This window comes from Puma concolor, chromosome A2, assembly GCF_028749965.1.
Source record: "Puma concolor isolate L17-30 chromosome A2, mPumCon1.1.hap2, whole genome shotgun sequence".
Classification (NCBI taxonomy): domain Eukaryota; kingdom Metazoa; phylum Chordata; class Mammalia; order Carnivora; family Felidae; genus Puma; species Puma concolor.
The window spans coordinates 107,532,923-107,816,480 of record NC_141668.1 but is presented as its reverse complement, the minus strand read 5'-3'; the positions used below and the strand labels follow the sequence as shown (position 1 = coordinate 107,816,480).

Genomic DNA, 283,558 nt, shown 5'->3' with positions numbered 1-283,558 from the left:
CAACCCCCTGCTTGATGTCAGTGTGGATACTGTTTCTCAGGAAAGCACATTTCACGTCTGCAAACAAAATGACACAAAGCAGCTTTTTCAGCCTGGCCAGCTCTTGCCACATACTTGGGATGCCGAAATTCTTCCTAGCCGCCTGGAAAGCCCCCAGTGACCAACCTAGACGTGCACTTCTGAGTAAATAATTTTATTTGCCAACATTCCTTTCTGGGAAGAATCTTTTAGCTTGTCCATGCGGTTCCGTCTACCAGCCTCGCACTGCGCAGCCCGGGGAGCTCCCCACAGCATCTGCGTAACTGGGGCGCTCGCGGGGTCCAGGCCCCCCCACACGTGGTCACTGTGAGTCTGTCACAGTGATAAACTGCTAAGATAAGCGTGACTTCCTCGGCAAGTAACAGCAGAATCAAGTTCGCTGCTGTGTGAATGTTACCCTCGTTCCTGATCTTGCCGACACACACATGTGGGTGGTAGTCGAGGGTCGACTTGCATACACAATCCTGGCTGCGCCCGTGGGACGGCGGCCATCCTCCACCATGGGCGTTGTGCTGGTTGGAATTCTGAGAGTTCCAGGTAACAAAGCAAATGTCGAGGAAGAGGCCTGCTCTCTCCACCATTTTGCTAAAATGGCATCTGATGTGCGGAGCGGGTAGACCAGATGTCAGCAGGGCTGGCACGTTTGGTGGCTCATTTTCTGGGTGTGGGTGGTGTTGGCCTGGCCCGCACGAACCATCAGGAGATCCGGGAGAGTGGGGTGGGTTTGTCAAAGGAGCGGCCGTGGTGGGGGACACCCAGAAGCCAGCAAGAGACACATCAGGGCAGCTGGGTGACCAGCTGGGGATCCTTCTCTGCTGGACCTCAGCCTTACTGCTGAATGTAGGCAAGCCTGAGCCATGGACGGCGACCACAGTGACGACCGTCAACACCCAAGGTTAAATCGTGTCTGGTCAAGGTGGGGACACGTGTGTTAGGGTTCTTACTGTAGATTCCCTCTGCCCACTGTGTGCTTATTAACTCTGTACAATTACAAATGGTACCTTATTTTGCATTTTTTTTAAGTTTATTTATTTTGAGAGACAGAGAGAGAGAGAGAGTACGGGACCCTCACAGCTCGCGTCAAGGGGAGCTGACCACTTGGGGGGGAGAGATAGGGACGTCCACTGCTCAGGAGTGTGGGTGCTGAACACTGACCAGACTCGCGGGAGGATCGAATCCCCGAGCGCCGGCTGCCCTCTGCGTCCATGACCCTGAACCCCGGAGAAACCATCACTCACTATTGCTAACTTTCTGAGCCATGACCACATGGCCGGTGCCTGAGTGTATCAGCTTCTCTAACTTCCAAAGGCACCCCAGGAACCGCCTCTCGTGGTGACCGCACGTGGTGACCGGAGATACTGATGTGTGGGCACCGAACACACTTCTGGAGCCTGCGCTGTGGCCGGCAGATCTGGGGTGTGAACCTGCAGCTTGACACGGGGCCCCTGTACCTCTACTCGAGAGTTTAGTGAGTCGGCCAAAGGTCAGTTACCAGCATCCGCGGGGACTCCCAGTGACGATACGCCCACCCAAGCATGAAAGCCCACCCTCAGCCCTGGTGTAGACCTACCAGGAAGCTCAGATGAGGCGGAGGGCAACTTGGATGTGTCGGCTGCAGAGGGAGCTCAGACACACGCAGGAGAAACACCAGGGGCCGGGGGTCTGAAGGCAGAAAGACGGGTTGGATGGCAGGGCTTGGGGTGTGCTTTGCCCCAACAGCTGGGGGAACCTCTGTAACTGCACAGCTGTAGAAGGGCATGATTCTGTCCAGCGGGAGATTGTCCAGAGAGGTGAAGTCCATCACAGACTCAGTTTCCCCACCCAGCCCTTCTCTGCCAGGCGGGCTTCCTCACCCACACGGACACAAGCCACTTCTCATTGGTCACACACAGCACTGTCGGTGGTGACCTGGTGGGGACTGACCTGGAAACGTCTGCAGTCTGTCCTCCACCGTACGGCCACAGGCCGTCTTCCAGCCCAGAGACAGTGAGTCCTTGGGGGGCTCCACGGTTACAGCAGTCCGCACAGCTGTCCCCGGCACTGTGCTCTGCCAGCTCCCTAGTGTCCCCCTGTGTGACAGAGTCCCCTCCCCCACAAAGAATTCCCAGCAAAACAGGAGCGCAGTCAGGACCAGCCGCATCCACAGACACATCGGGTCCTGACGCTGCAGGCTGTTTGCCGAGGGGGCTGCGGTTTGTCATGAGGCTGGGAGGTCTGTCCCTCAAGGAGCAAATTCTCTACATGGCAGTTTAGTAGCTGATGGGGTTGCTGGAGAATAACAAGTGGGTTGTTAAAGGGCAACAGCTTTCCGTGGAGACAGAAACAGCCCCCATGTGGTGCCAAGAGACCCTGTCACAGCACCGGCCACCAGAGAGATGCTGGGACCCCACTGCCCACTTGGGAGCGGGTGCGCCAGGCGCTGTCCCGGAAATGCCTTGCAGGTGTCTGCCCAGATGGACCGGCTTCTCCCCCAGACTCGTCCGCAAGTACGGGGGGTCAGGCCCTGCTCTCCACGTGCAGGGTCCCACGGTTGCCAGGAGGCTGGGTGGCTCCAGGACCCATCGCCAGCACTCCTGTAGCGTCTCTGGCCTGCCCCCCCCCCCCCCCACAGCAGCCAGAGGCTGCAGCAGGAGGGAGACGTGCCCCCTGCTTGGTCACAAACTGAGAGTGGGGACATGAGCCCAGGGCCCCCAGAGCAGACTTGGCCCTTATCTAACTGGTCAGAGAACTGCACGTGCACGTCCTGGATGAACCACTGTGGGGGCAGCAGACCTTGAATGGTGCACCCAGGGTCCCTGCTGGGGCAGCTCCTGATCAAACTGGGCACGGGGGGGGGGGGGGGGGGGGGGGGGGGGGGGGAGGGGAGGGCTGAGGGGGCCCCAGGAGCCAGCCTGCAGGGAGCCTTGGGAGGGCGGTCCAGGTGCCCCTGGGGGTGAGCCGAGGCCAAGAGGTGGGATTCACAGGGGGTCCCACAGGGCGGGCGCCCTGAGTCCCCAGAGAAGGACAGAGTTCTTTCTTTCTTTCTCAAGTAAGCTTAGTTATTTATTTATTTTGGGAGGGGGAGGGGCCGAGAGAGGGAGAGACAGAATCCCAAGCAGGCTCTGTGTTGTCAACACTGGGGTCGAACCCATGAATCATGAGATCGTGACTTGAGCTGAAACCAAGAGTCGGACGCTGACCAGCTAAGCCACCCAGGCGCCCCCAGATTTATTTCTTTCTAAAAAATATATATTTGATGTTTACTTATTTTTTGGGGGGGGGGAGGGGCAGAGAGAGGGAGACACAGAATTGGAAGCAGACTCCAGGCTCCGAGCTTTCAACACAGAGCCTGACTTGGGGCTCGAACTCATGAACCACGAGATTGTGACCTGAGCTGAAATCGGATGCTTAACCTATCGAGCCCGTCTCCCCCACACCCCCAGATTTATTTCTTAATAAATTACTTGGGTAGAGGGGGAAAGGGGATGCAGGGCTGAACAGAAAAAGGTTATTGGGGCCTGAGAGAGGGCCAGATAAGTCCTTGTTCAGTGTTGGTGCTTGAGAAATTCTCCATAGGTGCCAGCTGCCCTGTGCTTCTGTCTTCTCTCTCTCTGTCTCTCTCTCTCGTTGCCTCTCTTTCTCTCTGTCTCTCTCTCTCATTGTCTCTTCTCTCTCTCTGTCTCTCTCGTTGTCTCTTCTCTCTCTCTCTCGTCTCTCCTCTCTCTGCCTCTCTGCCTCGTTGTCTCTCCTTCTCTCTGCCTCTCTCTGTCTCTCCTTCTCTCTCTGTCTGTCTCTCTGTCTCTTTGTCTCTCTTCTCTTTCTCTGTCTCTCTCTTTGTCTCTCCTTCTCTTTCTCTGTCTCTCTCTCATTGTCTCTCCTTCTCTCTCTCTGCCTCTCTCTCTCTTCTTTTTAAGCATCCTTCCCTCCAAACGTTGTTCTGGGTCCTAAATATTGACACGGAAGGGACACATTAGGTCTTCGCTGTGCTGGGGATTCATTAGCCTCGGACCCTTCTCTATTGTTCCCTCAAACCTTGAGCACTTTGCAAAAACGCCTTGGGTTGGTAACAAATGAGGTCAGGAGGCACCCGAGAACAGAGCTGGGCGGATTAACACTCTCGTGGTGCGTCTGCGGGCCACAGGAAGCCCGGCCTGGCGCAAGGGCGCCCGGCTGCCGTGAACTTGCTCTTGGCTGTTTGAAAAGACCCAGCGCGGCCGCGACCTTCAAACATAACTCCGTTCTGTGTGGTCACAGTTGGGCGTGGGGAATTTTCTAAAATCAAAAGCAGCTGTTGCTTCCTATTTAACCGTTAGGCTGAGTCACACAGACTCCTTGCGGGAATCACGGGGCCGGGAGACCCCCGCTCCGCGACGCCGGCCTCAGTCCCAGCACAGAGACCCAGGTCACTGCACGGCAGCGGTTTGCGTTAGTTTGCGGGGCGCCCGGGAGTTCTGGGCGGCGGAGGCCGGGTCTCTAACCCGGGCTTTCTAGGAACTCTGGCGTGGACAGGGAGGGCACGTCCTCGGGTTCTCCCGGAACAGGGAACCCCTACTGAACGTGCTTTGGCTCACATTGTGATTCAGAGCCAAGAGCTGTTTTCTAGTTGCTTTTATTTTATTGCAAAAAGTATAGCAGGCATGCAATCAGAAATCCAACGTTACTGGGGCCCCTGGGGGGCTCAGTCGGTTGAGCGTCTGATTTCGGCTCAGACCATGATCTCACGGTTTGTGAATTCGAGCCCTGCTTCGGGCTCTGTGCTGACAGCTCAGCCTGCTTGGGATTCTCCCTCTTTCTCTGCCCTTCCCCTGCTCGCACTCGCTCTTTCTCTCTCAAAATAAATAAATGAACTTAAAAGGGGGGGGGGCGCCTGGGTGGCTTAGTCGGTTGAGCGTCCGACTTTGACTCAGGTCATGATTTCGCGGTTCGTGGGTTTGAGCCCCACATCAGGCTCTGCGCTGACAGCTCAGAGCCTGGAGCCTGCTTCGGATTCTGTGCCTCCCTCTCTCTGCCCCTCCCCTGCTCGCACTCTGTCTCTTTCTCTCAAAAATAAATAAACATCAAAAAATTAAAGAAAAACAAAGAAATCCGACATTGCAGGAGGGCTATAAAGCCTCCTCCCCTGCACCAAATTCCCAGCCTGACTTCTCTGATGTTACAGCTCCTAATTGTACCCGGTACATCACTCCAGAAGTTTCTCCGAAGCTGGGGGTCAGTGGTTGTGAGCTTTGGGAGCAGATGGCCTGGGTTCAAATACCAACTTCCTCCATGTCACTGGCTGTGTCGCCTTGTCTCCTGTAAACTCAGGGCCTCGGTTTCCTCTTCTGTGACATGGGGCACAACTTCCAGAGTCAGAGCGTTGGATGCAGTGATGCACGGGGAGTGCTTAGCATGGGGTTCGGCATGCACGCTAACTAGCTGTGAATTACTGCCACCAATCTAATATCGGGAGCCCTTTCCACCACCCACCCAAGCCAGGACGTCCTCCTAATGCTTCTCTGAACAACGGTGAAAACCCCAGCCGGTCTCTGGGTTTCAGCCTCCTGGACCTGCTGCCCACTGTGCTGAAGTGACCCTTCCAAAGCACAGGACGCAACAGCTCAAATGTGTCTCTTTTTTTTTTTAAGTTTTTTCTAAATCTATATTTTTTTAAGTGTTTTTTTTTTTTTTTTTTAGAGAGACTGTGCGTGGGGGGGAGGTGCAAGGGCAGGCAGACAGAGGCTCTGAAGCAGGCTCCACAATGACACCAGAGACCCCGACGTGGGGCTTGAACTCACGAACCATGAGATCATGACCTGAGCCGAAGTCAGACTCTTCACCGACTGAGTCACCCAGGCGTCCCTTAAATTTATTTATTTTGAGAGAGAGAGAGACAGCATGAGCAGGGGAGGGGCAGAGGGAGGGAGCAAAGAATCCCAAGCAGGCTCCACACTAGTGATGTGGGACCTGACATGGGGCTTGAACCCATCACCCGTGAGATCGTGACCTGAGCCGAAATCAAGAGCCTGGTGTTCAACCGGCTGAGCCGCCCAGGCTCCCCTCTTTAATTCTTTTAAAACCCCATCCCTAGGGGTACCTGGGTGGCTCAGTCGGTTGAGCGTCCGACTTCGGCTCGGGTCGTGATCTCGCGGTCTGTGAGTTCGAGCCCCACGTTGGGCTCTGTGCTGACAGCTCAGAGCCTGGAGCCTGTTTCAGATTCTGTGTCTCCCTCTCTCTGTGACCCTCCCCCGTTCATGCTCTGTCTCTCTCTGTCTCAAAAATAAAACGTAAAAAAAAAAAAAATTTTAAAACAAAACAAAACAAAAAAAAAACACCCCGTCCCTAGACAGTGGCCCCGGTCAGGCTCCTAGACACCAGCGCATCACTTTGTGAATCTGGGGTCCCACAGGGTGGGGCGCTTTGGTTTTGGGTGTCCATTGTCTCCCTCCTTCTCACTGCTCTGGGGGCTGGACATCTGAGATCAGAAGCCTGCACGGTGGGCTGTCGGGTGAGGCCCCTTCCTGGCTTGCACAGGGCTACCCTCTTGGTGTTCAGGGCCTCCCCACACGGACCTTGGGGGGACGCAGACACTCAGCCCACAAACGGCATCCTGTTTCTCAAGAGCTAAGAAAGCGGGTGGAGAAGGAAGTTCTCTACCTGAGACCCTCTCTGGCCCCTTGGCCGGTGGCCTGGGCTCCCCTTGCTGGAGTCATGGGCCCTGAGACCTCTCTGTGCAGCTGATGCCCACCGATGATGGCTCCGTCCCCGCACACTCCCCAGTGACACGCGTTTACCTCCCACTTCTTTCTGTCTGCCACGAGGAGACAGCGGCTCCGGGAGGTGACAGACCTGACCCCTGCCCCTCTCACGTTCGGACAAGCACACGTCATCGCCAGATTCCCGCAGCGGGGAGGTGGGCCGTGTCCGCTCTGAACGAAACCGCAAGCTCCCTGTCCCTGGCCCCACGCGGGCCCCGTCGCAGTTGCCCCCAAGGTAGAAGAGGACGGTGCTGTGCGTGAGCCATCTGCCACCCGGAACCCCCTTCTGCTATGCCCCAGGGACTGTGAGGGGACCAGCAGCCAGCAAGTGCAGGAGGCCCCGTCTTTGAGAAAAGCGGCTGCTGGAGGGGTGACATCGAGGACACGGCTTGTGGAGGGCGCTCGTTTTTGACACAGTGGAGCTCAAGGGGGCCACCACTCAGGAGTCCACTGGGAAATGCCGCGGCCCCTTTACCGGGGAGCCGAAAGCCCGCAGCCAGTCTGCAGAAGGTGGTTTGCCAGAGTCTGGCGCTGGCCAGGGTCCTGTCCCTGAGGGCACATGGCCTGGGGCCTGGGGAGGCTCTCAGTAGAGCACGGGAGGCCCACGGGAAAGGCTTAGGTGGGGGGACACAGGGAAGGAGGCAGGGACAGGGGAGGCGGCCCACATGGTATGTTGTTTTTGGTTGAGTTCATTGCCAACCTTTAAGGAATCCAGCTGCTTTACACAAAATCCAGGGTTCTTGGCTTCTTGTGAAATAAGACACCACGGAGGCCATGTTCCCTGGGTGAGGACCAGAGCGAGGCCCGCCACACTCAGCTGGGGGCTGAGGTCACCCCGGCACCCGGGGTCCCTGGAGGCCTGAGCTGCTGAGCACCATGTCAGGACACGTGGCCACTATTAATCCCTGCGTGGAAGTTCTCAGGGCTTCCCTGTGCTGGGTTCTGATGCTCACTGGCTGTCAGCTGTGTGATGGTGGAGGCCCTGGGGTATGTGATGGTGGAGGCCTGGGAGTGTGTGATGGTGGAGGTCCCCAAGTGTGTGATGGTGGAGGCCCGGGAGTGTGTGGTGGTGGAGGCCCGGGAGTGTCTGATGGTGGAGGCCCCGGGGTGTGTGATGGTGGAGGCCCCCGAGTGTGTGGTGGTGGAGGCCCGGGAGTGTGTGATGGTGGAGGCCCTGGGGTGTGTGTGATGGTGGAGACCCGGGAGTGTCTGATGGTGGAGGCCCTGGGGTGTGTGATGGTGGAGGCCCCCGAGTGTGTGATGGTGGAGGCCCGGGAGTGTGTGATGGTGGAGGCCCTGGGGTGTGTGTGATGGTGGAGACCCGGGAGTGTCTGATGGTGGAGGCCCCCGAGTGTGTGATGGTGGAGGCCCTGGGGTGTGTGTGATGGTGGAGGCCCTGGGGTGTGTGATGGTGGAGGCCTGGGAATGTGTGGTGGTGGAGGCCCCCGAGTGTGTGATGGTGGAGGCCCCCGAGTGTGTGATGGTGGAGGCCCAGGAGTGTGTGATGGTGGAGGCCTGGGAGTGTCTGATGATGGAGGCCCCAGGGTGTGTGATGGTGGAGGCCCTGGGGTGTGTGATGGTGGAGGCCCCAGCGTGTGTGATGGTGGAGGCCCCGGGGTGTGTGATGGTGGAGGGCCCCGAGTGTGATGGTGGAGGCCCCGGGGTGTGTGATGGTGGAGGCCCTGGGGTGTGTGATGGTGGAGGCCCCCGAGTGTGATGGTGGAGGCCCCGGGGTGTGTGATGGTGGAGGCCTGGGAGTGTCTGATGTTGGAGGCCCTGGGGTGTGTGATGGTCGAAACTGGGGACAGTGTTATGGTGGAGTTCCAGCACCCAGGTCCAGCAAAAGGTGTGATTTAAATTGGTTTATGGCACTTTTAACTTGCATGATTCTGTAGGGGATCCTGACCCACAGCTTGTCAATCAGCATCGGTGAGAAGCTGCGTGTTAGAGACCCATGCAGGGGGTCTGAGGGTGAGGTGGCTTCTGAGGGGCGTGGGGGACAATGAGTGTCAGGAGCACCCACTCAGAAGCCCCTCTGAAGGCCCTGGAGGATGGACAGTTATGGAGGAAGACCCTTGCTGTCTCCCTGGCTCCCAGTGTCACCGCCTCACGCAGAGGTAACGGGATGGAAGGCCTGGAGTCTGAACACCCCTGGGAATCAGGAAAGAGTTCTGTTTGGCCAGACCTCGGGTGGGTGTGGGAGGTGAGCCCGAACAGCAGGTGACACGCGGCCAAGGTCGGTCCTCACCGCGTGTCGCAGCCCAGGTGTCTGGGCTGGGAGGTACTAGAACCTTCCATCTGGCCCCATGCCCCATGGGGGAACCCGGGTTCGAGCAAAGCCCACTGCCCTCTCTGCCCCACAAAGACACGTGCTCTGAGATGGCTGCCCCGGTGTCATCAGGGAGCTGCTCCTTAAGGTAGGGGACAGCCTCGGGGTACTGGCAAAGCTCACACTTCACGGAGCACAAGACTGTGCTGGGAAAGCAAGACAGTGGGGCTGGGAAGGGGGGAGGGCTGCAGCTCACCCCTGTGGGGACCGGGACCCCAGATGGGGCTCCGATGGGCGTCCCCAAGGACCCGCAGAGAATGAAATGACAGCGTAGGCAAAACTCACAGTGGTCTCCCGTCCAGGGGAAGGGCCACCCTCCCTTTCTTCCTGGTGGGCATGCGCCCCTGTTCTGCTGAGTCCTGCAGTCCCTGCTGGGTGGCCTGGAGACCCCCTCTGCGGCACAGGCTTCCAGGTCACCCGCTCCCTGGTGTGGTCCAGCCAGGGACAGCCCACCCCCGTGGTAAGCCGAGCCTCCCCTGGAATGCAGGATGGCCCATCGGGGGACCCTGTGAACAGGACTAATCTGCTTTACTTTGGCAGCTCTCCCTGGAAAAGAGAAGTGTGGGGGAGGGGTGGAGAAAAGCCAGAGACCCTGGCAGGAAGCGGTTAGGGGCCTCGGGTTAGGCCAAGACATTTTGTTTTCCAGAGGATTCTGCAGGACTGAAAGTGACAAGGCCTGCCAGTAAATGATGCGTGAAGAACCCCAACACACGAAGAAGGGGACCGGCTCAGACAGCATCATTGCCCTGATGGCACAAGGGGGGGGGTCACTGTTCTGTCCCCATGGGGGTCAGCAGCCTACGTGTGACACGGGTATGCATATCCTGTCCAGAGCAGGGACCCCAGGTGCCTGCCAAGCTCTGCTTGGCCACAGGCCTGTGGAACCAGCCACGTGATGGGAACCAGCCACAGTGCCCGGAGCTGCCAGCACCGCGCGTGGGCACTGTCCCCGCAGCACGGATGGCCAACGGTGGCTGTGATTTGGGCAGATGTTTAAGTAGATCGTCCCTCCAGACCAGCTAAGCTCGTGGGATGTGCAGAAGGAGGCCGATAAGCATGTTAGGGGTGCAAAGTCGTTGGGATTCCCTTGGTCTCTGGAGTCAGCAGCGGACCAGATGTCTGGGTGCAGCCGTACGTTGGTCTTGACCCCAGGCTTCCACCAGTTGGCGACCAGGCCACCTCTTCCGGCGTGCCCTCAGTAGAGTCCTCATCATCTGGAAGAATTTGGAAATACGGTGTTAGGAAACAACAAACAAGAGAGACAAGAGCCCCGGGCTCCCTGAGTCTCCGAGATGAGCTGACTTCTGGCGAGATTGGGAGAGGGTCCCAGGCCAGCTGCACCCTCGATTCAACGAGGGACCAAGTGCGCCATCATTTGTGCGGTCGTGAATTCCTGCGGCGTTTTCTGAGCATGTGCGAACTTGTTATCTCTGCATGCTCTCAGCCCAGAAAAATAAAGCAAAACAGACTCAAAGAACTACATAATGTAAAGTAAACTGCATCCCTGCTCTGGACCCCAAACCTGACCTCATTTTCAGAAAAACCCTCCATTTCAGAGCCAACCATTTTATTTTATTTTATTTTATTTTATTTTAATTAAATTAATTTATTTATTTATAACATTTATTCGCCTTTGAGAGAGAGAGAAAGGCAGAGCATGAGTTGGGGGAGGGGCAGAGAGAGGGAGGCACAGAATCTGAAGCTGGCTCCAGGCTCTGAGCTGTCAGCACAGAGCCCGACGCAGGGCTCGAACCCATGAGCCGTGAGATCATGACCTGAGCCGAAGTTGGACGCTTAAGTAACTGAGCCCCCCAGGCGCCCCAAGAGCCAACCATTTAAAAAATTCTGCCTCCCATGGTTTGCCACGATCAGTAAACATCCCCGAGGAGCTGTCCTCTGCTTCCGGTCAAGTTCGAAGCTTTCGGACCTGCTGGGCCCCAGGAAAGGGTTCAGAGAAAGGGAGGGCCATCCTGTTCTGTTTATCGTCTATGGCCAGCCTATTTTAGTCTTTAAAATCTCATTCCTTCCACTGAGGTTGTCTAATTAGAGGGTCCCGCTGGCCCCGGACTCACCTTCTGGACAGTACACTGAGGGACAACCGCCGCTCTGTTCCTGGATCATGAAATAGCTGAAAACCAAAGCCAGAAACAAAACCCACAAACAACAAACCCCCAAACACTGCAATCAGGAATGACTATGAATGCATCCTTTCCCTGGCCGACCGTGGAGACCAGAGTCCTGGGAAAGTCTCAGCCTCCCCTGAGGGTGGAGGGCGGGGGGAGGGGGGCTCGGCTCTGAGCCTCTCCCCGAGCCCAAGACGGATATGTGGATTTGAGGCTTCACGGAGACTTTCATCAGACCAAACCGCAGGAGATAGATGGGTTTCACTCCGAGATCCCTCCCTTGTTTTTGTGGAGAAAGTTGCACTGACATTTAAAAAATAGATCTGAAGAGTCACCTAAGTCATGAGGACATTCGGGTCGGTTTGTGGGGACGAGAAAATCGGGTTTTGAAAGAAAGCAGTAAAACTGAAACAAGATCATCTAAAAGGGGAGAGAAAAGCTTTGGAAACGCTGGGGCGAGGGGCTGGCGTACCACGCTGTGCGTAGAGGCTGCTGGGGATGTTGGGGGGTGGTTTGCACCCCTGAAACCCTCCCGCACGCCCCCCACCTGCAGGGGTTCCCGCTGCAAGAGGCTTCCAGCGGCCCGAGGTGGAACGTCAGCATCCAAGAGGAAAGAGACCTCTCTGGACCTGACGCACCAACAACTTTAAAATCTGCGAGCTCACGGCTATGCTGAGAAAGGAAGCTGCCTGGTGGCTGGGAGGACGCCGGGGAACGTCGGCAGGAACTGGAAGCAGGACTTGTGGGTTTATCCCGCTTTCCCCTGGGTGACCACGGGGCCGGCTTCACCCCCCGGAAGGAAGGGACCACATTCTACCCCATCTTTGCGATGCTCAGTGTTGGGCACATCAGGAGTGGCATCTCTGTGCCTGCACAGACGCCCGCGCTCCACACTCGTGGTCACCTCAGCCGACTGAAGGAAGTGGCCGTCCCAGATTCCCACGGGAAGCCTGGCAGCTGTGCGTCTCCACCAGCCAAGGGCGGGGCTGGGATGCCTTTCCCCTGAGGCTGGAGCCCCTCATTTCCAATCTCGGAGGGCTGCGAGGTCACTGCCTTCCTCACTTCAGAAGCAGCCCCCGCTTGCTACAGTTTTCCGACCTAAAGGCCCCATCCTATGTCGTCTGCTGCTCGCCCCGGGTTCTGCTAAACTGGCTTCGTCCCAAGAGGGTCCCCAGTTACACCTCCATCTTTGAGGAGGAGCCATGTCTGGGCCTAGGATGACCCCAGAAAGGTTGGATGGGGACCAGGTTCATCTTGCCTCCCCGGGGACGGGTTGACAGCAGAGTGACATTGGAAACCCAGCACACGGGGCATCGGGCCCTCTGTCTCCTGTCCATGGAAGCCCCTAGAGGGCAGGGCCTGAGCTCTGTCACTCTGTAGCCCTCTCAGGGTGCAACAAACGTAATAGATCAGAGACTGAGGCTGAGAGTCACGTGCCCGAGGTCCCACTGTCAGGATGGGCCGGTCCCTGCCGGAGCCAGTGACGGACCAGCTTCTTTGTAACCCCTCAGGTACACAGGGCCTAGAGTGACCCCCGCATGCCCTTACCAGCCCCCCCACCAAAAATCCCGAAGGACAGAAAGCTCTGGATGTACGATATCACCATTTCAACACAAAACTTCAAAACAATCCCAGGCGAATTCTGGACCAAATACCCAATTCACAGGAATTTTGTAAAACAAACCACGAGCCATCTAAAACATTTTGGGCGAATGTGGCTGTTTGCCTGGTCCTGTCACCCTGGGTTGCCCGGGAAATTAGAGGTCCCCTGGGGACGAAGACTGAGAAGGTCGGCCAGAGCAGGCGTGTGATCCAAGGCCAGGGTGCTGGGAGGTCCAGGCAGGTCCCGGCCGCGCGCACAGACGACCCCCGAGGCTCAGTTTTCTGTTTTATAAAATGGGGTAACACGACTTTCCCAAAGACCCCCTGAAATTCCCATTTTTAAAGGGTACCTGCAAAGCTCTGCGTAAACACTGATTCTCCTCTCTGGCCCTAACGTTGGAGCCTTACATTACGTTCTGTCCTCTGCCTTGTTGCCGAGCTTAGAGAAGACGAAATGCATGTTTGAAATGAGCCGTATGCTCGCTTTTTCTGTACATAATTGTCGGTGAATCCTTAGCGGGTTCTGGAGGTCCTTTGGGGTGCCCAGTATTTGTGATTTCACCTACAAACGAATCCAGCTCCAGGTCAGGCTAACTTGAGGAAGAATAAACAGGCATTGCCAGTGGGAAACAACGAGCCCTCTTCTCAGATTTGCTAATTTCTTCAGCTTTTTTTTTTTTTTTTTTTTCAATTTCCAACCTCATGCCTTTAACCAAGACTGGTCTCCAGGCCGTGTGCCCCAGACTCTGCCCCTCCAGGCCACCATCCCTGCCTGGACACACCCTGCTTCCTACCTGCAGACTCTCCCATCGGATGCAGCCCTCCAGCCCGCTCTAGAATCTTCCACTCGCCCAACTTCAGGCCCTCCTCCTCGAACCCCAGCTGCTTCACTCACTGCAAGGGGGTCCCCCTCACCTGGAGAACCAGAGTTGAGAGTCACCAGGTGCAATCAGCCCCAGGCCGGCTTCGATCCCTGGTGTGTGACCCACACGCACCACAAGTCCTTGATTTCAAAGGAATTGTATTTAAATCACCTGGTGCCACAACATGGCTTGGAGAGAGCAGCATGAATGAAATCACTGGGTTGAGCGGATCATTAAAAAGTGAGTATATTCCTGGGGGCCTGGGGGGCTCAGTAGGTGAAGCATCTGACTTTGGCTTGGATCATGATCTCGCGGTTCACAGGTTCGAGTCCTGCGTCAGACTCTGTGCTGATGGCGAGGAACCTGGTTGGGATTCTCTCTCTCCCTCTCTCTGCCCCTCCTGCTCTCTCAGAACAAATAAGTGAGCGTAATGACGTGAGTCTATTACAATATTAAAAGTCCCCAGCGTGCGGGGAGGAGGGGCCAGGTCACTGCAATGAGATGATGCCCCCACTGGATCTTGTCTAAAATTACCCCTGACGTTCCTTTCATGCCGACCACGGGAGCGATCTGTCCCTTCACCCATGAGCTATTAGAAGTACATTTCTCTGTGGTTTTTTTTAGTGAAAAAAAGAATGAAAACAAACATGATGGCACAGGACCGCTGTCAATGGTCTCAGAGGCTTTAAAATAAGCCCCGAGCCGGCCCTGAGCCCGGTTTGCACCCCCCCTTTCCCCCCCAGCTGCCCCCACGCTGCCATTGCAACCCCCAGGGTTAGGAGAACATTGGAAAACATTCGCGTTGCCTCGCTCGGAGCACAGATCCCTCAAACAGACGCAGGGCCTGAAATTATAGGCCGGTCAGTGCAATTGCAGAATGAGGTTTGCACAGGCCCAGCCCGTGCTTCTGGGAATGTGAGGGTGTGAGGAGCTCGGGCATGCTCACTTTGGGGAAATCGGGGATTGCCCGGTCCTGCGCCCCTTGAAGACTGAGGGGGCAGAGGCTTGGGTCACCTGACATCTACAACAGGATGCCTCCCACGCCCCAGGGGCCACCCGGGGGACCCTGGACAAAACTCAAGGCTGTGAGTCCATCTGACCCTGCCTCGGGATGTGGCAGGGGTGAGGGGGGCAGGGGAGGCTTCACCCTCTCAATTCCCAGGCTGTGGGAAGGCAGGGCGCTGACAGGTCAACAGAGAAGGGCGGCCCTGGGAGGCGGCTCTTGTGGTCGGGACAGTGGCTGTTTGTGGGGTGGGTAGGGCAGGCGCTGAGAGGGCCCACAGGGTGGTCCAGACTCCTGGACCATGTTGGTGGCCTCTTCCCGGCCTGGGGGTGGGGGGGGGTGGGGGTTCCATGGGTGTGTCCACTTTCTGATAAGTCATCAGGAAGTTCTGTACCCCTTTCTGTGTGTTTGTTATTCATAAAAGTTTTTTAAAGAAGTTTTACTTATTTTTTAAAAAAACTTTTCATGTTTATTTTTGAGAAAGAGAGAGAGAGAGAGAGAGAGACAGAGTATGAGCAGGGGAGGGGCAGATACAGAGGGAGACACAGAATTTGAAGCAGACTCCAGGTTCCAAGCTGTCAGCACAGAGAGCCTGACATGGGGTTCGAACCCATGAACCGTGAGATCATGACCTGAGCCGAAGGTGGATGCTTAACCAACTGAGCCACCCAGGCTCGCACACTCTCCCAGTTTCCCGCACATCAGACGGCGTTGGTTCAGGCAGATGATGCTGGTGGGGGGACAGGGGCTCCCCGTGGCTCTAAGATATAGTCCTAGCTCCCACCCACCACCTTTCCAGATGCTTCTCCTGGTTGCCCCTCCCTCCGATGCTGAGTGGCCTCCCCAACACACTTCTCGTGCCCTTCCCTAAGAACTCTGATGGCTTCGGCTTCTCTTTCAGGGCCAAGTTTGAAGGCAGCCTCACTTCTCCGGTACGGAGGGGGAGGGGTGGCCTCCTGCTCTTGCTGCACAACCACCCTCCCTGGGTGGGGGGGGGCGGGAATTGGACGGCAAGAGGCTGGCACATCTCCTCCCTTCTTGGAGGACTGGGCCTCTGAGCCTTCTTAAGTGAAAATATTAATTATAGTAATAATGAAATGGCAACATTATTATTTATTCAAGACTGAGAATGTGCTGTTTTGCAAAAGGCTGGGGTGCAGAAGTTGGGGTCACTCACCTGTAGCCTCTCGGTGTAGGTTTGCAGACAGACAGCAGAGCCCAGAGCCTCTCAGGCTGGACCACACACATTACCTCACTCAGGACACCGGCCGTCTTCACTGGCCTTCCCCGTTGTGAACTTTCCCAAGCCTCTGAGGTGTCGCTCGCCATAAACGAGGGAGGCGCACGGCCGTGAAAGTCTGCAGCTAACGTCACACTGGACGGCGGAAGACTGATGTTTCTCCCCAAGAATGGGAGTGAGGCAAGAACGTCCACTCGACCAGTGGTATTCAAAATGGCGCTGGGGTTTTAGCCAGTGTGCTAAGGCAAGGAAAGGGAAGACAGCACATGTAGATCAGGGAAGAAGAAAGATAACACGATCATCTACCTAGAATATGCCAAGGAATCAACCAGATATCTCCTGGAACCAATAAGTGAGCTCAGCAAACTCGTAGGATACATGTCGACCCACGCAAATTCCTTGTATGTCAATGCAATAGCACCGAACACGTGAATCTGAAATTAAACAAATAATAGCCCTTGGCATTTGCTCAACAAAAAAGGAAATCCTTAGGTACAAATTTAACAAAGCATACAGAGGGCTTGTATGCTGCAAACTACAAAAAGCATATGAGAAAAATCAAAGATTAAATCGATGGGGAGCTATGTTGTGTTCATGGATTGCAGACTCAACAGAGTGAGGATGCCAAGTCTCCCAGATGGGCAGGTTCTATTCCCAGAAAGATATGTCGTAGGTTCTCAAACTCACATGGAAAAGGAAATGGGCTAGAAGAGCTAAAATAATTTTTAAAAAAGAGAGCACCATGGGAGGAATCAGCCCACTCGATTTCAAGACGCGGTCCCTAACTACCACAATCAAGACCAGGGCAGTGGTGGAGGGATAGACACAGATCAGCAGAGGAGGGAGAACCCAGAAACAGAGGGAGAACCCAGAAACAGAGCTGCACTGACATGGGCAGCTGATGCTGGACAAAAGTGCAAAAGCTAGTCCATGGAGGGGAACTTTTTTAACAAGTGGATTCTGGGGCAATTCGGGCACCCACGGAGAAAAACTGAACCTCCACCAAAGCTGCACCGCTGTGCAAAAATGAACTCAAAATGCATAATGGATTTAGAAGTAAAACTATAGAACTTTCATTAAAAAACTAGGAAAAAATGTTTGGGATCCACGGTTAGGCAAAACGTTCTCAGGCTTGGCCATGGATGTTTGATGTTGAGCATCTTATCTTGTCTCTAAGTGGCTGTCTGTTGTCTTCTTTGGGGAAAGAGCTTCTCAAGTTCTTTGCCCATTTTTAAATCAGGTTGTATTTGCTGTTTTTATTGAGTGTTCTTTTTATATCATGCATAATGATCCTTTGTCAGACATGAGTGTGCAAATATTTTCGCACAGTTTGTGGGTTGCTTTTTCGACTCTGTTGATATTTCATCTTGATCAAATCCAAATTGTCTATTTTTCTTTTGTTTCCTGTGGATTTGGTGTCATATCTAAGAAGTCTTTGCCAAATCCAATGTCATGAAGCTTCCCTGTTATATTTTCCCCCAATCATTTGATAGCTTTAGCTCTTACCTTTGATCCATTTTGAGACAGTTTATTTAAATTTTTATTTTAGAGGAGAGAGAGAGTGCACAAGTAGGGGAGAAGGGCAGGTAAGGAGAGAGAGAGAGAGTGTGTGAGCAGGGAAGGGGCAGAGAGAGAGGGAGACACAGAATCCGAAGCAGACTCCAGGCTCCGAGCTGTCAGCACAGAGCCCGACGTGGGGCTCGAACCCACGAACGTGAGATCATGACCTGAGGCGAAGTCAGACACTTAACCGACCGAGCTACCCAGGTGCCCCTACTTTTTCTTTTTCCAATTTGAAAGGCATTTCTTTCTTGCCCAATTGCTGTGGCTGGTAAATAACATTCTTGAAATGGCAAGATGCTAGAAATGGAGAGCAGATCTGGGGTGTCCAGGGGTTCAGGAAGGGAAGAAAGGAGCTAGGTGGGTGTGACTATAAAAGACCCCAAGAGGGGCGCCTGGGTGGCGCAGTCGGTTAAGCGTCCGACTTCAGCCAGGTCGCGATCTCGCGGTCCGCGAGTTCGAGCCCCGCGTCAGGCTCTGGGCTGATGGCTCAGAGCCTGGAGCCTGTTTCCGATTCTGTGTCTCCCTCTCTCTCTGCCCCTCCCCCGTTCATGCTCTGTCTCTCTCTGTCCCAAAAATAAATAAACGTTGAAAAAAAAAATTTTAAAGACCCCAAGAGCCATCCCTGTGGTGATGGAGTGTGCTGTGTCTTGACTGTATTCACGCCAGAATCCCAGATGAGGTGCTCGCCTAGGGTTCTGTAACGTGCACTTTAGGGAAAGTGGGTAAAGGGTACATAAAATCTCTCTGTATTGGGTCTCACAACTGCATATAAATCTATAATTATCTCAAAAAGGAAAAATTTAATACAAAAGTTTGACCTTGTAGTTCACAAATTTGAGCTTTTTGTTCATTTCATTAGAACTTTATTTCGGTTAAAGAAGAGTATTGGTATGTGATGGGCTAAAACTTATGAGGGGGAATGATCTCCCCCCCCCACCCAGTTTAATGGCTCTGTTTTAGCCACAATATTCAGCAAGATGGGACATACATGTCAGTGCAAAGAGGGAATCTGAGCCCCGGGAGCCGGCATGATGAGGTGCTGGGCAGGAGGACGAGAGAAATGACTTTGAGGGTCACTTGATTTCAGGAGTCCGGCCAGCCCTCCCGTGTTCCGGTGGGTTCTCGCCAGGAGCGAGGGTTTTCTCTCCAGAGTGGGTGATGTGCAGCTGTGCCTGGTGACAACCTGGTTTTGGACCAGCTCACGCCGGACTCTCGTGCCAGCCCAGCCCTGCAAGCAGGGGTGGGGAGGACAACTTATCTTGCTCAACTCCAATCCCCTCAGCAAAATTGCCGTCACAACGCCCGCTGGGTCAGATTGCCGTTGGCATTCAAAGCAAAGAGCCTGGAGGTGCCTTTGGTCGTGTTGGATGCTTTATTTATTTTTATCTCTGTGGATCGTTGAAACCACACAGCTCCGAAGGGCTGAAACAGTTATGCTGACATTTGCACTGTTCTCTGCTCGGGGCCACGCCGCTGCTCAGGAGGACTGTTGGAGGCCGCTCCTTGCACGGTGGTCTTCCCACTGTTTTTCTGTGTGACAGAGAGTGAGCTGTTCTCCCTCTCTGGGCTCCTGTGTCTCTGACTTGGCTGAATGGCCGGGCTTCCATCTGCAGACATTAAACCGAATCTAGGGGCGCCTGGGTGGCTCAGTCAGTTGAGTGTCCGACTTTGGCTCAGGTCATGATCTCCTGGTTCGTGGGTTCGAGCCCCACATCAGGCTGTGTGCTGACGGCTCAGAGCCTGGAGCCTGCTTCGGATTCCGTGTCTCCCCCTCTCTCTGCCCCTCCCCCTGCTCATGCTCTGTCTTTCTCTCTCAAGAATAAATAAACATTTTTAAAAAGTGTTTTAAGCTGAATCTAGTCATGATTTGTGCATCTTGGCTAAAGCCCATGAGGTCTATGATAAGTTCAGGGAAAAGGGAATTCTTGGTAAGCAGTTGGCTTTCCTGTAATACAGACAGAGCCTGGGAGTTGGGACATTTGGCTCTGGAGCAATGAACTGAATTTTTTTTTTTAATTAAAAAAATTTTTTTATTTATTTTTGAGAGAGAGAGAGACAGAGCATGAGCAGGGGAGGAGCAGAGAGAGAGGGAGACACAGAATCTGAAGCAGGCTCCAGGCTCCGAGCAGTCAGCACAGAGCCCGACGTGGGGCTCGAACCCACAAACCGTGAGATCATGATCTGACTTGAAGTTGGACGCTTAAAACCGACTGAGCCCCCAGGTGCCCCACAAACTGAATTTTTAATGGTGTCTCTGGTGCAAGAGAGAAGTGGCTTCCAAGAAACACGGGTGTCTTAGTGCACATCTTCTGTTTTTCCCACAGTCAAGTGGGCGGGACTTCAGAAGCCGACTTGTCTTCATGTTTCCCTGGACCCGTTCCTCCCCTGGCCTCAGGCCTGTAAGCTTCTTGCCAGCGCACCTGTGGGCCAGCTGTCCCTTCCGTCTGGAATACCTCTCTGTCCACAGAGTCCCATTCCCCCTCCTACACCCGACCTGCTGGTTACCCAGAGGGATTAAACCATCCTCCTCTGGAGGCCCGTGGACTTGCCCATTGAACTGTGAAGTCCACTAATGCAAGTGGCTGAGGTCGGGGATGAGGTGGACGGCCCGGGTCTGCACCTGACTCTGCCGCTCGCTGGCCGGGGAACTTGGAACACCTCTGTGCCTCGCTCCCCTGATCTGCGCACTGGGGTTAACAATTGTAGGTTCCTGGCAGCGAGTGGACATATGGGCCCTGGCCCCCCTGGCCCTGAGCCACTTGCAGGCAGAAGCCCTGTTCACTGTCACGTCCCCGGTGTCACGGACAGGACACGGGCGGATTCCCCGCGTGTGGTTGATCAGGGGTGTTGTTCGTGCCAGGCCGTCCTTCCATCCCCTCCGTGGTCGAATGGAAATAGGGTTCCTCCCCCGGATCTCTCAGATTCTCCCACATGGAGTTTACAAGAAACGCTCCCCTCCCTGCTCTTTTGCGTGGGGGGAGCTAATGGGCACCGGGCACTGTGCCAGACCTTCTATGCGTTCCTCCATTTAACCTTCTTCTAAAGGCACCGTGCACTGCTCGTGGGTCATTTTGCATGGGTGCGAACAGCATCAGAAAAGTCAAGCAACTGCCCAGAGCCACACAGCTGTTCACAAGAGGCGCTCCCAGAGTGGGGGGCTGGGCTCCCAGAGCCGGCTCTCTGTCCCCTCACCGTGTGCCATTACACTTCGTAAACTCTGTAGGGGTGGAGGACACGTCCTGGGAGCAGGTGGTGGGGTGTTTAGGGACCTGCCTTCGCACCCGGCGGATATGGAGGCACGTAAGAGGAATGTTCCAAGAAGTGTTCAGAGCCTGATGGTGAGGCAGGGAGCGCGGCTTCTGTTCAAGGAAACCTTGGAGAATTCACAGGGGTCACCGTGAAGGAGGCCTGTGGCTCGGAAGGCCCTGGAACTCACTTGGGCTGCCCTGCCGGGCACTGCGATGTCCAGTAATCTCGGAATGGAGAGCGGGAGTGGGGAGGGAGGAGGGTCCCAATGGCCCACACGGAGCTGCCTTCAGTACCCACACCCGTACGTCCCCACGGATCCCAGAAGATGGAATGTCCTTTATCAGGACAAAGGTCGGTCACCTCAGTAGCCCCTGCATCCTGAGGGGCTGGTCTTCAGGATGGGCCTGTTGGAAGCCCAGCTCCGTGGCAGGAAGAGGGCTTGAATCCCCTCATGGGGATGGACCCTGGCACTCAGGTGGGGACCCAGCTCCCTCCAGCTGGGCCTGGCGGACCACAGCCTGCAGCCCTGCCAGGCCTCAGGTTTCTGGTCCCAGTGGGGGCTGGGCTCCCCAGCTGCTCAAGTCCCCTCCCCCCCCCCCACCTGCTGGAGGAGGGGCCTGACAGGCTTACCTCCCTTTTGTTTGAGCCCTTAAAACTCCACCAGCTGGAGGGGACGGAGTGCAGGGACTGCTTCTGTGCACCTGAGTGCCCCCCCCACCCACGCCGGGGGCCTCCTGCAGACACCTGCATGCACCCCTCAGGAGCCGCCTGCTCAGCTGGGTCCTGGCCGCGCTGGCCTGAGCTCTCAGAGCCTGGGGAGCTGGAAACCCAGCATGGCGCCTGCCCCAACTGGGCTCTTCTGGACCCGAGGGCCTCCCCCATGCTCCACTGGGGAGCCCCCGCCCCGTTTCACTGCCCCAGGAGTATTCCCCATCCTGCCTGCCTGCAGCCCCTCCTGTGATGCCCCCATTACCCCCTCCCTGTCCTTGCCTCTTGCCCCAAATCTGCCTCCCCTCCCCCACGTGCATCCTGGGCACCTTGGGGAAGGGGATGTCGGTCCCTTCACCCTGTCCTGCGGGGCAGTCCTGACTGTACCCTGGACCGGCTTCCAGAGTCACCCCCACCTGGTGCCCAGAGGACACTGCTAAGTGGAGGCAATCGCCTTGGCCCCCAAAGAGTACAGGGGTGGGGGACCACACTCTGAAAAACTCCCAGGAGCAGTTGATTTGCACCCGACTTAAAAAAATACATTTCTAGGGGCGCCTGGGGGGCTCAGTGGGTCAAGCGTCAGACTCTTGATTTCCGCTCAGGTCATGATCTCATGGTTCATGAGTTTGAGCCCCACGTAGGGCTCTGCATCGGCAGCACGGAGCCCGTTCGGGATCCTCTCTCTCCCTCCCTCTCTGCCCCTCCCCCACCCCCACTCTCTCAAAATAAATAAGTAAACTTAAAAAAAATACATTTCTATCATTTCAAACATGCATACAAAAGCAATTCTCTTCTGACCATGTGACAGGAGCAGATTAAAATCCTCCTGTGCCGCGTGCGTGTGTAAAGCCAGTCTATACTGTGTTGTCCCCCCGCACCGAGTACAAGAGCAGTTCGGTGTCTGCCCTTGAAAGTGCAGATGCCAGAGAAGCTCCGGGGAGCCCATGTCCCCAGCAGCATAGGGGGCCGGGGGCCGCCATCCATTTGCGGCAACACCAGCAGCCCAAGCAGCTCTAACAGCTCCTGTTTTCGGTTCAGGTGTAATCCTCCCTCAGGTACAGTTACCAGGACTGGATGACTTCTCCCCGAGCTGCTGATTCAGCTTGTTTCTGAGTGTTCGCTGGTCATGATGTCACAGCCCCGGGGGTGATGGGGACCCCTGCCCGCAGGACACAGCTGCCCGGAGGGGCCCCCGGGTGTTGAGGGACATCGAAATCGCTTCTGACATTCGTATCAAACATCACGTGCCTTTAAGTTCTTTCCTGGGCGGTTGCGGTCTCAGGAGGAGACATTTCTTTATTCCAGACGCTGCCGAGCGGACTCTGGCTCACACACAGCTGGGCTTGCTGGCTCGTGTTATTTGCCTGTTCAGAGGGGGACAGCCTTCCCGGCCTCCCGGGCTGGTGGCTTCCCAGGCTGGTGGCCTCACAGGCTGGTGGCCTCTGGGGCTGGTGGTTTCCCAGGCTGGTGGCTTCCGGGGCTGGTGGCCTCCCAGTCTGGTGGCCTCCCGGGTTGGTGGCTTTCCAGGCTGGTGGCCTCTGAGGCTGGTGGCCACCTGGGCTGGTGACCTCCTGGGCTGGTGGCTTCCCAGACTGGTGGCCTCCGGGGCTGGTGACCTCCTGGGCTGGTGGCTTCCCAGACTGGTGGCCTTTGTGGCTGGTGACCTCCCAGGCTGGTGGCTTCCCGGGATGGTGGCCTCCCAGACTGGTGGCTTCCAGGGCTGGTGGCTTTCCAGGCAGGTGGCCTCTGGGGCTGGTGGCCTCCTGGGCTGGTGGCTTCCCAGGCTGGTGGCCTCACAGGCTGGTGGCCACCTAGGCTGGTGACCTCCTGGGCTGGTGACCTCCTGGGCTGGTGGCATCCCAGGTTGGTGGCCTCACAGGCTGGTGGCTTCCCGGGCTGGTGGCCTCTGTGGCTGGTGACCTCCCAGGCTGGTGGTTTCCTGGGATGGTGGCCTCACAGGCTGGTGGCCTCCCAGGCTGGTGGCTTCCCACGCTGGTGACCTCACAGGCTGGTGGCCTCCCGGACTGGTGGCTTCCCACTCTGGTGGCCCCCCTGTGGCTGAACCGGGGGCCGTGTGCACAGGGAAGGGGCAGCCTCCAGCCTCAGGAATCAGCCCGGGAAGATGCACAGTCTGAGGAGAGACTCCGGACTCTCCCAGAGATAAATTAGTCAACGCCTTGTTGAGAAGGGACTGTGAGCGCTCAGGGGGGGCCCCGTGTGCCAGGCCTGCCCCGTCAGTGCGGAGGAAAGAGTGGCTTTCAGTCCGGGTTTGTTTTTCGGTCTTCCCATCAGTCAGAAGGACAAAGAAGGTTTCTCCCTCCATCTTTGGATTTTTTTTAGAAATGCATTTTAGTCGTTCCATTTATTTTATTCATGGAGAAAACTAAGTCCACAAATGGCACCTAGCTAATGACAGACGATCCTGAGGTCATGTTAGGGAGGGGCGACCCCTCGACATTCCAGCTTTCTGAGGGTCCACGAATAGGACTGGACCCCGTTCTTCCCTGCCTCCCCCGACATCCTCTAGGACCCCGTGCAATTATTTTCACATGGCTCCCTCCCTATCAGGTGTGAGCAGGAACTCAGCGAGGTGAGCTCACGTCCACACAGAATCATCCAATAAACACTACTGCTTCTGGCTGAAGCCACTGAGGGAGGCCTGTCTGCATTAGAACATGGTTTGTTTTTTAACGTTTATTTATTTTGAGAGAGAGAGAGAGAGAGAGAGAGAGAGAGAGTGGTGGGGAGGGGCAGAGAGAGGGAGAGAGGATCCCAAGAAAGCTCTGTGCTATCAGCACAAAGCCCAATGAGGGGCTCGAACTCACGAACCGTAAGACCATGACCTGAGCCGAAATCAAGAAAGACGCTTATAAATGGGCAGGAAGTCTCTGTACCACCTTGCAGGGCTCTCTTCACTGGTGGGGGTCTCGGTGTCCCCAACATCCCATCTTGCCCCATCCAGCACCCCTCCCCGAGGACTAGCCCGAGGCCAGGTCTCTGGGTCAGGGGTGCGCCCCCAGCAGGGCCCTCGGGTCACCCATCCGTGGGCTCTGCTGAGCGGCTGGTTTGCAGCCCTGAAGACTGGATGTTCTCAGCACAGCCCGGCTGGTTTTGGGCGCCTTGTTCTTCAGGGTGATCTGCAAACACTTCCTACGACTGCCCAGTGTACCAGGCTCCAGATAAAACTCTTCCAGGTGCTGGAGGCCCCTGTGCGCACTGGCTCCCGGCCCTCCCCACCCCCACAGCCCATGCAAGGACCCGCACGACTACAGGGGAGTCTGGCAGCACCTCCCCATCTCAACATCCTAATCCATCTGCCAGGGGCGCCTGGGTGGCTCAGTTGGTTAAGTGTCCGACTTCGGCTCAGGATCATGATCTCACGGTTTGTGGGTTTGAGCCCCGTGTCGGGCTCTGTGCTGACAGCTCAGAGCCTGCCTGTAGCCTGCTTCGGATTCTGTCTCCTTCTCTCTCTGCCCCTCCCCACTTGTGCTCTGTCTCTCAAAAATAAATACACGTAAAAAAAAATTAAAAAAAAAATCCTAATCCATCTGCCAGAGCCCCTTGGCCGCGCCAGGTATCACGTGAGGTCACATGATGGAGACGCCACGACCGTGCCTCCCCCAGATGCAGGGCTGGCCCGGCCCCTGAGCCCTGCCACCCCCCCCACCCCCCTCACCCCCCCCACCCCTGTCTACACGCTCCCCTACTCCCTGGCCTGGGGGCTGGCTTGTTCGCAGCTGGGACCCCCGGCCGCCCCCCCAACTCTCCGCCTGGAGGCCCGGCCCTGGGTTGGGATCCCACCCTTCTTCTCTTCTCAACGACCTGCTCCGGGACCCTCCTGCCTCCCTGTTACGGATGCTATCTTTCCAGCCAGACCTACTCAGGCCCCTTCTATCTTGAGCAGCCCACCCCCACCCTCCAGGCCTCCAGGGTAATAGAGGGTCCCTCCCGCTGTCTGAGAACTAGCGGCAAGGGCTTCCGGGCATTGGTAAATGTGGTGATATCCCACCAACCTGTCCGATTCCTGCTGGGGGGGGGGGGTCACAATTTTCTCGCTTTTGTGTGATTATGGTTGCTGGAAGCAACTGTGTTGCTTCTGGAGACACTTTTACCAGAAGCACGACTTGGACCGCAAACGTTCCTACTGAAGACACCTCGCTTGGAATCAGACAACACATATTAAAATAGGGCGCCCCTGGGGATGGTGGGGAGGGGGGAGGCAGAGGGCAGGGTGGCCAGGCCGGGCCCGGGATCCTCCAGCCGACGTTCGTTCGGGGAGAGCCGTCCCCCTCACCCCTCCCTGCTACACATGCCCCAAATCACACCTGCCTTAGAAAGTCAATGAACTTCAGGGTGCCCGGGTGGCTCAGTAGGTAAAACACGATCTCCGGGTCATGAATTCAATCCCCACGTTGGGTATAGAGATGACTTAAAAGTTAACTAATTTAACAAAAGAAAAAGAGAAAGAAAAAAGAAAATCCATGAACCTCACGGTGCCTAGGTGGCTCAGTCAGTAGAGCATGCGAGGCTCGATCTCCGGTCAGGAGTTCGAGCCCCACGTTGGGTGTAGAGATGACTTAAACATAACTAATCAAAAAAAAAAAAAAAAAAAAAAAGAAAGAAAGAAAATCCATGCATTTCGGGGTGCCTGAGTGGCTCAGGCGGTAGAGTGGAGTCTGTCCAGCTGAGCAGGGAGTCTGAGGCTTGTGATGGACCCAGCCCCCCATGTCCAGGTGAGATTTTAACCCCAAGTGTGTTGGTCCTAAAGCCGGTGCCCCTTTCGTGGCCTCTCTGGGAGAATGCTATCATCAAAAAACTTCAACAATAAAATTCTTTGCACCTTTAAGGTGTTGAGGGGTGTTCGTTAGCCCAAATGCATCATTCACCCCCTCCCTGGTGCCCAGCACCTCCCAGGCAGTCTACCAGATGCAGAGACTGTCCCCATGATTAGGACGCGGTTCTTAGGTCAGCGGGGAACGGGGATCCCGACTCCCTCCCAGCACAATCCAGCCTCTGTCCAAGCATCCTGCCATCACTTATGAAATCCTCACCCTCTGCCAGACGTACAAAGGCCCTGGGGATGCAAATGGGAGGGCGTGTGCCTTACCTGCAGGAGCCCACCTGGAGCAGGTGCTGGGGCACCGAGGAAGCTGTATGGGGAGCCGGGGTGAATGGGGGGCTCTGTGGCCCTGGACCGAGCACTGGGGGAGAATTACTGTATGCAAGCCGATTCCCCCTGCCCCAGGCTTCTCTCTGCACATCCCTTTATTTAGGGAAGACAGAGAGAGTTACCTTCTCCTCTTGGCCTCCGCCAGCTCTGAGTAGGGGGTGCAGTCGAGTATGGGGCCGGGCTCCACACTCGGGGTCTCCACCTATGGTTCCACTCTGAGTTTTCTGGTTCATTCCTCGGTCAATGCATTCATTCGTGCATGGACAGTATGAACAGATGTGAGGGTCCAGGCGTGGGCAGTGTCTGCAGACAGGTGACTGTGGTCCTTGCTCCCGGGAAATGTCAGCGTGACTGGCACCAGCAGAAGGGTTGATGGAGGGAGGGGTTGAGTGCGCTGTTCTGCGTTCACGGAGACCCTCGGCCTCCTCTTCCTGTCCGATTCTTCTACCAGGACCCGCTCTGCCCACGAAATGGCGAAGAAAAAAAGCCAAAAAACCTTCCCCATTAAACTAACTTTTGTCACCAACGTCATGAGAAAGGTTACAGTTTGCCTGCTGGAAAGTAAGTGGGGAAACAAATCCGCTGAAAGAATTCTCTGGGCAAAGCATGCTATGTGCACACGTATGGATACATGCCTGCTTTGTTCGAGAAAGGACTGGAAATCGCCTATGAAGAAACATAGGACCCCGTTAGCTAGTTGATTCTCTGACTTTTCTTGGAAGTTTGCATCCTTGTTGTGAAGGTAGAATGCTGGGCTGGTGGCAGAGAAACATGGAACGGAAGCCCCCTTACCTGTTGCAAGACTTGGAGAGGTTCGGCCCGTCCCGTGGGGACACAGCCCCGTGTACTGTCTGTGCACAGAGTGCCTGGCCAGGAGGAGCCAGGAAAGTTTGCCTCCATCTGACGGTAAATTATGCATTCTGGCAAAACTCCCCGAACATGGCACACACTTTTAGGGACTTCAGTCTTCCTTCCTCCCTCCCTCCCTCCCTCTCTTCCTTCCTCCTTTTCTTTCTTTTTAATGTTTTAGTTTTGAGATAGAGCACGAGCAGGGGAGGGGCAGAGAGAGAGGGAGACGCAGGATCTGAAGCAGGCTCCAGGCTGTGAGCTGTCAGCATAGAGCCCGACGCGGGGCTCGAACTCACGAACCAGATCATGACCTGAGCCAAAAATCAAGAGTTGGACACTCAACTGACTGAGCCACCCAGGAGCCCTGGGAATTCAGTATTTCAATCAGCTCTCATGTGAATAAGGTCCAATGAAGGTATAGTCCACTGGAAAAAAAATAGATGATGTTTTTCTTTTTGCGCATTTCTTTGTATCTTTGGTCCAAATGACCCAAACCCTGAAATATCACACTTGGAAGAAAAGTGTGAGAAATACAAAGCCCTTCCTGGACATAGTGAGGACTCAGTCGGGGGTAGCTGCTCTGGTTGTTATAGAGACCACAGAGTAATGGTCTGTTTGGTGCAGGGATCAAATGGGGGGGTACTAGGAAGCCACCCCAAGTCCCAGCTGGGGTCCCCTGGCTCCTGTTCCCAGGAGCCCAGCGGACCAGGTCCTGGCTTCCCATCCCCAGAACTGGGGCCCTGGTCCAGCTTTGGTTGAAGGTGGAGAACTATCCCACACCTGCCCTGGGGCGAGCCTAGGAATGCAGACGACAAACCTTTACTACTCCCAAGCAGGTCCCAACAGCCAAGCCCCTTGGAGCCGTGCACCAAGGTGCATTCAGAGCTGTGACAACAGTTGGCCGACCTTCTAGTCGGAGCCGGGGTCAGCCTCCCTGCTGGGGTGCATACAGTACCGGAGAGACCCACAGACCCCTCCGGGGTGGCAGCTCACCCAGCTCTTTTTCCCTGTCCCTGCAGGGCTGGGGGTGCCTGAGCACACCTCCGGCCTCTCCTCCTGCCCGGAACAGCATCACATCGTCTGTGGAAGGGTTTTTCCAACATGCAAAGTGAAGGACCTGGGGCCACAACCCAGTGGGTGGGATCCTCCGCCGCAGGGCACCCAGCGCCTTCTCAGGCTCCCTGGCTCTCCTTGGCGGTCCCTCTGGGGGGTGGGGGAGTCCTGTCCTCCAGTTCCATCTGTCAAACTCTGGGCACAGCCTTCAAGGACAGAGATCTGTGGGGCAGAAAGGAGCCTTCCCAACATGGGGTCTGAGATGGTCCCGCCTCCTCCCTGCGGGACTTTGCTCCTGCCCTGCAGAATTGATCCCTTGAGCTGTGCTGGGGGGGTGGGTTGGGGAGGGGGGGGGTTGGGCCTCACACCTTGCCCTTGTGCGGGCTCCCAGAAGCTCCCAGAAGCGTGTTGAGTGAAGAAGCTGTTGTGTGCAGGAAGCTTTCGTGTAGGCCACTGCCCCTTACAAACGAGAGTGAAATGGACCAGTAAACACAGCAAGGGGCCAAAAGCCCCTGAGAGGCCTTTCAGGGTGCTCGCATGGGGGAGGGGGTGCTGTACGTGGGGCTCCAGGAACCACGGAGCCCTGGGGCCCAGGAGGAGGGTGAGCGTCCCAGCCAGTGGGGCTGCAGCTCAGCTGTCGAAGAACTGTCAGGAACGCCTTCAGTGTTTTCCTTCCTTGTGCAGAGTTGAGCGCCTTCTGTATACCAGCAATTGTGCAGACCCTGGGGGTGTAGCCATGGGTGAAGTCAGCGTCCCCACCTCCAGGCACTCGCAGAGCCTGAGGGGAGGCCGGCAGGTCCATCCCCCTGAGTAAATGCGGGGGGGGGGGGGGGGGGGTGGTTTCCTTGTCCCCAGGGCGTAGAAGGTGCCCCGTGAGCAAAAGTCTCCTATTAAAAACAATCAGAGCAGTTGTTACTATTGAGTGCATCCCTATGTCAGGCACTGACCTAAATGCCACTTTTTTTTTTTTAAGTTTATTTATTTTGAGAGAGAGCGAGCGAGCAGAAGGGCAGAGAGGGAGGGGCAGAGAGAATCCCAGGCAGGCTCCGCGCTGTTAGCACGGAGCCCGATGCAGGGCTGGAACTCTCCAACCCTGAGATCATGACCTGAGCCCAGATCAAAAATCAGATGCTTAAGGGACTGAGCCCCCCAGGTGCCCCTAAATGCAGCATTCTTAACTCATTCATTCATCCCAGGGACCGTCCTAATTTTACAGATGAGGAAATGGGGGTGAGCACGAGGGACGTGTCGCGGGACGTACGTGGGGGCAGGACCCCAACCCTAGCCCGCCTTTCTCCATCACAAAACCCGTTCTCCTGTGAGCCGTGGTCCGAATCTGGTGCATGGGGTGGGGGTGGGGGTTCGTTTCTCCAGAAACGGCTGCAGGGACCCCAGCTTTGTTCTCCCTGTTTCTCGGGGACACGGTGCCGGACACCGTGCTAAAGGCCCAGGAGCAGGAAACCGAGGCCGGATTCGCTGCCGCCCCCGCCAAGCCCTCCTCCAACACACACCTGCAGGGAGGCCGGCTGGCCTCTGGCCTCTGGCCTCTAACTTCCAGCTTTCGTTTTCGGTGTTCTTTCTATTCTTAGCCTGAGCCCCACGCTTCCTCTCCGCAACATGCAAATGTCGGGCTGTCACAGATGGCTGCAAAGTCACAGCCCGGTGTTCCCAGCAGCGAGCGTGGGATTGCATAGGGCTAGGCCTTCATTTTGTAAACCCTCCTCGACTGCAGTTGGTGAGTTTTCCGCAAGCCGGCATTGCCTCGGGAGGACAATCGTTTTCCCGGGGATCAGAAGGCAGGCAGGCCTCGCCCCTTGGCTTCCCCATCTGAAAAGTGGGGCCCGACTAGCACTTTCCTCACCAGGCCGGTGAAGGGCATAGCTTACGAACATTATTAAGCACCTTGTGCATACTGGAGGTTGGGTCCTCGGGGGGCAATCAGATGTGGACCCTGCCCTTGAGAGGCTGGTGGGGAAGACAGGTTTCCACAAGCAATTAAAATTCAGGATGGTGCACACGATGGAGCAGTGATGGGCACATCCTGGGGGCAGCTAGAGAAGGGGGCTCTCCGGGAGGCCTGGACTTCTGAGCATGGGCGTAGGGAAGGGCAAGAGAGCCCGCGGCATTTGGGGTGGACACGGGTCTGTGGAGCCCACTGCATGGGGGGCAGGGGACGAGGGGTGGCACCTGGCTCCACTGGGCCCCTGCTTTATTGGCAAGACTGGACCACCTGGCACCTTCAACAGGGCTGTTTTGAAGAGGTCTCTGTGACAGAACGACAGCCAGAGATATTGGTAGGTCCAAGTCAGCCCGACGGTGGGTCACGATCACCATGTTCCCGCCCCACCACACCCTCACCAGCACAAGGGGCCCGGCCGCTGTTACTACGCAGGCGGGTGCGTCCCACGGCCTCGTGTGCGCCCACGCGGGTGTCCCTGGGTGTGTCCCCCTGTCTCGTGGGCTCTCACCGTGCGCGTCCCCGTTGGCCAACGACTGGGAGGCCATCTCTGCACGTGCCCGTCTTCCGGCTGCGTGCTCTCCAGGGGAGACTCTTGCCTGCCTCTTCCTGGCCTTTTGCAGTAACATTTGGAGGGAGATCCATGCCTGCAGGGGTTCGGGCTGGGAGGGGGGGCCTTGTGGGGACAGCGACACAAATGTTCACAGGTGATTCATGACCGTGACACCCACGTGGAAGCCAGGCCGGCTCGCTGGCCTCGCCGTCTTACTGCAGCTAAGGAGGACCGGGGCCCGGAGACAGGACATGGTCTCCCCGCGTGCACGGTGTGCGGCCTCTGCAGGTGCCTGTGGTTCTCTAAGTGTCTCCAAACGAGGAGTTAAAGAGCCAAGTCCGTGCCAATCTCTACGCCTGCAGGGGAGCCGTAAACCTGGCATCGTCACCTTGCACCCCTCTCCGATTAGTCCTTCGTCCTCAAACAGCTACATCTTGCACGTGCGGGCTCCATGGCCCCCGAGAAACCACAGTGTCCCGTGGGAACACCCGCCCGCAGCACCTGGGGACCACGAAGATGGAGACAGGACCCGTCTCCAGGGAGCGGAGAAATGCAGGCCGGTCCCCCAGCCCCTCCCAGGGCCCATCTGCGCTGAGTGACAATCTCCTCCTAATGAGAAGCAATAAAGGCTAATTATCCACAGTTTCACAGGAGTTTCTCAACACCCTCTGCATAAAAAAGCAAGGCCACCCAGCCTGTGGATAGCAGCCTGCAGGGGTCCAGTGGTGTTGTTTAAACAGAGCTAAACAGAGGCATCAAAGGGGTTTTTACAGCAGCTGGGGAAGAGAGGCCACTGGGGGGTGGGGGGCCCTGCGCCTCCCCGTGGAGTCGAACCTGGGGGTTGGCCTCCGTGGAGCTAGGGTGAGGATGCACATCGTAAACAGGGGGCGCAGCCACACACACCCCGAGGGTCTAGGTAACAGCACTGTCCGTAGGGGATCAGCTAAGCCCACATTTATCTCACTCAACCTCCTTATCTGGCGCCTTGGAAGCAGGGTTTGGACCCGTCCCTACAGCAGGGTGTTGGCTCCGGTTCCCTGGGTTCTCTGCCACTTTCCAGGGGGCCTGGGATCACACCCGTGGTGACGCCTGGCCACGCATGGTTTGCTCCTATGTTCCCGGGGCCCGGTCTGAGGAGTGGGGTCGGCAGGATGAGTGAGAAGTGAGCAGGGGCTCAGAGAGACCCCCAGCGGGCAGAGGCATCTGCCCACTCGCACTCCTCTTGAGGCCTGTTCTGCGCGGGGCCTGGAGGGCAGCCCGGACCAGGACCTGCCAGGCTCACAAGCTTCCACTCCAGCAGTGGGGGCAACAGCCGTCCGCACGGGGGACATGGGCGGTCCAGAGAGCGCTGGGCGTCAGTGCCAGGGTGCAGACTCGGAGTCTGGGGGATTGTGGAGATTCTCGGGGGCTGTTGGCTCTTCTTGACATGTACAACCTGCCCAGGACAGGGCACCGAGGACATACAATGTCCTGGGCTGGACAAGGGCTGGTGTAGGGGGAGGACGGCGGGGCCCGATGGGAGGTGAGCGGGTTTTTGAGAGTGAGGATCAGGTCAGATTCCAAAACCGGGCAGCTAGTGACAAGCATGGGAGGAGAGTGGTGGGAAATGGCAGGGAAAGCACACTCACACGGATGTGCACATGCACACGCACACACACACGCATGCTCATGTACACACATACCTGCACTAATACACTCATATGCATGCACACCCATGCACTGACACGCATACGTGTGCATGCTCACACACCCACACTGACATCCACACCCACGGTGACACACGTGTACATGCACACATGCACACCCACACTGACACGCACATGAATGCATGCACACACACTGACACACATGTGTGCATGCACACACGGACCCTGTCATGTGCGCACCCACTCACATGGACACACATGTGTGAACCCTCACACACGCATACCCATACTGACACGCAAACGTGCATGCACTCACACCCACACTCACATTGACACACACGTGTGAATGCTCACACGCACACCCATATGGACATGCACGTGTGTGAACGTGCACACCTGCCCCCCCACTGGCACACACGTATGCACATGCACACCCACACTGGCATGCACACGTGTGCACACACACGTGTGCACACATGCACACGTGTGCTCACACCCCACACGCTGGCACACACACACAGACACACATACGCACACACACGAATGCATGCACACATGTGAATGCACACACGGGCACACACGCAACCCATGCACACACATACTGACACACACGTGCACACACATGCACACGATGCATGCGCACACACACAGCAGAGGTGATGCTCCAGGTGCTGACCGTGCACATGTAAATGAGGGAGAGACTGCACCGGCGTTGCGATGTGCTGGCCGGTTTGCTGAGGAGGTGCTGGGTTGCCCAGTGATCGTCTCTTTCCCGGTGTGAGTCCTGCTGCTCACAAGTGTAATCGGCACCCAATCAGGAGTAGAGAGAATAGTTTAGAGACGAGAAGATACACAACCCCTCAATGTCGTTTTTAAATGGCACAGAAAATTGCGACCTGGGTGTGATCTTTCTCCAGGAACATTTAAACTGATTTATGGAATTGACTTCAATTGCATAGGAGTGAATGCATTACCTGGAGGAAACAGCATCCAAGCTGTGTGCTGAAGGCCATCAGACACTTATTTTAGATTATTTAGATTATTTCGATTTCCAACCTCACGAAGAAAGTCAAACCCTGGCTCTCTCACTTAAAGGCAACCTGATGCAGCGGTCAACACGGTGTCTTTACGTCCCGTAACCGTCGGAAGCAGCACAGAAGAGCCACGTCTCCGTCTCTCGTGCAGCCTTGGGCTGGAGCCAGGTCCAGCACCTGGCAGGATTTTGATTCCACCTTGCGATTAAAGTTTAAAAAATGACTGTTTGCCTGGTTCTGGTATCTTATCAAAGAACAATATCCATACTAATCGGAAAATGTGTTAAAGGATTCTCCCTGTCCCAACTACTTATCTGTGCCAGGCCAGATTTTCTTCACGTATTTCACCAAAATAACCTATCAGAAGAGACAGAACACGGAAGCGACTGAGAACCCAGCTGACTCCCAGGGCAGATCTGCTTAAGAGTGAAATAGTGTTTGCTCATTAAATTGGTTTTGGAATGTACACTGATTTTCTTGCAAAAGCCGTCATTTATGTTCATGTGTAATTATTATGTTTGAAATTTTTTTAATGTTTTATTTATTTTTGACAGAGAGAGAGAGAGAGACAGAGCATGAGTGGGGGAGGGTCAGAGAGTGAGGGAGATACAGAATCCGAAGCAGGCTCCAGGCTCTGAGCCATCAGCACAGACCCCGACACAGGGCTCGAACTCACAGACCGTGAGATCATGACCTGAACTGAGGTCTGGTGCTCAACTGACTAAGCCACCCAGGCGCCCCTATAATTATTATGTTTGAAATAAATGTTTGGGGCTTAGCCATTTTAATTTCTACTATGGAAAATATTAACACATATAATCCACATAAACAGAAGCTCTTTGGGGTTCTTAATAAACATTGAGAGAGGAAAAGGTTCTGAGGCAGTTTAAGAGCATCTGGTGTTTATAGGGTGTTCTGGAATGAGTTTGGGAGGAGGGGCTGGATAGGGCGAATTACTCATTGGATTGGGAAGAATCTGGGGTGTGCAAGTCAATACGGGAGGAGGCAGGAAGGGAGCAGCATGGGTGCAGGACAGGTCAAGGGGTCCAGCAGGTGTGGATGACCAGTGTGGGGGTTGTAAGAGGCTTAAAAAAATTTTTTTTAATGTTTTATTTATTTTCCACAGAGAGAGAAAGAGAGAGACAGAGTGTGATGGGGGGAGGGGCAGAGGGAGAGGGAGACACAATCCGAAGCAGGCTCCAAGCTCCGAGCTGTCAGCACAGAGCCTGACGTGGGGCTCGGATTCACGGACCATGAGACCACCGAGCCGAAGCTGGATACTCGGCCGACCAAGCCACCCAGGAGCCCCAAACACACCAGTGCCTCGCGGTGGTGCCCACAGATGCTTAACACGTGGGCAACGTGCAGTAACGTTTGTAGGGTGCCTGCATGTGAAAGAAATTGGACCAGATGACCTTCACCGTCTCCACAGCCCCATTCACTGAGCGCACCTGCTGATGGAACCACTTCCTTACATAGATACGCACATTACGTACTTAGGAACTTAAGTGAATGTACTCTATTTCATCACATATAGTTCTATTTGTTAATGACGTGTATGTTACTTATTTGCCAGTTAGACATATTGGCTATTTAAATGGTTATTTTAGGGAACTAAAGCATCTTTGTGTGGACAGCCCACTCTGACCTTCTGTGCACTTTTTTCCTCTTAAACCGAGTTGTAGTAAAATGCGTCATAGTAACGAGCGGTTGTAGGAATGAAAGGAGCGGCGGGACAGATTCCGGCGCAAACATCCACTCCCATCCGCCCTCCCTTCCTCCCGTGATAATTGAACAGCGCCCTCGGCCTGTCCGCTGTGCAAGTGCTGTGACTGTTTAAGCGTTGGTAAGGGGTTCCTCTTATTCAGGCGCTGCAAACCCCCATAATCCGGGGGACTGTATAATCTAACTAAAATCCCATTTTTACTTAAGAAAACGATACTAACCTACCTGTCTCTGTTACTCGATCTTCAAAACCACTTTTGTTTTTATGTGTGTTACCAAATAGCCCATCCGTCCTTCCTTACACGAACACAGAAAGGCTGATTTTTAAAACGTGTGAACATTCCAGGATCACAACACCCGAGAATTCTTAAGAGCCAGGACAGCAGACCCCCGGCGTGTGGATTTCCTGAGCGGTTCTGCAGGCCTGCGGGCCAGATGGCAACGGCCGGGTGCTGCTTTTCACACCCACTGTCTTAAAATGCTCCAAGACTAGCTGGCTGTGCTCGAATCTCATCCTGTTTTGTACAGAGCTATTATATGCTGAAATACTTTTCAGACAAATGATACAACAATTTACTTGCATCTTTGATATACCATGTTTTGAACAGTTAAATATGACCTTTCTGGAATCTTATTTACAAAGAGAGACTGGTTTGTGTTAGACACAAGTAGAGAATTCCACTTTTTCCAAGAACAACGCATAATTTTTTTAGTCATATTTTACTCATATGGAACATGTGGTTATTGCATTACTAAAAATATCAGAATAATTTATGACTTTTAGAAAATCCACGATGCTGGTCCTTATTTTGAAAAACAACAGAGTCAGGGTTGGTGGATGGTTAGTTTCTTTTAGATACTTTTAGTGTGTTTTATCACAGAAGGCTGGGAAGTAGAAACACAAAACTTGATCCTTGCATCTCAGAATATGATTTTGCCTTTCTAAAAAAAATTTTTTTAATGTTTATTTATTTTTGAGACAGAGTCAGAGCACGAGTGGGGAAGGGGCAGAGAGAGAGGGAGACACAGAATCCAAAGCAGGCTCCAGGCTCCGAGCTGTCAGCAGAGCCTGATGTGGGGCTCGAACCCACGGACCGTGAGATCATGACCTGAGCTGAAGTCGGACGCTTAACCGACTGAGCCACCCAGGCGCCCCCTTTTTTTCCCTTTCTTAAACCAGTCGTGCCTTTCTTTTCAAATTTGGAAATTAAAAAAATTTTTTTTAAATGTTTATTTATTTTTGAGAGGGACACAGAAACAGAACGTGAGCAGGGGAGGGGCAGAGAGAGAGAGAGAAAAGGAGACACAGAATCCGAAGCAGGCTCCAGGCTCCGAGCTGTCAGCACAGAGCCCGACTTGGGGCTTGAACTCACGAACCGCGAGATAATGATCTGAGCCAAAGTGGGACGCTTAACCGACTGAGCCACCCAGATGCCCCTGGTCTCTTTAATCATTTAAAAATAAAGTCAGCAGGGGCGCCTGGGTGGCTCAGTCACTCGAGTGTCTGACTTCAGCTCAGGTCATGATCTCACGGTTCGTGAGTTTGAGCCCCGTGTCGGGCTCTGTGCTGACAGCTTGGAGCATGGAGCCTGCTTCAGATTCTGTGTCTCCCTCTCTCTCTGCCCCTTCCCCGCTCATACTCTGCCTCTCTCTGTCTCTCAAAAATGAATAAACGTTAAAAAAAGTAAAAATAAAGTCAGCAATCTTTTTAAGGAGCTGCTTCAAAGACCTGACGGAGTGATATAATGCCGCTTCTCAGCTTATTTGTTTTTTCTCCTACAACAGGACGAGCACTGGAAAAATGGAAAGATGAAGTCCTGGCAGGTTGTGAGAAGGGGTGTGTGGCCATAAAGTTGTGGAGGATGTGGCCGGGGAGGTGACATCCCAGAGACCCGGATGTCTCCCATTAGATCGGGAAGACACTGCGCGTCTGTCCTTGGCGAGGACACACCGCCAAGTTTCAGTCCTCATGTGATCCGTCTGGAATGCGCTTCTTCCTCAGGACGCTAATCTGCTTGGCGTCTAGGACACCCACCGGGACCTGGCTGCTTTCCTCGTCACCACTCGACTGCCCCTCACTCCGCTGTTCTCTTCACACTCCCCCGGGATGGCGGCATCAGCCCTCAAGGTTGCACCCGTCATGCACCTGTCACGCACACCCTGCCGTTTACTGCCATGCCGGTCCCTTTCCTGAGCCTCGGTCCCCGAGGCATCCTGACACCTCCCGGCCGCCTCACTGGACCCACCTTGCACCACACTCTGCAATGCACACTCCTCGTCCGTTCCTCCCTGGTCCGCTCCAGGCAGTGCTCCCCACCCGGGCCGAGACCAGAAGAGCCTCCTGTGTCCACTTGGACGCTGTCCCCGACTCCTCTGGGGACTAGGACTTTGTCACTAGTTCTCTTCCGTGGATTTTACTTCCCGGGTTCCCTTGGAAACCATCCACTCCTCTCTGCCAATCTGTGTCTTGGGCAGGACCACGGTCATCATCTCTTACCTCACCTTGAGAATCGCCGAGGACCTGGTTTCTCTCCCTCTTACCCAGCCTAACAACCGGACAGCCAGGCAGCCCCCTCAAACCCAGGCCTTGCCCCACCCCCTAAGTGAAACGCTTCAGAGGTGCTCCATCTCGTTTGAGAAAAGCCCAAACCTACCATGATGATCATAAAAAGTGCCTGAACGGACACGGGCCTTTCCTGTCTGGGTGGGAGGCAGCCTCTGATGCTGAATCTGGTGGGGCGGGGGGGGAGGGGGGGGGTGGTTAAGGGAGGGCGACCTGCCCGCATCTCCTGGCTCTGAGATGTATCCCTGTGTGTCGGAATTCACAGAGCCGAGTCTCCCACTACAGACAACCCCAGATTTGAGTTCGTGGGTACATCCTCTGTCCATATGGAGCTTTGTGCTGAGAAGCTCACTAACATTTCTTGTAGAACTGCAGTGGTAGTCAGTATGGTCTGCTACAAGGAGCACTCGATCCCTGCGTGAGTTCCATTCCAGGAAATATTTAGCCTCCGCGGTTGCAGGCATCTGTTTTCTGTTGCCCACATTTTAAGTCTGTGTAACCTGGGGTCTCCTCTGGCTGTAGGCGCCGGAAAACTTGGAGCCACATGCATTTTCTAGGGACTGTAAACCGCGTGGCTCTGGTGTCAGAGACTCCAAAGCCCGTTGCTTCCTTGAAATGGATTCTTTTCAGCCACCCCTGACCGCGGAGGCTGAACACAGTGGATAAAACACCGTATATCGCACATCCGGTTGTAAGCTTCTTAATTCATCACCTCCGGAATTCCAGGATATACGAGGAAGGCAGGAGCCATGGTCTGGGGGAGAACTGGTGTGCAGAGCATTTGTCTCCCTCCGTGGGGGTGCTGGTGGCTCTTCTCCACTCTCTCAACCTGCCCGCTGAGTGGCGGTCCACGGGAGTCCCTGGGGAGCGGGACTTGTGACCCCATGCACGGAGAGCAGTCCAGGCCCCCTACCTGACTCTCACCCAGAAACAGCTAAAGCTGAGAGGTTGGTGGGGTCTTGGACAGAGGGGTGAAGGTGTGGGTTGCCACAGGCTAGATGGGGAATCAGGATCGAATCATTGTGGCAGGGTTCTGGCGGAAGGGCGGGGGGGGGGGGGGGGGGGCGTTTACTGTTCTTCCTCCTCCTGGGCACCAGGGAGATCGCACCGCCCTCAAACCACTGGCGGTCGGATGCGGCCATCGGTTTGCTTCGCCCATCAGTATGCGGGCAGAAATGACGTGAGTCGCTCCCAGGTAGAAGTTTTAAGAGCCAGTGGATGCGAGTTGCCTCTGTCGCTCTGTTATGACGGCTATCGACGAATCACTCGTGGCCATTCGTTCCGTTCAGGGCCTGGCGTGCAGAGGCCACGGAAAGGAGAACCCAGCCCAACTGCAAGGGTCAAGGATCCCTGCAGGATGTCTTCTCGGTGAGGAGGGACCTGCTGCAGACAGCGCTGCACCAGGACACTGTCCCCTTCCTGCCCAAACCGGGGTGTCTACGCGCCTCTGGCTGCCGCGTGCGTCCTGATGAAGGGCGTCCTGGGGACCGGCCGCCGGCAGGCTGTGCAGGGCGTCCATCGGGTGTGCACGGTGGGGGGTGGGGGGGGAGGGGACCCTCACGTGCAGGCTGCATGGCTCTGCGCGGTGACACCTCAGCCTCAGTGACAGCCGGAGCTGGAGGACCTTGTCCGGTGACGAGGTAGGGATGACGGAACCCCGCCCCTCCCCCCCCCCCCCCCGCGGCACGCACGCACGCACGTACAGAACCCCCCCTCCCCGCGCGCGCGCACACACACACACACACACACACACGCACGCAACCCCTCCCCCCGCGCATGCACGGAAACCGAGAAGGGACAACGTTAACCGGAAATCACTATAAGGGAGGCATCGCCTTCTGCCCACAAGACGGGCTTCGCGGAGACGCGGAGGAGGATGCAGGCCCAGGTACCCGAGCGCCAGGGGAGGAGCGCCTGCGGTTGGCGCCGGCCGAGGCCTCAATCGGGAGGACAGCTTGGAGGCAACCCCGGAACCGCAGCCTGGCTCTGTCAGAGCTTTGTAAAGACGCAGCTGCCAGCGAGCGATCCGCTGCTCCGCTCGTTCCGCAACGTCGGTTCCTCGTTTGGGAGGAATGTGTGTTGTCTTCACGGAGTCTCGGATGATTAGCACCTCCTTCGATGGAGTTTGTTCTAGGCGCTGAGCCATACATTCTGCGTAGTACATGTCGGGACTCTCACGTTACATACAAGTACGCGTGGACAAGATCTTTACGTCGTGAGGTCATTGTCCTACTTGATGGTCTCAGAGACAGCAAGGTCAGGTTGCCCAATGTTTGCCTAAGGACTTTTTATACATTTTTTTTTTCAATGTTTTTTTTTATTTATTTTTGGGACAGAGAGAGACAGAGCATGAACAGGGGAGGGGCAGAGAGAGAGGGAGACACAGAATCGGAAACAGGCTCCAGGCTCCGAGCCATCAGCCCAGAGCCCGACGCGGGGCTCGAACTCACGGACCGCGAGATCGTGACCTGGCTGAAGTCGGACGCTTAACCGACTGCGCCACCCAGGCGCCCCTTATACATTTTTTAAAATGTTTATTTTTTGAGGGAGAGAGAGAGACAGCACAAGTGGGGGAGGGGCAGAGAGAGGGAGACCCAGAATCCGAAGCAGGTTCCAGGCTCCGAGCTGTCAGCCCAGAGTCCGACCCCCGGGCTTGAACTCACTAACCAGGAGATCATGAGCTGAGCTGAAGTCAGGCGCTTAACCGACCGCACCACCCAGGCGCCCCAGGACACAGAGCTTCTGGCTTTAGATTGTGTGACCACTGTGGCCCCACCGGGCAGGCACCCCTCCCCACCTCCTCCTTGGTCCAGTCAGCTGAGCTGCAGGCTGGAGGGCACGCCGGAAGCAGGGTCTGTGTGGTGGGGGGCACAAGGTGGGTAGAAACTGCACCTGGGCTGCAGTAGGCCCCCCACGGGAAAGTCTCCAGCAACAAACCTGGTGTTTTTCACCATCGGAGAGATCTCTTTTTCTCGTGGAAAAATCCAGGCAAACAGAGGTTATCCACACCACAGGTCAAGCGGTGAGGTCATTATTGCTTTAGCTCTGGGGGGGGGGTCTCTGACATGAGGTTGGGATGGAACCACACCGTCACTCGGCATAGACTTCTACATCCTGGACGGAGAGCGAGAGGGAGGCCCCAGCCCCGGGCGTGGGGCCCAGAGCCCCGCACAGGTGGTGTGGTTCACCTGTCCCGTTACCAGGAAGTTTACGGACTGTGGCCGTGGGACATCAGTGTGACCGCAGGTTAGCACCCAAGGGGAGTTTTTGTTTGTTTGTTTTTTAATTCAATGTTATAGAAAAAATTGGAAAAGATGTCAAAGGTGAAACAACAACAACAAGGTCCGGTTATATTTATGGGAATAAAAACAGTACAGAGTGGAAGCAGACAGAGGAGAAATAAAAATGATAGGAAAGTGGAAGGAAAGAGTGGGGTGTGGATGGAGGAAGGAGAACAGGGAAAAGGGAGGCAGGCTCTTGGCAAAGACAGGTTTGCAAGAGAGAAAAAAACAGAGGGTGGGCTGGCGGGAGGCTCCTCTGTGGGATAAAGGGGGCTCCCCAGCTCTTCTGTGGGCTCCACGCCAGCACGGGGCTCTCAAGGTTCGCAGCAACCTGGCTCCAAGACTTTAAAATATCGCCGCATCTGAGCTTAAGAATTTCCTATAAAGCTCACGGGCTGACAGCAGGAAGCCGGGCTGGGTTCAAACCTTCTTTCTCCGGCTCAGCAGCGCGCTGCCAGCCGGGGGCACAGCGGGAGCCGAGTGAGGGTCTGTCCTGCGGCAGAAAATGTGCAGAAGTCACGGGGACATCATTTTAGGTATAATGAAGGAGGCTACGGAAAGCAGAGCGTCCCCTCCAACTAACCGACACTGCATGGGCGATCGTGCGTTTTTCTGCACAGAATTCCATTTATTTACACATCACGGACATTCTCTGGCCCTACAGTGGGCATCAGCTTCAGCTTCCTGTATTAACTACCCCCAAATGATCCAGGAAAGCACAAAGTCCTCACTTCTAAGAAGCTGGAAGTTAACAGTCCCCAGGTGAGGACTCCAGGACAGGAGCTGGTTTCCTAGCCGTCCCCACACCTGGGAGCACATAGAAGGGAAAGAACCCCGGTCCTTGGGGAGCACAGGGAAGGGAAGGAACCCCAGTCCTTGGGGAGCACAGAGAAAGGAGAGGACCTCAGTGGTCTTCGGGGAGCACAGAGAAAGGAAGGGACCCTGGTGGTCCTCGGGGAGCACAGGGAAGGGAAGGAACCCCAGTCCTTGGGGAGCACAGAGAAAGGAGAGGACCTCAGTGGTCCTCGGGGAACACAGAGAAAGGAAGGAACCCGGGTCCCCTGAGCACAGAGAAGGGAAGGATAAGTAGCTTCAAAGGGCCTTTTGAGGAAGAGGAGCAGGGAGAGGGACACGATGCAGGCCTCTGGGGTGACCAGGCAGAAGACACTTACCAATGTCCTGTGAAAGCCATGGGGAATGTCCTGGGGGTCCAAGGAGAGCGTGCGCCCTGGAGGCAGGACGCAGCCCACACTTCGGTCACCCACCACGCTCCTGGTTCACTGGCCTCCTGACTGAGCGGGACAGAAAAGCCCTTTACGCACCTGGGATCCCTGTCTCCGCACCCCGGGGTGAGCCGGCCTGGTGGGGGGGCCTAGTGGCCTCCAGAGAGAGCCTCAGGGAAGCTGAGTGGACGTGGGGCCTGCGGACGGCAGTCGGGGTCCGGGACCCAGGGTGGGGAGTTCTGTCCTAGTTTGTGCCAGGCCCACAGAGACCAGAGGCCAGGCCTCAGGTCACCATGGACACAGTGCCTCCCCCGCACACCAGTGCACACCCTGCACATCCTTCCTGTCTGGCACGTTCATGTCCCCTATGTGGCTGGAGCTATGAGCTGGCAGCTAGCACGGTTCCAGTGCCCGGGTTTGCTACCCGGCTGGGCCCCGTGCGGATGGAGGTGGCTGGGACTCGGCGGGGTTGTAGCCCGACTGCCCAGGACGGGCCGGGGAGGCGTGAGTGTGGGCGTCCCTGCCGCCTCCGCTAAGCCAGAAACAGGCGTGCACCTGCTCGGGGGTGTTTCAGAGTCTCCCCAGGAGATTTTCCATGCAATGGGGTGGACACCCGCTGTGTGGCCTTCACTTCTGACTGGAAGGGCCTGGGCCTCTGCGGGAAGCCTGCATGCCCTGGATAGGCCTCCCGCGTCCAGGGCCTGGTGCCCGGGCAGGAAGTGCACCGTGTCAAGGACAAAACGCTGGGATTCCATCCAAATCGTGGGTGCACTGAAGGCAAATTGCTCCCTGAAATCAGAGCGGGTGACCACTCGAAGGCCGAGGGGGCCTCCAAGACAACTGTGCTTGGCCCAGGGCCTGCTGGGGTCCAAGGCTGGGGGCCAACCCCATGATAGGGGAGGCACGCAGAGGGTCTTCTGGAAAAAAGACCCTGGGAACGGGGAGCGCTGTGGGGGCAGCCCATGCGGGGCTCTGAGTCACGGTGGGGCCTTTGGCAGGAGCTCAGACAGTGGGACGGTGAGTGTGGGAGCTGCTAGGGTGTGGAGCCAGAACTGAGCGTGGACGCCTGGGCCCAAAGTGTCCCTGAGCAGCCGAGACAATGCCACGTGCATCCACGGATGGTGCCGGCTTCTCCGGGGAGGTGATGTACTCGCCTTCCTTTTTTTTTTTCAATGTTTATTTATTCTTGAGAGAGAGACAGAGTGTGAGCAGGGGAGGGGCAGAGAGGGAGACACAGAATCTGAAGCAGGCTCCAGGCTCCGAGCTGTGAGCACAGAGCCCAACGTGGGGCTTGAATTCACAAACCGTGAGATCACGACCTGAATCAAAGTCAAATGCTTAACTGACTGAGCCCCCAGACACCCAGCCTTCCTTTTTTTTTTTTTTTTAAGATTATTTATTTTGAGGGAGAGAGAGAGAGAGAGAGGGAGAAAACCAAGCAGGCTTCAAGCTGTCAGCACAGAGCCCGACGCAGAACTCAAACCCATGAACCGTGAGATTGTGACTTGAGCTGAAATCAAGAGTCAGACGCTCAACCGACTGAGCCACCCAGGCACCCCCGTATTTTCTTTCTTAAGCATAATTCAGAAAAGACTGGGTCACGTGCCTTTCAGGCTCCGAGGAGGCCGAGAGCAGGCCGTTTGGAAGTGAAGGGAAGGGCAGGAGTCATGAGAAAGACATGGGCAGTCAGGGGGGATGCAGGGCTACGGCCCAGTTCACGGGCTGGTTAGAAGCCTTTGGTCCCCGTGCCTCAGTTTCCGCACTGTAACCGGAACAGCCTCCCTCCTGGGTTTTGTGAAGAGCTGGCATGCCCCGTTGGGGTTGGTGGGTCCAGGTTTGAGGCAGAGGCCCTGCGGGGGCATCTCGGGCTAGTGCCCTTGGCCGGCTGCCGGCAGCCCTCACCTGTTGAGGAGGGTCCGTCTTCCCATGGGCGCCGTATGGGGAAGGTTTGCTGCAGAAGTCCTGAGATTCTAGCACGTGCTGGCTTTTGTTTCAGGGAAACAACTTTGAGCCACTTCACGACTTCATTTTGGGGGATGGTGCCTTTGCCCATTCGTTTGACACAGACAAATCAAAAGTGAAAGATCTTCACCCCGCACGGATTTACATCCAGATACAGCGCGTGCAATTACATTGGACATTAAGTTTGAGACACTGTTAAAGGCAAACCGCTCCAAATGGCCTCATGATGGCGGGCGATCGCACAGGCTCGGTTCCCTCCGTTTGACCCCCTTAGGAGAAGGCCTTGGCAGCACAGGGACAGGAGTGGCCAGGAAGGGCCGTGCTCCCAAAGTCCCACCAAGTGGCTGGAAGCAGCCGGGAGACTCTGCTCGCGGAGTCCTGACTTCAGTCCCGCTCATGAACCTCAGAGCGGCTAACCCACAACACTCCATCTTGGCTAAATTAGCGTCTTCAAAGGAAATCCTTTAAAGTAAATATAAAAGATTGTCTTTAAATAGCACAAGAACTGAAATATTTGAGGCTAAGGGGCCCCGAAATAGACATTGCATACAGTAATAGGAACGCCATCGCACGCTGCCTCAGAGGAGACACCCTGGCGACTCTGAAAAATATAACAGGAAAAAAGATGTTTCCCCTCAATAATTACTGCGAAGTTCTACTGAAAGCCGATTAACTTGGGGCACCTGGGTGGCTCACTCAGCTGAGCCTCCGCCTCTTGATTTCATGAGTCATGATCTCACGGTTCGTGGGATCGAGTCCCGTGTCGGGCTCTGTGCTGACAGTGCGGAGCCTGCGTGAGAGTCTCTGTCTCCCACTCTCTCTCTTTCAAGATAAAAAATAAACTTAGAAAAAAACTGATTAACTTAATTTTGGGAAGATTTCTCTAATACTGGTGATATTTAGTGTGAAATTGTCACCCTTAAGGATAACTGGTTACGTGCAAGGTGGCAAGATGTGGCCAAAACCAGAAATGCATTAAAAAACATTTTTTTATGTTTATTTTTGAGAGAGACAGAAAGTGAACAGGGGAGGGGCAGAGAGAGAGGGAGATACAGAATCTGAAGCAGGTTCTAGGCTCTGAGCTGCTAGCACAGAGCCCGACGTGGGGCTTGAACTCACAACCCTGAGATTGGGACCTGAGCCGAAGTTGGACGCCCAACTGACTGAGCCACTGAGGCGCCCCAAAAATGCATTTTATACTTCTTGGTCCGGTAATCCAAGTTCCAAGAATTCCTCCCCAGGGAATATTTCCAGAGAGGGCACCATTTAGATGTACCATAGTGTTTGCGGTAGTTATTTTGTGCTTGAGGGAGTCATTTGTAGCAGGGGTTGGCAAACTAGGTCCCTCTGACGGTCTCCATAAATACAGTTCTATCGGAACACGTTCATTCACGTGCTGTCTGTGGTCCCACGTGGTGTCATGGCAGAACGGACACGCTCGCAAAGCTGAAATAGATTTGCTATCCAGTCTCTTTTGCAGTGTTGACTTTTTAAAAATTTTGCATTCAGGGGGCGCCTAGCTGGCTCATTCGGTAGATAATGCAACTCCTGATCTCAGGGTCTGGAGTTCGAGCCCCACGTACGGCACGGAGTTTACTTAAAATTTAAAAAATTACAAAATACAATAAAATCCTGCACCATGGTATCGCTCTCTTCACTAAATCATTCACCTTATATCCTTCTGTAAACCTTAAGGTTAATCCTAAGTATTTTTTTTTACTTGAAAAAATTGTTTTAAGTTCATTTATTTATGTTTTTGAGAAAGACACAGAGAGAGTGAGCAGGGGAGGAGCAGAGGGAGAGTGAGAGAGAGAGAATCCCAAGCAGGCTCCATGCTGTCGGCACAGAGCTTGATGTGGGACTTGATCTCATAAACGGTGAGATCATGACCTGAGCCGAAACTAAGAGTCAGATGCTTGACTGACTGAGCCACCCAGGCGCCCCTAATCCTAAGTATTTTATATTTTGCTTATTACTATGAACAGAATACTTTTAAAAAATGATGTTCTCTTCCTGATAATATTTCTTTATTTAAAAACTTTTTTTTTTTTTTTTTTTTTTTAGAGTGAGAGAGGGCAGGGCAGAAGGAAAGAGAGAGAGACTCCTAACCTGGCTCCACATTCAATGAGGAGCCCGACGTGGGGCTTGATCCCACAACCCTGGGATCATGACCTAAGCCGAAATCAAGAGTCGGACACTCAACTGACAGAGCCACCCGGGCACCACCTGGGCACCACCCGGGCGCCCCGTCCCCTCAAATATTTCTGTCGTAATCAACCTCCTTCTGTACTCTTATTTGGTCAATTAACCTCTACCTGATTCTCTTAAACGTTTTGTGTGGACAGTCACATTATCTGTCCCTTCCCTTCAATGTCTGCCTCTTATACCGCGTCAGCGGAAGCTTCTAGGGCGCTGTTGGGTATTAGCGGGGGTGATGAGCATCGTTCCAGCACTTCTGAAATGGCCTTCCCCTCGTCACTCAGAACTCGGGAGCCTTCAGCCGGCCCTAAAATCCCCCACGACGTGAGCTCCTGCTTCCTGGAGATGCTCCAGACCAGCCCATCTTCAAACCAGACAAGCACGGCTAGGGCAGCCGAGGGGGCGGTGCTCGGGTGGATTCCTTTTCTGGCTTATCGGAAACCTGGCTCCTGTCCACTGCCTGGTCGCTGGGTGTGGGTGGCAGTACTTCAGCTTTTTCTTTCCGGGCACATAATGACAGGGGTGAGGTACACACGGCTCCAGGCCGACCAAACAAAAGCCCCAATTCTACTGAAACGGGAGGAAGTACGCGCAGCGCAGATGGCCGGGGACGCGCCGGATGGGGGCGGGCTCTCGGTTGCCACCAGTGAGCACGGAGACGCGGGGCGGGTTTCTGAGCCTCGGTGTTCTCAGCTGCGAAATGGGCCTTGCGGGGCTGCAGCGAGGGTTCGAAGGGTCACTCTGGGCAGCATCCACGGGTGCTCAAGCCCGTCTCTTCTGGGCGCGTGGGGGGTGGCCGTGGAGGGGGGCGCCTACCTGCTCGTTCTTTCAGACTCTCTCTCTCGCAGCCCTGCAAGCCCGCGTCCAGGATGGCAAGAGCAGACACAGTCGGGGGTGTTTGGTTTTTGGTTCAAGTGAGCCCCTCTTTGCTGTACAACAGCCTCCTCTTTTCTATTCCTTTTAGCGGACTGTCCCAGTGTAAGTCCCCAGTGGGCACATGACAACTGTTGGTAGCCACAGGTCACTGAAGCCAGAAAGTACCCTCTGGGCTTCCCAGCTCTGAGACAGGCAGAGCTCGCCTGTGTGGAATGCAGGGACTGGGCACTTGGCGCAAGGGGCTCTAGCTGGGCACCTGGCTCTCCATGTGGATCTGGGCCAGCCCTGAGGAAGGAGGAGGGAGAGGGAGAGACAAGGAGGAGGGAGAGGGAGAGACAAGGAGGAGGGGGAGCAGAGAGAGGGGAAGAGGGAGGAGGCGGGGAAGTAGGAGGCAGCAGAGGAGGAGGGGGAGGGGGAGCACAGAGAAGGGGAGAGGGAGAAGGAGGCAGGGGAAGGGGAGGGAGAGGGGGAGCACAGGGAGAGGGAGGAGGGGGAGCATGAGGAGGGGAGGAGGGCGAGCACGTGGAGAGAAAAGGGGGGCAGGAGCACAATGATGGGGAGGGGGGAACAGGAGGAGGGGGATGAGGAGGGGGAGGATGAAGAGGGGAGGGGGGAAAGAGGAGTGGAGGGGGAGGAGGAAATGGAAGAGAAGGAGAAGGGGGAGGGGAGGAGGGGGCACGAGGAGGGGGAGGAGGAAGAGGAGGAGGGAGAGCAGGAGCAGGAGAAAGGAGAGATGGCGGGGGAGGAGGCTGGAAGTTGCATGGGCCCACCCTTTCGTCCACAGACCTCCCTCAGTCCCTGACTTCACGTTCTGCTTTCTGCCTGTTGGGCCAAGTCCCCTGGAGATCCCCTGACCATCAGGGTCCCCCTTTCCCACCGCTAGGCCATCCTCTGATTTTTGCTGCTGCCCACAAGAGCCCTTGAACTTACCGTGAACTTCACGGCGATCGCCCTCCTCCCCCGGCCCGGCCGTTGTAAATAATCATGTCGATGGTAATGAAAAGGATCGGGGAGGCGGCGCGGGAGGCCAGCCAGACTCCCAGACTCGCCCGGGAATGAGGGATGTCACGTCCAGGGGACTGCTCTATGTACTCGGCGTTAATAAATCAGAATAATTAAATACTGGTCCAAGTTATTTGGAATTCCTCTCTTTCATTCCGGGCAGCGTTTATGGGAAGACAAGACAACGGCCGCCCATCCCTCCCTCGTTATTTCACACTGAATGCCCGGCCTGGCCTGGGGCTTGGCGTGTGGCCTCCTTCCCATGCTTCCCCCACAAACTGGCCCCCATCTGAACCACGCACTCTAGCTGTCTCCTCCCTCCCCCACTCCCCACGATGGTCTCGGTGGCCAGGGCGCTGGCCAGGGGCTTCCTGGAGACACAGCCCGGGGCCGGGGCTTGAAAGAAATCACAGCCGGCCCTAGGATAGGCGGCACGCTGGGCTCTCCACCTGCCACCTGCTGGAGCCTCGCAACCTCCCTTTAGGAGGTAAAGGTCCTGAGGCTCCGAGCCCCCACCTGAATCTTAACCTCTGTCCTGTCCCCTCCGGCAGGTGTATCAGTCAGGCGAGGCCGGGTAAGAGACGTCTCTTAAATCTCAGCAGCTTTACAAGGCAGGGCTTCGCTTCTCGGGCCTACAAGTTCAGAGGGGATGTCCCCTTCAGGCACCCATCCCGCGGGGGGGACCCTCCTCCACAGACGGTCAGGTTTGCCTTCACAGAAAGGGGGGGGCAGGGCACAGAGGTCTCTGCCCACATTCATGCTCCTGCCCAGACATGACACCTGTAACCCCTTTCATGGCGCCCCCGCCCAGAGGCAGCCACGTACCCCATCTAATTGCAAGGAGTCTGGGGGTGCAGTTTCCTGAGCCCTGGGGGGGAGACAGGGCGGTGGGTGAGCCCCGTGATGTCACTACCCCGTCTGCCGATGTCTAGGCCCAGGAAGTCTCTGCTGTAGGGGCCATCCTGCGCATGGTGGGATGTTTAGCAGTGTCTCTGGTGTCTCCCCACCTGACGCCAGCAGCAATGCCCAGAAGGTCTCCAAGCCTTGCCAACGTGTGAGAACCACTGGTCTGTATCACTTGCGTGTCTGTGGGGAAGTTACTCCTCCGTCCCAAACTTCCTTTACTAATTTGAAATTTGTGTCACTACCACTCACCTCACGGAGATGCCATGGAGATTAGACTTTATTAGTCTTTATCATGTGTGATCGTGTGCAGCCCTGAATCCTATGTCACTGCCCATCCGACCCCCGGGCTGGCGTACTGACTGGGGTGACGGATGGACAGACGGATGGACGGACGGATGGAGGAGTGACAAGGTCTGGCATGGCACAGCGCTGAGTGAGAGCCACCTACCTTGTCCCTGTGATCTGCTTGCGCACAGGTAGGGGTTTCTGGGCCTTCACTTCCCGCCGCTTCCAACGCGGCTTTGTTCCCGCTGCTCTCCCAAGGCGGGGGCGGCTCCTGCTGGGGTCCCGGGCTACAGTGGCCGCAGGGAGGGCCCTGCTCCCTCTGCGGAGAACCATGCTTCTGCTCGTGAGGAGCTCTGGGGACCGAGGGCACGCGCTCTGCCGACTCGACACTGGCTCACACATCCACACGCACCCACACACTCCACTGTCTTCTTGCGTCACGGTGATGTGGTCAGGATGGGGGGGGGCACGTTTCTTGGGCCCCTGGGGTGTTTCCTCAAGGGCTTGGGGCTGCGCCTCCCCTCCTGGCCTGACCTCACGTCCTGGAGCCCTTGGTCTGGGCACCCCTCCCCGGCTCGCCCTAGGCACCCACACCCCCTCCAGCTCCCCAGCGGGCGGGCAGGTGTCTGTCCACACTTCGGTCCTGCACCCTGTCGTCCCCCCGCCCGCTCCCCCTCACCGCTCCTCCGGGCCTTTCTCGTGCACCCTGGGTATGGGGACGGGGAGGGCCTGGGTTCTCTGGCGGGAGGAGGTGCCAGCCTGCCTCCGGCACTCGGTCCTGGGACCGTGAGGACACCCAGGAGCTTCCATCTCTCCGTTGCCAAGCGACAACGGTATTTGCCCCAGAATTTGGACATGGGGGTGGACCGAGTGGTTCCATGAAGTTTTGCGCAAGAAGAGTGGGGTCACACCTGGCAAAGGCTGAGACCTGCCCTTCTGCCTGGCTCCACCTGGGGCGTCTCTGTGGTCACCTGGCACCCCAGAGACAGGAGAGCATCCTGACGCTATGCCGCTCCACTCGTGCACGGACCCCATGCGCTTGGCCCTGGTTGGGGAATCCCGGACAAGCACGGTGGCCTTGTCTGTGTCATCCATGGCTGAGAGGGAGGGGAGCTGCAGAAACCGCCAGACCCTCCTAGGGATGAGTCTCTCTTGTCCTCTGTTGGTGCTTTCCTGGGTCAGCCCCTCACAGGTTTACCGGTGTCCTTCCAGAAACGAGGCTCCTCGGTCCTGCTCTTTGGGGCTCCGCAGTCCGGGGCTGAGATGACGCTTACTGCCACCCCCCTGAGACAACATGGGCATGACCTGGCAGGACGCAGGGACACCCTGTGTCAGCCCAGAGCGGCTGCGTTGGGGAAAACTGTGTTCCTGACGGTGCAGGTGGGGCTTGGGTCTCTGAGGTGTGGCGTGGAATGCCTCGGGGTCAGGAGAGAGGAAGGGGGGTGGGAGGCGAGTCAGGAGACAGGAAGGGGCGGCGGGGGTGGGGTGCGGGGAGAACCAGCGCAGGTGGAACAGCATGGACTTGTTGCACAAGATCAGGTCTGGTGCGAAATGACCCTCCTTCCTCACAAAGCGCCACAAGCATCCGAATCGCACGCGGGGCCTGGGACCCGGGTGCAGCTGCTGAAGTCCGGTGTCGAATGCCAGCAAGGCCCAACGGTTTAAAAAGCCTGCAAGTCCCCGCGGCAGCGCAGCCCCACCTCGGTCCTGTGAAAGAATGCTATTCAAGGCATCCAGAGATGAAGTCATCAGGATTCTTTCAAGGCCGCTTAGATTTCATGTAACCTGAAACTCTGACACGAGCAAGTTCCTGCCTATGGATAAACCTCCCCAAACCCTCCCTTTCTACCCTTCCTTTGATCTACTGACAGACAAAAGGGACACGGTTGCCCGGGGAAGAAGCCAGGGCCTTCAGGTCCCGGGTCCACCCCACGATTACTCAGAATTCATACAAGAGGGGTTAAGGGGCAGTGCCTGGCTGCAGAGTGGAAACCTGGACACGAAGAAATGAGTAAATGCCAGAGTCTGGGAGCCAGTCCTGGGGGGCTCTGGGGGATCCCTGAACGTGACTCCAGACTCTGACATGGTCCAGATGCTCAGGCTCTAGGATCCCACTGGGAAGAAGGAGGGTAGCAGGGCAGGCCTGGGGCAGGGCGGGTGATCCTGCAGGCAGGTGGGAAGCTCACAGCTTCAGAGGTGCCCCCCTGCCCCCTCCCACCCCCCAGGGCACCGGGCTGTCCTCGCTCAGGAACAGGACAAGCCCTGGGAGGCCCATGCTGCTGGCACGCTCTTCTGCCCACCTCTGGGGAATGTCCACAAACTCCCTGAGAGAAGCAACCAAAAATGAGAAACTTCAGGACCAAGGTTGCCCTTGAAGGACTCACCTTGAAGGGATTCAGATCCCTTAGAGCTTGACGCTTGGCGTCACTGAGGGGACACATTCATATCTGAATGGCGAGTGTGACTGTTAATTACATGGGTCATCGTACCAGGTATTTTGTCAAACATTACCCTAAAAATTGCCGTGAAAGTATTTTTGGAATAGTAGTAATTCGCTGCAGCGGACTTTTGAGTGAAGCAGATTACATTCTATAATGTGGGTGGGTCTCATCCAATCAGTTGAAGGACTTAGACAAAAAGACTGGACGTCCCCTGAGCACAAGGGGATTCTGCTTCCAGGCGCCTTCCCACCTAAACTGCACTGCTGACTCTTCCCTGGGTCTGGGCCTCTGGCCTGCTGGACTGCCCTGCAGATTTTAGACTTGCCAGCCTTACTTGAGCCATTTCCCCCCAATGAATGTCTCTACCCCCACGGTCTCTTTCTCCATATATACATAAAGAAACATATAAAAATATATGAAGATGTAGATGACAGATTAGATGGTACACAGGTAGACAGACAGACAGACAGACAGATAGACATCCTATTGGTTCTGTTTTTCTGGAAAAACCCGGAGCCATTTTTCTTTGTCCAGCAAATCAGTATTAGAAGCCCCCAGGTGTCAAAGGTTCCGTCTGTGGGCGAAAGGGGAGGACTCTCCATTCTCAGCGCATCCGTTTCTATCAGCGCCGCCTAGACAAGGACTCTGCTTGTGAATCCACCCTCCATCAGCAAAACGCTGTGCCCAGGAAGAGAGCCCGGAACCTCTTGCCGTCAAGGCTCATCCAGAGTTCTGTGATGAACACGCCAATGTTCGGCCTCATGGAAGATTCTGTGACCGAACAGTCTCCATTGCACATTTGCATTCAGCCAGCTGAGAGAAGCCTGTACTGATTTAGGCCCTCGGAGAACATTTACCAGGACGGAATGACTTGCGGGCAGTAGGTCAACCGTCAGCTTCGAGAGGTGGTATAACCAAGTGTCGAATACAAAGAAAGAGTCAGGGGCACCTCAGTGGCTCAGTCGGTTAAGTGTCTGACTTTGGCTCAGGTCATGGTCTCACGGTTCAAGGGTTCGAGCCCCGAGTCAATGAAGAGCCTGCCTGGGATTCTCTCCCTCCCTCTCTCTCTGCCCCTCCCCCGCTCACGGGGTCTCTCTCTCAAAATAAACAAACGTGAAAAAAAAAAAGGAAAAAGTCAAAGCACAGACAGTATCACCCACGGGACAAGAGGGGGGTGCTCTGTGCCAGACAGAGCCCAGTGTCCGCTGGCGCGTTCCTTCACATATCTCTGCCTCAGTTTCCTCACCCGCAACCAGGCAGCCCTGCCCACTTTGTAGGCTGCGCTGGCCTGATGAGATGGAGAAGGTGAGATGCCGTGCCCCATAGAGCCGGTGACCGACAGATGTTAGCGGCCCTCTGTGCGCCGGAGGGACCCGAAAATGGTGGGGGCAGGTGGATGATGATGATGAAGGAGGCTGGCAGTTTCCGTCCAGCCGGGCTGGCACTGGAAGTGCTTCTCAGTCCTGTGTTTTGCCGCAGAAGCCCACTGCTCCCCCGTAAAGCCCGCACGGGGCCCCCAGCCGGGGTTTTCTTCCTTGTGCACAATTTAACATCCGGTCAGGCGCGCCTGCGGCCCCGAGCCGGTGGTGGGCACTCTGGCCAGATGGCGGAGGGATAAGCCGATTACACCGCAGAGCTCCGTCCTGCTTTGCAAGGATGTAATGATCCCCATTAGCGCGTGTCAGTGGACAGCAGGATTTGAATTAGGAATTCTTGATTGAAAGGCTGACCACGTTTGAACTCTCCATAACCTGGTAAATTCTGAAAATGTCTCTATTAGGAGGAAATTCAAGCTGTGCTGCTGCTGGATGGATTCTAGATTAGCGGTAGGAAATCTCATTACAAAAGTGTAAGGAGACGTCACAGTTCCTCAATACTCAGAACAAGCAAGCAACATCACCTTGTTTTTGACATTCAGCATTGCAACCAGATTTTTATTGCCTTTGCCGTGAACTTGTTTCCCTGTTCTTACTGCAGTGAATGAAACCCATTTCTGCATGTCCTTGACTCTCTATCGCTTGCTGTGAAGTCTGTGACCTGAGAGAAACACGCAGGGGTCAAGATGCTTCGCATCGATGGCTCTCCGCTTTCCTGGTCTCTCTTCCCCTCTATTTGTCTTTATACCATTTCGTCTTTCCTTTTAAGCATACCCTCAGCTGTAAAAAAAAAAAAAAAAAAAAAAAAAATTAAGTTTATTCATTTTGTTCCTGTGTGCTGGTGGGGGAGGGGCAGAGAGAGAAGGAGAGACAGAATCCCATGCAGGCTCCACACCGTCAGCACCGAGACCGCTGCGGAGCTCCGACTCACGAACTGTGAGATCGTGACCTGAGCCAAAATCAAGGGTCAGATGCTTAACCGACTGAGGCACCCAAGCGCCCACAGGCCCTTCTATTTGCAAGTCACACAGTCATGCTAAAAAATTGTGTGGAACAGCCTGGAAATAGTAACTCATAGTAACGCAGCACTTCATGGGTAATGATTTCAAAGCACTTGACGTATATTCTGTGGTCACTCCAATTGTTTCTCTTAATCTCGGACTCTCTCTATTGTGTTCCAAACACCTTCCCCCCCCCACACCTCACACACACGCACTCACACACATGTACTTACACACACGGATTCACACACACATACACACACAGTCATAGACTTATTCACACACACGTGCACTTACACACACATCACTCCAATGCACACATGGCTCTCCTGCACACATGCACACACACACGTGTACACACACGTGCATGTGCACACACACTACAGTTACATGCAGACGTGCAATGCACTCCCCCCACACGTGCACTTACAGTCATACTTGTGCACATGTATACACATGCATACACACAGATGCACGCACAGACTTACAGTGACACACACTCACACACGTGTACTTGCACACACACGGATCTGCAGTTAACACAAGTGGGCATATTAAAATTAAACACTAAGGGGAGTCAAAGTCAGCAAAGGGAACTGTAAGGCTATAAAACAAAATCAAAGATAGATACATTAGGAATTTTTAGTTCAACATCTTCTCTCCAAATGTCAGTCAAAAAAGGGTTCTGACTCCTTTCCTGAAGAAGAAAGGCTCTTTAAAGACGGTTTTCAGAGAGGAGTTGTTTATGATCAGAGGATCCAGATGTGCTCACGTATTTCAAAAAATGCTGACACCAGAAATGCCTCCCCTAACGATGGACTCATAACTTTCTGTTTAATGTCATCGGGTGTGTATAATTCTTGCCAGCAGTGGGCGTGCACATCCTCCATCTCACGTCTGGCACGCCTACGTCTGGCACAGTCACAGTCCCCACCGCCCCGCTGAGCACGTCTCCTCCGTCCACGGAGAAGCTCCGTTTCCCCCTCTACAGACGAGAACAGGATTATCCCACGTCGTTAAACTATATGACTTCTGCACGCTTGTTTCCCCCGACTTGATTTCTTTATTGTACAGAAGGGTAATTCAAACACCGTAAACTTGACCATTGTAATGTGTACTATTGAGTGGTTCTTAGTGTCTTCGTGTGGTCATGTGACCATCACCACCACCTAATCCTGGAGCAGTTCCAACCCCCCGCCAGGGGAAACCGTGCATGTTCACAGCAGTTGCACATTTCTTCTTCCCCCAGACCCTGGCAACCACGCATCTACTTTCTGTCTCCGGTGAGTTGCCTGCTCCTGATTTTTCACATTCACGGAATCACACGACAGACCCGCAAAGTACCTGCCTTCGTTCACTTAGCGTAATGTTTCCAAGGCTCCTCCAGGTAGGAGCACCTCACTCCTCCCTGAGGGCGACACTGGAGTGCACGGAGAGGCCACGTTGCTTGTCCCATTTGGTGGTTGATCTGCATTCAGGCTGAGCCCACCTTTTGGCTGTTAGGTAACACTGAGCGTTGTGCACCAGCGTCCGTGGACACGTGTCCTCAGCTCTGCTCTGAGGATGCCTTGAGTGGAATGGTGGGTAATGTGGTTGCTCTGTGGATCCCTTTCTGAGGAGCCACGGGACTAGTTTCCACAGCGACTGTATTGCTTTCCATGCCCACCAGCAGCATTCGAGTCCCTCTATGTTCCCGCCAACAGTGCTCCTTCTTCGTTGTCATCATTATGGCCATCACAGTGGGTGCACGCTTATTTCTGCAACCTCATTTTTCCTGATGGATTGTCAAAAGGTCAGAGTCGAGGCCAGTTGCTTTCTTTTATCTGCCAGCAGGGAGAGAGGTGTGATGCATCCCCCCACTTTGCTTTTTTTTTTAATTTATTTTTTATTTTGAGAGAAAGAGCATGAGCAGGGGAGAGGCAGAGAGAGAGAGAGAGAGAGAGAGAATCCCAAGTAGGCTCTGTGCCATCAGCACAGAGCCCGACATGGGGCTTGAACCCATGAACTGCGAGATCATGACCTGAGCCGAAATCAAGAGTCAGATGCTCGGCTGACTGAGCCCCGCAGGCGGCCCTGGACGCGTCCCTTTTTAAACCAGAAATCCTGGTATCCCATGTGAGCGGCATGGCTGTCACAATGGCCGCGGCTCCAGGGCGGATTCCTGCCCCCGATGGAGCCTTGGCGAGAAGGGCTCTTCTGCCGCCTGGAAATCGCCTCAATCTCGGAACCAAGAGGCATCCAGGGCTGCGCGTGCCAAGAAGAGTGTCAGCCCAATGGGAAGCAGACACCGGGGAACGATGATCAGGTGTCGGCCTAACACACTCTCAAGTCCTCCTCGCCATCACTCTCACCCCCCTGCCCTGTGTGCAAGCGCCACCCCACGTCCTCCCCCACATTCAGCGACACGCCCCGGCCCCATGTCACCTGCCGCTTCCTCGTGAGCACCAGCCGTTCACTCAGGCTTGCGTTCTAACACCTCGTGCGGCAATTCCGCTGGGCTTGTTGTGGGGCCGCCGCTCCCCATGGTTTTCAGGGTGTCCCGGCTCCCGCCAGGGCGGCTGCCCAGCCTCCAGGAGCCCATCTCCTCGGCTTTGGCCTCGGCTGCGGGCCGGCCTTCGTCCTCTTTGCCAGTGGCCCTGGTGCCTCTGGACTGGCCTTCCCATGGCAGCTGATGCCTGAAAGTCTCTAGGGGGCTTTTAGAGGCTCTCGGGGACTCTCGGGGGGGCTCTCGAGGGCTCTCGGGGGCTCTCAGGGACTCTTAGGAGCTCTTGGGGGCTGTCGGAGGCTCCCGAGGACTCTCAGGGACTCTCGGGGACTCTTGCGGACTCTCAGAGGCTCTCGGGGGCTCACATGGGAGGAGCCATTGGCTTCCACGCCGCACTGGCTCCTGGGGAAACACCAGTAACAGGCTGACCTCCGGTGACTTCAGATCTCTTCCCAGCCAGGTGAGAACACACCCATGTGTTCACGGGCCTGCCTGACCCCTCAGGGACGCTGTACCCCCGTTGCAGGGGGACGCCGGTGTGGGTTAAAACATACTCTCCCAAAAGATACCTGCTATTTGCAAACAAACCTATGGGAAATAAGTTAGCCTGAACCCTGCACGCTTAGGGTGTGCTTGGCTCCGCGTAATACGTGGCAGAAATGTACCCTCGATACTTTGGGACCGTTCTTAGCATTTCTCCCGCACCGCAAGTGCCCCAGCAGTGGGGGGACGGCAGCTTTGCAGATGGGCACAGACTGATCATGGAAATCAGTTGGTAATGACTGCGAGCTTCATTACTCAAGGAGGCCATTGGGCCGGGGTGCTGCGATGCCAAGGCGGAGGTCACTGGACCGAAGGCTGAGCCTGTCAATGGCTCGAGGGCACAAGAGCAAACCACTGAAGACAACTCCTGGAGTTTGTGCCCTTGCCCCAGTGGGGCCCTCGGCTGCTCTGAGGCCAAAAGCTCATCCACACAGAGCCACCTCTCCAGTATCTTTCAAAGACTCTAATGGAGGTGAGAGAAATTCTCTTCCTTCTCAAGCCCGCAGGCCTTTTGTGCTTCCTGCCCTCTGCCTGCCCACTGACCCCAGCTGGTGAGCTTCCTCCACTAAGAAAGGAAGCTGTCACCTGGCCCCATCACGATGCCCAACCACAAACCCACCCACAGACCTGGAAAATCTCTCCTCCTCCAAGGCCCCCGCGTAATCAAGCAGAAAGGTGTTCTTGTACTTGTCCCTGGCTCACCCTCCGCTGACCCCAGGCTGGGCCTCTGCCACTCCCCAGGGTGCCGCTGTGACTTGTGCCCTGTTCCTCTGTTCACTTCCCTGTGCACGAGCCAACTGCGCAAGCCGGGCCAGGCACCCAGAGACCTGATGCATGGGCTCCGTGGAATATTCCTTGCCAGGGAACCACTGGCTATAGGTGTGGCCATATTCGTCTCCCTGGCATGTGACCAAGTGCCATGAGCAGTGACCTTTTACCAGGTTACCCTGACTGACCCTTTACCAGCAGAGTCTGGGATCTCCAGGAGTTTCGAGGGCACCGTGATACGTGATACGGACCCTATGTAAGGGCACGCTTGGACTTGTAGAAGGTGGACACGGTGAGGAGAAAGTAGTCCTCTGCATGGCAGTGACATACATAAGGAACTCATTAGCCACAGGTCACGTGGGTTGACAGTATAAACAGGCTCAAAAGGATTAGGATACTTTCGTGAGCGACAGATGAGCAGTGCGAGATCTGAGCTCATCTTTTCTTTTTCCCCCATTAAAAATACATTTTCACTTGGGGGAACCTGGGTGGCTCCGTCGGTTGCACGTCCAACTCTTGATTTCAGCTCCAGTCATGATCTCACAGTTCATGGGATCGAGCGCCATGTCGGGCTCCGTGCTGAGGGTGGAGCCTGTTTGGGATTCTCCCCGCCCCTCCCCTCCTCTGGTCATGGGCGTGCGCGCTCGCTCTCTCTCTCTCTCTCTCTCTCTCTCTAAGATAAAAAAAAAAAACACAAAACATTTTCACGTATAAAAAATTAGAAATGTCAACAAGGTAGAGGTAGAAAATTAAATATGTCCAAGTATCAAAATAGGAGTGCCATTGATGTTGTGTTCCGTTCTTGATGTGAAAGCTTGTTTGCATAATTAAAACTCTGCCATGGCAACACCTTTAGAACTTGCTATGTACTGAGGCCTTCAGTCATGAATACTCCAGCAAGATATGTGAAACTCTTTGCAAAACCGTTTTTTAAATGTACGCCAAATAGTTCAGGGATATTTAGTTATTCCCAAACAGACTAGGGTAAATAGCTTTGTACACAGAATTTTGAGGGCATGTTTAGACTCATTTCTTTTGGTTATATATATTTCTTACATTGTTTTTTTTTTTTTTCTTTTTTCTTTTGGTTAGATTTATGGACACAGATTACTGGCTAAATGATACAAGCATCAGGTTGAAAGGAATGCGCAACTTTTATGGCTTTTGAAAATAGTTGTGGCCAGCTTACACATCCGCCAACATCGTGCGTGGGAACTTTCTTGATTTTACCAGCACCAGGCCTGACATTATTTTAAAGTTTATTTATTTATTTGGAGAGAGAGAAAGAGAGAGGGAGGGAGAGAGAATCCAAAGCAGGCTCCACACTGTCAGCGCAGAGCCTGACATGGGGCTCGAACTCACAAACCACGAGATCATGACTGAGCTGAAATCGGATGCTTACCCGATGGAGACACCCAGGCACCCCAGGCTTGACATGATTTTAAACATTTTTGTTAAATTTGATAGGCAGTGAAGATACCTCCTCGTTGTAATTGTTACTCCCTTATCGCCAGGAAGGGTGAAGATGTCCCCCCCCCCCACCATGTATGCTCCCGAATTCTTTTTCTTCAGTTGTGAATTACTGGTCTGTCGCTCACTTGCCTGGAGGGAGTTGATTCTCATAATGCGTATGAGTTCTTTGTGTAACAAAAGTATCTGGACGCTGGCATTTCCCCCGCCGGCAAGCGTGGGTAATGCTGCCCGCAGTACCGGCCGAGCCGAGGAGGAGACGTCTTGTTTTTGCTGTCTTCTCTTTCCTGGGGCTTGCTCCCCTTTACGAGCGGGGTCGAGTTTATTTTACTTGCCGCTACGATTTATTAGAATAAACGAGTGTGTGTTTTCACTAACTGTCCGCTTCCTCCGACTTCCCCCAAGGAAAACACTGGCAATTGTCATATCTGGTGCTGGAAAGAAGTGTGCACCAGGGCGGCTGTGGCCCGGAGACTCCCCGCAGCCTCGCTAATCAAACCCAAATGAAGTGCACCAGTGCCCAGACTCGGCCTCCTTCTACAGACAGGATCGGGTTACAGGGACCCAGGACAGCCTCCTCGGGGCAAGTCCAGAGGAAGAGAGGCCTGTCCACCTCCTGTCGTCTTGTCAGAGGGGCTGCTGGGAGGTTTGAGATGAGGTGTGTGCACACGGGATGCTCAAGGGCCTGCACTTTGTCGTCAAAGAGAACGCCTGGATCCGTGAGGGAGCACCACGGCGGGGTGCAGAAGAGGATGGCAGGGGGGCCTTGCCTGGTACAGTGCAGCCTGGAGGCATGCTGGGCAAGATGCCCAGTGGGGCCCTCGGGGCCTGGCCAGCCAGGCCTCCCTCCCAGCAGCCCGAGGACAGGAAGGCTCCCGTGGGCAATCGTTAGCTCGAGTGTTTGAACTAGTTTGTTAGGAGTTTCAATCTTGTGTTTACAAGAGTGTTTAAAGGAACAGATTTTCTTAGGGGGACGATGAAGTCCTTAGGCATGGCTTTCTCTAATAATCTTTTCATTTTTAATTAGTGGACTTTTATTTTTTAACCTGCTGATGTGATCAATTGCATTACATGATTTTTGAATGTTGACCCAGTCTTACACAAATGGTCCCTTGGGTCAGTGTGTATAATTCTTTTTTTTTTAAGTTTCTTTATGTATATTGAGAGAAACAGAGAGAGAACGAGCAGGGGAGGGCAGAGAGAGGGGGAGAGAGAGAATCCCAAGCAGGCTCTGTGCTGTCAGTGCAGAGCCTGACTTGGGGCTCAATCCCACGAACTGTGAGATCATGACCTGAGCTGAAGTCAAGAGTCGGACACTCACCTGACTGAGCCACACAGGTGTCCCTGTAATTCTTTTTATACATTGTTGGATTTGATTTGCTAATATTTGTTGAGAAATTTCACATCGATGTTTATGAGAGGTATTGATCTGTAGTTTCCGTTTCTTGTAATGTCTTTGTCTGACTTCATTATTAGGGTGATGCTGGCCTCATAGAATGTATTAGGAAGTGTAGTCACTTCTACTTTCTGGAACAGATTGTAGAGAAGTGGTGTGATTTCTCCCTTAAATGTCTGGTAGGATTCACCAGTCAACCCATCTGAGCTCACTGCTTTCTGTTTGGGAAAGTTATTAATTATTGATCAAATTCTTTAACAAATATGGGCTTACTTGGATTATCTATTTCTTCTTTTATGAGTTTTATAAGATTGCCTCTTTGAAGAAATTGGTCCATCTAGGGGCTCCTGGGTGGCTCAGTAGGTTACATGTTCAACTCTTGATTTCAGTTCAGGTCATGGTTCATGGAATCGAGCCCTGAATCAGGTTCTGTGCTAAGAGCACAGAACCTGCTTAGGATTCTCTCTCTCTGCCCCTCCCCTCCCACTCCCTCTCAAAATAAGTATTTTAAAAAATTAAAAAAAAATTGGTCCAAGTTATCAGGCTTATTGGCATGAACTGTTCATAATACTCTTCTAGTTTTTCAACGGTCGTGATCTGTGACTTTCAAAAATTATTCCATCGGTTTTGTTCTCTATTTGCAGGTGCTGCAACTCATTTGTCTATCTAGATAGTAACTATTTTTGCACACCTGTTGAGGTCAGGGCACCACAGTGTGGCCCTGGGAGTCAGGGGTAAGAGCGGGAAAAGGCCCCTGGCAGGTTGACCCAAGTTACACCATTGGAGACCTTCGGGCACATAGGGCGTGTTTCCTGGCTGTGTAGGAAAAGCAGACCACCTGAGAGGCATTAATCAGAGATGATGGCCCAGGAGGTATTCTGTGCTCTGGGTAAGGCAAGTCTGGATGAGCATTTTCATTCTTTGGTGTGGGGTCTGCATAACAGCTAGGAGAAATCAGCCAGAGAGGCATTGGGGAGGTCACTTTGGGACAGCGACACAATGGTGGATTAATGTCAACATGCACAGAAGTGCTTTGGATGAAAGTACTTAGGCAAACTCAGTTGAGTCTATACTGAGAATGGTGGGTCATGAATTGTTGAAAGTGTAAGACGCTTTACCCAATACAACTGAAAAATGGTTTCTTCATTGTATCTGTAGTGTTTCTTTGCTGTGTGTGAATGGTAGTGAATGGCAGCCTTTAGGGAAACGAGGGGAACAGAGCCATCTCACAGGAGGCCACGACCCTGGGGGTGCAGGCTCCAGGCAGAGCCCTCTTTCCTGGAGTGGCATTTCCATCCTCTTTGGTCTCTTTGTCCTGCTGTGCAAGATTCAGACTCTGGGGATAGGGTATCCATTTGGTATGTGCTCCTGTCTCACGGGGTCTGCCTGTTTCTACCCAGTGGCAGAGAAATCATATGGGATCTGCAATTACTTCTTGAGGGTATGTTTCAACAAGTACAATCACGGCATTAAAAGAATTGCCCTTTAAAAATTTCCCCAAGGTTAGGGGTGCCTGGGTGGCTCAGTCGGTTAAACGGCAGACTCTTGGTTTCAGCTCAGGTCATGGTCTCGCCGTTCATGAGATCGAGCCCCGTGTCAGGCTCCATGCTGACAGTACAGAGCCTGCTTGGGATTCTCTCTCTTCCTGTCTCTCTGCCCCTCCCCCTCTCACACCTGCTCTCTCTCAAAAATAGGTAAACTTTAAAAAGTTTTTTTTTTTTTTAATTTTCCCAAGGTTTTGTGGTGGGTGGCTGTCATTTTAAAGTTTCCCAGGAAGTAGTTTCCTCTCTCTTTCTCTCTCTAATATATGTACACACACACACACACACACACACACACACACACACGAGCCATTTAAAACAGATGTAATGGCCCTTCACCAGGAAATGCTTCTCCAAAGATATTCTCCTGTATAGTCACGAAGCCATTATCATGCCTATGAAATTTAATATTGATTCAAATATTTTCCTTTGTCCACAAAGTGGCTTTTAAAGTTTCCTAAGCAAGACCCAGTCAAGGATCTCACGTTGCATTTAATTGCCACGTCTCCATAATCTCCTTTAATTTAACAGTTGGCCCTACACCATCGTGTTTTGTGATTTTGTTTGACAATGGTCAAATCTTAAGAGGTCAGCTCATTTGTGGAAAATCAAGTATGTGCCAGAAGTTCTGTGGTTGATATCATCTTAATGGTGCCTTTTACAGTTTGCTTTCCACTTGCCTCCCTCCCTGGAGGAGGCTCATCAGGCAGGGGTGGCATCTGGGAGCAGGCGATGTAGATCCTTGTTCGGAGAATGGCGGTCCCGCTGCACTAGTACCTGATGCCCATGGCAGTTACAAGACTCGCCCGAATGTCTGAGATATGGCAGGACGGGCACCCAGCCAGGACCTCTGATTCCACGCTTCAGTCTGTGCAACTTGGAGGCAGCCTGTCCTTCGGCACCTCCATTTCCCCACACGGAGATTAAGGGATTACACGATCTCATCTGGGACTTAGATCCCAGCTCTTGGCGTGCTGAAAGCCCAGGTGTCCAGGAGCTCAGCAGGAGCCGGAGTGTGGCTTCTGGTGGAAGGAACGTGTTGGGACCCCAGGCTCCGGTCCTGGCTCCCTCACCTGCCACCCGCAGCCACGGGCAAGGACACTGAGCCTCTCACAGACTCCCAGCCGCCTCTCGTGGGACACAAGGTAACGTCTGCCTGCGGGGCTGAAGAAGGAGAAAACGAGACGGGGATACAGAACGCAGGGATGATGCCTGGTGCGTGGCCAAAATGCTAGGTTAAACCAGATGGGAATGGAGAAGCCATAAAATACAAGACAGGGCTGAGCAGGCTGGAACTGAACAAAAGGCGCATCTGAATAGAGTCATGAAATGGTCAACGTCTTCTACTCCATTTCTTACATACTTGCAGAAAATCAAGGTCAATGTCCTGCCTCCTTTTAGGACCTAAGAACATCAGCCAGGTAGGAAAATGATAGTGGTTTGTTCCTTCTTAAGGTGATTGCTGACTTCTAGATGCAGGGTGTCTGAAGAACGCAGACAGCATCATTCAGAGCAAATGGAATGAAAACCAGATGTGACCTGGGAGCCTGACGCCATAATTCACCCACACCATGTTCTGCCGGGGGCTTCAGTCTCTGCTCAGAAAACACGTTACACAAAGATATTTGGCACAGTTTGGGGATGGCCGGCTGGAAAGTCAAAACAGAACTAAAACGTACTTAAATCTTGTGAACGAATCACTCACGTGCGTGTCTTTCTAGTTTCGGACAAAACAAAATAAACTCAAAAAGAAGCAAAAGTGTTCTTCGTGGCTAAGAATTTATGTCTGGATCCAAACCATCCTGGTTTCATAAACCTTAAATCACCATGCTTCGGTCTGATGGGGAGCAGGTGGGGATTTCAGACTTGTGCCTAATGCTTTACCAGATATTCTAGAGACAAGTCCACCGTGTTTCTTCTGGAGAAAGGAGGTGAACAGGATCTCTCTGAAGGTGAAGTCTATGGCAGGTACTGACTAGGTGGAAAACCAGCGGATGTTGTTGTAACGATCCAGGTGGGAAGCCCTGTGGCTGAGGCAAGATGGCAGGAAGTGAAGGGAAGCAGGGCAGGTTCTGGGGGGTCCCATCCAGGGGGCCCCGCTCGCTGATTGAGAGACTGGACAGAGAGAGAAGGTGGGTGGCAGGAAGGGGGGAGTCCAGGGCGAATCCGGGTTTCTGGCTTGAGCTATTGGCTGATGGTTGTGCCCCTCGCAGTAAGGGGAGATTCAGGACTTGGGAACACTTTGGGGAGAATTACCTACCCGTTCAAAACCTTGGTTTTTTTCTCTCCTAAAATGGAGAAAATGTCGTGTGGTCTGCAGTTGATACGAAAATTGGGAAGCCGTATAATACATCTAAAAGTGCCCGGGATGGAGAGCGTGTTTCTTATGCGTTTTCCCCACTACACGTGGAAGGGCTCCTCCGGCGGGCCACCCCCAGCCCCTCATCAGCACCTCCCGTGTGCAGAGGATGGCCGAGCCCCGAGCCGGCTATCAGGTCGCCTACTGAGATAAGACCCCGTGATGCTGGTCCCCGCACAGGTTGCTGTTGGAACGCGGCCTTTTCATGGCACCAGGGGATTATGTTGTTAAATTTTCTCGCAAACGGACAAGTTTCTTTTTCCTTCCGGCTCTTTCTCCCTCTGACTTCCCCCTTTCCTGCTCCTTCATTCAAGCAACAGCGGGGCCTGTATTGCCGCCGAGAAAGGATGTGATGTTTGGAAGACAAAGACTGTAAACGAGAGCGGTAGTGACGACACCACTGCGTGGCTCCAGTGCTGCTTCTCGAAGCAAACCACTCAAGGAGTTAAGATGTGAGATACATAAACCCACACGCACGTCGGTCTGTTCTTTCCACAACCCACAGGCACAACCCACAATAACTCCTCTGTCCTTCATAATCCTTCCCAAGGTTGTGTGTGTGTGTGCGTGCATGCATGTGTGCGTGCACGTGCGTGTGTTTGTGCATGCGTGTGTTTGGGTGTGTGCACGCACACGTGCACATGTGCATGTATACGTGCACGCATACGCATGTGTGCACACGTGTGCACGCATGCCGTTTTCATACGTGCAAGTGCATGCACACGCGTGTGCACATAGGCATGCATGTGCATACGTGTGTGCACACAAGGGCATATGCGTACACGTGTGCTTGCACGTGTGCGTGTGTGCACGTGTGTGTGTGTGTGTGTGTGTGTGTGTGTGCATATGCATTGCATGTGCATACACATGGGTGTGGGGGGGCGGGTGTCTCTCCAGGGACCAGCCCCTGAGTCCCACTCTCTGGGCTGTGCTCTGGCAGGTGACAAGACCTCAGAAAGGTGGGTGTGCACACGACTGACCCATAGAGGAGGAACCCCTTCTTTGTCAGATGCCTGGCAGGGGTCCAGGGGGACACCCCGCCCAGTAGCACGTCCAGGGGCACAGGCGGCAGGGGTCAGTGGCTGGGGAGGCAGGCAGGCACATCCCTTGGTGCCACTGTGCGTGCGGAGCTCCACCAGAGCTGGAGGGCGGCCTGGGCCCCGCATGCCCGTTCGCACAGCCACAGCGACACAGCGAACGTGCAAAGGGGGGGAGGCGTGACAGACTCAGACCTCATCTGGAGAGGAACGAGAACCCGTTTCAAAACCATCAGTGGGGCTGGTTGGCGATGGTCTTCTGCAGGAGGTTAAGGCGATTCCAGATTCCAGGCATGCTGCCCTGTGCACGGTTATTCCTTCATCTCTGAGAGTAGACGCGGAGCGCGTTGTGACTGAACTAAGCTTGTCTTTTCCTTTGGGAAAGTGCCGGGGGGGTTTGTATGTCGGCATCCTCGGCCCTCAGCCCGCCAGGGCTCCGCGTCGACCGTAACGCACCGGGAGCGCGTGCACGGCTTCGCCTCTTTCCTCCAGGGATCCGGGGAAGCTGGCCCCGACACCACCCTTGGCTTATTGGGAACCTCCCCCCGAGCCCACATGCGTCTGTGCCTCTCCATCACGGGTTCATTACTCTGATTCAAATAAAGCAATGATTTGATTTTCCCAGGGAGCTTCATTAGAATGAGGAAAAATTAAATTTAGCAGGGAAAGGAGGAAATGAGTGAATAAAAGATATGACAAGTAATCGAATTTTAGGTCCATGAACTCCCCTGGGTGATTCAATTCTGCCACATGGAACATGAAGCCTCCTCCTCCACGCAGAAACCCGCCAATCCATATAAATAATCGTGCTCGCGGGCAGATGCTCCCCCCGGGAAGTGTGACCTGTTTATCCCGTGGACACAGTCTGGTCCTCGCAGAGGGGGCCTGGGCCCGCAGACATTCCTGGGAACCCGCGACACACCAGAGGGTGATGCCACGAGAGCCCACTTGATCCTCAGCAACCCGGTGAGGAGGGTGATTTGTCCCCAGCTTGCCTGTGACGATGTGACAAAGGCTGCAAGAGTTTTGGAAGAACAACACAGAAATTGCCGGAGCCGGGACTTGAATCCTGTTCTTTGGCTCTAAGTGGCATGTTAGTTCTACCGCACTGGTGGCGGCTTCTAGAAGAGGGCTCACGTGGAGGCGCCAAAGGACCCTGTGGGGACCGGTCCACCTAGCAGTGCCTGCCCTCGGCATCCTATTCGATTCCGGCCAATGTGAGGGGAGAGATACTCTCATGTTTTAGGGAGGGACCCAAAGAGTCAATTTACGTAAGAATAAATTCCCAGTTTAAGAAAAACCCATCAATAAGAGATTAAGAAAGAAAAGATGGGACCCAGCGCTGGGGAGACTGTAAGGAAGGGATACGCAAACACTGCGGATGAGGGGAGTTTGCCGCCCCCGTCTTTGTACGATGTGATTTGGCAGTGGTTATGAGTTGAATTGTGTCCCCCTGAAACTCGCATATCGAAACCCTTATTTGGAAGCAGTTTTGCGGATGTAATCGACAAAGTCTGGGCGGCCCTCGGCCAATATGACAGGGTCCTGAAACCGAGGGGGACTTTGCACAGAGAGAACACAGGGCAGAGACGCACAGGGCGTGGGCAGCCGTCTACACTCCAGGGAGCACATTCTCCCTCCTTCCCCCCTTTGGGTCTCTGGGGCAGCACAGCCATGTGTACTGACACCCTTAAACACACGATTCCATTTGGTGCAGGAATGTCTTGCCTGTGACCGTCTCCTCAGACAATGTGAATCAGCACAGGTTTACACACGCAAGTGCGGCTAGCAGCTGCTTCCTCTAACCACCACACCCGCAAGAGGCCAATCTGAGAGCCCTCTGGACCCCAGCGCATTCCTGTGAGTCCTCTGGGAGTTTGGGGGTGGGGTCTCCCTCCTCCTCCGGGCTCCTGAGGGAATCTGCTGCCCGGCCGGGGGCGAGCCGTCTGGTTTGAGGGAGCCCCCTGCGTTCTGCCGGGCGCCACGGTCTCTCTGCCGCAGCCTGTGCTCCGAGTTCGGCACAGCCGGCCCCAGGCGCAGGTGTGGGTGGCATCACCATGGCCTCGGAGCCACGAAGGGTGCGTTGTCTCTCAGTCCTAACTAACTCGTGTGTGGCTTTAACGCCCTCTCCAGGACCACAGTCGCAGGCCCTTGTGCCTCCTGACCCCGAGTGGTCAGGCCCACCGGACCAACCACGGCTGTGGGCTCGTCCACCAGCCAGTGGGCCCGGCCGCCCGGCCGCTCCAGGCTCCTGCACAGCGGGGTCTCTCCCTTCTACTTGGGATCTGAATCGCTGGATGTCTCCTGCAGGACAAGAGGCGGGACCCCCCAGTTCTGGCTGGTTGACCCCTGTGCTTTGGTGAAGGTACTTCTGGTCTTAAACGGCATCTCACCGTGGGGCCCGTCTGCCGGACCACAGGGAGCCAATGAAGCCGCTCTGTTGACCTTTGGCCCCTGGTCCGCTAAGTGAAACAAGGTGAGTATTTCTGTGGAGGTTGAGGCCCAGAGAGGACCAGAGAATAAATCTGAGCCTGTTTCCATTCTCTTCTCCTGACGGTGATCAGTGGCTTCCCCCATTCAAGCTCAGCCCCTGTGGCCCTTTTATGCGCTGCTGCGGCTTTAAAGAGCGGAGAATGTACTGTGTTTTTCCCCCCGTTTACCAGCAGAAGGGCAGAGATCGGATTACCAGCACAGAGCGATTCATCTTTTCTCCCAAGGCAGAGCCTGTGTCCACACGGCCTGTGTCCACATGAGTTCATTTTGCGGATTCAGTCGGTCAGGAGCAGGAGGCGCCAGGCAGGGGTCCGGGGGAAGAGAGGTGGGGGCCTGGGCCAGCGGACAGGGACTTTAATGTAGCTTCTGGGTTCTGGGTTTGGCTTTTTACCAGCAGTGTCTCTGATGTCCTCACTGTCCGGCTGGTCAGTGATGGTTTTCCCAGGCTCTTGGGCTGGGGGGCTGGGAGGTGTTTCCTGTCATTTGCAGAATAGGTACCATCTGGAAGCATTAATGAAGTCTCTGTGAGAACGGACGTTCGTATTTGGAGGAAAGTGTGAGGCCAGGCCGTGAGTCCGAGACAGACCCCTGCCGTCACCACTGGCCTTGTAACTTAGGGAGCATTTCAAACATGCAGAAAAGTAGAGAGAACAGCATAACCAACACCTACCCGCCCACTTAAAAATTCTACCATTTTGCCATATTTGTGTCAGTTTCCACTAAGAAATAAAACCCACTGATGAGATGCCTGAGTGGCTCAGTCGATTAAATGTATGACTCTTGATTTCGGCTCAGGTCGTGATCTCACAGTTCATGGGTTTGAGCCCCATGTCTGACTCTGTGCTGACAGCATGGAGCCTGCTTAGAATTCACTCTCTCTCTCCCTCTCTCTGTCCTTCCCTTGCTCTCTCTCTCTCAAATAAGTAAATTAAAAAAGTAGTTAAAACACATGGAGAAGCCCCTCTGTGTTCCATTCCCTATTATTATTTTTTTTTTTAATTTTTTTTTTCAAGGTTTATTTATTTTTGGGACAGAGAGAGACAGAGCATGAACGGGCGAGGGGCAGAGAGAGAGGGAGACACAGAATTGGAAACAGGCTCCAGGCTCTGAGCCATCAGCCCAGAGCCCGACGCAGGGCTCGAACTCATGGACCGTGAGATCGTGACCTGGTTGAAGTCGGACGCTTAACTGACTGCGCCACCCAGGCGCCCTTCCATTCCCTATTCTTGAATTGATGCTTCTCATTCCCAGAACATCATTGTACTATTGTTAAAGATGACCACATTTGTACACAGTATGGAGCAAAGGACCCAGTTTTTATGTGAATGCATCTTCCTGTAACAAGCGTTTCTCACCCAACATTACGTTTGTGCAAGTTAATGACATTGACAGATGAAGCATAATTCACTTCATTTAACTGATGCCCAGGGTTTCATTTCACAGGCATCGCACACTTTAATCGTGGTGACGGTGGACATTTGGGTCGCTTCAGTCAAGACCTAGGAAAGGTCTGAGATCTCACCCACTTACCGGCCAGCAAGGTGGGCTGTCCCAGTCTCAGGCTGCTGGAAGAAGACATGAGGTTCTGGGGTCAGAGACAAAAGACTATCATTCATAGCCAAAGCAGCGGCCAGAGTGCCACATGTGTGCGCTGGCTCCCTAACCCTGGTGCCCACAGGGTGACATGGGGGGCCGGGCGGCAGCTGCACACTCAGCAGGTCCAGTTCAAGAGAAAGTCCCTGAGCCTGGGGGGACCCTGTGGATGCAGAGCAGATGGTACATGGGCTGCCTCTCAGTTCTGGGATGAGACATCGTCCTTCGAGATCCCTTCCTCTCCTTCCTACAAACACAGCTTTTATTTATTTTATTTTTTTTTCAACGTTTTTTATTTATTTTTGGGACAGAGAGAGACAGAGCATGAACGGGGGAGGGGCAGAGAGAGGGGGAGACACAGAATCGGAAACAGGCTCCAGGCTCTGAGCCATCAGCCCAGAGCCTGATGCGGGGCTCGAACTCACGAACCGCGAGATCGTGACCTGGCTGAAGTCGGACGCTTAACCGACTGCGCCACCCAGGCGCCCCCAAACACAGCTTTGAAACATGGCGGGTCAAGACCAGTCAAGGCTTCGCGGTCTGGGCGCAGCCAGTGAGGCACAGAGGGACCGGGTAGCCCAAGGAGGACTCCGTCTCCCAAAGCTCCCCTGTGTTAGCTCTTGCAGGTGTACAAACAGTACCCCCGTTGGTCTCCTCACAAAGACCACAGAAGAAATTGTTTTTAGCAGTGACTGTAGGAATTCGCAGCTCTCCAGGAGCAGATGGGGGTCTTTTTGCTTCTTTGTTCCCTGGCAAACGCTCATGTCATCTCACGCTTCAATCTGCGCCCAACTGAGTGATACAGAGTGACAATGCAGTTTATTTTAATGGTTCCTTGATTTCCAATGAGTGTGAACATTTGTTCTTTCATTGTACTGATCGTTCCGTTTCCACTTCTGTTCTTAGTCTCTTCATTTGTGCCTGTCTTTGTGGGTTTGCCTTTTTCACCTGGATTTGTAGATGTTCTTTGGACGTGTTACATACTAATTCATTGTCAGTTTTATGTAATAAGACTATCTCTTCTCATCCCATGGTTGTCTTCCTTTTTTTAAAGTTTATTTATTTTTGAGAGCGAGAGTGAGAGACAGAGAGAGAGCATATGCATGAGTAGGGGAGGGACAGAGAGGGAGAGAGAGAATCCCAAGCAGGCTCCACACTATCAACGTAGAGCCTGATGTGGGGCTCAAACTCATGAACAGTGAGATCATGACCTGAGCCGAAATCCAGAGTTGGACACTCAACTGAGTCACCCAGGTGCACCCCTCATGGCTGTCTTCTTGCTTTGTTTATAGGTTTTAGTTTCAGAAAAAAATTTTAAAGTTTTAAATGTGAAAAAAGACATTACAAAAAAATACATTCCGCTTATAACAGTACTAAAAAGAATAAAATACTAGGGGAATAAGTTTAACCAAGTAGGTGAAAGATTAGTAGTCTGAAGACCATAAGGCTCTGATGAAAGAAATCGAAGACACAAATAAATGGAAAGATACCCCATGTTCTTGGAGTGGAAAATTAACATTGTTAATATGTCCACACACCAAATGACCTATAGATTTAATGCAATCCCTATCAAAATTCCAATGGCATTTCGTGCAGAAATAGAAACAATTCCAAAATTCACATGGAGCCATAGAAAACCCCAAATAGCAAAGCAACCTTGAAGAAGAAGAAGAAGAAGAAGAAGAAGAAGAAGAAGAAGAAGAAGAAGAAGAAGAAAGCTGGAGGCACCACACTTCCTGATTTCAAGCTATATTAAAAAGTTGTAGTAATCAAAACAGCACAGTACTGACCTGAAAACAGACAGGCAGACCCATGGAACAGAAGAGAAGGCCCAGAAAGAAATCCACACATACACAGTCACCTAATCTTTGACGAGGGTGCCAGGAACACATAATGGGGAAGGGACAGTCTTCCATAGACAATGTTGGAAATAACTGGATGTCCACATGCAGAAGAATGAAACTGGATCCCTACCACTCACAAAAATGTAACTTGAAATGGATTAAAGACTTTGGTGTAAGACCTGACGCCATAAAACTGTTACAAGCAAACATAGGGAAGAGGCCCCTTAACATTGATCCATGCGAAGATTTTTCTGGATTTGACACCAAAAGAAAAAAAATACACAGGTGGGGCTACTTCTAACAAAAACACTTCTGCACAGCAAAGGAACATCGAAAAAATGAAAAGGGGATCTACAGAACGGGAGAAAATATTTACAAAACACGTATCTGATAAGGAGTTAATAGCTAATATACACAGAACACATACAACTTAGTAGTAAGAACCAAACAAGAAAATGACTATAAATGGGCAAAGGAACTGAACATTTTTCCAAGGAAGATATCCAGATGGCCAACAGATGCATGAAATGATGCTCAACATCACTCCTCGTCATGGGAATGCAAATCCAAACCACAGCGAGGTATCACCTCACACCCGTCAGAACGGCTAAAATCAACAACTCAAGAAACAACAGGTGTTGGCGAGGATGCGGAGAGAGGGGAGCCCTCGTGCACCGCTGGTGGGAATGCAGACTGGCGCGGCCATTATGGAAAACAGCATGGAGGTTCCCCCAAGAAGTTAAAATAGGACTTCTGTGATCCAGGAACCCCACTTCTGGGTATTTATCCAAAGGAAACAAAGTCACTGTTTCAGAGAAATACCAGCACCCCATGTTCACTGCAGTATTATTCACAGTGACCAAGACATGGAAACAACCTAATGTCTGTCAGCAGATGCCTGGATAAAGAAAAAGGGGTATATGCACAGTGGAATATTACTTGGCCACAAAAAGGAAGGAAATGCTGCCATTTGCAACAACGTAGATGGACCTAGAAGACATTATGCTGAGTGTGACAAGTCAGGCACAGAAAGACAAGTATGGTAGGACATCACTCACGCGTGGAATCTGAATAGTTGGAACTCACAGAAACAGAGTGCAATGGCGGCCAGGTGCAGAGGGCTGAAGGGGTGGGTGCTGGGGAGATGTTGGTCAAGGGGCACAAGCCTTCAGTTGTAAGATGAATAATTTAGGGGATCTAATGTGCAGCACGGTGACAATAGTAATAGTGTACTGGATTCTTGACATTTGCTAAAACAGTAGATCTTAAGTGTTATTATGACAGACACACACACACACACACACACACACACGCAGAAAGTGAGTATGGGAGCATATGTCTACCAAATCGTTAGCTTGTACATCTTAAGTATTTATGATTTTATTTGTAAATTTTATCTAAACGAAGCTGGGGAAAAGTTGTACATAATACAATTTATTTTTAATTTTTTGAATTTTGCTCTTATGTCTTGTTAAAAAAAACCCTTTCTGGCTATAAATAAGGTCATAACAATCTTTCCTATTTTTCTTTTTTTTTTTTTTTAATTTTTAAACGTTTATTTTTGAGACAGAGAGAGACAGAGCATGAATGGGGGAGGGTCAGAGAGAGAGAGGGAGACACAGAATCGGAAACAGGCTCCAGGCTCCGAGCTGTCAGCACAGAGCCCCACGCGGGGCTTGAACTCACGAACCGCGAGATCATGACCTGAGCCGAAGTCGGACGCTTAACCGACCGAGCCACCCAGGCGCCCCCCTATTTTTCTTTTAAAAATATTCTGGGGCGCCTGGGTGGCTCGGTCGGTTAAGCGGCCAACTTCGGCCCAGGTCATGATCTCGCGGTTCATGAGTTCGAGCCCCGCGTCGGGCTCTGTGCTGACAGCTCGGAGCCTGGAGCCTGCTTCGGATTCTGTGTCTCCTCTCTCTCTGCCCCTCCTGCACTCGTGCTCTCTCTCCTCAAAACTAAACATTAAAAAATTTTAAAAATATTAAAATTTTCCTTTTTTCATTTGGGTCTCAAACACACAGGGAGCACACTCTTTTTTGTAGGTGACATAGGAATCAGGTTTATTTCCACACATGTGACACCAATGGTCTCCTCCCTAGGAATCCCCCATGGACGTGTCAAATATCCATTCCATCACACAGATACCACTTTACCCGTTGCTTGCGCTCAAAACCTCGCTCGGGGTTCTCCTGACTCTTGTACCTGAAGTCCAATCTGTTAGCAGAGTCTGACAGCTTAACCTTGACACAGACCCCCGCCAGCCCGACGACACTGCCACTCACACCCAACCACCCCCACCTTTTGCCTGGGTTAGACTGTGGCCTCCCAGTCAGCCCTCCTCCCTCAACTCTTGCTGCCTACAGTTTCTTGTCCCTGCAGGAGCAGAGCGAGGGTTTTAAAAATATGCCTATCATGCCATTCCCTGCTCACACTCAGAATAAAATTGACAATTGTAACGTGTCCACAAGACTCCCCCGTGACCTGGTCGTTGGCGGTCTCCTCACCTACTTTCCTTCCCTGTCTCTCTCGCTCCTCCCCTCCCTGCCCCTTCTCTCTCTGTCATATGTTGCAGATGCACACGCTATCTCTCACGCACCGACTGGGCTCCCACCTCAGGGCCTTTACACTTGCCATCTCTCTCCCCCAGGTAGGTACACGGCTTGCTCTAACCTCATTCAGTTTCTGATCAAATGTCACCTTGTCCAACAGGGCCTTGCCTATTCACCCTCTCTAAAATAAAACCCTTCCTGGGGCACCTGAGCGGCTCAGGCAATTGAGCGTCTGACTCTTGATGTCAGGTCAGGTCATGATCTCAGGGTTTGTGAGTGTGAGCCCCATGTCAGGCTCTGTGCCAACAGCTAGGATCCTGCTTAGGATTCTCTCCTTCTCCCTCTCTCTCTGCCCCTTTACCGCTTTCACACCCCCCTCCCCCAAACTAAACTAAACTATAAAATAAAATAAAAAATAATACAATAAAATTAAAATAAAATAAACAAAACCCTTCCTATCACTTACTTGATCTTTCTTCATAACGTTTTTTACTACCCATTGATGGATGTAGTATATCTGGTTTATTGCACCACAAGGCAAGCATCCCAAGGGCAGGCATTTTTGCTGGTTTTGTTCACAGACGGAACAGAGCACGGCACGGAATAGAGCCTTAAAACATATGACGAATGGAGGACTTGAGAGCCTTGCCTTTTCTCCTGTGGAAAAGCAGGGTGTCTGCGACAGACGTAGTCGCGTGGCTTGGCGAGACGGTGTCTGTAGCGCCTCAGCACAGCCACGGCCGCCTTCACTCCTCCGTGCCTGGTGGCTAGAAAGAGAAAATGAGAAGAGATCTTACACTGAAACAAATTCCAAATCAACCTCAGATACGCAGCAGTGGGGGAAATAAATCAGTATGATGAGCCGTCAGGATGGAAAAGCAGGTGGGCAGGTACATCCAGGGTAGGATTTCCGTGAACTCTAAGGCTCAGCCTGAGAGGCAGGATGGCACAGTGGTTAAATGCCGACTCCAGAAGCCCAGTGCCCGGGGCTCGTGTACCGCTCCACTCCCTGACAGCTGTGTGACCTAAGCCTTGACACAAAGGGAAGTACAAACAAAACCTATTCCTCAGGGTTGTATGAAGATTCAACTAGTTAGTTTTTATTTATTTTCATGTTTATTTTTGAGAGAGCAAGAGAGAGAGCACAAGTGGTGGGGGAAGGGGCAGAGAGAGAGGGAGACACAGAATCCAAAGCAGGCTCCAGGCTCTGAGCAAGCGTTCGGCACAGAGCCCGACACGGGGCTCGAATCCACAAACTGCAAGATCATGACCTGAGCCGAAGTCATATGCTTACACCCCAACTAGTTAGTATTTATTTAAAACAACTCAGAACAGTGGCTGGCATGTGGCAAGCAATGCATATGTATAAATATGGTTTGTTACTATTCACTATCAACTAGAATTTCAAAGGAAAAAAACGAACTAGACAATATTTGCTATTCTTACTGTTAGGGGTTGAATTGTGTCCCCTCAAACTTCATATGTTGATGTTCCCCTCCCCGTTAGGACCTCAGAATGTAACCAAATTTGGAGATAGAACCTTTAAAGATGTGATTAAGGCCCTAATCCCATCTGACTGGCGTCCTTATAAGAGAAGGTCACGACACAGAGGGAGAGGATGGTGTCTATTTGCCCAGGAGAGAGGCCGCAAGACAACCTGTCCTGACACCCTGACCTTGGACTTCCAGCCTCCAGCACCGCAAGGAAATCAGTTTCCACATAGGCCACATGGAATCTGTGGCACTTTGTTATGACTGCCCTAGCAAATGAACATACTACTAAAGATCTCTTATAATCAGACAAAAAAGTAAATATTTTTTCCAATTGAAAAATGGGCCAAGTGGGGCACCTGAGGGACTCAGTTGGTTAAGTGTCCAACTCTTAGTTTCAGCTCAGGTCATGATCTCACAGTTTGTGAGATCAAGCCCTGAATCGGAATCGGGTTCTGCACTGACAGTGTGGAGCCTGCTTGGGATCTTCTCTCTCCCTCCCTCCCTCTCTCTCTCTCTCTCTCTCTCTCTCTGCCTCTCCCCTGCTATTGTGCAAATGCACTTTCTCTCAAAATAAATAAACATTAAAAAAGTTATAAAAAAGAAAGGTGGACCAAGTACACGAACAACAACAAAATGGACTGCACACATAAAAAATGTGTTTGATTTCACCAATAATCAAAGAAACGTGAGCTTCGACAATGACCTACTAGTTAGCGCATCAGACTGACGGACACGTAAAGAAAGAGAACCCCCAAGCCAGGCCGCCGTCCTGGCTGGCAATCTTCCGGAACAATCTTCTAGGAGCACCACACAGCTAGTTATCAAAGCTTCACCTACAAAATGCATTTTTAGTTGGTGATTTTTCCCTAAGAATACAATTGGACACATAAGCACTCGTTGGCTCTGCCGATGTCCCACTGGGCACAGAGGTCACTGCTCTGCCCTCGGCCGCGCAGCATGTGCGGTGCCCAGGCCGCACAGACGTTCTGCTGGTTCTGGCTCACAGCCCTCCCCTGACGCAGACGTGACTCTGGGCTAGGGTCAGGGAGGCCCCCGCCGCACTGGCTCAGGACCGGTATGTCCACGTAACTCTACTGGAGTGTGCTCTACCCGAGGCAGGCCACGCGCCTTTGGAGTGTAAATCACAGGTGCAGGACAGAAACACCTGCAGCGCCCCCTAGTGTCTCCTGGTTCCTCTTCATGACCAGGAGTCACCAGGCAGGTGAAGTGACTCAAAGAGAAGTCAGATGGGGATGGGGGTGGGGCAGTCATGGGGGTGGGCAGTCATGTGTGGGTGGGGTAATGTCGTGGTGGTGGGACAATGTGTGGGTGGGGCAATGTCATGGGGCTTAGGACAATGTAGTGTGGGGGTGGAACAATGTCATGGGGTGGGACAATGTCATGTGGGGGTGGGACAGCATCATGGGGGGTGGGATAGCATCATGGGGGTGGGGCAATGTCATGGGGGTGGGGCAATGTCATGGGGGTGGGACAATGTCATGTGGGGGTGGGATGCCATGGGGGTGGGGCAATGTTGTGTGGGGGTGGGACAGCATCATGGGGGGTGGGATAGCATTGCATCATGGGGGTGGGACAATGTCATGTGGGGGTAGGGCAATGTAGGGGGTGGGACAATGTCATGGGGGTGGGGTAATGTCATGTGGGGGTGGGACAACTTCACAGCGGGTGGAGGAGTCATCAAAAAATACTGTGGTTTACAGTTTGGTTTAATGAAGAAAATCTTTCCCTTACAAATAATAAAGCCCTTTCGTCTTTGATGTGCTGAGGTCTCTGACCTCAGATTCATAGATTTCCGGTGCATCTGAATCCGGAGCAGTGACAAGGGCACGGAGGTGCTGCCATAGGCAGTAGGCCGGTGCACACATCGGTGACTTGACGCTCCCCTTTCATCTGCACAGGCTCCTCAGTCCGTGTGTGCTGGCCTCTCCTCCCTGACTGTCTTCCCCAAGTAGGAGGAGTCCTACTGACCTGGGCGGGGCCTCCCCTCTTGGACCTGCCCTACCTGGGAGGCAAGACAATCACTGACCAGGGGAGGAGTTTTGCCCATACAACAAAGTGGTGACCACATCTTTTTAAACACGAGATAAGCTAACAAGCTGTTCTAGCAGTAATTAAATCAAGATAGTTGTCCCGCAGAGAATCTCACAGCCTTAACTCAGTTAAATAACTTATCTGGTCTAAAGCAGGCCTCAAGTTCACCGTCGACCCTGCCCAGCAACGCAAAGATTTCCATTTATTTCTTAGGTGAGGGCAGCAAATGTGGGTCCAGAAGTAGGAGATATTGGACACCGCTGACAGATGTCCTGCCATGAAGCAGCCGGCTGCACATCTGGTCAAGTGGGCAGAGTCGAAGTTATGTAGCAGTGCCCGTGGACAGCGAATTCTGTGGTCCTGGGCAGACTCGCTTTCCTTTGTCTGTTTTGGTCTGGGGTATGATGCTGTTCAGGTGCCGGGAGCCTTTTGTGGCTAAAATCTGCGGATATGTGTTGCTTTCTCGGGAGCAGGCTGGCTGCGCTGTGACATCAGCGAGGGGCGTTCCGGCTTCAGGCAGACCTTCTGAATCCCTCTCGGGTCCAGCCGATTCTCTGATCTCTCTTCCACCCACATTTCCTGCCGGTGTTCTCCCTGGAGGTATCTGGTTACTGACACAAACATATTACTCTGATCCCAAATAATCCTGAATTTTTGAGCTTCCAAGAATGACTGACTCTACAGACTCCACCATGGCGCAGCGTTCCCCCTACCATCTGCGTCGTGGTACAACAGAAAGCGGTGGAAACAGATGGTGTGGGGCCCAAGATGGGGCTGGATCTCATCAGGCAGAAATCAGAGCACTCAGGATGGCCACCCCCTGGAGGGTGTCAGACACCTTCGTGCTCTGGAACTTTTTCCCTGAAAAGATAACTGAGGCACAGGATAAACCATGGGCCGGACCAGAGGAAGGAGGTGCTGGAAGCAGCTGGGGATGTAATGCGCATTTCTGATGGGGGTCACTCTCTTGTCTGCTAGAAAAAGCACGACATTTTCTATTAGTTTTAAAGCATCATTTGCATTTATGTTAGTTTTGCATGTTTTGATAACCTTATTGTTAAATTATTATTATTTTTTTTTTTTTTTACTTTTGAGAGAATTGTAGATACATGTGCAATTGTAAAAACGTGTAGAGACCCCACGTACGTTCTACCCGGCTTTCCTCAATGACAGCATCTTGCACAACCACAGGACGATCTCAACCTGGATGTTACATCTGTACAGTCAAGATACTGAACGTTTCACCCCCTGGGTCCCTCCTGCTGCCCTATTCCTGCTGCACTGTGTGCCCCCTGCTCGTCCGGATCTGCTGTGGTCCATCCCTATGATGTTGCCATTTAAAGCATGTTTGAACAGAAGCACAGAATATGTAACCTTTGAGCATGGCTCTTGCACTGGGTATAATTCCCTGGAGACTCACTCAGGTTGCTGCACGCATGGATAACGGTCCTCTTCATTGCTGCATAGTATTCCACAGCAGGCAATGCCCCTGCAGTTTAGCTGGTCAGTCAGTGAATAGATACTGGGAGGTTTCCCGTAGGGCTATTTAAAACAAAGCTGCTGGGAACGTGCATGCACAGGGTTTTGGGTGAACGCCAGTCTCCATTTTTCTGTATCATTTTGGTACCATTTCCAGATTGTAAGTTTTCGTGTATCATTTTATAAGACATTGCTTGTTTCACAGAGGGGCTGCGCCACTTACATGCCCACCAGCGATGGATGAGAGGCCAGGTCTCTGCATCCACGGCCCCATTAAGTGTCACTACTTGGATCTGAGCCTTTCTTATGGGTGCGGAGTGACACCTCACTGTGGTCTCGCTCTGCATCCCGCTGGTGGCCACTGACACTCACATCTTCTCCTGAGTTTCTGAACATTCCCTTCTGTGAGATGTCCGTTCCTGGTTTGGCCCATTTTCTAATGGGGTTATTTGTAATTTACTGTTGTGTTCTGAGAATTCTTTATATATTCAAATACTAGTCCTTTGTTGAACGTGCAGTTTGCAGGCATTCATCCTCTTCACAGGGTCGCTCATGGAACAAAGCTTTTCATTTTGCTCTTACAGATCAGGCTGATTTGCTTCTTTGCTTTTTCTCTTTTCAAAAATGTTACAGTTTCGTATTTTCCATTTAAGACCCATTTCAAGTTAATTATTGTCTAAGGTGTGAGTGACTTCAAGCACTATTTCTCTCTCTTTTTTTCTTGCTTCTGGATGTCCAATCATACCAGCACCACTGCTGAAAAGGCTGTTCTCCCCCCACTGAATTATTTTGCACTTCTGTCAAAAGTTGGTTGGGTCTGTTTGCGTGGCTCTATTTCTGGGTTCTCTGCTCTATTTCCATGGTCTGTGTGTCTGTCCCTCTGCCCCCCACACAATTCTGACTACCCCCTACTGGCATGGCCATCCCTGTCCGCTGACCCAGCATCCAAGAAATCAGCCACCTGCGAGGATTATGAATTTCATCATCCGCAGCTTTCGGGAAGGAAAAGTGCTCACCGTCTGCAGGGCACTGGGCATGCTGAGGTCGCTCCAAGGTCAGCTCACATTCCTGAAATTTGATGATCACTTTTCCTTGCTCCTGGCCTGACAACAGGGCCAGGAAGACAGTCACAAGGAAATGTAGTAAGTTAGGAAGGAGTCCCTGGCCAGCACAGGTCTCTGGAAAATGATTCAGCTCGGCTTACTGCAGAGAAAGCTTTCCTAAGGCCTCTACCTTTCTGAGGCCAAAGCCTGTGTTTTAGTGCTTTTTAGCCAGTTCTGTTACACAGACAATCCACAGTAGCGGGAGCCATCAGGGTGACGGTGATCAGCCCTACAACAGGGCTCCCAATCCCAGAGATTTCCACAGCTTCCTTCCACATTTACTTTATTTTTTTTAAGTTTATTTATTTATTTTGAGAGAGAGGGAGAGAGCGCAAATGGGAGAGGGGCAGAGGGAGAGAGAGAATCCCAAGCAGGCTCTGTGCTCAGCGTGGAGCCTGACACGGGACTCGAACCCACAACCCTGGAATCACGACCTAAGCCCAAATCAAGAGTTAGACACTCAATGGACGGAGCCACCCAGGCGCCCTCTACATTTACCTTAATTCTGAATGTCCAATAAATTCCCACATGGGGGCAGCGAGTGGTGATGTTCTTGGGTCGGGCACGCTCACGGCGCTTGCTGTAATTAAGACGCTTCCTCTTCCATCCGAGAAAGACCCAGGGGATGCCAGCCAGGGAGGCTCTAGACCCTGCTCGTTCTCTCCCCTTGGTCCCACTGCAAACTACCTGCTTCGTCCCTGGATGTCACAATGCGGGAAGAGCTCCTCAGGACACGTCACGAGTGGTAAGAACCCCTGTGAACTTCCACACTAGAATCTACCACGGTAGACGCTCATTTCCAAGCTGATGGGGAATGCGCTGAGTCCTTACTCATGGTGAGGAGCACAGACACCCATGTGGTGTTTTTTTTCAATGTTTATTTATTTTTGAGAGAGAGAGAGAGACTGAGCATGAGCAGGGGAGGGGCAGAGAGAGAGGAAGATACAGAATTCAAAGCAGCTCTGGGCTCTGAGCTGTCAGCACAGAGCCCGACATGGGGCTCGAACTCATGGACCGGGAGATCATGACCTGAGCTGAAGTTGGACGCTCAACCGACTGAGCCACCCAGGCGCCCAGTACACCCAAGTGGTGTTAAGGAGAGGCCCACTCGTGCTCCTATTTTAAAGAATTCATTTTTGCTTATTGCCTGATTTTCTTCAGAGCCAAAGAACTCAGATGATTCATTTATTCTATGGTTTTTATGATCATCAACATGTCCCAATATGTAAACACCTGTCCTGTGAGGCCTCCCCACAGGAGAATCTATGCCGAGGAAAAAAGAAGAAGTTTGTGAAGTTTTTGAGGATTTGGTTTTTCTTTCGTCACATCAGTGGGATTAAATTTCGCAAAAAGTTGAAATTAACTAAAATGATATAACCCTTGTCTTTGAATATCTACAGTTGCTTAAAGGTCTTCGTGATGGGTCCCCCACCAAAAGGTGGGGTGCCAATTCCAGTGCCCGCAAATGTGACCTCCCTCTGAAGATGATTGCATTAGATGACGTCATGACGGGGGGAGCCTGGGTGGCTCAGGTGGGTAAGCGTCTGACTCTTGATCTCAGCTCAGGTCATGATCTCGCAGTTCGTGGGTTCGAGCTTGGCATTGGGCTCTGTGCTGACAGCATGGGGCCTGCTTGGCATTCTCCCTCCCTCCCTCTCTCTCAAAAGTAAATAAATAAACCTAAAAAGAAAAAGACGAGGTCACGAGGGTGGGGCCTGACCCAAGGTGACTGTGTCCTTATAAAACAGGGAATTTGGACCCAGTGACACCCCCATCTCAGATTCCAGGACTCCCACGCTATTACATGATACACTTGTGTTTCTGGGACTTTGCTGCAGCCACCCTGGCAAACAGGTGCAGTATTTTACTTATTATTTTGGGAAATAACTGTAGTTTGAAAGACTCCAAGCTAACACAGAAACTTCTCGAGAAGGAAGGCGGCTAATGGTGAAGTTTAGTCTTGAGGAATTCAACCTTCTTGGCTCCCACTATGAGATCGTTTGGTTCAAGTAAATAAATGATGTTTTCATAGCAACACAGAAGTCCTGGTTTATATCCAAGTGTCTCCGGTGCTGCTCTAGCACACATCTAAATAAAAAAAAAAAAGGATTAACAATAATATTTCAGCTTTGCTGGAGCTCTGTCTGCCAGGAAGGAATGAATCAACCCCAACAACAACGGTCTGTCCTGTGAAGTTATCGTGGGCAGACTTCATATAATCCTGAAAGCAGAGGAAATTTATCTCTGAAGTCTGTCTGTCTGAATATTTCTGTCTGGTTCTTTCCACTTCTAATATATTACACATTTGTAAATCACTTCTGAATAGTTCTCCTAAACTTAATTAGCTTTTCTTGTGATGCTAATGGAAGGGAAAAATTCCAAGACAGGCGTGGAGAAGAGTTTAGAAAAAACAAAGCTAATCGCACCCGTAACTGGGACTCCAGCGTTTGGTCATCTTGCCATTGAGTGATTCAACAGAGCCTTTTTGTTTATTTTTTATTTTTTTAAGTACTCTCTCTGCCCAGCATGGGGCTTGAACACAGGACCCCGAAATCCAGAGTCCCACGCTCCACCAACTGAGCTGGCCAGGTGCCCTAAAGCTGTTCACTTGGGAATCATCTCGAACGTCACAAAGAGGAACAAGAACAGTTCACTTGAGCACCCCTACACCTTTACTCAGAATCACGTGTTAACATTCTGCCCTATTTATTTTCCCTGTTTCTAGTAGCTTCCTTTTGCCAATAACTGATTACTCCGTACTTGCCGAGCACTGGGCCCTGTAGGAAGCCCTGAGGTGAGACACCGCTCACGGGCAGACCAGCAGGGATGATGGGTCCCATCAGCCAAATCCAGGAGCCATCTCGTCCTCATGTATCGAGTGAAACTTGGGAATTACGGGGAAGTACGTTCTTCCTGGGAAACCTCATTTTATTCCTTTATTTTAAAGATTTTATTATTTTTTAAAGTCACCTCTGCACCCAGGGCGGGGCCCGAACTCAGGACCCCAATATCAGCAGCCGTGTGCTCCACCGTGCGAGCCAGCCCGGCGCCCCGACGCCTCACTGTAATCCAGTGTCTGCGTCATCGATGGCTGCTCGCGGCTTCCGGTGAAGAGACATGTCGTGTGCCAGATCCAGGTAGGACAAAAGTCGCTCAGAACTTTGCCCCGAATTCTGAGATTTGTATTTTCCAGGTTCCAGGAAGACTGCCTTCTCGGTGGACCCCCGTCCCCAGGCCCTGAACTGCGCCCTACACAGCACTGCCTGCCAGGCGAATGAAAACCCGGCTGAGTGACTATGTAGCAAGCCCGGGCACAACACGGCATGTGTGGGCGCAGCAGGTCCTTCTCTGAGAGGCCCCTGGAGAGCCTCCTTCACAGGACGGGACACAAGATGTCAGGAGGACAGGTTGCCGTTCAACGCCCACCCAGCCCGCGGTTAAAACCCAATCCCACCCAGCAGGTGTGTGACTACCCATACATGCCGTGTGTTCAGGCCAAGCGGTATTTCCTTAAACTCTTCATCATGTGTTTTCTTCTCGAGGATTTGAGTTTCGCATGTTCAGATATCTGGGATCGTGAGTCAGGAGGACAGTGTTTATAGAACCCGACTGTCATCACAGAAAGTCCTGGATGTGAGGGGGAAGCTCAGGCCATTTCCTGGACAGGTGTCTGTGACACTTGTAGGCCACCCATGTTAAAGAGAGTCGAGCCTTCTACATACCTTTTAGGATGGCCCACAGACTGGCAAAGTTCGGGGAAGACGTGGGAAGGAGGTCCACCCTTTCCATGGCTCCCTGTGTCCTGACGACCGTCCCTGACTCACGCGGCGCACACCCAAACCTCTCTGAAAGCAGAGGCCGTGGGGGATCGGGCACCAGCCCCCATCGTACACCCACATCCACGGTCACCAGTACCCGGATGTGGAAAGCGAGCTCAGATTTTCCACAGCTACACCAACTGCCCAATTCCCCTCCTGGCAGGTGGGTGCTAATGAATTACACTTTTAAAAAGGACCAAAACCGCTCAGGCAGACTATAACCTGCGGTCAGGACATTCCTGACCTTCTAGATGCTCCTGCCTTGCTCAGCCATATTCAGAAAAGTGAGTCAAGAGGAAAATACATAGGAAAAACCGTTCTGGCATCTCTAAATTGCATCGAAGTCTCGGTGGCCCGGCCACTCCGGCAAAGCAGCGTGTCCCAGGGGGGTGGGATGACGAGGCCTGTGCATCAGGAAGCATTTGGGGCAGAGGCGTCCTGCTCCATAAGAAGCACCCGCTGGTGTGCCGCTGTCCTCTGGGCCCGACGGACATGGCTGGCGAGAGGGAGCGCTGCGACACTGTACGGTCGCCCAGCGGGTGAGGAGGACGGCGGCAGAGGCGGGCAGCCCCACGGCAGTTCACGGCACTGAGTCACCGAGAGAAGACAAAGGACAGTGTGATTTGCAGGTGGCTTTGGTAGTACCAGGCATCCAACCCTTCCAGTTTATAAAGATACGAATCTTAATTATTAATGGCTGAGATGAAAACCAGCTGGTCCGAGGTTAGGAAATTCAAGCGGGTTGTTTCCTCAGATCACATCATACAAAAGAGGGTCTGTCCCGTGCCGTCCGGCCTGCTCGGCCAGTTCCAGTGCCGAGCACATTCCTGGTTCCGTCCCGCTCCAGGCCAGCTGGTCACAGCGCAGAAACGTGAGAGCCGCAGGCACCCTGCACCTCTGATAGTGTTCGAGTGCGATTGTTCTTGAACCTCAGGGAGTCGGTGTGAGTGACCACGGGCTGTGCCCGTATGAGGACTCACAACAGGCTGTGCTGTGTGCACGGAAGACTAGAGACCACGTCCTAAGTGCAGCTGTGAGCTATTAAATATATACACAAGGCAAGCGCCTTCAGGGATGGGAGGAGATAAATCCCTTAAAAGTGATCCTAGGAGACTTCAGAACTGACAACCTCCCCTTGTCCTTGCCTCGGTGGGAATGTTTGGGACATTGTACCATCACACAAAGAACCGGCTCTTGACTCAACATACAGTCTTACTTCTTTGATTGTATCAATTAGGAGTGTGTTTTAAAAATTAGGAATGGGGGCGCCTAGATGGCTCAGTCAGTTAAGCCTCCAACTCTTGGTTTCAGCTCAGGTCATGGTCTCATGGATCGTGAAGTCGAGCCCTACGTTGGGCTCTGTGCTCGCAGCACAGAGCCTGCTGGGGATTCTCTCTCTTCCCTCTCCGCCCCTCCCACACCTGTTTGCATGCTATCTCTCAGTCAAAAACAAATAAGTAAACTTAAAAATAAAAATAAAAATTAGGAATGGATGTTGAATTTCATCAACTGCAGTCATGGACAAAATCAAAAGGTAGTGTCTGCCATTTCTTCGTGAAGTCACTAATCTGGTTTCTAATATTTAGACCTTTCTTCTCCTGGTTTAAAACTCCCATATGATCACGGCATTTTCTTTTCATCCGATGCTGGATTCTGTTCGCCAGTGTTTTCTGTTTCCCGTTTGGTCGTTGATGCCACGTTCTTTGTAAACATCTCTTATGTCGCTCTGATTGGCATATACATGTCAGCTCCAGGTGTGCGGCACGGGGATCAGATATTTGCACGTGTTGCAAGATGGTCACCACGAAGTCTAGTTAATATCTGTCACCACACATTATTGCAAAATGTGTCTTCCTTGCAGAGAGAAGCTTTCAGGTTTACTCTCCGTAGCAACCAGACATAAACACGGTGTTGTAACCGGGGTTGCCTTCGCATCCTCAGGACTCCTTTCTCTTAAAATGGAACTTCGTACCTTTTGACCCCTTCGCACCCATTTTGCCCCCACCCCCTGCCTCTGGCAACCACCGATCTGTTCTCTGTGCCCATGAGGTTGGGTTTTTGTTCTTGTTTTGTTTTCAGATTCCACATGTAAGTGAGATCATACAGGATTTGTCTTTCTCTGTCTGACTTACTTCACTCAGCGTCTTGCCCCAAATGTGGCAAATGGCAAGACTGCATTCCGGTTTTAAGTAATCGCCTCACGTGGGATTCGAACTTACACCCCGAGATCAAGAGTCACATGTTCTACTGACAGAGCCAGCCAGGTGCCTGGCAAGATTGCATTCTTAACCCAGATCATGACCTCCAAACACAACGATCTTCTTCTGAGAGAACACTAATTCCCAAAGCCCTGTTTTATGATTTCTAGATACCTGCTTCCAGGGAATCAGGATCAGCATGCACTGGGCATCATGCTGGAACGCAGCCTCAGTGCCCTGTCCACTGGGACACCACCAGCTGCAGGAGGGAGGGGCAGGAGTGTGCTCTCTCCACCGTTTTTTCACACCGCGCAGAATGCTAAGCCCACTCAGTGTAGACGTGAGTTGAATATTTACTTATCCATCTTACAAAACTGATCTGAAGTCAGACTTTAATGTGCTTCATGTATTTTGGAAATAAACTTGATTTATCTGCTTTTCGATTTCCTCAATGATAAAGAAGTTAGATGTAACTCAAAGCAACTTTTTTAAAATTTATTTTATTTATTTTTTTTAACGTTTATTTATTTTTGAGACAGAGAGAGACAAAGCATGAACGGGGGAGGGTCAGAGACAGGGAGACACAGAATCTGAAACAGGCTCCAGGCTCTGAGCTGTCAGCACAGAGCCCGATGCGGGGTTCGAACTCACGGACCGCGAGATCATGACCTGGGCCGAAGTCGGCTGCTTAACCAACTGAGCCACCCCGACGCCCCTCAAAGCAACTTTTTAATAGAATTGTTCTATCCAATTCTCTGGCATTCCAGGGTGTGAAGTGCAAACCCAGCAGCGGTCACACACAACATCTCAATCTCTCGGCCCCTTTCTCCCCCATGACAAACCACGAGGGGCTCTGTGGACTCCGGCTTCGCCCCAGCTACTCAGACACCCACATATCCTCAAGGGGAGTCAAAGAAGAGCCCCCACCCCTGGAGGCCCACCTCCCCCTCCCCCCCCCTGGAGGCCCCCCTCCCCCCCCCCCCCCGCCAGTGGCACACAGAGCCCACAAACTTCCTGCCCTCCTTCTGTAGGAGACGGGGTTCCACATTTTGGGCAATACGTGCCTGTGGCTCCCGGAAGCCTTGGTTCCATCAGTAGGGTTCACTGCTACAGGGTTTTATTGGTTTAGATTTTTTGGTATCAACATCAGTAAGACTGGCATGTGGTGGTTTTGTCTTTGTAAGTTAGACACTTGTGCCCAGTTTTGGTATCAGTGCATTACTTTGCTCTATAGAAGCACATCTGGAAGCTTTCTCTGTCTCTGCGATCTGGAACAGTTCAGAGAACATCCTGAACTTAAGTGTTTTTTAAGTCTGGTGAGATTTCTACCATCTGGGCCAAGGTGCCTTTGGAAGAACTGTTTCCCTCGCTGCTTAAGGTTTCTGCATGACTCGAGTTTGGTGCAGAAGGAGTACCGAGGGCCATTCTCGGGCTCCAAGTGTTTCAGAATTCACTTAATTTCCATAAAGTAATTTTCATTTTCTCAGTTTTATTTTGTACATTTAATGTGCTTTCTTCCATCGCACTTCGTTGTATGTTAGCTAATAAGGTATCTACTTAATTGTTTTTTTTGGAAAATTTTTTTTTTAACGTTTATTCATTTTTGAGACAGAGAGAGACAGAGCATGAACGGGGGAGGGTCACAGAGAGAGGGAGACACAGAATCGGAAACAGGCTCCAGGCCCCGAGCTGTCAGCACAGAGCCCAACGCGGGGCTCGAACTCACGGACCATGAGATCATGACCTGAGCCGAAGTCGGACGCTTAACCGACTGAGCCACCCAGGCGCCCCTCTACTTAATTGTTAAGTAGAGATTCATCTTGGGTCATTTTTTGCTGCTGACTTAATTAAATTGCATTTTCATCTTTACAGATTTCTTCCTCTTGCGTGGCTTGGTTTGTGCAGGCACGTGCGTGTGTGTGCGTGGATGCGTGTGCGCCTGTGCGCGTGCACGTTTCCCTGATGATTTCACTTGAAGACGTACTTTCATTTGCTGCTGCTCAGTAGCATCGGCCCTATTTTCCCCTGAGCACTGATTTAGCGGTACCTGCTGTCCTTCGTTTTCTCTCTAAAGTCTAGAAATAATAACGTTAACCTTACGGTATGAGTGAATACAAATGCATAACGCTATATTTCTTCTGAACTCTGGACTGAACCTCCCGTTATTTTATGTGGCGAAGACAGTAAGTGGCATCTGTCCTGTCTTAATAGATTGTTTTTCTTCTAAGTTCCCCAGACAACTTACTTCCTATTCTGTAAAAATTATGCTTTTCCTACCATTTGCCCAATTTTCCACTGACATGCACATTTAAACAGGTTTTTTCTTTCAGGGGAGCCTGGGGTGGCTCAGTCGGTTAAGCATCTGACCTCGGTTCAGGTCTGTGAGTTTGAGCCCACATCGGGCTCTGTGCCGACGGCTCGGAGCCCGGAGCCTGCTTCGGATCCTGTGTCTCCCTCTCTCTCTGCCCCTCCCCCACTTGTATGCGTGCTCTCTCTCAAAAACAAATAACAAAACATTAAAAAAAATAAAAGAATAAAAAATAAAAGTATCTCATTTTGCTGAGTGTTCTCAAATTTGCCATCTGTATCCTTCAGTCTGTCTTGTGAATTCATTTTTCTTTTGCTCGGCCTGTGTTTCCGGCCATCTGCTCCTTTTCTTTCCTCAACTCTGTCAATTTCTCCTTTGTGGTTTTTTTTTTTTAATGCAGAAATTCACTTTTCTATCTTATTTTTAATGTTTATTTTTGAGAGAGAGAGAGAGAGAGAGAGCGCGCAACCTTCCATCGTGGCTTTGCACTCTTATTTCAGAGAAGTAAAACTTTTCGGTGCATTCAGGCCTGTGCGTGGAGTACACTTGCCTACGGCCTGACGGGTCCGTGATGATCCTCTCCTGGCCTGGTCTGTCTCCTTCGTTACCATCATCTTTAACAGCTGCTCTCTCAGCAGCCTGTCGCACGGTCCCATGGTTGATCTGAGTTTATCATGAGCACACCCTTCTGCGTGAGGGGGACCTCCTCGCTGCGGCCAGGGAGCATGCCCACACCACTGGGCTGTGTGACCGTGCGTCTGGGCTGCACGGCCTCTCTCTGGACCTCAGGGAGCCCCCCTGAGAACACGCCTCACGCTCCTCTGCCTTTTCACTGCGTCCAACCCGTGTGTGTGAATCTGAGTGGCTCTGGGCCCATGGGCCGCCAACAGCCCCTCCACTGGCCGCCACATCAACAGACGGCTTCTGAAACAGGAGGCTGTCGTTCAGCCCATGAGGGCTGAGGTTCCGGGGGATTTCTGTAGCTCTTTTCTTCCAGACCAGGGGCCTTTGGCTGACCCCCACATGTGCTGTTGAGGTTGGAGAATGTGTGCTCTTGGGAGCGGCCAGGTCCTCTCTCCCTTTGGCCTAATTTTCACTGTATTGGCCGTCATTTTGGGGGATTCTTGGTCACGTTCTGGATCACAGATATTTCCTGGGGTCTGCGGGCATGGAATTTCCATTTCTGTTTCTCACTATCTTTGCTGATTCCGGCTGTAATCAGGGGTGAGGGAGTACAGAGGTATTTCTGCTATCATTTTACGCTGGAAGTCCTTTGCTACACTTTTCATTATTAAGTGGTTCTTCAGTTCTGGCCAGAGCACACCTTCCCGCCAGCTTACCCACCCTTAGGGAATATTTATGCAAATGGAATTCATGATTTGGAACAGCAACCAGTTTGTACCTCTCTTAGAACTTAAAAAAAAAAACAAACATTTTTGCTATAAAGGAAAGAGATAAAAATAATTCCTCATTTGCTTACCCCAGTGGCTTGTTAGGCAGAAATGCTCCCCAAGGGACCACCTTCTGCTCTGGCCTCTGTCTCATCACAGGATTGCTGCTCTGGAAGAGGAAGTCGCAGGCTGTCAGACAAGCCATTAATCTTCAACAGAAGTTCCTCTAGCAGATCTGAGACTTCATCCAGGTAGTAATGCTGAAGCAAAGAAAATCACATTAGTGAGTGCCTTCGAGAACCAGATTTTTTTCTTTTTCTCTCATTTTCTGAAGCGTTTACTGGTATTGACTTTAGATGGCACTGTGCTTTGTTAGAAAGCTCACTGGAGGGGCACCCGGGTAGCTCAGTCGGTTAAGCATCCCACTCTTAGTTTTGGCTCAGGTCATGATCTCACGGTTTGTGAGTTTGAGCCCCGCATTGGTCTCTGTGCTGCCAGCGTGGAGCCTGCTTGGGATTCTCTTTATCCCCATCTTTCTCTCTCTCTCCAAATAGAAGAGATAAACTTTAAAAAAAAAAAAAAAAAACATAGAAAGCTCACTGGACCCTGGAGTCAGAGACCTGGGTGCTGGGCCCAAATCCTCACATCTCAGTCCCTGATTCACCGTGTCATGTACGGGCATGCCTCGGTCCCTGATTCACTGTGTCACGTACAGGCAAGTGTTAGGGTTCAGAATGTCTACGTGAGGACTCTTACATGGACTTAAAGGCAATAAGGAATGGTAAACACGTGATACAGAACGAAGCCCTATAAAAACGCATGCTATCATGACTGCACGAACCACGCTGAGGGATGACTGTCAGTCATGAAACAGCTGGGCACTCGGCGTGCAAACACTGGCTCTGATGTGCCTGCCTCTGTCTCAGGGTGACTAGGCTCAAACACTGTGCCTGAGTCCCCACGTTCGGGTAGAGGTTTGGGTCTGGTGGCAGAAACCAAAATCAAATGACGACCCTACAGGGACAGGGTGGTGTGTGTTTGTTGGTCGAAGTGGGAATCATAAACTCCCATCTTTCTTTTATTTATTTATGTTTTAAATCTTTATTTATTTTTGAGAGAGTGAGAGAGAGACAGAGTATGAACAGGGGAGGGGCAGAGAGAGAGGGAGACACAGAATCGGAAACAGGCTCCAGGCTCTGAGCTGTCAGCACAGAGCCCGACGCAGGGCTGGAACCCACAAACTGTGAGATCATGACCCGAGCCGAAGTCGGACGCTCAACTGACTGAGCCACCCAGGCGCCCACAAACTCCACCTTTCTAACTCAACAGGGTCATCCAAACATAATGAGTTTGTGGAAGAGAACGTGCTTGGTAATCCCCTCAAGGCCTTAGAATTTCAACCAAAAATGTCCTGCCTTTGCAAAGATAGTTGGCACAGAATCGCCACCATGGTTAATAACCAAAAGCCAAGTTCTGCGAGGAAGCCTCCTCTGAATGTGCCACTGTGCCCCCTAACCCAGGCCCCACAGTCACCTGACTTTCGACCGTCTCAGCCTCTTCCCCCTGTGGCCGCTCCAGTCCCAGCAAGGCCAGGCACTGTCCCCACACGCACGCAGTCACGTCCTTTAGACTCACAAGGGATTTGCTTTGGAAAGATTTTCTTTTTCGAACAAGAGTCATGAGGGAACCTCTCAGCTGGGGAGGAGGACAAAAAAGATAGACAAATTGCATGTTACCAAACCCAACATGGCTTTGTTAACCTGACAGACTATGAAGTGGAGATCACATCTCAGGATGTTGTCCTGTGAGCTTTTAGTAAGACACCAATTGCTTAGCAAAACAGGAAAACACCTCTCGTGCCTTAAGCTCACTCAGAACACGATGGATTCAGCCTTGAGAACAAATCTTACCATAAAGGATGTTTCCGTATCTAACAGCTGAGGACAAACACTGTTAACGTGACGTGCACTTTCCACACGTAAAATCGGGTTGGGGTCCTCAGCAGCCCTGCCGGCCATGTGTGTGCCCCACCGTGGGCTTGTGCCTGTGCCCGGGAGACAGGAAGAGGCGCCCTTGTGGTCTCCGCACACCGGCCCCAGTTTGTTTCTTTCTTTACTGCAGGCTGAAACTTGTTAGCTCAAAAAGCCTGTGGGCACCAAACTCAAAGTTTTGCACATTTGACTGTTTTAAAAATAGTCCAAACAAGCAAACTTTTGAGCCATGCAGGGCCTGCTTTGCATACCCTGCAGAAAGTCACCAGTTGTTGTCCCTGGTAAGACAGGGTGCTGCCCCTGGTGAGACCCCACAGTGCTCCCGCCCTCCAGAGCTCTGACTCAGACTACCCTCGCGCCACTGGGTCACAGGGACACACAGAAGACCACCTCCCACCCTCCCTGCATCCACTGCCCTTCTCCCTTTCTTGAGGTGGCCCTGAGACACAGCCTCTGGACGGTCTTGTGCTGTGCGACCTGTCAAGATGTGGCCAGGTACCGCTTGTGTGTGTTGCTGTCTCTCGTGGTCATATCTTTTTCCTTGCTCGGTCCTAAATCCCTCGAACCCCTGGCAACGTGTCAGAGCCCTGCAGGGAGGCCCAGTGCCTGAGGACAGGACACCATCCGTTCAGAGAGCAGGTGTGGGTCCGAGGCTTCCTCCTCTACCAGCCACACGAGCCTGTCTCTGCAGAGACCCCCTGGGCACCACTGCCTTCCTATTCTTCATGACAAAGTCCAAGCACCTTATCATCTTAGCATGACACTCAGAGCCCTCCTGGCTCCAAGCATCGTTCCCCAAATCACGGCTGCTTAACTCTGAACTCCAGCCTTCAGACCCTGCTCCCAGGCGTCTCCGTGAGCTGGTCCCTCTCATCCAACAAAGCCCAACTCCACTATCCCTTCTGCTGTGTGAGGACTTCCTGGTCCCCTCGGGAAAACAAATGGGACTCTATTTTGCTTGTTGTTTGAGGAAGCTTCTAGGTAGGCTTTAGAACTGCATAGTTGTGCGAGATCCACGTGCTGAAAACTACAAGATGTCAAAGATGTAAATAGACAGACAGACAGGATTCTTGGCTTGAAAAACTTCCTATTGGGAAGAGGTCAATTCTCTCCAAACCTGATTTATACATCCTTAGAAATCTCAAAATCCCAGCATGTCGTTTTGTAGATACCAACGAGCAGATTCTATAAATTATATGGAAAGGCAAAAGAACAAGAACAGCCTGAACTGAAAAAGAACAAATCTGGAGGACTCATCTGTGCCACGTTAAGACTTACATAGAGTTCTACTAATCAAGACAGTGTGGGATTGGCAAAAGAAGGGGTCAGTGGAATAGGAAGGACGACCCAAAACCAGAATCACGGAAACAGTGAAGTGATTGGTGGCAAAGATACACAGGCAGTTCAACGAGCTTTTTAAAGATGGTGCCGGGGCAACTGGATGTCCCAAACGTGAAAGAACAGTGACTCTGATCCACCCCTCGAAACTTATACTAATATTAATTCAGAACGGACCTAAATCTAAAACCTATTAACTACAAAACTTCTAAAAGAAACATAGGAGAGAATACGTGTGACGGTGGCGTTGCCATTTGGTTTTAGATAGGACACCGGTGGAATCTATAAAAGAAGAAACTGATAAATTGGCCTTTACAAATATTAGCAACTTTCCTACAAATACCACCATTAAAAGAATTAAAAGAACAAGCCACAGAATGGGAAAAATAGTTACAAATCACACATCCAATAAAGGAAATGTATCAAAATTTAAAAATTGCTACAATTCTTTGTTTATACTCGTGTCATCCTCTATGGACTGTGGACAATGTCCTCTTCACCACTGCCTAAACAGAATGGGTATTCTTTAAGTAATTGTGGAATGAGTGCATGAATGAACAAATGAGTAGATGAATGGATGGATAGATGGAGAGGTGGGGGATGATTCGATGGCTGGCTGGCTGGCTACATGGATAGGCGGATGGATAGGTGGGTGGATAGGTGGGTGGGTGGGTGGATGGATGGATGGTTGGCTGGCTGGCTACGTGGATAGGTGGATGGATGGAGAGGTGGGGGGATGGCTGGATGAGTAGATGGGTTGTGTGGGTGGATGAATAAGTTGATGGATGGATAGGTGGATGGACAGGTGGACATATGAATAGACAGATGGGTTAACGGATAGACGGATGAATAGGTAGATGGAAGAATGGATAGGTGGATAGATGGAGGGAGGAATGGAGGGAAAAGGGAGGGAGGAAATGCAGGAGGGAGGGATCTGTGGATGAATGGGTGGATGCGTGCACGGAAGGAGGGCGGGATGGGTTAATGGGTGGACGGGCAGAGGGAATACTAGATGGATGGATGAGCCGTGACCAGGAAGCTAGAAACACTGAAAGAAAAAAAGGACTCAGGTCTGAGTATTGTCAAGGTGGGGGTTTAAGTTGGTGTGTGTGTGTGACATGACTAGATTGGCAAGTGGCAGATCAGTAGGAAGGTGGGAAACGGATCCCCATTCTAAACTCAGCCCGAGGTTAGAGAACCTGTCCGGTGAAGGCTGGCTAATGGAGTGAAACCTTTTTAAGATGGGAAGTTTGAAATAACAAGGCAAGAGTTAGCAGCCACCACGAGAGGAGGAAAGAGGGTGCAGCTCAGCGCTTGGAGGGCTGGGGGTCTCCCTGGAGGAGGCAGCACGCTGGAATGCTCGGTCTTGCTGGACCTGTTCAGGCTGTAGGAGTGTCCAGACCCTGCCCCTCGTAGGGCAGACGGGCCTCAGGGAGCCATGGCCACGTGGAGACGTGCACACAGACAAGGAGAGTTTCACGCCTACGGCAGACCCTGACTTCAAAGTCTGGGGCAGGTGCACGTACCATTCCCAACCACACGGTGCTCGTTACTATAAAGAAAGCCCCACAGCACCAAGCCGGGGCCCACGGGTCAGACTTGGAAAGACCGGGGAACGTGTCTCTTTGGCGTCTTCCTGGAAAACGGAACGGCAGGCCTTGGGAGACGTCCGTGAAGGTGCCAGGCGGTGCTGCGCGCAGGTGGGAGTGGGCTGCTAGCATCAGGACGCCCGCCAGCTGCGGGGAGAAAACCCGCCATCACTCACCTGACTTGGCCCTGGTTCTGCGGAGCCCAAGACCCGCCTGGGGGCTTCTGAGGGCTTCCAAACAACAGCACGCTTGGAGAAGCAGCTTTTCGGGAGTCGATCTTGTCATCCCTAGTGCCCGGTTCTGTCTGCTGCACCTTCTCTGGGGCCCTGCCCCTCCCCTCCTCCTCCCTCACCCCTCCTCCTTCGCTCTCCCCTCCCCTCCTCCTCCCTCCCCCCTTCCCCTCCTCTCTCCCTGCTCCTCCTGCACCTCTCCCCTCCCCTCCCCCTCCTCTTCCCTTCCCCTCCCCTCTCCCCGCCTTGTCTCCCCTCCCTTCCCCTTTCTCTCCCTCCCTCACTTGCCCCTCTCCTCCTTCCCCTTCCCCTCCCCACTTCTTCTCCCCTCCCTTCTCCTTCCCTAACCCCTCCCCCTCCCTTCCTCCTCATTCCCCCTCCTTTACCCTTCCTTCCTCCCCTCACATCTCTCCTCTCTTCCTCCTCCCTCCCTCCCTCCCTAGCCCTTCTCCTCCCTCCCCCTCCCCTCTCCTCTCCCTCCCCTCTCCTCCCTCCCTTCCCCTCTTCCCTCCCTGCCCCTCCCCCTCCCCCAGTGCCCACCAGCTCCTCTATCTCAAGTGCCCAGGTACCATCTCTCCTCTCTTCCTCCCTGCACCCCACCCTAGCTGTTGGCAGCCATGCTTCATGTCTCCAGCACCTGGCAAGGAATCAGTAAAATAAACCACTTAAGAAGCAAAGGGAGTTACATTTAACTCAGGTCAAGTTTTGTGGTCTGGTTGTTGTGCCACATGGGAGACTTGATCTAGGAACCTCGGGTGGTACCACTGGTCCAGTGTGCATGTGAGCGTGTGCATGTGTGTGCACATGTGTGCACATGTGTGCAGGTCTACCCTACCTGCATGACAGACCGCCAGCCCGTCGTCACGGGTCCACGTGGGCCCCAGCCCAGCCCCCCCCCCCCACCCGCTGGCCCCATTTCCCGTGCTCCTAGCCCCGGCCCTGCACCCGAGGCCTCCCTACGAAGACGCTGGCGCTCCCCTCACTGCTGTTTACTCTGAGTGGAATCACAGCCGCCAGTGGTCCGCCACGTGGGCCGAGCAAGTGTGGTTCCCCCGCACACCTGTCCCTGCGCATCCCATAATTTCTGAACAGTTGGGGCTCTGCCACTTAGTTTGGACAATGTACTCATGATATTCTGTGTTCTTCTGAACAAAAAAGCATTTTTTTGAGTTGCGAAGTGGTATAACAACGACCAGTTTAGTAGTCAGAAGAGTTCCACGTGCGCACAATCTCCAAGACCAGGGTAAATGGCCAGGCACATGCCTGCCATGCGCTCCTGGAGGCGGAGCTTGGATACGGGCCCACGGTTGTGACAGCAGGCTCTGGAGAGGTGCAGTTGGGCTTGAAGCCGGGTCTCGACTCCGGGGTCAGCTGTTCCCGCCTTGGTTTGCTGGGCCTGTCCTGCCGAGCACGAAGCCAGCAGGGTTTGGGGATCTGTGCTTGGTTCCCCATGTATAAGTAGAGTCTGGCACCCTGACAGTCAGATCACCTGATCAGATCACCCAGCCTGGACCCTCCCTCGGGAGCAAGGGGAGTGGAGGCCTCCCCGTGAGGAAGAGCCGGGCTGCAGGCGGCCTGTCTGTGACAGTTCAGGGAGGGAACCACCAGACAGCCCAGCTGCTGTCCCGGCATTTAGCAAACACTCCGCGGGGGAGAACGGCTGCTTTGGCAGTAGTGATGGTAATAATGCGGCCGGAAGGCATGGAACAGAGCAAGCGTGGACTCGGTCGGGGCTCCTGTGCTCACGGCCACAACTCACCACGTAGTGACCGGCACCCGTGATGGAAAACCACGGGGTGATGTTGGAAGCCCGGGGCTCTAGGGGTGTCTCAGCTTGAGAGCTCGTCCCTCCCTGTCACCCCACCCAGAGAAGGTGCTAACAGAAGAGGACGCTGGCCGTGCTCACTTATCGTGGAGGGAACCTGACCCTGGCTCTGGGAGAAGCCTCACCCCTGCCGCGAAGACGCCAGCGAAAGAGCGGCGTGTCAGGAAGGAGCAGGACGCCACCGGTGTCTGGACACCAACAAGGCAGATGCACTTCAGCGTCAGGACGAATGACAGGGTCCCCTGCAGCCACGACACCCTCTGAGACAAAAGGACAGAGCGGGTCAGCACGTCACCCCAACTACAGGCTGTACCTGCCGGCTGTGCGCGAGGGGAACACCCAGCAGGCAGTCGCTGCATGTGATGACGTCCTGGTCCCAGGTGTCGGAGGGACAGCAAGCAAAGTCTGCAGAATGGACTAGGGCCAAGGACAAATCATAACACACGTTCGGAAAGACCAGGCCTGAGTTGGGACCCTGCTGGTTCTAGAAACACCAGGACAGCTTGTCGGGGCTTCAGTTCACTGAGCTGCACAACAGCAGCCACGGAGGAGGCAAAGGCCCTTCCCAAGGCCGACGGTTGGGGGGCAGCCGTGTGTTGAGTGTGGCCAGGCTGGCAAGCTGGGCCGGCTGACTTTAGCCCCGATGGAGAGTCCCGGGGCCCAGACTGTGAGGCTGTGACGAGGCGGGCACAGAGACAGCGGGGGTCAGTGCCTCCCTGCACTCAGCAAGGAAAAGGCCAGCACGGCAGCCACCATTACAGGAGGCGGAGCTCGGGAGACCAGCAAGTGAGTGCAGACACGCAGCGAAAGGCAGACAGGAGCCCACCGTCCATCTCAGAGAAGCGGCCACCCTCCTCCCCGGAGCCTCCAGCATTGAGGACGGACACATGATAAACCAAGTCAGCACAACACAGCTGATCAGCGCCATGAGGACAGGGCGACATTCAATGGACACGCGGAAGAGGGGTGAGGGCACTGCCTGCTCTGGGCCAGCATCTGTGTGTGCAGCTTGACCTCGGGGCCCCACCGTGCATGGCCCCGTGCCAGCCTAGAGGCTGGTCAGCATCTGGGGCACAGAAGAGCCCATTCTTCTAGGTCATTCTGGGAGGGCCCACCCTGGGGGTGTGAGGTCACTTGGGGCCCTGGCTGCCACCCATTGGGTGGAAAAGGGAGCTCCCAGAAGATCTGCAGGGTCAGGGGGGTGGCTGTGAGGCCGCAGGACGAGGAAGCCGAACATGAGAGCTCCACCTGCCTACGTCCACATCCACGACAGCTGTCCACACCACAGGCTGTGCTGGCCACCCCCCCCCCCCAGCCCCCGAGGACTCCTGCCTGGGCTCACCCACCCAGATGTGCACTTGGCCCTGCTCCTCTGATGGAGCCCAGGCTGGTGGGGGTCAGTCCCTGTGGCAGGACCAGGGCCCTCCTGCACCATGGGAGGGGCTGACTCCACCCACCTCCGGGACACCGTTAGGAGGAGAGGAAACAGACACGATGTGTCTTAGTCTCTCATGTAGAGTCACTGGAGCAGTCCGTGTTCTAGAGTCACGTTCCACACACACACATGCACCCCTGCAACATGTCCCCTAAGGACTCCAGGCCCTTCCCTGTCCCATTCACCTTTGTCCTAGGCTCAGAGCATTTTCATTCAATATGGAACAAATCCCTTGTCTAGAACCTTCTAGAACGTGGATGACCGCCTCCTTTGGGCAGCCTCACAGAGCACGTGAGGCCCTGGACGCCCTTCCATACCTGATTCCATGAAGTCACAAGACTGAGGTCTAGAAACTCGTGGAAAAGTCCCTTTTGGAAGTGGTCGGCCACCTCCCCGGTGAGAGTGACCAGGTGGCTGGAGGCTGCGTGGTAGGCGAGGCCGGCTCCAACCACGGTGAGCTGTAGGGTTGAAGAGGAAGGTGCCTCAGGGGGCTCCCAGGGAGGCCCCCCCAATGGCACCCGCATGGCTAGGGGTGCAAAGTAACAGCAGGAGCAGCGAACGGATGCTGACCCCATGCTATTTGTCATCAACACGACAGAGGGGGACACGGCAAGACGCTTGGAATTAGCTAGAGCATAACCCTTTTCTTGCTAAAATTATCTTCCTTTTCAGGTAAGGACACTGGTTTTCTGGTACCGTTTTTCTCGAGGACAACAACAGGAGAACCTACCTCCAGCCAGCGCCCCGGGCTGTGCCAGTAGCTGCGGACGCCCGTCTCAGCCATGCCGGAGAGATGCAGACACAGGCCGATCAGGTTGAGCGCCAGGAAGACCAGCTGACGGAGGGATACACGAGACAAAGATACGACACACCGTGTTCCCAGGTCTGCACTCCCAGCTGGCTCCCTGCCAGGCACCAGGGGCTGTTGGTACCCTTCCTGCAGGACCCCCCGCCCCTCTGCCCCGCTGCCCCCTGCCGGGCGTCAGTTAGGGACACAGGTGAGCTCGTGGTGGGCTCCACGCGCAGGCAGACCCTGTGGTGCGAACAGCATGCAGCCACCCAGCAGGGTCCTCCCTGCCTGTCCTCGTACAGCTCCAGAGAACAACTTTCCACAGTTTGTGAGATGTGTGTTATTATCGGCTCCTGGGCCAGGCAGAGCCTTGGAAGCTCCTGATGAACAATTTCTTGAAGTTCCTGCTTGCCTGTGTTTGTTCATTCGGAGCAGCAGCAGGGACAGGATGTGCAGTAAGGTCCAAACGAGATGTGTCCCAGGGCGGGTCAGCCGTGCTGAGCCCCTGTGGACCCTCCCAGGTAACACTTTTAAGCTGAACAAGCCTCTTTCGGGACGCTCCTCCACCCCTCTGCAGAGCACTGATGCCAACGCGCATCTCAAAGCAGAGAGATGGTGCCGACTGTCCCCTGCCAGGCCCTGTGTCACAGGGGGCGGCACTGCGGGTCTGCGTGGATGTGGGGAGCAGGGACGCGGTGGGGAGCCTGGCGGGTGGGCCGCCCCAAGTGGAGCCCGGGACCCACAAGCAGGCACGGGTGCGGGCGGACCCACCTCAGGAAGTGTGAGGCGGTACCACCGGGACGAGTCGCTGTGGAAGACGGCCACCGACTCCACCAGCGGGGAGAGGGCCAGGCCCCCTGCAGGGAGCAGTTCGGCGCGCAGGGACACGCTGGACAAGAGTCGAGTCGGAGGGTTATAGAGAGTGAAGTGCACGGACACGGCTCTGGTGCTGCAGTCTATCCACCTGCTGGCCCTGAGGCCGCTCAGGGCCGCGTGGGCCGCCGCCCTGCAAAGTGGTGCACGTCGGGGCGAGCCAGGGCCGCCACCCCAGACCTTGCGCCCCTGGCCTCCGAGGCCACCCGGGATCCTGGGGCTGGACAGACGGGCTTCTGTGTGTCCCCCCTCTCCTTGCCCGGGACCCTGAGGCAGGGCCGCTCCACAGAAGGGAGGCCCTGCATCTGGCACGGGCACAGCTCGGGGAGAGGTGGCCACCTCTCACGGCAAGGCCTCTAAAACCTTCATTCCTCTTTTCCTACTGCAGACTCACTCTGGTGCCGGAAAGATGCCACCTTTGGCCTGTCTGTGTTTGGTGACAATGCAGTAATTTCCCTCCTGTGCTGTTGGTATCACTCACAGGCACCTGTCACCGTGGCTGCCTGAGGCAGGGCCCTTGTCGCTGTCAGACAGCCCACCCCTGTGCAGGCCATGGGCTGTTACAGCTGCCGGAGAGGCCGGGCTGGGTCACCAGCTGTGGACAATGGCCAAGACTTGGGTGCCCACCTGCACAATGCAGGACCAAGGGGAGGCTGCCCTCCTTTGTGGAGCCCCATGAGGCCCAGTGTGGCTGCGTGAGACCCAGTGAGGCCTAGTGCAGCCCTGTGAAGACCAGTGGGGACCCATGAGGACCAGTGAGGCCCAGTATGGCCCCGTGAGGCCCACTGCATCCCTGTGAAGACCAGTGTGGCCCCGTGAGGCCCAGTGAGGCCCCGTGAAGACCAGTGCGGCCCTGTGAGCATCCTGTTCAGCACAAAGCCATTGAGGACAAATGTTCATTAGATTTCCTGACCTCCAGCCTTCTGGCAAATTCTGGGGGGAACGTTTGGCTTTTCCTTCTTGTGCTGAGACTGAAGCCCTATGTTTGCCAGGCCTCCGGGCTGGGGCCTCACTCCTGTCACTCCCCAGTGAGAAGAGCTGCCCCTGACCAGGGCGGGTCGTGCCCCTGGCATCTGGCCACCGCACAGAGTGATGGACAGGCAAGCGTGGACGGAGCTGACCTCTGGATCACACTGACCTTGTGCTGCCCAGGCTGAGCACCCAGTGCTCCCTCGCCCCGTAGTCCCCGGGGCCACTTGCAGCCACTCCCTGGATGGCTGGATCTGTCACAGAGCTGGTGTCGGTAGCTCCCACTTGGGGGCTACGTGTAGGAGGAGAGTCTTCAGTAAGCACTGAAGGTGGGCTGGGAAGCTGTAGGAGAAATAATCAGAAATAATCAGCTGTAGGAGGGATAATCAGATGCATGTTTCAAAGTCGGCCCTGCGGCCTGGGCTGTACACACCTGGCCACACGCGGGCACATGCTATCCTGACACACGGCCCCCACTTCCTCAAAGCCCCGTCACCCCTGGGCTCCGGTGGAGCCCAAAGGATCCACTCCATCACGTGAAGGCCGTGCACCCGTCTGGGCTTGGACGTCAGAAGGGCTCTGTTGTCGCGGGGAACTTGGGCGAGGTGCCCACCTTCGAGCACCCCCTCCCACTAGGAGACACGAGAATACCGTTTTCAGTATTTTGGGGCTGTCCTGCTTTCGCCCAGCGTGCCGGGACAGGCAGAGGGCGCAGGAAAGGTTTGGCAAGAGAAGGAAGGGCAGGTGACGCCCACGGTTGTCCCAGACCCTGGCCGCTGACCGTTTCCAATCACAGCCAGGCTCCCAGCGAGGCTTCTCATGGCCTGTGGCCTTCCTGCCCGAACGTCTCCCAGACTTTCCGAACTCAGAGTATTTTACAGAGAACAGACTGGTGGGCGCCAGAGGGGAGGTGGGGCAGGGGGACAGCTGAAGCAGGTGATGGGGGTTAAGGGTGCACTTGTGAGGAGCACCGGGTGATGCACAGAGTTGCTGTATCCAGTGCGTATTGTACACCCGAAACCAGTGCGACATGGCGTGTTAACTCCATGTTAAGTCCACGAATCCACACATAAATCCACACGTGCGCACACACAGATAAATCATACATGCACACACACACAAATACATACATACATCAATCCATCAATCCATCCGTACATACATAAATGGCAAATCTCAGGAGAAAACACACACGCACACTCTCACGTGCACTCACACGCGCTCACACAAAGAGGTGACAAGAAGGAGAGCACCCCACCTCGCACTCTCTGTCAGAGGAAGCTCTCAGCTGTTTAATGACCAAAGCGCCCATGAGGTAGCACTTCCCGCCAAGGGCTCCGGGCTGGAGGAAGAATAAAAATGGAGACGCCTGCTACTCCTGACACCATTATCATCTGTATGGCGGCTAATTGGAATTTAAATAAAATTTTAAAAAATAAATAAAAAACAAACAAACGACAACCACAAAAAACATGGAGACGCCTGGACAGACGGCAAGCCTGGAACGCGCGGTGCACCGCCCTCTGGGAGCCCCAGCGACAGGATTACCCGGCAGGATGGATTTAACAAACATTCTCTGGAAGACACAGCTGCCTCACGGTCTTTGCACCAAATCTAAATGGTCACTTTTTGTCTTTTTTTTTTTTTAAGTTAAAAAAAAAAATTTATTTATCGAGAGAGAGAGAGGAAGAGAGAGAGGGAGAGGGGAAGAGAGAGAGGGAGAGAGGGAGAAGAGAGAGAGAACAGCAAGGGAGGGGCGGAAAGAGGGAGGGAGAGAATCCCAAGCAGGCTCTGCACCATCAGCACAGACCCCGATGTGGGACTTGAAGTCACAAATCCTGAGATCTGTGACCTGAACCGAGATCAGGAGTCAGACACTCAACCGACTGCACCCCCCCAGCAGCTCCTGCTTTTTGCCTTTTTCTAAAGTGTCTCCGGCGTCATCCACGTGACAGCATAGAATACGATAAAAGTGGAATCAGAAACGCTGCCGACCCTTGAACAGCACACTTTACACTGCACGGATCCACTGACACGTGGGTTTCTTTAGATGAATACAAGACAGAACCGTCAATGTACTTTCTCTTCCTTAGGATTCTCTTAAGGAGATTTTCTCTTCTCCAGCTTACCGTTATTATAAGGACACGGTATATAATATATCTAACCTGAGGAATATGTGTTCATCAACTGTTTCTGCCATTGGTAAGGCACAAGGTCAACAGTAAGCTGCCAGTAGTTAAGTTTTGAGGGCATCAAAACTTGCACGTGGAATTTCAACTGCGTGGGGGTCAGCACCTCTGACTTTGTGCTGTTCAAGGGTCACCTCTATGGTGTTTGAGAAATGCAGGACAAAATCATTTTATTTTCTTAAAGAAAGGCAGAACGTAGGGTCCCCTGGGTGGCTTAGTCAGTTAAGTGTCTGACTTTGGCTCAGGTCATGATCTTGCAGTTCGTGGGTTCGAGCCCCGCATCGGGCTCGGTGCTGACAACTCAGAGCCTGGAGCCTGCTTTGGGTTCTGTGTCTCCTTCTCTCTCTGCCCATCCCTCACTCATGCTCTGGTCTGTCTCAAAAATAAGCGCTAAAAAAACAGGTAGAACATAAAAGATAAACAAGGGACAGGGTTATTATATGAAATGCATATATTCACTGTAAGTTTTTTTTCAGAATTTGGGGAAAGCCTTGCCTCTTTCTGGAAGCTTCCTGGATGCTCCCCCTCTGTCCTGGGGTGCCCTGTGTCCTGTGTCACAGCATTTTGCACACTGATCTAGCCTTCTGTCCCCACTGGCCCACAAGCTCTGGTGGAGCCACCATGCCCTGTGTCCAGCCCAGCCTGGCGACTGCAGGCGTCCAGAGGTGCTGGTGCAGCTAAGGCAGGTGCACGGATCTGGAGCAAATTCGTGCTGGGCCGAGAAGCAGCAAGATGCACCCACAGCCAGGAGCCGCTGGCCCACAACCTAGAAGTCATTCACGAGCAGGCAGTGTTGCAGGTCAGGTGTTTGATGATCTTGCCCACTGTGACATACTTCCCTGCAACGACCCCATGTTGAAGGGCGGACAGAAGCCCACCTGAGCACGTGGCACGCCGGCTGTGTGGGCGCCTCGCCCATGCAGGCCATCCAGCAGTGTGGTCAGACTCCAGTCCCACCAGGCCCCCACACTTGTCAGGCCACCGGAGGAGCTCCTGGCATTCCTGAGCACAAGAGCAGAAACCAAAGTCTATTTTTCTGTAATGTACGTTTCCAGTACCTGCAGGAATAAAAGTGGGGCTGTCCGCAGCACGGGGTATGGTGTGATTCTGGATTGTGCTCTGCTCCTCGGCAATAGGCGGGAAGACCGCACAGTGATGAAGCCACCTGTCCCTTCGCTCACCTGTTCACTGGACAAACTTCACCGTGTGCCAGGCACAGGTGGGGAGAGAGAAATCATGCCCTGGCCCTCTTGTAGGGAAACAAACAATAAATCAAATAAATAAGCGAAATGGAGGCTGTGTCAGGGGTCCACGTTCAGGAGAGAAAGCTAAATCGTAGGAACCTGAAGGCAACGAGGGAGTGAGCCACACGGACGTCAGAGGGAGAGTGTTCCAGGCAGGGACGGTGAGGTAGAGGCTTGGACAGGCACGGGCCTGTGAGGTCAAGGAAGGGCGTGGGGGGCGGTGTGGCCAGTGCAGGGTGAGCACCAGGAGGGGACCAGAGGAACAGGGGCCCCAGGACCCACGGGTAGAGACACAGCCCCCTCTCCACACCACTGCCTGATGGACGGCCTCCCCCTTTCTTCCCCAAAGACCCAGAACGGCCGCCAAGCCTCCCAAGACGGCCTGAGTGTTCAGTGAATAGGCACAGACCGGGGGCAGGACGACACATAGTAGGGGGTCAACAAATGTGGGTCTGGTTTTCTTCCAATTAATTTTTATGACTCTTGTCAGATATCTGTTTCACTTTTCCAGCAAGGAACCGAAGTAAGGGGCCACCGGAATTTCGAGCTGACAACACGGATGGTTTCTGCTTGCTCAGACAACGCAGTGAAGCCACGTGCACGGGCCCGAGCCGCACATGGCTGCACGAGGAGCAGACATGTGGCTCCGAGCTGCAGTCGAATGGAAAATGAAACGTTAAACTTCTTTAGAGAGAGGACAAAATACTTTGCCCTGCCTCGAAAACACGTCTTTACATGTGGCTTCACAGAAAGGACCCGTAGCCATGGCAAGGATGGTGTGCGCCTAATACCCCCATGGCAATGGCAACCGGTCTCATGTCTTACTACATCCGGGCCTCCCTCCACGAGGAGGGGGGACCGGGACACTTCTTGGAGGAGGTCATGTTGTGGGAAAGCGACGAGAAGTTAGGAAGTGACATGAACTCCAGTCATCCAAGGACACAATTTCTTGTTCTCCACGTGTGCGGAGAGCAGGGGGTGAGGCAAACAATCCAAGAGTGTTCTCGCTCCGAATCAGAGCTACTAAATCAATCAGGCCCACAGAGCTGGCTAAACGTCGCAAAAATAAAGTCAGCGGCTATTTTCCACTTACGGCCCTTGGATGTCGTGACTATTTCATGTACTGGCGCCTTATTGGGTGGTTTGCTTCTGTTTAACTTGGGACTTTCATGGAGACTTGATAGAATCCAGAAAAACTTCAGATAAAACTTAAATATGATGGAACCCAATCTCATGATCGTTGTTTTTCTATGACAGAAGAAATCAAGCTGCCCAGCTGCCTCGCTGTGCAGATGGGGATACGCAGGCCCAGGGTCAACGGACTTGCCCAAGTCCCCTACTAAGCAAACAAAGCCCGGTCCCTCAAATAGACGTAGTTGGTTCTTCCTGGATGCTGGCAAACGCTGAACCGTGAAAAGCTGCTGAATTTTCAGGATTAGGTACCAAGGGAGGGTAGGGGGAGAGGGTCCCCCTTGAGGCATCCCAGTACAAGCCAGGACACATCAATACCCCTCCCCTGCCTGGTGGCCGGCACATCCAGAGGTAGTGAGATTTTGCGTCGCAGTGGGAGACACAGGTCTACACAAACCAACGGGACCAGCATCTGAGCCACGAATCCAAGCATATCCATTGCTCTACATGTGAGACTTTGCACAAATATTATCTCAGCTGTGATGTTTCTGATTTGGGGACCGAGAGGAACTTCTCGTATGAGAAGTATGTCAAGTAATGCTGACTTACAAAATAGGAGATCAAAAATAAACGATCCGAGCCAGAAATATCTCCGGTTTTCATCTCCTTTTCCAGAGAGAACCACCCAAATGGTCACTTTGCTTTGCACACAGCGCCTCCTGCTGGCACAACATGTGCTTGTGTGCAAGCGGGCAGAAAGCTGAGAAGTTGGTCATTAATGGAACTAACTGCGGTTGCTGCAAAGGGGGGGGGGGGGGCAGTTGCACTGCCAGAACATTCTCTGGTGAGCAGCTGTGTCCCTGTGTTCAGTACAGAGTCCAGACTCATGAACGTGGACGTCCTACTCCCAATACTAGTGGGCCCTAAACCTGCATTTGCTAGCCATCATCCGGGTGGGCGTCAATCACCACCTCTCTCATAGAAGACCAAAGCAAATATGTCCTTAAGTAATAGGTAAATTAAATGGATTTGCCAGCCACCCACATATGTCCCCCTGACATCAACAAAAATAAAGTCCATCAAGTTGAATTAGTCAAAGGCAACAAATTCATAGAAAAAAAATCCAGGAATGTGTTTCAAAATATTCTCCAGAGAGTGGCACCCGGGTGGCTCAGTCGGTTAAGCGCCTGACTTTGCTCAGGTCATGATCTCATGGTTCGTGAGTTCGAGCCCCACATCGGGCTCTGTGCTAGTATCTCAGAGCCTGGAGCCTGCTTTGGATTCTGTGTCTCCCTTTCTCTGCCCCTCACCCACTCCCGCTCTGTCTCTTTCTCTCTCAAAAATAAATAAACATTTAAAAATTTATTTTTTAATATCCTCCAGAGAAAGAGAAAGTAGATCTTGGAACATGGTATTTTATTTCCGCCTCCTTGACCACAGTAAAGAATGTATATGAGTTTGTGTCATGCACTTCAGAAATCAAAGCCACACTTCTTTGAAAAGAACTCTCAGACTGAATATTTTTTGGCAGGAGAAAATAAAGTCACTTAATAACAACTTTCAAAAAAAAAAAAAAAGGAATGGGCACATTAAGTGTCCACATTGATACAGTTCATGTCCCAATTTTGGAACCACCAAAACGTGGAGAAAATTATGGCACAACAAAATGCTGTCCGTGGTTGCCCCTGGATGGTAGTTTTTTTTTTTTTTTTTTTTTTTTTATTGAGCATTTTCTGCTTTCTATGTTTCCATTCTTCTGTGTTTACCCACACGAATATGTACTATTAACAGCAGGAAGAAACAAATGAGCATGTGAGAAATGGTAGACAAGAGGGTCTTACCACTGCTTGAAACTGTGGCCATTGGTTATGAATCACAGCAGCCTTTGGCTGAAAAACTCAGATGTTCTCCGCCAAAAAAAAAAAAACAAAAAAAAGCAAAAAACCCACAAAAACAACCTCAATAACCTGATTTAGCATCTTCGCGCCAGACCTTAAGGTACCTCAAAATATCGTTTCGCTATTAATGAAACTGAGATGCTATAAATGTGCCCAAAGTCTGCCAAAAAGAGGCCTCCTGTCAACAGTGGGGACAACAGTGCCCGAGCCAATCTGACAATTTTTTCCAGATTTCACATGCGGGATAAGTGGTGAAACACCCTCTCTGGACCTCAATTTTGTAAAAGGAAAGTGTCCCGAGGGAGAGGATGGATCCCTTTCTTCTCTGACAGATGGCCTGTAATAGCAGACAGACAGACTTTTGTTCAAAATAACAGAGTAGGGGCAGCTGGGTGGCTCAGGGGGTTGAGCGCCCGACTTCAGTTCAGGTCATGACCTCGTGGTTCGTGAGTTCAAGCCCCGTGTCGGGGTCTGTGCTGACAGCTCAGAGCCTGGAGCCTGCTTCAGATTCTGTGTCTCCCTCTCTCTCTGCCCTGCTCCCACTCACATGTGCACACATGCTCTCTCTCTCTCTCTCAAGAATTAACAAACATTACAAAAAATTCCTACTGAAAAAAAAAAGGTAACAGAGTAAAGTAACCCTCACCCTGGAACCCCAGGCTCCAGGACCCCCCCGTCGGTGATGCTGTCCATGACAAACCAGTCCTTGGCACGGTGGCCCTGGGTTCAGAGAAGTCTGAGCAAACATCCTACCTTGCAAACTCATTCCGGATAGCTTGATTGAGGGAATATTCATCCTGGGAGACTTTCCCACACAGTACAAGCCAATGCAGGAGCAGCATGAGGGTGTACATGCAAATGTCTCTGTAAGAAACACAGTTTAAAATTGGCGTCCACACAGACCCTGTGTGCACAGACCCAGCAAAATATTTTTCGTGGAATGGACCTTTGAAACCCCTGGGTGAATTTTTGTATAAGTTGAAGTATGTACTGAGGTTCTTTTTTTTTTTTTTTTACCACACATTGAAATCCAATTTTCCTAGCACCATTTTTTTTTTTTTTAAGTAGGCTTCATGCCCAGCATGGAACCCAGCATGGAGCTTGAGCTCACCACTCTGGGATCAAGATGTGAGCTAAGATCAAAAGTCAGACACTTAACTGACTGGGAGGCCACCCAGGCACCCCTCCTGGTACCATTTTTAAAAAATTTTTTTACATTTATTTATTGTTGAGAGACAGAGAGACAGTGTGTGAGCTGGGAAGGGGCAGAGAGAGAGAGGGAGACACAGAATCGGAAGGAAGCTCCAGGCCCCGAGCTGTCAGCACAGAGCCTGCTTGGGATTCTCTCTCCCTGTCTCTCTCTCTCTGTTTCAAAATAAATAAGTAAACTTTTTTTTAATGTTCATTTTATTTTTGAGAGAGAGAAACAGAACATGAGCAGGGAGGGGCAGAGAGAGGGAGACACAGAATCCGAAACAGGCTCCAGGCTCCGAGCCATCAGCACAGAGCCCGACGCAGGGCTCGAAACCACAAACTGTGAGATCATGACCTGAGCCAAAGTCGGTCCCTCAACCAACTGCGCCACCCAGGCGCCCCTACTGGTACCATTTTTAAAAAGACTACCCTTTCTCCAATGAGATGGGCCTTCGTGTCCCATCAAAAAATCAACTGAGTGTATTTGTGTTGGTCTGTCCATCTGTCCCTGATCTTTGGGTCTGTTCTATCACCAATCCCATGGTGTCTTGGTTGCCGAGGCTTTACGGTAAGTCCTAAAGTCAGTCCTCTGGCTTTGTTTGTTCTTTTCCAGAATTGTTCTGGTACCCTAATTCTTGCGCTTTCTATTGAAGTTTCAGAACCAGCGTGTCAAGATCTATGAAAAAGCTTGCGGGACGCTGGTTGGGAGTACACTGAGATCCTATGGATCACTTGGGAAGAACTCACACCTTCACACAAGGATCCCAGCCAACGGACAGGTCTCTCCGTGTCTTTACATCTTCTTGGATGTCTTTCATTAGTGTTCCGTGGTTTTCAGCATACAAATTCTGCACGTGTGTTCTTGGATTTGTATCCAAGAGCTTTACTTCTGTTGTACTACTGTATACGCTATTCCTTTGTGCATTTTAAATTCCAGCTGTTCCCTGCTGGTGTTTGGGAACAGAACCGACTGCAGGGTGACGTTTCTCCTGCAACTTTTCTCAATTCACGTAGGGGTTCTAAGAGCCTTTTTCACGGAATATTTGAGAGTTTTCTGTACGGACTAGTCCCGTCCTCTTGCAAGAGGCTGTGTAATTTCTTCTTTTCAAACTGGTAAACTGTGTATTTCCTCTTCCTGCCTATGGCATGGGCTAGGCCTTATCACAGAAGGTTTAATCAGGGAGAGACGAGGGGACATCCTTGCCTTGTTTCTGATTCCTAAAAGCACGCCCTGGGGCACCTGGGAGGCTCAGCCAGTTAAGCGTCTGACTCTTGATCTCAGCTCAGGTCATGGTCTTGCAGTTTGTGAGTTCGAGCCCCATGTCGGGCTCTGCTGACGGCGTGGAGCCTGCTTGGGATTCTGTCTCCCTCTCTCTCTGTCCCTCCTCTGCTTGCTCTCTATCTCTCTCTCAAATAAAAATAAACTTAAAAAAATTAATAAAAATTAAACCAAACTTAAAAATAAAAGCACACACTGTCTCACCACTAAGTGTGAGGTTAGGCGTAGGGTTTTCATGGATCCCCTTTATTGTTTTACGGAAGTTCTTTTCTATTCCTAGTTTGCACAGATGTTTTCTCCCCATGAATGAATGTCTAATTTGGTCAAATGGTTTCTTCTGCATCTATCGAGATGATCAGATAGTTTTTCTTACTTGCTCTGTGGATACAGTGGATTCCATTCACGGTTTCCTGCCTTGGCCTCTCTTACCCCCTCAGGCAGCACCCCTACTTGGGTGGAGGGAACTGGCACTGTCGCTGCTCCCCTCTCTCTCTGTCCTGATTCCCGGGGACCCCAGCACGTGCTCTCTTGTCAGCTGCAAGTTAGCACAAAAACGTGACCAGACTAGGACCAGGCCCTTTGGGGTAGGTTCCCTCCTGGGTGATGTGTTTCCCACCAGGAGACACATAATGTCTGGTTCTTTCTTCTTTTCTTCATGGTGGCCTTTGTGGATGATTGACGCTTAGACTCGTTCATTCATTAAAGTCTGAAAAATGGTCCAATCCTATCATTTTGTTTTCATCTGTTAGCTGGAATACCTCTGTAAAGAGAAATATTCCTTCCCTGTTATGTGATTTCCCAGGGGCAGTTTGGGAAGACGGGACCGATACTTTGTTACCGGCTTTTTGAAAGTTGGTTCCCACATATCTGCCGGCGCGAATCAATTACATTTCTGGTGTCACGGCAAATCTATGGATATTTGATGAGCTTTAATTCATTGTTACCACGATCTCTATCATGATCTCTGATTTTATGTCTAATTACCCATCTCTGACCCACTCAAGCCTCTTCAAACTGGCTTCTGAGTCTAGTTATTAATTGTTTCCTTGCTTACCAAATGTTCCAGGCTTACCTTACATGTTTCCTATCACAGACTTGAAATCATGAAATCCAACGATACCTGTTTCTTTTGGGTGGAAAATGGTATTTGTACACCAGGATCTAGGCTACAGTTGCTCATTGCCCCTGGGTTTTTTCTAGGCCTTTTCTTGGTAGACAGATGTAGAAAAAACTTTTTTCCTTATTAAAAAAAAAAACTATTATTTCATACTTATTCTTAAAGCATTTTTTTGAAAAAATTTTCAATGTTTATTTAGTCTTGAGAGACAGACAGAGAGAGAGAGAGACAGGGCTTGAGTAGGGAAGGGGCAGAGAGAGAGACACACACACAGAATCCGAAGCAGGCTTCAGGCTCTGAGCTGTCAGCACAGAGCCCAACGCGGGGCTCGAACTCACAAACCGTGAGATCATGACCTGAGCTGAAGTCGGACAGTCAACTGACTAAGCCACCCAGGCGCCCCTTTGTAAAGCATTTTTAATGTTTATTTATTTTTGAGAGAGAGAGAGAGTGAGCGAGCATGAGTGGGGAAGGTGCAGAGAGAGGGAGACACAGAATCCAAAGCAGGTTCCAGGCTCTGAGCTGTCAGCACAGAGCCCAACGCTGGGCTTGAACCCAAGAACAGCGAGACCATGACTGAAGTCGAAGTCAGACGCTTAACCCACTGAGCCCCCCAGGCGCCCCAACATATTTACAGTCACTTTTAGTTCAAAGTCAGGACTATAACGTTTTAACTTTTTCAGACTCAAATCTGCACCTCCTTTCTCCCACACTGAGAATTAGGAAGTCAGAGAATCCCTCATTTGCCACATCCCACACGAACCAGCGCTCAGAACGAAGACAAGAACGCTGCGCTAATGACAAATGCCGTTGTGGAACCTGCTGGATGACTTTCTCTCTAGTTTCTCTGTCATTAGGGAGCAGGCTTGTAAGGTCAAATGTTTTCATCTTGAGGCAAATTTTTGAAAATCCTATTCCTTTTCTGTCCCCAAAGTAGCAATTTCCTAAAGTGGTAGGAAATCCCTCATTCTACTGAGGACAAGCGGATGCACAGAAACTTGATTCCTAGTGGTTGGCCGAGTGGCGGGTAGCCCACACGTACATTCTTTCCCACCTGCTTCTCTCCTGTAACGGAGAGGTGTCCCCCGTCTGTGCGGACAGTCCTCGTGCTCCAGGCGCCCTGGCCTCCCGCAAGACAGCGGGGTTATTTTTAGGCTCTTTCTATGGCAGAAGGTCCCGCACGGCCTGTCTCGTGCCTGGGTTGTCTCGAGGTTTTGCTGACGCGCTTCCTGGAGCGGGGCCGCCGGGTTGAGGCAAATGCATCTGTGACGGTGCGGGGCTTCCCAGGTCCCCACAGGGGCGGTTCCATTCCGCACTCACACGGGCGCTATGTGACAGCATCTCTTCCCCATCAGCTCACCCACCAACCACTGCAGATTTCTGCACTTTTAGTCTGCAATTCACTCGCTTACGAGCCCAAGTGCTATCCTCACCTGTTGGCTTCCTGAGCCCAGTTTTGTTCTAAAGAGTTGTTGGTCTTTTTTCCATTTTTTTAAACCTCTTCGTATGTTAAGATACTCCTCTTAGTTTGTCACTGTGTTTTTACTTTACGTATGACATCTTATGTCGCACCAGGTGTCTCTTCTTTGAGTCTGACATCCCCAAATTTGTTTCCTCTTCTGTTTCTGGATTTTAGGTCACAGGAACGTTTTCCTCACCCACAGGTCACAGAGAAATTGACACACACTTTCTTCTGGGACTTGCATGGTTCTGCTTTCACATTTAAATCTTCATCCACTTGGAATTTGCATGTCTTATGACAAAAGTATCCAGTTATTTATTTGTTTTTACGCTTCTCTCATGACCGTTCAATTATTCCTGGTTAAAAGCTCCCTCGTTTTTCTGAAGATCTGAGATGGTGCCTTTGTCACACACTCGCATCGGGTGGCATTTGCATTCGGGTCAATTTCCGGACTTCCTCATCCATTCCGTGGGGCCGTCTCTTATTCGTGTGCCCAGAGCCACCCTCTTCGGGGGCTGCGGTCTTACCGTCACAGCCAGCAGAGTGAGCCCCACGCGCTGGCTCTGCCTTCTGGGGTTTTCCTGGCCGGTTCTCCATGTTCCTTCTTCCAGAGTGACTTGATCATGGGCCAGAACGAGTGATGAAGGAGGAGGAGGAGAAAGAAAAGAAAACCAGAAAGGTCTGCTGGCCCTTGATTGAGAGCGCGTTACAGTTGTAAGCTAACGTTAGACGGCACTCTAGAAGACGGGTGTCGTCTTCCCAGTCGAGGAGAAGAGGGCATGTGTTTTTAAGTCATCTTCACGTTCCTCCGGCTGCACTCGCTTCTCCTCTACCTGATGCCTGTGTGGGTCTATTGTGTTTTATTTCCCTGCCCCACTAAACAGTCCTCTCTCAAATATTGCATTTTCGTTTTATAGCCTGTTACCTGGCTCAATTCCCTTCTGCCTGTTTTCTTGTTCGTTTTTGTAGGATTTTCTAGACTGTTAGTCACGGCACATGCAAACGGAAAAGACTCAGCCTCCTGCAAACCTGCTCTCTCTGGACCCACCGTCCCCTTGGTGCCCCTCCCCTGCAGCTGGGTCCCCACCCGCATGCCACAACCCCTGCTCCCAGGCCACCAGCGCCCCCTCTGCAGGGGGGTGAGAGCAGAGCCACCCGGTCGGGCCACCACCCACCTCAGGGCCACCCGCGTCCGGGTCTCTCTCCTCATCCTCTCCCTGGTGACGCTGAGCTGGGCCGCGGACGGTGGACGTGCCCAGCGCAGGCGGCGTGCTCGCTGTCGGGCAGCCACCATCTGTGGGGACGACAGCGCTGTGAGCCGGGGACCACGGATAAGGGCAGGAGGTCCTGCAGTCCGGACCGTTCATGCGGCCTGGGGATGGGGGCAGAGCCACTTTGTGCGGGTCACATACAGCAGGCGGGCGGGCAGCGGGCCGGTGGGGGGGCAGGTCTCTGCCAGCTCTGGGGACAATGTCACTGCACAGGGGGAGCTGTCTGGCACCGACTGATTACGGGCATGGGTTAGGTGCTCAGGACGCCTAAGAAGTCAAAGACCCCTGTCCCGGGAAGTCACGTGGGTGGGGCCCTGGGGCAGGGATGCTCCCACCCCCTGCAGCCGTCGCACCATCCTCAGTCCCAAGGAGGACAGGACGCACCGAGGGACACCTTGGGCGGGGGCACTTGGCCGCCAGCCCCGCATCAGGGCCGCACCTGTGACCGGGCTCGAACCGGAGGCCAAAGACACAGAAGGGCCAGCAGACCTGCCGCACAGGGGCGGTGACTGCCCGTGGGACGGAAGGAGAAAGAAAAGAGACCAGGAAGGTGAGAGAAACCAGAGCCGTGTGCTGAGGGCCACCAAGTGCAGCAGGAGTGTGGCCAAGCCTTGCAGCCCAGAGCCTCGTCACCACCCAGGTGGCCTTGGTCTAATTACATCACTGCTCCCAGCTTCACTGTGACTGATCTTAGAGCAGGTGCAGTGATGCTCCCGCTGCACGAGGTGGTGGGAGAAACACGCTGAGTATGAACAAGTGGTGAGGGCGGGGCACACACACGGCACATGCTCTCCATCACCAGGGGGCCGACGGGTTACTCAGGCAATAATGCCATAGGCCAGTTAGCCTCAGGGCTCACTGGTCACCTGCGGAAGGACGGCAGTTGGGAGAGAAAGGTAGGGGTGAGGCCCATCAGTGAGCTGGGGCGTGTCCCTGGTCATTCCACAGGAAGACACGACACCTGCCGGGGACCAGCCCGTACCCTTCCGCACGGGAGACCTTCCTCTGCCTTCGTGTTGTCCACCCCACCCGAGAGAAGGCTGCACACACAAGGGGGGTACTGATGGGAGGAGGGGGAGGAAGCAGCAAGAATTAGATTTGTTGTGAAACGCACATGACTTAGAAGTTCTCCAAAATCATGGCCAAGAATTCTACTTCTTATCTGCTTCAATAGTTTAAAGTAGGCTCATGGGGCGCCCGGGTGGCTCAGCTGGTTGAGCATCCGACTTCCGCCCAGGTCACGATCTCACGGTTCGTGGGTTTGAGCCCCATGTCGGGCTTTGTGCTGACAGTTCAGAGTCTGGAACCTGCTTCTGATTCTGTGTCTCTGGCTCTCTCTGCCCCTCCCCCGCTCACACTCTGTCTCTCTCTTTCGAGAGAGACATGTTTTAATAAACATTAAAAAAAATAGTTTAAAGTAGGCTCAGGCCATGATCTTGAGGTTTGTGCATTTGAGCCTCATGCTGGGCTCTGTGCTGACAGAGCAGAGCCTGGTTGGGATTCTCTCTCTCTCTCTCTCTCTCTCTCTCTCAAAATAAATAATAAAGTAAAAACTAAAAAAAATAAATACAATAGGCGACTGTTCTTGATGCTCTGATTTCTCCGGGATTGGGGCAGAGGTAAGGAAACAGGTCTTGAGTGCTCACGCATCGCGTACGGGCACGTGAAGCAGCAGAGAAACTACATTACACCCACGGGTCTCCAAAAACGCAGTTGAGTTTGAATCCAAAGAGGAAGTTCAGACCGGCCTGCGGAGGCTGGACCACGGCATCGAGGGCAGCCTCACCTCCTCCATCTGGCTTGCACGGTGGGCCATGGGGGACCTTACATGTCCTTCCAGCTCAGAGCCCAGGTCCTTGGTGGCCTCGCGCAGAGACTCGGTGAAGAAATGTGGGTCGTCTCTCTTTCTCCAGGCAAAGCCCAAGGCCACGAGGCCGACCTGGAAGGAGAAATCAGACAAGGCACCGTCCTCGTCCCCTGTCCCTGTGACCCATGGAGCTGTCCCGGTCACAGGCTCAGGCGCACCCTAGTGTCACCTGTCTAGGATTCCCCGCCCACCCACGCCCCGGGAGAGGCGGGTCCAGAGCCTCTGCGTCCCAAGGCTCCGTGTCCTCGAGTGAAAAATGGGGTTGGAGAGATGTCATCACGTGTCACCTAAATGGAGCCCTGGCTCCACGTCCAGGCCCCTGCTGACAGGAAGGGACCCCAGCAGAAGGGCCCCACTCACCAGAAGTGGCTGGGTGACAAAAACACAGCACAGCACGGACAGGGTCAGCAGGTGCAGCCACTGTGTGCATTGTGTTGGGTTAAACCTGTCCCCGGGGAGAGAGCAGCCATCAGTACCTGCCTGTCTGTGCACAGGACACCAGGCCTGAGGGTCTGCGTCCTTGTGATGGTGCGACTGCGGGCAGCAGCGGTGGGCCTATGGCGGGGAAGAGGCAGCAGCGGTGAGCGCCCTGTTGTTCCGCCCAAAGAAGGGAGTTCTATCTGTCCGGAGGGGATGTCAACCCCGTAACAGAGAAAGGAAAGCCCAGCACAGGGACAGAGATCATGGGCGGGGAGGGGTAATAATAATGACAATAAACTTTGCATCTGCAAAGCACTGAGCCTGGAGGACTTCATTTGCTCCTTCTAAAATCTTACAAACTAGGTACTATGAATATTCCCATTTCACAGAGGAACAAACTGAGGCACAGAGAGTTTTTTTTTTTTTTAAGTAACTTGTCCATCGTCACCAGGTGAGTCAATATATGCATGAAGAAAGGGAAGAGTCAAGGGCAGAGGGGCAAGTATCTTGGTTTTATGGCTGCTCCTCCTGGGCCCACAGGAGCCATGCTGAATGGCCCTCTGAGGAGCAGGGGACCCAGATGGAGAGGCCACCGTACGGACAGAATCAGAATCCCTGAGATACGTGCATCTTCAACAGACAGGGGTCGAGGGTTCCTCGCTGAGCCAGTAGCCTGGCTCAGAGCCCAGCTTCTTGGGAGCTTGGCCGCTGGACCTCTCCTTCCCAAGGAGGGTCTCGAGGCCTCGGGTGACACCTGGGGCTCCATCTGGGTCGGGCTGCTGTCCCAGAGCTGGCTGGCCAGGCCCTGGGGCTCTTGGGGATTTGTATCCGGATTCTTCGCCCGCAGGGCCGTGGGAGGGAGACCGGAGGACGAAATTAGCAACGGCCACATCTGGGCTCACACTTTGCGTTCCCAGAAATGCAAGGAATCTTTTTATCAATGAGAGACTTTCCCAAAGGCCCGAGGATATTTGAAAATCACAACTGCTCACCTGTACCCCAGAAATGCCGTCCCCAAGCCACAGGCCACAGACACCATCCAGCAAGTGGCCCACGCTGCGATGCCTGACCAAGGCGGTGGTGCCCTCGGCCACTGGAGCACAGCAAGTCGTCCAGACCCACTGGTGGGGACTAAGGGGGAGCAGGGAAGAGGCACACGTGTTAACAGACCTCACCCCTGCCATCTGAGTGTGCCTGCTAATTCTATGTCAGCGGGACTGGGTCATGGGTGTGCAGACATTTGGTTGAACATTATTATTGGTGTGTCCACAAGGGAATTTCCAGAGAGATGAACATTTTTTTTTTTTTTTTTTTTTTAATTTTTTTTTTCAACGTTTATTTATTTTTGGGACAGAGAGAGACAGAGCATGAACGGGGGAGGGGCAGAGAGAGAGGGAGACACAGAATCGGAAACAGGCTCCAGGCTCTGAGCCATCAGCCCAGAGCCTGACGCGGGGCTCGAACTCACGGACCGCGAGATCGTGACCTGGCTGAAGTCGGACGCTTAACCGACTGCGCCACCCAGGCGCCCCGAGAGATGAACATTTAAATGGCTGCACTGAGGAGCACCTGGGTGGCTCAGTCAGTCAAGTGTCCGACTTTGGCTCAGGTCATGATTTTGCGGTTCGTGGGTTCGAGCCCCACATCAGTCTCCGCTGACAGCTCAGGGCCTGGAGCCTCCTTTGGATTCTGTGTCTCCCTCCTCTCTGCCGCTCCCCACCTCATGAGCTATTTCTCTCTCTCTCTCTCTCAAAAATAAATAAACATTAAAAAATTAAAAACAGTAATAAATAAAATAAACGGCTCCACTGAGTAAAGCCAGGTGCCCACCCAGTGTGGGTGGACCTCGTCCAATCAGGTGAAGGCCTGAATACAACAAGAGGCCCACCTTCCAGTGTAAGAGAGAGTTCCTTCTGCCTGACGGCCTCTGAGCAGAACATCTGCTTTTTCCTGTCTTTGGATTTGAGCTGAAACATTGGTGCTCCTGGGTCTCCAGCTTGTGGACTGTGGGTCCACGAGAACTGCCAGCTTCCATGAGCACATGAACTAATTCCTGACAGTAAATCCTTTTATATATACACACACCTCTGCACATATGCACCGTGTTATAGGATTTGCATTTCCGTGTAGAGCAACGAGGTCTACAGTGGCCGGCTGCATGCAGTAACCACCGTTTCAGTCTGGGTAAAATGGGGACGCATTTCTCATATGGTCCTTCTCAGGGCAGAGTGCTCTTTATACTCAGGATATTCTACCAGAATTATGCCACAGTCTGAGCTACAGTCTGCTGCTGTATCTGCCTCATAATTTATAGTTTTCACTATGTGTATTGAGGAAGAGGAGGAGAAAGAGGGGAGAATCAGAACAAGAACAGAGAGGAGGGGGTGGAAGGAGCAGGGAGGAGGAGGAGGAGATCAGGGCCAGAGGAGGAGGAGGAGGATGCAGGAGCAGGGGGAGTAGGCAGAGGAGGAGGGGGGAGGACTATGAGAAGAGCAGAGAGGAGGTGAGAAGAGTGGGGGGAGGAGGGGGAGGGAGGAGGAGAAGGAAGGAGCAGGGGGAAGAAGGAGGTAAAGGGAGGGCCAGGAGAAGAGCAGAGAGGAGGTGGGAAGGGGGGGAGGTGGAGGAGGGAGGAGGAGGGAGGAGCAGGGGGAGGACTACCTGAGAGGAGGAGGGAGAAGAAAAGGGAGAAGGGGGAGGAGCGGGGGGAGGGATAGGGGGAAAGAGTGGGAGGAGCAGGAGGGAGGAGGGAGAGGGAGGAGGAGGGAGGAGCAGGGGGAGGGATGGGGAAAGAGTGGGAGGAGCAGGAGGGAGGAGGGGGAGGGAGGAGGGGGAGCAGGGGGAGGGATGGGGGAAAGAGTGGGAGGAGCAGGAGGGAGGAGGGGGAGGAGGAGGACCAAGAGAAGAGCAGAAAGGAGGGGGAGGGAGGAGCAGGGGGAGGAGGGGGAGGAGCGGGGAGGAGGGAGGAGAGCAGGGCCAGGCAGAGGAGGAGGGGGGGGGGCCACCTGGGAGCAGCACCTCTCGCAGCTCCGGTGTGTAACCTCTCTGGAGCCGAGCACTTCATCAGAGGGTCCCCACCCCCATCTCATGTCTCCAAGAGGAGGCCGCTGGAGCCCCGCTTTCTCGGGTGATTGCTCGATAGGAGGATCCCAACCTGTTCAGAGGCGGAAAGGCGGTGCGGCTCTAGGGCCGCCGCCAGCAGTGGAAGCTGAGGAGCACCTGCTGGGGAGGAGGCGCTAGGCAAGGGAGGGACCCTTGGTGCATATACAACGGGCTGTCCTTCCTTGATGACCTCCTCGAGTCTAGCCTACTGGGCTGAACCCCCAGGCTCCCGGCCCCGTGTGCGTGACCAGCTGTTGGCCGCAGGTGGCCGTCCTGGGGTGAATGTGACCTCCAATTCCTGCGGGGCGGGCACCTGCACTGCACGCCGCTGGCCCCGGGCCTCAACCAGTCACAGAACCCAGGTGCTCGACACCCCATCCCCCACGTGTGGGGTGCTGTGCCCACCACCGGCACCAGCCCTACCAACACCGTCCGCATGGCAGCATCCGCGGCCGGCACCTGCAGCCAGGACTTGAGGCCCTGGGTGGCCTGAAGCCAGGAAACACACTCACACAGCCCACCACCCCGACCCCTGCAACCACGTGCACCTGCTGGCCCAGGTCCCCGGCGGCCCCTCAGGTGGCCCTGACTGGCTGCTTGGCTGCCCCCACCGGGACCCCATCCCTGCCGGCTCAGCGCTCAGCTCCTGCCTGGTCTGGAGCTGCAGCTACCCACTGCTGTGCAGCAGAAATAGTTGAAAGCGTCAAATCTCAGAAGACTCAAAAAAAAAAGTTAAGTCTACTCCTGACTTTTTAAAAGGCGTGACCAGACCCACATAAGTAAACACTGGAAACGGCCAGGATTTTGGAACAAAACTGATGGCTGTTTCGATGGGCCTGGTTCATGTGTGACCAGAGCGTCCAGGGTCATTGGGCCCGACTCCCCAGGGGCCCAGGACAGGAGGGGGCCTGGCGTCGCACACCCAGCCCCGACGTCACCTTGTGCCCCCTCCTCCCCCTCGGCCCGCTGGCGGGGGTCAGCTCCGCAGGCCTCCAGCTCTGGGGTCGGACCGCCTGCACCGTCACCGCCTGCCGCCCTTCTGCGGGCCCTGGCGCACCCAGGGAGAGTGTTACGCTGCAAAATACAAAGTCAGGATGAGGTTAACATCTCAGTGCATTCCATCCTCTGGGGCCATACTGTGTCCTCTGAGCCACGGCTTGTGAGTGCTCTCAGGGGGTGGGCCCGGACCTCCTCAAGCCTCAGGCTGGGCAGGGGTCTGGGGAGGAGGCATGTGGCCCTGGGACTAGATCTTCTGCCTCTACAGAGAGCTGTGGGGTGTCACCTGCCTTCCAGGGGGCTGACCTGGACCTGCCAGAGCAGTGGGGCTTTGAGGCTCACAGCGGGAGGGCAGAGAGGCCTCCTGGGGGTGGGGATCGGGCATCTCCAAGCAGGGGAGCAGAGGGGAGAGCGTCCTGGACTCAGGCCTGGGGACAGAGTCTTGGCAAGGAGGCAGAGATTCAAAAGCGTAAGGAGCCTCCTGTGCCCCAAACGCTGGCCCAGACAAGAGTCACATGCCTGCAGCACAGTCACACTGGTCCCCAAAGAAGAGCCATGATGTGGATGAGCTACTTCGAAGCTGCCTTTCAGCCTGCCCTGGGTCACAGGCCGTGTCTGCTTGTCTGGACTTGTTCCGTGTCCCCTCTTGGGGCCCAGGAGCTAACAAGGGCCTCTGCTTCAAGCGACTTGTCCCCCGGACACACCCCAGGCCCAGCTTCCAAATGTCACTGCTTGTACACACGTGGCTTTCACGACTCTGACAGCCACAGCCCTTCTCGAGTGGCCTCCACGGGGACTCCTGACAGCTGGCCTCTCTCCCTGCAGGACCTGCCCTGTGCACCGGCCCCTGCTGTCCCCATCCCCCCCTAGGCCTGACCAGCCGTGTTGGGGCCACGGCCGAGGGAGACAGCAGAGAGCCAGCCCTGTTGGCTGTTCTGTTTACCTTGTGTATCTTCCGAGCCTCTGGTGTCCTGCCATGGGAGTTAGGGCCTGATTTAAAAAGAGTCAGATTTAGGACATTAAACCAGGGATTCAGGATTCTCAGGGAGAGAGCCTCCTTCAGGACATGCCCCTCCCTCTGACCCCAGCAAGATGAGTCCCTGAGACCCAGGACCCGACTGCCAGAGAGGCCCTTGCATGTGGCATCTTGGCGGGGGCTGCACAACCCCTTGTGAGGGCTCTTAGCGCACGAGATGACGCTCGCTGTCCCCACAACAAACACAGTGCAAAGGACGCAGGAGACGCAAGGTCTGTGCAGCGCACTGGCCTCTTGAAGAGGCTCAGCCAGGACGGAGGGGGCCCTCCCGGCACCTCCCCGTTCAGACCTCATCCTTGGCTGCTGCTGTGACTTCACCTTTCAGGCTTTTTTAAACCCACACGTACCCTGTGCTGCCCCCATGGGCGCCCTCCTCGGGGGCAGGCGGGGCTTCACTTGGCGTGGCCCGCTGGGCTCCTGCGGGAGAAGGTGGCTGTTCAGGCAGGGGTCCCGAGGCGAGGGAGGACCCGGGACAGCAGGACCAGGTGGACGGGCTGCGGGTACCTGGCCGAGCCTCAAGAGCAGCGACAAGAGCTGAGCCGCGGGAGACACCAGCAGGGTGCACAGGAGACCCGTCTGGAAGGACCTATAGGCCGCGTCGGGGGCGCCCAGAGCCCACGGGAGCTGCGGGAAGACAGCAGGACGCATGTCCCCCAGACCCATTCCGGGTTTAGCTACAAAGGTGTTTGATGTGTGTGTACCCCACGTTTAACCAAAGGCCCCTCTCCCTGAATCCTGGACCTTTCATAAAAAAACAGAAGAATCACAAGGAATCTTTTTGCTTTTCTGCCATACGCATCTCTGCAGACTGAATAGACGTTTGCCGGGTGCCCCTTCTTGCGAGGCACCTCTCGCCGCACCTGACTGGAAGTGTGGGCACCTCGCCGCACCTGACCGTAAGGCACCCGTGTCCCCAGTGCGTTGATGAGCCGAGAAGATCACACACCGGGTGACCCCAGAGGGGAGGGCAAGTTCAGGTGTGCTGACCTTGGGCCCATTCCCGTCCTAGGGGGACAGGGCTCTTCCCTTCACGCTGATAATACGTACCGCTGTCCTACCAACTCCACACACCTCTTACTCTTTTTTTAAAAAGCTCTGCCGATCCATTACTGCTATCACACATACTGGGAACACCGTGCTCCCGGGTGGATACTTCACCGGACAGGACCCCTCGGCACGTTCCCAGCCACTGCAGGAACCACGGATGACCTCAGGTTGTCAGAAGCAGCAAAGCTGACTCTCTTCCCATACCCCGAAGTCACCCTGTGAGCTCCCCACAGGAGAGCAGGGTCTCCGATCTAACTGCCTGCGCTCAGGTACAAGTAACCTCTCCATCACATGAGGGACGGCCAGGCCAGCGCTTCTAAGGGCACGCTAGCATTCCAAGGGCAAACGTGGCCGTCAGAACTGTTCTGTTGTTTGTGGTCAGAGGATTTTTAAAATTTGAATTAACTGCCAACCTTAAAAGAATCCAGGAGCATTTTCTAGGACGGCCCAAGCTGCTGACCCCGCTGGGAAAGTCCTGCTCTGTGGCAGCAGGAGGCCACGAGATCCATGTGGCGGAGGTAATGCAGCAGGCCACCACCCCGCAGGCCCCCCAGCTCTGGACGTCACCTCGGGGGCACTCGAGGCACATGGCCTCCCTCCCCTGCTTGAAACCTCTCCTAGGACTCTGAGTTTTGCTAATCCCTGAGTCCGGAAGGTGTCACACTGTGGGTCTGGGAATTGGAAGCCACTTTACAGAAAAGCCAGCGGTCTCACCCGCTCTTGCCTCGAGGCGGTGACCAGGGCAGCAAGACACGCGTATGCGCACAGCAAGGTGAAGGCGACGGTGAGGCGCGGGGTGCGCAGGAAGCCACTGGGTGAGGGCCGGCTGTACACGGAGGTCCAGACGTGGAAGTCTTCCAGATACTCCGTGAACTTCGAATACAAGAGCTGGAACAGACCAGCGCAGAGACAGCGGCGGACCTGGGGCATCTGCACCAACCGCGGGAGCTCCCGCTTGGCAAGCAGTGACCTCCTGAGCGGGGATGCCCCTGGCTCACCAGCCGGACGCCGAGCTGTGTGGGCGCTGCAGGCCCCCGCCGACCCTCGTCCGCTCGGTGCCCTGGATGCCCTGCAACCCCACCTGCGCTGGGACTCGGGGGCTTTGGGACAGGCTGTCCCTCCGCCTCTCCTTTGTCGCCCTCAAGTGTCTTCACACCCTCCTCCCCAGAGCCTCTGTTCACAAACCCCTCCCCCAGTGGAACCCTCCCCCCTCCTGCTCAGTGGAAGTGTCACCCCTCCCCTGGTGATCCTAATCAACTTTCCCAGCATGCTCCCCACAGCACAGTTAATTTTTTCTGGGCTTTGAGCACACTGAGGACCAGGAACGAGCATCCCCCTGGGTGTCCGCAGTAGCCCGGCAGCGTCTGCTACGTAGTGGGCAGAACGCCACGTACAGATTTGCACGTGCTTCACAAGGTTCAGTTCAACTCAAGGAATGCTTGGTGCTCAATGCTATTCCAGAAAAATTCATGAATTTGCTTTGAAATCATCACTGAAGGGGGTGTGCCTGGGTGGCTCAGGCGGCTGAGTGCCTGACTCTTGGTTTTGGCTCAGGTCATGATCTCAGGGTTCCTGGGATTGAGCCCCACGCTGGGCTCTGAGCTGATAGCACACAGCCTGCTTGGGATTCTCTCTCTCTCCCTCCCTCTGCCCGTCCCTGCTCATTCTCTCTCTCTCTAAAACAAAAATCCTGAAGATAACTAAAAAGTGCGAAATGCATAAGCGTTATTACAACTGCATATAACACACTCACAAATGGGGAAAGATCAGGACAGACGCAGAGCGAGTTTCACAGCTGGTTTGTGAGGTTTTAGGGAATTCTGTCTTTTGTCATGACCCCCTGACCATGCCTGGACCGTTTCCTGGTCATTTTGGTGACCAGGAATCCAGGGCACTCACGTCTCTAATTAGCAGCCCGTTGGTCACCACAGACCACAGGCCACCGTAATTCTGTAAACGTTATTGTGGAAGAAAACCAACAACCCAAGGGCAATTCCTTCAGGCTTGCAGGCTCGCTCAGTGGCCGCATCATTTACGATGCGGCCACCTTGATTCTAACTTAGTGCTGTTCGGAGAAGCAGGGCCCTCACTGCGTCCTGCCGGCGGGTCAGTTGGCACCTACCTTCCAGAAGCCGGGTCCCCGGCGAAGGCAGCCCAGCTCCCGCTGCACGTGGCCATCCCCCCAGCCCGCTGCCAGCCAGCACTCAGCGGGGAAGAGCCAGCGCCGCGCGGGCCCGGTGCCCAGCTCCTGCACCATGAGGTGGCTCACGTACCAGGCGGGGCAGGGCCCGCGGCTGTCGTGCCAGAGGCGGATCCTGCGGAGCGGGCCCAGCAGAGCTGGGGTGCTGGGGACACACACACGGCAGTGCCTGGTCAGGCCTGGGCGGCGGGGGCCCCAGAGGGCGGACCGGCCCCCATTCTCGCTTTGGGGACACATCGGACATGTCAGCAAACACGGGTTACACAGACTGACCTACGAAGCCCCTCTGGGACGTAGGGGGTGGACAGGGCTCTGGGACGTAGGGGGTGGACAGGGCCCTCAGGCCCCCACAGCCACTAAGAGCGACGCCCCTGGCCATGCTGGGCGCTGAGCACACACACAGCTTGTCCACGTGGGCCCCTGAACCCAATCCACTCAAACTCCTTAATGCATGCATGTCTGGCATGGACTAGTCTGGAGTTAACCTCTTCTTGATGAACACGGGACACTTGGAGCCCATACGGATTGTACATGAAATTCTCCAGGAGAACAAACCTTGCAGTTCTCCCACGCTTTCTGGAAACATCAGGAGCCTGTACTCCTGATAAATTACCCCTCTCCGTCCAACCACAGGGTCTTATATAGCGTTGCTCTCCCAAGCAGGGTGAACTGAATTCACTGAGTGCTGTCAGTACCATAGGAAGGGCTGGGCGTCTGACCCTCACCAGCGGATAAACCCAACACCCCTCCTCCCTCCCTCCTGCACTTAACCGGACTCTAGTCTACTTCACACACCCCTGGGAGCAGTGTTACAAATCCGTCTGTGTGCACGTGCTCCTTATTGGGAAGTGATGCTTGGTATTTCTGCTTCCGCGGACGTGTGCTAAGGCCACATGGGGTCTGATGGGCCACACTCACCTCAGGACAAAGGTATGTCTGGAGTTCCTTTTAAACAGGGGCTTCTCTGGACAGTAGAGTTCTCTGGGTTCTGAAACTCCATTTTCTCCACACAAAACAATGTAAACCTCCAAAGACAAGAGAGTGAGAGTCTGAGATCATGAACACAGGACACTACCCTGTGTATGCACCTTCTCCTAGCCCCCAACCTTCCCAGAACCTTCCAGAAGGCCAAGGACAACAACGCGGTCCTGAGGGGCCAAGAAGACGCCCCCACCCCGTCCCTGGATGGCGCCTCCCCAACTTCCCTGGGAGAGACGGTGAAGGAGCACCTGCCAGGGCGGCTGGATTTCTACATGTTTGATCTAGAAAACCAGATGGCAACTCGGGTTCACTAGGGCACATGTCTGTCTCAGGAGGGAGGGGACAGGACAGTGGGCGTGTTGTCCTTCCTCAGCTCAGAGGGGAGGCTGGGGGGCAGTGACGGTGACCGAGGTGGACCAGGGAAGGCCAGATGTCAGTGACAGTGACTGAGGTGGACCAGGAGCCCCGCAGGTGCACACTCCGGCCAGGAGGGCTTGCTGCCCCTCACTGGGGTGGCTTCTGTCCTACATAAGCGCCTGATTCTGGGGCCGTGCAACCTGTCACTCTTCCATTTAAGAAAGTTCCTTATGTATTTCCAGTTTTTAAAATCCTTCCCCGTTGCAAAGTACACATTTCCTTCGAGAAGTTTCTAAATATCGTTTTGTTGTTGTTTTAAGTACGCTCCATGCCCTGCGTGGAGCCCAACGTGGGGCTTGAACTCACGACTCTGAGATCAAGACCTGAGCTGAGATCAAGAGTCAGACACTTAACCGACTGAACCACCCAGGTGCCCCCGTATTTTTTTTTTTAATTTTTTTTTTACGTTTATTTATTTTTGAGACAGAGAGAGACAGAGCATGAATGGGGGAGGGGCAGAGATAGAGGGAGACACAGAATCGGAAGCAGGCTCCAGGCTCCAAGCCATCAGCCCAGAGCCTGACGTGGGGCTCGAACTCGCGGGGCTCGAACTCACGGACCGCGAGATCGTGACCTGAGCTGAAGTCGGACACTCAACCGACTGAGCCACCCAGGCGCCCCCTCCCATATTTTGTTTTAATCTTTAAATTTTGTGGAAGTGCTTTCGGGTATAACGTGAAGTGGACATTTCATATTGTTTTTTTCCACAAGAAAAGCCACTGTCCCCAAACGTCTTGCTGAACTGTCCCCGCTCCTCCCACGGGGCCTCCCCCATCACACCCATTCCGTCCTTAGCCTCACATAGGGCTGGATGCCTGCAGTGCTCCCCACAGACGAGGTGGAGAGGGTGAGGGCTCAAAGAGGCGGCCCTGAGGGCAGGGGAGGGGGGCTCACACAGACAGGCAGGTGAGGGAGAGCAGGACGGCAGGAGAGGAGCCTCCCTCCCACCCCCCCGCCATCAGACGGAGTCGAAGGGGCAGCTGGGATGGCCAGTGTCCACGCCATGGCTCACGCCATCCACAGCCTTGCACACAAGAGCGCAAGCCCCGCGATGAGCCCTTACCTTGGCGCTACAGTGGGCTGGAGCCCGGAAGCCTGTGTCTACAACAACCGCGTACAGCTGGTGGTCGGCTGGAGTGTCTTCTTGCAGGAAAATGTACCCCGCCTTCTCTCTCTCGTGACGATCCACACGCCTGGTTTTGGTAACCAAAAGTGCATAGAGAACCACAGAAACCGCAATCAAAATACTGGGAAGCAGGTTTCCCGGGTGTCTATAAACAGAAGAAGAGGAATGAACAGTAAATTATGAAGATAAAGCTCCCCAGGCTGGCTCACACTCACTCACACTCACATTCACACACGGGGCCCCTGCTGGTCTTCACTGATGTGTGTAGACGTCTGTCGGCCCCATAACTGGGAGAAGCAGGCAGACTCTTGCTGGGACGCGGTCAACAGGGGAAGGCGGAGGGAGCGACCTCTGCTGTCCGGTGTTGGGACAGGTCAGAGCCCCTCTGGGGGAAGCCGTTGGTGGCTGGATCAGGAGCTAGGACTCAGACAAAGAATCCCGGGAACCGGCCAGCTTCGGGGTCAGAAGGGTGCTGCCGTGCAGGGCAGTCGCTCACGTCCCATCTCTGAGAAGCTTTCTTTATGAAATGGGATGAGAACAGGGCGCCTGGGTGGCTCAGTCTGTTAAGGGTCTGACTCTTGATTTCGGCTCAGGTCGTGATCTCCTGGGTGCGTGGGTTCGAGCCCCACATCAGGCTCTGCGCTGACAGTGTGGAGCCTGTTTGGGATTCTCTCTCTCCCTTTGTCTGCCCCTCCGCACTCACGTTGTCTCTGTCTCTCTCAAAATAAATAAAACTTTAAAAATTAAAAAAGAGAGAGAAAAAGGAATGTGATGAGAACAGCCGTCTCGCTGAGCAGTACGTGCGACATCCGTAGTGGGCTTGCACACGTGCATGCAGTGGGTGTTCCCTCCCTCCCTCCTGGCAGACCCTGTCCTGCGTGCTTCGGCTGCCTGCGCCCCTACACCTGTCACTCGCCACCTGCTCCAGGCACCAGCGCTGGCCGGGGGCAGGGGGCACCGAACGCTCCAGACCCACGGAGCGGGGTCCCCTTCGAGTCACTTGTGCCAGCACCCTAACCTGGACTGGAGTCTTACGGGCCTCTGACGGGGTTTTGAAGGGCGGGCGTGGGGCCTGGCTTCGTGGGGTTGCTGTCCTCCCAGAACATTCCTGTCCCTGCAGGACTCCAGGGGCTGCCCCTCCCCTGAAGGCTCAGCCCCCTGAAGTTCTGTCTGAAACCACAGTTGGACAGCTGTCCTGAGTCCCAGTCACTGGGCTCCTGGTGACCCCAGTGTCCCCAGGATTAATAAAGTACAGCCAGATTCCCCATCACAATGAGATTTGGCACAGAAACCTAACACCCAACGCTCACCAGAAAATTCAGATACTCATTCAGCAAACGCCCACTCGGCACCTGCTGTGTGCCAAGCCCGGTCCTCCTCTGTGTGCGTGACACTGAAGAGTCAGCAGAGGGCGCCCGCTCCATGGCTCACACTCTCCTTACCCGTAGTTCAGAATTCAACACACGTATTCTTTCTTTTATGTTTATTTATTTATTTTGAGAGAGAGAGAGAGAGAAAGCAAGTGGGGGAGGGACAGAGAGAGAGTGAGAAAGAGAGAGTCCCAAGCAGGCTCTGCACTGTCAGCACAGAGCCCTATGCAGGGCTTGAACCCACGAACTGTGAGATCATGACCTTAGCCAAAATCCAGAGTCCGATGCTTAACTGACTGATCCACCCAGGCGCCCCCAAATACACTGTTTCTATACCAAAAAATGGCTATAGAATAGGGTTGAGTCCAAATCTATTCTCTAAAATGGGACACTTTTGGAGGGTACCTGGCTGGCTCAGTCACTAGAGCATGCGACTCTTGGTCTTAGGGTCGTGAGTTCGAGCCCCATGTTGGGTGGACAGATCACTCAAACAAAAAACCAAACTAACTTCAAAAATAATATTAATAAAACAAAATGGGACACTTTTGAAGAGAAAGAGGGAGCCACGAACACACATAAACCAGGACGGGCAAACCACCGCATCCTCCCTGGCAAGAATGACCAGCCAAGGCTCAGCCTGACAGGAAGCGCGCTGACTTTCCTGCTTATACATCTCTTGTCAGCGGATGTAAGTACAGAGAAATGTACGTGACATTCCGGACGATAGTCTGGTAACACGGGTATTCCAAAAGGCAAGCTGACCGTAAGGGACGTGGGTTTCGGGCATACCTGGGTGTCCCGCTCGGTCAGCGGGGCAAACAAAACTTTATTCTCATTTGGAAAACGGAGCTCACCTCTGCAGCTTGGAAACGCCCTCCACTGAAAAGCCGGCACTCAGGTTTCTTCTTGCGACAGAGACCGGTGCGAGGCGATCGTAGCTAGGAGGGAGACGCGGCTTAGGACGGCACGTGTGTGTCGAGGGCCGTGTCGACAGTGTCACGTACGCGGATTAAGGGAGGGTCAGGAAGGGTGATGGGTTGCAGCACATAACAGACACCTGTTATGCAGACACCTCAGTGTCCACACTGTGCACAGTCCAGCTCAGGCCCGGACACAGCAAGTTCAAGTCCCAGCCCCGCTGTGGGCAGATGAGTGGCCACTAAGCAGACTCGGGGTACAGGGACCCTGTCACCGTCACTCCTACCAAAAGACTGACTTTGTTTGACTAAAACCCACCTCTCCCTCGTTGTCTCGTGAGCAGACCCTGTGTGGCGTTCATTCTCGTGCCCCTGGCTCGTGGAAAAGTGTCCGCGGACGGCGGGATGTGATGGAGAATGAACGGCTGTGTTAATGCGTTCGTGGTCAGTTTGACATCAGAGGTAAATACTGAGCCGTTACAGTAGGGCCGATGATTTACTAGCCTGGGCACCGTATAAATTGAACAGCACAACCGAAGAAGAGGAGGGAGACACGCAGACATGGGCGTGAGCTGGGCATCTCAGCCTCCTAACAGACGCCACAAAACACGGCTCCTCGTGACTTGATTTTTCTCTCCCCTTCCCTCCCCTTCCTCCCTCCATTTTCCCTTCCCTCCCACTCTTTCTCTTCCTCGCTGCCTCCTTCCCTCCCTCCTTATTTTGAGAGAGAGAGAGAGAACATACACATGGGCAGGGGAGGGGCAGAGAGAGAAAGAGAATCCCAAGCAGGCTCCACACTGTCAGCAGAGAGCCGGACATGGGGTTTGATCCCACGACCTGTGAGATCATGACCTGAGCTGAAACCAAGAGTCAGACACTCAACTAACTGCACCACCTGGGTGCCCTGAGACTCGATTCTAAGAAGGAAATGACCATTTCTACTTCTGAATGTGCCCGATCACTGTACCCTGCCCTCTAGTGGAAAGGTTCCGGCAGAGCCTCCCACAGTACTGCCCGTTCTGCCTAGATGATAAAGAATTTCTAATCGAGCAGCGTGACCGATACACCCAAATCTTCCAGAGGGCCGATGTGGTCCGTGTGGGGACTTTCCTGCACAGGAAATCTGCCTTCACAACCATGCGGTTGGGGGGCTTCCCACAGGTGGGGCGCCAGGGCACGGGGGGTGGGGGGGAGCGGCGAGAGCAGACGCCCCACGGCCCAAGTGCAGACGCGCCCCCAAGAACGTGCAGAGGCGGCTGACACCAGGCGCCACCCCACCCACCAGCACATTTCTTCAGAGGATGTGGGGGGACAGCTACCATGTGCCGTCACCTCGGGGAGGGGAGGGTACAGAGAACCCAAGAGCCAGATCCTGAAGCATGGAGGGGACCAGACCTGCTGACGGGAGGGACGCACAGTTTTCCCAGGGCCACGGCCAGGGAGACCCCACGCTGGGCCCCACGCAGAGGAAAATGCAGCCGTGGTGTAAGTTGGGTTCGTCCTCACCAGCACGTCCCTACCTGCAGCTCACTTTCCCTGGAGAAGCTCCTGGCTGCGGAGAGGAGTTTGCAGACCTCCATTCCCTCGTCTCCCAGAAGACGCATCGGAGCCACTGGAAACGCACAGTGTAGTTGACGGCCTTGGCCAAATACTTGTTCCGAGGGCTTCTGTCATAGTCAGCATCCAGTAAGGATAAGTATCCCAAGCTTGTGTCTAAGGAGAGAAAAAAACCCAACTCAATACAACCTGAAGTTTGCAAAAAGGCACAATGCACCCCAAAGGTGGCCGGGGCAGGGGGGCTGTGGGTGGGGGACGGTAGTGGGCAGTGGGGGTAGTGGGCAGGGGGGCAGGGGGCAGTAGGGGTAGTGGGAAGGGGGGCAGTGGGACAGCAGGTAGGGGGGTAGGGGGCAGGGGGGCAGGGGGCAGTGGGGGCAGTGGGACAGCAGGTAGGGGGGTAGTGGGCAGGGGGGCAGTGGGAGCAGTGGGACAGCAGGTAGGGGGGTAGGGGGCAGGGGGCAGTGGGGGTAGTGGGAAGGGGGGCAGTGGGGGCAGTGGGACAGCGGGTAGGGGGGTAGGGGGCAGGGGGCAAGTGGGATAGCAGGTAGGGGGTTAGGGCGTAGTGGGCAGGGGGGCAGTGGGACCGTGGGTAGGGGGGTAGTGGGCAGTGGGGCAGGGAGCATGGGGCAGGAGTCAGCCTCTCCAACTCCACACCACCCCACCCCTGCTCTCCTTGGCCTTCAGCCTCCTGCCAAATACCAGCACATCCCGAGTTTGCTGTCGTCCCGATAAGAATAGTGCGGTAACCATGAGGAGGCAGCCGGTCACTTTTGGATGACTTTTATGCTTAGAAACAAAAATATTTGGGGTGCCTGTCTGGCTCAGTTAGTAGAGTGTGTCAACTCTTGATCTCAGGGCTGTGAGTTCAAGCCCCACTTTGGGTACAGAGATTACTTAAAAATAAAATCTTAAAAAAAATTTAACAGTCCATTTATTTAAAATTTGCCCTTAAGATTTTTTAAACACTAATTAATTTTTTTTTTTTTTTAGAGAAAGAGAGAGGGTTCATATGAGCAAGGTGCAGAGGGAGAGAGAGTGTGGAGCCCGACGTGGGGCTTGAACTCTTGAACCATGAGATCGTGACCTGAGCTGAAGAGGGACACTTAACCGACTGAGCCACCCTGGAGACCTGTCCCTAATAAATGATTTTGAGACAACCAACTACTTGTAAAAACATGAAATTAGGGTGTCTGGGTGGCTCAGTCGGTTCTTTGGCTCAGGTCATGATCTCACGGTTCATGAGTTCGAGCCCCGCGTCAGGCTCTGTGCTGACAGCTAGGAGCCCAGAGCCTGCTTTGGATTCTGTGTCTCCCTCGCTCTCTGCCCCTCCCTTGCTCATGCTCTGTCTCTGTCTCTCTCTCAAAAATAAACATTAAAAAATTTTTCAAAAAATTATGAACTTCAATCTGTATCTCACACCACCTGCAGTGAGAAGCATCAATCAGAGATCTAAACACAAACGAATGAAGCAATATAGACACCAAAAGAAAACCTAAATGTGAATGATTTCTTTCAGAACGTGGGTATAAAGAACGAATTTCTAACTAGGACTCAAAATCTAAGAGTAACTTGGGGTGCCTGGGTGGCTCAGTCGGCTACGTGTCCGACTTCGGCTCAGGTCACGATCTCGCGGTCCGTGAGTTCGAGCCCCGTGTCGGGCTCTGTGCTGACAGCTCAGAGCCTGGAGCCTGTTTCAGATTCTGTGTCTCCCTCTCTCTCTGACCCTCCCCTGTTTGTGCTGTGTCTCTCTCTGTCTCAAAAATAAATAAAAAACGTTAAAAAAATTTAAAAAAAAATCTAAGAGTAACTTAAAACAAGTTGATAAATTTTACTCTTAAAAAAGTTTGCAATGCAAAAAAAACCCCAATGAAAACAAAGTAAAAAATATAGAAAAATATAGAAAAAATGTGGAAAAAATAAACTTGAGAGAGAAATGGGCATATATGAATAGGTCACCAAAAAAGGAGGTAGTGATCTTTAAACGTGTGAAATAATGCTGAAATGACATATAAATTGCAACCTTTTTTCTTTTTTTCCCTAGGTTTATGTCGGTTTGAAATTTCTTACAATAAAAAAGTATGGAGGGGTGCCTGGGTGGCTCAGTCGGTGAAGCATCTGACTCTTGACTTCGGCTCGGGTCACGATCTCACGATCCGTGGGTTTGAGCCCTGCGTCAGGCTCTGTGCTGACAGCATGGAACCTGCTTGCGATTCTCTCTCTCTCTCTGCCCCTCCCCCACTGGCTCTCTCCCTCTCAAAATAAATAAACTAAACAAACAAAAACTATTAAAAAGAAACATCAAAGGCAAAGTGTTTTAAACTGCCAGTGAGAATCTGAAGATGGTTAACCATGTTGTCCATGCTGAAAAGAAACAAGGAGCTCACAGTGCCCGGTTCTCAGAGGAAAAGAGATCTGACAGAAACATGAAAACAGAGGCGACAGGTGCGCCAGCTAGAAGCCAATGCTTGTGCAAGGTCCACAGCCCACGGAATTGGTTGGGCCCACATGCTTACGGAGTGTGGACGCCCCGAAGCAGCCAGCCTGTTTCTTGCCTTCCGGGAACAACAGAGACTCAGGAGCCTAAGCAAACAAGGTCGGCCCAGACTGGCCCTGCCCTGCCCTGCTCTGCCTGCTGATGGCTGGGAGAGATCCTGGGGCTGCAGGGAGGCCGTCGAGTCATGGCCCTGATGCCAGGAGGCAGAGCAGCAAACAGGAGAGGCAAACACAAGGTGTCAGGGGAGTAGCCAGCAGAGAGATCCCGGGGGTCGGGGAAGGTCCACCAAAGAGGAGTTTGGAGGGTCCGCAGAGGGTAGCGGAGGCCAGGAAGGGAAGCGCTGCAGAAACTGGAAGCCGCGGGAAGGTGCTGGGGAGAGGGAGACGGGCAGGGTCGGTGACCACAGCCCAGGGCACCGCTGCACACCGGGGTCAGGCTGGACGCACACGGGCCACCTCTGCACATGGCATGACACTTCCACCAGGAGTAGGAAAGTCCCCACTATCTGTGCATGTCTTGCGACAGCTACTGTCATCACAGGGACAACTAAGGCTCGTGAGATCCTGTGCACTGACCTCTCAGAGAAGTGGCAGGGACATACACGTGTACCATGGGCTCATCCCAGACGTAGACCTTTTTCACGAGAAAATCGGAAGGAGTAGGTTTCTCAGAGAACCTAGGAAGGAAAAGCAAAGCAATAGTGTCCAGTTTTGTTTTGCTTTTTTCCTGTTGAGGACCTCTGTCATGCAACGTTGTGCAAGGACAAGGACGCGGGCTGGGACTCCGCGGGGCCACTGTGTGTGTCCCCCGGCAGCACTGGCTCTCAGTAAGAACTACACGCCCTCCCTCCCTTCACTGCATTAAAAATAAAAACTTCTGGGGCACCTGGCTGGCTCAGTCGGTTAAGCGTCCGACTTCGGCTCAGGTCATGATCTCATGGTTCGTGAGTTCAAGCCCCGCATCGGACAGCTCAGAGCCTGGGGCCTGCTTCAGACTCTGTGTCTCCCTCTCTCTCTGCCCCTCTCGGACTCACACTCTGTCTCTCTCTCAAAAATAAATAAGTGTTTTTTGTTTTTTTTTTTTTTAAAAGCAAAGAGCCATGCTTCCCACTCAGTGGGTCAGCTCGTGTGACCAGATGAGGGTCAGCTGACATACACTGAGTCTGTGCTGTATGCGGTGTGGATGTTACCCTGTGGAAGACACACCTAGCTGAGGTGCCCACCTAGGCAGGGCAGCAGGACAGACAGAGGAAAGCTTTGTCCGACAGCTGAAGGACGCGGCCCTCAGGGAGGAGAAATGATCCAGCAGAACCCCGGGCCCACCCAGACGGACGTGAGCTCTCAGTGCCGGCGGCATCTGCTGGCTCTGTTCATGCAGGATTCATTCCTAAAAACCTTCCCGGCAGTCATTCACCTGTGTTCCTTTGTGATTCATCCATAGGATGGGCCTCCCGAGGCCTCACCGACTCAACATCGCTGAGAGACAGGATTCGTTTACCAAGTCTCCTCAGATACATCTCTTTGAACGCATTTTTTTTTTTTTTCTTAGAAAAATAAACAGAAAGTAAGAGGATTCTGACCCAGGTCTACACGGTGAGAGAGAAGTGGATTCCTAATGAGGCCACCGGTATTTGGGCGTTTCTTATGCTAATAAGCTGAGCAGGTAGGAATCCAAAATCAGGAAAAACTTGGCAGGAAGCTTATTCTGTGAGCAGGTGACCATGTCACATATGGCACATAATTCTGTTAGACAATGAGCTCAGGACTGCATTAAAAGTGAATTTCACTCCCTGGGGGCACCTGGGTGGCTCAATCTGTTGAGCATCAGACTCTAGACCTCGGCTCAGGTCATGATCTCCAGGTTCATGAGTTCGAGCCCCAAGCCGGGCTCTTTGCTGACAGTGCAGAGCCTGCTTGGGATTCTCTCTCTCCCCCTCTCTCTGCCCCTTCCCCACTCTCTCTCTCTCTCTCAAGATAAATAAACTTCATTAAAAAAAAAAAATTAAAGTAAGTTTACTCCATAGCTTTTTGCAAGGACTTTGTCGCTGGCTGGAAAGAAACCCTGGTGGCCTCCCCACAACACACCTTACCAGCACCATGACCGGGAACGCTCTTGAAATGGGCCTAGAGAATTCTATCCTTATCTGCAGAGACTCCTGGGGGCTTTCGGAACGCCCGGTGAACCGATGAAAATTCACTGTCTCCCGAAGCAACGCAAAGGTCGTCCTGTTTCTCCTCTCACCCTGTCACCACATGGAAAGCGAGGTCAGCAAAATTTGCCTTGGGAAAAGTCAAGGCACACGAGGCCACGCGGCCTACGTGAAGTCAAGGTGGCTTGGGCAAGACCCCCTCACCAGGCCGTCTTCCTCCCCGAACTCCACGACCACAGGCTCCCTCAGCCGCTGCCTGCTGATGGGCCTTCTGCCAGAGCAGGTGAACAGGGACAGGGCGACAAGCGAGCCAATCTGCAGAGACAGGAGCACCTAGGAGCCAGGCGGCAGTACTGGGCATCCGACAGCAGGGGGCGGGGTGGAGAAACGCGGCTCCCTTTACTGGTTAGGAAGGCAGGACTGTGATTACTCTTATTATATTAATAATTTCTAAAGTCTAAAGTAGTTTCGTTTTTCACTTTAACAGCTCACACCAGAAGAACAGCGGCAGATCGTAGACAATCAGGAAGGTACAGAAAGGCGTACAGAAGAGACATGGATAGCTGGCCTGTGGCGCCGTGGCTCAGAGAACCCGTCTGGGGTGCTGCGTCCCGACCCGTCTCTGTGCCCCAGACACACACTGGGCACGCAACGCATGCTCCTCACTGTTTGCACAGAATCTTCCAAAGTCACTAAAAGCCCCTGACTCACGTAATTTCAACTGGTGATACATGGATAATAATTCATTTAAATCACCAGTGAGCTGGATCCCTCTGTCGAACATTTAGATACATTTCTATTTAGGTGATCACACATAATGTTGTTTTGAATAAATAAGTAAAACAGCACATCTTGCTTTGAATAGCTCTTTTTCCCCTTCCTCCGTAGGCTCAGTGTAGCAGCAGGTCCGGCGCGTGAAGCTGCTCGGAGAACATGCACCGTGGATGCCTGCTCGCCATGCCTCCCTAGAAGCGAGTCTCTCTAAAGAACTGTGCTGCTGCGTGTTAAAAAAAATCATTTTGATTTCTATTTCCTGTTTGTTAATTTGAATGATTTTTGGGGCACCTGGGTGGTTCAGTCGGTTAAGTGACCGACTTCGGCTCAGGTCATGATCTCACAGCTCATGGGTTCGAGCCCCGTGTCGGGCTCTGTGCTGACAGCTTGGAGCCCAGAGCCTGCTTCAGGCTCTGTGTCTCCCTCTCTCTCTCTGCCCCTCCCCAGCTTGCACTCCATCTCTCTCAAAAATAAATAAATGTAAAAAAAAAAAAAAAAGAATAATTTTCATATGCTGACTAGCCATTTCTATTTCCCTAAGAAAATAACAACGGGTCGATGTTTTCTCAGATGAGCATTTTTCACCAAGATAAGCTGTACGTCATTCAGTCATCAGACATTTACCGGGTACCTGAGCCAAGCGGGGGGTGTGGAACACACGGAGGATGCTGACTCTGCCCTCCCAGCTCTCTGCGACAATGGGGTTCTGCAGGTGGTTTCCGGGTGCAGGAGGCGAAGCAGGGGCTCCCAGAATCGCCAAGAGCTGGCCCCACCTTCCCCGACCTCCCCATTCTCACACCCTGCTCTGACTCTGGTCCCCTCTTCTGCCGAGCCCCCCAAGAACCCGGCGGCTGCGCTTGCTGGTTCAGCCTCGAGGTGCCGGTGAGTTAAGTGTGGAAGACAAGAGGTACAGGCTAGTGGGCCCAAGGCAGCCCCGTCTCAAGTCTCACGGAGTTACATTCTTCCTCTGATTTGCAGAAACAGGTAAAATGGCCCCTTCGGCAATACTGAGTGGGCCCAGGTCCCGGGATCCCAGGGAGACCTAGTTTTGCTAAAAGCTTCTTCCGAGAAAACTAGAGCCAACCGTACATTGTAAGCGGCCCCCCTCTTGGACCTGAGCGAAACGTGCCACGCTGACCCCTCTCTTATCATCAAAGCGTAACCCCTGCACGGCAGAGGTGCTCACTCGAAGGGATGGGTCACCCGCCGTATGATACCTGGCCGGGAGCTCGTCGCCCCGGATACGGGTTCTTCTTGAAGAGCATGAGCTGGCTAATGTAACACGGGCTTTGCATCCCCGCCACCGCAGGCCTCTGTCTGGCCAGGCCACCAGGTAAATGCACGCGCACAGGGCCCAGGCTCTGCACAGCGCCCTGATGGTCGTGATGAAGAAGCGTGCAGAACTCCATCTGCCCAGCGCTGACACAGAGCTGACGCTCCTTGGCTGCAGAGAGACCTTCCTGGAACAACAGAGAGTCAAACGCTCACAGCACAAATGAGTACGCAGTCTCGAATCCAGAAGCAGGGGGGAGACAAAGTCATGAAAAGGTAGCTCATCTCAAGGTAGTTTGGACTAGCTAGCTGGTGATACGGGGATATAAACACCAAATACCAATAACACACAACCTGTTTTCTTTGGTTTCGGGCCCTGTGCCTGGAACATTTCATTCACTTTGCAACAACCACTATCCTTCTATTCGTTTTGCGACAACTGCTATACTTCCGGTTTCTCAGCCCATCCAGAAGGAGCCTCAATACTGCATGGTCTTGCTGTATAGACGGGAGTGCGTGCCTTGGGGTTTAGTGCAGGGTGGGTGTGAGGTGAGCAGCTCGTGTTTCTAAATGCATAATTGCTAATCAGTTGCTATGAGGGGAGCATCTGTGTATTTCTGATTTCCCAAGTATCGGTTAAACCAGTAGGTCTGGACAGGAGGGAGGTAGTTATGCATCAGGGCTGCTTTTCACATTAACGCACATTAGAAATCATTTGTATTACTTCACTCTGCTCCTCAAGAAGCAGAAAGTGTGCTGAGAAATGCCGTCTCTAAGTCAGGCACCGCTCCAGACACCCCAAAAGGGACTCTACCAAAACACGGAAGGATGGAACGGAAGCAAAGTTTCATCGTGAACGTTACAGCGTTCGCACGAAACACTCAAAATTCAAGCCAAAAATCTCCGAAGGCGCCCACGACCACCCAGAAGAAGCCACACGGAACTTCAGGAACCAGTTATGGTCTCGGTGTCTAGAAGCAGCCACGAGAGGGGATGGCTGTTACCAACGAAGATGAAGTCTGACTTACCAACAAGAGGGCCGAGATGACCTTAATGCCCTCTTCTTGGAGGAAGCCCACGTTCCTCGGGGTCTCCTGGTCGGACACTTCCCAGATGGCAGACACCAGCAGTATAAGCTCCAGCATCGTGCGCTCAGCCACCGCGGGCCTCCCCGAGAGCAGGCTCTGAGCCAGGAGCGCCTGGGTGGACTTCAGGACGAGAGCTGCACTCGTAAAGCTTACCTGTGGGAGAAGTGAAGGCGTAACCAGTCTCCCTGCACCTGTCTCCTCCATCACTCCTGGAAACAGCAAATGCAGCACCACAGCTCCAGATGGCGGGGTTCGAGCCCGGGTTCTGCCTAGTGGAAGACTGGCCAAATTCAGAGGTGACAATTTCCTCTCTGGTCTTCGGTTTCCTGAGCCATGAAACGACCAGAGAAAATAAGAGTCTCTAATAACCGTTACGCGAAGACGCTGCTGGGTCTGAACCCAGCGACCCTCTTATGGTTCCCCAAGCATCAACGTCTTGCCCTGCAGTGTCCTTTCCCTACATCTGCTGGCAAAATCCTACTTTACTCTCTTTTTTCCTAAACTCCTAATAGGGACCATTTTCAAACATACACGAAAACAGAATAACCCAGCTGTGATTATTACTCATCGACAAGAGATTTTCTCCCTCTCCTTTGGTTTCTAAGAAGATATTTAAAGGGGCGCCTGGGTGGCGCAGTCGGTTAAGCGTCCGACTTTAGCCAGGTCACGATCTCACGGTCCGTGAGTTCGAGCCCCGCGTCGGGCTCTGGGCTGATGGCTCGGAGCCTGGAGCCTGTTTCCGATTCTGTGTCTCCCTCTCTCTCTGCCTCTCCCCCGTTCATGCTCTGTCTCTCTCTGTCCCAAAAATAAATAAAAACGTTGAAAAAAAATTTAAAAAAAAAAAAAAAAAAAAAAAAGAAGATATTTAAAAACGAATTGCATGGTTTCTACTGTTTCCATGCATGAACACGTCAGTGTGTACGGCTGACATGAGAACTCTTTCTGAAGACGTGCCCACGACGCCATTACTGCGCCGGACAGGATTAATCATGATTCTTTCCCATGTATCTTTTAAAACCAACGTCAAGTGCCCACCAGGCAAAGTAGTCTGCATCACTGCCCATGTTTCTGGAGCTCCCTGTCCCCCTCCTCCTTACAGGACCCGGCATATTTACCGAAGCGTGTCTGTTCCCGCGTTTAGCGCCCGTCATGGGTGCCCCAAAGACAGCACTGAATGTGTCCCTCCTTTGTGCCCTGGCAGCTCCTGGCAATTGCCAAGTAAATGGGTATCGATGAAACGAAATTAAGATTCTACTTTCTGACAGCCATGCTTGTTTAGCCAGAACGTGGCTTGGAAACACTTCCTGACATCAAACTCTTTCATCAGCAATGAGATGAAACTCGCCTGGAAACACACTGAAACTGCTATTACAGGCACCACACACAAAGTAACTTCTCAGAATTGAAGTAATAAGTTCTTACTTCAAGTAAAACAAATGCCTTTAAAGAACAGATTATGCCCACTTTTCACACTGGCCATTTTTTTAGCTTATTTTATTTTGAGAGAGAGAGGGAGAAAGAGCAGGGGAGGGACAGACAGAGAGGGAAGGAGAGAATGAGCAGGGGAGGGGCAGAGAGAGAGAGAATCCCAAGCTGGCTCTGCACTGTCACCACAGGGCCCGACGCAGGACTCGAACTCACGAACTGTGAGATCATGACCTGAGATGCAACCAAGAGTCAGATGCTTAACCGACTGAGCCCCCAGATGCCCCAACACTGGCTACTTTTTAATCAAAACTATTGGAAATGGTTTCTGCAAATGACAACCCTGCTAAGGTCTGCCCACACTGAGGCCAGGACCGTGGCAGACCCCAGGGTGCACAGACAGGGGAGCGGGACCTATGCAGATGTCTTCGGCTTCCACCAAGTCACCCCCCTGGCCTGGGGGAGTAATTCCATTCCCAGGTGTCCAGAGCCCAGGAGCAGCCCTGTGATGGGTCCTCTCAGGGGGATGTGATGGGGTGCGGGATGGCACTTACGGGCAACATCCTTGATGAGTGGTGCCCCTTCTCTCTGCCTCTCTCCAGCCTGGGAAGCGTCGGGGGCACGGGCTGACAGGACCCAGGGTGCGCGCGTCACCCTGGGAAGCCCACCCGCTGACACCTGTGCATGCGCGCATGACGGGGACAGGCTGCTGACATGCCAGGATGGTCCGCTACTTGTCCCAACCCGGTGTGAGATCCTAGCAGGCTAAGTCGCCTGGAGGTCAAAGACAGGCGTGCAGAAAGTGATCACCAGTCAGAGGTGCTAAAGCGCCCTAATGCGGTCACTTACAGACTTGTCCAGAACGAGTGAGCTCTGCCTGCGGGGCCCTGGAGAGCCCACCGAGAACGCACCACCTGAACCTAGCTTTGGGGGAGAAAATGGTATCTTCCCCGGGAAGAGCGACAGGAATGTTCCAGGCTGAGGGAGAACATACAGGTTCAGGGGTGCAAGGAATATTTGCTGACAGGAACATGGCGGGTGGCCATGGAAGGTGCGAGAGGAAGTGCAGAGGACGCTGAGCAAGTGAAGCCCAGGTGTGAGATGCGGGAGAACGGACTCTGTCCTCAAGGTTCTGGGAAGCCACCAATGCCTTAAAGGCAGAGAGCGTCACTGACTAAAGTGTCTTCTCTGAGGTCTGCTCTGGGCAGTTGTGGGGATGTGTCCCTGCTGGGGGCCAGCCTTCCTCCCCAGGTCACTGACAGGGAGCAATTCAAGGTGATGCGGACGTGGATTGGGCAGGAGGGAGAGAACAAGGTGACAGTCATCCAAGTCCTCACTCAGTCCCTCGTTCCTGCCACACCTGTGTCATGGGCTGGGCTGGTGTCACAGCCCTGGTTATATGGGTGCAGAGGAGTGAAAGGAGCTTGTATTCATGAGGGAATGTTCTGGAGGCAGTGGGCACAGTTGGAGAAGCAGGGAGCACAGTAGGGGAGATAGGGAGCACATCGGCAGAGGTAGGGAGCACAAATGGAGGGGCAGGAGCACAGCTAGAGGGGCAGAGAGCACACTTGGAGGGGCAGGAGCACAACTGGAGGCACAGGGAGCACAGCTGGAGGGGCAGGGAGCACAGCTGGAGGGGCAGGGAGCACAGCTGGAGGGGCAGGGAGCAGTCGGAGGGGCAGGGAGCAGTTGGAGGGGCAAGGAGCAGTTGGAGGGGCAGGAGCACAGCGGGAGAGGCAGGGAGCACACCTGAGAGCACAGCTGGAGGGGCAGGAGCATAGATGGAGGGGAAGGAACACAGCTGGAGGAGCAGGGAGCATAGCTGGAGGGGCAGGGAGCAGTTGGAGGGCAGGAGCAAAGTGGGAGAGGCAGGGAGCACAGTGGGAGAGGCAGGGAGCACAGCTGGAGAGTCAGGGAGCAAAGCTGAAGGGGCAGGAGTACAGCTGGAGGGGCAGGAGCACAGTTGGAGGGGCAGGAGCACAGTTGGAGGGACAGGAAGCATAGCTGGTGGGGCAGGGAGCAGTTGGAGGGGCAGGGAGCACAGCTGGAGGGGCGGGAGCACAGCTGGAGATGCAGGGAGCATAGTTGGAGGGGCAGGGAGCACAGCTGGAGGGGCAGGGAGCAGTTGGAGGGGCAAGGATTGGAGATGCAGGGAGCACAGATGGAGGGGCAGGGAGCAGAGTCAGGGGTTACACAGAGGAGTTCCTGGGCAGGACAGGGGTGGAGACCATCAGTTCAGCAACATCACTGGCCTTTAATTGAAAAGGCCGTGATGAGATCCTTGTGCACCTGCCAGGCAACGGAGAAGGGAGGGGCCCACAGTGGTCACAGGCAAAGAGGCTATGTGCCCAGAGGGGTCCCTCGAGGGGCAGACCAGGCAGCACGGGAGTCTGCAGGTACTGGGTCAGGAGCAGGCTCTGTGGTGAGGTGGGGCAGGCAGCCAGATCCCGACAGCTTACCTGTGTGTGAGTCACGGCGGGCCGAGCCCGCCTTCGGCAGGTTCTGCTCTGAAGAGGGGCCACCACCTGCAACCACACAGGGGCCCGCACGATGCCAGGGGGCAGCAGTCACACTGCTACAAGGGAGCGATGAGGCGGCCCGGATGGGATCGAGCACAAGTAGGGGGTGAGCCCTCCTGGCTGTGGAGCATCCCTGCCAGGGCAAGGGGGGGCCCTGGAAGACAGGCTGGGCTGCAGCTCGCTCTGAGGGCTGGTGTAGACGACCTCGGTGGGGTCTCCTCTCCCCTCCCAGTGAGCAGGCAGTGAGAACATCGGGGAATGGGGGCAGTGGGGCCAGAGATGCGAGGAGAAAGAAGGCGCGGACTGGAGAACCCAGCACCCAGATTACTAGCAGAGAACGACCCCCTTAACCAGAAGTATGTGTAGTATGGACGACACCGTCGTAATGCGTCTCTACTTTGGGTCTTCAAACTTCTGTGTTAGGGAGACCTTACTGCCTCATGCTCTGGGATGCGCCGTGCTATTCAGGTGAATTTGCGAGAGAAGTCCCGTTTCTAATTCAAGGGTCAAACCCTATACTGTATGTTCTTCAAGAACGGACAGAGATCCTCCCAGTTAGGCACAAAAGCAGGAAAATACACTTGGCAAGAAACAGCACTCACCTTGTGAGGGAAGCGCAGGAGGTCCCTGAACAGGAGAACAGAATCAAGCATTTCCTCCTGACCCAGAGAAACAAGCAAGCACAAGAAGGAGGCAAAAGGGAAGGTTACTTATGCTTATTTAAAGTCAAACAGTTCACCGTGTGGTCCTTCCTGCAGCTGGAGCGGATTCCGGGGCTCTGAGGCGAGGGACCGTGGAGGGACCCAGGGTCCCCTTGACCTGAGTTTCCCAGGGGGAGCAGGGTGTCCGCCTCCCCCAGCCCACCTGGAGTGTGACCGGAGGGGAAGGAGAGGGAGGGCAGAGCTCAGGGAAACTTGGGACAAGGGGGAGAGAGTCCCGGAGGAAGGAACAGCACCAGTTCAGGAAGGATCAACACTACAATGACACATGTTCTAAGATGCGGCGTTCTCTAGTGGCAATCAGGGACAGCAGGTGCAGACGGGCAGTGACCAAGGGCAGTGACATTTGAACACACGCCCATTTCCTTAGAAGCTGCACATAATCATACACGTAACTCCGGCACGTCACTGACAAGACACAGTCAGATGGGTCACTTCACAGTGACCTGCAGTGGTAACCACCTTGCACGGCCTCTCTTGTGAACCGACAGCATTTGTTTGTGGAAGAATGAGCACACGTGACAGAGGCCACAGCCTCGCGCCCAAGCCACGCCCTCCCGGTCCTCTTTCTTGACTGCTTTAGTAAGGCCGCTTGCTGGTGAGTCAGGCCCGGCTACCCGATGCCCATGCACAGGTACCGAGCGTGCCCTGCCCCTGATGGTACCTGATCTGTGGAAGGCAGTCTGCATGCGGAAGAAATCAGCGCATCCTGTATTCGTGACCACTGGCCGCACGGGGGACTTCTGTCGTCTGCAGGCCAGCGACTCAGGATCCTGGCGATCATGGTGATGTAGTTCCTGATTTCTGCGTAACTGCCCATCAGCTGGAGGGTGGACAGGTGCTTCAGGCTGGAATTATATCTGAAGGAAATTGGGGAGTTATCAGGATTGCTCCGACATGCTGGGAACCTCTTCGGCCTGCCTACCGAGACAGGGGTACTTGTGATAGAAATCTTCTTGGGCGGGTGAGGAGGTCGGGGCAGACAGAGAATGGCTCAGAGGAGAGATGGTCTGTGCAAGAGAACTAAAGAGACCCAGTGAGGCAGCACATCAGAACTGCACAAAACCCTTGATCTCCGGCAAACAGAACGACAGAGATGCATTGTGGCAAACGAGAGGGTACGGTGCGGGGCTGGACGCAGACGGCAGTGTGGCTACAGCAGGCTGAAGGTCTGCACACATCCTCACAGTGGAGCTGGAAGACAGCACCCACAATCACAGCGCCGTGCACACTCTGACCGGACGGTATGTCCTTATGCCGGACTTTGCACCATGGCTAAGAGGGGTCTGTGCCCAGGGCGCAAGAGTAACTCGAGTATGGAAATCAGTCAAGGTAATATACCATGGTAACAGATGGATGGACAAAACCCACTTAATCCTCTCGATGGATCTAGCAAAACACAGACAAAATCCAACACCCTGTCGTGAAAAAAAAATACTCCAAAGCTAGGAATACAAAGGAACTTCTTGGACCTGAAAAAAACACAACTCCAGGGAACCTACAGCTAAGGTCATGCTAAATGTTCGGGAATGTTTCCCCGCCACGATCGGAAGCAAGACCGGGATTTCCACACTTGTCACTTCTACTCATCACTGAACTGGAAGAGTCTAGCCAATGCAGTTAAGCCAGAAGTAAGAAATTATCCAGATTGGAAAGGAGGAAAACTCTATTTGCAGATAGCATGCTCTTCTATGTGGAAAAACCCAAAGAATGCGTTCAAAAACTGTTAGAACAGACATGCGAGTTTAGCAAGGCTGTGGGACACAATTGTATCTCTATACACCAGCAATTAAAATCCAAAATAAGAGAACAAGAAAACAACTTGATTTACAATAGCATGAAAAAGAATGAAATTCTTGTAACTAAATTTGACAAAAATATTCAATACCTATACACTGGGAACTATACAATGTTGCTGAAAGAAATGAAAATCTAAGTAAAGGGAAAACTCTGCTCATACATCAGAAGACTTCATATTCTCAAAACGATGATATTCAAAATGACTCAATGCAATCCCTATAAAAATTCCAGGTGGCTTTTTGCAGAGATTAACAATAACCAGGAGATCCAGGATAACCAAAAAAAATGTGGAAAAAGAACAAAGTTAGTGGATTCATGCTTCCTGATTTCAAAATTCACTGCAAAGCTACAGTGGTTAAGACAGTGTGGCAGTGCCATGAAATCAGACATAGAGATGAACAGAGCATTAATTGAGACTCCATAGCATTTACAGGCAATTGATTTTTGACAAAAGGACTAAGACAATTTAATGAGTAAGACTGACCTTTTCAACACACAGCACTAGAAGGACTAGACATCCCTGTGTGCAAAAGTGAACCTGGAGCCTTACCTCACACCACATACACAAGTTAGCTCAAAGAGGATCAGAGAGCTCAGGGTAAGAGAGAAAACTAGAAATCTCCTGGAAGAAAAACACTGGAGTAAATCCTACAGCTATACCAAAGGCACAAGCGATAAAAGAGAAAAATTAGGATGTTGAACTTCATCAAAATTAAACACTTTTATGTTTTTTTTTAAAGGTTTGTTTATATAGTTTAAGGGGGGAGGGGCAGAGAGAGAGAGAGAGAGAGAGATAGAGAGAGAGACAGGGAATCCTAAGCAGGCTCCGTGCTGTCAGTGCAGAGCCCGACGCTGGGCTTGATCTCACGAATCGTGAGATCATGACCTGAGCTGGATTCAAGAGTCCGATGCTAAACCCACTGAGCCCCCCAAGCGCCCCGGGACTGTGTTCTGTATATGGCTGAACGAGTGGCACACAGATGATGTCTCAGTACGATGATTTCTTTTGCTCATCCTGACAAGATAGGACCCCAGGAGCCATCGTTTACTCCACCCGTGGCCGAGCGGGGGAGACCCGGCCCCGAGGAAATGCAGGCACGCGCCGGGGTCTCTGTGCCGCTTACTCACATGTCCTCGTCCAGGCAGAGACCCCCGTGGAGACGGGGCAGCACAGTCACCGCCACGGCACACGGCTGTGCCCGGGAGCCCGAGCCATCTGTGATCTCGGTGGACAGCATGACTGGAAGGGAACGTAACAGAGGATACCAACACCTCAGGACCCAGACTGTCTACTGCCAGCCATCACCAGAACAGTAATGACACCGTGCATCACAACAGAGTGAGGCGTGAGCGCTGAGTGTGGCTGCCCCATCCTAGGGGCGAGGTCTGGCGTTCCAATGTAAAATGCCCCACAGCAGTATGGGACACTGAGCACCAGAGAGCTGGGGACACGGATGCAGTCACAAGAGGCAGCAGAAGCAACAGCCACAGGCCACAGGAGCCAGGAGGTGGTTTGCTCACTCCCACTTCCTCGGCACTCGTCTGACCTGCAGGCCCTGGGAGCCGGCAGCTCAAGGCCACTAGCAAACGGGACCGGTCCCACCTGGGAGCACTGGGCCTGGGAGCACTGGGCCAGGGGGAAGATGGAGCTGTGGGAAGCCCAGAGGACAAAAGCCACAGTCCGCAACGGAGGATTAGGCGTTGGGGTAACATTTTAAGCCGCTCCTAAATCACGTACAGAGACACGGCAAGTCTGGAGAAAGGCAAAGGAAGTCTGCGTGAAGTCATGGGAGCGTGGTCAGAAATGCCTTTTCTGGGGCGTCAGAAACTCCGTCCTGTGGTGCAGGCCTAGGGTCTGGGGTGTGGATGACACTCACCACGAAAGCCACGGGGCCAGCCACAGGAGTCACGCAAAAGAGCAGAACAGAGGCATGTCATGGGCTTTCATAAAAGCATCTCAACCCAAAACACAGGGCCCAGGATTTGGGACTTAATTTTGAGGGTTGTGGTCCCTGGACCCTGGCCACCCCATCACCCCTACAAGCGAATTCTGGACTCCCCCCTGTCCTAGGACTCTGAGCCCGTGGATACGGGGAGGCCCCATGTCAGCTGCGAGAGAGCCGGTTTAACAAGAGCTGCAGGGACCCCACTGCAGGTGACGTGGCCCTCCCGCTGAAGCAGGGGACTCAGGCAAGGCAGCGGGAGCCGGCAGAGTTCAGGTGGACCCCACCCCGACCCCTGCGGCTGTGGAACCTTCAGTCCAGAGATGGAATGGGCTGGGATTAAGGGTCTGCTGCACTGTATTCAGTCTGCCTGCGTTCCCCCTCGTAGGAATCTTCAAGTCAGGTCCTCGAAGGAACAGATCATCCCTGTGTCGACAACTGTAACTCCTGTGGGGTCTTTGGAATGACCTGGGGATGTCACTCACCCTGACATTGCTCAGTGACGGTGGCCTGAAATATGGGTCTACAAATTGATCCCACATGGGGGCACCTGGGGGGCTCAGTCGGTTGAGCGTCAGACTTCGGCTCAGGTCATGATCTCGCAGTTCGTGGGTTTGAGTCCTGTGTCAGGCTCTGTGCTGACAGCTCAGAGCCTGGAGCCTGCTTCGGATCCTGTGTGTCCATCTCTCTCTGCCCCTCCCCTGCTCATGCTCTCTCTTTCAAAAATAAATAAACATTAAAAAAGCAAAACAAAAATCCATCCAACACAGAGCTGAGGCCCTGCCCTGATGTCCTAGGTGGGCATGTGCACAGCCCTATGGTCTGCACACCCCTGCGGACGGGGTCCCACATGGCCCTGTGGGCAGGAGTCTGGAGAGAGGCACTGCCCAGTCTGAATCAAAGCATAGGGCTTCGTGCCCAACACCAGGAAGCAGGGGAGCCTGCGGGGCGAGCATCCATTTGGAGGAAACTTTCCAGGAGACAGAAGGTGCGTGTGGTTTCATTCTGGAAGGAGTGAGGCAGGCCCTGAAACCACCTGCAGCCATCACCGCGCTCATCAGGACACACGGCAGATGTGCCCATCTGAGCGGATAGGTGTCCAGCTCAGAAGGCCTTTGCTCAGTGTCACCCACCTACAGCCAGGAGAAGGTGCACATGTGTCTAACTGGGGGTCAGGGAGGCTTTCCTGAACTAGACACCTTTCTGGCTGGGGTTCAGGGAGAGAGGAGGTTTAAGCAAACCAGGTGGATGAACCAGTTGCAGACGTCAGGCTGAAATACTCTCAGGTGGCCAGGTCAAAGAAACTTCTGGATGAGTGACTCTCAAACTTGCCTGCATGTCAGAATCATCCAGAAGGCTAAAAAACACCCTGTCAGCCCCCGAGATTGACGTAACAGGCACGGTCCCGCAGATGGGGCCGCTTTCCTCAGTGGTGGGGTATCTAATACGCGCAGCGGAGGGAGGCCACTGTGGCCGGCTGAGAATGGGGCAGCCCGCCGGCACAGGGGTCGGGGAAGCTGCCAGCATCGTGGAGCTCTTTTTGCTCTGGGAACAACACATACTCAACTCTACATTCCCTTACCCCTGTGTTTTCTTCGCGGCGGGAGCCCCCCCATTGGGTTCTGTCTACAACCAATGCAGGATTCACCAGAGACCACATGTTTTGTCAGTAAACAAGGGACAGCTTGGTCTCAAACGTTTAATCCATACTCACAAGATGTTCCCTGGCACTTCAGCATTTACACTATATCTCAGCTGTAATTTTAAAAGAAATTTATTTATAGTTTCGCTAATGTCTCTACACTAGAAAGTAGGTAATCCACCTCATCTAAAAAGCATGACACTTTTCCAGATGAATAAATAAGAACTTATTTTCTAAATTAAAAAAAAAATTTTAACATTTATATATTTTTGAGACAGAGACAGAGACAGAGCACGAGCAGGGGAGGAGCAGAGAGAGAGGGAGACACAGAATCCGAAGCAGGCTCCAGGCTCCGAGCTGTCAGCACAGAGCCCGACACAGGGCTCAAACCCATGAAACTTGATATCATGACCTGAGCTGAAGTTGGGCGCTCAACCGACTGAGCCACCCAGGTGCCCCGAGAACTTATTTTCTAGATGCATAGTTTTAACATTTTGTAGTTTGGGGAAACCAGGGGGAAGGTTTAGGACCGTAAGCAAACACAGCCAGCAACCCACACCCACGGCCTGACTGACTTACCTTTATAGTCATCCAAGGGCTCGCCTGCGGGCAGCGCAAAGTAGTACTGGGTGTCTGTCCCGTGGTACAAAGTGTGTCTGGACCCGTTTCCTATCCGGTAACTGAATTTGTAATGGAAGTCCTAGGATCCGTTCCACGGAGAACAAAAAACAGTGTAGAGGTGAACAAACTGAATCACGTCCCCAGGAAGTACACACCCCTGCCTCCTTCACTCCACCCGAGGGCACTGTTTATACACAGGCTGGGGGCAGATACTAACTTTGTGTCCCCCCGAATGCACACACGTGCACACACGTATGGGGTCCAGAGCTGAGAGGACCCCACACACTGGCTGTGCCTGTCACTCAGGGTCGTGTGCTCTCCTGGCCTGGGGTCTCCCAAAAGTCACAGAGGCACATGTGGTCTGGGCCTCCTCGGGCTGAAGGGGACACAGCAGACAGGAGATGGGGGGGGCTCGGGCAACTTGTTCTTGGTGTCAGAACAGGGCATTTGGACAAACAGAGAGAGAGAGAGAGAGAGAGAGAGAGAGAGAGAGAGAGAGGCAAAGCAAGAAACAGACTCTTAACTACAGAGAATACACTCATGGTCACCAGAGGAGAGTGGGGGAAGGACGAGGGTTAAGGATGCATTTGTGATGAGCACTGAGTGTTGTATAGAGATGTTGAATCAGGGGCACCTGGGTGGTTCAGTCGGTTAAGCATCTAACTCTTGATTTCGGCTCAGGTCGTGATCTCACGGTTCATGGGTTGGAGCCCCGCATCGGGCTCTGTGCTGACAGTGCAGAGCCTGCTTGGGATTCTCTCTCCCTCTCTTTCTGCCCCTCCTCCACTTATTCTCTCTCTCTCCCAAAATAAATAAACTTAAAAAAAAATGTTGAATCAATATATGGTACACCTGAAACTAACTCTGCATGTTGACCATACTGGAACTGATATAAAAACTTAACTAAAAAAAACAACCCAGGACATTTGCCTGGGCCCCAAGGGAGGCCAGGATCCGACCCTCCAGGGACACAGGCGGTGGGTTCTGAGGGAAGGGGCAGGGTGGGGGAAGGAACGGGTGGTGTCTCCCTGAGCGGGTGGAGGGCACAGCCACGGCACTCCTGCCCCCAGACCCCAGGGTTAATGTCCCACAGCATCTCCCTGGAGAGCCACCTCTGCCTCTGGGACACACTCGGGGCAGCCGCGCGTACCGGTCTCCCTGACATGCAGAAGATGCTGAAGACGGTGTGTGCCTCGAGGCCACGATGTGGCTGCACTTGACAGGTCACGGCCCACGGAGCTGGCCTGAGCGTCACGTAAAGCTGAGCTCGCCCCAGGAAGCCGTGCTTGGAGGCTGTGGAGGAGAGCGTGACAGAGAACTACAGTTGCACGAACGCACGGTCCCAGTGGGACACTGTGTGGCTGCCACCGTGCGATCCCCAGACAGTGGCATCGGCGTCGCCTGGGAACTTGCTAGAGATTCGGATTGGGTCAGAGCCCGAGTGGGGGGACCCAGTGGCGGGTGATTGCGACATGTGCGGGAGGGGGGGACCCTGCACGCGGCACCTGTCATGTGACACGTCCACAGGCACTCAATGTGCAGGCAGCCACACCCAGGCCCGGGGGTTGGGAGGCACACGCAGATCATGCAGATGGAAATCAAAGTCTTGAGCACAGACACTAAATGACACAGGGCTCCCCCTCACCGCAGACTCGCCACCCCCCCCAACCTGGGTCCTCTCAAAGTCTCATCCACAAACAGTTACGTGTGGCTGACTTGAATTTAGCACCAATGCCATTTTTTATGGCTTCTGTCAACTGCATTCATATGTAAATACAGAGTTCAAACTCCCCAGGGAAACACACATAGTCCAATATGCACAACCATGGTTCCCCAAGCATCAAACATTTTATTTCCCATTTGCTACCATGACTGATGATTAGTCATTAATCGTTCCATGTTTGTTCCCATGACGCAATTTTGTTTTGTTTTTCCACTTCTGATGTCTTTTTCTTGAGGTGCAACATCTAAGAATGAGATGTATAAACCATCATCCTAACAGCAGGTGCCACACTGGAGATAACCTCGTTTACCATCCCGCTCCAGGGTCATGTGGACCGTGGAAGTCAGCTGGGGGCCACGGCCCGGCCTGGTGTGGGTGGAGCCCAGGGGCCAGCGTGGCTGCCGGGGCGGCACAGCGAGGTGAGCTGGGACGAGCTGGGCCTCTTGCACAGAGGCCGAGTCTCTTCCCCCCAGAAGGAGTGTGACCCACCTGTGAAAATGGCCCTAAGGCTCGTCATTTGGACAAATGTCAGCAGCAAAGGGAGGAAGGGCTAGCCAATGGTTGGCTCTGTGGTATTTGGGAAAACACAGGGAAATGCTTCTCTTGTACCAAACACAGGCACCTGGGGTTTAGTCTCTGAACGCCCATGGAAGGGGCAGGACGACCTTTGCAACGATGTCAACAGAGACAGGGGGAACAAGAATGAAGCCCAGGGACCCTGCCGGCCCTACCAAGGGGTCTCACAGGGAAGTCAGCCTCGTGCTACATGCCCAGAAGAAAGGAAGCCAATGCAGAATACAACACTTGAAACGCACCAGGGTGTCCACGAGCCCAAAAGTATGGGTACCGACCCAAACCCATCCCTACGTGTAAACCGTCAGAACCTCTGTGCTTCTTCTATGGAACTAAAGACCTCTAGGGGGCGCCTGGGAGGCTCAGTCGGTTGAGCGTCGTCGGACTCTTGATCTCCGCTCAGGTTGGGATCTCACAGGTCGTGAATTTACAGCTTGTGAGTTCGAGCCCCACATTGGGCTCTATGCTGACAGTGCTGGGCCTGCTTGGGATCCTCTCTCCCCCTCTCCCTCTGCTCCTCCCCCATTTGCACGTGCTCTCTCTCTCAAAATAAATAAATTTCAAAAAAAACCCACAACAACTCTCTAGAAATGGGGCAGAATGTCCAAAAATGACCCCAAAGTCAGATGTCAGATTGAGTCACGGGAAGGCCAGAAGGGACACGGAACAGGACGCGGGGTAAACATGTCATGTATTCAACAAACGGTGTCCACAGAACAACAGAAATGCTACCTCGTTGGGTTTTAAATATGTGGAGGAGTTATCGACCAATTTGCAGGGAAAGAAGCAGCTAATGCACTTGTCTCGGACAAAATAAAATAAATACATATGTAGTTTTCTGTGTGTGTGTGTGTGTGTGTGTGTGTGTGTGTGTGTTTAAGGCAAACACCTCAGCCTTTACTGTGACCTAAACACCCAACTGATCCCTTAAGGATCAGAAACACACAAGGAGGCAACAATGAGCAGTGAGTGACTGTGGGGATGGAGGGAGGGTCAGGACACCCGGGACAAGAGCTCGGGAGACTCTGAAGTGGCTGAAATTTCCAGAAAAAACATGAATGTAATGAAACCCCTCATCATCCCCCCGACCGGGTCCAGCTGACAGCGTAACATACCCACAGAGGCTTGCAGGACGTAGGTCTTCCCAGGGCTCAGTGCGAATGGCTTGATTGTCACAGTCTGTCCCGTGATACCTGCGGAGAAGGGGCACACGGAAGCCGTCACGGGAAAGCTCTGAAGGCAGGGGAGCGGGCAGACACCCTGCACCTCCATAGGCAGGGGTGCAGCAGGCTCCTCCCTGCAATGCCCCCAGATGCTCGTCACCCGCCCTCTTTACGGAGCTGAAATCTCTCCTCCAGCGTCCCCTGCCCAACAGCAGTGACCCTGACTGGGGGTGCTGGGAGTGGGCCCAGGGTCACACTAGGCTCCGAGGGAGAGACGACGCTGGTGAGAGCTCACTCTGCACCGGTAGCATTAGGTCCAGTCTCCAAGCCGGCTAGTTTGCACATTCAGTCTGTCCGTGAGGGTGATGAAGAAATTTCAAAGCAGGGGGGCCTGGGGGGCTCTGTCGGTTAAGTGTCTGACTCCTGATTTCCACTCAGGTCATTCGTTCTCAGTTTGTGAGATGGAGTCCTGTGTCTCTGCTGCCCTCCTCTCTCTGCCCCTCCCCTGCACTCTCTCTCTGTCCCTCCCCTGTCCTGTCTCTCCTAAATAAATAAATAAATAAATAAATAAATAAATAAATAAATAAATAAATATTTTAAAAAGAAGATACTTCAAAGCGATTTTTATATCTTGCAGGAACCCTGTAAACCATTTCTGAAACCTGGGTGTGACCGCTGTCCCCTGGGGACTGGGTCCCTTCCCTGGGGGGCAGGGGCTGACTCTGAAGGCAGGAGGGACCCAAAATACAGGCTGGTGGTCTCCACAGGGAACCATGGCGGGGGGCAGGGGGAGAGGGGAGGAGGCAGCCGTGTGACAGCAGTGAGGTAGACGTGGCCCCAGGCTTCCCCACAAGAGGCCTCAAGCCAGCACCGAGTGGAGCCAGTGCGTCACAGAGCGGGGCCACCACGCCCACTCCGTGGGGTGATCGTCCTCCCTGTGGAGGTCGCGGCCTCGGCCTGGCACAGGCTGTTCCATGTGCAGACAGGGCTCCTGGGGCTACAGAGGCCAAGTCTGCCCGTAAATGGGGCCCCGTCTGCCGTCCCCAGAGGGACACATACAAGGAGAAAAGGCTCAATGACCCCAAGTACTTCTGTGTGGAAAGGAAATGTGGCAGAAGAAAGGGGCTGGCGAGCAAACCCTTCTGGACCAGCTGCCAATTCCCATTTGTGTAGACACGTGCCGTACCGGAGGCGGTGTATCTGTGGAAGAGTGTGCGGCCCACTGGGGACTTGGGCCAGTCAACCATGAGAGGGGGCCCAGCAGCAGCTGTGGGGGGCAAGGGGCCCAGCAGGTTGTCCCCGTCACCACGGCCCCTGTCGGCACTGGAACTCGGATCTGATCCTGGGAGGCTGGGGTTGGGCCCTGGGAAGACAAGCCGACACGGTAAGGGACAGGCCGTAATGACAGTCTGACAGCCTTCATCAGTACCCGTTCTGCTGTGCGTCCTCCTGAATGACGTGGGTTCGTGCTGCGATGGCACGTTCCGTCCCTTCCACCCGCCTCTCACGTTCAGCAGACCCTCTGCGCACCAGGCCGGGTGCTGGACTGGGGCAGAGCCGCTAACCAGAGTGACAGGGGCCCTGCCTCCTGGAGCTGCCCGGGTAGGTCAGGGCGCAGGAGGACCCTGCCCCCTTGCTCCCCTGCCCCCCTCAGTACTGTAAGGCCCTGAGGCAACAAGACAATGCAGAGCCTGGGAGGGAGGAGAGGGAGAGAGGAGTCAGAGGAACGAGAGGGGCCCCTCCGAGGAGGGGCTGTCTTAGAGCTGCTGGGCCATGGTCTGGGAGGGCAAGGCACAGACAGGGACCAAGTAAACACTCCCGGAAGGTTGGAGATGTGGCTGGAGGGGGTGACAAAGGGAAAGGCAGGGAAATGAGGCAGAAAGTGCCAGGGCACTCTGGTGGGAGGCCCAGCATGTGGCGGGAAGACATTGAGGACTGGTGGGGGGCGGGGGGGCTATGCTGTGGCCCTGAGAGGTCTCCAGCTGTGTCACATGGTGAATGAGGGCAGGCGGCAGGGACGGAGGCAGAGAAAGAGCAAGGGCTCCCGCGTGGTCCAGGTGCCTGGGGTGGTGGGACACAGACACGTCGTCCGCTGACCATCTGGCTGTCCTGCCCAGACACGTCGTCCACTGACCGTCCGACTATCCTGCCCACAGTCACGTCATCCCCTGACCGTCTGGCCTTCCTGCCCACAGACATGTCATCCCCTGACCGTCCGGCCGTCCTGCCCACAGACACGTCGTCCCCCGACCGTCCGGCCGTCCTGCCCACAGACACGTGGTCCACTGACCGTCCGGCCGTCCTGCCCACAGACACGTCGTCCACTGACCGTCCGGCCGTCCTGCCCACAGACACGTCGTCCACTGACCGTCCGGCCGTCCTGCCCACAGACACGTCGTCCCCCGACCGTCCGGCCGTCCTGCCCACAGTCACGTCGTCCCCCGACCGTCCGGCCGTCCTGCCCACAGTCACGTCGTCCCCCGACCGTCCGGCCGTCCTGCCCACAGACACGTCGTCCCCCGACCGTCCGGCCGTCCTGCCCACAGACACGTCGTCCCCCGACCGTCCGGCCGTCCTGCCCACAGTCACGTCGTCCCCCGACCGTCCGGCCGTCCTGCCCACAGTCACGTCGTCCCCCGACCGTCCGGCCGTCCTGCCCACAGACACGTCGTCCCCCGACCGTCCGGCCGTCCTGCCCACAGACACGTCGTCCCCTGACCGTCCGGCCGTCCTGCCCACAGACACGTCGTCCACTGACCGTCCGGCCATCCTGCCCACAGACATGTCGTCCACTGACCGTCCGGCCGTCCTGCCCACAGACACGTCCTCCAATGACTATCTGGCCATCCTGCCCACAGACGACCAATCCTCCAGTGACCGTGCATCTCTCCATCTGAGAACATACTCACTGTGTGCCGGTGTGCCAGGCACTGTGATCATCTGGCACATGGGTTTGCACTTGCCAGGGAAGCTCCCCTGAAGAGCTAGACTAGAGCAGGACACACAAGGAGACAGCTGCGAGCACCTCGCGCACCTGCTTCAGGCGCAGTGAGGAGTCTGCTGGGCTGTCACAGGAGCGGGGGTGATACAAGGTAAGAAGGTGGGACCGTCCCAGAGGAAGGGAACGGAGGCTGACCGGAAAGGAGGAAGCGCTCCAAGATGACAAGTGGGGAAGGCGCAAAGGGAGGTGTTTTTGGCAGATGACGCTCTGGGGACTGAGGTGTGGGACAGGGGCAGTACCCCCCATGGGCCTGGGGCTTTTGGAAGCGCAGGGAGCCCGAAGAGAAGTAGGTGAGCTGGAAATAAGGATTTGGGGGAGACGGTGCCATGCAGAGGAATCGGGGCTTTTTCCTTCTTTGTCTCTGGGAGCTCTTGGTGGTCGTGATGCCATGGGGCGGGGGGCAATTCTCGATTTCAGAGGTTAGACCCGAGGGGACACAGGGACCCGAGGAGGGGACACAGGGACCCAAGGAGCCCCAGAAAGAGGGAGAAGCACGGACTCACAGTCAGCGGGCTGTCTCCCTCTGGACAGCTCTGCTTCTTGGATATTGCCGTAATAGGCTTCAAAATCTACACGAGAGGAGAAAACCATAACGTGTCATTTAAAGCCATAAGACTCTCCTGAAATTAATACCCACCCTCCTGACGCAGCATGTGGGCCACCCCAGTGTGTTTCTAGAGTCCACATCCTGTCCTTGCGGGTGTTACCGCGTCACCACCACAGTGGAGGAGACAGTGGAGTCTGGGCCCGGCCCCGAATATGAGGGGACTGTGGCACTTACCAGAGGGGGAAGGGGACAGTCCCTGGGAGGGCGAACTTCCTCCAGGGGAGCTGGGTCCTGGAGAGCCCTGGTCCTGGGGAGTCACTCCCAGGGCCGCAGCGTCACCCGTGGCGGGAACCCAGTGTCGGCTGACCGTGGGCCCTGAGGAGGGTTTCCCCGCGGCTGAAAGGCCGGGCTGGCCCCGGGTCTGTGGCGGCTCCTGTGAGAACGGCGCTCCCGTTGTGTGGCACTCCGGCCAGCTCGGCTCCGTGGACGGTGGACTGGAATCTGGTGGCCTGGAAACGGCCCCCAGCCCGGCAGAGCCCAGCAGCCCCACCGTCCTACAAAAGGGAACTTGAACAAACACAGGACAGTGTCAGAAATCTGGAGCAGAAAAGCTATGCGGTTCAAGGTTTACAGATTACATCACGTGCTGCTGTAACAGACCTGATGCAAATCTGAAAAGGACACGTATGAGAAAATTCGCAGAGCCTGGTTTTCACCGGAGGCAGGCAGTCCGGCCCCTGAGAAGCAGATGCATGGAAGCAGGCCACCAATTTGTCCACGTGTCCCCCTCGGGGCCCCGCCTGGCACGGGTCGTCCACGCATGTTCGAGACAATGCGGCCACGTGGACTCTCTCCCGACCCTCACTCACCTGTCAGCGTCTCGGGTCACAGTTCTAACAAGTGCTAGGATAATTTACGAGAAAGGACAAACGCCAAACAAAGAAAAATTTCTGAAGACGTAAAAGACGATGTGTCACAGTGGCCAGCTTTTAAGTGCTGCCGTGACACAGCAAGATTCTGTGACAACAAAGACAAGGGATAATCCCTGGCTCTGCTGCAAGATCAACTACCGGGGTCTGTGCCCCAGGTTCCTCTAGTGCGTTCCCCACGGGCTTTGCCTCAGAAACACTCAACTATCTCGGGGTGTGGGAACAGCTCCGCTGTGAAGAAGTGCACGTTGCCCGAGTCTCCGTGTCCCTCCAGCTGTGAGGGCAGCCAGGCTCCGAGCTCCGTGTAGGGAAGCTGCGTGTGGTCCCACCAAACGGATCCAAAAGAAGTTAAGTGTGGGTTTCTGAGGGCTTGGCACAAGCTTCTGTCATAGGAACAGCCACGCGCAGCTCAGAAATAAAAGCCCTTCTGTTTGCCATTCGCCACCATCTCTCTGATCACAGACACCACCGGTGGGAACCCATGTCCCTCGTGGTTCAAACCCAGCGGCCATGGCACCCGCAGGCCACCGCCTACCCCAGAGTGGGTGTGTTCTCCCGGGATCCCACGTACCCTCACCACCATCCCGGCAGCGCCCGGACCCACCTTCCCCACCCAAGAGAGCCAGGTCTTGGAGAAGCCCCTCTGGGCACGGGGAGCAGAGCTGGGCCGAGACCTGGCCCCAAGGATGGCGGGACCTGGGAGGGACGGGGGCGAGGCATCCCCAAGGGCATAAAGGAGAGGGGCTGGGGGACACGGTCAGTGACAGGCAGGACCAGGGATGCCGGCCCAGAGGAGGCAGTCTGCATACCATTAGCGATCTGTGAATCCCCGCGTCCTGCCCCGCTTAACACACGAAGGGGCAGCGACCTCACCTTCCACACTAGTCCCTTCTGTTGCGTTGACCAGGAAGAGGTCCCAGGAGTAGGACAGCCCGGACACTTGGCCACAGACTTCGCACTCAGCCTGAAGACAAAGTTCCTCGTTCCAGTTAACAAAGACGTCTCTAAAGTTGACCCAGGAGATGTGGACAAATCTGTGACGTGCAGACCGGGTTGGAGGTTTTAGGGAAAGGACTGGGTGCTTCTGTGGTCTCGTTCAGCCACGTTAAGAGGGTGTCTGTGTCACGGCCAACGTGACTGAGCACCTCTGGGGTGGCCGAGCCCTCACCCAGCTCCACCCATGCGGGCCAGATCTCAGGAGGCAAACACATTGAGCTCAATGAGAGGGTGTGCGATCCCTCCAGGTTACACAGCTCGGGACAGAGCCAGGATGGCGCTCTGGCCACTCTCTCTGCAGGAGGGACGCCCCCTGAGCGTTCTCTTCACCTTGGGGCTCCGCCCCCAGTGGCCGAGGACATTCTGCATTCTCACACGGCCTCGGGTCCTCCAGGGGACACTGCATCCATGCCCTTAGCCTTGCTCCCTGCAGTCTGCTGGGCCCCACACAATCTCTCAGGCCTGCAGCCCCGCGGCCCCCCGAATTCCTTCCCCAGGCTCCTTTGCTGACCAGCACTTGCCAACACATGCCCTGAGGAACGCAGTTCCTTAGGCGGTATGGGTGGTCAGGGTTTGCCGCCGCGGGCCTGATTCGACGGGTTTCTGTCCTGCGGGACTCGGCAGGCCAAGGTAGAGAGACCCCCCCCCCCCAACCTCCCCGAGCATGTGTGCGGTGCAGGTGTTCCCCCCGTGTCAGACCGCGGCCCCCCCAGCACAGGAGGTCCGGGTGGAGGGAGCACAGCACACGGGGCCACGCAGGCTCCTCGAGGGGCCTCAGGCCGGGCTGTCCCTATGTGTGCACACACGTGTGTCTGCGTGTAAGTGGTCACGTCTCTCTCCATGCACCACGTGCATGTGCCTGTTGGGTAGGGACGGGCCAGACGCGGGAGGCCCGTCTGGCCCCAGACCTCGCAGAGACAGGGTCCACAGGGGCCCAGATAATGCCTGACAGGACTGATAGACATCCACCTTTAGAACATGGTGAGTATCTTCAAATAAATTCTTTATCTTATGAGTAGCAGAATCATATGGTACATTGTATTCTTTTTAAAAGGGCCTAACTTATTAGTATAATTATTTAAATTTTTTTTTTTCAACATGTATTTATTTTTGGGACAGAGAGAGACAGAGCATGAACGGGGGAGGGGCAGAGAGAGAGGGAGACACAGAATCGGAAACAGGCTCCAGGCTCCGAGCCATCAGCCCAGAGCCTGACGCGGGGCTCGAACTCACGGACTGCGAGATCGTGACCTGGCTGAAGTCGGACGCTTAACCGACTGCGCCACCCAGGCGCCCCAGTATAATTATTTAAATGATGGCCCAAGGCTTGTAGCCCTGTACTGGCATTCCTTCACTTAAAAAAAAAATTTTTTTTAAGTAGGCTCCACACCCAGTGTGGGGCTTGAACTCACGACCCAGAGATCAAGAGTCACATGCTCCACTGACTGAGCCAGCAGGGCACCCCCATTCCTTCACCTTTAACACACATCACAATTCAAAACCGATGCAGGCAGTCTGGGTCTGTATGGACCTTGGAGAAGTGTCCACTCTGTCTGCTGAGACTTGTTTCAAACCCCTGGGGGGTGGCGGGGCTCCATCACGGTGGTCTGCCTGACCTTGGTACCACAGCTCATGTCCTCTCCTTTGCATTGGTCCTGCCAGGCACGGCCAATTTGCTTCCTCCTCCAGGAAGCCTTCCAGAACCAGCTACCCACACTTCTAACTACACGTGTTTTCAACATGACGATGGCAACTGCCTAGACCCGTTGCGGGGTCCATGTACGGAAGCGGTCCCGCTTGCCCCCAGCCCGCTCCTCGGGACCTAGCTCCCCAGGGGAAGTCTGAAGCAGCGGCAGGGCACGCCAGCCTGCATGGTGCCGGCGCTGAGTGGGGCCCTCACTCAGGTGCTGGCCTCTGTGGTCATAGTATTTCTCTGCCCCTTCCACCTGCACCACCTCCACGCTGCCATCTGGCCCAGCTCGGCGACGCCTGGAAGGCCCTGGGCAGAGGCCCTGAGATGCCTTAGCCCCTTCCAGGCTTGGCCTCAGGCCCCAGACACAGGAGCCCTCCCGCTTGGAGCCCCCAGGTGCCAGCATGTGCCCAAAAGGCTCTGCCCTGGGGCCAGAGGACCGCGGATGCCCCCAGCCCTCCCTGGTCAGCCCCTTTCTCCTGTGGGCCCGGCTCCCGCATGTAGTGGCTCCCACACCCATAGGGCAGAGCATGAAGGGTGCACCCATTGGATCTGCAGTGCAGGGAGCACAGGACAGGACACACCTGAGTGCCGAGTTGGGGCGAGGGGACAGGAACACCTGTGCCTCTGAAGAGTTCCGGCCACCGCTGGACACCATCAGTGTCACGAGAAACTGGTCATAGCTGTCACTCAGAGAGTCCGCAGGAAAGGAAAGGGTGGGAGCCCCGGCGTCCAGGCTGCGTGGGGAGGAGGCGGAGAAGCAGGGGTGCCCAGGGGCGCTGGCCGCGGTGCACCTCCAGTGATACCTGCGGGACGCCACCGCGGGGCTGAACGCACCTCCTCTGGCCTGTCAGGTGACCACCCCGGGGTCGCTCAGTGGGCTTTCCCGGGGCCCCAGGGGAGCAGCTGGGCAGGGAGCTGTGAGGTTGCGGTTACGCTCTGAGGCAGGGAGGGTGGGGTGTCCAAAGCGGGAGCAGTACCGCCAGGTACCCACCCGGCTTCCTGGGCCAGGACATGAGCACCAGGCACGCTCAGTCCTCTGTACTTGCGACAGTCAGGAAGACAGCCCCAACCCCTGCCTGGGGCAGGTCCTGCCCGGGGCGGGGGGGGGGGGGTGCAGGGACACATGGAGACAAGCAGCGCCCCCCAGGGAGGTGCCGGCCCTGCAGCCTCAGGGACCCCCCCCCGTAGCACCCCCAAATCTGCACTCCTGCTCATCCCTTCAAGGTCACTTCCCTCTCTTGGCTGCAGGTAAGCTGGACCCGGACACCTGTCCTAACCCTCCCTGTATCCAGAGCCTGTCCAGCTCAGGCCCTTGTGGGAGCGACCCTCCCCGGGGCTCGGCGGGAACAATCCCCGTTCCCAGGGGGAGACTCAGCCCGTCTCAGCAAACACACACACTGAGCCCTTGCTTCTGGGTGCCACGTGGGGCTGTTGGGAGGGCACAGCGTGACCAAGACCCCGCTGTCTCCTGAGGCCACGGTGCAGGAGGTACGCAGCCAGCTGTGTGCTTTGTCCAGAGTGCGTACACATCACCAGCAAGTTGAGGGGCCGCCTCGGGCCTCCGCCAAAGCCCACACTTGGACGCAGCAAATGTCTACGCTGGTTATTCACGAACACTCACTGAGGCCCTGCTGGGCGCCAGGCACAGGGGATATGCCAAACCGCAGCCCTGCCCTTCTGGAGGGACCGTTCCAGAGGGAACAGACTGCTGACAGTGACAGCCGGTGAGCGGATATCCGATGTCACGGGGACAAGGCACAGAGTCGGGATGGGACCGTCGTTGCTTCAGATGGGGCCCTCAGAAGCCCCCCGGGAATGTGCTGTCTGAGCGCAGACGGAAGGAAGTGGGGTGGGGACGGTCCAGGAGTCAGCTGAGGGAAGATGCGGGAGGAGCAGGAAGAGGACTCGGGGGACAGGTGACCATAGGCCTGGGGCACGGGGAGCGCTCGGGCAGTGCTGCAGACTTTGGGGCAGGGCTTTGCGAGCTGCGTCCAGCTGTTCCAAGAAGCAGGGCCTGACGGTGGGCAGGGGACAGCCGGGCACCGGTGAGGATGCCCCGTGGGAGGAAGCCAGACGCGGCCCTCACGGCGGACGGGGCCAGCGAGTCTTCCTGACAGACCGGCCACGAAGGGGGAGAAGAGCAGCCGCGGCCGCTGAAGGCTTCGGCCTCGATAACAGGAAGGGCCTTCCATCAGCAGACGGGAAGGCCGCAGAGGGCCCGACGGGCGAGGACACAGCCAGCCGGGAGTCCAACGGTGGTCTGGGTGGGGGCTGCACGGACGGTGTCCATGGAGGGTGCAGCTCGGGGGGAGCGGGATGCAGACGGTGTCCACATCAGGAAACTGGGTGAGGCCACCAGGGAAGGTGTGTGGACGGTCAAGGGCACCAGGCCTGAGCCAGGGCCTCTAACATTAAGGGATGCGCGAGACTCCGAGATCAAGCTCCCCCAACACCAAAGCAAGAACTTTAGTAACGAAATAACTTATTTGCTAAGGATGGACTGTTTGTGTGAGGTGTGAGCGGGGCCTCAGGAGAGGATTAGATCACGAAGTGGGGGGGAGGGGGGGCCCACGAAAAGACTGGCGCTCCTATAACATGGTCCCCAGGGAGCCCTGGACCCCTTCAACCCTGGGAGGACACAGTGAGGGCACCAGCTCTGAATGAGGAAGCAGGTCCCCCCCCGGGCACGGAGCCAGTTGGCACCCCGGTCCTGGCCTTCCAGCGCCCAGAGGAGACAGAAGGAAACGTGTGGTTTATGGACGATGCAGGCCGGGATGGTTTGTTACAGCAGCCAGAACGGATTGAGGCAGTATTTCAACTTCCATTTTCCAAAACACCAACTTACAAAGCTGCTCACGTGTTTAGTTCCACGCCTTCCCCAAATCCCTTACGTTACGATCCCGAGTGAAACGTCAGTTCAACTAACAAGAGTGGAGGCACTTAAGTTGTTTGAATGACGAGGCAGGATTTACGGCCACCTCTCCCAACGTTTCTGGGCCTGGGTTTGGAGAAGGCGATGGGTGGGGGGAGGGGGGGAGGCTGTGCCCAGCCCAGATGGTCACACAGCCCCCCGGCTCACCTGAGAACGGCCCCAGGACTGTCTGGGTCATAGGACTGGGATCCCCTGAGGACGACGATGAACGAGGGGGCTCTGGAGATGAACAGGTGCGTGCCCTCGGAGATGACGCTCACGGGGGCCCGGGCTCGCACCTCCACCCCCACACGGTAGCTGCTGTGCACGACGCTGCCTTCCACCTGAACCTGGGAACACCGCCGACAAGGGGGCATCACCCGGGGGACTGGGCAGGACACCCTCCGGGGTGGACGCTCCTCTGACTCTGGAAGGAAACTGGGGCATCTAAATGTGCCGTTGGCTCCAACAGCGGCTCCGAGCGCTGCACCGAGAGGGTCCGTTATTTCCAACCCCAGCCAGTCACCTTCGCCAGGCAAACAGCCTACTATGTGCCCGGTGGAAGCAGAGTGGCTGAAGCCGGTGAGGATGGGGGCATTCGCTCACCACATCTGGAGGGCACACGGAGCTGGGACTCCTAGGTCTGGGGACAGAGCAACACCGTCAGTAACATGGCCCCATCCACTCAGTCCAGATGCCAAACCTACTCCACAGACAGGGAGTCTGTCCGTCTGTCCGTGGTCTTGGACGGCACTGGCGACTTCCTTCAAACTACATTTCTACCCCCATGTGATCGATGCTCTTGAAGCAAGTAAATGAACTTTGAGACAAATACTCTTCAACTCAGGAATATGGAACAGTTTATGAAGAAGGCATTTGCAAGGGTTCTCTTAGAAGTTTGATGCAACTTTAAAACCAAATAGAGCCTAACACCTGCTGCTCTTTTCACGGGTCCTGGCTGGGTCCTCCGTGACTTTCTCCAAAAACGTACCCATGGTCCCTGCTAGCGGTTCTCCCGAGAGCGGGCCTGAGGGCGATCCACCGTCTCTGATTACACTCCAATCTGCCTGCCCAGCTCCTCCCGCCCAAGAAGCCAACAGGAACGTCCAGAGACGGGGACGTGCAGGGTGGGGGAACCCGTCAGGACAGTGACGGCAGGAGGTCTGGACATCTGAGGGAGTGGCCCCCGAAGGCGAAGTGATGACATGAGCTCGGATCTCAGCAAAAGCATCTTCTCAAGTCGGGTCGCCACGACTCGGACAAAGACACATCCGTAGCCCACTCAACACCAACGACACAGCTGATGAGGGAGTGTGTCAACCAGCGGAGCCATTGAGCTCTGAGGCGTGGACCGCAACCTTGACCCTTCCCACGTGGGCAGGTGAGGGCACCTGTGACCCCACTGTCCGGATCTCGGGGAAAAGGGACTCTCAAGCACTGGATGCATGAAGCTACCAGCACTGGGCCTCATCAATCATTTCGATGCCCATCTCTGTGCACCTTATCCAACGGCACGCGCTAGCTCAGAGCTGCAGGATGGAGAGGAAACCCATGGCCACACGGCCCTGTCCACTTCTCTTTTTGCCAGGTCACAGAGCACTGACTCGTGACCTTACACAGTATGAACCAGCCTCTGCATGAATGACTGTTTCTAACCATGACAATGGTACTTGTAATCTGCAGGGTTCGGAGCCACACCACAGGGAGATGGGCATCCGTGCCAGGCCTCCGGGCAGGGGGCCAGACCGCCTGTCTTGGGAACTGTCCTCCACCCCATTCGTGCCCAGCTGGAACAGGGGTGGTTAGGCTGGTCACACGGTCCACACCATGACCGCACTGGGTCTGCTCTGGGCCACGTCTGTCCAGCTGAAATCTGCCCTTCTGGCAGTCACTCCCCAAGAACCTCAGTGACAAGGAGACCCCCAAGACTGGTCACAGAACAGGAATGCCTGCTTGGTCTTGTCAATGTGATGACGGACAGTAAAGATTTTAAGCCACGTTAAACCAAGAAAAAATATAGACCATTTCAGGAACAAGTGATTTCAAGAATATAATGGGGGTGCCTTGGGTGGCTCAGTCAGTTGAGTTGACTTTGGCTCAGGTCATGATCTCATGGTTCAGTTCATGAGTTCGAGCCCCGCGTCGGGCTCTGTGCTGACAGCTCAAAGCCTGCAGCCTGTTTCAGATTCTGTGTCTCACTCTCTCTCTCTGCGCCCTCCCCTGCTTGTGCTCTGTCTCTCAAAAATAAACAAACATTAAAACATTAAAAAAATAAAATAATAACTGGGGCACCTGGGTGGCTCAGTCAGTTAAGCATCCCACTTTGGCTCAGGTCATGATCTCACGGCTCATGGGATTAAGCCCCATATCAGGCTCTGTGCTGACAGCTCAGAGCCTGGAGCCTGCTTTGGATTTTGTGTCTCCCTCTCTCTCTGCCCTCCCCTACTTGTGCCCTGCCTCTCTCTCTCTCTCAAAAATAAACATTTAAAAACAGGGAGTATTACTAATAAAACATTTCTACTATTTAAAAATTAACAGATCCTTATGATGCTTATTATAGACATACCAAATCTTGTCTCGTTTTCAGGCTCCTTCACCTGTTCCATTCCCAAAACACAAGGGCTGCCTGCTGGGGCTCCTCCCTCCTGCTCCTGTCCTCGCTGCTCAGAAAGTGTCCCAAATGGACACTCTGCTCTCCTGAGGGAAATGGAGAGCAGTCTCACTGTACTCCATGCACTCGGTCTTGACCTTTGCGTTTTCCATTTCACTTGTGCGAGTAATCACGAGGGTAGGTGACTGGCCGTAAACCCACCTGCAGTCACCTGTTCTGCCTTTCTGCCCACGGCCACTGTGCCATTTCAGCCTCCTGTTGCCTCTGAGTTCACCATTAGAGCGCTCCAGAGTGATGGAACGTTCCAGAGAGTATTCAGTAGTGAAGTCCCATCCTTCAGTCTACTCCCAACTCTTCCCTAATTAATACTTCTGAAGTAAAGTGTGGTTCCCACTCTGCTGCCTCTGACTTTTCCTGTGGCCTTCGTCTGCAACGGTGCTACTGTGGCCATCACCCGGCCCTTGGGGAGGGGTCCAGGGCACGGTGGGACGAGCACAGATGTGGCAAGGAAGCATGTGGAAACCCTGATCGTGGTGCAATGCTGCTGAGACACGCAAGCACATGTCACTGCTCCCAGTGTGTGTGCTGGTGTCCCCAGGGACCTGAGGGACCCACGCTGGTCCCTATGCATAGGACAGGCCCTCATGTCCCAGATGAAGGAACAAAGCCACCTCCCTATGGAGCTGGGGCAGCACCGGTGGTCTCCAGTCCAGTCTTTACACCTGCCAGGCAGACCCCAGACCCCTCACCAGGTCTATTCCCCACTCGCCCTGCCAGCCTGTGCCCCCTCGCGAGCCCTAGTCTCCTTCAGGGTCTTGGCCCCGGCTGCTGCCTCCCACGTCCTGTGCCCCATGAAGCCAACTCTCCTAGAAGAGACCACGACCTACTGTCACCATTTTTCCAGCCAAACGCAGCAAATGTCAGGACCGGCCTGGTCACCAGGGTGCCCTGGTGGCCCTGCTCTCTAACATCCCCTCCCTTCCCAGGCAGCGGGCCCCTTGATGACACAAATACACCTTTAACATCCCGGGACTACCTCGGTGACATGGTCAAAGCAGGTGCACAGGAAGCTTTTGCTAAACAAGGAGATTTTCACGATTACTCTGTCCCCATTTGGACATAAAATGTGTTAAAGGAATCAAGCACTTCTCGAGATTCCAGCCACACCTGTTGTGACAGCCCTCTTTTTCTTGGACAGAGCAGGCTGGGGTAACAGGGGCCGGGGTCCTGTTCGGAGGCTGGTGGAAAGCACGCTGGCCGGTCACTCACCTTGGCAAGTGCAGTGTAGTTCCCGGGCTGCAGGAAGTAGCCGGGGACGGTGAGGGTCTGCCCGTGAGTGCTGACAGCAGCGGGCAGGGGCACCCGTGCCCCCTCGGAGTTCCAGAAGGTCCAGGTGTAGGAGAGGCCTTGGGAGATGTCACAGAGGATCGCAGACTCGAATGTCACACCCAGGTTCACGGGCTGAGATCTCCATACCTGCAGGTTAAAGAGAAAAGAGTCTCGAAAGGTCCATTATGCCTGATGCCACAGAGAAGCATCAAAACTTACTCTCAACATAGGGCACCAGTGACCCTCTTGCATAATCACAGGGTGGGCCCCTTACAGCTGGAATACAAAACACTGAAACAAATACACATTCTTCCTGCAGACAAAATCACGAGTCAATATACAAAAACAAGAAAGAATACATGAATGTTTATACTTATATACCCATGAGAGGAAAAATCCTTCTAAGCATAAGATTAATGGGAAAATATGAAAGGGAAAAGGTGAATAGATCTGATTCCATAGAAATTTAAACTTCTGAACAGTCAAATATAGTTTCAAAAAGATATCCACATAGAAAAGAAACACATGGGTAAAATACATGGAAGTTAGTATTGTTTAAAACTTTTTTATGTTTATTTTGGAGAGAGACACAGTGACAGAGTGTGAGTGGGGGAGGGACAGAGAGAGAGGGAGGCACAGAATCTGAAGCAGGCTCCAGGCTCCGAGCTCCAAGCTGTCAGCACAGAGCCGGGCACGGGGCTCGAACCCACGAACTGCGAGACCAAGGCCTGAGCTGAAGTCGGACACTTAACCACTGAGCCCCCCAGGCATCCCAGTATCGTTAAAAATCAAGAAATATTAGGGGTACCTGGTGGCGCAGTGGGTTAAGCGTCTGTTTTCTCATCTTAGCCCAGGTCATGATCTCACAGCTCGTGAGTTCGAGCCCCGCGTCAGGCTCTGCACTGACAGTGAGGGGCCTGCTTGGGATTCTCTCTCTCCCTCTCTCCCTCTCTGCCCCTCCCCCACGTGTGTACACTCTGTCTCTCTCAAAAACAAATTTAAAAAGAAAGAAACTGGTATTTATTAAAATTGGAATGTGACTTTTGACGTTGTGTCCAGTGACAGTGGCATTCTCCTGATGCATTTCAGATGATTTCCTGTTTTTCTTTACACTCTTAGAAAATGTGTTTGAGACAAAAAAACTATGAAGAAAAAACGGACTCGTCAATGTTGTTTTATTTTAAAAATGAAAAAAACTTGAGTACTCTTTTTTGTGGAAAACCACCCCAGGAGGTGCCTGGCTGGCTCAGTCAGTAGAATGTGCCACTCTTGATCTCAGGGTTGTGAGTTCGAGCCCTCGCTGGGTGTAGAGCTTACTTAGAAAACAAAAAAAGAAGAGAACCCCAGATCACACAGCCAATACACAGTTTGAGCCACATGGCGTGGAGTCAACTCGACCTTGTTTAACCAGGGAAAACCCCCATTTGGTGGCTCAACCCAAGAGCAGAGTCAGGATTTAAGCGCAGACCCCTCTCCCCTGATTCCAGGGGGACCCATGTTAGGCCTAATGGCCATGTTAGGGGTCCCCCCTGACCTTCTGTCCATGTCCCCGACCCAGAGAGCCCACTGCCCGTGCAGACTGACGACCCTGTAGGCACATGCTGGCCTCATGGGGGCATGGGTCTCACTTGTAAGAGACTGTCACTGTCCCGTAGGGCCCACATGGCCAGGAACCACCCGGGCCTTGCCTGAGGGACTGTGTACCCCCCGATCCCCACTGCTTCATCTGGGGTAGGAGGTCCCCAACCCAAGACCCTGGTCAGCAGCCCATCAACGGCCTCTGATGCCAGAAAACCACGGGACACATTCGGGCAAATGCAGCCGAGTCCCAGGCTTTCACTCCGTGTGTCACTGGACACTTCTGCCCTGAAAGGGGAAATCCGCTCCACACGAGAGGCCTCAAAGGAACAAAAGGAATAAAAAGTGGCCCTACTTTTCCTAACCCATAGTAGGCGCTCAGGAAAGGGCTGGCTGACACCGTGTGTACCCGAACATTCCCTTCTCCTGACAACACTTCCGTGCTTTGCACCAGCAATTTCTGGAAAGCTTCTCAGAGCCAGCGGCTCTGAGCACCAGAGGAAGAGGGGAGAATGAAGGCCCAATCAGCCCGGAAGGAGGACCCCTGGGCCTGGCTCTGGGCGCTCAGAGGCCCTCAGAAGCGCCGCCTCGCGTCCGGCACGGAGGGCCAGTTGCACAGAGCCTCCCTTTACTGCCCCAAGTGCCGTCGTTCCGGCCCAGCCCTACCTGCACCTTCCCCGGCCCCATGTTCTTCACCGGGGGCGGCTGGCAGGGCTCACGCACGACGAAAATTTGCTTTCTCAGGGAGGCGGTGCTGACATCGTTGAAGGCGAGGACCTGGACGGTAAACTCCCCTTCCCTGGAAGGGCCACAACGCACAGGAATGAAGAGACTGAGCCCGTCCGTCTGTCCCTCCTCCTCCGGGACACCCTCCATCGGAGTGAGTGTAGGGACTCCGAGCCGGGAGGCTCAGACCCGGACCCGGGTGGCCCGCACTTCGTCCACTCCTAACCTTGAACGAGGCTTCCCGTGGGCACGTCCACCTCCCCAGGCAGGCCTAGCTGTGCATGGATCTCCAGAATGCCTCACGCCAGGTAAACAGTGGGTGCTCAATAAATACCGAATGAAAGGACACAGCCCAAGCGCCTCAGGATGACAGAGAGGCCCTTCGCAGTCTTCCGAGCCCCTTCTACCCGCGTCAGGCCCCCACCCCTCGTCCAACTGCCCTCTCCGTGCCTCCTGGGGCTGAGAACGTCCATCTTCCTCCTGCCGTCCCCAGACCAGGAGCTCCCGGGGAGCAGCTGGGTTTACATGTCATTCTTCAGTATCTGCCGACGGCATGCGCTGCGGGGTCGGTTAGGAGACCCTTATGTGCCGGCCGCCGCGTGCAGAGCCCTGCCTGCGCCTGAGACCCTCACCTGCTGTAGCTGTGGCTGGCAGAGCTGCCCCCCGGGCCCACGGCGCCGTCCCCAAAGTCCCACAGGAAAGCGACGTCGCTGCCGAAGTTGAGTCTGCACTCAAAGGTCACGCTGGTGTTGAGCAGAGCTGAGGACGGGGACGCGAGCCGATTGGCGATGATTCTCCTCTGCGCCCTGATGCGGTGGGGCTCCGAGGCCACCCTGCCCAGCCTGCTGGAAGCCTGCACCGTCACGCTGTACCTGGGGGAGGGCGGGGGGCGGGGACCGAGGAGGGGGCAGGTAGGGCAGGGGGAGACAGGAACAGGTCAGGGGCAGAGAACCCCGCCTCACTGCCCGAGAAAGGTCGGGGTGGGCACGGTCCTCCACAGGGCTTTCCCACTTACTGGGGGGCCACCCCTCGGTCATTAGGTCAGTCACCTCCAGAGTGGGAGGGGGGAGGGCCAAGCACTGGGACCCCTCCTTGGAGGGGGAATTTACCCAGGTGGGGGAGATGGGATCTGAACCCAGGAAAGTTTGGTTCCAAAGCCCCACACATGCCCCTGGTGCAAGCGGGAAGGAAGGAGCCTCTTCTTTAAATTCACATTTGAGGGGCGCCTGGGGGCCCAGACAGTTCAGCGTCCAAGCCTCTGACTTCGGCTCAGGTCATGATCTCACAGCTCATGGGATTGAGCCCTGAATCGGGCTCTGTGCTGACAGCTCAGAGCCTGCTTAGAATTCTCTCTCTCTCTCTCTCGCTCTCTCTCTCTGTCTCTGCCCCTCTCCCGCTCACACTCTCTCCCAAAATAAATACACTTAAAGAAATCAAAGTTTAAAAATGAAAAAATAAACAAATGTACGTTTGAAGTCCCATTTGCGGACGCACCAGCGGCACTAAGTGTGAATGTAGCTCGAGGTCGTGGCGGGGAGATCTGTACACTGAGCTACGGCCACACTGCCAGCAGCCACCCCTCGTGATGCCCATTGACTGACCACTGGGGGATGCGGAGTCTTTTCCTAACGCTCCTGGAAGTTGTCCTCACGGGTGGGCCTTCTCCGAAATACCACAGGAACTCCAGGGGGACCGTCTCCTTGGTCACAGCCAGAAAGGTGATGTCGGTGTCGGTGGCAAACACGGTTCCGTTAGTGTAGACAGAGACGGCTGTGTACGTGAGGGAGGTACGGATGCTTCGGGCCATCCAGGGACCCCAGCCTCCTCACCTCCCACACGGTCGGGCGGGAAGGCAGGATCCTGAGCCCGCTGACATACAGGCGGCCCCAGTGCAAAGGCCAGCAAAGTCCTAAAGTGACGGGGCCGATTCCCTGTGAAATCTCCTGGAAAGCGTCTGGTACGGGTTCAGGTGCTCCCAGAGGATTCTGCACCATAACCCACCCCGTACCTGCAGGCTGAAGCCTCGCGGTGGGTGGTTTCTAGAAAGCCCTACAACAAACTACAGGGAAACAGAGCTAGTTCAAGGGCAAAAGAAAATCTCAGCAGAGCTAATCGCAGACACTGGCATTGCCCAGGGCCCTCGGTGATCCCGACTGACTCTGACAAGTCTCGAATCAGAAAGGGAACATACGCTGCATCTGGAACCGAACAGTCACGGGTTTCCACGCCTGGCCGCCGCCCGCTCGTGTCCGAGAAGTGAAGGACACGTTCCACGAGGGCCCAGTTGGAAAACGATGTGTGACGACAGTGCCTACGCGGGAAAACACAAAACAGAAAACGTGGTGACGATCTTAAAAATCCACTCCTCTGTCTCAAGCAACAGATGGTCCCCAGTTTCCATTTTTTACTCTCTCTCTCTGAATCCCAGTGGATTTCAAAATTCTGAAGCCCGAGGTTTGGAATCAGACAAGCCTGCGGAACGTGAACCCGTCACAGAATGTTTTTCGCGGGAATCCTGTGTTTTCTCTTCTCCCCCAGGAACTGCCTGGCGTGGCAGTAACTGTTAATTCCTTTGCTGGATGGCCTCGTCTTTAAAGGGCCTCCCCGGTGCGCACCAAGGAGTGTCTTACTTCACAAGGGCTCCTAACAGGGTCAGGCGGGGGCAAGCTTTTAACCCCTCGGACACGCAGTGCAAAGGGCTGCACACACATGATACGTGTGCACACACGTACACATATATGCACACACGCGTGTGTGCGTGTACCGGGAGGGCAGGCACCCCACATGGTGTCAGGGTCCAGAGCAGGACCGTCGTGTCTGGGCACACTGGTCTGCTGGGACAGGAGGAGAGGAGACGGGTCTTTGTTCTCAGGGACTGGTGTTCTGTGCAGCTCTTCTCTTCACGGAGACAAAATCCTCTTTTATAACAACGGTAACGTGCAGTGGGTATTTTGTTCTTCATCAATGCTCTAGAATATTTTTTTAACGTCTATTTATTTTTGAGAGGCAGAGCGTGAGCAGGGTGGGGGCAGAGAGAGAGGAGACACAGAATCTGAAACGGGCTCCAGGCTCTGCACGGACAGCAGCGAGCCCGACACGGGGCTCAAACTCGTGAACCGTGAGGTCATGACCAGAGCCGAAGTCGGACGTTCAACTGACTGAGCCACCCAGGTGCCCCAGTGTTTTAGAATTTCTGAAAAATAAATATCTCATGTCTAAGAGTGACAGCATCTCACTGACCACACCTACAACTCAGTTCTGACCAGGACATAGTCACCAGCTGGGAAGAGGAACCACGACGTACGAATCTGCACGAGACTACTCGGGTGGTCCATCTGTGCCGGGTCTCCCGATCCCAACTCCCAGTGCAGACCCGAAGGGCACAGACTAAAATGCCTCCTCCCTGTGTTTTGTGACATCCTGGACAGAGAGGCACTCACGGGGCTAAGTGTATAGAGAGGGTGCGGTCGGTGTGTAAGATCCCATGAGTGTCATCCGGACACGTCCTTGCTGGCCTCTCCTTTTCCCTGCTTCCGGGAAACATAACCCCTAATTCCATCCCCTGAGGGAGTATCTCTGACGGGTGCCCACACTCGCCCACGACTCTTCTTCCCACGTGTTGCTGATATCTGGCTGGGATCCTCCACTCCCACTCCACTGGCCTCCAAGCCGGGTCCCTTACAACACTGAGCGCCAAGGGAGCCCCCGCCGGCGGCTGTGGGCCTGATGTGAGCGAAGAGGGAGAAGAGCGCCTGGCACCCTGTGAGCATTCAGCCACCTGCAGCACCCGTCGGGCCTCCTCTCTGTGCGCGGACTCACTGCCACGTTGTCAGCCCCAAATGCTCTCCCTGCACCCGTTACCTCGCGGCAGACCCACTCCTCAAGGCCCATCGTGGACTGCTTACCCTGTAGGTGCACACGATCCCTCCCGAAACCTCCCAGGCCCTGGCCGTGCCCTTGGGGACGCAGCTCCATGTCCTGGCTCCTGTTTTTCAGACGCAGACCTCCATGTGTTTACTAGACTGTGAATCCTGAGACAAGGACTCTGGACGTGCCCCTCAGAGCACAGTACTGTGCAATCAGTGCTTGCTGAGCGAGGCGCGGTGAGGCAGGAGCGCGTGTCTGGATGGGGAATGGCTATGCCCTGCACCATACAACGCCAGCACAGAGGCTCGCCGCGTCCAGAGTGGAGGGCGGGAGGTTCAGACCCCGGGTGCAGCTCTTACCTTTCTGATCCGTGCGGGAGTCCGTGAGGACAAGAAGCCCGTCTTTGTGGATGCTGCTGGAGTTCATGGACACGGACACGGTCGCAGGGCCGATGTCCACATAATAGGGGCCGAGCTCCTTTTCAGTTCCACAGAACTCACTGTGAATAACTGCCTTGAGCATGTAGACTCCTTCTGGAAAAGGGAGGAAGAATGACCACTAGATGAACCATTAAAAATATGTGCAACATCAAACCTGCATGGAAGGGCAGCGACGGTGATGACACTGGGAACTGACACAGCAGAGGCGACTTTCTCTTTCAGGGGGGCCACGTCCTGGGCATGGGACACCCCGCAGGCGGGCCATGTCGTGGGCATGGGACACTCCACAGGGCCCTGCGTGGGTTTTAGTGCTCCGCTGTGGTGAAAGTCTTAATAATTTTCATTAACAAAGGGCTCTGCATTTGCATTTTGCCCTGGGCCCCGGGAGTTCTGCTGTGGTACATATTCACAAGGATGGAGACAGACCCTGGTCACCCCACCACTAGGCAAAACAATACAGTGGTTGTGAATATCACAAGCACAGACAAGAACACGCGGCACACAACTGCCCTCTAATGAAGTGGGGGGGGGGGGTGGTGGCGCTGAGCTGGCTGGCAGGCGGGAGACCACTGAGCACATAAAACACTCCACAAAAGTTAAGACGGGGAGCCCCTGGGTGGCTCGGTCAGTTGAGCATCCGACTCTTGCTGTCAGCTCAGGTCATGATCTCACAGTTCATGAGTTCGAGCCCTGCATCGGGCTCTGTGCTGACGGCTCGGAGCCTGCTTGGGATTCTCCCTCTCTCTCTCTCTGCCCCTCCCCGACTCCCACTGTCTCTCTAAATAAATAAATATATATTTGTTTAATCTTTCCGGGGGCACTTGTGTGACTCAGTCAGCGGAGCATCCGACTTCAAATCAGATCATGATCTCCCCATTTGTGGGTTCGAGCCCCACTTTGGGCTCCCTGCTGTCAGCACAGAGCCTGCTTCAGATCCTCTGTCTTGTTCTCTCTCTGTCCCTCCCCAACCTGTGCTCTCTTTGTCAAAATTAAATAAAAAAAAAATTTATAAAAAAAAATTTATAAAAAAAAAGCAGAAATTAATAAACTTAGGGGAGGAATGTAATTAATGAAATTCAAAGACTGGTCCTTTAAATAAACCAATGAAACTGTGCCTGACCCAGTCAAGGACGAGGAGAAAGCATAACCCAGAAACAAGACGCGGCAGAAGGAGACACCCATGAACACTGATGAAACGTAAGGAGCCGTTACTGCCCGCTTGGCTCACTTCGTGCAAATACACACGACAACCGGGGTTCAGTGGATGCTTTCCCAAGAAAATGTAACTTAAAAAAACTAACTGCAACAGAAATAGAAAACTTCAACAGTAAAAATAAACTCTTTCATTTATTTTTTTTAAGTTGATTTATTTATCCTGAGGGGGAGGGAGGGGCAGAGACAGAGAGACAGAGAGAGAGTCCCAAGCAGGCTCCATGCTGTCAGCGCAGAGCCCAACATGGGGCTGGATCCCATGAATGGTGAGATCATAACCTGAGCTGAAATCAAGAGTTGGATGCTCAACTGACTGAGCCACCCAGGAGCCCAAAAATAAAATCTTAAAAAAAAAAAAAGGTTATGGGGGATCAGGGGGTGCACCTGGTCGTCTCAGTCAGTGGAGCGTACGACCCTTGATCTCAGGGTCATGAGTCTGGGCACCATGTTGGGTGTAGAGATTATGTAAAAATAAATTTTAATTTTTAAAAAAATTTTTTTATTTTTACATTTATTTTTGAAAGACAGAGTGAGACAGAGCACAAGTGGAGGAGGGGCAGAGAGAGAAGGAGACACAGAATCTGAAACAGGCTCCAGGCTCTGGGCTGTCAGCGCAGGGCCCGACGCGGGGCTCGAACTCACAAACTGTGAGATCCTGACCTGAGCTGAAGTCGGACGCTCAACTGACTGAGCCACCCAGGCGCCCCCGTAAAAATAAAATAAAAAAAAAAATAGAAGAAGAAGAAAACATCTAAACAGATGAATTCCCACGGATAAAATAGAAGGTGGCATAGAAGAAATGGAGGCGATTAACATCTATATGCGTGTGTATGTATCAGTCTCAGAGAGTTATCAGCAAATTCTCCAAAACAGAGTAATGATTTCCAAAGCTATTTAAACCATTTCAAGACCAACAAAAGAATAAAGAAAACCTCCACACAACATCGATACCCCAAATTCAAAACAACCACACAAAACTTAGTGACTACAGACGAGTCCCATGTCATTACCAGAGGAAGAAACATAACTAAAATGTTGGGAAACTGAATTCAGCAGCATGAAGAACAGTACCCCCAAATCCAGTGGGTTTTCCCTCCTAGGAATTCCAGGGTGATTCAGTATTAAGATGCTGGTTAGCGGCACCTGGGGGGCTCAGTCGGTTGAGCGTCCGACTTCGGCTCAGGTCATGATCTCACAGCTTGTGTGTCAGGCTCTGTGCTGACAGCTCGAGCCGCGAACCTGCTTTGGGTTCTGTGTCTCCCTCTCTCTCTCTCTCTCTGCCCCTCCCCTGCTCATGCTCTCTCTCTCTCTGTCAAAAATAAATAAACGTTAAAAAAAAATAAAAAACAGAAAGATGTCGGTTAATATTTACAGCTCTAAAGAGGCAGGAAAGAAATCATAAGATCAGCTCCACAGATATTGAAAAGGGTTTCACAAGTTGGATGACTCTTGATTTTATTTCATTTTTTTTTTTTTTAGTAGGCTCTAAGCCCAAAATGAGGCTTGAACTCACGACCCCATGATCAAGAGTCACATCCTCCACCAAATGAGCCAGCCAGGTGCCCCATGGCTCTTGACATTAAAAAAAAGTCCTTGATAGGAACCCTCTTCCACTGTTGGTGGGAATGCAAACTGGTGCAGCCACTGTGGAAAACGGTATGGAGCTTCCTCAAAAAATTATAAATAGAACTACACTATGATGGGGGCGCCTGGGTGGCGCAGTCGGTTAAGCGTCCGACTTCAGCCAGGTCACGATCTCGCGGTCTGTGAATTCGAGCCCCGCGTCAGGCTCTGGGCTGATGGCTCAGAGCCTGGAGCCTGTTTCCGATTCTGTGTCTCCCTCTCTCTCTGCCCCTCCCCCGTTCATGCTCTGTCTCTCTCTGTCCCAAAAATAAATAAACATTGAAAAAAAAAAAAAAATTTAAACAAAAAAAAAAAAAAAAAAAAAAGAACTACACTATGATGGAGCATTTGCACTACTAGGTGTTTACCCAAAGAATACAAGAATACTAATCCAAAGGGATACACACACGCCTATGCTTACTGCAGCATTTTCACAACAGCCAAACTACAGAAACAGCCCAAGCGTCCATCGGCAGGTGAATGAACAGATGTGGTACATATGTACAATGAGATATTATTCAGCCATAAAACAAAATGAAATCTTGCCATTTGCAATGATGTGGCTAGAACTAGACAGTATTATGCTAAGCCAAATAAGCCAGTCAGAGAAAGACAAATATGGTTTCACTTATATGTAGAATTCAGGAAACAAAACGAATGAACAAAGGGAAAAAGAGAGAGGCAAATCAAGAAACAGACTCTTAACCACAGAGAATACACTGATGGTCACCAGAAGGGAGGAGGGCGGGAGAAACAGGTTTTGGGGATGAAGGAGGCACTTGGGCGATGCATGGATGTGCTGAATCACTATATTGTACACCTGAAACTAACATAACACGGGTATTCAATTCCTAGCTGGAATTTGAAATTAAAAAAAATTTTAAAGTCCTTGATAAAAGAGCAAAGATGAAAATTTCCTTAACATTTGATAAGTTACATCGGTCCCAAGTCTGGCACCCAGTTTAACAAACGACACTAAAAGCATCTCGTGACAAAGATGCCGCCATCCTCTCCCTTCAGGCCCCCTGTTCAGGAAGTCCCAGCCAAGGTGATTAAGTAGGACAGGGAAGGACAGGTGTCAGGCCGGGGGTACGGGGTTGGCATATCACTACTTGTAAATAATGTTTACGTGACTGACAAACACTGAAGAATACGCTTCACGGTTAAGGATTTGTGGCCACTCAGAGCGATAGAACGGTGCAACGTTAATAGCGAATACCAGCAACTTCTCCACACCCGACGACAACCAACCTGAAGATAACACCTGATGGGTGTCCTCTCTATGAGCTAAAACTCAGAGACCATAAAAGAAAAGATAGAGTATACTTGATAGAAATTAAAATTTCTGCATGAAAAGCAAAAACAACTCTAAGCAAAGCCTGAACACAAACGACACACTGAGAAAAAGAACTGTTGCAGCTTATATCACCTACAAAGGGCTAATCTTCGTAATTACCGAAAGTGCTCATACAAACACCATGGGGAGTTGAGCCACAAAAGTGCTATTCTGGGTACAATACGGCAGATGCTGGCCCTTTCTCATGGTCGGACCTAATAACTAGTGAGAGCTGCTCTGGGGACTAGAAACCAGCCAACCCTTGTTGCGAGCAGTTTAGTAACAACCGTCAAGTTACAAATGCACCCGGGGCGCCTGGGCGGCTCAGTCAGTTGAGCATCTGACTCTGGCTCAGGTCACAGTCTCACCGTTCGTGAGTTCGAGCCTCACATCGGGCTCACTGCTCTCAGCCTGTCAGCTCAGCCTGCTTTGGATCCCCTGTCCCCCCTCTCTCTGCCCCTCCCCCTGCTTACTCTCTCTCAAAAAATAAGTAAAAAAAAAAAAAATTACAAACGCACTTAGCATTTGAGGCAAAAATCCCTCTTTTCTTTGAAGTGGCAAAATGGCACACACGTGTGATTAGTCACCGCGGTGTTGTCTGTGATATTGAAAGATTAGAAGAACTCTCGATGTGTACAGATAAAAAGCATGGTTAAATAGACTCGGGCACATTAATGTGCACCCAGCACGTGGCAGGGCAGGGAAGCCCGTCCTGTGGGGACGCGGGAGGAGCTCCAAGATGTGGCCGGGCGTGTGTGCCAGCGGGGAGCAGGGCTCCGAGTGCCGCCCTCATCTGTGTTCAGGAGGAGAGAGGGTCATGTACGGGCACCAGAGGCCTAAGGGATAGAGAGCAGGGGTCCCTGAGGGGGGACACCCATCACCACACATGCCTCTGTAAGGTGGGGGCTTGAACTATGAGGATGTCCTAAGTTCAAAAGATAATTTTAAAAGATAAACAGAAAGCGGGAAGCTGCACGCTGCTGGCGAGCAGGAAAAGGTCAGAATTCCCACCCACCTCGCCCCCCACACTGGTGCTGGGGACTCGGTCCTTCTCCGGGCAGCATGGTCCCAGCGCCACGGTGTCCGGAGAAAGAGGTTTTTTGTCACTTTGCCTACATGCAAGGTGTTCGACACTTTAGTACAAACGATGAAGTGTGCAGCATCATGTGCGTGTGCACCCACCTGAAGGACAGTGTCAGCAGTTCACACGGTGGCTCAGAGCTTTCCCTGGGGAGGGTCACGTGGCTCCCCAGGTGTGCGAGCAGGACAGACCCGTCCCGCCTCCCCTACGTGGGGAAGGGTAGCAGTGGGGCCGGCAGGACACAGCAAGGGAAAGTGCTTGGGGGCGGGCTCGGTGCAGCCCCCGAGCCTGTGTTACCAAGACACGGAGGGTGCGGGAGCCCCGGGAGAAGCGGGGTCTCCTCCGGCCCAGTGTGGCCGGGGCTACCCGTGGGGTGTCACCGAGTCTGCACCCGCTGCCCGTGCTCTAAATGGATGCCAGACCACCCACCTTTCCCAAACTGGTGGAAGGCGGTGACCGCCGTTCCCTCGGACACGTCGCGGATCCTCACTTGAACTCCACAGCCGTCCCCGAAATCCAGGAGCAGACACAGACTCGCATCGGAAGCCACCTGGACCCGAAACCCCAGACTCGGAGGGGCCCAAGTGTCAGCTTCTGGGAAGCAATGAACGGCGGGATCAACTGCGTCGGCAGGACCTTGCACGGAGATGGCCCCAGGGAGACACTGAGTGAGGGGACAGAGCTGCTTGGGACGAGGCCAGGACACCAAGCCATCGTGGCCGAGGCAGCTGTGTGGGGACAGGAAGGATGGCTTCAGAGAGCATGATGGTCAACTGGGAGGGACGGAGACAGGAGGGTAACAGCCCGCCCAGAAGCAAGCGCTATGGGACCCGAGGGCAGGGCTGACTTTCACTGGTTCCTAAAGTGGGGTCCTGGGGCCAGCAGCACCGCATCACCGACCTGGTGAGAAGTGCTGGGGTGGGGGGTGCCGGGGCAGTGGGAACAACGGTGGCCACCTGTGTGGTCCAGGGCACTGAGGCTCAAGGCGCTGGCCACAACTACAATCACTGCTAGGTGGACAGGAAGACAGTGAGTTGCCGGCTTGCTGGGTGTGGCTCCCGAATCGGTGGCCTCCGCGCCACCCTTCCCCTACCTTCTGGGCAAGGTGGGAGAATGTGAAATCGGGGCGCTGGTTTCAGTGGATGCACGCGCCCCGACCGGGGCCCCCATCGCGACAGCGGCCGACGTGACGTCAGTCCCTGGAAGCAGGTCCGGGGCCACGTCCTCTGCAGAGCGCTGCCGTCCCGTGGTGCAGGAGGGGGTCCCCACCGTCACGCTGCAGGAGCCCACCACAGGGCGGGTGCACTGGGATTTAAGAGGTTAAGGAGTGAAGGGTGATGATGTGGCCTAGTCTGGAGTCAGGACCGGTTTCCGGGTTTCCGCCGCGTGAGAAAGCCGGCGAATAGAGCGCCCCGGTGAGGCCGAGGGCTCCCTGACTCGGCTGGGCTGGCGCAGGCCGGCCCCGTGTGCCGCACACATGGAGGGGGACAGGATTCACGCTTGCCAGCACCCCGGCCAAGACAGCGCCCAGGACACCCTCCAGCACGTTCCACCAGGAGCCTGGGGAACCCGTATCACCCCGAGTCCACGCTGCTCCCCGGCTGAGCTACTACCAATTTGCAGGGAAGCGGACAGCTGAGCGATGGCGCTCTGGCCGACAGCAAAAACGTGCTGTACATTTTCCTTATTGAGGATCCAATCGGGTTGTGCTTTCCAACTGCCTGAGCGGGGTCTGAAGGCCCAGAAGTTGGACACACGGCTCGCCCAAAGGCCCCAGGGCCGCCTGACCCCACCAGCAGGTTTCTGGAGACAGTCTGCCGTGTCGGGCACACACCCACCTGGGGAAGACCACAGAAGGCACTGCTTACTTTCCCAGCCACACACATCCGTTGGCGACAGGGGCGCGGGCCACGGCTGCTCCAGGAGCTGGAGATTTTAACGGAAGGTTCCTGGTTGTTTCTGGACACAAAGGGAAAAGGGACAGTGAGGACGGCCACGCTTCCTCACTCATGGGGCCCATCTGAACACGACTTTCTCCCCGGCTCTCCCGGGGGGCCCCTCTGTGACCCACACCTGCTCCTTGGTGGTTCGGGTGACAGCAGGGTGCCCTGCAGGTAGAGGCCGAACCAGTGTTCCGGGGATGAGTTTCACTGACGAGAAGCATATTTAAGGCCACAGACTAAAATCTGTGCCCAGATGGGACCCCGCTTCAGATGGCTGACCCGGAAGGCAGGTCACTGTCTACAGGGGCTCTGCCGTCCAGGGGAAGTGGGCTGCCCTGAGGCAGAACAAGGCCTCCACGACATTCACCGTGAGGTCACAGCGGCTACTCCCGTGTAGGACGACTGCCCACTGCGTTTGGCCCATTCACAGGTTCCGGGAAAGGGATGCGAGGGCCGTGACCCACAGCCAGCAAGGATGAGGCCCTCTTAGGGGGACCCCATCACGTTCCCTGTCACAACCCCATATACCTGGCCCGGTGAGCCGCACAGGGGAACTGTGCCCAGGCCTCTCAGGTACATAGCACTCAGGGCTGTCTTCCCTCAGGCCCAGGGCACTCAGAGCTGCCTCACCTCAGGTACAGGACACCCAGAGCTGACCCTGCCTCAGGCCCAGGGCACTCAGCACTCTACCCCCCTTCACGCCCAGGGCATTCAGATGCGGTCCCCCCTCAGGTACAGGGAACACAGACGCCATCCCCCACTCAGGTACAAAGAACTCAGACTCTGTCCTCCCTCAGGTACAGGGCACTCAGAACTGTGCCCCCCTCAGGTATAGAGGACACAGACGCTATTCCCCCCAAAGGCACAGGGCACTCAGAGCCACCCCCCCGCTCACATATAGGGAACTGAGATGCTATTCCCCCCTCAGGTACAGGGAATTCAGACGCCATCCCCTGCTCAGGCCCAGGGCACTCAGAGCCATCCGCCGTCAGGTACAGGGCTGGGCACCTTCTCTTCGGGCAGGGGAAGGTTGCTTCTGGCTCTTGTGCTCTCAACCCTGGGCAGGAAACAGCGGCTCCCGGCTCACCTGGCCTTCTGGCAAAGGTCCTGGCCCACGTGATATTCCACTGCCTCCTGTCTGGACTTCAGCCCAACCCACGTAACCCACGTTTACTGTCCGTGTGTGAAACCTCTGAGGACTGCACCCGTGCCCTCATGGGAAGGGAGAAATACTCATTGCAGGAATGCCCAGGGAGTTTCAGGTCCCGTGGGCCTCACTGCCACCCTGACGGCTGCCAGGTCCAACCCTGGCCTGGGTCTCCCCCACCTCCCCTATCTTTCTTCTCTATGAACCTGACTGCCCTAGGGACCTCATGCAAGTGGACGCCCATGACATCTATCCCTGTTACTGGCTCATTCCGCTTCACATCACGTGCTCAAGGCCCATCTAATGCTACTGCTTTAAAGTGTGCGTGTTTCGCACCCACTACAGGGTCTAGTGCCCTTGACCCTGGCAAGGCCCGAGGTGTTCCCAGTCTTCACGGTGCCCCCGTGGATGGTTCCCAACGTGCTGGGGGAGGTTAGTCATGGCACCTGATCTATTTCTCTCAACCGGCAAGAAGAGGCCCTCTTTCCTCCATCACGGTTGGTGTTCTGCATGCTGTCCACGGTCTCCCGCAACCCAGGCGGCACCCCCTACGTCACCCCGGCCCGGGCGGGTCCTTGGAAGGCCCCATGCTGTACAGAAGAACGGAGCTCAGCCAGGGCTCCCTGACATACCTGTTGGCACTGTCACCTGGATCTGAAGCAGCCCCTGTTCTCCCGCTGACCACACTTAATGGCGCTTCACCAGTTGTTTCCAGAATGTTCTGCGAGGGGGAAGATAACGATCATTTGACAGCTGCTTACAAAAACTCGGTAAATTAGGGAAAGTAACACTATTCCATTCACAGACTAGCGGTCGGCCCCTGCCGTGCTGGGCTGTAGAGAACCGGCAGAGAACAAAGCAGGCTAGTCCCCTGTTCCTGCAGAGCCCACGTTCTTGGGGACCTGGGGGGCCAGCTGGCCATGGCTGCGTGGCGGGTGCCAGGAGAGCAGGGGGTGACGTGGGAGGCAGGGAGGTTGGATGGGAATTTGCATGTCATTCTGAATGAGATGCAGGTTTGGGCACCAGTGTGGCATAATCTGACCAATGGTATGGAAGTGTTAGCCTGGCTACCATATTGAAAAAGGCCGTGGGAGGCAAGAATCCCAAGGGACATCTTCTGACTTGACTCTAGATCCAGACATCGGATGGACTGTAGAGACACGAGTGGGCAGGGTGGTGCCACTGTCTGCCCCTGTGGAATCCCTACAAGAGGTGGGCACCATAGGACATTTTTGTCAAATTGACCAGCACAGATCTCCCTTGACGTACGAGGGGGTTGCATCCAGATGAAGCCATCATAAGTTAAAAAGACCATTAAGTGGAAAATGCATTCAACACACCCACCGTCCCGGACATGACGGCTGAGCCTGGCCCACCTTAAACGTGCTCGGAACACCTACACGAGCCTACAGGCGGGTAAAACGCTCTTCTCACAAAGCCTGTTTTATAATAAGCTGCAGAATGTCTCATGTAACTGGTTGAATGCGGACCTGAAGGTGAGAAGCCGAGCGGCTGTGTGGGAGCAGAAGGGTGGTCAGGGCCTCAGTTGCTGACTCTTGTGACCACGTGGCTGCCTGGGAGACGCTCAGGTCCTAGCGAGTGTCACCAGCACAGGAAAATTCCAAGTACAGTTTCTATGGAACACGTATTGTTTCCATACCACGGTAAAGTGGAAAATCCCAAGATGAGCCATCGTAAGTCGCAGACCGTCTATAATGAGACTGGCTGACAGCTTCTAACTGCACTGGATGATGCGAGGGGGAGGAAAGGAGAGGCTCAGAGATTCGAACTCCCAGCTGGAGCTGCTTACAGATCTTTGTCGCCTGGAAGGAATCCCGACCCTCCTGGGTCTGAGGATTGCTGAGATTGCTGAAAATCAAGCCAGAGGCTCCTCTCTGGGGTGTGCGTCCACACCAGCGAGAATGCTGGCCAGCACCAGGAAAAGGCACAGCCCTGCCCCCAGCCCCCGGGGGTGTGGCCCTGCCAGCAGGTGGATTTCAGCCCTGGAAAACCGATTAGACAGAACAAGCTTCTGTTGCATTAGGCCACCAGGTTTGTGATTTGTGTCGGTGGCCCCGGGAAGCCCATGCAGGAGCTTGGCTCCAACGTGGCGGCCTTGCTAGGGTGGTGGTCAGGGAGGCGGGGAGGGGGCTCGGTTAGGGACACCGGTAGGAGCCAGGAGCTAGGACGGGGCAGGAGGGGCTATGGGAGCCAAAGCAGGACCAAGCAGGAGAAAGAAGGAAAGGCAATGCCAAGGGCTTGGCAAACTCGGGGCCTGGGTGGGCACGGCCGGGCACCTGGGGCCAACCGCGCCAAGATGCGTCGCTGGCCTCCGCTCTGCTGGCGGCCGCGGCCTCCTGTGACAAAACCCACGACTCCTGCGCCAAAGGGCAGGGAGGAGCCGGACGGGGGGATGGCCGTCAGACCTTTCCAGGGCTTGCCACCTCACCGGCCCACACTCAGAGCCCCGGCCCCGACAGTGTGCCACTCGGCGTACGTATAAAAGGCAGCCACCATCCTCACACGGAGTGCCCAAGCTTCAATTATTCTTGACATCACGTTTAGCACAAGTGGTTTCAGCCAATTAATAACCCAGCTCCTCCCCTCTCGGGAGGCCCTCACCGAACTGTCCACGCACACTCTCCACCTGCTCTGAGTACCAGACCTCAGCTCCCCAGAGGAAATCACAGCAAGGTGTCGAGGGCCAAGGCCAAGGCTGACAGATGCCCAGCACCCGGCCTCTCTGCACCCCCACTGCCATCTGCCAGTCTTGCTGACCGGGGGCGGGCCCTGCCCTTTCCTGGGGATGCGACCCCTCAGGCTAAGGCAGCCCCCTCCCTGAGTCTGGAAGGTGCCATGAGCTGGGAGTAGCCAGAGGGAACAGGACAGGGGCAGGGACGGCCACCAGCTCCTGGGCCTCCATTAGCCTCCTGCCTGCAGGTCCCACAAATTCTACCTTCAGCTGAGCTAGTTTGTAACAACACAAGCTTACTGCCAAGGGTTTCTTTTCCAACTCTCCCTATTTATGCAAAATTTCCAGAATAAACTAGTCCATGGAGGCAGACAGAGGATTAGTTGTTGCTGGGGGAGGGGCTGGGGAGAGATGTTCACGGGGCATTTCCTTTGGGGGACGATGAAAATGTCCCGGAACAAGAGAGCAGCGACAGTGCACAACCTCGTGAATGTTCTAAGTGCCACTTAACTGCACACCTTAAAATGGTGTTGATGGTAAAAAATAATAATAATCATAAAGGGGGAAGGGGGGAAGAGCTTAGGCCTTACGTGAACACAGTGGAAATCACGATCCATTCTGGGGATTATACAGTTCCTGTTAAATCTAAGTTGGACCATAACCTAAATTCAGCCCGTGACGACTTCCTCCCGTTTCCCTTCCTGCCTCCACCTCTGCCCCTCGCCCACCACACGTACACTCCAATCGTTGGTCAGCTACCTGCAGGGCCTCTGAAACATCACATTGCTTCTTGCACATAAAGCCTTTTCCAACTTCTCCCGTGACCTGACCCTATGCAGCATCGCAGCCCCTGAGAAGGCGCCCAGCCTTCCCCACCAGGCCCCTGGGCCCCAGGGATGCGGCCAAGGCTTCCGCAGCCCAGCAGCCCAGCATTTACATCATGCTCTGTGCTTTCCTAGGCGGGAGTTCCTGGAGTGCAGGGCCCTGTAGTTTTCATTCTCGGAACCGGTGGGCACAGAATAGATGTGGGATATGTGCCTGTTTCCGAGTCAGTACCCAGGCAGAACCTGTGTTTGTTACCTTCTGGGATACAGTAAGGATGCTCACGTTTGCAACAGAGACAGAGCTCAGAATGAGTGGGACCATAGGGTACCCTGCATCCCACAGGCCCGGGTGGGGAAAGGCCAGGCCCCACAGACGCCACAAGCATCGGCGGCAGTGTTAGGACCATAAGGGAAGCGAGTGCCGAGGGTCCCCTGGCTCCTGACCTGGGGAGTGCCAGCTTCCCAGCACACCCACAGAGACAGAATTCAGGAGAATCCCACTTTTTCTTTTCCTGTGGGTCTTCCGTAAGCAGCTGACGCTTCTGCAGAAAGAATAATAGAGTGGACGCAGGAAAATGCAGCCCCATTTAACGAAGTTTGGGAAGTGGTATTCTAGAAACTTCGTCAAAAACTTAGACAAACTTGCTAAAGGTATGTAAATGAGTAACTGAATAAAGGCTGGAATTTGGGGGGGAAGCTTATGGTGAAAATGCAGTGCTTTGTTCTGGGGCAAAGTCACCACAGGGCACTTCTTCAGGGAAGGGTGTCAGGCTGTGAAAGAGTTCCCAAGGAGCGCCTCAGAAAAGTGAGTGTAGTAGCTGCAAAGGTGTGAAAGAACATTCACAAGGTTCGACCTACATTTGTGCACATTTTACATTTACAGCACCCATCAAATTATGCCCATGGACCACAAAATAATTCAGCAAGTGCAGCTTTAAACATTGTTTGCCTCTGAACAGCTTGAAATGTCTAGAAACCTTCTCTCTCCAAAGCGTGCGGCCTGAGTAGTAACTTACAGGCTGTGCTCTCCCCCGGACAGGAAGAGTTTTCTGACTAGGAATACAGTGTGGGCAGTCGGGCAGAATCTGTTGGAACAGTTGTGCTAACGGCAAACTCGAGAAAGCCAAGGAACGGCAGATAACCAGGCTGGTGGGGCCAGCCAGCAGGACGGTACCAGCACCTACCAGCACCACACTGGGAGGGCTGGCGGCCATGCTCCTGCTGTGACCCCCAGGCCCCAGCCACACCTGAGTCACAGGGCCTGCGGCTGTGGGACACAGTACTAACCATGCGCAAGCATTACTAAGGGCCCCGAATGTCTTATTCTGCAATAGCAAAAATGTAAATCTGATCAGGGGTACCCACATTTTATTCCAGACAACAAGATGCTCTGAAAACAGAAAGCGCTAAGCCAGCCCTCAGGGTTCTGTCCTGAAGACATGAAGGCTGGAGGGAATATGCCTTCCCCCACTCGGTAAAGACCCCCAGGTCTCCCAGGAGTCAGGTCGCAGTAAGGACCCGGTTCACCCACCCAGTGTGTCCTGTCTCATCACTCTCAACTCAACATCTATTCACCGAAATCACCCCCAATCTGCCGTCTGAACTACAGCAGTGGGTTTTACAACCTTAACATTCACTTGGGGTAAGAAACAGTATTACTCATTTGTGTTTGTTCTAGAAAACTACATTTGCTTATTAATGTTTCACGTAACATTTAACCTATGAACTATGATCTTTGACGGGTCCCAGACCCAATTCCAAAGTCACCCCCAACACCAAGCAATTCTCAGATACCAGCAAGAATTCAGCTCTCTTCTGACGCCTTCTACCAGAGACGGCGTCAGACCCCACACACGGGTGATGGGTTCAGTCTGCCAGGCCCCCCACCCCTGCAACTTCAGGTGCCAGCCACAGCCCCAGGCTATCACCCGGAGGTTCCAACGGGCCTCCTCCTTTGGTTCTTGGTTCTTTTAATTGGTTAGAGCAGCTCACAGAACTCAGGGAGACCCGTATAGTCCCATTCACCAGTAAAGGATATGGTGAAAAGTGGAAAAGCTGCAGGAGGTGAGGTGTAGGAGGGGGCATGGGGCTTGACCACCTCCCCAGGGCCCGTTGCCCCCTATCTCCGCGTGCTCACCAACCCGGAAGTTCTCCGGACCCCGTCCCCTCGGGTTTTTATGGAGCCAGAGGTTGGGGGTGGGGTGGGGGGACTGGAGTTTCAACCCTGGAATCACAGGGTTGGTTGCCCCAGCAATCAACCCGCACCCCCCCAGCCCTGGGGAGGGGTCTAAAGTCTCCATTAACGTAACAAAAGACACGCTCCCGCCCTCTATCACTGCAAAGTCCTGGGGTTTGGGGATGAAGACCACATACACATGAGAGATCTATTCAGGTCATCCGGATGCCCAGATGTGCATTTCCTACAAGTCACAGTATGGCACACAACTTTTAATGTGGTGTGACCAGCTCCACCGACTGGAAACACTCTCTGTAACGACTTGAAGTGGGCAAGACCTATCCGTTCTCCCCCGGCTCCCCCTGCACCAGAACATTTTACAAACTCAGTCTGGAGTCTCAACTTCACACAACACCACACCACAGAACCGCCTAATCATCAAACTGTCCAGGACCCCAGTCTGCAGCCCCACTTGGCCATTGCTCGAGGCTGGGTTGCCCGGGGATCCAGGGAGCAGGGCCATGGGGGCTGGGGGAGGAGGGGTGGGTGGGCTCAAGATCAAGGAGAGCCTGGAAATGGGCAGGAGGTCCAAGGCCTTGGGGACACCCCCCAGGGCCGGCTGAGCGTGTGGGTCACCAGAGCAGGTGTGGGTGGGGCACCCACACCAGGTCCACAACAAACCCACAGTACCAGGGTCCACTTGTGTCTGGGAACGCACCCCAACAAACTTCTCCCGGACCCTGCTCTCAGATCATTACAAGTTCCCCGTTGCAGACATCCTTCCGGATTAACCTGAAACGATCCCTGTGAACTTTCACAAAGTGGCAGCTGAGCCTGGAAGAGCTCCCAACGGGAACAGAATGGGCTGACAGAGGTTAATTTTCAGATACAAATGCCCTTAGAGGTACTGTGTACAGGACAGGGGACCTCCTGGGGAATACTGGAAACCCCATGACAAGTACGAGGGACCACGTGGGGAGTACTGGGGACCCCGTATAGAATACTGCATGCAGACCTCTATGAGGAGTACTGGGGACCCCATGGGGGTTACTGGGAACCCCAAAGAGGAGTTCTGGGGACCCACATGGGGAGTACCAGAAACAGCTGCAGGATAATCTCTGCCAAGGGGCGGGGAGGTTCTGGGAGCTTCTGCAGAAGGGGCTCCTTTCCATCAGGACAAAGGCAGAGCTCTGGGCTGGCAGCAGTCAGAGCTCACTCTTAGCCGGACTGCATCGGGCACAGGTAGCCTCGTTCTCAGGGCCCGCCGCACCCCACGCTGCTTGCTGTGCCCCAGCTTCTCCTAGGACACTCCCCACCTCCTCACGCCACTGACACCGTCTGTCCCATCCTCTCCACCCCGACTGCTGTGGGCCGTTCTGATAGCCAGACACAGAAGCACCTGCTCAGACATCCAGGTAGTCTAGTCTTACCAGTAGAGGCCTTCAAAGAGCTCCCCCGGGGCCCCCAAATAGGGTTTCGGCTCCCTGGGGGCCCCCTGGGAGCCCCCTGGGGTGCAGCCCGTCCCCACTTCTGTCTCCGGAACGCATCCCGGCTTCTCACGACAGGATTCCAGATCTGCAAGTGAACCCCGCTCCCTGGACGTGGCACACGGGGCTGAAACCACATCTGCCCGGCTCCTACCGCACCCGGGAGGCTTTCCAGGGCTGCACCAGACACGCGTGTTGCTCAGGGAGCAAACCCGAGCTCCCCAGACGCCAATACCTTGTCCCACGACACCAGCGACACCAGCGAGGGTGGTTTCTCCAGTCCCGGGTCTCCTTCCGCCCGTGTCCGCGCACCCAGAGGACGGCTGGACTCGTCGGTGTTCATAAAAGGCGCAGGATTAGCGTGGACCTCTGGGGAAAAGAACAAACGAGGTGTGGGGACTGCAGTGTTCGATGAGGAGACCCGACCTCACACACGGGTTAATGCCCCCTGCTCTCCAGGTGGGTCAGGAGTCCTGTGCCCGTGGGCTCTGCCTGTGAGGGCGGCTGTGTGTATTCGGTGTTTCTTCCTTTTCATCCTCACCTGGCACAGCGTCTCAGAGGTAAACAAACACAGGCTACGTCAGGCAAGTCCAAGGCCAGAGCTCCTGCTCACGACCCGACCCTGAGGGCCCTCCCTCTCTCCTCCAGGGCTCAGGGCAGAGAGGATGAGGTCAAGGGCTCCCGAATCAGGGAGATGGGCACAAAATGGAAGGAACCACAGTCATGGGACTGGGCAGGGATTTGCTGGGTAAACATGAAGACCAAGAAGATGCCCCCAAATTTACAAGCCAGGATGCTCCCACCTGAGGGCTCTGGGCGTGCCCAACCCTGCCCAGCTCCCTGCTCCCAGCTCCCTGCTCCCTGATCCCACCTGTCAGCTCCCCACTCCCAGCCCCGCCCAGCTGCCAGTTCCCAGCCAGGTCTGTGTCCACCCTCCACCTGCCTCCATATGCCGAGAGCAGACAGAACACATGTTAGAGCCAGGGTTCCAAACGGACCCCCTTAGGCCAAGTCACCAAACCAGGGCTTCACCCCTAATCTAACTGCTGTTCCAGCTTCCTCCAGAAATAGTCTTGGGGCTCTTGGCAGGGGGCCTCAGTTGGTTAAGCGTCCCACTCTTGATTTCAGCTCAGGTCATGATCTCACGGTCGTGAGTTTGAGCCCCACGTCAAGCTCTGCACTGACAGCACGGAGCCTACTTTGGATTCTCTCTCTCTCCCTCTCTCTGTGCCCCTCCCCTGCTCACATGCTCTCTCAAAAATAAAAATGCAGGGGCGCCTGGGTGGCGCAGTCGGTTAAGCATCCGACTTCAGCCAGGTCACGATCTCGCGGTCCGGGAGTTCGAGCCCCGCGTCGGGCTCTGGGCTGATGGCTCGGAGCCTGGAGCCTGGAGCCTGTTTCCGATTCTGTGTCTCCCTCTCTCTCTGCCCCTCCCCCATTCATGCTCTGTCTCTCTCTGTCCCCCCCCAAAAAAATAAATAAACGTTGAAAAAAAAATTAAAAAAAAATAATAAAAAATAAAAACGCAGACATTAAAAAAAAAAAAGAGCCAGACGCTTAACTGACTGAGCCACTCAGGCGCCCCTGGTGGCATTTCTTTTTAAGTGCTTAATCTCTGCCATGTGCGCACACTTTTTTCCTCTTGCTGATTCCCTTCTACTGTATTGAATTCCCTGCCCATGAACCTGTAGTTTGCAAAACCCGGATGTAGGGCGGGTCCCTGCCCCTGGACGTTCTGACCCAGGCTGCAGTCTGTCTATGATGTGAAGCAGGTAGGAGAGGAGGGTGGCCACGGCTTTCTAAATGGTGCATTTAAATTCTCCTGCAAGGCTGAAGCCTGGCTCTCACAGGGCTACCAAAAATTCCAGTAGCAACTGGTGACTGGGAGGAGAGGCAGGAAGCCGAATAAACATCTGCCTTCTTGATGGAAAAGAGAGTGAGAGGGACATGACGTCTGCTCCTCTGTCCCGGCCGACAAGGTTCAAGAACCTGGAACGCTCTTTCTCTACCTGCTTGGTGGCATCTCGCCTCTTCTGCCTTTCCCTCCTGCTCCTGCTCCGGCACGACCTGGGGTGCGACACGACCTGGGGTGCGGATGGTTCCAGTACCATCCTCAGTGCCTCAGCCACTGCCGGCTCCTCCCACCCTCAAGGTCAAGGAGCAAAGAGCACCCTCTTGGACCACCCACTTCAGACAGTGTCCCAGTAAAATCTGACAGTGGGGAAAACCTGACTGACTTTTAAGTGGACACAGGTGAAACACATTTGTGTGAACTAATTTAAGTTTGCTGGTTTAATCAAGATAGTCCTGTGTTTAGAGTTATCGGCATTAAATATGAAACCTCGATTCTACCCAGGTTTACTAAAGTCAAATAAGCTCGTGTTATCTCTGTTGCAATTTCTTAGCAAAAAGATGACTTAAGGTGATGGTTAATTTTGTCTGTCTCAAAGTTTTCATGGGTAACTGTTAAGATGGCTTTCGGAGTCTTTGGTAACCTGAAACTTTAAGGTTTTGCATGATAAATGGGACTGAACTCATTGGACACCTGGGTCTTTTCCACATGGGATGGAGTTGCTGACGCTCTGATAACCGAACATACGTTTGCGCTTTTAACCTCTTATTGCAGAGGAACTACGGCTATTTGGGTGTATTGGACCGTAAACGGAAGCAGTTTAACTTTTCTCTCTACCTAAACCCTCTAAAATTCAAACAGTTTCAGGGAGTGTTCTTTCTTTCATGGCAATTACAATTGTTTGCATAAGTTCAATAAAAATCTGTTTTCCTCGTAACAGGACACCACTGGAAATACTGGCTATTTTACCAAGACTTTGACTGGAATGTTCTATTTGGGACTGACTTGCATAGACTCAGATATGACCATCCGGCTTTAAGGAGCTAAGGTTGACTTTATGAAACACGGAGCCATAAAGCCCCTGGGAAATGTGGGCCTGATACCTTGCTTACGGAGTTCCCAGCAGCCTCACCAGGTGAGCAAAGAAAGTCACTTCCTGGCAGGTGCAGGAAACGCAGGATGTCTTGGGGACCTCGTGGAGAGGAATTTGCCCAATTCCACAGGAATTGGAGGCCTGTCTGACGGAAGTACTTGGCTTGGCTTCTGGCCTGGAGAAGCTACTAAGAGTGCAATCTTGAGAATTCCGTATAAAAGATTCCGGCAAAACAAACTTTAAGACATCCATATGATCAACCACTGTTCTTGCTGAACTTACGTAAATAATTAGGTCAAGTTTGTTAAAACTGGACTTGTTCTACAGACGAATCGGTCTTGATTTGGCCGTCTCTGGAAATGACGGTTTTTAGAGAGAAAAACCATGTTTCCATAACGCACCCTTATGGCTGTCAAATTCTAGTTCCGATTGTCTTTAAGTGTTTGTTTGCCTAAACTGGACGACTTGAGGTAAACATCAGAAAAACTGTCGCAATAGCACAGGTATGGACAATCTTCTCGTTATCCTGTGGGGATGGTAACAGGACCCCATGGGCATATCGTTTAAACAACTGGGAAATGGGATGGATTCGCCTAACAGTTGTACGTAAAAAGACTTTTCTCACTATAGACCTATCAGCCGATAAAGACTACAGTGCTTTAATAAATTATTCACTTCAGGCTGCGTGAATTCATAAATCTCTAAACATGCCAACCATATTCTCCCTAAACCTGATCTGACAGGTCCTAGAAACCCACCCCATACAACCCCAAAGACCTTGTTTTCTCAAAGGATGCAAAGTCTAATACAACAGGGGATTTAACTCCAAAATAAAAGGGCCCCTGCTGGGTCATATTATGCAGTGAAGTTAGAGGGGCACTCTTCATGGGCTCCTGTACCTAAAATAAAACCTGTACCCCCTTCACAGGAAATCAATGAGCAAACTAATATGCCTTCTTTTAAAAAAAAATTTTTTTTTGACATTTATTCATTTTTGAAAGGCAGAGAGAGACAGAGCACAGACAGGGGAGGGCCAGAAAGAGAGGGAGACACAGAATCCGAAGCAGGCTCCAGGCTCCAAGCTGTCAGCACAGAGCCCGACGCAGGGCTCGAACTCACGGACCGCGAGATCATGACCTGAGCCGAAGTCGGCCGCTTAACCGACTGAGCCTCCCAGGCGCCCCTAATGTGCCTTCTTATTTCTGTGAGCCTGCGGAAGACCTCAAACTTCTCTTAGGATGGTTGTACCTTTCTTCATCGTTCTCCATTCCCCATTTCTACTAACAATTCCTTCTTGCAATGGGCCACTCAAAAGGACCACCATAGACCTGTGAGTTACAAGCCAGAAAGACCAATCCGATTGCTGCTGTGTGCTCCCACTCCCATCTGAGGAGGCTTCAAGCCTGACATCTCAAAATCTCACTGGCAGCACCGGGAGACACTGGGTTTGAAATGCGCTCTAACCATTCACCTCTGTTTTTCTTGTTGCTGTAAAGATACCTCTTACTAATTAGCTGAGTGTTTACTAAACAAAGCAGAGTCTATAGGATGGCCACGCACTGCCTGTTACACAGTGGAGGCTTTAAACGGCTCTCAAGATAACATTACGGTATTAAATACGAAAATAACTCCAATACATAAAACCGTTCTACTAACCAGAATGGCACGAGATGTGCTGACCGCTGCACGATGTGGAACTTACACTCTCGTGCAAACAAAATGCTGTGTGTATGCTCCAGATGACCAGAGAAATGTTTCTGGATTTCTGCCTGACGCAGACACTCCACTTGCTCTGAAACATTCCCTCTTTCCTTCAGTGATTGGTCGAACTCCTGGACTAGAAGATGTTCGTCAGCTATCAAAGGGCTTATTTGGGCTGATCTTTCTAGTTGTTCTAATTACGTTTTGCCGTTTTCTCCTGTGTCTCCCTGCCTGGTGCCAAGACTCATCACTGCAATGACTTCGGGCGAGCAGATGATCCTCTCTACTCAAGAAGGTTCACACACGTTGCCCACGTTGGATTCAGCTGCCTCTGCCTTTTGTAACTCCCCTATATGTTTCCCAGCTGACCCATATTCACCCGTATGGCTGGGGATGTCTCTACACCCCCACTCAGCGGGAAGAAGCCACAGAAGACGAGACCTTCCACCTGCAGCAACCCTGAAGATCTCAGGTCAAAATTGTTCAGGGGGGATATGATGAGGGAGCATGGGGCGGGCTGAGGGAAGAGCACAGGCTGACAGCCCCCCCCACCCCCCCCCACCATGGAACTGTGTGATGTTCCTCGGACACTCCTGGCCGCCCAAGAACACAGGAAGGGGGTTTAAGTGCTTGCCGTGGTGATGTGGGAAACTGAGGCAAATGAAACATCAAATCCCCTACTGCCTACACGGCTCACTGACCAGTCCTTGAAACTGGCGCAGTGACCTTCCTCGAGGGGCTCAGCTGCCTCCATGATGACGCTTTGCAGGGGACAAAAAGGGAATCTCAGCTTCACATCACCCCACCTCGAGGACCCTGTAAGTCTCCTTCCTTTATCTCAACTGCCCCAGGACACACGCTGGCATCATGCTCCAGGCTTAGGGCCCCCGATATACACCCGAGGGGTCTCAGGACAGGTTTTACTAAACGGTAATAAATGGCATTTCCCTGGCCACAGCGACCCCCTCAAGGTCCTGGAAACCTTGCTTCCAAAATTCCTAAGAGACTTACTCTATCCCCGCCCCCTCCCAAGCTGAGGGTATGTGAGGAGTTACCCGTCACAACTCCAGTGCAGCTCCTCCTGCCCACGGGTCCTGTCCCCGTGCTTTAATAAATCACCTTTATGCACCAAAGACGTCTTCAAGAATTCTTTCTTGGCGGTCAGTTCCGGACTACCCCCCCACCATCATCACCCCAAAACTTCATCATACCCATTGTGGCGCTCGAACTCATGACCCCATTATCAAGGGTGCAGGCTCCACTGACTGAGCCAGCTGGCGCCCCGGAATTTGGTTGTTTCACCCAAGCACTGCACACGGTTGAAAACCACTGAAGCTGACGCCGGGTTCAAGGGCGTGCATGATGCCATCTTCTCTAGCCATGTAGATGTTTTGAAAACATTCCCACTGAGCCCTGGCCTTGCACAGAGCCTGGAGGGCACTATGCTCAGCAGCCCCCAGAGCGGGGCCGGGAATGTGGGTGGAAAGGAGGCGGTGCTCTGGGCTGGTTTCCGTCCTGGCTCCTTCACCACCAGCCTCCGGCCCCTATCAGCCACACTCACAGCTGGGGGGCAGGACGCCAAACCGTGGGTTCTGGAGCCTGGCCACCAGGGCTGGCCCGTCCCCAGCATCGCCAGGCACTAACACCGGCTTCAACCTTCCCCAACTTTCGGATTCGATATCGAATCCAATTTAAATTTCTGAGTCAACGCCCCTATTTAATGTCAAGAGTCCAGTGGATTCATATCTCAGGCTCATAAAAACTGAACAAGATTAACCTGCAGCCACGTTGCTGAGGCTTCTTCAAAACCACGCACAGACCAATATGCCAACCCAGGGATGACACAGTCCCCTGCCTGAACGTCCACGAGCACGTCTGTGAACGACCACGGAGAATAAAGTGACTTCCGTTTCTCTGAAACCCATCGATTCCCGGAAGTACTGTGGTCAGGTTAGCAGAAGAAAAATCTGACCTCCTAAACGACTGAAAACGTCCCCGAACTGGAAAAATCACACGGAAACATCCTGAAGATACACGGTCATAAAATTACATAAAGAGAAATCACCAAAGGAGGAAGGAGTTAGATGACCAAAATCCATTCCCCACCATCGTCAGGTAAGAATCAGGAGAGTGGGTTTCGCGGTGTTTTCAACACCGACGCCCGAGCCCCGGCCACCAACACACACCATTAAATCCAGCTCGTGTGCTAGACTGTGACGTTCCTCACATGTAACCGAGTGCATGGCCCAGAGCCGAGAACTCAAACATTCCCTTCCACCTACAGTAACACCGGAAATTAAGTTTCAGGCAACCATTTAAGATTTTTATTTTAAATGTTTATTTACCTATTTTGAGAGAGAGACAGAGAGAGAGAGAGAGAGAGAGAGAGCAGGGGAATGGCAGACAGAGGGAGAGAGAGAATCCCAAGCAGGCTCCACGCACAGCCCGATTTGGGGCTTGAACTCACGAACCAGATCACGATCTGAGCCGAAATCAAGAGTCAGATGCTTACTGAGCCACCCAGGGGTCCCTAAAATTTTTATTTTAAAAGACAATGGACATACTGTCCTGCGCTGTGACCGTGAAACATCCCCCAGTAACCTGGACGCCCCCATCACGTGGCTCCAGGTCGGGGGAGCCTCACAGACTCTGTGGTTCTCAAGCGTGCAGCCCCTGGACCAGCCACGGCACCCCCCACCCAGACCTGCCTGAAGCAGAAACCCCATAATTTGGTTTCAGCGAGCCCCACCCCCCGGTGAATGCCCAGTGATGCCCTCTTGAGTTTGGGGATCCCAGGAGAGGTGGGTAAGGAAGCTCTGGGTCCAGTGTCCCGAAGCCCAGACCTGTCACCTGCCGGCAAGCTGGGGGCAAGCCAGCGGCCTCTTATTCTCTACTTCCTCACCCGGAAAACCCAGCTAGGACGGTCCCTCCACGAGGCACAGGCAGGGATGAACTCAGGGCGGTGAACTTGGCTCCCCTTCCCAGGCCCTTACCGACTGGCGCTCCATGGAGGCAGGGGGGATGAGGACCCCCGTGCTCCTCGGCTCTTGCTCTCGTTCTCGGGGGCTGGGTGCCACGGGAGGACCAGCAGCAGGCAGTCCGGACGCACCTGATGGGGTGGGACAAACGGGGGTGGGCACCAAGTATGGCCATCCAGCGCCCACTCTGCCATCCGCACCCGGATTTCTTGCATAAATTAATGAAGCACACAGTTGGCTTCACATGGATGGAAAGTTGCTTCTGTGGTTTTTCAACCATTTTCCAAGTTTGGGACCTGTTTTCACACCGTGAGTCGAAACAGAATTTTCACCTCATTTTACTATTAAAACAGGGTCCCTCCCTCCCTCCCCACCACCTCCAGGCGGTCAGCAGTGGGGGGAGCAGAGAGCAGAGCAGGCCAGGCCCCTGCCCCCCTCCCACTGCACCTCCCCTTGCCAGCCCACACTCCTCTGTGTGGACCTGACCACTGTGGAAAGGAAGGGCCCAGACTGGCGGTTATGAGACTGTGCACCGTGTGACAGTCACAAAGCATGGTGCCAGCACGTCCTTCCCCTGTAATCCCCACGGAGGACCAGGGAGGGAGAGTGCAGGCACTTTTTTTTGTTTTTTAGTTTATTTAGTTATTTTGTGAGACGGAGAGTACAAGCAGAGGAGGGGCAGAGAAAGAAGGGGAGAGAGAGCATCCCAAGCAGGCTCTGCACTGTCAGTGCAGGGCCCAATGTGGGGCTCAAACTCACAAACCGTGAGATCATGATCTGAGCTGAAACCAGGCATCAGAGGCTTAACTGACTGAGCCCCCCGGCACCCCAGTGCAGGTGCTTTTTGCAGTGAGACCAGGGAGACCCTGGAAGACAGGCAACTTGGCTCAACGTGGTGCAAACAGAGCCAACAATTCACGTTGCCCTCCCGCGTTCCCAGAGGGGACGCCCGCAGAGCCTGGGACACAGCTCAGAGGCCCAGGCCCCTGGGTACAGTGGTGTCCAGGACCAGTATGGGGCACTGGTTGCTCCCCTACATGCTGTGGCTCCTCGGGGCCAGGGGCACCTGTGCCTGGGTCCACGGGGCCGCCGGCCATCCAGGAAGATCCACATGCGGTGAGTCAAATAGCCCTGAACCGAGGTGTGGGGACCGGGGCCCTGACCAGACAGGGGGTGCCATTCGGGGATGTCACCCAAGGGCTGCCTGGGCCCTGTGTCTGCACCGCAGGCGTGAACCCCACTCCCTGGGGCTGGGTCTCACCTCCCCATGAAAACACATGCAGACTTCGTGGTTGTCCCTCACTTCTCTGCGTGTCTGTGGAGTTGGGAGGGTATATCCTTTAATTTAAACCAGGCTTCTACAAAGACAAAACCCCACTTTGACAAAACCTCGAAACCTGCCTCTTGATGCAGTGCCCGAGAAGCTGCCGCTAGAGGGCAGACAGGGACACTTTATGGAGCAGACAGGGACCTCAGGGACCCGGGTGAGGCTGGGTTCTGATGACGGTGATCCTCGGCTGAGGGCCCCTGCTCAGCTTCTGCGTAATCCCAAGGACACCTTCCCACCCCTAACCACACCGGTCTTACGCGGGCCAGGCGAGCAAGAGAATGCAAACAGGAAACGACCATTTGGCATCGTGCGCACCATATCTCATGGTATCGCCAAGACTGGAGGGGTCTCTGCCAAGGGCAGGAGCAGATCAAACAGGAAGCCCCAGGGGGCCTCCTCCCACACCAGGGGCCTGGGATGAGCCCTGCCCACCACGCGGGGGGCCGCTGCCAAGAGCCCGCAGACCACACCTGATGCGGTCCACCCTCTGCAGGGGAGCCTCACGGGGATGTGTGGGGGTGTGCAGGTGGCACAGCAATTGCGCCTGGAGAGGTCAAAATCTTCTCCGCTACAAAACGGGGAGGGGGGTTGAGAGGAAAGTTTAAATACGAGACTCTCCCTGGCCAGGGTGGGCCCTGTTCTGGCCCTTTCCCAGAGGATGTGTGTTCATGAGAGTGCCCCTGGGCGAGACGGCATGGCTCACACGTCCGAGCTGTGCGGACAAGACGGCGAGAGCCAAACAGTTCCCGGCAGCGGGAATGAAGCTCTTCCCTCTCCAGAGCGGGGCGGGGCCGGCCAGGCCGGGGCAGAGCTGGGGACCCGGCGCTGGCTCTGGCTGTGACTGGACCACTACCCCCATCTGCCTGGCCTCTCTCCTTTTCCTGAGGGTAAAGGGGGCACAGGGCACTGGGGTGACTCAGCCCCCAGGACGTCCTCCTCCGCAGCCACAGCCTCACAGAAGTTGGTATGGGAGACACCTCTGCTGATGGGTGCTAGCCAGTGAAACGTGGACACACCCAAAGCCACGGAGACCCTCATGCGAACAGAAGCACCGGGCAGGAGAGCAAAAGAATCTGCATCTGGCTGGGCCCTTGTGGGGAAATTGCCAGAACAGCTATTTACACGCCTTGCCTTGTTCTTTTCTCGTGTTTGTTCTTTCGGTTGCCCCAACTACCCGTCTAAGCTCTGGGAATGCTCCTTGCCAAGGTCCTTCAAGAGGATTTCCACCCCACGCCCAGCTCCTCAGTAAAACTGACACATCACAAAATCCCCAGAAGGTTCCAGTGCGTCTGGTTAGGTGCAGAGCCAGGGCCGTGCCCGTAACCGTTCTGCCTGGAAGTGGACCGTGGGTCCTAAGCGCAAGATCTCAGGGCTGGGAGGCGTCAGAAGTCAAGCACACACGCCACAGTCTCACTCACACACACACACACACACCCCACATGCACACAACAGACACACGAACATATACACACAGGCACACAGCAAGCACACACAAGCACGCACTCACACAAACATGCCAGCACACCCCCCACGCTTGCACACGCACTCACACGCACGTGCAGGCACACAGACATGTTAAGTCGAACTCCGTGGTGTGGTGGGCACAGGGCACAATACAATCCCTTCCCTCTCTGCAAACAGACCAGCCGCTGTCTGCTTTCAGTGACTCCGGAGACCCCAAGGGGCGAGGTCAACCACCCCCTCCTCAATATGTTTCCCGTCCTTCTAAGGACAAAGAGATCACCCCACAGAGGGACACAGGGACACACATGACAAGAGTGCCTGCAGCAAGGCCTTGGGAGCTGGCTGGAGCGATTTAGAATCGAAGAAAACAAGGCAATAAAAACATCAGGGGAACAAAGTCACAGCGAAAATCAGCCAGTTTGGGGGCAGCACTGATGTGACACAAGACAGAGAAATTTTCAGCCAGGACCACGGCCACCTGGTTGGCGGTGGGGCCTCTGTTCACACAGGTTTCTTCGATACAAGGGTGGTGCCTGCCCAGACAGACTCAGCGCTAAGCAGGCACAGGGCTCGTGCAAACTCCAACGAAGGACAGATTCCTTTCGCCTTCAAAGGGCCCTGGGGGGTGGACAGTGATGAAAGTGGAAGCATTTTCGGGAGAGGGGCTGGGCGTGAGGAGTGAAGGGACACGAGGGCACATGCAGGTGCGGGCTGCCTGACTCCGCTCTCAGCGGCCGGGCACCCGAGGGGGCCACCTCACTGACCCTGTGTCGGGGGCAGGGGTGTGGAAGCCACATGGCCAGCGGGCGGTCGACGGCAGAGTCGATGACCCAGCTGTGCTGGTGCATATGGAGCGTGCAGAGGGAAGATGGAGTACAGTCTGTGGCCCTGGTGACGCCCGGCTTGCCCCGGGCTCTGCCCTGCACTCCGCACAAGGGACGTGAGAAAAGAGCTCCATTCCATCCATGCGGGCAGCAGGTGGTTCTGGGATCCCCGCGGGCATTCCGGGTTTGCAGGAAGAGCGAAGGACACTTTGCAGGGGTGAAGACAGCCCCCGCAGCCCAAATCCTCCTGCTTCCTTGGGCTTTACTGCAGAGACACCCCGAGACCCTGGTGCTGCCCCACCGCACCTGAGCTAGCCCGGGCCCCCAGTGCAGATGCACGTCCTTCAGGCGATGACCGGTCCAGCAGTGACCTTCAGAGCTCACGCCCTTTTGTGGCACAAAGACGGAGAAGTGGCAGGTTCGGCACCGGCAGTGCCACAGGCCAGGCACGCAGGCTGAAGTCACGGGGGTCCTCCCCGCCACGGGCTGGGTTCAAGTCGGGCTAATGCTCATTTCTGTGCACAGTTCTCTGAGCAACTCCCTGAAAAGTTCCCACTTTCCCAACGCTCAAGTAAGAGTAGAATATTCCTATGAAAATTCCCAAATGCATGCTTTAAATACAGACTGTGGGGGCACCGGGCTGGCTGTCGGTGGAGTGTGCAACTCTTGATCTCAGGGTCGAGTGTGAGCCCCACGCTGGGTGTAGGTATTACTTAGAAATAAAATCTTTAAAAACAGTAACATAAAATACAGCTTATCAAGTTCCCTAAGACCAGGGCTGCTCACCTCTCTGAGTCATCAGAAATGCCTTTAGAGGCCTCCTGGGCCCTCGGGACCCAGGTCCTTCCCGGTGTCCCCGGGTCATGGCCCCGGCCACAGCAGCCAGCCGGCCAGCTTCCTCCTGAGCCCCCTGGAAGACAGGGAAGTAGGGGAGATTATGCTCATTCCTGGACACACGGCCAACACAGGAGAGCAGAAAACCCACTGGCAATATGCTCCCCATCAGAAAGGCTTGCTTCCCTAACTCACAAAGCTGCTCTTATCCAGTCACCTGGAGTAGGTGGGGGTCCTTGTGTGTCCGCCTGCCCACCTGGGAGGGCGGGCAGCAGGGGGAGAGGGCATCTGGCAGCAGATAAGTCTGGGAAAACACTGCAACCACGGATACCACATTTGGGAGGAGAGAAGGACTGACTGGGAGTCCACACAGGACCCTTAGGGCCACCCCAGCCGTTCCCCCGACTCCTCTGCGGCCCCCAGGGCTGCCTGGGTCCTCCCACAATAAGCGTCTCTCTTTTTTCACTATTGGTCAGTTCCCTTAATTCTTTACGTTGACATTTTAGTTTAATATAAAGGATTTTGCAAAAGGTTGTCTTATTTTGTGTTTTACCTAGAAAACTTGACCGCCCTTCTGTGTGGCCTGGGGTTGTTTATGGGTGTGCACGTCACTGGAGAAGACAGTGGTGTCAACTGGGGACACCAGAAGTTCCTTCCCAGGCTGGGGGAGGGGGATCCTGGGTGAAAGACTGAGAAGGCTGCAGGGGCACCGGAAGCTCCTTTCGGGAGGGGGGGGAGGGGAAGGGAGGGAGAGAGGGTCCCTGGAGAAAGACTGAGGAGGCTGCGCATTCAACTTAGGCAAATTCCTCTGAATCCTGTGATTTCTAGAACATTGCTGGGGCCCTGCAGCCCAGCAGGGCAGGTGAGTAAACAGGGCCTGGAGCCCCTGGTGGGATCAGCACACAGGCCCTGCACACGGCCCCCTCCCAGCACCTCTGGCCCCCTTCGTCCTTTCCCCACGGGGAAATGTGTACCTTCCGGCTTTACCGGTGACAGGCTTTAAAGTGAGCTGTGTGCAAATACCCACTGAGTTGGCAAACAGTCCCTCTCCAGAGCCCTGGGGCTGGCACCTTCCTGTCAAATATGAGGACCTCTGTGAGCCAACATCCGCTCCTGCAGGCAGGGGACCGGGCCGGGTGTTTTCTTCCCAGGGGTCGGGGATGGAGCTCCAGGCGTCAGAGCCAACCCAAGATGCTGGGCGTGATAAAGAACCGAGAGGACTAAGGTCCCTGCGCTGTCCCCTGGGCCAGCCGCAGCCACCTGGGCTACGTAAAATTTAGCGTCTCCATCACATCAGCCACGTTTCAAGGTCAGTGTCAGACACGGGATTTGTGGGTGCTCGGAGCCCTGCGGCCGGTGAACAGGGGCCACCACCGTGTCACTTGTGAGGGCGGAAGGACGCCCGGAGGTGAGGGTGGCACTCTCTGAAGGGCCTTCTCAGCTGTGCTCAGTACAGACACTCCAGAGGGAATGAGTTAGCAGCTTTCTCTAAGAAACGGCCCCAGAAGCCCCTCGGCGGGAGCCACCGAGGCTCTGCCAGGACGTCCCCCACCAGTCCTGGAGGCTTCTCCGCACAACTTCCCTGCACCAGGACCAAACCCCTGGGAGAACCTTCCGGAAGGCAAAGCACCCTATGCAGCCTCCACCCCTCCTTTGTGTTCGCTAAGTTCTGATGAACAAAAGCCACCTACTCAGAACTGTTCGGAGCCACAAATTCTATTTGGGATTTAGTGCTCAGTTTTGGTGCTACCTCTGAGCTAACAGTCGACTTAACTGAGGCCTGCCGGTTCCAGGGAAGGCTCAGGGCAGCTAAGACACACACGGCGGCTTGACGGTGGCACTGTGTAAGGTCCCCACCGCCAGCGCTCGGGCAAGCCCTGGTACCCTGCATACCACACCGAGCGCCCAACACCTCGGGAATGCTGTTCCTCATGGCTGGTGGCCTTTCCCTGCTCTCAGTTTGATCCGGGCCCTGCTGTTACCATAGGACTCAGTTTCCCCGCTCTGAACGGAGCTTAGCCAGGTACCCACGTGGCAGGCCGGCACCAACGGCAACGCCCGGCACCCCACCTCTTATGGAGCAAACCGCGCCTTCGTGGGCTCCACTCCTGGAGGCCCGCACAGACGGGCACGCACTGCCCATCTCGAGATGCTCCAACCTTGGGCCTCCGCGGCACCCGCCCCACCCCAACCACGTTCTCCTCTCGACTCAGCACCAAAGTGTGCGTGGGGAGAATTTGGTAATTAAGTTCCAGCTGTGAGGGGAGGGCAAAGATCCTGGTAAAGGGGACCCTACCTTCCTCTGGGCTGCTCCCAGGAATGGGCTGCGGCAAGGACAGCAGGGGCAGGAGCAGGGGCAGGGCTCGGATGAACGCCCTCCAGCCAGATCCCATGCAGACCGCTTCCATCCAGGGGGCCTCCCGCTCGCAGCCCTAACCTCTGCACGCAGGACAGCCGTCCCCTGTCCTGAGAGGGTCAGTGAGCCTGGCCCTTAACACCCTGACAGCTGACCAATCACGAGCGAGCTGGGGGGTGGGTGGAGCTGGGGGGGGGTCTCACCCACTCACTCCCAGCCCCCCCAGATGGGCGGCCCACCTGGTGCTAACGTGCGCAGGGCAGAGGGTGAGTCCTGCGTGAGGCTCCACCGTAGCTCCAGCAAGGCGATGCCCTGAATAGTGTGCGACGGGGACACAGAGCCGGCACCTCACGTTGCCAGCAGAGGGCGTTCACGGGACACTTTCCGAGCAGGTTTCCAGGTAGGAAAAACACATTCCCTATGCCTGCGACTAAAACAGCAACTGTCTCACACACTCAGATACTTGTTGAATGAGCACGCGGCACCTGTCCCTCTAAAATCTTCCCAATTCCCCCACGGCCTTCAAAAGTAAACTAAACATCCACAGATCACTCTTCACACACCTCAACAAGTTGATCGCGAATGCCTTGGTACCCTGGCCACTTGGCAGGGCGGACATCCTGGCAGCCTGACTGTTTTCTAATTGTTCTCTCCTCCCCGCCCCCTCCTGCCGCCCCCCCTCCTTCTCCTCCTCCCTCTTCCCTTCTCCGCTGCTCTCCCACTCCTTCCTTTTCTCCCTCCCTGCCCTCTCCTTCCCCCTCCCTCCTCCCTCCCTCTCCCCTCCACCCCTCTTTCCCTCTCCGTCTGCAAAGTCGCACAGAACAATTCCACGGACAGTACACAAAAGTCACTATTCGGCACTAAAAATTTAGGGATCACTTTGATTTTTCTCTTTAAAAATACGTTATGAACGGTAAATTAACACAACCACTTTAGCACGTATCTTGTTCCAAGGCAGCAATTTAAAAAGCGCAACACAAGGGGCGCCTGGGTGGCGCAGTCGGTTAAGCGTCCGACTTCAGCCAGGTCACGATCTCGCGCTCCGTGAGTTTGAGCCCCGCGTCAGGCTCTGGGCTGATGGCTCGGAGCCTGTTTCCGATTCTGTGTCTCCCTCTCTCTCTGCCCCTCCCCCGTTCATACTCTGTCTCTCTCTGTCCCAAAAATAAATAAACGTTGAAAAAAATAAAAAATAAAAAGCGCAACACGTAGGGTGGGGGAATTTATTAGGGTCTAAAATACATGTTGTTATGTGTGAGCAGGGTACGGTCACTGGTGTCAGCCCCACCCACTCCTCTGTCCCTTTATCTGGAGTAGCGGCCCCCTCCATTCTCACCAAACACAGCTACTGTGTACAGGTAACTGAGACATCAAAAAGCAAAGAGCAAATCAGCATAGGAAACTCGTTTGTGGCCATGCAAGTCCGGGGCGGGAATCCTCAGGCGGGTGGGGCCCCGAAGCCGCTGCACAGCCGAGCGGTGCCACCACCCACCCACTCCAGGTCATCCCAGACGTGTCTAACAGGAAGGGAGGTCCCCTGTGTCACTAGGAACAGATGAGCCAGCCAGCACCCCGAAATCACACTGAGCGTTACCCTCCGATGTGACAAGACTGCAGGCCCCGGGCTCGGGCGGAGCCCCTGCACAGAAGGTGAGCAGCGTGCCCCCAGTAAGAGGAGGAGCAGAGGGGTGGACAGAGCAGGAGGGGAGGCTCAGCCCCAGTGGCCGCTGCCAGCAGGGGAGGACCCCGCCTAGGAAACCAGACTTGGGGTTTCCCCCCCATTGTGTTCCGCTGGGCTGGTCACCCTCCTACAGGAGCTGTGGTCACAGTGTGCGGTAACTGCTGACCAGCAGCAGACCCCCCAGGACCAGTCTCGTGTGAGGTTTTCACCCGCTGCACTTCAGCTCTAGAGGCCTTGCCCGGGACTGGGGTCAGCATCTCCCCAAATCTCCCCGGGTCTCCAGGGGAACGGGGGCTCTCCCCATGCAGGGCACGGTCAGTGGGGCTCAGGGAGGCGGCCCCCTGCCCCATGCTCCCAGGGGTCTCCGCTCATCACAGACCTGGGAAGCCCCACCAGCCTGGACCCCAGCAACTGTCTGCACCCCTCACCACAGACGCGGCAATCACGCTGCCACGCACAGCACCTTGTGGACGTGGACGCAGTGCTGTGACCTTCCTGCAACACGACTAGTGAGACTTCAGCTTTCTGCTTAGGAAAGGATGCGTGTGGAAATGTAGAATCTAAAGTCCGATGCTCCGGAAACTCTAGTTGCCAGGTGATTATGGACTGCATTCAAGTAACAAATATTATCGCTCAGTCCTTTAAAACCTAATTTTTTTTTGTTACAAAACTGATTATAAGAGTTCTAGAAAATACCCTGGTTTACAAAGATCGAAGTAAAACATTCAGCAATGATCAGGTGTAGGTGCTGGTGTAGGTTTTCCAGCCCTTCTCTCCTCTACAGACACTCGTGTCCTCAGAACCAGAGTCACACGGTACACACGAGTGTCTGGGCTTCTTTCCGTGACGAACTATGCACCATAAACACCAGGCCGGCCAGGGCGCTCCTTCTGCAACGTTGCTGTTAGAGTAGGAAATACTGTCGAACCACAGATGATTCAACAAATCCCCCATAAACTCATATTTAGGATATTTCATGTTGTTTCAGTACAAGAATATTAGAACACCTCTGATTATAATCCGTGTGTCAATTCCTATAAGCACAAGTAGTGGATGAAAGGGCACATGGCTGTTTTGAAGGCTCCTTGAAGGCTCCACACGTAATAAATATCCAACCCGACTCCAGCAGGCACTGTCTGCCGGCTAAGGTATCTCCTTGTCCCCCACAGAGAGCTCCTACCTGCTGGCTCAAGGACACCCCAGGGGCTCAGGATTCCTCCTGGACCCCCCACTGGAATCCACACAAAAGGACACAACTGTATCTCTTCAAAGTGAAGCCCCGCCCATCTGGCCACACCCATGACAACCTGAATGCCATTCAACACCTTCCCAGTCTGGGCACAGCCATGGTTCTGACCCAGGAAAATGTGGAGGTCATGTTCCAGGGTCGCTGGACTGGGTCCTGTGCCAGGCCCGGAGGGACCCGCATGAGCTGCCAGGTCGGGTATTCCTGCACACCTCTGAGCCAGCACAGGGGACGGGGGCATGAAGGAGGGGGCCTGAGCACAGAACAGCCATGCAGCGGGTATCTCCAGCGTGCGGGACACGACTGAGACACCTCAGCACTCCCAGGTGCCAGTCCCGAAAGAAGTTAACCTTTCAAATTACGTGCGTGTTTCTAAGTGGACTAAACCGCTATTCCCGACCTACCAGATTTTCACCCTGGTATACTGCCCAATAAAGCGGCACCCTGGGCTCCCCTAAGTCTGCGGTTTCCACCAGCTTCCCCGGCGGTGGAGGGATGGCCATCCTCATTCAAGTCTCTGAGGGGCCGGTCCTGAGGCCGGGCCCTGGGGAACACCAAGCCGCAAGTCCTCCAGAGAATCAGAAACAGACCCCACCGTCCTGACCCCCAGGGAAGGCTGTGTGGCGAGTCCGCACAGACTCGGGCCATCCATAAAACCATCAAAATCCGGCATTACTTAAACAAACACTGTACAAACCAGAGAGAAATTACATGTGGTTTCAGGACATTTAAAAACTGCACGTAAACGTGCTATCCTACAGCAGATTTAAGACGATGACACTCTCCCAGACTCAGGAAATGACTGGTGAACACGGACTCTGAAAGGTGGGACTCATCATTCCGGCCGCACGGCAAAGCCCGGAGGAGAGGGCTTCCTATCAGACGCCAGGGCCTGGGTGCCACTCCCATCCCCGCCACCAGCCGTGTGGCCCCGGGCAGGTCATAAAACCCACTCGGCAAAATCTCAGGTGTCTGAGCAGCTGTGCCCACGTCACCTGACGCTGGACAACAGAATGCCAAACGCGGGCTACGCGCTGGAGCAGAGAACGGGCCCTGCTGTGTCGGACAGATGAAGGATGTGCTACTTTACTGCTAACTTACACTCACAAACAGCATTCTATCTTCGTTATATGTTAAAAATCATTTAAATAATCAGAAGTAAACAATTTTCCAGGTTGGTGACTAATACATTTTCTGTAACCAAAACAAAACAAACAGAAAAAAACAAAACAGAGCCAAACTGCTTTTGTAAACTATTTTCAGGCACTGCCCCATTGAACATCACGATTTCTAAGTTTGAAGCTGCAGCTAGAATTAACTTTGCTACAAGCCGAAGAGAGATGTGCTTACTTAGGGCGACATGAACAAACGTTCCGCCCCATCTGAACTCACCTGACGAGCAGCGGAAGAGGCACTCAAATACCCAGCTGGCACCGAGTACTCAGAAGAGGCCATGAAGGAAACTTTCCACGTTGCAGATTTCCCACTTGTTCCTCTTCCTCGGAGCAACTGCCTTACTTCTCGGCTTTGTCCCGTGAGTTAAGACACTGTTCACGACGTCCCCATCCACGGGGCAGAGGAGAGGCCGCCACGGTGGGACGTGATGGGGCGGGCCCCGGGGGATGAGACGTAGTCTCGGCCCTGAACACAGGCTACTGGAGGTCTCTGTCCCTCCCCTACACACGCGGCTGTGCTTTCCAGAACATCAGAAGGCCGAGCATGGCAGCCCGCGGACCACGGGGGACACGAGATCCGAACGTCAGGGGGAGACAGAACGGGGAGGATCGTGACCCAGGACGGACAATGGCCCCGGGAACCTGGGAGGACCGGCAGCTAAGGCTCCACACACTGCAGCCAGACAGCCCCCCACAGACCCCATGACGCTCTGCGCAACCAAGGCAGCGGGAGGGCCGCCCTTGCCCGTCATCCGGCTCCGGGGAGCAGAGCCAGGGTCGTCGGGCAGCTCCTAGAAGCCTCGGCTACCTGAAGCCTGCATAAAGAAACTCTTCCTTTTCTTTGCCGCGTCTTAACGAAACAGACATGAGAACAAGAAGCAACACGAAGTAGTGTGTTTATCCAACTGTGCTCCGCAAGCTCCAGTTCCCACCAGCACGGAACCGAGGGAAGAGAGGGGCTGGACGCGGCCTACGAGAAGGCCGGGATGAAGTACTGCAGGGAGACGTCCTCGTGGAGCAAATCAAAATGGACGATCTTGTTGCTCACGATGTCTGGGGAGAGAAGAAGACCTGTCACCACAAGGGCCGCAGCCAGCGCTCGCACGCGGGGGCCCCTCTCCTGGAGCCCGGCCTCCCTGCGGCTCCGCTCCCCGCGACGTGACCGCCCACAGCCAGGGAGACGAGGCCCAGGACTCTGGTGAGAGGCCCTCATTTGCCAAATCAGTGTCCTTCTAGGAAAACGCGTCTGCCACCCACGAGCAAGCTAAGTGAGGTGAGAAGGCCGAGCACGGCGGCCCGTGGACCACGGGGGACAGGCTGCAGTGCAGGCCGGAGCGCAGGAGGGGCCGGGTCAGGAGCCGCGCTGCGCGATGGCAGGTGCACAAGCTCAGAGGGTGGAGCTCATCACTCTGCTCGATTCCACAGCAGTGAGCGCAGGAGTGAGGGCAGTGGCCAGGCCCACAGCCACTGAGGGGGCGGGGGCAGGACTGTGCCAGGGAGCCAAGGGCAGGCCTCAGAGGCAAGCAGGGCTGGGGCTGGACGAAGTCTGTCAGGGTGGGCCGGCCGCAAGTGCCAAGCCAAGGAGGGAGCAGTCCCAGGGGATGGAGGCCAGGAAGGGGCACGGCGCCAGCAGGAACACCCTCCAGGAGCCGTGGTGGCTGGAGACTAAGGGCAAAGGGCAGCCAGCATGCCCTGAAGGCGGGACAGTGGAGAAGCGGACCTGGGGGACGCCACCACGGAGGTGGAAACTACAGGCACAGACGCAGGGCTGAGGGACTAAGGAAAGGGTAGGAGCAATCCAATTTTGCTTTGTCACAATCTGCCACTTCTGGGGACTCCAAGTCACCTTCCCCAAGGCACAGGCAGCTCAGACGGCTGCCTCACCTAGAACAGACAAGCTCTCTGTCCTGGGCGGGCCATGAGGGCGAGGGCGAGGGCGTGCGCAGGGCCAATGCCGCCGCGCTGCATGGGGTCGGGCTGCGTGACCCGGGTACCACCTGGACCGCTAGCCAGGACTGCGGTCGCGCCACCCGGCAGCGGTCAGGAGCCTGGCAGCAGGTGGGACAGCTGTCTGGAGTCTGTGAGGACCCTGCGCTGAGACACAGCCACCGCCCTCAGCGTCATGAACGTGCGCCAGGCCAGGCCAAGGGTTCTCACCATTCGGTGCAGGCGGACACCAGCACCCGCCCTAAGGCCCAGCTGCGCCAGCTCCCTCCCTCGCCCCGGCCCTCTGTCCTCCACACACCCCCTCACACCCCATCACCCCTTCCAGTGCCTTCCTGACGCGCTAACTGCCCACCCGTGATCTGCTTTGCTTCCTGTCTCTCTTGGAGGGCTGGCATTCCTTGGCCCAGCCACCTAGCCTCTTCTATTCCTTGTCCTGGGTGCGGGCGATCTGGCGGCCGTCCCCGGCTCCGCCCACTGGTGCTGCACATGCAGCCTGACGGTTCTTCCACAAAAGGTGTAGCTCCCTTCCACTTGCTGTGGTCAGAGTGACAAGGAGACAGAAAGAGCCTCGAAAAGTTCAGGGTGAGTAAGCCCTCCCTCACATGTGGCCAATGAATGGCGAGAGCTGAGAGGCAAGTGTATGGCTGAGGAAGACAGACAGGACCCACCACGGTCACAGGGCCAGCAGGAAAAGTCAGCAGTCGAGGAGAAACGGGAGAAACGGGAGAAACGGGAGTCGAGGAGGAACCGCTCAGGTTTAGACACAGAGGGGAAATAAAGGCATACGAGGGGACCTTAAGTCTAAGTCCAGAGGGGTCAGGGGCTATGGCTGTCGGGCCAGATTAACAGAGCAGCCTGGACAATCAACAGCCGTCCTCCAGAAGCTTCTCCTTAGGCGCAGACCCACGCATGGTAGCCGGGCGAGGCAGCCGAGCCAGTGTGGCTGCAGGGCCCCGGATCAGAATCTCCAGGTGCTGCTGAATCTGGGAAAACTGCCCTGGGAAACGGGCCCACGAGACCGAGCTGTTCTGCACTTAGGAGAGTGCGCAGATGCGAGACCCGCCCCCCTGCCCCCCCCCCCCCCCCCACCTGCAGGCAACCCGAATGTGCACTCACTGCACACAGCCTTTGTCGGGTTCACTTGCTGTCCGGCGAGGAACTGCAGGAGCCTCCGGATATCGATGCGCACCTCGGCCATCTGCTCCGGGTTTCTATCCTGAGACGCGTCTTCAGAGGCTGAAACGACACGCACAGCTCGGGGGTCGGGGGAGCCCGGGGGCGGCAAGCTGCCTGTTTAGATTGATGATCCACGTGACTGCCGGCTCTTGGAGCCTGGAGACGCTGCCAGACGCTAAGCAAGCATTTATCAAGTCCTTCTCTTTAAACTACGTGGCAGATTTCCAGAGAATCTTCACTTACAGTGACATGAAATCTGACCTGCTGTCCCCACTGCAGTGGAAGAAAACGCACGTGTCAGTCCCCTGACATACACGGAGGAGGGGGACTGTCAGGCGCTAATACGAGACTGCCTGTTCTAAAGTGGAATGAAACGAGAGAAAAGGTCCTTGCAACTCCGGCAAACACCAAAGACCAGACCCTCTGTGCAATTTATCAAACTAAAGAAAGCGAGTGTCACCAAGCTCAGTCCCCCTGCACAACGATTAGCAAAGCCTGCATCACACAGATTTCCCTTGGCAGGAACGTATGCCCTTCACCACCAAGTGAAAACCCCTCGCTACGCTACGCCATGACAGGTCATCGACAAGCCAACTTGTGGTGATAGATCCGGACTATAAAAGTGGTGGCCCGTCCTGTGTTCAGGAGGGAGGCTGCGCAGGGCTGAGCCGGTTTCACGCGACCGGCAGACGTCCCCGGGACCCTGCCTCGCGCCCGCGGCACCACCCGCTGAGTGTGTCATCCAGGCCTTGAGCCCTGCCAGCACAGATCACCTGGTCAGTGACCCCATTGTCCCCTGCTACTGAACTGGTCCCACGGTCTCTGTTGCCGTGTAGGGAGGAAAAATCTGTCAGGTGAGGAAGGCGTCTATCTGTTAATCTGATTTCATAAACACTTGGGACGTACACAGGAGGGAGGAGACCTTCTCCACCTTGTGATGCCGCCCCAGGTGAGAAGCGGGCAGACGGGCACTGAAGAGCCGCCAGGGCTCCTGGGGACCACGGGGCAGGCACCGCTCTCGGGCCCGGGAGGCCGACCTTCCCTGCTCTGGCCTCGGCTGTCTATTTTCTCCCCGAGCGTGAAACTCGGGCAGCCGAATTCCACCTGTTTTCCAGGCAGAGATCTCAGCAACTGTGCACCTGAAACAACGTATTAAAGGCAAAACACAACCCGCCAGAAAACTCACCTGACGGAGGGTTCCCGAGATCCTTAAAGTGGGTTGTAACGCACACTAGCTCCGTTTCTATTTTCAAGTTCAATTCTCCATTTAGGTTTGCTTCAATGATCTGCAAATTGAGTATTTTACAGTCTTAAAACAGCAAAGCAAAACAAAAGGGGTAAAGGGGGAAAGAAGACATCGGCTTCCACGAAACCAGGTGACAAGGCCACCCCACGACGGCACCAAGACCCACCCAGCACCAGCGACACAGGGAGCTCAGAAATGCCCAGAGGGGGCCCCTGAATGGAGGCCCGGAAGCCGTGTTGGCGGGGGGCCTGCCAGGGCACATGGGGCAAGGGGCGGGGGAGGCCGCAGGAAGAGCCTGTGCTGAGAAGAAACCCCGGGAGCAAATGTTCAAGGTGAGCGAAACAGGGGTGTGGCGCTTACAGGAGAGAAGGAGAAAGAGGGAGAGGTGATGCGGGGAGGGCTGCTACGGCACGCAGGGGGGGCGGCAGCGTGCTGTGACAAGCTGTGGCCACAACAGGACTGAGAACCCGGAGTTCTGGAGCGAGAAAGCGTCTGGTCCGCTCCCACGGCTACAATGAAAACCCACGCTCTAAGAGAACTCCTGAAAGGTCTGTGGTCAGGCTCCAAATGGAGATCTTGTGGCAGGGGGATGAGGGGGGGAGAGAGAGAGAAACCCCTGGCCAGAGGGCATCTGGAGCCCAGCAGGTGCTACAGAGTGGACGCGAAGCGTAAGGGATTAGGTCTGGCTCATCAAGGGGACAGATGAGAAAAAAGAGCCTGAGTCAAGAGTCGGGGGAGCTGGGAGGTGACCAGACCTCATGCAGGCACAGAGTGGGAGCGGATGAGATGAGAGGATCGAGGATCGCAGAGGGAAGGAGACCAGGAGGGCACAGCAGGTGGGCCCAGAGAGTGCAGTAAGAGGAAATGAGACGGACGGACAGACGAAAAACAGGAATTATGGAGCAACAGAGAGACCACACGCCCTGAAGAGAGCCACAGGTAAAACACGAGGAAGTCCACGTCGTCCAAAAGGAGAGCCAGAAGAGGGGCCGCCTCCGGGGACGCTGCCCGCGCCTTGAGGGAAATTGGCCCCAAACAGCCCATGGTGGCTTCTGAGGGGATGGAAAAGCCCCCAGTCCCTCCCCAGGCCTCTCCCCCCTCATTAGAGCCCCCCGCTCACAGGGAGACACTGGAGGGACTGCACCGGACCCCGTGCACCTGGAGACTAACCGGTGCTGCCCCCACTAGTCCTTCCCAAGTCACCGGATAGACGGCCGCTCTACAGGACTGTGAGCCCTTCACCATCCCCGTGCAGTGCAACCTGCATCCCCACCGCCTACGGGCAGAGACCGTAGAACCACGCTCTGCTCTGACAACTACTACACACGGGAAGGGACCGAGGAAATTAGAAGCTGGCCAACTGCCCTGTTTTCAGCTGGCTGCACCCTGGGTCATAGCTACAAATGCAGCATAACCACAAAACATTGAGAATTCGTGGAAATGTGACCCTCTATTTAAAAACCAGGCGCGGAGGTTGGCAGGGGAGATTTCCAAGTTCAGAAAGGTCTGGAGACGTTGCAGCGTCCAGTCGCTGGTGCCCCTCTGCACTCCCAGCACACAGGGTGCCGGCCACCCCACCCCCACCCCCCTGCCTCCTACCTTCCCATCCCGGCCTCTCCCCTGCCTGTGAGGGGCAGCACACCACCCTAGGACCCACCTCCCACCCTCCCATCCCGGGGGCCTCTCTCCCGCCTGTGAGGCTTCTGAGGGTCAGACAACATTCCTTCCAAGCTCCATCCTCCACACCAACCCTGGGGTTTTTTAACGGGACAGGATCTACCAATGACGTTCATAGTAAGATCTGTGCCACCGAACAGCTTCCAGTTTCACTGATCTGATCTGATTTCTCTTCCCAAGTCCGCATCTGCCCATTTCTAATGCCCAGCAGGTCTTGGGGAGCCCGTGTGGCAGTTTGCAGGTCAACATCTTGTTCACCCACCAATACAGGACGGCGTGTGACGCAGTGGAAAGACAAAGGGGCACTGGGGGACCCAGGATGGTGGAGGTGCCCTGCCTGCATGCTGGAGGCAGCTACATCTACCTACACTGAGTGAGCAGCTCAGTACCCTTCGTCCGTGTTCCTCGACACCGGTGAACTCCAAGCATTTCTCATTCTAGAAACAAAACCAAAACCTTTCTGAACTTGACTGAGCTAGTATCTCTGAGGGTTTTTTTATTATTATTACTTAAAATATGTTTTTTAATGTTTATTTATTTTTGAGAGAGAGAGACAGAGTGTGAGCAGGGGAGGGGCAGAGAGAAGGAGACACAGAATCGGAAGCAGGCTCCAGGCTCTGTGTGTCAGCACAGAGCCCGATGGGGGGCTTGAATTCACAAGCCACGAGATCATGACCTGAGCTGAAGTCAGATGCTTAACCGACTGAGCCACCCAGGTACCCTGGCATTTTTTGTTTTTAAGGTTATAGTTTTAAGTAATCTCTACACCCAACGTGGGGCTGGAACTCATGACCATGAGATTGAGAGTCACATGCTCCATGACAGAGCCAGCCAGGCACCCCTGAGGCTTTTAACATTAAGTAGAAAACAGTCCTCCAACTTCACTATTGCATAGTATCGGAATCGTGCCCTCAAACGTTAAGTGTTTCTTGTCAACTTTATTGGTGAACCCAGAAATACACTGTTGTATTAAGCACACTCCCATAGAATCTGGAAATTATATGGGATTAAAACAACACACAACAATCTGTAAACTCTCGCTGCTTTTGAAAAACAGTGGTTTTATATAGACTTAATTCAGGAAAGCAGCTCGCGGTGGTTCCGGATTCACTTCAGCCTTTAACGCTCTCTTCCACTTTCTTCCGAGTCCAGAAATCTGAGTCATCACACGATTAGCTCTACATCCCCTGAGCACAGCCAGTGTCTGGTGCAAGGCCACCGTTCTGCCACTACCCAGGGAGGGAACTGACAGATGACGGGTCTCTGACCCCCGGCCGCTTAGGTCTACTCTGGAACTCACCAGAACGCTGCCCTCACCAACATCCTCTGTCTCTTAAGGGTCTGGATGGGATCTTGCTTCTCCCAGTGATCTTCTCAATGGTAATAACCTACCACTCTGCAGCGCTGACTCAATGTACTGAGCACTGAACATAAGGTACCTACCTCTCCATCTGTGGAAAGTCGCAAAGCCCCCGTGAAGGTGCGCAATCCTGCCCACTTTGGGTGACACCCAGGACAGGGCCCATAGGTTGGGTAGTGTGGCCAGGAGGGGGCCCAGGTCTGTGTGGCCCCAAGGACTCCCCTTTGCCACCAGGTCACTACACTGTTCCACCTGCTGTCACCACTAAGCTGATGTACATAGCTCTGAGTGGCTTGTAAGCTAACAGGTGACGCACAGCAGGACCGTGTCAGACCCCAGCACACACACACCTCCCGTCCTGAACCGGAAGCTCAGGTGGGCCGACAAGCCCTCAGGGGCTGGAGTCTGAGGTGGCACCTGCAGACGGCGGGGACTCCTGGCCCCCACACATGCCTTCCCTGCTCCTACATGGGTCCCACGCGCACCGCCCCACGGCCGCATCCCCCACTGAAGGAGGTGGGGACAAGGCTGTGAGTCTCAGCAAGGGCCTCCTAGCGCCTCCAGGATGGGGATGCGAGAGTGCTAGCGCCCTCTCTTCCCTCATTCTCTTGCCACAACTTTCAGATGCAGAATTCTGGTCATCTAGTCATGCTCACTATGCACTTGGCCACTCTGACTTTCCACCGAGTATTCCAGACTGCAGTGGCTGCGCCACAAACTTTTTGTTTTTAAACATTCCAGAGAAGAGAAAAACACCTCCGATGACTCGGTCTGTCTCAGTGACTTTGCTGACTCATTTCCACAGGACGAAAGAACAAACAACCAGATCCTTGGATTAATTGCCCTGCTTTTCCCTGTGGGCCTCCCTGAGCCTCTCTGCAGGTGCCCGGACTTGCCGCAGAGGAGGCCCCCAGCCTGATGACTGGCTCGACGTGAAAGCCATCACAGGACACCGGCGTTCTGGGACAGCTCGGACCTGTGCTCGCCGAGACACATGGTACGTGGACGGGACGCTCGGCTGTGCTGATGCCAATGATTTGTTAAAGAAACACACATCAGCAAACGAAACGTGACGCTCTGTCCGGGGCACAAGGATCTGCTGAAAGCATCCCTGACGCACTATAAACATGACTACGAGGGGTCAGGGCAAATACAAAGGCTCCCCCCACTACAAAGGGGGCTGAAAAGCACTAGAACAGCTTCTCAGGGCATCTGAGACTGCAGGCTCTCCACCACAGGCCGGGTCCTCGAGCCCGCCTCGGCAGGGGGACCTGCACCCTGGGACGCCACCAGGTGAGCGAGGATGCACCCACACCTCTGCCAGGCGAGGCTTCCTCCCAGGACACTCAGCCCGAGCCTGACACCTCCAAGATGCTGGGAAAGCTCTTCGCTAAACAAGTGACCACTTACAAGGTGATTGCTGATGTTTTTCATTTTTTCCACGATGCTCTTCATGGTCTTCAAGACTGGCAAATAGATGCTAACCTGCAGAATGGAGGAGAAAAACCATTAACGCAGCCAAGGACGGACGGTGCTCACCACCTATGTCGGAAACGTGCAGTTGCTTAGAAGCTCTGAAATCCTGTTTCCAAGTTGTGGGAACAGAGCTCCTTTAAAACTAGGAAAAGAAGGGCGCCTGGTGGGCTCAGTCGGTTGAGTGTCTGACTTCGGCTCAGGTCATGATCTCGGGATTTGTGGGTTCGAGCCCCGTGTTGGGCTCTGTGCCGACAGCTCGGAGCCTGGAGCCTGCTTCGGATTCTGTGTCTCCCTCTCTCTCTGACCCTCCCCCATTTGTGCTTGGTCTCTCTCTGTCTCAAAAATAAATAAACATTATAAAATTAAAATTAAAAAAAAAAAAAAAAAAAAAAAACTAGGAAAAGAAAACAAACCCTACAACCTTACTGACCCCCGCCTGCCTCCGGGACACCTTGTCACCCTTGTCCCCGTGGCATCCACCTGGTTCCAACGGGGTGGCCCTCCCACTGACGTGCACCGGTACGCGCCCAGGCGCCCACGTCCCCATGGTGTCCTCCCGGTTCCAGGGGGGCAGCCCTCCCACTGAAGTGCACCTGCGCACGCCCAGGGGATGGGACTCAGCACAGCCCGCAGGGCCACCTGCCACCTCACAGACGCTGCGGGTGGGTCAGGCCCCAGAGCTCAGACCCTCAGACCCGGCCCCCAACGTTGCTTGAGACAGCGCGGTCTTCCTCCCGGTCGGTGTGGATGGCCTCCCAGAGTCCAGTAAATAGCCTACGCGGTATATTTTCACAATTCCTTCTTGCTCTGATTGTAAGCAAAATGTAAGGGACCCTCTGGCACCACGCTCACTGTCAGGGGCTCTGGGACTCCTGGCAGCACGCCCGGAACAGCCCCTCCTCCTCGCTTTTACGCGAACCCTGGACACCAGTCCTTATGGGATGAGGAAAACTCGAGTTCTGGGACACGGACAGAAGTGACCTTGCCCCCAAGGACTACTCTAGGTTAGTCTTATGGAAGCGCTACGACTGAGCAGGACATTCTCTGTCCTGCGTGTGAAGCGTGTGGCGTTTCTACCATGAGCAGCACGGTCTAAAGGTGTTTTATATAAACAACAGAAGGCAAACATTCCAATTTTTCCCTGGAGAATCCTTTAAAAATGACTCTCGTTTCCTCCCAGGTACATACAATCTTCAAATGAAATGTATAGCGAGACCGTAACTAAAATCAGGGACTTCAAACCACACCATTTAGTTTGCAAGCAGAGGACGGGCATCACTCACGTCAGCGTCTGGGACTGTAGGCTCTTGCAGATCCTTCCACAATTTTCTAGGAATGACCCTAATGGGGATGTCATGTGTCACGACGCGGCTACTATTCGACACTGATAACTGCCAAGAGAGAACATGTTTTCATAACGTCAATGTAGAAAAACCAGAGTAACTGAAGAATAAGTAGAAGCCGACCCCGCATCTACGTGGAATGTTCTCAACTCTTTCATCCGAGTCCATAAAACAAGTACTTCCGGCGTGGTGCCTGTCCTGCTAAGCCCTGTTGAAGTCAGGAGTGTGAGGAGTAAGTCACGGTCCCCATGTTCCAGGGACACAGATGGGTCAGGAAGCAAGAAAACAAACACGACCTTGACTGAGCTGCATGTGACACACTGGTCACAGCCTGGAGAAAAATGAAGCAGTGACCAGATGAATGTTTGGGGAAGTTCCCAGACGGAGGGCAAGAAAGGCCTCTCCGAGAGGCAACATTTCAGATCGTGCCACAACATGGTGGGAAGATGGGGACGAGGGGAACCCTGTCCCTCACTACATGTGAAGCCGTGAGGCAGAAGCCAACCCGTCTGCTGAAGGAACCGAGACTGTTCTTTGTGAGCTCAGCATGCAGCAGCGTCTACACTGCTGGACAGAACCATGTTTATCGGTGTCCAGGGGCTTCCGTGAAACAACAGATTGACGTATCCTGCCGTTTTATTTATTTATTTTTAATTATTTACAATATTTATTCATTTATTTTGAGAGAGAAGGAGAGAGAGTGTGAGCGGGCAAGGGGCAGAGACAGAGGGAGAGAGAATCCCAAGCAGGCCCCACGCTGTCAGTGCAGAGCCCGAGGTGGGGCTTCAACTCATGAACCATGAGATCAGGACCTGAGCCAAAATCAAGACTCGGACGCTTAACCTACTGAGCCACCCCAGCACCCCTAGCCTGCACTTTTAGACAGAAAGCATCACACGTCGCTATCCTGTTTCTCCTTAAACAAATGAGGAATCACACAAGCTTGTCCTAAGGCGGGGAATACTCTGATCGGCTCTAACATAGTGAACAGGTGAGGAATCCGTTATCAGGAAGAACTTCAAACTGCGCACAGCGCTCGCACCAGAGTGGGGCACAACACACACAGCACGGGGTGGAGGGGGGGGGGGTGTGGGGGCGGAGGCTGCTGATGGGAGGAGCGGCGCTGGACTGGCACTAACGGGAGAGGGGGTTTCAGAGAGTGAGAAGGGGACACTCAAGCAGGAGCCCCAGGGTCCCCAAAGCCTGGGAGCTGGACTAGAATGGGACACTCCGGGGAACTACTTAGACAGTGGGAGTAGGCGATGTGGCTCCAAGATGGCATAGGTGGGCCCATGCACACATGGCTTTGAACAACACATTAGGACGTGAGAACGTCGTCCTGTGAGCTGTGAGTCTGGGGGAAGGGGGGCACGTCCTGAGGACAGCAGGTGTCAGATTCTTCTGGGAGCAGCACTGAACACACAGCAATTCTGGGAGACCAAGAGATCACCTAAAGGGGTTACAGATGAGGTAGGGAAAAGCCTTCAAAAGGGAAAATGTATAAAAACCATGATTTCTAGATGAAGGGACCACACCTCTAAGAGGAACAGAGATGCAGGGACACGCAGACTGGAACAGAGGCAGAAGTGTTCCCACACGGGCAGAGGCAGCATCCCAGCTGAGTACTGTGTGATTGCAGCACTATTTATACACGAGGGAATCTGACTCCAATAGAAAACAAGTATTTGTGGGCACATCTTTGCTTTTAATAAAACCAACTAGGGGCACCTGGGTGGCTCAGCCGGTTAAGCATCCAACTCCTGGTTTCAGCTCAGGTCATGATATTCTTGGGGTTCTTTCACTCTCCCCCCCCCCCCACCACTCTCTGACCCTCGCTCAGTCTCTCTCAAAATAAATAAATAGGGGCGCCTGGGTGGCTCAGTCGGTTGGATGTCTGACTTCGGCTCAGGTCATGATCTCACAGTTCATGAGTTCGAGCCCTGTATAGGGGCTCTGTGCTGACAGCTCAGACCCTGGAGCCTGCTTTGGATTCTGTGTCTCCCTCTCTCTCTGCCCCTCCCCCACTCACACTCTGTCTTTCTCTCTCAAAAATAAATAAACATGAAATAAAAATAATAAACTTTAAAAAAATAAAAATAAAACCAACTAGTTTTCCACGTGCTATTAGAAAGCCTGGACTTGTAGCCACTTCTAGCCCTGCTGGGAAGTCCTGGAGCACTCCCTCCTACTCACCAGCTCTATGGAGACCGTGAGGCAGGGGAAGTGTTTATTAGTCAGCTTGATCTTCAAGGCTCTGGCATTCTGGGCAGTTTTCAAAGCTCGAGATAAATTTTCCGACGTCAGCTCTAAATAAATCTCGTTGTTTTCAGCGGAGACACCTTCCATCTGAAATTCACTGAAGAAGTTCTCCTAAGGGCAGGAAAAGAGAGGTCTTCTGTCCCTTTGCAGTGGCCTTTGGGTGCGGTCCACAGGCTTCCAGAACCTTCTGCTCACCTGTTCCAGCTCACACCACATGCTCACGCCTCCGTTGGCCACTTTGTCGGAGAGGATGAAGTTCAGCTTATCCGGGCTGATGCGGAGGGTACAGGTTTTGGCAAGCTTGGCGATCATGTTGCTGACGCCTGCAGCAGGGGGTTAAAGCAAGGAATTACCAGGACAACTGAGCTTAGACAACCCCCTGAACATGGTGAAACTGCTGGTGGAAAAATAACCCACTGAAAGGGGCTTTAACACGGTCGGTCACACTGGCCCCCAATAACCCTCATACCAGGAGTGATGGAATGAAGAAGGAAGGCTGCGGGGAGGTTAGCTGGAGCCCAGTGAGGCATTCACTCACTCAGCCTGCAATGGGGCCCCCCAGGCCTGCAGCGCAGGGCCAAGGGCCAGTGCAGCCCGACCAGAAGAGATGTCTGTGCTGGATACACTGTCCATCCGGGACAGCAGCAGGTTTAAGATAAAAAACTCCGGGATGGAAATCAAGTTCCGTAAACAATCCTTGGCACCTGCTCTCATGCCTGCCTGTCCCCACCCAGGTCCGTTCACCCATCCTTCCCCAAGAGAAGCCCCATCCACTCCCATGGCCCCATCCTGCGGGGGAAGGGGGAAGGGGAGAGGCGTGTCCTGCCCCTTTGGCCCCAAGCTCCCTAATCCCCATCCCTTAATCCTCCCGCGAGCCCACATCCTCGTCCCCCCCCCCCTTCCCGCGGGCTCCCATCCCCACGCCCCCCATCCCCGCGCCCCTCGACCCCCATCCCTTTCCCCCCACCCTCCCGTGGCCCACATCCCTGTCTCCGTACCTCCACCCCTCCCGCGCGGGCCCACGCCCTCCACCCGCGTCACCCTACCTCTGTCCCCCCATCCCCGCGCCACCACCCCTTCCGTGGTCCCCGCCCCCATCCCCGCTCCCCCTCTCCCGTACCCCCTCCCGCGGCCTCCCGCCCACCATCCCCGCTCGCGCACCCCTATCCCCCCACCCCCGCGCCGCCGCCCCTCCCACGGGCCCACGGCCTCCGTCACAGCCCCGCACCACCCCCATCCGGTCGTCCCGCGGCCCGCGCCCCCTCCCCATTCGCCCCCCGGCGCGCGCACTGCCTCCTTCCGGCCCGCGCTCTTCTCTACGCCCCGCGGCAGGCCCGACCCCGCTCACGTGTGAAGTGGTTCAGACACGCCGTGTCCACGATCTTGGCCCGAAACTTCATGGCGGGACGCGGGCCCGCGCGGGGCGTCCGTCGGCCGCGGACTCGAGTCTCCTCCTAAGCGTCCCGCCGGAAACGCCGCCGCGCGCTCATTGGTTCCGCCGCCCGGCCCGCCCCGGGGGAGGCGGGGATCCCGGGTGACGTGCCCTGGGAGGCGGGGTCTCGCGTCACGCCCGGGGTCGCACCCACGTGGGAGGCGGGGTCTGGGTCAAGTCTGCGGGAGAGGGAGGTCCCGGGTGTCTCTCGGGGACACATCCCCGGGGAGGCGGGGTCCGGGTCAAGTCTACGGGAGAGGCGGGGATCCAGGATCCTGTCCCCCTGGGAGGCGGGGTCGGGGTCACACCCCCAGGATAGGCAGGGTTTGGGGTCAGGTCTGAAGGAGAGGAGGGTTAGGGGTCACACTCCGGCTCGCACCCTGGGAGAGGCGGGGTCTGGGTCAGGTCTCTGGGAGAGACAGGTCCCGGTGTCACTCCGAGTCACATCCCCGGGTTAGGCAGGGTTTGGGGTCAGTGTCTGGGAGAGCTGGGTCTCGGGTCTCTCTTCAGGTCACATACCCTGGGGAGGCGGGGTCCGAATCAGGTCCGCGGGGGAGGCGGAGATCCAGGGTCATGTCCCCGAGGGAGGCCGGTCTCGCGTCACTCTCGGGATCACACCCCCGGGGAGGCGGGGTCCCGGATGTCAGATGAGGTCACACCAGGGAGGAGGGATCGGGTCAGGTCGGCCAGAGAGGCGGCTCCCAGTCTCACTCAGGGTTACACCCTAGGGGAAGGCGGGGGAGGGAGGGGTAGGTGGGGAGGACGGTAAGGCGGGGGTCAACGTCCCGAGGAGGCGGGGTCCAGGGCCACGACTGCAGGTGGGGGCGGGGGGGGGGGGAAGGGGTGTACCCGGATCTGGTTCTGGTCACCCCCATGGAGAGGTGGGATCTTTTGTCAGTCCCTGGATGGGCTGGTCTAGGGTCAAGCCCCAGGGTGATCTTTTTGTGACTCTGGAGTCCTCAATCCTCAAGAATGGGAAGTGTTTCTGAGGATTCACATTTTGAAAGAATTTTGTGACACCTATTTCCAATTGTTTTAAAACATTAAAAAGATCCTCTCCGTGTCTCTGCCCCTCCCCTGCTTGTGCTTTCTGTCTCTCCCTCAAAATAAACCTTAAATAATTTAAAACATTAAAAAGAAAACCCTTAGTTTATTTATAAAAGACTTGTTAGGGTGGCCAGTGACCTTTCAACATTAAATAATATTATCACTTAAATTTATACCTCTCTGGAGTAGGGCAGTTTATAACCCCCCTCCTGGCTCAGATGGCAGTGAGGAGGGAAACACAGGCAAGAGAAATGCAGCTTCAATGAAGCCTCACGGCTCACCGCCCACTGCCGGACACGTGACACATGCGGAGGGTCACCTTCCCAGACACCTGATGCGTGCGGAGGGTCACCTTCCTGGAGGAACGCACGGCGCCCCCAGTGCCTTAATGTTTTTGTCTCATTAAAGACCGGAAGTAACCTTATCTTTTTTTTTTTTTTAATTTTTTTCTTTTTCCAACGTTTATTTATTTTTGGGACAGAGAGAGACAGAGCATGAACGGGGGAGGGGCAGAGAGAGAGGGAGACACAGAATCTGAAACAGGCTCCAGGCTCCGAGCCATCAGCCCAGAGCCTGACGCGGGGCTCGAACTCACGGAGCGCGAGATCGTGACCTGGCTGAAGTCGGACGCTTAACCGACTGCGCCACCCAGGTGCCCCATGGAAGTAACCTTATCTTCAGGGCACCAGCCCCTCGAGGTCCTGGAAACCTTGCTTCCGATTCCTCAGAGACTGACTTTAAGTCTTACCCTCCTCCCTCCACTAACTTAAAAGTCTGTAATCCGCCTCCCCTCACAACCCCAGCGCAGCTCTCTCTGCCTGTGGGTCCTGCGTCCGTGCTGTAATAACACGTGCTGTAATAACATTTTTGCATCAAAAATGTCTCAAGAATTCTTGCTTAGCCGTTGGCTCACGAATCCCACTTCATAATCTCATCAGTAGCACCGGTTGTGAATCCTTAGAAGTGAGGTTTTTTTTTTTTTTTTTTTTTTTTTTTTTACCAACAACAGCCAAAAAAATGGGTTTATTCACAGGAATAACAGAAAGGAGAAGAATGCTCTTTTGTGGAGAAAAAGGAGGAAATTGGGAGAGTTTGTTTTCAAAGACGTACTATTGGAGAAAAGCAGGGCTTCTGGGCTGTAAGTTTTCTCCAGGAAGATTTGCAAGGGCGGTACATTTCTTGTAGGAGTTGGGATCTAGACCTTTCCCTGTTGGAGCCTGTAACTGATGTCTTGCTGTGGGCTCTTGGGGGGGGGGGCGCTATAACTGACACTCCTTCCTGTAATGGTGCGGAGGGGCCCCTTCCCCCTTCTAGCTCCTGGCTCCACTCCCCAGGCTTCGGCTTTCCCTTCATTCTCATATGGTAAAGACGGGGTATGTCAACACTGACCTTAAGCAATAATCCTGCAAGTTTGTCTCAAGATGAATTTTACCAGATCCTACTTAAAATTCTTTAAAAAATTTTTTTTAATGTTTATTTATTCTTGAGAGAGAGAGAGAGAGAGAGAGAACAGCATGAGTAAGGGAAGGGCAGAGCAAGGAAGGGACACAAAATTCAAAGCAGGCTCCAGGCTCCGAGCTGTCAGCACAGAGCCCGAACCCACAAGCCGTGAGATCATGACCTGAGCCAAACTTGGACGCTTAACCGACTGAGCCATCCAGGAGCCCCCCCCCCCCCCCCCGCCTAGTTAAATTCTTATAATGTACATGATAGAAATGATGGCAGAGAATTAAAAAAAAAAAAACAACAAAATAGGAAATACACCTTCAACTGTATCCAGCCTGGTTTTCCAAATACTATATTACCCATGTTAAGAACGTATTATTTTGGGGGGTGCCTGGGTGGCTCAGTCGGTTAAGCATCTGACATCAGCTCAGGTCATGATCTCACGGTCCGTGAGATCGAGCCCTGCGTCGGGCTCTGTGCTGACAGCTCAGAGCCTGGAGCCTGCTTCAGATTCTGTGTCTCCCTCTCCCCTGCTCTGTCTCTCTCTCTCTCTCTCAAAAATAAATATTAAAAAAATGTTTCAAAAAAGAATATATCTTTGTAAACAATATTTCATGCCATATTGATCTTTATTATTTTTATAATTTTATTTTTAAATTATCTGTACACCCAACACAGGGCTCAAACTCACAACCCCAAGATCAAGAGTCACCCCGTTCCACCAATGGAGCCAGCCAGAAGCCCCTGCTCTTTACTTTAAATGACTTAATTTTATGCCATAAAAAATAAAACACATTTTTTTAAACTCGCCAGGAAGACTTCTGTGATTTTACATTCTGCATAGACAGAGGCCCAAATAATAGAGGGAATTTTGCCCCAGCAATTATAAAATTAAGCTGGAATGATGTTTACTTGAATGGGAAAAGGAATCTTCTGTATGAAGCCTCACAGTTTTCTTAAACTAAATAGATTCAGTAAACCAATAATTCCAGTTCTGGTCATTAAATATACAGACACTGCTACCCCAAGTTTTTTCCAAATGAGTGTGGGGTGAGGCGCAAGATCAGCAGTGATCTCTAGAAACCTGTGTGCTCTTGAGTTTTCTAGCACAGAGCACTCTCCCTTTGCTGTCAGTCCAGCCAGTAAACAGCCTTCTGATTTAAAAACCGGCCACACCTCAGCGGTTGGTAAATCAGTCCCAGGAGGATCTAGGGAACAGTGCTGGTGCTGTTTGTTATGTTTGTGTATTGTGCAAGGAAATGCCCTAATTTAGTCCTAAAATGGAAATACAGCTACAGTGTGGCAAATAAAAGCGTTTACTGCCTGTCTGTCCTGGAAGCTGCACACGCCCCATGGGGGGGGCAGGTGACTGCTCACCTCCAGTCCCTGCGGGGAGGCCCATCTGTGGCCCCCCTGTCACGAGGCAGTGCTGGAAATCCTACGCAAGGGGAAAGAGACTGGCACAGCTCAGAGCTTCTGCATCGGATCTGACAGGCGATATTTCTCTCTTTTTTTCTTTTATGTGAAAAAACTGTAAAATGAGGGTGTGCATACTGTAGAGGTGGTGTGAGAGCACGCCTTCTGACAACTGTACTGTTTACGGGATGGTTTTGCTTAAATAGCTTTTCAGCGACTTCATCTTTTTTTTTTTTTAATTTTTTTTTCAACGTTTATTTATTTTTGGGACAGAGAGAGACAGAGCATGAACGGGGGAGGGGCAGAGAGAGAGGGAGACACAGAATCGGAAACAGGCTCCAGGCTCTGAGCCATCAGCCCAGAGCCTGACGCGGGGCTCGAACTCACGGACCGCGAGATCGTGACCTGGCTGAAGTCGGACGCTTAACCGACTGCGCCACCCAGGCGCCCCTCAGCGACTTCATCTTTTAGACGTGGAAGGAAAAATACTTCAATAAATTGCATAAATCTTTTCTTAATGTTTATCATTTTTGACAGAGAGAGAGACCGAGCATGGGCAGGGGAGGGGCAGAGAGAGAGAGGGAGACACAGAATCTGAAGCAGGCTCCAGGCTCTAAGCTGTCAGCACAGAGTCTGATGCGGGGCTCTAACCCACGAACCATGAGATCATGATCTGAGCCGAAGTCATTCACTCAACCGACTGAGCCACCCAGGAGCCCCGTACATTTCATAAATATTTTTTAAATTAACATTTGTGGAGCCCACGAGAGCTATGAGGCACGGTGCTCAGGGTTGGGGTTCTCAGGAAGGGGACACCCAGCACCGAGGACAAGGGACATGGGCATCTGTTGGCTACTGTGTCCCACATACAAGGTGCCATTGAAATAGTATCTGTCAGCAGGGTGAGTTAGATGACCATCGCTTCTACATCACCTTCTCCTGATATTATCACTTTGATAACAAACACCCATACGGCAAGTGCTATTACTGCCATCTTATTTTTTTAGATGTTTATTTATTTATTTTTGAGAGAGGGAGAGCAGGGGAGGGGCAGAGGGAGAGGGAGAGGGAGAATCCCAAGAGAATCTGCGCTGTTAGTGCAGAAGCCTGATGTGGGGCTCGAACCCACGAACCGCGAGATCATGACCTGAGCCGAAACCAAGAGTCAGATGCTTAAATGAGTAAACTGGGCGCCCCTATGACCCCCATTTTAAAGATGGGGGACTACAGAGAATTGGGGATGTGAGCCGTGGCCACAGCATAGGCTGTTTGGCTAACGGGCTGGTTACCTTAGGTGCGTTGGTTTGGCAGAAACGGCGACAGCTGGGAGCAGGTGGGAGCATCCCGTGGCCCTGAGGCTCGGTTCGCGGACCCTGCGCTCAAGAGAGGGACCAGATAGGACTGCGCTGAAGCTCCCCTTTCCTGTGCCGACTTGGGTGCCGACATCCCGCCACCAGCGCGACCCGTCTGCGTCCTCATGCTCAGGAAGGCACAGGCCAGCTCTCCAGCGTCTGTCTTCTCTCCTTGTGTCCTTGCGGGGCCGTGGCTTTCAGAAGCCTTGCGGGGCCGGGCTTCCCTCATGTGCCCAGCCAGCACTGAGCCAGGTCATACTGGGGACCCCTGTTCCAGGTCTCTTGTGCCAGAAGCGTCCCGACTTCCCATTTCCGCATTTTGTCCTTTTAAAAATGTTCTTCCTTCTGTTTCTGTTTCTCATTCTCCCTTTACTTATTTAATATCCACCTTTCCCCCTGGGCCACGGGGAAATGATAAGACAGGACATATGTCCGCCCCGGGGCTTCTGGCATACAGCTCAGAAGACACTTGTCATTTCCTAAGTGACAAGAACACTAGCAGCATCTTAATGCTCTAACAATGTGGTCTTTGGCCCCATTTCCCGACTCAGAGCTTGTCAGTCCCTGGGAATTTCCTGGGTGATAAGAGCGCCTTTGATTTAATCAGGGGACTCTTGGTGCACCCCATGTAGGGGCTGCTCACCAGAAGACCAAACCTAAGCTTGGAACTTTCAGTCCCACCCCTATTCTCCAGACTGGGGAGGGGGGCTGGGCATGGAGTTAATGATTGATCATGCCTAAGTGATGAAGCCTCCTGAGAGTCCCAACAGGGGGCGCTTGGGTGGCTCAGTCTGCTAGTTGTCTGACTCTCAATTTTGGCTCAGGTCACGATCTCACGGTTTTTGTGAATTCGAGCCCTGTGTTGGGCTCTGCACTAACAGTGCGGAGCCTGCTTGGGATTCTCTCTCTCTCTCTCTCTGCCCCTCTGCGGCTCACACTGCCTCTGTCTTTCCCAAAATAAATAAGTAAACTTAAAAAAAAAATTTAAAAAAAAATCCCAACAGTACGGGGTTCAGAGAGCTTCTGCATTGGTGGACACATCCATGTGCCGGGAGGGTGGCACACCCCAACTCCACAGGGACAGAAGCCTGCGTATGTGGGACCCTTCCAGACCTCACCCTATGTATCTTTGTCTGGCTGTTCATCCTTGTTCTTTATTATATAATAAACTGGTAAATATACGTATTTCCCCCAGTTCTGTGTTCTGGCAAATAACTGAATCCAAGGCGGGACAGGTGGTCATGAGAACCTCCGATTCGTAGCCAAGTTGGACAGATATTGTGGGGAACCTGGGGACCTGCCACTTGGCATCGCAGGTGAAGACAGTCTGGTGGGACTGAGCCCTTAACCTGTGGTATCTGCACAGGCTCTGGTTAGTGTCTGAACGGAGCTGAACCACAGGATGCCCAGCTGGTGTCACAGACTTGCTTGGTGTTGGGGGAACAAAAGCCCACATCCAGCGTCAGAAAGTGGTCAGGTCGTCGTGTGAGAGTAGAGGAGAAACACGGCAGAAATGAGTTTTTCCTTTACAACCATTATGTAAGATAAGCAAAAGATCATGTCATAAAAAAGGTTTGATGTCTAAGTAGGTAATGTTTTCCCATGATCTGAAAACAAAATATTATGCAGTGGGACATTTTGCTCCCACCCACGTGGGAATCCTCCTGCTAAACACTGCTGATGAATAACTTTCTAGGTACAAACATGTATATACACGTATTTTTTTTTTTTTTTGCACATGACATCTTGTTGAGTCAGAGGGTATACGCATCTGTAATGTCGCTAGATATCGCCACGTTCCCTGCGTCATGGTTGTGCCTGTTCACGTTTTCACCAGCAATGTGTGGGAGCCTGTTTTTCCAAAGCCTTTCCGTTAAAGTGTGAGTGAACTTTTGAATTGTTCTAATTTCACTGCTGAAACAAGGTTCCATGTCACTTTTTCCATTTTTCTTAAAACAAATACATTTGAATACCTTTTTACGTGTTTCTGTGAGCCCTCAGTTCATACTTTTGGGCTGTATTTCTGTACCTATTGATATTATTGTTGCCTTCTTGAGACTCTTGACATATGGGAAAGTAAGTCCTTCTGATATCAATGGCAAGTCTTTTTTTCCTATTTTGTTTAAGGTTTTGTTGGCCATGCAGAGGTTTTTTGTTGTTGTTGTTTGGGATGTAGTGGAATTTATGTTTTTTTCTTTTGTGGCTTCTGAAGCTTGAATCATACTTGGAAAGGTCTTCCTCTAGCCAGTGCCATGCAGGAATTACCACAGGGTTTCTTGTTTTATTTTTATGGTTTAATTACACCTGTTAATCTTTTACCGCATTGGAGTTCCTCATGTTGTAAAGTGAGCGATATGATTGCAACTTTATTTTCCTAATGAGCAGATAATTGCCCCAAGCCCAGTCTTGTTTTTCTTTTTTCTCTTGAGAGGTAGAGCGAGAGGGGGAGGAGCAGAGAGAGAGGAGAGGGAGAATCCCAAGCAGTCTCCACACTGTCAGCGCAGAGCTGGATGCGGGGCTCGATCCCATGGACCGTGAGATCACAGCCTGAGCCGAAACCAAGAGTCGGACACTTAACCTACTGAGCCACCCGGCCGCCCCAGCAGTCTTGTTTCTTCCATCCCCTTTTGAGATGCCGCCTGCATCACATACACTGTTCCCACACAGATAGGGATCCATTTCTGACATACCGGAAAGACTTTCTTGTCTGTTCCACGGGTCTGTCAATGTTCTGGTACCACACCATTATTTAGCATCTCTCTCTCTCTCTCTCCTAAACGATTCCGGAATGCCAATCCCAGTGTGTGGGGTTTTCTTCTTCCACACCAAGCAATTCTCCAACACCAGGGGAGTGTCCTACAGTTCAACTCAAGTCTGACACTGTCTGCCTGGAGACGGCGTCCGAACCGCAGGCTGAGGGCTGGGTCCCACAAGGCTGCCTCTCCCCCCACCCCTTCTACAGATGCCCAGGTGTCACCTGTGCTCCTGGCTCATGCCCCCCTCTTCTTGGGTTCAGTTAACTTGCTGGAGTGGGTCAGAGGAGTGAGAAACACTTTACTTACTGGATCACCGGTCTATTATAAAAGGACAGAACTGGGGTGCCTGGGTGGCTCAGTCGGTTAAGCGGCCGACTTCGGCTCAGGTCATGATCTCACGGTCTGTGAGTTTGAGCCCCGCGTCGGGCTCTGTGCTGACAGCTCAGAGCCTGGAGCCTGTTTCAGATTCTGTGTCTCCCTCTCTCTGACCCTCCCCTGTTCATGCTCTGTCTCTCCCTGTCTCAAAAATAAATAAAACGTTAAAAAAATTAAAAATAAATAAATAAAAGGACAGAACTCAGAAACAGCCAGACGGGAGAGTTGCCCAGAGCGACCAATGGGGGGAGGGCATGGAGCTTCCATACCTCCCCAGGGCACAACTAACCCCCAAAATCTCTGCGCTCACCAACCCGGAAGCTCTTCGAACCCCATCCTTTTGGGTTCTTGCACAAGCTTTAGTATGTGAGCACACGTGATTTAATCATTGGCCACAAATGATTGAGTTCCATCTCTAGTCCCTCTCCCTTTACTGGAAGGTTAGGGGCGGGGCCGAAGGTTCCAAACCACAAATCCTGGTTGGTTCCCCCTGGCAACCAGGGTGTTTTACCGTCCTTAGGTGCCTCCCCCACCAGCCCAGGTCACCTCATTGGCCTAATAAGAGACACCCTGATGCTCTCATAAATTGCCAGCGTTTTAGGAGCTCAGAGCCAGAAATGCAGACAAAGGCCAAATGTATCTTTCTTATTATAAATCACAGTATCATAGAGTTATTTCCCTCTGTTGATTCTTTCAGAGGGTTCCTGGCTTCCTAATGTGTTTATATTTCCATTTGAACCTCAGAATCAATTTGGTTCAAAGCACAACTCTTTCGGTTTCTTAGGTATATATGTCTTGTAATTTTTTTTTTTAACTTTTTAAAATTGAAAATATCCAATACAGGTGCTACATGTAGGCAGAATAGTGTGAGTGGACCCTCGTAGGCCAGCACTCAACTTCAACGATTGTTTACGGCCAATCTTCTTCATTGACACCCCTGACGCATGTCCTCCTTGTATATAATTTTAAAACATACCCCAAATATATCATTTCATCTGTAAATATTTGTTTGTTTGTTTATTTAATTTAAATTTTAGAGGAGGAGGGGGGCAGAGAGAGAGAGAGAATCCCCAGCAGGCTCCACACTGTCAGCGCAGAACCTAATGTGGGGCCTCAAACTCTCCAACCGTGAGATCATGACCTGACCTGAGCCGAGATCAAGAGTTGGACGCTTAACAGACTGAGCCACCCAGGGGCCCTGATGTCGATTTATATAATTTTGTATCTACTAACTTCCTGCAGCTTCTTCCTCGTTTGTAATGTATTCCTTAATTGGCTTCACTTCATTTCAAGGAATTCATCAAGCCGTCTGCAAATAGTCAGGGACAGACTTTTTCTCTAATTTTTGCCTCTAATTTCTTCTGCTTACCTGGTTGCATTGACCCAGTGCCTGCAGTCACTGTCCGATCACTTTTAAATATACATATACTTCATAGCCGTGACGGTGCGTACCCGTGGCTCGTATGCTTATGCTTGTATGAATAATGGAGACTATTGACTAATACCAGCTTCTTCCAAATACATACTTATTTTCAGTGCTTCCACATGATGCATCCTCAAAAGCTACACTACCACAAGAAGATTGAATTTATTTTTGTATTTTTTACAAGTAAAACTCATTCACATTTTCTGGGCAGGTATGAACCACTTTGAGGTTCCCCTCCCACCCCCCATTTTGATGCCTATGGATGCGATGAATCTAAGGAAGTAAGACGAGTCACATATTCTGGACCTGTGGTCACGCTCGTCTGCCTGGCTTCCTCTAGGGGTACTCTCCTGGGGTGCCGTGGACCCTGAACCTATACAAACACGTGTACTTCGGGTGACCCCAGTTGCTGAGGATTTTAAGTTTCACACATAATAAAGGTTCGGAAACTTCGTGCTGAAAATAAAGAGAAGATACAAATCAATGCCTTATAAAGAAAACCATCTCAAAGAATCCCAAGGTATGCAGATCTAATGGAGAATTTGTGGACGCTTTCTTTCCTTCCTAAACAGTATTTTATGAGACACCAGTCTAATGGATGGGAAAACAAGTTCCTTTAAGTACAGGGCTCATAAGAAGGGTGAGAGAGGAGGAGATAATGTGGTGGTCTGGACATCAAATGCCTCTGCCCATCCCACGGGGTCCCCGTGTGGGAACGGGAGACACGGCTAAACAATCAAATAGGAAACCCCACTGTGTCCTTCGTTTCTGACACATATAGTGTTTTCAACTTAGATTATCTCAGCGTTGGCCGAGAGGTATCGTACGCAGCACACTTATTTTGACACGGTAGGCGATTCCGTCTTAAGTCTTCCGGTGGCTGATGAGAAATAACGAAAATATATTTCATATACCTTAATGGCTTTCAGGGGGTTTATATCTTACCAGGTGGCATTTTACCCCCCTTGAGTTAGGAAGAGAGGTATCACTCACTCTGTGTGATAGAAGTATTTATTCTCTCTTCCTGAGTTCCTGTCTCCCTACACCCATCTCTATCCCCTTTACCCAATGGGAGATAACATACTATCAAGGGAGCCCAAGAGGTAAGAGAAGGAGTGAGAAAATAATTATAGTAAAAAAAAAGGGGGGGAGTAGCAAATAAGGAAGAATCCGGCTTAGAACACGTTCTGGTACTTGCGTGGTGTTTTGCATTAAAATCCACGTAGCATGGGGCGCCTGGGGGGCTCAGTCGGTTAAGTGTCCGACTCTTGGTTTCAGCTCAGGTCATGATCTCACAGTCTGTGAGTTCAAGCCCCACATTGGGCTCTGTGCTCACAGTGCAGAGCCTGCTTGGGACTCTCTCTCTCCCTCCCTCTCTCTCTGTGCCCCACCCTGCTCACTCTCTCTGTCTCTTTCTCAAAAATACATAAACTTAAAAAAATAATTTAAAAAAATCCATGTAGCACTTGGAGCTACAAATTAAAGTTCAGCTAAGCCTTCCTTAGCTCACACTTTTGTCATAATTATCCTCTCACAGCACTTTGCATCAACCCCACAAACCCATTCTGGGGATGGAGCTCCTCATACCCCATCTTTTCCCGGGGCTCTCATTACCTGGAGCTTGAATGTTTGAATGGTGGTTCCTGTTTTGTTATACACAAACCGACCCAGGAGAATTTCTTCTCCCTCACAGTGTTTCAAGATGCCCTGTGAAAGGAAACAACAGACATGGGGGCGTGTCACGAATGGATGCTCAGTTGAATAAACGGAGCCTGTTGTCTGTTCAAGTAGCCACAATTCACGAGACACCTTGGGTGTCTACCAGGGCGCGGTGCTGTGCTAGGTGCCAGTGCTGCCCTATAAACCCAAAAGGCATTTAACTGGGGGGCTTGTGAGGCAAGAAGCGGGTTGACCACAGGGCTGACTGGACATACAGACGATAGGTAGATCAATTGATAAAACGATTGATTGATCAATAGATAGATAATAGTTGGATAGATAACAGATCAACCAACATCCAAGATGATAGATAGATAGATAGATAAGTAGATGATAGATGGATAGATAGATCGACCAATAGGTAGATGATTGATAGACAGATGATAGATAGATAAGTAGATGATAGATGATAAATAGACGATAAATAAATAGTATCTATCTATAGACAGATTGACCAATACGTGGATGATAGGTAAGTAAATGATAGATGGTGGATAAATAGATGATAGATGATAGAGACAGAGAACCAGAGCAAATCCCAGCATTAACTCTGGTCTAATAACTGAATTTGCTGTTGGCATACTTTGAATGAAGGAAACACAAGATAAGTTCCCATGCTGACCCAATGTTTTCCAAAATGAGCGAAATTTAACCCAATTGCCAGACTCAGACAACCCAAGTAACTCCAAAAAGTAAGCTTTTGTTGACTGAAAGAAAATAGTGTTATTTGTATGCTATTTCCCTTGGGCTTTTTCCTTCCTTCTCTACCCTTCAAAATGGAAGTTTTTTGAGAGGAGACAGCCTGGTGGAAATTAATTTTGTGAATCTAAACTTTGTCATTAGTTTCCCCAAATCATGGAAACACAATGCACGAAGGGTCCATTAGTTCAACCGTTTTATAATGAAAATTATATGCTATGTAACTTTGATATGTAAACTTTATCACAATTTTTTAAACATGTCAGCTCTATACCTAACATGGGATTTGAACCCATGACCTCGGGATCAAGAGTCATACACTCCACTGACTGAGCCAGCCAGGTGCCCCATTATAATTTTATTAAAAGAATTGGCTACACCATGATTAAACAATGCAGCCACAATTATATGTACATACAACTCAAACCTCATTCATAGCTGACCCTAGAACATGGGTTCAACCATGTGGGTCCACATATACACGGATTTATTTTGGTAAACATAGTACAGAACTGTCTTTTCTCTTCCTTTTGACTTTCTGCTTTTTTAATGTTCATTTATTTTTGAGAGAGAAAGAGAGCAAGTGGGGGAGGGACAGAGAGAGGAGGACAGAAGATCTGAAGTGGCTCTGTGCTGACAGCAGTGAGCCTGATGTGGGGTTCAAACTCACGAGATCATCACCTGAGCCTCGAGATCATCACCTGAGCCGAAGTCAGATGCTTCACCGACTGAGCCACCCAGGTGCCCCTTTTTGTGAGTTTCTTCATAACATTTTCTCCTCTCCAGCTTCCTTCCTTGGAGGAATACAGCGTATAATGTATGTAACATACAAACTATGTGTTCATCGACCGTTTATGGTATTATAAAACTTCTGGTCGCCATAGGCTGTTAGTAGTTAAGTTTTTGGCTGGTCAAACATCACCACTGCTGGGGGCGGGGGGCCAGCTGTAGTTTATCCTGTTAAGGGAGGTGTGTGAGTTTCATTGCCACCTTCTTTATCACTGCTTTAATTTCACTGCTTCATAAATTTGCTAAGAGAAGAGAAAAAGGATGAGAAGTGGTTTTTATTGCCTGACGGGCTACCCATAATTCATCTGTAATGAGCAACTGAGTGAGCCTCTCTGAGGTGGGGTTCGACCCTCTCAGATCCAACCTAAGTCAGCTGTAGGTGTCAGCAGGCTCTGCGTCAAAGGGGAGCAGCTTCTGTTCTGTCCTGTGACCCCAGAATCATGGCATTTATAGGCGTTCCAATGGTGCACAGAGCAGGCCGGGCGCCCATGTTTTAACTGTGAGACCCCCTCCAGATGGGGTCACCGGGGAGCTGAAGAAAGGCACAAATTGGGCGCCTGTGGCTCAGTTGGTTAAGTGTCTGCCTTCGACTCAGGTTGTGATCTCATGGTTTGTGGGTTCGAGCCCCGTGTCGGGCTCTGTGCCTGCTTCAGATCCTCTGTCCCCCCTTCTCTCTGCCCCTTCCCCACTCACACTCTCTCTTAAAATAAATCAACTTAAAAAATTTTTTTTAAAGGCTTAAAAAAAAGAAAGGCATAAACCAACAGGGAACACCTGGGAACAGGCACTAAGACAAGAAGTCTGCCGATAGCCACCTGGTGACTGGTGGAGTGGCCTGGAGAAAGCATGGATTACCCTGTGTGTAGCGGGACCAACAGCATGTCGATACTGTCATTGCAAGTATCCAGAAAGGGCAGAGACGGGGTCATTGGGGTGGGGGCTGGGAGGGGGCTGCAGTGGGTGGGGGAGGGTACCATGCACCTGTTCTCACAGCGTGTGGCTGGTCACGCTGAAATCCCCACGCAACAAGGTTGTGGGATTCCTTGAGGGTCAACCTAACCCTGTATCACACTGGGGGCGTCGGAAGAAACAGCCCAAGCAGACCACCCACCCAAGAAGCTCACACACGAAGTGTGCAGAGCTTTGAGCTAGCTTTTCACCCTTTGTCTCTGAAATGCAACAAAAAAGCATCACCAGACATGAGAGAAGAGCCACTTTCAACAAATAGGAAAAGTGGTATTTGGGGATAAAGACAGGGGAGGGAACAGAAGAAAACACTACAGAACTGAAACGAATTCCATTAATATCTTCCAAAACTGAACATACTGTATCCATGAAGACATTTAGACTCTAAAGACGGGAGTTATTTACAGAAAAAAGAAAAAGTCTTGGAATAATCATGACAGCAGAAATGAAGAATTCAACAAATGGGTTAAGATATAAGTTGGCAAAATCTTTCAGAAGGTGGAGCAAAGAAACAAAGGAGAATCAGAGAGAAAAGATTTTTTTTTTTAAATAATAGAAGAGGTGATTATGTTGAATCCCCAGGATGCAGAGATGAAGTTCATGCAGATCAGATAAGAGGGGGCAATGCGGACAAGAAGGGCATCTTTAAAAAGTAAAATAAAGAAGAAACTTAGAAACTGTCTGACATGAAGGAACATAATGGCAGGATTTTGACACTCCTGAAAAAGAGATAATGAATGTTTTTGTGATAGGGATATAGAAAAGTAAGCAAATTATTTTTTAAGTTTATTTACTTATTTTGAGAGAGAGAGAGAGCAGGGGAGGGGCAGAGAGAGAGGGAGAGAGAGAGAATCCCAAACAGGCTCTGCACTATCAGCACAGAGCCCGACGTGGGGCTCGATCCCATGAACCTCGAGATCATGACCTCAGCTGAAACCAAGAGTCGGATGCTTAACCGACTGATCCAGCCAGGTGCCTCAAGCAAAGTGAATTAAAAAGAGACGTTTGTTGTCCTCAGGAACATCAAAACTCTCACACAAAGAAACTCGTATACGATATGGCTCAAATGAGAACATCACTGACACGGTTACAGCGAAAACACTGCATACCGATTGAAAGTAAGAGATACCATCTGGCAGCATCTTGAACATGAAATGCAGGTTTACCATGTGATCTAGTAATTCCACTTTCAGGTACAGTTCCGAGTGAAAAGAAAACCAGTGTCCACGCAAAGACTCGTACACAAACGTTCCCAGCAGCATTATTCATCACAGTCAAAAAAGTGGAAGCAAACCCAACGCCCATCATCTGACAAATGGATACGTAAAACGTGGTCTATCCACCCAGCGAAGTAGTTATTACTCAACAATTGAAAAAATAAAGTGCTGACATGTTATGACACAGATGAACCTTGAATACATGATCCCAAGTGGGAGGAGCCATTCGCGAAGGACCACATGTTCTATGATTTCATTTATAGGAAATATCCAGAATGAGTGACTCTACAGAGACTAAGTAGGTCAGTGGTGGCGGGGAGTGACAGACGGAAGATGAGAGGTGACAGCTAACGGGTGCACGTTTTCTGTCGGGAGCAACAAAAATGTTCCAGGGGCGCCTGGGTGGCTCAGTTGTTGAGCGTCTGACTCTAGATTTTGGCTCAGGTCATGATCTCACAATTCATGAGATCAAGCCCCACATCAGACTCTGTGCTAATAGTGCTTAGGATTCTCTCTCTCTCTCTCTCTCTCTCTTTCTGCCCTTCCCCTGACTCGAGCTCTCAAAAGAAATAAACATTTTTTAAACATGTTCTAAAATTGATGGTAGGGATGCATCCTCAACTCTGTGAATATACCACAAGCCACTTAAGTGTACATTTTATGTGTTTCAATTGCTCGCGTGTGAATTACATCTCAATACACTTGTTTTTTTTTGTTTTTGTTTTTTTTTTATAAAAAAGTAAGACATAAAACTTTGGGGAGATTGGGAGAGCCACGGAAGAGGCTACTCTTCATTTTTCATCAAAGGATACCAATGGGTTACAAGCAAAACTGAAAGATCAAGAAGTAGAAGTAGGGGCCCCTGGCAGGCTCAGTGGGAGGAGAGTGTGATTCTGGATTTTGGGGGTGGTGATTTCAAGCCCCCACATTAGGTATAGAGAGTACCTTTTTTTAAAATTTCTGAGTAATACTCCATTGTGTGTGTGTGTATGTATGTATGTATGTATGTATGTGTGTGTATATATATATATATATATATACATATCTTTTATTTTATTTTATTATTTTTTAAAATTTACATCCAAATTAGTCAGCATCTAGTGCAACAATGATTCCAGGAGTAGATTCCTTAGTGCCCCTTACCCATTTAGCCCATCCCCTCTCCCACAACCCCTCCAGTAACCCCCTGTTTGTTCTCCATATTTAAGTCTCTTACGTTTTGTCCCCCTCCCTGTTTTTATGTTATTTTTGTTTCCCTTCCCTCATGTTCATCTGTTTTGCCTCTTAACGTCCTCATATGAGTGAAGTCATATGATTTTTGTCTTTCTCTGACTGACTCATTTCACTTAGCATAATACCCGCCTGTTCCATCCACGTAGTTGCAAATGGCAAGATTTCATTCTTTTTGATTGCCGAGTAATACTCCATTGTATATATATACCACATTTTCTTTATCCACTCATCCATTGAGGGACATTTGGGCTCTTTCCATACTTTGGCTATTGTTGATAGTGCTGCTATAAACATGGGAGTGCATGTGTCCCTTTGAAACAGCACACCTATATCCCGTGGATAAATGCCTAGTGGTGCAATTGCTGGGTCGTAGGGTAGTTCTATTTTTAGTTTTTTGAGGAACCTCCATACTGTTTTCCAGAGTGGCTGCACCAGCTTGCATTCCCAAGACATTACTTTTCAAAAAGGGAATGTAGGGGTGCCTGGGTGGCTCAGTCTATTAAAGTGTCTGATTTCAGCTCAGGTCGTGATCTCGCGGTTCATGAGATCCAGCCCTGCGTCGGGCTCTGTGCTGACAGTGTGGAGCCTGCTTGGGATTCTCTCTCTCTCCCCTCTCCCTCTGCCTCTCCCCCACTTGTGCTTTATCTCTCTCTCAAAATAAATAAATAAACTTAAAAATAAAGAAGTAACAGGGGCGCCTGGGTGGCTCAGTCGGTTAAGCATCCGACTTCAGCTCAGGTCATGGTCTCACTGTTCCTGAGTTCGAGCTCCGAATCGGGCTCTGTGCTGACAGCTCAGAGCCTGGAGCCTGCTTCGGATTCTGTGTCTTTCTCTCTGTCTCTGCCCCTCCCCCGCCCATGCTCTGTCTCTGTCTCTCTCAAAAATAAACATACATTAAAGAAAAGTTTTTTAAAAAGAAGTAACAATAAAAACAGATATGAAGGCAAGTACCCAAAGGAGTGGCTAAAACTGTTGCAGGCAGAAGCTTCCAGAGAGTAGAAACCTGGGGTGAGAGCCCTGGCACAAGAAAGTGCTGAATTATAAGCATATAAGAATGTTCATTTTTAAATTGTGCACAGATAGCTTTGATAAAAGCAAAAAAAATTAAGTAATAGAACGCATCTGGTCCAACCCTTGCCTTGTCGATGGCAGAGCAGAGGTCCAGGGAACAAGTAACTCTCTCACAGTGATAAAAACGGTTAGCTGCTCATCCCAGCGTCTGATTCCCAGCCACCCCCTCCTATCATAACCCCTCGGAACACCGATTTTGATTGCCTCTCACATAGACGGAAAATTCCTTGGGTGCGCTGGAGATGTTTCCTGAGGGAGACACCTTCTGGGAGATGTGCTCCATGGTAACAGCAGTAGGTGTGATCTTCCTGGCGAGCTGGATCAGGGCGTGACCCTGGGAACCTGGGAAGGCCCAGCACTTTCCAGGATGGACATCCGGCTGGAAAGAAAACATGGAGTTAATCTCTTATGTGGCTGTATAAATCCACCGCTGCAGTATTGGTCAGCAAACCACTATTGACCACAGATCTCACGTACGGCCATAACATGAAGGCGTTTAATGGGTACATATCACGCAGGAAAACTGCCAAGATACCTATGGGTTTGGTTGTTCTTCCAGAGCACATTATGTTTATGGCAAACAAAGCCCTTTATTGCAGGATTATATACTATATGATTAGATAATTGATTTACGGTGTTTTCTTTTTTTTTTTTTTAATTTTTTTTTTTTAACGTTTATTTATTTTTTTGGGACAGAGAGAGACAGAGCATGAACGGGGGAGGGGCAGAGAGAGAGGGAGACACAGAATCGGAAACAGGCTCCAGGCTCTGAGCCATCAGCCCAGAGCCCGACGCGGGGCTCGAACTCACGGACCGCGAGATCGTGACCTGGCTGAAGTCGGACGCTTAACCGACTGCGCCACCCAGGTGCCCCTACGGTGTTTTCTTTTGTTGCTCTAATTAGACTGTGGGCAGCTAGGAGGCGGCGAGTTGGCATGGGTGGTAAAGATATGATGGTGGTGGCGATGGAGAGGGCAGTCGTTGTAAGAAAGAAAAATGACGTCTACCACTTTCTAGATCTAGAGTCTGGAATGAGATCCATACGATTGCTCCTGAAGGGCTTCCTACCTTGAGAACTGACTTTAGGTTTGTAGGTTATAGTTAAGAAGAGCCCCACCATCTGTTGATGTCTGTCCAGAGCCTTTTGAATTGAACTTGAATGTTAGAGGAAATCTTATTTGGAAATTTCTCCTGTTGTAACTGTTTTTGTAAGAATGCATTGGCCTGAGCAGCATGTAGCACAGTGTGGGAGCTGAGGGCACATGCACCTTGAGCAGGTATTTGTTCGAAGACTGAAGCTTTCAAAGAAAAGGGGGGTGGGGCACAGAATCAATGTAAGGAAAAGACATGGAATGTCTATGTCCTATTTAAGAAGTCAAATCATCTAGTCTACTGATCTTAAAATAATAAAAACAACTAATAATTAGTCAATCATAATTTACTGTTCATACAATAAGAAAAAATTTATATAGTTTGATGACTATTGAAATGCAAGAGGATGGGTTCAGATTCTGTGACAAGTTCAGAGTGGCCTCTGTTTCGGTGTTAATATTGTCATGATACATAATAAGAACAAAACCCTAAAATAATACATTCCTCTTAGTCTAGCTTTTACCTGAAGAATAACATCTGGGGGCATTTCATAGGTTAAGAACGCGATCCCATGCCAGTAAAGTTTTGCTCTGTTATTTTTGTAACTTTCGGAGGTCCCAGCTTCAATGACAGAGGCCCCTAAAAAAATAAAATAATTAAAAAAATAAAACATTATGCAACCCCAAACACATCACTTGCATTTTATTTATTTTATTTTTAAGAGATATTTATTTATTTTTAGAAAGAGAGGGGGGCACAGAGGGACAGAGAATCCCAAGTCGCCAGCACAGAACCCAACATGGGAACCGATACCATGAATTACGAAACATGAGATCATGACCTGAAGTGAAATTAAGAGTCAGATGTCCAACCAACTGAGCCACCAAGACACCCCAGTCATTTATATACATACATATGCATACATATGCATACATATACAAATATATAACTGTATACATATGTATATAGAAATAACATTTTTTAAATGTTTATTTATTTATTTTTGATAGAGAGCTAGCAGGAGAGGGGCAGAGACAGAGGGAGACAGAATCCCCATCAGGCACCACACTGTTAGCACAGAGCCCTATGTGGGGCTCGAACCCACAAACCGTGAGATCATAACCTGAGCTGAAACCAAGAGTTGGAAGCTTAACCGACTGAGCCACCCCCCACCCCGGTCATTTGTATTTTAATAATGTTGTTAGCAAAGTATTCCCAGGCAGATTACAAGTAAGTTAAGGTTCACACTCGGGAACTGGCTGGGAAAGTATGACTTCTGGCTCTCATTACTGCTGAGATGTTGTCACTTTGAGAAAATCATGTTTGTTCCGTGTAATTTCACAAAACTTCTGAAACTGGTATTAACTGAATTCCAGAGCAGTTGCATCAGAGGTGGAAATATCATGTGCATAGCGTTTATTACTTAGACATATGGACCCCCATATTTTCACAGCTCGTGTGATGAGACTTTATGTCAGCCCAATCTACTTGAAAAAAAGCATAAAACCCGACGTTATAAATGTATCCACAAGTTATATTCGTAAGAGCAATTCTGTAGATTCACTGAGCTTTAATTTTAACCGAAGAAATCCAAAAGTATATTCGTCGAATGTTATCCCTTCAGGGTATTTCAGTTTAGAAGCAAAATGTAGTTTAGACACAAGAAATTAAGAAAATGCAAATCGTTTCCTCAAGCTGTATCTGGATATCACAATACAAAGCTAAAAATGCATGTACCTGACTGAGTATCCAATTGCCAGTATTTTTTCTGAGATGGCAGAATCTGAAATAGTTACTGTGCACCTAAGGTTGCCAGATTTAGCAAGGAAAAATACAAGACTCCCAGTTAAATTTGAATTTCAGATAAAAAAATAAGCAATTTTTTAGTATGAGCGTGTCCCATACAATATATGGGAGATACTTATACTTAAAAGTTAGTTGCTGTTTGCCTGAAATTCACATGTAACTGGGCATCCTTTTTTTTTTTTTATACTAAGCAGGTTTTGTTTTCTTTTAAGATTTTTTAAATTTTATTTATTTTGAGAGAGAGACAGAGAGAGAGAGAGAGATAGAGAGAGAGAGGGAGAATCCCAAGTAGGCTCCAGGATATCAGCACAGAGCCCTACATGGGGTTTGATCCCATGAACCATGAGATCATGGCCTGGCCAAAATCAAGAGTCAGATGCTTAACCTACCGAGCCACACAGGTGCCCCTAAGCAGGTTTTCTTGATCAATTTTTTTTTTAAGATCTTATTTTTAAGTAATCTCTACACCGAACAAGGGGCTTGAACTCACAACCCTGAGATCTCACAACCCCGAGATCAAATGTCAAACACTCTACTGACTGAGCCAGCCAGGCACCCCACGTATATAGTTGTTTTTTTTTTTTTTAATTTTTTTTTTCAACGTTTATTTATTTTTGGGACAGAGAGAGACAGAGCATGAACGGGGGAGGAGCAGAGAGAGAGGGAGACACAGAATCGGAAACAGGCTCCAGGCTCTGAGCCATCAGCCCAGAGCCTGATGCGGGGCTCGAACTCACGGACCGCGAGATCGTGACCTGGCTGAAGTCGGACGCTTAACCGACTGCGCCACCCAGGCGCCCCTAGTTGTTTTTTTTTTTTAAGAATGTATATGTATTCACTTTTTCATTCATTTATTTTTAAATTTCTAATCAGCTTTATTGAGATAAAATCCACATACTACATTATTCACCCATTTCAAGAGCACAAGTGGGTGGTTTTTCGAATATTCACAGAGTTGTACAACCATGACCACAATCAATATTAGAACATTTCAATCAGGGGCACCTGGGTGGCTCAGTCGGTTGAGAGCCCAACTCTTAATTTTGGCTCAGGTCAAGATCTCACAGTTCGTGAGATCAAGCCCCGTGTCAGGCTTTTTGCTGACAGCACAGAGCCTGCTTGGGATTCTCTTCCTCTCTCTCTGCTCCTCCCCTTCCCCAAATAAATAAATAAACATTTAATTTTTAAAAAATTTTTTTAATGTTTATTTATTTTTGAGAGAGAGAGACAGAGAGACAGAGCATGGGCAGGGGAGGGGCAGAGAGAGAGGGAGACACAGAATCCGAAGCAGGCTCCAGGCTCCGAGCTGTCAGCACACAGCTGGACGTGGGGCTCGAACCCACGAACCGTGAGATCATTACCTGAGCCGAAGTTGGACACTTAACCCACTGAGCCACCTAGGCGCCCCATAAATAAATACACATTTTAAAAAAGAAATCTTTTCTGAACTTAGTCACAAGGATCTTTCTTTTAGAAGTTTTATAGCTTTAAACTTTACATTTAGGTCAGTCTCCCATTTTGAGTTAATTTTTGTAAGGTGTAAGTGATGAGTCGAGATTTATTTGCTGAAAATGTCTCACTTCTCCAGCACCATTAACTTGCCTTTTCTCCTTTGCCAAAAATCAACTTGCCCTCTATGTGTGGGACTATTTCTGGACTCGCTATTCTGTTCCACTGATTTCAGCAAGACCACACACTGTTAATTACTATAGCTCTGTAATAAGCCTTAACATCAGAGAATGTCAATCCTCATACTTTGTTCTTCCTTTTCTTTTTTTATTATATTTATTTTGAGAGACAGAGAGAGCACAAGTGGGGAAGTGCAGAGAGAGAGAGTCAGAGGATCTGAAGCAGGCTCCAAGCTGACAGCAGAGAGCCCCATGCGGGGCTTGAACTCACAAACCACGAGATCATGACCCAAGCCGAAGTCAGACGCTTAACTGAATGAACCTCCCAGGCTCCCCTGTTCTTCGTTTTCAAAACTGTTTTGGCTATTCTGGTTCCTCTGTGATTCCACATACATTTGAGAAACAACTTGTAGATTTGTATAGACAATTCTGCTGGGATTGAGTCAATAGACCAGTTAGCGAGAATTGCCATCTTAAATGAATTGACCCTTCTAATCCATAAACGTGTAACTCACCCCCACGTGGGTCACTTCCGGGTTTTTCATTGCCCTCCACAATCTGCCTGCTTTTGTTTACTTTTCATCAGACTTGGGTAGTTGCTTTTTATATTTTGTCCAAAACTTTTAGTCGTATGTAATCAGTTGGTGGAGGAGGTGGGGGGATGAGAAGCTGGCATGGGCTCCCTCCATCTTGGCTCAAGAAGCTGGTATCGTGTCTCACATTTATTGAGAAACCATGACCATTTTCTGCTTTCTCTTACTCTAGTGGGTTATCCCTGGACTTACACTTGTCATCATGAATTCTTCAAAATGGAAGCCGTAAATACATTCAATAGGGAAGGGGAAAGAAAGCATAAGAATGGTGTTTCCAAATGCCAATACTGAAAAAAAAAAAAAAAAAAAAAGGATTCTGCAGTTCACCTTCCTATGCTTTATCTCAATGCTGATTCTCCCCAAACTTCAGGGAACTCAGGTTCAGCAAGTCTCTTCTCTTGCTCTGTCTCTTTCAACACACACACACACACACACACACACACACACACACACACACACAGTATAATCATTCTAGTCCAAATGCTGTCAACTCGATACAGGATACAGATTTATTGCCCCACTATAAATCTGGCTTTGGGGCACCTGGGTGGCGCAGTCGGTTAAGCGTCCGACTTCAGCCAGGTCACGATCTCGCGGTCCGTGAGTTCGAGCCCCGCGTCAGGCTCTGGGCTGATGGCTCAGAGCCTGGAGCCTGTTTCCGATTCTGTGTCTCCCTCTCTCTCTGCCCCTCCCCCGTTCATGCTCTGTCTCTCTCTGTCCCAAAAATAAATAAACGTTGAAAAAAAAAAATTTAAATAAAAAAAATAAATCTGGCTTTGTCAGTTGGTAAATACCAGTGTGACTGCGTGTGCTTTACACTTTCTCCCTCTTTCTCTCTTTCCACATGGTTCACTGAACACATTGTTTATAGGCTATCACAGGCAGGTAGAGAATATTAAGGTTCATGGTCTAAACTCTAAGCACTTAAGCATTAATTTTATTAATGGCAAGACATTTAGAACACATCCTGTCTTTCACCACGATTATTCAATCACGAATAATGCATTTAGATTAGTCATTAGCAGTCATTGTAGGTTGTAATGATTGTGTCACCTGTTCTATTTTCTGCATCCCCAACCTCACTGTGACACGTCAGCTTCCTTCATGGTCCTGGACTCATGCTAATGAAGACGCACACCTTTGCTGCCTCCGAGATGTGCACCCAGAAAACATCAACTACAACCATGTCTATAGTCTGCCTCATTGTCTAGATTTGCTCATTTTTCCTCCTTCTCAATTACTGGACAGATAACTATGTTTTCTTAATAAACACATACGGAGAATCGAGACCCTTGGGAAGCATGAACTTTTTCCAGTTTTTACTCACCTGCTGACTTAAGGGCATAGTCAGCCATCTGGACTTGGTCTTCTCTCAACTTTTTAAGGATGGAATTCACCAAGTTTGACATTTCCTGTACAAATATTAAAAAGGGGTTTCTGTTAATCGCAGCCAAGTGTTTGAGTTTTGACAATTCACTTTGTCGATTTGGACCTGCGTGCCATCATCTGCCAAATAACAATAACAGTGAACATCTACTGAGCTGCACACATCCAAGCACTGTGCACAGATTTCTAATGGCCTTCATGGCTCTGTGGGATCGCCACTCCCCGGGGCAGCTGACATGTGTCCAGACACCCTCCAAGTCCCAGCAAGGTTGGACCGAAGGCCCCTTTGGAAGCCCCAGCAACTGCCTGTCGTACTGTGATCCCCCCCCGCCCATCATTCAGGTCTCATTTAGTAATAAAGACTTGAACATTCTGTAAGTATTCAGGAATCAAGGCAGTTGACAGAGAGCACGTAACTGCTTGTTAGAAAGTATCCATCCTTTGAGTTAATATAGGACTCTTGGTTACGCAAGAAGACCACTGATTTCACCTCAGGTCATGATCTCACAGGTCATGGGATCGAGCCCCATGTCAGCCTCTGCAATCACAGCACAGAGCCTGCTTGGATTTCTCTGCACCATGCCCCCTTTCCCTCCCTGCTCTCTCTCTCTCAAAATAAATAAATAAACTTAAAAAAATATATTGGTTTCTTAAGGGCATTCTGATTCTCAAAAAGAAGCCCCACCCTTCAAGCTGTGACTGATGGAAGCCCTTGTCCCAGGGCCATGACAAAATAGGGTCTGGAAGACAGCAGGTGTCAGGGTGAGGTTTCCGGGTGCTTCAGAAAGTAGACATCATTCCCTCTCCCTCCCTCTCTGCCCATGCTGTCTCTCTCAAAATAAATAGATAAATAAACTTAAAAATATACTTTTAAAAATATACTTTTAAAAATAGGGCCACCTGGGTAGCTCAGTCAGTTGAGTGTCCGACTCTTGATTTCAGCTCAGGTCATGATCTCACAGTTTGTGAGTTTGAGCCCCATGTCAGGCTCTGTGCTGACAGTGTGGAGCCTACTTAGGATTCTCTCTCTTTCTCTCTCTCTCTCTCCACCCTTTTTGCTCATGCTCTTTTCCTTTCTCTCAAAATAAATAAACAAAAAAATGTATAATATTTTTATTTATGGACCTGAATCAGGCGCACTTGACCTTATCAGTACCCAACATGGGGCGCAACCCCACCAACCATGAGATCATGACCTGAGCTGAAATCAAGAGTCAGACACTTAACTGACTGAGCCACCCAGGCACCCCCAAAATGCTTTGTTCTTTAAGTACGTGTGTATAGACATCAGAGGCTCCCACTTCTGAATGATCTTCTGTTTGTTTTCCTGGAAAATAAAACAGAATCAGTCATTTATTTTGGCGGGAAGTCAGTCATATTGCTACAGTCTTCTCTGCGATTCAGCAGTGATGAAAAATTGGGTGTGTGCGGCAAGCTTTCCTGAGGTAAGCTGCTGTCAGGGAGAAGGTTAGAGAGGAGGACACAAGCCACATAACAGCTTGCACTCGATCTTTCTGCGCCGAGAAGCCGTGGAGTGTGACCCCCCCCCAAGCCTCCCTCACCTCGTCGATGGCCCCCATGGGGTTCTGGTCCTCGCCTCCATTCGTGTCCCCGCTGTAGTTGTGCAGACCATCTCGCGTATCTCTAAGCAAAGCCTTCAGAACATCTATTTGTTCAATCAAAAATAGAATTTCTCGGAAGTTGTTCTCCAGAGTCTGGCTTTCCTTCCTGTGAATGGAGACCCCCAATATGAAGGGTGGGAGTGGGGGCTTCCCATCACCAGCTGGGCTTCAGGAGCGGCCGAGGAAGAAGTGATGAGGCTTTATGTTGTAGCGGAGACCAAGTCTCGAGAGAGAGCTCAGGGCCACCCCTTTGTCTAAAGAACCGCCTCTAACTACCGATGAAAGGCAAGGACACTCAGGGGAAGCTTCTGGAAGGCGGCCCAATGCTTAGGGCACACTTTTCCCAGGCAACTGGGGCTCATCCAACCTTGCATGTCCCTCCCTCAGGGCTGTGGCCGCCCTGACTGAGACTGGGTGATTTCATGGTGTGAATCCTCAAGCCTAACCCCCACCTTATTCGAATGGGGAACCCCCTGCATCTCCAGTGGGGCATGGAGCTGTGGTCTTCAACCTGAGCCCTGAGGAGGGCTGGAGGCTGCAGTCCAGGGCAACTCCCTGTCACTGTCACTGGCAAGGAGGGTGCCAGACTTTACTCTTGAAGAATAGGTTCTGCCATTTTGACAGTTTGAAAATGACTGGTGGGCTGAATAAGAACATGTCAAGCCAGTAGGTATTTCTCTCTCTCTCTTTTTTTTAATGTTTATTTATTTTTGGGAGAGAAAGAGAGAGAGTGCGAGTGGGGGAGGGACAGCGAGAGAGGAGGACAGGGGATCTCAAGCAGGCTCTGCACTGACAGCAGAGAGCCGGATGCAGGGCTCGAACTGTGAGCTCATGACCTGAGCTGAAGTCGGACGCTCAACCGAGTGAGCCACCCAGGCGCCCCAACAACAGGTATTCTCTTATGTTGAAAAATGTAAGCACTACTTATCTAGTATTTTCTCCCCAATTTGTAAAACAATACATGTTCACGGTTTAGAAAATATAAAACGCTTCCAGAAATAAACACCATTACAGTTTGGTGTGTTTCTAACACTTTTTATTCCATGCAAAAAAGTTAGTAGCGAAGTAGAGATCCTGTTGACAATTTTGTGTCCTGCTGCACATTAAATACATTAAATATATTTTGGAGTTATTTTGATGACTTCATAATTCTCCATTGTACGGATATTCTCGAACGTATTTAACCATCGGCCTGATTTTCTTATCTAGGCTGGTTTTCCATTTTTTTTTCATAGTAATCCATCTTGAAAGCACTTCTCAGCATACAACTCCCTAAGGAATGACCCACAGGGAGGGCGCCTGGGTGGCTCAGTCGGTTAAGCCTCCGACTACTGGTTTCAGCTCAGGTCCTGATCTCACGGTCCGTGAGTTCGACCCCCATGTCAGGCTCTGTGCTGACAGTGCGGAGCCTGCTTGGGATTCTTTCTCTCTCCCTCTCTCTGTTCCTCCCCCACTTGTGCTCACTCTCTCTCTCTCTCAAAATAAATAAACCGAAAAAAAAGAATGACCCACAGAAGCATGAATGATTTCATTTTTATAGTTTTACAAAAACATCCCGCTGCTGCAGTCCCACCAGAAAGCCCCGCGTGGCAGAAAAATCTCACTCACTTTAAAAGCTCCAGGTGCTCCTTTGGCATACGAAGTCTGGCCTGGAAAACAAACAAACAAAGAAACCAAATCAGTCCCAGTCCTGCCTGTCTGAATAGAGTTAGTCTTCTTATTCGTAAAGGGGAGAGAAATCACATTTCCACCCTGATACACATGCATGGCAGGTGGGACGCTGAGTGTCCTCTGAGACACCTGCGTCCTTTCCAGCCTTTCCTTGGAAAAGTCACGTTCAGGGGAGATGATCTGAAAGTGGGGAGTCTGTTGTACTGGAGTCCAAGAGGCTGTCCGTGAGGACACAGAACGGGCGGGGGGGGGGGGGGACGGGGGGAGGGCAGAAGGAGTGGGGAGGCGAGAAAGAGGGAGGGAGGGGGGCGGAGGGCCATGCTGCGGCCTTAGGCTGTCCTTGTAAACAGTGAGGGGCATCCCCTTTCTACAGGAGGGACCCAATCATCGATCATCGGAAGAAGCGCGGACATTGATCTAGGCTGACAGGTGTCTGAACAGGACCATCTCCTGTTTGCACGGATGATGCGGCCCCGTGGCTTCCAGGCCCGCCTACAAATGACTGCAAACCCAGCAGCCTCCAACAGTAGACAGGTGCTCTCTTGGTTTTGGAGGCAAGAAGTCAAATCAAGGTGCCGGCAGGGCCGTGCTTCCCTCTGAAGCTGGGCGGGAGGGACCCTCTGCCTCCTGGTCTTTCTGGGGTCTGGTGGCTCCCAGCTCCCCGGCGTGGAGCTGCCTCACCCAGTCTCTGCCCGGCGCCCAGGCCTTTTCCACCAGGCGCCTCTTCAGGGACACCTGTCCCTGGGTCAAGGGCCCGGCTGGATCCAGGATCCCTAAGTGAGTCTGAGGAGACTCTTTCCAAATTGAGGTCACGCTCACAGATTCTCAGGCCGCGGGACTGGCCTTCGGGGGTCACCTTTCAACCCGCCGCAGTGACCGTCGATGCGCTGTCTGGGCAACGGTTCCCCATCCTTCTCTGCTGTTACTGCTTCTCTGTCTCAAAGACCTGACCTCCTCCAAGCTGGCTCTGCGGAAAAACAGCGCAGGCACGGAGGGCATCCCATCGGAGGGTCCCCTCTGAGGACCGCAGGGCCAAAAGCAGCACGGTGTGGCATCCGGAAAAGATGACCCCCCCCCCACCGCCGTTTGTATGTTTTTAACCTGCTGAGCAATTTAATTCCCTGTAGGCTCCCCTCAACATGTTTCCCTTGCCAGGGATGTGGATTTGGGGGCTGATTTTGGTCAGGGAGAGACATTTATTTCTAGTTTTCTGGTTTCTGTCAGTACGGGAAATGTTTTCAACTTTAATCTCTTGTTTTCACCTTTGGCCTTAAAAGTCCATACAGGAGTGCCCGGGTGGCTCAGTCGGTTAAGCGCCTGACTCTTGGTTTTGGCTCAGGTCATGATCTCACGGTTCGTGAGTTCGAGCCCCACGACAGCGTGGAGCCTGCCTGGGATTCTCTGTCTCTGCCTCTCTTCCCCGCGAAAAATAAATAAATAAACTTAAAAATATCCATAAAGAAAATACTCCCTCATTTATTTGCTGCTAAATGTGTTTGGGGGTTCCTTGAAAACTAAACGTCTCAGGATTAAAAAAATACATATTTTATTTTGGCTTCTCCCCCAAAGGGTTTCAGCTGGCTCCTACTATAGGCACACACACAATGTGACACATACAATTAATTCCCTCAACTGTTCCAATCCAGTTTCCTGGAGGCATATCCAGTGTTTGAAAAGCACTATCAAGTTATTAAGATTCAAAATAAAAAGGTCACTAAAAAAACTGTGAATCGTTTATCTGTCTTTCAGGAGTTTATCCTAAGTAAGAAATTAAGCACGGTTGGAAAGATTTGGCAACAGGGATGTTCATAATATCGAAAAACTGCAAACAATTCAATTGTCCGGAAATATGTATTATTGAATATGAGATTGTTTTTCACATATTTATTCAGATATAGTCACTGCAAATTAGGCAGACATAAAATGCCATTATAACATGGTATCTAGAGAGAAGGGAACGTTGTATAAAGTCTATCATTAATTGAATAAAAGCAGATTCTATGGTCCACAGCTTAGGATCTAAAAAGAAGTCACCCAGGGGTGCCTGGGTGGCTCAGTCAGTTAAGTGTCTGACTCTTGATCTCGGCTCAAGTCATGATCTCATGGTTGGTGAGTTCGAGCCCCGTATCGGGCTCCACGCTGCCAGCATGGAGCCTGCTTGGGATTCTGTGTCCCCCTCCCCCTCTGCCCCTCCCGGGCTGGTTATCTCTCTCTCTCAAAAATAAATAAACATAGAAAGTAGTCACCCAGAAATAAGCCCCAGTCAGTGTCATGCGATTTCTAACAGGGCTTTCTCCTGTGTGTAAGACAAGGTAACACTGGTCAACAGTGTGACCATAGAGAAACCCTGTCCTCATGAGGCACACGCTCTAGGTGCTCAGCCGGAGGCACTTTTAGGGGGAAGGCGCTGCTGGGTGTGCTGTCTGCCTCCAAACTGAGACGCGGAAGGGAAGAATGTCTTTTGAAAAGAGACCTTCATTTTTCGTGTTGGTATCTAGTGAGCCCCCTGTGTGGCTGGGGACCACGTTAGGCTCTGGACAAGCTTCTTGCTTGTTACCTTCCAGTAGGAGGATCGGAGGGGCAGGAAGAGGCTCTGCAAGTCAACCAAGCATCCACGGCAAAGTGGAGGCTGGGATGTGCAGGGCAAGTTCATGGGCAGTCTAGCTGGCCGCAGAAGGCTCTCTGAGGAGAGGACACTTGGGCTGGGCTGGAAAGTCAGAGAGGAGACCCCCCTGCAAGACCTGGGCAGAACACCACAGGCAAAGCCCTGGCAGAAACTGCCAGGGGAACTTGAGTGTATGAGGCCGGGTTCTCCAGAGAAACAGAACCAGGGTCAGGAGAGAGAGGGAAAGACACACAATTGGGGAGGCTGGCAAGTCTAGCATCTGCAGGGGAGGTTGGCATCCTGGAGGCCCAGAGAAGGGCTCATATTGTAGCTCAAGTCTGAAGGCTGTTTGGAGACAGAATTTCTTCCTTTTTCTCTTAAGACCTTCAACTGGTTGGGTGTGGCCCACCCACATGATGGAGGATAATTTGCTTTACTCACAGCCTGTCAGCTTGATGTTAATCACATCAAAAAATACCTTCACAACAACATCTAGACTAGCGTTTGGTCAAACATCTGGGCACATAGCCTAGCGAAGTTGACCCACAGAATTAGCCATCGAAATAGGAGTTAATCCCAAATTGGCAGTAACCGCTGAATTCTCTGTTGTCCACGCCAAATTCTCATCTCTGTTCCCTGGTGATAACCTGACTATCTGGGCCCAGTTCCAGTTTTTAATTTTTTAATGTTTACTATTTATTGTTGAGAGACAGAGAGAAACAGAGTGTGAGCAGGGGAGAGGCAGAGAGAGAGGGAGACACAGAATCTGAAGCAGGCTCCAGGCTCCAAGCTGTCAGCACGGAGCCCAACGCGGGGCTCGAACCCACGAACCGTGAGATCATGACCTGAGCCGAAGTCGGACACCCAACCGACTGAGCCACCCAGGAGCCCCTGGGATCCTGGTCTTTGATGTGAGGACCACGTGGTAGAGGGGATTCCTCAGGTTGGCCTTCCTTGTGAGGTTTCCTTGTGTTCTTTCATCCGGACCCAGGCACCCAGGATACACAGATCCTCAGTGTTTGCAGAAAGGTAGCTTCCTTGAGACTGGGAGCGATTCCAGGTTTCAACCTATGAACTTCCCAGGGAACGGCCCTCACTGGGTTGGAATGCGGAGGGGACCCAACCAGCACCCTCTCCCCGTGTAGGGACCCCACACGACCAGACACACTGGGCTCCAGCGGCTGCTGGCTGAGCCGGGAAACAGGGTCTCCAAGGGAAGTGGCCACGAAATCAGGTGCAAGGTCACTGACGGGGTGGAGTCCGTCGGTCTGGCCTTCTTTCCGCGGAGCAGTGGCTCACCTGGCTCCTCTCATTCTTCTCTGCTCTGGTCTTTGGAGACCAGCGCGTGGGGTTGGCGAGACCCGGGCTGGAATGCAGGAGAGGCAGAGGTGGGTGGGCCAGAGAGGGGACACCCGTGTCTGGCCTCAGTCTAAGCCCACTGAGATCAAACTGGCTTCGGGACAAAGGGGAGGCTGGCCCATCCAGAGTGTCAGGCAGTGGCTAACATGATTTGCCATTTTCTACGTGCTGGGGCTTCCCCTGAGGAGCTGCCTTAGCTCAGGTGTTGTGACAGAACACCCTGGACACCGGGGGCTGATGAACAACGGACACCGATTTCTCACGGTCCTGGAGGCTGGACGTCTGAGTTCAAGGCCGGCAGACTGAGCGTCTGGTGAGAACTACTTCCTGGTTCTTAGCGTCTCCTTGCTGTGTCCTCACGTGGTGGAGCGACGGTCTGGGAGCGGTCTGGGGTCTCCCCATGACCTCACCCAAAGGCCAAAGGCCCCTCCTCCACGTACCTGGGGCTTGGGTTTCGACTGGGAGGGAACACTCAGTCTGTGGCATTCTGACCCAGCACCCCAAATGAATGTCCTTTGCGGGTGCAAAACACGTCCGTTCTGTCCCAATAGGGGAGCGGTCTGGGGTCTCCCCATGACCTCACCTAAAGGCCAAAGGCCCCTCCTCCACGTACCTGGGGCTTGGGTTTCAACTGGGAGGGTACACTCAGTCTGTGGCATTCTGACCCAGCACCCCAAATTAATGTCCTTTGCGGGTGCAAAACACGTCCGTTCTGTCCCAATAGCCTCCAAAGTCTTAGTTCATTCCAGCCTGAACTGAAAAGTCTAAAGTTCACAGCCTCAGGGTGCTTGGGTGGCTCAGTCGTCCGACTTCGGCTCAGGTCATGATCTCACAGTTCGTGAGTTTGAGCCCCGCGTCGGGCTCTGTGCTGACAGCTCAGAGCCTGGAGCCTGCTTCACATTCTGTGTCTCTCTCTATCTCTGCCCCTGCCCTGCTCATGCTGTGTCTCTCTCTGTCTCAAAAAAAATAAACTAAAAAAAAATTTTTTAAAATAAATACAAAACAAAGTTCACAGCCTCATCAAAATAGCATCTAAGTCAGAGATCCTAGAAGCAAATTTCCTTCCAGCTGTGAAACTGTGGAATCAAACGTGTTCTGTGTGAAATCAGCAATGGGACAGGCACAGGATAGACACCTCATTGCAGACGGGAAGAAACAGGGCGGACCAGAGGTCACAAACATTCAGTCTATGGCAAGAGCCCGAGGGGATCAGAGGCTGGGCGAATTTGCAGGGTCTCTCAGCCAGAAAGCCACTTACTAGAACGCTGATCCCTATGTTATTTCCATTAGATATTCACATGCAAAACAAATGTTACCTTTGTTTGCATGTGAATATCTAATCTGGCGTACTAAGTTTTAAACGAGTGACATACAAAATGACTTAACAAAAGATCACCTGGTAATTATAAAGTCTGGAACCGCATTCTGCAATTAGAGCATAAAAGTGACTGGATTTCTGAGGAAACTCTGTTTCTTTCAGCCACATGTGATTCCCAAACCCTGTTAAAGAAAATACCAACTCTGATTAAAGAGTTTGCAAACATTTATGATGTTTTGCACGTATTTATAGGAATTTCTCTAAGTGTGAAGGATACATACAATGTTAAAAAGAATATTGGGGGCCCCTGGGTGGCTCAGTTGGTTAAGCGTCCAACTCTTAGTTTTGGCTCAGGTTATGATTTCATAGTTCATGGGTTCAAGCCCCACATCAGGCTCTGTGCTGACAGTGCGGAGCCTGCTTGGGATTCTCTTTCCCTCTCTCTTTGCCCGCCCCCTGCCCCGTGCTTGTGTGTGTGAGCTCACGCTCTCTCTCTCTCTCTCCCACGTGCAAAAATAAATAAATAAATCAACATTTAAAAAAATAAAAAGAATATCAGATACTTGGGTGACAGTATGGAAAATGGCAATATTGGGTGCTTCACAAAATCAGTTCTCCCTTGAAGTGTCCAGATACTGGCAAAGGCAAACAGGACCAACAATTTTTGGACTCTGAAATCTAATCCCAAACTTAAAGCAACTAGAGGACTGAATAAAAAAGCAGATTATTTTTGTTAAGGGGCAGTGTGGGACTTCTGCTCCCCTGCCTGCCACCCTCCATTCCCCAGCATGAGGGCAGGGCTGCAGGATGGCAGGGAACATTCCTGGGGGGTGGGAGGGACAACTAATACCGATTTGTTCTTAAAACAGACGGTGAGTTCTGACCTGCCTGGCGTTCCTGCTTCCTTGGGCTAGAAGGGGTTTCTGGTAGGCTGTGATGTCTGTTAAAAGATTTAAGGACATAAACTGGCCTTGCCCACCTGGGAAAGGGATGGTGAATGGGACAAGTGACAGACAGACAGACCCAAGAGTGTGGGAGGGAGAAGTGAGAGGAGGCAGTCTCTTGTGGGAATAAGGGCTTGGAAGGGAAAAGGTGCAGCACCGTGCACGTCCAGCACGGAACACATGTTTAGGACAGACCGTAGACACGATCCCACACTTGCACCTCTGGTGGCCCTGCGGGCTCTGTGTGAGCAGGAGGTGACGGCTAAGCCGGCAGTGTGGGGGATCGGCGTACTGAGAGAGCGCCCCAGCTTAGAGCCACAGGATCGAGGCGTGGAGGGCCCTCCTCGCGCTGTCTCTCAGTGACTCCAGGAACTGTGTCACGTCACTCATTGTCCCCTGAGATACCAAACAGCGACCATCACTAAGCCAATGGCCATGACCCCCAACAAGGAATAACAACAATCCTTGGGGAATGGGGGGACATCTGACTCCTGAGTCACCACATTAAAATTTTGAGCGCCTCAGGGCTCAGTCAGTTGAGTGTCCAACTCGATTTCAGCTCAGGTCATGATCTCACAGTTCGAGAGTTTGAGCCACATCAGGGTCTATGCTGATGGCGTGGACCCTGCTTGGGATTCTCTCTCTCTCCTTCTCTCTCTCTCTCTCTCTCTCTCTCTCTGTCCCTCCCCTGATATTGGGTGTGCACGCACTCTCACTCTGTCTGTCTCTGTCCTCTCTCTCTCAAAATAAATAAATAGGGGTGCCTGGGTGGCTCAGTCGGTTGAGCGTCCGACTTCGGCTCAGGTCATGATCTCACGGTCTGTGAGTTCAAGCCCTGCGTCGGGCTCTGTGCTGACAACTCAGAGCCTGGAGCCTGTTTCAGACTCTGTGTCTCCCTCTCTCTCTGCCCCTCCCCCGCTCATGCTCCGTCTCACACTCTCTCTGTCAAAAATAAATAAACATTAAAAAACTTTTTTTAAATAAATAAATAAATAAACTTAAAACAATAAAAATAATGAAATACTGAAATGTCCAGTTTCCAACACAAAACTACAAGGCACACGAAGAAACACACAAGTCCAGCCAATGGGAAAAAAAATGACCAAAGCCATCCCTAAGAAAGTCCAAATATTGGACTTTTTGGAGTTACTAAATAAAAACTTCAAATCAACTGTCTTAAATATGCTAAAAAAACTAAAGGAAATCAAGGACAAAGAATGAAAGAAATCCAAAGAAATGATACATGAATGAAATGAGAATAACGACAGAAAAATTATAAAGGGAACCAAATATAAGTTCTGGAGCTAAAAAGCACAATAACTGAAATGAACAATTCACCGGAGGGCTCGACAGCCTTGAGCAGGTGGAAGAAAGAATCAATGGGCTCAAGGATCAGGATCAGATGATCGGAGTCATGGAGCCTGAGGAGCAGCAGGGGGGAAACAAGAATACAGAAACCAGAGCCTAGGAGCCCCGCAGGACACCCTCATACATATGCATATAGACTTCCAGAGTTCCAGAACAGTCACGAGACACAGGGACAGAAAGAAGACGGGAAGATATAACAGCTGAAAACTCCCCAGTTCGATGAAAAGCATAAATCTACACATTCAAGAAACTCAACAAACTCTAACTAGGATAAACTCAAAGACGCACCGCACCAAGACACGCTATAATGAGTCAGTCCAAAGTCAAAGGCAGAGAATCTTGAAAGCACACTACTTGCGATGTACAAGGAACCCTCAATAAGAGGATCATCACATTTCTCAGCAGAAACCACGGCAACCAGGCAGGGGCATATTTAACGTGCGGAAAGGAAAAAGAAAACCGCCAACCGAGATCTCCTCCATCCAGCAAAACTACCCTTCAAGATGGAGAGGAAACCTGTGGAGGCTCAGTCATTTAAGCATCTGACCTAGGCTCAGGTCATGATCTCACGATTTGTGAGTCCCAGCCCCACGTCAGGCTCTGAGCTGTCAGATCCTGCTTCAGATTCCATGTCTCCCTCTCTCTCTGCCCCTCCCCAACTTGCTCTCTCTCAAAAATAATAAATAACTTTTTAAAAAACACAAACAAACAAACACACAAACAACAAATTAGAGAGGAAGTTAAGGCGTTCCCAGGTAAATAAAAGCTGAAGGAGTTCTTGCCAGAATATCTGCCCTACAAGAAATGCTGGAGGGAGTCTCTCGGGCCAAAGTGAAAACAGACACGACAGAGGAAATGTCATATGAAGAAATCAGTGTTTCCGGGAAAGCTAACTACATGAGTAAACATAAAAGCCAGGGTTACGGTAGTCTTGCACTGTAACTCTTGTTTTTAATTTTGACACGATTAAAAAGATAAATGGGTACACAGTGTACAAAGAATTAATTTTTGACAATAACACGAAGGAGGGAGGGAGAAAGTTGAACAAGCAGAGTACTTATATGCTGTTGAAGCCAAGTGGCTATCAATTGAAGCTATATTGCCACGGATTGAGAACATTCACTGTGATCTCCAGGGTGACCACTAAGAAAATATCTAAAAAAATGTACACAAAACGAAATGAGGATCAAAACAGCACGCTACAGGGGTGCCCGGGTGGCTCAGTCTGTTAAGCGTCCAACTCCTGATCCCACAGCTCAGGTCTTGATCTCAGTGTCATGAGTTCAAACTCCATGTTGGGCTCTGCGCTGGGCATGAAGCCTACTTAAAACACACACACACACACACACACACACACACACACACACACACAGTCAACTACAAAAAATCAATTAAACACAGAAGGCAATAATGGATGGAATGAGGAACAGAGAAGGTATAAGACAGAGAAAAAACTGGCAAAATGGTAGAAATCCTTCCTTATCAGTAATTAGTTTACAAGTATGTGGGGAATAAGCTTAGGAGTTCCCTGAGCCTGCACTGATGAGTCAACAAGCACCTTTCTTTTGTTATTTAGCTCCGCTCAGGGTGGCATCACACATAGCGCATTGGTCTATAACCCGGTTTACCTGTTTACCTAATTTGGTCCTTCCTTCCTGTGAAAGCAGCTTTCTGCTCTAGTACTAAGTGGGGGGGGGGGGACTTCTGCCCTTGGTTACCTTGTATACCTTTGTTCTATATTGGGGTGTTTGCCCCGCCCTCTCTATACCTATTTACCTAATCTCGTTTACCCAAACTTGGGTGTGAGCATCCTATAGGTTTGTAATTCTTTATGCCTTGTTAACCCATCAGTGCAGGCTCAGGGAATTCTGAAGCTTATCCCCCATACATGTAAATGGGTTAAACTCTCCAGTCAAAAGTCAGAGACTGGCAAAATAGATTTGAAAACACGGTCCAACTATATACTGCTTACAAGAGATTCATTCTCCAACCCACACTGAAAACTATAAAACATTGCTAGAAGAAATGAACAAAGATATAAGTAAGTGGAAAAACAACCCATGTTCATGGGTCAGAACACTTCCTATTGCTAAGGGGTGCCTGGGTGGCTCAGCAGGTTGAGCATCTGACTCTTGGTTTCTCTCTCTCTGTCTGCCCCTCCCCTGCTCAAGTTCTCTCTCTCTCAAAATAAACACACATTTTTTTTAAAGGGACATTATGTAAAAAGCAAAAGGACAACCAAGAGAATGAAGGGAAATATTTGCAAATCACATATCTGAGAAGGGTCTAGTAGCCAGAATATATAAAGAACACTTACAACTCATCATCCAAGAGACAAAGGACCCAATCACAAAATGGGCCAAGGACTTGAGTAGATATCTCTCCAAAGAAGATGTATGGACGACAAAGAAGCACATGAAAAGGCATTAGTCATTCAGGAAATATAAACCAAAACCACAAAAGCACTTCACATTCACCAAGATGGCTTTGCTACAGAAACCAGAGAACAACAAGTGTTGACAAGGATGTGGGGGGAGCAGGACAGTCATGCGCGGCTGGTGGGATTGTGAAATGGTGCACCTGCTGTGGAAGACAGTTAGGCAGCTCCTCCCCAGCAAGTTACCAGAAGGCAAGCACCCCCAAAGAATTGAAACCAGGGATTCAGACAAGTACACATGCACATATGTTCAGAGCCACACTGCCCACAACAGCCAAAAGGGGGACACAATCCTGGCCCATTAATAGTCGACTAGACTACGGTCTATCCACACAGTGGAATATGATTCAGCCACAAAAAGGAATGAAATACTGACTTGTCTACAATGTGGATGAACCTGAAAAACATCAGGTTTAATGACAGAAGCCAGACAAGAAGGTCACATGTTGTGTAATTCTGTTTATATTCAGAACACGAAATCCACAGACAGAGAGAAGAGTAGTGTTGCCAGGGCTGGGAGAGGGAAAACGGGGGGGGGGGGGGGGGGCAAGCGGTCAGTGGGCACGGGCTTCCTTTTGGGGTGGTGAAAATGTCCACAAATTAAGAGTGGTGGCTGCACAGCCCCGAGACAGCCACTGAACTTCTCACATTATGATGGTTAATTTCACATCCGGAGGATTTCAGCTCCACAAAAAGAAAGAGAACCCAAGTCCGGTTAAGTCCACCGAAACCACTTACATCCGTGGCATCTAAGATGGGTCTGCAACATTGGTGGGCAAGGTGCAAGACTGCAGTGGGGACATACAAAGAAGCAGCTGGCATCTGCTGTGAAGATGCATGGATTTCCATCTCAAAGGATGTCACAAGAATGTGGGGTACAATTTCCCAGATGCGGAAAACCCTGAGTGCAGATATCTCTGCTGCCCACACCAAGCACTCGTGACACTTCCCTTCATGTGGTCTGGGGTCGTGCCTGGGGAAATGTCTCCTACATCCCACTGCAGCAAGGTGGGGATGTCCAGCTGAGTGGAATGGCCCCAGGGCAGCAGTGATGGGGACAAGCAGCAAAGCTTCCAGGGAGCGGTTCCCAGAAGAACCAGAATATTCAGGGTTCGGTCTACATAGAGGTCTGCGGAGCTGGGCGGGGCACAGCAGGTGCGTGAAAACGCAACCAAGAGAAGGAGCTTGGACCTCAGGCAGGCACAGCATCAGGACAGCCCAGCCATCCAGGAAGCCACATGCAATGATGACAAAACGGCACCCAGCATCCTGCCATGTCATAAGATAGCAATCCCGGCAATAACTGGGTTGGAACCTTGATTTTCCCGTGGTTCAAGTTGTCTTGAAATGCCAAAGAAAGTTGTCAAAGAGCAATTTTCCAGTGCACCAGGGGTCGTGATGCATGATACTCTCAGTCTGAAAGCTGCAAACCGCACGTTCAGCCATTTCTTCACCCCTGGGATGATGTCTTTGTTGCACATTTATCTGTAGCATTTACTTACTTCCAGGACTTTCTTTGGCATTTCTTTACAAACATGAGTCATTCCACCGAGGTCACCCTCCCCACAACAGAAACGTCCCGTGACCTGGCTTTCAGGACGATTACTTAGTAAGACTTACCTATAAGAAGAAGGGTCACCATGGACACTGTGCTTATGACAATCTTCCATGACTGGGTTAACCTAGAAAGGAGAAAAACAAACAGAACTTAACGGTAGAGACCCACTAACCTGTAACTTGAACTCGAAACTAACCACCACAACCAAGTCCACAAATGTGCTTATTCTAGGTTGAGTCTTGTGAACTAATTCAGTTCCTAATCCAATCTCAGGAATTGAGGGATAAAAAAATTTCCGGGATGGTATATCAACATACTTGAACAGATATCCACATCCCTCACTTTCACACACGTTACGGTTACGCTGGTTTTTACGTCTTGTGTATGTCTGGACCTTACCACGTGTGCCTAGATGCTAACACAGAAGAAAGTAGAAAGGGTTATCTGTGTCGTCTGCACGTAGAAGGAGAGGAGGAGGGGCAGAGAGAGAGGGAGACACAGAATCCGAAGGAGGCTCCAGGCTCCAAGCTGACTGTCAGCACAGAGCCCAACGTGGGGCTCAAACTCAGGAACCTCGAGATCATGACCTGAGCCAAAGTCGGCTGCTTAACCAACTGAGCCACCCAGGTGCTCTTGCTCTTTCTTTAACTTTATGCACAAATGACAGTAAATCTGTGCTAATTTGGGGCGAGTCTGGTGACCATTTAAGTGATGTACCGACTCACCCTGTCCGCGATCTGGTCCTGAGCTGTGCTGTCAGGAGCAGCTCAGATCCACTCAAATACCGCAGGAGAGACTAGAACAAGCCAGCCAACTCCCCCCAGGGTAGGGTCTTTGATACCTTATTTCTCTGCAAATACCAGCCCTGCTTATTGGCTATCCAGGGCGGTTAGACTGTGCCCCCCCCAACCCAGAAGGTTTTCCCAACTCCTTTCCCTCCTGGAGAGCGCATCTTTTTTTGTAAATTAAAAAAAAATGTTTATTTATTTATTTTGACAGATTGAGAGAGAGAGAGAGAGAGAGAGAGAATCCCAAGCAGGCTCTGCACTGTCAACGCAGAGCCCGACACGAGGCTCAAACCCAGGAACCGTGAGATCACGACCTGAGCCGAGATCCAGAGTCGGATGCTTAATGGACAGAACCACCCAGGCGCCCCCAGGGAAGTGTATTTTGAAACCACCTCCTCTTTCAATATCACTCATCGGTCATGTGGGGGGTCCACTGCCCAAAGAATCATTCAAAGATGGATTTACAGCCCAGGTGAGCCCGCCTGATGGGCCGAATTGAATGAAAAGGACCACGTTACCACATTCGCCAAAGGTTAATTATGTGTTTCGTTACCATCCTGGCTGTGAGACTCTGCTTTCCAAAGCCCCTTGGCTGCCTTTCCTGGCCTGCGGAGCCCTGCCATCTGCGGGGCGCGGGAGCGAGGGTGCTTTGCTACCTTTCGGTGTAACTGTCATGTGCTGGCTTCTTGCATCGTGACTTTGTGGCCCTGCCTCATTTTCACTGACAGGTTTGTTCCTGTGCAAGGGCTCTGCTGTTACCGCTGGCACGGCCGCTTTGTTCCTTTTCATTTCTGTTCCCCCTGCCCCACCCCCGCAGGCAGTGCACAAGGGGCAGGTAAGGGGGCTTGGGTCTTGGCTTACCCAAGTGGGCACAGCTTCCCTGTTGCCTCTTCCTGTGAGGACACAGTTATTGGGCTTAAAATGCTTGCCCCCTAGCCGTGCGGTCACGTCTTACCTAAGGATGGAATAAACGTGCTCTGTGTCTGGGGTCCTAAACCGCGGTGCTAAGTGCCAGCATCCAGAGAATGGACCAGCTAGGCAAAAACAGGAATCATCTCTAAGTTCATAAACTAAAATACTAACCTTGCTGCTCCTATGGCTCATTCTTTTGTTTTTTTTTTTTAAAGTGTATTTATTTTGAGAGAGAGAGAGAGAGAGAGAGAGCACGCGTAGGGGAGGGACAGAGAGAGAGGGAGAGAGAGGATCCCAAGCAGGCTCCACATGGTCAGCGCAGAGCCCGATGCGGGGTTCCAACCCACAAACCGTGAGATCATGACCTGAGATGAAATCAAGAGTCAGATGCTCAACCAAGTGAACCACCCAGGAGCCCCTGGTTCATTCTTCTAAAACGATGGCTTCTCGTTCACAACCCTTGTCCCCAGTTGGCTGTACGGAATCAAAGTAACTCCTGCGTAGCGCGGACCCAGCATCCCACGGGAAGTCCTGTGATCGAGAGAAACCTACAGAGGAGACCTTTGGAAAGGCCTCTCTCTAAAAAGGACACGAGTTTTGCTGGGTTATTTTCCAAGTAAACAGAGTACGCCTGGCACGTGGGATGTGGAACATAAGACCTCGTGGAAATCATTCTGCAAAGGTGCAATCATTCAGTTGCATACCCACTGAAGTCAGGGCGTCCGTGCCCCCGGAGCACGTCACTGAGTCCACCGCTGACGCTGGCTTCTTCAGAATGACCTCTAAAAAACCTGGCCCCCCTTCTTGGCTTCGGTCTTCCGCTCATTTCCCCCCACGAGGTGGCAGGGAGCCGGGGGAAGGAAGGACGGCGTTTGCTGGCTCTTTCCTACTTTACGGACAGCATGACGCTCTACGGAGAGGGTTTTGCTCCGTTTCTTGTCTTACATCCCGGGTAAGACGCCTTGGAGGGAGACACCGTGAGTGAGCAAATGTAGAAATGCTGAACACTCTCCTGTTACATCACCTTCTGTGACACATCATAATGGCCTAATGGCCGGGTCAGCTGGTGCACCTGCAGCCACACCCCACCCGTCACTGGGTCCTCCTGAGCGACATGTACTTGCTTTACTGCGATGCCTTCCGAGCAGCCCGTGTCGTGCTAAGGTCCCCCTGTACCCTCCTCTCTGCCGCCACAAATCAGGAATCTGCTGTGTTTGCTTCAAGAGTTTTTCCCAAGTGAAATACCGCAAACACAATGGGAGACCCCAAAACATCACTCCCCAATCGCACGCCTCTCCATTCCTTCCCACGGGTGACCACCATCTGGACCCTGCTATGCACAATTCCCATGTGGTTCTAAAAATGTTATCACACAAATATGTATCCTTGAATAACATAACGGTGTGTGTATGATTTCAACTTAAATGACCTTTCTCAGCTTTTTTTTTTTTCTGATGTTTATTTACTATTGAGAGAATGAGAGAGCTCGAGCAGGGGAGGGGCAGACAGAGAAGGAGAGAGAGGGGACCCCAAGCAGGCTCTCTGCTGACAGTGCAGAGCCCGATGTAGGGCTCAGACTCAAGAAACATGAAACCACGGCGTGACAATCACCCCATTCCTGACCTGGTCACCCCCCCAGGCCCCACCCCCCCAAACAACATCACACTGGGGGTGAGGTTTCAACATATGAACTTGGGTGCAGGGTCAGGGTGGGACATGACACATGGTTGGTCTTTGCCATCACGCTCAATGATGCCAATGTCTTCATCACCCTCAGTGATGCCCCTTCCCGACTGGGATCTAACCACCAGGCACATGCCTTGGAAACCTTGCAAGTGAAGCCGGCACATTGATGTATTTCTTAAAATGACTAGGACCCATTCTACTCCCCGGAATGAGGCAAGGAAGCAAAATACTACATTATTATAAAAAAAAATTCATCTCTTGGGCACCTGGGTGGCTCTGCTCATGATCTCACGGTTCATGGGTTCGAGCCCCATGTCGGGCTCTGTGCTGACAGTCAGCTTGGAGCCTGGAGCCTGCTTCGGATTCTGTGTCTCCCTCTCTCTCGGCCCCTCTCCCCTGCTTTCACTCTCTCTCTCTCTGTCTCTCAAAAACTAATAAATGCTAAAAAAAAGAAAGTAAAAAAAAATTCATCTCATTTTGAGATACAAAAGAAAACCCTACAACTCTTGTTCTAAACATTGGTTTCTGGGGCGCCTGGGTGGCGCAGTCGGTTAGGCGTCCGACTTCAGCCAGGTCACGATCTCGCGGTCCGTGAGTTCGAGCCCCGCGTCGGGCTCTGGGCTGATGGCTCAGAACCTGGAGCCTGTTTCCGATTCTGTGTCTCCCTCTCTCTCTCTGCCCCTCCCCCGTTCATGCTCTGTCTCTCTCTGTCCCAAAAATAAATAAACGTTGAAAAAAAAAAAATAAACATTGGTTTCTGATAGACTATATAATAATACAACTTGGGACGCCTGGGTGGCTTAGTCACTTGGGCGTCCGACTTCGGTTCAGGTCATGATCTCACTGTGAGTTCGAGCCCTGCATTGGCTCTGTGCTGACAGCTCAGAGCCTGGAGCCTGCTTCGGATTCTGTGTCTCCATCTCTCTCTGCCCCTCCCCCACTCATGCTCTGTCTCTCTCTCTCTCTCTCTCTCTCTCTCTCAAAAATAAATAAACATTAAAAAAATTTTAAACAGACAAAGATACTGGCTAGTCAGGACCCCTGCAGTTACTAGGATCAACTATTATTTACTTACTTATCTATTGGTTATTTTTAAATTTTTTATTTATATATATATATATTTATTTTTTTGCTCTTTAATGTTTATTTTTGAGAGAGAGAGACAGAGCACAAGCAGGGGAGGGGCAGAGAGAGAGAGAGACACAGAATCTGCATCAGGCTCCAGGCTCTGAGCTGTCCAGGCTCTGAGACGCTTGAACCCACAAACTGCAAGATCATGACCTGAGCAGAAGTCAGGTGCTTAACACCCTGAGACCCCCGGCACGCCTATTTCTAAAACTTTAAAATTTTTAGTTCCAGGGTAGTTAACAGACAGTGTTGAATTCGTTTCAGGCGTACTACGATCAACTACTCTCAAAAACAACCTTCTCTTGGCCCTACAATCCCCTCGGCACACGATGCTGTGACAAGTAAAAGGAAGCCCCTGTCACTCTTGGTCTCTGCGCACAGTGGAGCAAACATGTGACAACGCAACGCCAAGTCTGGATTACCCGCATGACCAGGCGGGCTGCACACCCTGAAAATTCATCACAACATTACCTGAGAGCTGGTGAACCGCACTCAGGGTTAGTTCCGGTCACAAGAATTACCTTGTCGCCACCGAGTCAGTCCCAGCGCGCGCACCAGTGCAGACCCCAAATCCAGGCGGGACGTTCGCACTGGGGTCACGTGTTCCGCAGAAACCTGAACGCTCTGCGGCGGAAACGTGGCCAAGGGCTTTTTAAAAAGTGTCTTTCAATTTGCAAAACAGGAATTCTCTCAAACACAGAAGGTATGGGGAAGGACTTTTACATGATCATTTCACTACCCATAGGCGGTTAGCAGAAATGGCTCTTTGCCGTTTTCCCAGGCACTTATTCATCCTCTTATTTATTTTTATTTTTTTAAGTTTATTTTTTTAGTAATCTCTACACCCAACGTGGGGCTCAAGCTCAAAACCAGGAGATCAAGAGTCGCATGCTCTTCCCACTGAGCCAGCCAGGCGCCCCTATTCCTCCTGGTTTTACAAATGCATTAAATAAACGGGAGATTGACAAGCAAATCTCGGTCTAGTTTTTTGTGGAAACTCCCTGGGGTGGAGCACCTGGGCGACCAGGTGGCAGGCCTCTCCCTCCAGCAGCGCGGCCCCGCCCCCAACCGCAGCCCCCGCCCCCGCCCCCTCCCCGTCCTGGCTCCGCCCCTGCCGGGCCCCGGCGGTTGACAGGGGCCCGCGCTCCGCCCCTGGTCTTGATTGGCCGGCTGCTTCCCCCCCCCCCCCGGCTTCTCCGATTGGCTGCGGGCGCTCCCGCCGCGCCCACCGGTTGGCCACCGGGGCGTTGCCGGGACGACGCATGTTGTTGTGGTTTCGCGCCCGCTGGGAGTGTGGGCTGGGCTGCTCTGGCCCCAGCCGCCCGTGGGCAGAGTCGTCTCCGGCGGTGCGCACAGCATTCAGGGAGACCCTCCGCCGGCGGGTGAGCGGGGCGGGTGAGCGGGGCGGGAGGCAGGGGGCGGGGCGGGGGCCACCTGTCACCCCGTGCCCGGAGAGCACCTGGCTACCTGCATGAGTCCCGCCGCCATGCGATCACACGCTGCCCAGCTGTGTACCCGCATGGACGTGCCCCTGCTGTATACCCGGCGGCGTGGATGTGCTCCTGCTGTATACTAGTGTGGTCGTGCCCCTGCTGTATACCCGCGCGGATGGCCTCCTGCTGTATACCCGTGTCGTCGCGCCCCTGCCTTACACCCGTGTGGATAAACTCCTGCTGTGTACCCGTGTCGTGTGCCCCTGCTGACTACCGGACACAGACCTCCCTCTGCTGTATACCTGGCATGGATATGCTCCTGTGTATACGAGAGTGTGTATGCCCCTGCTGTATACCTGTGTGGATGGCCTCCTGATGCGTACCGGCTGTCACCTGCTGTCCCCTGTTGTGTGCCTGCGTGAACGTGCCCCTGCTGTGTACCCGCGTGCACGTGCCCCTGATGAGGTGCTCCTGCTGTATACCAGCATGCATATGCCCCTGATGTATACAAGGCATGGACGTGCTCCTGCTGTATACCAGCATGCACATGCCCCTGCTGCATGGGGTCGTGTATGCCCTTCCTTAATGACTAGAGCCTGCATACCTGTCAGGTGGAGGTGGACGGAGAGGGCAGGCCCTCGGAAGTGGCCTCTACAGTCAGCACCAGGGGCGGTTCCCTCCTCACCCGTGGTCACCTGGTCCAGCCTGTCGCCTGTAGGCCCACATGAGGAACACAAACAAGGAGCTGCAGGGCGCCACCAGCCGCTATGCTCCCTGCGGTGAGTGTCCAGCTAACAGAGCCCGCATTCGTGTTCGCTCTGCCGAGGGAGGGCTGGCCCCCAGCCCAGCGTCCTGAGTGTGTGGGCACGTGGGGCTGGGGTGAAACTAACGGGATACCCTCAAAGAGAGCTGCTTCTGTGCCCCAGGGTCAAAGCAGCTTAAAGGGAGACATTAAAAGAAAAGGGGGGGGGGGGGAAGCAAAAACACAGCTAGTCTTCTTTTTCTTTATTTTCGACAAAAGAAAACCAGGTTTCCCAGTGTTGTCTCAGCTGCTGGGGGGTAAGATCTCTGCAATTTTCCTGTAAATGGTTTGACCGTTGGTAAGCTGCTTCCTCCAGTGTTGATCCAGGGACTTCCTATCTCACCACCCATCTCCCGCTAGTACTTTAATTGTCTCCACATTTACGTGCTGGATGCAGAAAACAAGAATTGGGTGGAGGCTGGTGGGGCAGTGGGGCTTCTCATTCAGCAGGGTTTGAAGCTGGGCAGAACGGAAGGAAAAAGAGGTGCATGCTGTGGTCTGTCTGGGACTCTTGTTTTGATCCCCTCCTTTTTAAAAATTTTGTTTAATGTTTGTTTATTTTTGAGAGAGAGAGAGAGAGAGAGAGAGAGAGAGAGAGCATGAGCAGGGGAGGGGCAGAGAGAGAGGGAGACACAGGATCCGAAGCAGGCTCCAGGCTCTGAGCTGTCAGCACAGAGCCCGACTCGGGGCTCGAACCCAAGCACCTCAAGATCATGACCTGGGCCGAAGTTGGCCCTTAACTGACTGAGCCACCTAGGGCCCCGATTTCTCCCCCTTTTGTGAGGGTTCTCCCCCTTTTGTGAGGGCGGGATGAAAGGCTGGACAAGAGGATTTGATGCTCCGCTGGGAGCCACAGGGCGGGAGCTGGCAGTCACCTGCCTCACTCACATCTGCTCAGAGGTGTTAGGAAAGCCTGGCCGTGGCATTTCTAAATGAGCTTGTGAGATCTGACTGACTGCTTTTGGTGACACCGTGGCTGTGCTGGGCACATGGGTGTGTGTTTCGGGGGGAGGGCTGACAGGTTCCTCTTTGCCTCTATTGGCTCTCAGCCTATATGTGACTTCTCCAAGCCTTAGTTAGTGGCTTCCCCTGTATACACAACACCAATGGACACTGACAAATGGCAGGTACCATCCTAAGCACTTTTATACACTGACCCTTAACCTCAAAATGACTTGACGAGGTATCATTAACCCTTATTGATAGACCTCACACTAGCCCAGGATGGCACCTCCCATGGGGGCTCCTCTGCCCAGGTTTTAACCCCTGCTCTGCAAGGCGGCCGCAGCCCAAAGGCAGGAATATGGCCGTCTGCGGGGCTAAGTGGGCACGTAATCCTGCCCTGTGACTAGAAGTCTGACAGCCCCTGGTCTTGGGTGTCAGAGCCCCTGTCTGCCTTCGCCTTATTGATAACATGAGGTGCTCCTGTCCTGCAGGTGGGGAGTCAGGGAGGGGCGCCAGGGTGGCTCAGTCAGTTGAGCTCAGGATCCCCAGGATCGTGGAACCGAGCCGTGTGTTGGGCTCTGTGCTGAGTGCGGAGACTGCTTAAGATTCGCTCTCTCTCTCTCTCTCTCTCTCTCTCTGCTCCTCTCCTCTACTTGTGCTCTCTCTAAAAAATAAAAATGAATAAAAAGAGCTGCTTAAAAAATAAAAGACCTACATGATACCCAACCTGGTGGTTAAAAAAGAAAAAAAGAAACAAAGAAATCCAAATGATAGTAATTGATCACCTTAGTAATGATAGTAATTGTTATAAAAGTACTAATAATTTCTAAGTGATGGAAGTTACAAGACAGCTCTCATTGTTTTCGCTGTGTGTGTGTGTATGTGTGGTGTGTGTGCTCCTTTGCTCAGTTATAAATGCCCTACTGGAGTAGATTCAGTGCCTGCCCGAAGCTTCCAGTAATGAGAACCGGAAGGTACACTGTTCCCTGTGGATTAATTAGTAATCAAAACACAGAGAGGAAAAATAAAGCAAAGAGTGCGTGCCTTCCTTCTAAAAGAGAAAATTTTTGAGCAGAATATGATGAGTGTAGGAAGCTGCTTTGTGCTTCCTCCTAAAGCTCCAATGATCTGTGAGCTTCTGCTCCATTCTTTAGACTTTTCCCAGTGCTTTCTTCCATTCTCAAAAGCATAATGTTGATTCAGCTCATTACTGTCCTTTAGACATTAATTTTTATGTTTAAACATCATTTGTTTTGATGCAGCGAACCCAGCTTTAGTTACAGGTGGAAATCGGATGTGTAAGCTCTTACCTTTAGAAGACAATCATTCATGAGCTCCTTGTGTGTTACATGAATCAACTTCTTCAACACGGTTTTCTTGTGCTCCTACTGTATTAGAGTTCTCCAGAGCAACAGAACCAATAGGACGTCTGTCTGTCTATCTATCTATCTATCTATCTATCTATCTATCATCTATCTTGAAAGAGGAACCAGCTCACATAGAATCGGCAGGGAAGAGCTGTAAAATTCCTCCCTCCCCCTGGAAGACCTCAGTCTTTTTCTCTTAAAGCCTTCCACTGGTTAGATGTGGCCCACCCACATTATGGAGGGCAATCTGCTTTAATCAGAGTCCACTAACGTAAATGTGAATCTCATCTGAAAAATATCTTCACAGAAGCATCTAGAAAACATTTGACCAAAAATCTGGGCACCATGGCCCAGCCTAGGTGACACATACTATTATTCATCACACCTGTTGGGAGCCTGGCACTGTGTTAGACCCTGAAGGTCATGAATCTGTGACAGCGCATTCCAATAAGTGCTCGTAAATGTATGAGTTGCGTGTGTCACATTAATGGCATCTGTTGTATTTTACATTCTTCCTTCACTTTGTTTCCCAAGTTTTCAATCAGCAGGGATATTTTTTCTTACATTTGGACTAATCCGTTTCTGCTACAGAGTCAGCTGAAGCACCCGTATACCGGGTGTCCCCAATGTCTTCTCGCTGCGGAATCATAGGTGGACCCTGGTCACTGAAGGTCTCTGGGGTTCTGCCCCCACCTCTTGTGCCTGTCAGGGCCATCCTGGACGCCCTCAGCTCCTGCGCCCACCTAGGGGCCCCGTGGCTTGTGGGGTTCAGACTGAGGAAGGGAGTAAGGGCAGACAGCGGGCTGCCTTCCTTCTCCTCTGGTTCATCCGTGCAGTGCCGCACCTCCTGTCCCCTTGGTCCTTGCTCACCACGCTCCAACTCTGTGGGACCCACTTAAGATTTCCCGGGAGCTAGGCTCAGCCACCTCATGTGCCCGCGGTCCGAGGAGGTCTTCCATAACACGTGGCTGCCTGGCCGAGGTCCTGGCTTCTTGTCCCCTTGCACTTGTGACTTCTCGCTCGTGGGGCCCCACTGTGGCCTCAATGCAGATGAAAGGAGCAGAGAGGTTTATGTGCTGGGGTTCCCACGTCTGAGAGGTGGCCCACCTGGGCTCTGGTCCCAGGGCGTGGGACGTGGGAGGTTGGGGGGGGCTCCCTACGGGGTCCGGTCCTGCCTCTTCCTGCTCCTGGCAGGCTGCTGGCCTCGCTCTCTGAGGCTGCTGCTGCTGTGATGGTTTTTGTATCTCAGCATCTTTAGTATACTGAGTTCAACAGATCTTGGCCAGCACTGGCCACATGTCCTGGACGCTGGCCTGCAGTGTTTTAAGTGAGTGTGGACTTTGCGGGAATGTGTATTCCCCAATATATCCAGAAATGCAGTTTACTGCCAGTTCCACAGAGGAGAGAGAGCAGGGGACACACAGGAGGGGATCTGGTACCTTGGAGGACACCCTGTTTCTACCTCTTTGGAGCAGATGTGCAGCCTGTAGCAGAGGAACAGCAGGGCCTCATAGAGGGAGATCTTCCTTTGGGTGGGATCAGCGGCTTAATCCACACAACCTCAGCGCAGGCATTTGAAAGAGAGCATTTTCTCCCCACTGGTCTCCTGTGATGGTGTCTCCTGTGCAAATGTCCTGTGGCGGTGTCTCCTGTGCTGATTCCTTTGGTGGTTTCTCCTGTGCAAATGTCCCATGGTGGTATCTCCTGTACTGATGTCCCGTGGAAGTTTCTCCCATAGTGATGTCCCGTGGTGGTTTCTCCTATACAAATGTCCCATGGTGGATTCTCCCATGTCCGGTGGAGGTGTCTTCAGTGCAAATGTCCTGTGGTGGTTTCTCCCATGCTGGTGTCCTGTGGAGGGTGAGATGCTCTCCCTGGCATGGCTATGTTGTGGGCAGTGGGGCACACCAACTTCAACTCTGGGTAACAAGCGGGCCTCCGGCCCCTCTCCTCCAGACTGGTATTACCACCTTCCCATGAAGCGGTCTGAGAAGCCCATGGGCGCCCCCCCGGCTTCCCAGATCCCCGGCCTCAGTGACTTGAGTGAGCCTCCCAACGGGCACCTGCCGGGGCCGCGCAAGTACTGGATCAAGGAAACCGACTCGGAGTATGTGAAGCTCGCGAAGCGAGGTGGCCGGCCCGGTAAGAACCCCACACGCGCCCCAGGGTCCCTGCTGCGTAAACAAGGGGATTGGGTCACGCTGGTCACCCTTTCCTCCATGTAAATATATTGCTGAAGAACCTAGAAGTTCTGCCCAAAGCCTTGGGACGCCAGGGGTGGTGGACGCAGCGCGGGGCGTGTGTAACCTGCAGGATGTGCCCACTGTTGACAACAGCACTGACGAGACTCAATGTGCAGAACTGGCTTGTGAGAGGCACCTTTGCAGGGGTTACCCGCCCCATGTCATTGTCACTCGCAGAAGGTGTGTCCCTGCGACTTCGATGGCCTTGTGGGGACAGCTGGCTCTCCAGCGTGCCCAGTGCCCAATCCCATGGCCCATTCCCGTGGCCCATTCCCGGGGCCCATTCCCGTGGCTCGTTCCCATGGCCCATTTCCGTGGCCCATACCTGTGGCCCATTCCCGGGGCCCATTGCCACGGCTTCTCCTCATTGCCCTCGTCCCGGGTTCTAATGTGTTTTCAATAACAAAGACCCTGCACGGGTGTCTGCAGCGATGGTGAGGAACGTCCGCCTTGACCTGTGATTTGTCCGAGAAATACTGCCTGGTCATGCTCAGAGACTGTCGAGCAGGGGCAGGGGTCAGCCCCGAAAGGCTTTAGAAAAGCCCAGAACAACCCATTCCACTCACTCCATGCAAGGCCGGGACAGGACTGTGATGTCCTTCCACCCCACTCCCCGCTCCCCTGCCACTGGTTTAGGGAAAGTCAGTAGGATCGCCAGCACAATCTGGATGGGTCTGCAAGGTTAGACAAGACAGTCGCGTGTGCACTGACTTCCTGGTGCGGATTGTGGGCTGGGATCATGTGACAACTGTCCTCTAGAGCCTGCTGCCCTCAGGTCTGCGAGGGGGTCCCTAACTGCCCCCAAACAGCAGGGACAGTGACAATACCAATGGGGGCGGGGGGAGGAAGAGGGAGGGAGAGAGGGAGGCAGCAAAGGTGAAATGAGACACGAGCATCTGGAGGAGGCCAAGAGGAATCCATGCTGTTCCTGCCACTTTCCCCTAATCTGAAATATCTGAAAACCAAAAGCGACATAAAGTGCTAAACATTCCCTACGGATCCTAAGCAATCAGTGACAGCTGGCTCAGGAGCAAGCAGGGCCAGACCCCCCCAACCCCGCCGTCCCCGCCTTCCTGTTGACCCCTTTGGGCCCCCAGCAAGGCAGGGGGTTCGGCAGCAGGGTGGGTCTCAGGCTCTGTCCCTGTCCCGGGACTCCAAGGGGAGGCCCTGATTACCAGCTCCCCTCACCCACGTTCCCTGGGAAGCCTGCAAGGACAGCTGCACAGCCACGGAGAGCAGTTGGACTGTGCAGGGGTAGGTGAGGGGGGCAGCCAGCCCGCAGTCCCTGTGTCCCCACGGATGTCACCTGGGATGGTGGGTGTCGGCACACACGGGTGCCAGCTCAGTAGCTGGGCAGGATTTGGGGGGAGGGGCGCACATCTGGGTACGTGCATGGGCAGGCGGGACCAGGCACAGTCCTGCCCACCTGAGAGCCCAGAGGTGACCCTGGAAGTCACAGGGCACCCCCCCCCCACACACACACACACCACTGTCAATGGTGACCTGTGTGCTCACAGCTGCGTCTTTTTGGCTCTGAGATCTGCTGAAGCACCTGGTGGTGGCCGGGACCAGGAAAGCCTCCCCGGTTGCGTACTCCCTGCCGGACTGGTACATTCACCACAGCAAGCCGCCCACGGCCGAGCAGAGGCAGTGAGTATCCCAAGGCCTCCTGGGCCATCTCTGTAGCGAGAGGGTAGCTCACTGTGCATTTCATTTATTCATTTTATTTATTTTTAAGGTTTGTGTATTTATTTTGAGAGAAAGATTGAGCAGGGGTGGGGGGAGAGAAAGAGAGAATCCCAAGCAGACTCCAGGCTCAGAGCTGTCAGCACAGAGCCCGATGTGGGGCTCAAACCCATGAACCATGAGATCATGACCTGAGCCAAAGTCTGACGCTTAACCAACTAAGCCCGCCAGGTGGTGAGGCAGTCCACAGTTGGGCAGGGGTGTGGCATAAGTGATCACAGAGTCCCCCAAGCCTGCCTGAAGGAGAGGGGAGGGAGGGGGAGGGAGGGAGATGGACAGGAAGAGGAGGGGGAGGGGAGGAAGAAAGGAGGAGGGAGGGGGGTGGGAAAGAGGGAGAGGGGAGGGAGGGAGATGGACAGGAAGAGGAGGGGGAGGGGAAGAAGAAAGGAGGAGGGAGGGGGGTGGGAAAGAGGGAGAGGGGAGGGAGGGAGATGGACAGGAAGAGGAGGGGGGAGGGGAGGAAGAAAGGAGGAGGGAGGGAGTAGGAAAGAGGGAGAGGGGAGGGAGGGAGATGGACAGGAAGAGGAGGGGGGAGGGGAGGAAGAAAGGAGGAGGGAGGGGGGTGGGAAAGAGGGAGAGGGGAGGGAGGGAGATGGACAGGAAGAGAAGGGGGGAGGGGAGGAAGAAAGGAGGGAGGCAAGGAAGTGGCACCAGGCTGGGTGCTCCCACCTGTTTCTGCAGGATCCCTGCCATCTCCATGCCGGATTACATGGTGTATGAAGAGTTTAACCCCGATCAGAACAACGGTAACTATGAGTCCAGAAGAGGGCCTTTCGACTTTGACGTGAAAACCGTCTGGCAGAGGGAGGCGGAGGAACGTGAGGAGAAAAAAAAGGTGATGGGCGTCTGACAGCAGCGTCCCCCTGCTTGCGGCTCCCTGAATAAGCCATGTAGCTGATGGCTGTGTGTCTCGTTCATGGTTCTGTGTGTTAAATGTTTATTATTTTGAGAGTGGGGAGGGGCAGAGAGAGAGGGAGACACGGAATCCGAAGCAGGCTGTCAGCACAGAGCCCGACGCAGGGCCAGAACCCACGAACCGTGAGATCCTGACCTGAACCGAAGTAGGACGTTTAACTGACTGAGCCACCCTGGTGTCCCCGGATTTTTTAAAAAATTATTTATTTATTTATTTTGGGGGTGGGGGCGGTGGGCAGAGAGAGAGGGAGAGAATCCCAAGCAGCCTCCGCACTGTCAGCACAGAGCCCGATGCGGGGCTGGAACTCACAAATGGTGAAATCAAGACCCAAGCTGAAATCAAGAGTGGGACGCTTAACCGACTGAGCCCCCCAGGCGCCCCGATGTGGACTGTTTTCAGGATCCCTGGGTGCCACAGCACACGTCTAGGGGACCTTTGAAATGCTAAAGGCCGCACAGCCCCCCATCAGGTGGGGTCATCTCTGGAGCCATTGACGGAAGCTGTGTGCGAGGTGTGGGTGACAACCAGGGGGACGGGCGCCCGTCAGGGACGACCCGGACAGCAGCCCTGTATCTTCACCTTGCTTCCGTGCACAGCTCGCCGGAACCACCCACAGCCCGCAGGCCTTTGGCACAGCTAGAGTAAGACCTTGAACGTGGACGGGCGCGAGCCACCAAGTGAACCTTGTAGGTTGTGCTGGATTTGATGAGTGTCCAACCCCAGCCTCTGGTGAGGGCCTGGCTGTTCCCCCGCTCTTCCCCTCTGGGCCTCCGGGCGTGGATCTGGGACGCAGAGTTGACATGTGGCAGACAGGAGACAATATTTCGGCCAAAATGTCACCCGTGGACGGCCAGCATTATGGGGTCTCACACACCTGCAGGATCGTGTCTCGTCTTTCCCAAAGGCCCCCCCTTGTCTTCCTGTGAATGTTTGCAATACATCCCTGGGTTTGTGGGCGTCCTTGTTTCCCTGTTCATTTTTTTCTGTTTTCCCATAGCATTTTCCCCTATTTCGTTACAATCTAATCTACACCTTTTTACCGAGCACCGTTCCAGGAGTTTTGACAAATGCACCCATTGTATTACCTCCACCACCATCAGGGCGCAGAGCCGGTCCGTGGCCCCCACACTCCCAAGGCCCTTTGCAGCCAGGCCCAGCAACTGCTGCCTTTGCAGCCAGGCCCGGCAACTGCTGCCGAATCACGGAGAGTCTCCATGACATAACCGTTTTATGGGACTTTTGTCAAGTTGTGTGGCCGGTGACGTAATGACCACGCTCACAGGCGGTCCTTCTCCACCGTCTGTGAGTCTCCTTCTCCTGTTTTCCCTCAACAGGTGCGGCTACCTGCCATCAACTCCAAGTACCCGAGCAAAGTGGGGACCCCGCTTGGCCCCAAAGAGCCTGCAGGAAGCAGACTGTCCTTCCCTCCCATGTAAGTGCACGGACAGAGTGAGTGCTGTCTGGGTCAGGTTCAGGTTTGGTCTCTTCGGTGCTCTGTCTGGGGGACAAAGTGACAATGATGGCAACAAGGCGCTGGGCTGGTGGCGGCCTAATGATGCTGGCTTCCTGGCAACACGTGTCGGAGACACGACGTTGATGTCACGCCCCGTAGCCCGGCCTTGCCCACTGGGCTCCTCCTTCGCTGGTCCTTCCCCCCTGACATCCGTCGTGGCCCCGTGGAGCACAGCCGTCCCCATCCACGTCTTCGCCGTGTGGGTGCCGAACTTCTCCAACCAGTGGTTCTGTCTCCGTGAGCCTGTGTCCTGCCCGAGACGCCCCTGGGGACCCTGTCCTCAGCAAGGCTCTCCTTTTAAATTCGGGGCCATCAGCCTTACGTGAGTGTGTTGTCCCATCCTGACTTTATCTGTCACCAAGGCCTGGACCCCGTGTCCTCAGCTGGCGGTGGGTGCTCTGACTGTGCACGGCTGGCAGAACCCCAGTTAGTGCCAGAAGTCACGTCACCAGTTATCCGACTGGTTCCTCCTGCAGCCTCCGGTCCCGTGGGAGATAAACAGCAGGACAGACCTGAGAGCACCACGCTGACACTGGGGGTGGAGAAAATATACACTTAGAGGGTGGGGGACACTGGGAATACCCTTCACCACAGAGCGATTTGCAGGTTAGGAGCCCGAGGCTCAGAGAGAGCAGGTGACCTGTGTCACCTGTCCGACTCCATCCACGTCCGAGGCCCCCGTCACTCTTCAGTGTAGGTGAGACCCGCGAACGTGCAGTCGCTGACTTAATGGCAGATAGAAGGCAAAGCTGTGCAGAGAGTGGTAGATCATCTTTTGTTTTTGGAGTTTATTTATTTAAGCAATCTCTACACCCAACGTGGGGCTCGAACTCTCGACCCCGAGGCCAGGAGCCATAGGCTCCACTGTGTCAACCAGCCAGGGGCTCGACCGGCAGATGATCATTAACGTCAAGGAAGACCTCATTAAGAAAGCGATCATTCGTGAAAGAAATGGTAGAGTCCGGGCAACCCGTCACGACCAGGGGAGGGGGGTGTGAAGGTTTCGTCCCTGCGAAAAAAGCAGCATCATTAGTTTTCTACTTGGATGTCCCGAAGACAGGTGGTGGAAGGTGGATTCTGCAGGCTCTCGGCACATACGGGGATGATAGCAAGTGCGTTTGCTTTAAAAAAAATTCTTTTTAACATCTGTTCATTTTTGAGAGCGAGGGAGACAGAGTACTAGTGGGGGAGGGGCAGAGAGAGAGGGAGACGCAGAATCCGAAGCAGGCTCCAGGCTCCGAGCCGTCAGTGCAGAGCCCGACACGGGGCTCGAGCCCACGGACCATGAGATCGTGACCTCAGCTGAAGTTGGGTGATTAACTGACAGAGCCACCCAAGTGCCCACCAAGTGTATTTTCTTATGCTGAACACAGGGAGAGAGACATTGAGAAAGGAGAGAGAGAGAGAGAGGGAGGGAGAGAGAGACAGAGACAGAGAGAGGGACAGAGAATTATCCCCGTTGGGTTTTAAGGGGCCATAACATATCCAAGTTATTAGCAGTATGCTCACTGCGGACTGTTCTGGATTGTCATTAACCTTTGTACTGAAGTTTGGCATTAATTTCTCTCTTTTTGAGGCCTGGGCAAAAAACCAGTTCACCCACCAACTTTTCCAAACTTATCAGCAATGGGTACAAAGATGAGTGGTTGCAGCAACGAGCTGACTCGGACGGGAGGGCCCTGCGGACACCGGGAGCAGCCCCGCCGTCCACATCTGCGCAAGACCCCGGAGGGCTCCAGGGTGCAGGCCCGAACCCAGACCCGGAGCTGCCCGAGGGCTCCGAGGACGCTCAAGGTGAAGTGCACCCCACAGTCCCTGTCTGCTGTGGTTTCTGTTCCTTGGGACGGCCCCTCGGGCTTTTTCTTTCTCATTTTGGATCTCGAGCTGAGTAATCTAAACACCACGTAAAATCCTACAGAAGCGTGGAGGTCACACATACTCAGGAGGATTGTACAGGTTTTGCTTTTCTCCTCTTTATTCACGTGAATCGCATGAGTCATGATGGCTGTGGCTTTGAGAGAGACAGAGAGAGAGAGCAAGGGAGGGGCAGAGAGAGACGGAGAGAGAAAATCCCAGGCAGGGCTCCCTGTGTGTTGTCAGCGTAGAGCCCGACGCGGGGCTCAAACCCACGAACCTTGAGATCATGACCTGAGCCGAAATCAAGAGTCAGAGACTTAACCCACTGAGCCATCCAGGTGTCCCTTTACGTTTTCTTTTAATTTCAAATCTTTCGATATGTCACATACACACAGACAAATAAGATACCAAACGATGTCACATTTAGTGTCCTTGGATCTAAGATCCTGGCCCCTATGATGCGTGAACTTCTGTGTAGGCAGCCGGTCCCCTTTGGGGCAGGTTCATAAGAAGCCCTTAGGTCTGTACACAGAACTCATGGTTCAAACTTGAAATTATTCTGTTATCCACATTTCTTTTTTTTTTTTTTAACTCTTTTTATTTAAAAAAAAAATTTTTTTAGTGTTTATTTTTGAGCGAGAAAGAGAGACAGAGTATACGTGGGGAAGGGGCAAAGAGAGGGGGAGACATAGAATCCAAAGCAGGCTCCAGGCTCTAAGCTGTCAGCACAGAGCCCGACGCGGGGCTTCAACTCACAGACTGTGAGATCATGACCTGAGCCGAAGTCGGACGCTTAACCGACTGATCCACCCAGGTGTAAACCCCTCCCCCCATTATCCACATTTCTTAAACTTTGTTATTAAATTCTGAATAGTTTGGAAGTGTCCCTGTAATTAGATGTTCCAAATACTATATTAGTTTTGATTTTTACCAGTGATAGCGACGGGTGGAATTAGTCTTAGTTTTGGCTACATCATCGTAAAGCCCATCGAGTATTGTTTACTTTCTGTGGCTCGGTGATTATTGGCCATTTGCCTGTAGGCAGCTTGTTTTTTTCTCTTGAGGCTTCATTTCTTTGGTTAAGAAGGAAGGAGATGTGTTATGTCTCTACAAGCATCTGAAGTACTTTATGTGTATGTTTGTCAGCAAGGTCTCTGCCTGCCTTTGCCAGCCAGTCCCTTACTCTGAGGGTAGCCACTCCCGACAGACCCCACGTGAGGGGATGCTGTCCGTGCACCTGCTTCGTGCCCCCACCACAGGGGCCCGGCCACTTCTATTGATGATGTGTCTTCTCTCCGTCGTAAAATGGATGTGTGACAAGTTCACATTTGATGCCAATAAAAAGTGCACTTTCGAACTTTTCCATGCTGGTTGTGTTCTGTGGCTCAGTGTTTTCAGTGATACAGCCTTTTACGAAGTCTTTTAAGTGATTATTTAAAGTATTAATTCTTGGGGCACCTGGGTGGCTCAGTTAGTTAAGCATCCGATTTCAGCTCAGGTCACGATCTCACAGTTCGTGAGTTCAAGCCCCACGTGGGCTCTGTGCCAACATCTCAGAGCCTAGAGCCTGCTTCGCATTTTGTGTCTCCCTCTCTCTCTGCCCATGCTCTGTCTGTCTCTCTCTCAAAAATAAATAAACATTAAAAAAATTTAAAGTACTAATGCTTTTAAAATTTATTTTTGAGAGGGAGAAAGAGTGCGAGTGGGGGGAGGTGCAGAGAGAGAGAGAGAGAGAGAGAGAGAATCCCAAGCAGGCTCCATACTGTCACCACAGAGCTGGATGCGGGACTTGAAATCACAAACCGTGAGATCACGACCTGAGCCGAAATCAAGAGTCAGACGCTTAACCCACTGAGCCACCCAGGTGCCCCCCAAAGTGCTAATTCATTTAGTACCAACTCTCTTTGACTAAATTGACCTCCTGTACTTGTTCTTTGTTACAGATTCTCCTTCTCCAAGTGAGTACTTCTAGAGAAACCGAGTGCGCCCAAATATGAAAAGTGTCCCCCACGCAAAAATATCGATGGACGGAGGTAGTTAGCTCTGAAGCTGAAGCTTCTGGGCAGCCAGGCCGGCTTTCTCCGAACTGCATGTGTTCTAACCGCAAGGGGGCGCCAGAGACACTTAAAAATCAGCGTCCTGGGAACACAGTTTGGGGGCACAAAGAGAAGGAGCAAGTTCGTCAAGATTCTTTTGCTGTCTTATGCGCATTCTCCAAGACGGGGGGGGGGGGGGGGGTGGGGGGGGTGGGGAGAGAGAGAGACAGACGCCCTGGTTTAGTCCAGAGACCCGTTTGGTTACACACGGTGACAGAGGTCTCGATAATGGGACAGGAATGACCTGGCCCTGGGCGGTGGGGGCGCAGGGGAGCTCCCGCATGGGAGGCAGGTTCACAGGTTCCCCCCCGCCCCACCCCCCCCCAGCGATATAGCAGGATGATTGTCATGGTCTTTCTGCACTGCCTTCAGTAGGTGGAACTTACTTTACTGCCAGTGAAATAGATGATCCAGTCAAGGAATTCTCGCCTGATATTAGCACGAGTTTATAAACTTTTCTATCAGGAAACAAATCATGGCACGTGCTACATCATCCCTGTGCTTAAAGTAGAGAAAGGGGAAACCAACCCCTTCCCCGCCACCCCCCCCCCCCCCATCATCATCTGATCTCAGAGGAACAGAAAGGCTGGGGAAGCCATACAGCCCTTGTCACCTGTGACTGGGTGCCCCTGCCTCCCTGCCCCTGGGTCGCTGAGGCTCCGGTCCTCACCAGAATCTCCCGTGCCCCGGGCCCTTCTCTTCTGGTTCCTGTTTCTTCTCCTGTCGGTCTTGGCTTTTAACTTGATCAACCGCAACATCCAACCCAGAACTTGCCTTTTCCCTCTGACTGGAAAGCCCTCCCCTGAGAGCCTGGCTCTTTCTGGATCTCAGCCGGGCTTCTTACTGATGCTTTTTTTTTTTTTTTTCCTTACTGCAATTTTTGCAGCCGTTCTAGGTGTGTCTTTGGTGTGCTGGAAAGCTGGCCCGCCGCTGCTGGCCCAAATTTCTAGTTTGAAAGAGCCAGCATTGCTGAAGGCACTTGGTGCAAAGGAAGGAGCCAGGCCGTGTCCTCTGGGGCTGGGGAAGCACAGGGACCCTTCGTCCTGCCCGCTCCTTCCCTTCAAGTTCAGCTCAGCACATTTCTGTCAGTGTCCGCGGGGCCTTTTCAGCACACGGGGACACAGACCAGAAGATGGACGGGGCCCCTGCCCTTGTCCAGTGGTGCACGGGCTGCAGACAGAGGTTTCCCCTATGATTTGTGCTTGGCTTGTGGGTGGGACCATGCGTTACATTTTTATGTAGACGTCAGGAGTAGTTTTCAAAAGTAGGTACAGAAACATGTGCTTTCTTTATTTTTTTAAGTTTGTTTTTATTTATTTTGAGAGAGATAGAGAGCAAGTGGGGGAGGGACAGAGAGAGAGAGGGAGAGAGAATCCCAAGCAGGCTCTACACTGTCAGTACAGAGCCTGACATGAGGCTTGATCCCATGAACCAGGAGATCATGACCAGAGCCCAAACCAAGAGTTGGACACTTAACCGACTGAGCCACCCAGGAGCCGCAACATGTGCTTTCGTTTAGTTAAAATTAATAGGTTAAATTTCTTAATATACAGGGGCGCCAGGTAGCTCAGTTGGCGAAGCGTCCGACTTTGGTTCAGGTCATGATCTCGCGGTTCATGAGTTCGAGTCCCACGTCGGGCTCTGTGCCGACAGCTCGGAGCCTGGAGCCGGCTTCGGATTCTGTGTCTCCCTCTCTCTCTGCCCCTGCCCCCACCCCAAAATAAATAAACTTAAAAAAAATTCTTTCAAAAAAATTTTAAAAATGTTTCCTTAAAAAACTTCTTAATTTACAAAAAATGTGGTCTTTATTGCTCTTTCCCCGTCAACTCATCTCTTCCCTTTTTGCATTGTAGGGGCGACCACATCTCCATCGGCATCCATACCAGGAGAGCTCAAATAAGCCCCTGCGATCATTTTCTGATGGCTGAAAAAGATGTGACTGCATCACAACTATACTTCTGAGGCTCCTGCTATATTTGACGAGCATAGATTCTTATGAACTAAGTTATCTTCTAGCCGATTGGGCGTCACTGTTGCATAGATGGTACCAATGTTGGGTGTCGCTTCCTGTATTTCTCTGGGATGTGAATCACGGGGCTTGGGGACGCTGCGTCTCACTGGCCTGGGGTGTCCCAGTGTCTTGGAACCAATCCCTTCCCCCCTTACCCCCAACCCATCATCATCTGACCTCACCTGCTTCTGTGTGAGTCTCCATTGGTGACATTTCTATTGAAGTCAGCCTATTTAGACCCTTAACTAGAAGAAACTCACAGTCTTTTCCATTATTTGGTCCTGTAATACCTATAGAGATGATATTCTCTGTTTCAAAAAAACTTGAGAATATTGTGACATAGTTTACACTAAGAAAAAATTACTATCATTATGCCTTAAAGTTGTAAACACCTGATGTGAAAGCATCATATCATATGCCAGTTTAAAATGTTTGCTAAGCTTTTTTGCATAGGCTGAAATTCATATTACACATTTATTATTTTGTATCATTTAAGTAAAACTATGTCTCATTTTAATATTTAATTTAGTAGTTTTAACAATGGTTTTTTAACTAATCAGACTGAGTTTTATTATTTTATAAATTTTGCGACTGCTACATGTAATTAATTAGCATTGCAATGTGGTTTTATAAAGTTTTATTTATTTATTTTGAGAGAGAAAGAGGGAGAGAGAAAGTGTGAGCAGGGGAGGGGCAGAGAGAGAATCCCAAGCAGGCTCTGCTCTGTCAGCACAGAGCCCGATGCGGGGCTCGAACTCACGAACCGTGAGATCATGACCTGAGCGGAAATCAAGTCAGATGCTCAACTGACTGAGCCTCCCAGATGCCCCTAGAACTGTAGTTCTTCAAACGAGATACTTAGTTGGGCATCTGTGCTGTGTGAGCAAACTGAGGAAACATTTCCATAGGGAAATGTGTGAGCATGAGACAGTGTGGATGGCTGGTCATATCGAGTAAAAATGGGACAGTCAACCCTGAAACAACCTGGACTTGAACTGTGTGGGTCCACTGACAGGTGGACATTCTACAGGACAGCATTACAGATGTGTTCTCTCTTCCTTATGATTTTCTTCATTTAGTTTTCTCTTCTCTAGCTTACTGTCCTGTAAGAACACAATATGTGATCCATAGAACGTACAAAACGTGTTCATCGACTGTTGATGTTATGGGTCAGACTTTTGGTTAACAGTAGGCTGTTAGTAGTTAAGCCTTTTGGGAGAAACTTATATGTAGATTTTCAACTGTGTGGGAGGTCATGCAAATTATGTTCTGTAACCACATTGGAATCAATAATAGAAAGGAATAATGAAAATCAATAACAGAAGGAAAACTGGGTATTTCACAATTATGCAGAAATTAACACATTGGGAAGTGACTGACAGGTCAAAGAGGACATCACA

The 283,558-nt window shown here is 53.0% G+C and overlaps 4 protein-coding genes and 1 long non-coding RNA gene across 11 annotated transcripts; 2 read left to right on the top strand and 3 right to left on the bottom strand.

The window, feature by feature from the left end:
* The first annotated feature begins 30,157 nt into the window (after positions 1-30,157).
* LOC147583384 (uncharacterized) lies at positions 30,158-31,662 on the top strand. Of its 2 annotated transcripts, XR_015243084.1 has the most exons (3): positions 30,158-30,239; positions 30,751-30,798; positions 31,442-31,662. It is a non-coding gene; the product is annotated as an uncharacterized LOC147583384 (long non-coding RNA). The 2 variants fall into 2 exon arrangements; XR_015243082.1 differs by lacking the exon at positions 30,158-30,239 and having other exon boundaries at positions 30,246-30,798.
* Positions 31,663-81,913: 50,251 nt separating this feature from the next.
* Positions 81,914-208,632, bottom strand: PKD1L1 (polycystin 1 like 1, transient receptor potential channel interacting). 4 transcript variants are annotated; one of them, XM_086697127.1, is made up of 56 exons: positions 208,118-208,632; positions 201,398-201,521; positions 189,605-189,738; positions 182,823-182,911; positions 180,939-181,059; positions 180,194-180,405; positions 179,530-179,828; positions 173,768-173,941; positions 171,733-171,852; positions 171,143-171,311; positions 170,174-170,413; positions 169,482-169,614; positions 167,178-167,384; positions 163,466-163,647; positions 160,968-161,189; positions 158,571-158,731; positions 157,003-157,335; positions 156,725-156,790; positions 154,407-154,583; positions 153,173-153,250; positions 150,912-151,054; positions 149,720-149,840; positions 146,684-146,795; positions 144,420-144,615; positions 143,639-143,695; positions 139,033-139,245; positions 137,950-138,192; positions 136,163-136,273; positions 135,894-136,051; positions 134,385-134,485; positions 131,279-131,471; positions 129,696-129,779; positions 127,409-127,616; positions 125,866-125,972; positions 124,870-125,092; positions 123,462-123,635; positions 122,205-122,324; positions 122,048-122,117; positions 121,608-121,654; positions 120,607-120,742; positions 117,562-117,700; positions 116,510-116,594; positions 116,069-116,221; positions 114,187-114,305; positions 108,713-108,823; positions 104,565-104,688; positions 102,756-102,839; positions 101,667-101,839; positions 100,427-100,661; positions 99,596-99,700; positions 99,183-99,323; positions 97,556-97,690; positions 95,313-95,522; positions 91,991-92,152; positions 90,547-90,717; positions 81,914-82,830 (listed from the first exon to the last, which is right to left on the bottom strand). In XM_086697127.1, the coding sequence occupies exons 1-55, from the start codon at positions 208,178-208,180 to the stop codon at positions 90,559-90,561; spliced, it is 8,256 nt and encodes a 2,751-aa protein (XP_086553253.1). In that variant the 5' UTR covers positions 208,181-208,632; the 3' UTR covers positions 81,914-82,830; positions 90,547-90,558. The 4 variants fall into 4 exon arrangements, with proteins under 4 accessions (XP_086553253.1, XP_086553254.1, XP_086553255.1 ...); XM_086697128.1 differs by lacking the exons at positions 189,605-189,738; positions 201,398-201,521; XM_086697129.1 differs by lacking the exons at positions 182,823-182,911; positions 189,605-189,738; positions 201,398-201,521; positions 208,118-208,632 and adding an exon at positions 181,174-181,363.
* A 147-nt stretch (positions 208,633-208,779) lies between these two features.
* On the bottom strand, positions 208,780-221,962 carry HUS1 (HUS1 checkpoint clamp component). Of its 2 annotated transcripts, none has more exons than XM_086697132.1 (8): positions 221,733-221,962; positions 220,580-220,707; positions 220,319-220,495; positions 218,066-218,173; positions 216,717-216,791; positions 212,210-212,309; positions 210,964-211,083; positions 208,780-208,953 (listed from the first exon to the last, which is right to left on the bottom strand). In XM_086697132.1, exons 1-8 carry the CDS (start codon positions 221,782-221,784, stop codon positions 208,871-208,873), a joined length of 843 nt encoding a protein of 280 aa, XP_086553258.1. In that variant the 5' UTR covers positions 221,785-221,962; the 3' UTR covers positions 208,780-208,870. The 2 variants fall into 2 exon arrangements, with proteins under 2 accessions (XP_086553258.1, XP_086553257.1); XM_086697131.1 differs by lacking the exon at positions 221,733-221,962 and adding an exon at positions 220,854-221,037.
* A 9,810-nt stretch (positions 221,963-231,772) lies between these two features.
* On the bottom strand, positions 231,773-263,422 carry SUN3 (Sad1 and UNC84 domain containing 3). Of its 2 annotated transcripts, none has more exons than XM_025923403.2 (10): positions 263,120-263,422; positions 260,778-260,839; positions 254,487-254,590; positions 249,064-249,104; positions 247,396-247,561; positions 245,775-245,859; positions 240,944-241,059; positions 239,540-239,707; positions 233,249-233,341; positions 231,773-232,090 (listed from the first exon to the last, which is right to left on the bottom strand). In XM_025923403.2, the coding sequence occupies exons 1-10, from the start codon at positions 263,239-263,241 to the stop codon at positions 231,971-231,973; spliced, it is 1,077 nt and encodes a 358-aa protein (XP_025779188.2). In that variant the 5' UTR covers positions 263,242-263,422; the 3' UTR covers positions 231,773-231,970. The 2 variants fall into 2 exon arrangements, with proteins under 2 accessions (XP_025779188.2, XP_086553252.1); XM_086697126.1 differs by having other exon boundaries at positions 247,396-247,477.
* Positions 263,423-266,512: 3,090 nt separating this feature from the next.
* CA2H7orf57 (chromosome A2 C7orf57 homolog) lies at positions 266,513-282,648 on the top strand. Its single transcript, XM_086697125.1, has 9 exons — positions 266,513-266,611; positions 267,274-267,441; positions 271,733-271,918; positions 273,558-273,669; positions 274,447-274,600; positions 276,016-276,113; positions 277,771-277,988; positions 279,995-280,009; positions 282,001-282,648. The coding sequence occupies exons 2-9, from the start codon at positions 267,387-267,389 to the stop codon at positions 282,045-282,047; spliced, it is 885 nt and encodes a 294-aa protein (XP_086553251.1). The 5' UTR covers positions 266,513-266,611; positions 267,274-267,386; the 3' UTR covers positions 282,048-282,648.
* The last annotated feature ends 910 nt before the right edge of the window (positions 282,649-283,558 follow it).

Coding starts and splice junctions, on each gene's coding strand:
- SUN3 (XM_025923403.2), bottom strand. CDS start 263,241: ATGAGCGGAAGACCGAAGCCAAGAAGGGGGGCCAGGTTTTTTAGAGGT. Junction 254,591..260,777: donor GGTGACCCTTCTTCTTATAG/GTAAGTCTTACT, acceptor TTTCTTTAACAG/GGTTTGGGAATCACATGTGG. Junction 245,860..247,395: donor CCATGGGGGCCATCGACGAG/GTGAGGGAGGCT, acceptor ATATTTGTACAG/GAAATGTCAAACTTGGTGAA.
- PKD1L1 (XM_086697127.1), bottom strand. CDS start 208,180: ATGGCCTCTTCTGAGTACTCGGTGCCAGCTGGGTATTTGAGTGCCTCT. Junction 123,636..124,869: donor GGGGACCCGGCTTCTGGAAG/GTAGGTGCCAAC, acceptor GGTCTGTTCCAG/CTCTTGTATTCGAAGTTCAC. Junction 108,824..114,186: donor CGGACGCGGGTGGCCCTGAG/GTGGGTGGTGGC, acceptor TGTTTCTTACAG/AGACATTTGCATGTACACCC.
- HUS1 (XM_086697131.1), bottom strand. CDS start 220,914: ATGCCTCACTGGGCTCCAGCTAACCTCCCCGCAGCCTTCCTTCTTCAT. Junction 212,310..216,716: donor AAAACATCAGCAATCACCTT/GTAAGTGGTCAC, acceptor CTCAATTTGCAG/ATCATTGAAGCAAACCTAAA. Junction 211,084..212,209: donor TCTCGGGAACCCTCCGTCAG/GTGAGTTTTCTG, acceptor GTGTCGTTTCAG/CCTCTGAAGACGCGTCTCAG.
- CA2H7orf57 (XM_086697125.1), top strand. CDS start 267,387: ATGAGGAACACAAACAAGGAGCTGCAGGGCGCCACCAGCCGCTATGCT. Junction 273,670..274,446: donor CCCACGGCCGAGCAGAGGCA/GTGAGTATCCCA, acceptor CTGTTTCTGCAG/GATCCCTGCCATCTCCATGC. Junction 274,601..276,015: donor AACGTGAGGAGAAAAAAAAG/GTGATGGGCGTC, acceptor TTCCCTCAACAG/GTGCGGCTACCTGCCATCAA.